The 248,864-nt window shown below is 39.5% G+C and overlaps 9 protein-coding genes across 29 annotated transcripts in view; 6 read left to right on the top strand and 3 right to left on the bottom strand.

Moving 5' to 3' along the window:
* The first annotated feature begins 6,018 nt into the window (after positions 1–6,018).
* Positions 6,019–69,333, top strand: LOC141769876 (calsenilin-like). Of its 6 annotated transcripts, XM_074639370.1 has the most exons (11): positions 6,019–6,151; positions 10,350–10,480; positions 13,043–13,091; positions 13,770–13,870; positions 28,319–28,493; positions 62,628–62,752; positions 62,853–62,922; positions 63,970–64,148; positions 64,436–64,540; positions 65,783–65,845; positions 68,297–69,333. In XM_074639370.1, the coding sequence occupies exons 4-11, from the start codon at positions 13,865–13,867 to the stop codon at positions 68,342–68,344; spliced, it is 771 nt and encodes a 256-aa protein (XP_074495471.1). In that variant the 5' UTR covers positions 6,019–6,151; positions 10,350–10,480; positions 13,043–13,091; positions 13,770–13,864; the 3' UTR covers positions 68,345–69,333. The 6 variants fall into 6 exon arrangements, with proteins under 6 accessions (XP_074495471.1, XP_074495472.1, XP_074495474.1 ...); XM_074639371.1 differs by lacking the exons at positions 6,019–6,151; positions 10,350–10,480; positions 13,043–13,091 and having other exon boundaries at positions 13,689–13,870; XM_074639373.1 differs by lacking the exons at positions 6,019–6,151; positions 10,350–10,480; positions 13,043–13,091; positions 13,770–13,870; positions 28,319–28,493 and adding an exon at positions 43,590–43,985 and having other exon boundaries at positions 62,635–62,752.
* A 5,306-nt stretch (positions 69,334–74,639) lies between these two features.
* On the top strand, positions 74,640–125,103 carry slc23a2 (solute carrier family 23 member 2). 5 transcript variants are annotated; one of them, XM_074639347.1, is made up of 16 exons: positions 74,640–74,952; positions 93,597–93,645; positions 97,141–97,358; positions 100,022–100,120; positions 102,279–102,395; positions 103,044–103,201; positions 108,975–109,063; positions 110,130–110,197; positions 112,349–112,530; positions 113,395–113,515; positions 114,964–115,120; positions 115,652–115,799; positions 115,912–116,017; positions 117,264–117,531; positions 117,869–117,964; positions 119,361–125,103. In XM_074639347.1, the coding sequence occupies exons 2-16, from the start codon at positions 93,597–93,599 to the stop codon at positions 119,636–119,638; spliced, it is 2,154 nt and encodes a 717-aa protein (XP_074495448.1). In that variant the 5' UTR covers positions 74,640–74,952; the 3' UTR covers positions 119,639–125,103. The 5 variants fall into 5 exon arrangements, with proteins under 5 accessions (XP_074495448.1, XP_074495447.1, XP_074495450.1 ...); XM_074639346.1 differs by having other exon boundaries at positions 97,138–97,358; XM_074639349.1 differs by lacking the exon at positions 93,597–93,645 and having other exon boundaries at positions 74,640–74,948.
* A 1,838-nt stretch (positions 125,104–126,941) lies between these two features.
* rassf2b (Ras association domain family member 2b) lies at positions 126,942–144,955 on the top strand. Of its 2 annotated transcripts, XR_012594342.1 has the most exons (12): positions 126,942–127,163; positions 134,070–134,117; positions 135,585–135,658; positions 136,959–137,034; positions 137,297–137,448; positions 138,787–138,902; positions 141,330–141,472; positions 141,564–141,717; positions 141,853–141,974; positions 142,112–142,209; positions 142,365–144,204; positions 144,295–144,955. XR_012594342.1 is itself a non-coding variant. In XM_074639365.1 (11 exons), exons 3-11 carry the CDS (start codon positions 135,606–135,608, stop codon positions 142,432–142,434), a joined length of 984 nt encoding a protein of 327 aa, XP_074495466.1. In that variant the 5' UTR covers positions 126,942–127,163; positions 134,070–134,117; positions 135,585–135,605; the 3' UTR covers positions 142,435–144,955. The 2 variants fall into 2 exon arrangements, 1 of the variants encoding a protein (XP_074495466.1); XM_074639365.1 differs by having other exon boundaries at positions 142,365–144,955.
* Positions 144,956–154,174: 9,219 nt separating this feature from the next.
* Positions 154,175–248,864, bottom strand: part of prnpb (prion protein b) — a 201,354-nt gene continuing 106,664 nt past the window's right edge. Inside the window, exons 2-3 of one of the 2 annotated variants that reach the window (XM_074639354.1) lie at positions 162,806–162,872; positions 154,175–159,107 (exon numbers count right to left, since the gene is read on the bottom strand). In XM_074639354.1, coding sequence (XP_074495455.1) covers positions 157,889–159,100 — 1,212 coding nt within the window. In that variant the 5' untranslated portion in view covers positions 159,101–159,107; positions 162,806–162,872 and the 3' untranslated portion in view covers positions 154,175–157,888. Of the gene's footprint in view, positions 159,108–162,805; positions 162,873–167,524; positions 168,368–248,864 lie in introns of those variants that run through there. The other variant, XM_074639352.1, reaches the window with a different exon arrangement.
* LOC141769873 (uncharacterized) lies at positions 165,165–167,518 on the bottom strand. Its single transcript, XM_074639366.1, has 2 exons — positions 166,235–167,518; positions 165,165–166,204 (listed from the first exon to the last, which is right to left on the bottom strand). Exon 1 carries the CDS (start codon positions 167,505–167,507, stop codon positions 166,599–166,601), a length of 909 nt encoding a protein of 302 aa, XP_074495467.1. The 5' UTR covers positions 167,508–167,518; the 3' UTR covers positions 165,165–166,204; positions 166,235–166,598.
* letm2 (leucine zipper-EF-hand containing transmembrane protein 2) lies at positions 171,549–188,878 on the bottom strand. Of its 2 annotated transcripts, none has more exons than XM_074639357.1 (11): positions 188,595–188,878; positions 186,701–186,769; positions 184,597–185,137; positions 182,536–182,679; positions 180,944–181,087; positions 180,309–180,512; positions 179,575–179,694; positions 178,481–178,600; positions 177,431–177,532; positions 176,581–176,649; positions 171,549–173,817 (listed from the first exon to the last, which is right to left on the bottom strand). In XM_074639357.1, exons 2-11 carry the CDS (start codon positions 186,745–186,747, stop codon positions 173,761–173,763), a joined length of 1,548 nt encoding a protein of 515 aa, XP_074495458.1. In that variant the 5' UTR covers positions 186,748–186,769; positions 188,595–188,878; the 3' UTR covers positions 171,549–173,760. The 2 variants fall into 2 exon arrangements, with proteins under 2 accessions (XP_074495458.1, XP_074495459.1); XM_074639358.1 differs by lacking the exon at positions 188,595–188,878 and adding an exon at positions 187,294–187,367.
* Positions 192,513–219,281, top strand: nsd3 (nuclear receptor binding SET domain protein 3). 8 transcript variants are annotated; one of them, XM_074639320.1, is made up of 25 exons: positions 192,513–192,921; positions 196,727–197,589; positions 198,441–198,692; positions 198,783–198,945; positions 199,513–199,667; positions 199,803–200,420; positions 200,502–200,784; positions 200,881–200,981; positions 201,918–201,963; positions 202,079–202,209; positions 204,087–204,212; positions 204,300–204,426; positions 204,513–204,713; positions 206,814–206,993; positions 208,501–208,647; positions 211,014–211,170; positions 212,307–212,509; positions 212,779–212,891; positions 212,993–213,139; positions 213,238–213,360; positions 213,529–213,645; positions 213,736–213,877; positions 213,965–214,071; positions 214,165–214,369; positions 214,516–219,281. In XM_074639320.1, exons 2-25 carry the CDS (start codon positions 196,771–196,773, stop codon positions 214,785–214,787), a joined length of 4,935 nt encoding a protein of 1,644 aa, XP_074495421.1. In that variant the 5' UTR covers positions 192,513–192,921; positions 196,727–196,770; the 3' UTR covers positions 214,788–219,281. The 8 variants fall into 8 exon arrangements, with proteins under 8 accessions (XP_074495421.1, XP_074495420.1, XP_074495419.1 ...); XM_074639319.1 differs by having other exon boundaries at positions 198,438–198,692; XM_074639318.1 differs by having other exon boundaries at positions 198,429–198,692.
* On the top strand, positions 220,881–230,094 carry plpp5 (phospholipid phosphatase 5). 2 transcript variants are annotated; one of them, XR_012594343.1, is made up of 9 exons: positions 220,881–221,051; positions 221,855–221,995; positions 222,088–222,196; positions 223,129–223,219; positions 223,315–223,378; positions 223,469–223,593; positions 223,896–224,066; positions 226,056–227,571; positions 227,831–230,094. XR_012594343.1 is itself a non-coding variant. In XM_074639367.1 (8 exons), the coding sequence occupies exons 2-8, from the start codon at positions 221,925–221,927 to the stop codon at positions 226,223–226,225; spliced, it is 801 nt and encodes a 266-aa protein (XP_074495468.1). In that variant the 5' UTR covers positions 220,881–221,051; positions 221,855–221,924; the 3' UTR covers positions 226,226–230,094. The 2 variants fall into 2 exon arrangements, 1 of the variants encoding a protein (XP_074495468.1); XM_074639367.1 differs by having other exon boundaries at positions 226,056–230,094.
* cdc45 (CDC45 cell division cycle 45 homolog (S. cerevisiae)) lies at positions 232,048–239,067 on the top strand. The gene is made up of 18 exons (XM_074639355.1): positions 232,048–232,238; positions 232,391–232,450; positions 233,672–233,764; positions 233,897–234,034; positions 234,576–234,725; positions 234,817–234,875; positions 234,967–235,015; positions 235,272–235,333; positions 235,446–235,496; positions 235,641–235,760; positions 235,879–236,010; positions 236,136–236,234; positions 236,321–236,482; positions 236,594–236,732; positions 236,828–236,911; positions 237,017–237,135; positions 237,563–237,639; positions 238,755–239,067. Exons 1-18 carry the CDS (start codon positions 232,188–232,190, stop codon positions 238,817–238,819), a joined length of 1,710 nt encoding a protein of 569 aa, XP_074495456.1. The 5' UTR covers positions 232,048–232,187; the 3' UTR covers positions 238,820–239,067.

Here is a 248,864-nt window from a genome sequence, read left to right as displayed (position 1 = left end):
TTTGATATTCAATGAATTTTGAGTACACAACTACACCTAAATTTTATTTTGTACTGCAACTATATTATAAGTATATAAGTATACTATATACACGGAAATACTTGTAACTTGACATTATATCAAAATTGTAGACTACTTCAAGTTTATTTTATGAAGTATACTTACGTAAAGTTCAAGTATATATTTCTATATATTTAATTTCTACTTTATGTAGTAAGTATACTAATATCAATGTACTAGTACTATACTTGTAAGTGTTCTACTTTAATACTTCTTGGGACAAAATTGGCCCACTTTTTAGTTTATAAAAGTATAAGAATAGATTTAATTAATTTTAATATTTAATAAACTTTGAGTACAAAACTACACATAAGTTTTATTTTTTACTGCAACTATACTGCAAGTATACAAGTATATGCTTGTAACTTTTTACGTTAGATAGACATTATATCAAAATTGATTACTTACAGGTTTAGTTCAGCAAGAGAATCTCCACAAATGAACTTTTATGATTTTTTAAGTGTGAATACACTCACCAGAAGTATAAAGCTAACGTTAGGCTATAAAAGAACTACAACACGGTCGCATGAGCGCCACTACACACAACGAGGCTGACGAGTCGCCCTGATGACGTTTTGTAGTCTCATTTAGCCACTTGTTAGCAACCGCCTTTTTAAGACACGTGTTGGCTTCGAAATTCACGTGTGGGATATTTTATTGACGTATTTTATATGGTAGAACAAAACGTTAAAATCTCTCCAGCTTGTGTTTACTACAGACCTTATTTCAGGCATCTAATTAAAAACACATTAAAAAAAACCATTGACTTCCAGACGAGCGAACCGGAAGTGCTAAAATGCTAACTAATTTCCGGGTTTTGAGACTAATTACTGCCTGGTAAGTTATCAATACTCTTATCTAAGTTAACTAGCTAGTTAGGTATTTTAATAATAATAAAAATAAATTCAATTTATGTAGCGCTTTTCGGGGACTGAAAGCGGTTTAAAGGGACTGTTTGTAACTTTCAGAAATGCTTGTTAACAGCGACACTTGCGGCCTTTAAGTCAACGAAAGTCAGCGTCGGGCTCGCGCTCGCTCTAAATATACCTGAACGAGCATCGGTCAAAACAGTGAGGCGACACACGTCAGCTAAAACCACAATATCACTCTATATTTCACCTGCTTGGCAGTAATGTTAGCTGACCAGACGAAGGTCTCTCCATGAATCAATGCTGATCCTAGTGTTGGCATTTCCTGCTTCAGCCTCCCGACCGCGGCCGGAGGGAACAGGGGAGACACCGGAGTTTTGGTCGGAGACGATAACGTTTCTCGCTGCGGAGCCCCGTCACTTCACAAGACACGGGAAACCTCTGTTGGTCTGGAGGAGCTGCAGCAGTTATTTCTGCACAAACGTCCACTGTACATTTACTAGATATTCTCAGAGCTACTAACTCTTCTGCAGTGTGGAGTGTGCGCGCATGCACATGAGGTGGAGCGAGCTGAGCGAAGGCAAGCAGGCAGAGGAGCAGAGTACAGCAGAGACTCCGGTCCTGGAGACCAAAGCTGCGGTCTCCTCCGCGTACTACGACCGCCGCCAACACTGTTTAACAGACGGGCTTCACTAGATAGAACTTTGCGGTTTTGGTGTTTCCGTGTAGTTTGTGTTGGAGTCTGAGTCTGAACAGCGTAGCCACACGCGAGCGCGCATGGGAAACCGACCCGGTAGATTTATACGTGTAAAAAGTTACAAACAGTCCCTTTAAGTCAAACTTTAACCACACCTTTATCCGTCCATCTTTCTTTTTGTTTTGTTGTTTTCTCTCCATTATTCTCTTAAAGAGGCTTTTTCTCATTTTCCACGCTGTCACTGTAAAATCTGATTCTTATCTGATCTTAACTGTCATGGTTGGATAAAGAAAGAAAAGCAGCCTGAGGATGAGACAGCGCGGAGCATAGACAGAGCAGATTATAACCATTTTAATCCCACACTCCTCTAGAATATTAAAATGTATCTGCTCAGAGGGCTGCACTCAGCTCGCACCCACCCAGCAGGAAAAGAGGATTGTTGTTGTGGATTTATTCATGCCTTAATACATCTGATAAACATATTTTATAATTCCCAATAAATCTGTTTGCTTATAATGTTCTTGAAAACATATTAGAGAAGCTGTACTCGTAGTATTTTATTTCTAATGTACTATAGCTGTGGATTTACTACTGTTCCTGTACTGCACTTTATGGATTTACAGCTGTTCCAGATAAGAGAAGAAGTGTCTTCAAGCTGCAGAGCAGAGTAGAAAGAGATGGGACAGTCATCTTAGGAAGTGACCGATAAAGCAAAGCGACAGCGCGGCCATTTAAGCTGCCTCAATATTTAATTAAGCACTGCCATCCAGGTTAAGATTAATTACTTCCTGGAGGAGAGCACGGAGGGTTCAACCTGATTGGGGGGTTTCCGCTTCTCAATTGGCCGCAATTTCACACATGACGAATAATGTCAGAGCTGTAATTATGAGTTAATTGTTGGAGCAGATTAAGACAAAATCAGGCCAAGCAGATAGTATATCTTGTTCATCTGTCAAGGTTGAAACTTACATCATTCAAGCACACAACTTTTCTGTCATGCCAGCTTGATATTACTGTAAATCAGGGGTGTTAAATTAATTTTAGTTCACGGGCCACGTACAGTCCAATTTCATCGTAAATGGGCCGGATCAGTTAAACCAGGGGTCTGCAACCTGCGGCTCCGGAGCCCCTCTCCAGTGGCTCCCTGTGGCTTTGACAAAAAATTATATAGAAATGAATAATGGTTATTTAATAATGGTTCATTAATCATTGTTGTAGACCTAAAGTGATTCTTACATTCTCCAATTGCAAAAATGTGTAGCCTATATTAGAGATGCATCAATACCAATGATCCGATACCCAAAGCCCAGGTATCGCTATCGGTATCAGGACTGAAAAAGTGGGATTGGTGCATCCCTAGCCTTTACACTGAATAATAAAATAAGCTTTAACATTTCAGTAAACTAAAGTGTGTCATAGCCTACGTACGTCTACGGCCTGTCACTTATCCTCTAATTTTGCCGATCCTCAATAGCGTTGTCTAGTATTGAGTTTCCTTAGCTACAGTAGGTTTCCAAATCTAAGAAAAAGAAAATTCTTGAAGGAAAATGGAGAATTTAATAGTGCGTGGACAGATTTATTTGCTTTCTATGGCGAGAAATTAGCAAACAACAAAAAAAGTAATTGAAAGACATTTCCAGAACAAACACGCTGGAAGCTCCTGCTGAAAAGCGCTTCCAGCCAAATCTCACTAAAATGACTCTCCAATGTCCTGCCTCTCGTTTGCACCTGGGTCCTCACTGCATTAGACTTATTAGACTAATGGGCGGTGTTACCTTCATTATAAGGCTCAAATACGTTTTGTGGCTCCAGACAGATTTTTTTATTTATTTTTTGGCCAAAAGTGTCTCTTTTGATAGTAAAGGTTTCTGACCCTGAGTTAAACCAATGCATATTAACCTATAAAGAACAAGACCTCTAAATTGTCCCTTCCTGTTAGTGAAAAGAAGTACAAGTACATTCTGAAAACGTTCACAATTAATCAAAGAGATGTCTCGCTGGCCTCTTATCTTCTCAGTTTTACTGGCAAGTTCTTGTATTTTCCGCCATGATGAGTCTGATAGTGGCGCCAAATAATATATTGCTTGAACACTGGAAGGTGCTGTGAACACACCAAGCAGCACGCTGGCTTTCCATTTACCTCAGTGAAGAAATAGAAACTGGTCCATTTTTCTCGGAAAACCTGACACTGTGGTAGGACAGCGCGACCCCTAAATAGGAATAGCAGTGCATTTTTATTGTAAAATGGGAATTAATGACTTCTCTGGGTAGGGTAAGGCAAGTTCATTTGTATAGCACTCTTTCACAACAAAACAATCTGAAGAGCTTTACATAAGACATAATATAAACATGAGACAATATAAAAAGTAAGGCTGTTGTTTCACAATCGCGTGATTGTGCATAGTTAATTGTGATTAATCGCAAATTAATCACATTTTTATCTGTTCAAAATGTACCTTAAAGGGAGATTTGTCAAGTATTTAATACTCTTATCAACATGGGAGTGGGCAAATATGCTGCTTTATACAAATATATGTATATATTTATTATTGTAAATCAATTAACAACACAAAACAATGACAGATATTGTCCAGAAACCCTCACAGGTACTGCATTTAGCATAAAAAATATGCTCAAATCATAACATGGCAAACTGCAGCCCAACAGGCAACAACAGCTGTCAGTGTGTCAGTGATGCCAGGATCTTCACTCTGTAAAACTGAGCCCGCTACAACCTTAAAAATCGCAAGTTGTGTTAATGCGTTAAAGAAATTAGTGGCGTTAAAACTAATTTGCATCAATGCGTTAATATCTTAACTTTGACAGCCCTAATAAAAACACACATAAGTATGATTATATGACTTCTAGGGTTGCCAAATAATGTAATCACACTAATGGGAAAATATTTTACCTACGACAGTTAAAAACACATCAGATTGAATGCTAACTGGAAGCATTTATCAGCGTTTTCTAAGCAACGTGAGACAAATAACAGAGCCCTAAAATGCTAAATCGTTTGTACCTAAATATATCAAGGGGAAATGGTCACAAAGGTCATAACAAAATATGCCAAACAGTGATGTAGATGTTCTAAGGAACCTGGGCCAGTATCACAGTGAGTGCAGTGTAGTAAAATTGGGAGACTTTAAAGCATTGAAATAGTTTCTATGAGGTTAGTATTACAAAGGGGAAGCATAGGGCCAACAGAATGAACAAACACCTCCAGGTAAAGGACTTTAGACCAGTTAAATAAGCTTTATCTTTAGGCGTTGATCTTTACATTGGTCAATGCATGTTCTACAAAATAAAAGTATATTAAAAAGCACAAAGGTCCTCACAAAGATACAAAACCATGCCAATCCCTCCACAAGTTACTTTAGACCATCACTTTCATCATCAAACATTTACATTATTGTATGTTATTGTGGTTTCTCAAGCAGTTCCTTCATATTTGAATGCCTTTTTCACGCGCTTCTTCTTTGCTTGGATGCAGCCTGTTGTATTGAAGTGAAGCTGATCTATACAGTGTTATCATGAGGCTGCATTCCTGTCCTTCTCTCTCTCTCTCTCTCTGGCCTTTAAATTGCTTTCTGGAGGCAGGGGATTTTGGCCAGGGAGATAAGGGGAGCAGGATGAAACACTCTCGCTGGCTGTCTTTCTCGACGAGGCAGGGGGAGTGTGCCGAGCGTGGCACATTTACTGAGACAGAGGGAGAGAGAGAGAGCAGGTTGTACTCGCTCATCCCTCGGGGTCAGCGAGGAGGACGCCCTGCGACAGCTTTCAAAAAAACGCCACCCGCCTTATCAGCAACTAAACAAGTTGCTTATGGATGAAAGATGTCAAAACATACAGTAGATTCTCACTAAAAGTACAGATGCTGCAGAATGGGATGCGTCTTTGTTTCTCCACTGTCAACAGATTTCTGTGCATGTTTGTGTTTCCTCCTTCTTGTCAGTCAGTCAGGTCCTGGAGGATCCCCAATCCAGACCTGACACTCTCTTACATAAGCCCTCAGTGCTCCGCTGTCTCTCCACTGGAGCAGGTTGCATGGATTACTGATGCTAGTGCAGAGCGAACAAGTCCTCACATGGCAAGGACATACCAGTCACACATGTGCTGCGTGATCCACCTGCTTCAAACCGCTCTGTTGCATATTTCATTCACTCCTTGTAACATTTGGATGTGTGTTGTGAGGATGCGGGGATTCCCTCTCCACAAACCACTTTACCTTTTATGCACACAACCGCAATACATTCATATCACCTTCCTCCTCCTCCTCTTCTTCCCTGAGCCTCACTAGTTGACACACATATATTTCTGAGTATGCTCGGGCGTGTTGAAGTCATCCCCGCATGGATTAGCATATTAATGGGATGTCCTCTTTGTCCCTGTTTTCTGTCAGTCAGATTTCACAGCAGCGGTGGAGACGGATGAGGCGATGCGGATGGAGGAGGAAGGAAGGAAGTGCAGAGATGGTGGAGCGTGCTGTAGCTTGGGAGTCACACCTGCAGCTTAATTGGTACAGGTGGGACGAATAATCAATATGGAAGTTGATCTTGATTTGTCCTCAGTGACAATAGAAAGTTGTACATCACTTTATTTGGTGAGTTAATCCAAATTAAAACTGCATCTTATGTTGTACTGCTTTGGTGAAAGAAATCCACAAAGTTTTTGATGCTTAAACATACATAATTATTCATTTTCAATATCACAATGCATTGCACATGATCATTGTAATGTTAAGAAAACTGTCACCAGAACCTTTCATGAGGTGAGAAAATCAGCCCTGTCTTCATCCTTGTGACGATGTATTTTCCAGATAATCCAGTGGGGTTTTAAAAGGTTTATTTAGCAAAAGAAGTTTGAAAATGTTCTCAACCCAGAAAGTTACACTTTTATCTTCAGGGGGGGAATTCAATATCAAGCTGAAACCAGTAATTTCATAGTCGATTGTCAGAAAAATACCAAGCAACTATTTTGATAATCGATTAAATGTTAAAGTAATTCCCTATTTCCAGTTTCTCTATTGTGACAATTTGCTGCTTTTCTTTGTCTTATTCAATAGTAAACAAACTAAAGTTTGGAGCTGTTGATTTCGACAAAACAAGCAGTTTGTCACCTTGAGCTTTAAGACATTATGATGGGTATTATTTTTAGAATTTTTTTGGACTAAGTGTTTGCGAAAATAATCTGTAAATGAATAGATAATGAAAGTAAACTCGCTGATTTTCACTCATTCACACAGTTTGTTTCTAACCAATTCTTAACATCTTTGAAGCTTCGGTACAGTGCCGCTGCCGCCCTGCATAAGACATAATGATATAATAGAAACATGAGAAGGTTTAAAAAGACACACATAAGATTTATAGTGTAGCCAAATAGTGTAATCACCTGATGGGAAAATACTTTACCTATGACCGTTAAAATCATATTAGCTTGAATGCTAACTTGAAGCATTTATTAGAGTTTTCAAAGCAACGTGAGACAAATAACAGAGCCATAAAACACTAAATCATTTGTACTTAAACATGTCAAGGGGAAAGGTCACAAAGGTCATAACAAAATATGTCAAACAGAGATGTAGATGCACGAAGGAACCTGCTGAGCTGCATCATTTTTGGCATTTGGTCACATCAAAGTATCACAGTGAGTGCAGTATAGTAAAATTGGAAGACCTCAAACCATTGTTAGGGTTAGTATTACACAGGGGAAGCATAGGGCCAACAAAATGAATGAACGCCTCATGGTAAAAGACTTTAGGCATGTTACAAAATCTTGATGTTTATATTGGTCGATGAGTTACACAAAATAGAAGTATACTAAAAAAAGCAAGACAGAAGTGTACCAAAGTCCTCTTAAAGTTACGAAATAATGCCAATCCCTCCATAAAGTTGCTTTAAAGAAAAATCAGAAAAATAACAAGAAACTATTTTCGGTTAAATGTTAAAGTAATTCCCTAATTCCAGTTTCTCAATTGTGACAATTTGCTGCTTTTCTTTGTCTTATTTCAATAGTAAACAAAGTAATTTGAGGTTTGTTGGCTGTTGATTGGACAAAACAAGCAATTTGCCGCCTTGGGCTTTAAGAAATTGTGATGGGACTAAAAAAGCTTTTGAGAAATTATTCCGGAAATTAATGGATAACGATTTTCACTCATTCACACAGTTTGTTCCTAACCAGCATGTGAAATTCTTAACATCTTTTAAAAAGAAATCTTCCTCTTTTGCTGCACTTTTCCTCCCGTCACAATCACATCTTTGTCCCTCTCCGTCCAGGGATGCCTCGGTTCGCTACTTAGCAACTGTTTCCACGGCTACAAAGTTGCTCCCCGTCTCACACCCACCTCCGCCTCCACAATAAGTCGCCGCTGTCCCTCTGCTCCTTTGTGTCCACTTCCTAAAGCCACTGTTTAACAAGTCCGGTTGGTTATTTTAATTTAAAAACATCAGAAGGACACCAGACTGTGTGATGTTTTTTTTTACAGCAGCTCCATGATACAGTGCTCTCCTCTCTCTGTGGATGCTTTTTGTGCTTCTATTGGTCCCAGGAGGGCTGTAGAAAGTGTGCTGATGAATGTGACAACCCATTACCATTTACACTCAGGCTCTTTTCCTCTCCCCCTCTGTGAGTGTCAGTGTGCTCTGTGACCATACACCTCAGCACTAATGTCACTGACACAGATTGCAGCTCATTGCCACATGTTTCTGACTGCTATTCACACACTCAGGAGGAGATGCATGTTTGAATGTGTGGTTATAAGAAACAAGTCCACAGAGACACATAGAGATAAGAATATACAGTAAAGCCTGCTGGGTACATTCAGACATGAATGCAGGCGTTGAGGCTACAGAAAGATCTATTTATATCGCTTCTAAAAATAGACATTCTTCTCCACAGAAACATGAAATCCTTCTGAGGGGAGAATTACACTCGGGCTGCTGCTGTGTGTGCGTCTGTGTGTGTGTTATTCCTCTATTTCTTCAAAAGGTGAAAGCAAATTAGCGACTGTGTCATCCCAGCTGTGAGGATTCTTTCTCGGGGAATCTCCGCTCTCCGTCTCAGCCTGCAGCAGACAGGATTTGTACAGTGCTTTGATGATCAACCCCACCTCCTCCTCCACCTCTTCCCTTCTTTTCCACAGTGACGGGCTTTTTACGCCGACAGGCGTGGCGCACATTAGACTACAGTAGTGAAAAAAGCGGGGAAGTGTGTGAATCCGTGGCTAATCCTGCTGTTGTCAAGTTGATGTGGAAACGACTAAACGACAGGAAAAATGGATAATTTTACCTCGTCTATACAAAAGCAACCAAAATGTGCATAAGCCAAAAGATTAACGTTTAAGAGAAGTCATTTAGCTGATTGTGTTTTCCAGTACTTTATTTATAACCTTTAATTAACTAGGAAGTCACATTGAGATTAAAACCTCTTTTACAAATGAGACCAGCCAAGACGGGGTCAAATAGCAGCATCCAACACAGAACAAGACAACAACACTGAATCACGGCAGCAACAATATGTTCAACAAAATACATTACGTCATCATACAGTGCATTAACAGGGCAGCATGTTGGTCATGTGTTTGCTATTTAATTGAAACAACTGCAGCTAGCAGAGACCACTTCCTTTACTCTAAGTTTAAAATCATTTAAAGAGATACGGGTCTCAACTTTAAGCTTGGTCTGCAGATGGTTCCAGGACCAGGAGCGTAGTGGATCAGGCTTGTTTTGCCAGTTTCTGTATTGATAGAAGGCACCTTAAACTGAAGCCATTTATGTGACATAAGATTATAACTTTAAGGAAAGTTTTGGCCTTAAGGCTTGTGAAATGACTCTGTAGATTCATCCTGCTGCAACACTCGGTAATGTTGATTTCAGTAGATGTAGATCTTAGTAGATGTTCATTTTTAACACATTTAATTACTTTGATTTCCAGTCAACCATCAGCTACACTTCCTGCAGATGTACTCAGATACGGTACATAGATGATAAAAGAGTACTTTATTAATCCAAATAGGAAATTGCAGTGGTAAGTCACATAAAGCAAAGACAACTGAGACACTTCATTCTGAAAAGTCAGCCTTTTCAAAAAGAAAATTGTATTTCAAAACAAAATCTTCATCTCGTCTCTGACATGATTTTGACATCAGATGATTTGCTACCGCTACACTTCATAATGATGTTTGTTCAAACAAATAGAAACTGAAGTCTCATTTGTCACTGGATTTAAATGAATGCCTCTGACTGCAGTAAAAGCAGAAAAATAAAAGTGTCCAGATCCTAACATCTGTCATTAAAAGAATGTAAAAAAATAAGATGCGTCTTCTGATTAATCTAAAAATCAGACTTTTACAGAGAAATTTGTAGCTTTGTGTAGCACCGAATACAATAACAAGCCATACGGTATGTGCTGGATTTCTGTTTTTATTTAGTTTCTTACATACAGTACCTCCCTGAGTCCCTCTCCCACTAAAAAACAAACAGACAGAGAAGTTAATATCACTCGTAGGTTAATAATACATGCTGTATTAAATGTATGAGAAGGGGTCCCAAGTTTACATTGCTTGGTTTTAAGGACACAAAAGTCAAGGTTGGGAAACACTGAAGTTATTCCTTCTGTAACTCATGCCAAATATTGAGTAAGAAAAAAAATGAGAGGTTAGTTGAAAATCTTCACACACTTTCTCAGACACAAACTTACAGTTTTCTCTCTCTCCTCTTCTGCAGAGACTATGGATGTCCTTGGCAGGCGGCGAGGGAGGACCAGTGGCCCGACTCAACCATCTGATATCCTCCCGAGACCAGAGAGCAACGCTGCCGATCTTCAACCAGAGCGGTTTCCATCATGTTTATTCTGTGTGAGTTCAGATGCAGCTGACCCTTAGCACTGATTGTTTGTCCTACTGAGCCATTCTCTCTGATAACTGTTATCCGTCCTCGCTGCGAGGAGAAAGACAAATCGAAGGCTGAGCGTGTGTGTGTGTGAGTGTGTTATTGATATTGAACCTGGGATAGTTGAGTAAAACAAAGCCAGAAAAGAGAGAAGAGAAAAAGAAGAGGGGTATAAAAGTCTTTTTTTTCTTTTTCTGTGCGTGTGTACGTGTGCGAATGTTCACTCACTCCATCACTAACCCATCAATACACTGTCCTCCTTTATTGGCCTCTAAATGATGCGCATCCAATGAGAGAAGATGCAGTTATTCATGTAGTGTCAGCTGTGAACATATTATGTGCTTGTGTGAGTGTGTGTAAATGTGTGTGTGTAAATGTGTGTGTGTGTGTGTGTGTGTGTGTGTGTGTGTACGTGTGTGTTACGGAAAGCAACCGTAGCAAGGATAAAGTGGAAAACAAGACGAGAGAGGAGAGGCGGAGATGGAGATAACGTGCGAGACAAGGGCGAGGATGCTGACAGATTTGAGATTATATAAAATCCACTTTGTTAAAAGTCACTTAAGAGATAAGAACTTGAAGAGAGAGAGAGAGAGAGTTATAATCTTCTCCTGATCTTTTGACCTTTCCCTAAGAGACCCGACTCTTGTTGTATTATGTCATACATCATGTCTCAAAATATTTACAATCCGCACCAACCTGTGTCAAAATGTGCAGATGTTTCCGTTTATTTAAAGTGTTAATGTTTGGTTTGACCACATGATACAACCTGTAACCAATAGTATTGTTTAAAAAAATAGTTTACTTAAACATGAATATCGTACTACTACTCATGTTCACTTTTATCAGTCGTTAAAACTTAACAGATTTAGTAGAAGTTTTGAGTTTCAAACCTGCAGAAAGTGACGGAAGAAGTATTCAGATTAAGTAAAAGTCTCAATACCACACTGTAATATTAACCCTTCACAGGTGAAAGTCCTGCATTCAGTATACTTCTGTACTTTTCTCCAACACTTTTTGTGAATGAAAGGGGATTTGTCAGTGCTTCAAGACTTTGATAATGGATTTGGTCCGGGGCCAATGACCCCACAACCCCAGATCGACTGTGTGTCAACTAGTCTTTGGTAATCTGTCTTTCCAGGCACCCAACAGCAAATTAGGTTTGCCCGAACTGTGAGTGGCTGAACTGATTAATCCCATCATGGGTTTCCCTAAATTTGTATCGGTCATATGTTAAATTGATGGATTTGTTCTTAATTGATGAATTATCTTTATAATAGTCTGCCGTTCCCCCTCCCGATGTATGTTTGCAGCTCTGTATGGTTTTATTTAGTGTAACAATGTTTAATTGTGTTGTAATGTTTGATGTTATTCTTTTTGGCTCCTTAAACTACAAATTATATTATTATATATAATCAGCTCATGAACTGGTGTGAGGATAATTCATGATATTGCAGTTATTTTTGTACGTGCAGTGTGTCGGCAGCCGCGGGTGATAATTTCTCACTTTTCTGTTTACCAACTACATCCAGCATCATTTCCTCTAACAGTAGGTTTAATTATCTCTCCACTAGTGGACGTACTGTAGGAAAGCTTTGGAGTTGAACTCAGTGTGAATGTACTTCTGCTCTTAATGACCTCTGCGTGCCGTGGAAACATACAGAAATGTGTCGTTAGCGTTGGTGTCTAATAGGAAGCATCTTTATTAGACAGATGGCCTTTCCTCATTCATCCTGCTGGCTATTTACATTTCTTGGCTGCTCATTATGCAATCAGTGTGATGTGTGAGGATGCTTGACCTGGCTCCATCGCTGTTTAGCATCTTGTACACTCCCTCTCTCTGTCTCTCTCTCTCTTTCTATCTGTCTCTCTCTGTCTGTCTCTTTCTGTCTCTCCTCTCTCGGCTCCAGGCAGCTTCACAGAGAGCCAAGGTCGCCTAAATTGATTCAGTTCCTCGCTGAGCTCACACAGATTTTCCAGCAGGGCTTTAATTGCATTTCTGTACCAATCACTCTAATGACAATCACACACTGTAATCTAATGCAACACACACACACACACACACACACACACACACACACACTCAGGACATCCCTCTCTCTCCTTTGATGTGCTGAAATTGGCCGCAGTGATCTTTGAGGAGAGAAAACATGAATGAAAAAAGGTCAAAACAGGGTTGTCTCTTTTTTAGAAATGCTGCCTTCATGCGCTGTTGTAAATCTCAGCACCATAAATTACATTACAATGTAATCTAAAAATAACCCCACAAATTATAGTGTCAAAAATGATGTATTAACAAAAGTTGAAGGTTGAAAGCTTTACAAAGGGAGTATCTAATGCAAGGCTATTGATCTGCATCTAATAAGGCACATTTTAAAAGGGTTTGAAAGTATATACTTGTAACTAATGTATTTATTAATAAAAAAATGTCTACTAATGCTATATACAGAAGTTAATAAGAATACATTTTAAGCTGTCAGGTTTGACTAATGTTTGTTCTCCATTATGACACTTGCTTTATCTTTTTTTAGGTCTTTATGATCATCGGGTTTCTCACCTTTTAATAGACCAACAGCAAAGGTTAGTAATTCATCTGTAAATATACTGTACATGTTAATAAGTTATCAATAAAAGGACTTCCTCCTCTTCCTCCTCCTCCTCTTCCTCTTTTTCCTCCTCTTCCTCCTCCTCCTCCTCTTCCTCCTCCTCCTCCTCCTCCTCTTCCTCCTCTTCATCACTCCTCCTCCTCCTCTTCATCACTCCTCCTCCTCCTCTTCATCACTCCTCTTCCTCCTCCTCCTCTCTTCCTCCTCCTCCTCTTCTTCATCACTCCTTCTCCTCTTCCTCCTCCTCCTCTTCTTCCTCCTCCTCCTCCTCCTCCTCCTCCTCCTCCTCTCTGTCTCTCCTCTTCCTCCTCCTCCTCCTCCTCCTCTTCTTCCTCTGTCTCTCCTCTTCCTCCTCCTCTTCTTCCTCTGTCTCTCCTCTTCCTCCTCCTCTTCTTCCTCTTCCTCCTCCTCCTCCTCCTCCTCCTCCTCCTCCTCTCTTCCTCCTCCTCCTCCTCCTCCTCTTCTTCCTCTGTCTCTCCTCTTCCTCCTCCTCTTCTTCCTCTGTCTCTCCTCTTCCTCCTCCTCTTCTTCCTCTTCCTCCTCCTCCTCCTCCTCCTCCTCCTCCTCCTCCTCCTCCTCTCTGTCTCTCCTCTTCCTCTTCCTCCTCCTCCTCCTCCTCCTCCTCTGTGAGCGCGCATTCCTTCGCATCCAGCGGAGCGTCAGTCGGAGGTTGAGTGTCCGCTCAGAGAGGACGCACAGCCGGGCAGAAAGCAGCCATCAGTGTCGCCTTTTACAACACAGGACAACATGCAGGTGAGACGCAAATACCACCCTTTTTTTAATTAGTATCCGACGCAAGCGCGACATTTTATTGTTGCATTTGTGCAACAATAAAATTGTGCGTCTGGAGTTAAATGCATCTCCTTGTTGGTTATTTATATCTTTAATTGCTCCACGACTCATTTGCTCCCATGCACTTTTTTTTTGCCTAAAGCTGAGTTTGGGAGTGAAGTTATGTAATTGCATCCCTGCTGGAAGCTGTGGAGGAGTCTCATCCTGCAGACAGCTTCCAGCAAGTGTCACTTGGCATCACATCTTCTTCCAGTTTTTAGCATGTGTGACATGTTGTAGTGTGGGTGATAAAGAGAGAGAGACCTCATGTGGCTCTAAGTGAGTCATGCGTGACTTCAAAATCTGCTTTAAATCTGCTTTAAATCCCCATTTCTAGGAAGAGGAGGCAGATTGTGTTTGTAATTCTGCCTCATGCTGTATAGTCTCCCTCCTCCTGGCTCAAGAACCAATTTAGCAGATCAGTCCTCATGCAACAAGCAACCTCTACTGAGGATAAATCAGAGGTAATAGACTGTAAAGAGAAAAGCCCAGCATCCCTGAAGTGACTTCCACCTCGCACTGCTCATTAATGCTCCCTGGATGAGCTGTTTCTGGTTGAGTTTCCTCCTCTCTGAAGGTTTCCTCCTCTATGAACAAGGAAAACCTGTTACTAGGGATGCAAATCAGGTCTTTTTTTCAGCTCCTCTCTGCATGAAGCTGCAACCTGTGTCTACTTTGTTTAATCTCACTTGTTGGTGCAAAAGATGCAAAACATACGACAAGAAAACACAACAGGAACAAATGGTTTCTTCCTATACATGTACTGTACACACACAGCTGGATGCACACAAACATCTGCATGAACACACTCTCAGTGGTGAGGTTGTGGTTGGATGCAGAGCTTTGCTGTGAATGATGAGGCTCATCATCAATCACTCGGTCAGTCTGTCTGTCCGTCAGTGAATCGGTCCATCAGTCAACATAATCAGGTGCAGAGCTGAGGTCTACAGGCTTCACTGTGCATGGATGCACAGTGAAGCCAGTGATGGATGTGCACTTGTTTTTCTATTTTTTTTTCACATCTTTCATTCATGTTTTGTGCGCTTGCTGTCAATAGGGCTTCAAGGTATTCATTTTTATTCAAATTTATTTTCATTATTGATTAATCTACAGAAGGTTTTCTTGATTAATCGATAAAGTGCATAATTTGTAAGCAAATTGCGAAAAATGTCCATCACAAGTGCCCAGAGCTGGTGGTCACATTTTAAAATGTCTTTTTTGATATTTTGATATTTAGTTTGACTCTACAGAAGAAGATCTGAAAATATTCACATTTAAAAAGATGGAACCTATGAATATTTGCCATTTTTTGCTTAAAATAACAATTAATTAATTATCAAAATAGTTGCAGATTAATTTTTTGTTACTTTTTCAATCAATTAATCATTTGACCTATAAAATGTCATAAAGTGTTGCAAAATGCTCATCATAATATCCTGAAATCCAAAGCAATGTCTAAATTGTTTGTTTAGTCCAACCAACAGTTTGAAATGCAAAAATATTAAATTTAATATCACAAAAAAAATTAGGAGAAGCAGCGAAACCTCACATCTGAGAAGCAAGAAATAAGCAATGTTTGGCATCATTGTTATCAAAATAATTGCGATTGATTTTCTGTGTATTTTCTCAATCAATTAATCGTTTGACCGATATAATGTCAGAAAACAATGCAAAATGCTCATCATAATATCCTGAAATCCAAGGTGATGTCTTTAAATTGTTTGTTTAGACCAACTAACAGTTTGAAATGCAAAAATATTAAATTTAATATCACATATGACTAGGAAAAGCAGAAAAATCTCACATCTGAGAAGCAAGAACTAAGCAACGTTTGGCTTCTTTGCTTTAAAAATTACTGAAACAATCAATTATCAAAATAGTTGCGATTCATTTTCTGTTTATTTTCTCAATCAATTAATCATTCGACCTATAAAATGTCAGAAAATGGTGCAAAATGCTCATCATAATATCCTGAAATCCAGTGTGATGTCTTTAAATAGTTTCTTTAGTCCAACCAACAGTTTGAAATGCAAAAATATTCAAACTAATATAGGAAAAGCAGCAAAATCCCACATCTGAGAAGCAAGAACTAAGCAACGTTTGGCTTCTTTGCTTTAAAAATTACTTAAACAATCAATTATCAAAACAGTTGCGATTGATTATCTGTTTATAAACTCAATCAATTAATCGTTTGACCTATAAAATGTCAGAAAATGGTGCAAAATGCTCATCATAATGTCCTGAAATCCAGTGTGATGTCTTAAAATTGTTTATTTAGTTGTTTAGTCCAACCAACAATTTGAAATGCAAAAATATTCAAATTAATATCACAAAAAAATAGGAAAAGAAGCAAAATCGCACATTTGAGAAGCAAGAACTAAGCAATGTTTGGCTTCTTTGCTTTAAAAATTACTTAAACAATTATCGAAATAAGTGTGTTTCATTTTAAAACCGCCTATGTCTCCCGTTCCATGTATATAAATGTTAAACATAAGTCGAATTCAACATTAGCAGTCTCAGTTGGAAGACTGTTATGAATTATTAGTATGAGCAGCCATTATTAGCAGCAGTTTGACAGCTGTCACCGGCTGACTAGCAGCACCTCTCCTCCAACATTTAGTTACTCTCCCTCTCCCTCTCCCTCTCTCGGAGTATTGACATGCAGGTGTTTGAATTGAATCACGCTGTGAGGCATTTGGGTGTCTGGTATTTTAGTTTTTCACTTTATTTTTTGCAGAAGAATGACTGTTTGATCAATACGGTTTGTTGTTGTTGGCTCATTCTGAGTCATTTCCAGTGAGATCACAGGAACATATTCTCATATCTAACATCAGTATGTATCACATTATTCCATCTGTTTGAAAAAAGGCTCAGTGAAGTCTTCACTTTAATTCAGTGATCCCAATCCCTCTCATAACTGCGGAGGAAAGAGGCTTTAGCTGCTGTTTCACTGTGACATAAGTTTTTCCTTGAAGAGTTTGACGCTGCAGTTTTCCACGAAGCAGCTCGCCAATCAAAGCAGTCACAGTCTGAGCTGCACAGATCAGTGACACTACAGCAGACAGGCTGACGGCAACACACACACACATACAGTGCATTGTGCTATACCTGATATGGTGTCTGAGGGACCCACCTGTTCAATAGGTGGAGAGACGGCTAAATAATTGAACAGGTCTGGTAACTGTATCCTTTAAAGTGGGAACAGGGATGGGCACAACACAGACTTCTGATCAAACACCAAACTCAGAGGAGAGCTTCTCATCACGGTTACTGCAGAGAAACAGTGAATGTAAAGGCCAGTTTTATGCTGAAATCTTCATTTTATCTCACCGTAGTTTCATTTTCTCAGGATCTGAGCTTTAAAATGGGGCATATTTATCATCATAAATTAGCTTTGATATGTTAAATTGGTCCAAATGGAGAATTTCTTTAGAAGAATGAATGAGAAACACGTACAGGGTCGGCGCCAGAGCATTAGGAACAGACGGGCAATCAACTTTGACTTTCACCTCACATAGCCTTTATTAAAGATAGGGTCGACGATGTTGGAAAGCTAGTATAATTTGAAAGTAGCATCGCTTCAGGAGCTCCGTCTAAACCCACCGCCTCCCCTCGGGGCTCCTTCCAAGGCAACGCCCCCCACACACGTGCACGAGCACCACCGCATCGTAACTACTTCACAGACACAGAGCGGAGAGAGGACCTCAACTCAACAACGCTACCTCATGACCAGTAATCGCGGCAGTGCTACTGCAGGGCTGAGTTTTCTCTTCCATTCTCCAGGAAACGTGCGGCGGTGACGCGTTTTGAGTTCAGGCTGGTGCACGCCAAGGGTAGAGTACGAGCAGGGAGGCAGAGAGGCATCTGATTGGTTATATCCAAGCGGACCTCGAGGCAGTGATTGGTAGACGTTTTTACAGGATTACAGTAGCTACAGATGACGGCTCTTTTCAGTCCTTTTTCAGAGCTCATCAGTAACGGATTGCTGTCGGGGTGTAAAGACCATTTCAACCAATATAACAGATAATGAATACTGGAGAACATCGTCAACCCTGCCTTTAAGTGTATAATTAACATTACCATGTTTCGTGAAAGAAATAAACTATGACAAAGAGGCGTCTACATACGGTCACACATACTACGCACGCATACACATGCTATTACATCCACAAAAACAGAGGTTATAAACTAAGATGCACAGCAGGAAATCCGTTAAAGCTGCAGTAGGCAGTATATTTTTAGCATCATTGGGCAGAAATTCCATAATAACCTTTCAGCATATTGTAATTCAAGTGTTCTAAGAGAAAACTAGACTTCTGCTCCTCCTCATGGCTCTGATTTCAGGCTTTAAATAATCTAGCCCGTGACGGGAGACTTTGACCAATCACAGGTCATTTCAGAGAGAGAGCGTTCCTATTGGCTGTGCTCCGGCTGGTGGGCGGTGCTTGGTATTTCCTCAACCTGATCTCAACATGGCTGCCGGGTCACAAACTTTCTCATTTTACAGCTAAACAGTACACTACAAGATGTTTCTGAAAACATCTGAGGAGAAAAATAGGCATTACAGTACCAGAATATTGATTCATATTTGATCAGCGCTGCCTAGTTTGACCGTTTGATCGGAGTTTGCGAGTGATTGACAGCCGGCTCTTATAGACGCCAGCTGGACGGCAGACTCCAGATCAGCTCTGACTGGTTATTTTCCTCCGGTCTGTGAAATCTTGCAGCACCGGTTAGTGCTAGTACAATAAGAAATAGTTTCCCAAATGCAAACAATCACTGTTTTGTGCTTTATTTTGCATTGCACTGTTAAGTCCTTCCATTACCAAACTGTATGACGTACTTCTACCTGTAAAAGTATTTCAGTTTAGTTTTTTTGTCATGAGAAATTCAGCTGAGGGGCACAGTGACCACCTAATGCCGACACTGTACACACACACACATGGCCGACATGATTGTACATGAGCGAGACGCAGTATTATCGACCTACGGGGGGAAAAAATGCAGTGAGGTGAAAAGATGCTGCTTTAAAATATCAATCGCTGATCAATTAATGTTGTGATGTTCATACACGGTGTCTATATTGTCTGTCAGTGTTCTTATTGGCCTAAACGAAGAGGAATGACAGGACAGAGTGAGGCAATATGATGATATGATATGTGTGTTAGAGAGATGAGGAGGAGCTGATAATTGAAACATGGCTCCTCTATTGCGTGAAGCTTCCCCAGAGTATTAATTCTTTCTCCACATGAAGGTTCACACATCAATATAATACTGTCTCTCTCTCTCTCACACACACACACACTCTCACACACACTCGTGTACTAACAGCATGCGGTCCATATGGATGTGCCGTCCTCCCACAGTCACACTGATTCACACTGACAGCCATACTGAGAGGCTCAAGCAGTCAGGACACAAATAGTATCAGCTCTCGACCGTTCGCCCGTCACATATTGTCTTGCAGCAGGCTTCGTGTTTAGAGACGCACATACAGTATGCACAACCACATCTCAAGAACATGTCGAGTAATGTTTTTTTCTATCAACTCTCGGCGAAGGTTACAGTTCTGCCGGTTATTTCGTGTAACAAACTAACAACAAGAGGTGGCACATTTCCAAAAGTCCATCAGTCTGGTGCTCCGACTAGCGTCCAAACGACCATCTGGGAAGCTATTTTTCTGCTGTCGAGTGACTCCACTTGTTTTTTTTGCTTGTTTGTTTGTTTCTTCGCACTTTGTTTTCTGTGCTTTTCCTTGTGGAGTTGTCTTTTGATAATTAAGACAAATGACAATGATATTACAAGGAAGGTAATTTGTATAACTAAAGGTCAAGAACAGTAGCAGTTGGTAAGTTAAGAAGAGATGGAAAGAGATTTACTACTGCTAGAGTTGTGTAAGGGATAATGTACAGGGCGATGCCGCACCCCGACAGGGTGGACTCCGATGTGAAGCTTAGGGGTTTCTCATCGCCCTAAAGGGTTTATTTCACAACAATAACCCACTAGCTTTACATTATCTCGCTTATTACACAGCTGCTTACTTAAGAAATCAATAATTTGACACACAACGGTCCGCATCCAACACATCCTTTGTTTTACGACCACTCTCGATTCCAAGCTGATCTGCAGTCACCTGCCACAATCTTTATATTCTGCTCTGTATTCTCTACTTTGTCTGTTATAAAGTGCTTCATGCTGGGAGACGAATGAAAGAAGTCAGTCATCTTATCAGAGGCTATTTTGGATGACGACATCTGCATTTACGGTGGCTCTGACGGATGCGGAAAAAAAACAGAAAACCTAACCTGTTCCGAAAACTTTAATGACGGACAAAAGTTTCGGAGTCGGTGTGTAAATGTGATTGACGCAACGTGAGGTCGTATTTATTTTTAAACATGCGACAATTTTGAATGAAAAAATGCGGACTTGGTGTGCAAAGGCCTTTAGTAGGGGTCAAGCGCCAAAAGTTCTAGATCCTACATTTCCTATAATGCAAAAAACTCAAACACTACGCCCTAGAGCTGACCTAAATGCTCCGAAGCTTTGACCGTTGCCATGGTAATCAACCTCCAAATCAGTATTTGAATTTATATATAAGTATGTAATAATAAAGTATAAATCCCAAAATAGCCCATGAAATAAGGAATAATCGCACAACATTATTCATTATTCATATTCAACATTAATTATTATTAGTTGTCCTCAGAGGGATATATTTTTGTTGTGTGTAGAGGTACGTGTGTGTGTACGGCAGCGGCACTGTACCGAAGCTTCACATACCTACGAGCTAAAGTTTAATAAGCTTTGAAGCCCAAAAAATGGTATTCGGGACAGCCCTACTACGCCCAGGTTTTCTGTTATAAATTTTCTCCAAAACAATGATGGGTTTATTTTTTCTCCAGACACACAGAGGACATTATCCAACTGTTTTCACATGCCGGGTAACAACTGCTCGTCACTAGGAAACTGATTTATACGTTTAAAACTAGAGGAATTTCCCTTTATATGGGTTTAAAGCTTTTAAAGAAGCACTCAACCTTTTCTTTTCTTGTGCTGCCAATCATGTCATACCACTATAGGTATCACTTTATTCCAACTGACTTAGGAACAAATCTCCTCCATGAGCTAACACGTCGTTCTCATGCTGCTCCGAGATGTGAGAGCATCTCGCTCTGGGCTCCTCTGCAGGAAATCCTGGGTGGTAGGATTTATGTGCAAGGTTTTTTTTATCATGTATTTACTGTATATCTCTCTCTGTATCTTAGTGCTGTAAGTCCTTGTCACCGCGCTCCTCCTCCTGCCTGCTCGTCTCATTTCTCCACATACGGCGTGCACACAAAACACACACTCACTCACTCACTCAGGCTGAGTCTACCTCCCTCAGGTTTAAATCCCACTGGGTGTTTCTGCCTCACCTTGAGAGTAGCCTGGTGACAGGTGACATTATGGAGCGAGAGGAGGGTGACTGGGAAATAAATTGGAAGCAATGAGGAGGTGAGGAGATGGAGGGATGGAGGACAGATTTGTGCCGACATCCAGGGTGAAGAGAAAGAATGCATATTAATATGAACGGCTGATTAAATTACTTGTTTTCCATTGTATGCGTCTGTGTGTACCACATGAGATAACAGTCTTATTTTAATTCCAAGTGAAATTAATCTCTGTAGCCCTGTGGATCAATTAGGTCACCACCCTCCAAACTCTTTATATACATATTGCTTGTACTAAAGTCACATGCATGCTGCTTCATCAGGTGGAGAAATTCAAAGTTCCACACACCTGTTGTGCCCGTTATGATTGCTAAGCTGTGATTGGACGTCAATGTTCGGGGAGCGGCTTAGCAAACGATCAATTCTGCACTTAATTTAACTCAGGTTTGTTGGGTTTGTCGGGTTTGTTGGGTTGCCAGTTCTGAAGGTCTTTTGAACTTGCGAGCATGCGGTATCACTGAGCTGCAGTGTGAGTATGTGGGCGGTGGTTGTATGTGTGACGGATGTAAAGGGGAAGCGTGTTTGTTTGTGTTGTTGTGCATTTGGGTCTCGGTGTATTTATAGTCTCTGCGCTTGTGTCTGCTTTTATGTGCTCTGAATTCTCATCTATAGATGTGTTGCGGATGCGTCTGTGTGGTCTCACATAAGTTCACATGGTTATTCTGGTATCTCTGCAATTCACATGTCCTCACAGGGATAGAATATAAATCTCCTTGGCAACAGCTAATTTATGTGATTATATGTGATATTCCCTTTAAACAAAGAACTCTCAGCAGAGCTTGGCTGTCTAAATTAGCTCGTCTAATATTAGTAATGCTGGGTTTCGTCCGGTCCAGTCATTCTGGACTGTCCATAGACACAGATAAATAGTAAGTTGTTATCTACATCTCTAAAAGTGACAGATCAGCACAGGTGTCATGAGAAAGAAAGGTCATCGTAACTAGTTCAGAGGATTTTTTTTTTTACATCCTCCGACTCCAGGATTTCCCTCTTGGATTGGCATGTTTTAAAGCAGATTGTGACCTTGAGGAAGCAGTCAGGAAGAACAAACGAACCTCTGCTGGTTGAGTCAGACTGAGAAAACTCTGAGTACATGTGAGCTGGGACATTATTATACAGAAGAACATGCTTTGTCTCTGCTGTGGCCTGGTAGAATGTTAATCACATATAACTTATTAATGGAAACCCCCATCGGCTAATGTGACATTACAAGACTCCGTCTCTGGCTCTCGCTCTCTCTATTCCCTCTCCATCACTCTTTCACTTGTTTCTCCAACTCCATTCATGTTCCCGTCTCATTCATCCCGCTCTCTTATTACGAGTAATCCCAGTCGCGATTCCTGACTCTGATGGCATATTTATGCCCGGAGAGGGCGTCTCTATGTAGAAAAAGCCCTCCTCACATGGACAAGACATGGTAGTAATACAGTTAATGAAATCCCTTTGTGTATGTTTTATCTGCGTTAACGTCAGCAAAATATTTAGTTTGCACAACATTTTCACAGTGAGGGCAATGCATGCATTTAAAGCTGCCAAACGGCGTAGTCAGCCAAGTGCCTTTTTTATCTGCTGGATAAGATATGAATGCATGAGCCTGTCCCGAAGAGTAGGGGCGCGTCTAAAAGAAACAATAGAGAGCTTCAAGAATAACTCGACTCAACACAGTGTTGCTGTCAATGATGATCTTGATGCGTTTGATCTGCTCAGCAGGAGGACTGTATGTAGTGACAAAAAATGGACGAGACTGATGTGCAGGCTCACGTCTGATGTTTTTTTGAAGAAGGGCATCACGCTCAAGTGACTGCTCTATCAAAAGCCTGCTTAATCACCCTAGGTTTGTAAGCTCTTTCTGAAAAACTATTATGCCGGGATGTTGTTTATTACCAAGTGACCTGACTGCGACTGCGCGCTGGAGAGAGCACCTGATAGGTCAACTCAAAGGAACGCGTCGTTGGAGATGTCACACTAGGCATGTCAAGACAAAAAATTCTGACAAGCTAGACTTTTCCTTGGTGTGTCGTGGGGCGTCCCAGACGTGGCATCGGTTGTCGTGTACTATGACACACTACACAAGATAAGAGGATCGTTTTTTGCACACGACACTAATCTATCGTTCCCAATCCCCTACGACAGCCGTGTCGTGCTATAATCTGGCTGATATTGTGTAGTCTGAACTGGGCATATTAGACATGTTCAACAAAACCAGTCTCTTGGTCACAAATAGGTCGTAGGCATTGGAATTGGCCATATGGGATGTTTTCTTTAAGGTGGTAGAGGTGAAAAGATTCAGCTCTGAGGATAGTGTTGCATGAGGTACTCTTCCTGCAGAGATTAGTCTGCAGCTGTCCCTCTGTGCCCTTGAAAATAGTTAAATTAAAAAAATCTAAGATTGACAGCACATCATCAATGTACAATATCTCCCTTTGAAATGTAGTGGAGTATAAAGCAGTATCAAATGGAAATACTCAAAATGTTCTTAAGTACAGTACTTGAGTAAATGCACTAAGCTGTGGTGACATAGCACTGAAGTTTACTTTAATGTTTGTGTAGATGTCGAGAGGTTGAACTGTATTTTAATTGGTCCAGATTGTGTCTCTCTGTTGAAAACAAACAGTGAGAAGATCTTTCATGTAATGAGGCCACAGTTTACGCTTCATGTAAACCAACATTCATTGAACTAACAACACGGCGACTGGTATTTAATAATTTATGGCGGAGCATAGCGTTGTGTGTCGCGTCGCTGCTCTGTGTTTGCTCTGAGCGTTATGGGTATATGCTCGGCCTTATAGTGTGTTTGTGTGCAGACGTTACAGGAGGGAAGTGCTGCCCCAGGACAAAGCCAGCTGAAGCGTTAACAGGGAACATAAGATAGAAAGTACTAGTTGAAATTGTGTGTGTGTGTCTTAAGATTGCGAGTATGCCTGCGTATCCAGCGGCCCGTGAATAAACAAGTAAAGTAGCACTGGATTTCCTCGTGTTTACACTGCGTCTGTCTGCGTCTGTTTGTCTCGCCGCCTCCTCTTTCCAATTTGTGACTTCCACTGAAAAGCCACATTTGAAAACAATTCTAATTTACTCCTCCGAAGAAGAACAAGAAGAAGCGAGTCGCGGCTGAGCCTTTTTTCATATTACTCCTCTCTCTGCCGTGCCGCCGTTCATCTGTGAATAAATAGACGTTGGGATGAATGGAAATTGTTTCCGTCATCTTCTTTCCATTTCAGTATGTTGTCATTACGTTACTCTGTGTGTATGTCTATGCAGATGTTCCCTTCTTCTTCTTCTTCTTCCCCGCCTTTTTCCTCTCTCATCTTTAGCTCTTTTTTCATCCGTCTCTTCATGTGGAAGACGCACAGAAATAGTAAATGTATTCCCTTGACTTGCCCCCAAACTGCATGTGACTATCATAAAGTGGGTCTGTCTGTAGAGGGGAGACTCGTGGGTACCCATAGAACCCATTTTCATTCACATATCTTGAGGTCAGAGGTCAAGGGACCCCTTTGAAAATGACTATGCAGCTTTTACTCACCAAAATTTAGTGCAAGTTTGGAGCATTATTTAGCCTCCTTTGACACTAATTGATTCTTTATGTTTTCTAGTTTCACATGATACCAGTATCTTCACTCTAGCTTTAAAACTGAGCCCGCTACAACCTCCGAAAGATCAAATGCGTTAAAGAAATTAGTCTTTCCATTTCAGTATGTTGTCATTACGTTAGTTCGACTCTGTGTGTATGTCTATACAGATGTTCTTCCTCCTCGTAGTCTTCTTCCTTCTTCCCCGCCTTTTTCCTCTCTCATCTTTAGCTCTTTTTTCATCCGTCTCTTCATGTGGAAGATGCACAGAAATAGTAAATGTATTCCCCCTGCAAAGTGCTTTCCATATCTTCATCTCCACCGTCTTCTAGTCCTCTGGCCGTCCTTTGCTCTTCTTCTCAGATAGGCCAGAATTCATTATGCTAATTGACTTCAGTTCTTCCAGGAACACGAGCAAGACCTCCCCACGTCTTCTTATTTTACTCTCTATTTTCTCTTCCTCATTCTCTCTCATTACCTTAAAGTACGGGGATTTGCATAGTCAGACTCCCGTGGGATCAACTAGCCGTTTAAAATCCTCTATGTGTGTGTGTGTGTGTGTGTGTGCTCCCTCCTCCTCCTCCTCCTCCTCCTCCTCCTCCTCCTCATCCTCCTCCCATCTCCTTCTCTTTCTCCCTCTCTTCTCCAACTGTCATCCTTTGCTTTCCTTCTCCTCCCCACAGAGTAAACAGAGCTACTGTTTGTTCTGTCTTCACCTCTTTCATCTTCCTCCCCACACACCAGTGAACACATGTATGTGTATGTGTTTTGTAGGCTTAATAAAGCTCCTTGAGAATAGCTAGGGCTGTAAATAGATCAAAATATTTAATCGCGATTAATCGCAAACTAAATCTGAGGCCATGGTTCTCAGCAGGAAACCGATGGATTGCCTACTCTGGATAGGGAATGAGCCCTTACCCCCAAGTGAAGGAGTTCAAGTACCTCGGGGTCTTGTTCGTGAGTGAGGGGACAATGGAACGTGAGATTGGCCGTAGAATCAGAGCAGCATGGGCGGTATTGCATTCGCTTTACCGCACCGTTGTGACGAAAAGAGCTGACAGTTTTTTCTTGCATAAATTTGGCACAAGTTTGGAGTGTCATTTAGCTTCCTTTGTGACAAGCTAGTATGACATGGTTGGTACCGATGGATTCTTTAAGTTTTCTAGTTTCATATGATGCCAGTATCTTCACTCTAGCTTTAAAAATGAGCTCGCTACAACCTAAAGATCTATTGCGTTAATGTGTTAAAGAAATTAGTGGCGTGAAAACAAATTAGCAATGACGCGTTGTTATCACGTTAACTCTGACAGCCCTAGTTCTCACTAAATCAAATCCCCTCAGATCAAGTCAGTGTTTGCTGTTGAAGAAACTGAAATGATGCCAAGATATGAAGGAGAGAAAAAAGACATATATTAGAGCAAAAAAATTACTTTGATATCAAGTTTATCTCCACTGATGAGGGAGGATAAACGGTGAATATGAATGAGCCGGAGGGGGACTGGTCCTGCATAGTAAGAGTCATGTTGATAAATTGAAGCTGAACATGAAAATGAACAAAAACAGGATTTTAATATATCTGAAAATTAAACCTGAAGGGGAGATATTTCAAGATGTGATGGCGCTTAACTCAGAGATATTAAAGTAACCTCACCTCCATCCTGATTTCTTAGAAAGCTGACGTCAAGGTTTAAGTCTTTAGGCTGTCCAAGAAAAAACTCTTTACTCTCATCACAGATTTGAACATTTCTGGTAGATGAAGTGGAAATCAAACTCTTTCTAAAACTAAACTAAAGATAGCTCACTCTTATTCTTGTTCTTGTATCCGCTCAGTGTTGGTGGATTGTTGTGAGCTGGTGTATTTGCAGCCAAACTGTTGTAATCCGTCCTTATTAAAAGATTTTCAGGACCATATGGTGAGTGAAGCAGCTACATGATGGTGGGGTTGTTATGAATGGATGATTTTTTACATAAATTAGTCAAATTAAGTCATTATTCTCACATGCATCAATTAAAGCGTCCATAATGTTGCTATTTAGTACGTACATACATTTAGTGCTTGCCATTGGATCTAATATAAATGCAATGCAATCCTAATCTCCTATCTATCTATCTATCTATCTCTCTGTCTGTCTGTCTGTCTGTCTGTCTGTCTGTCTGTCTGTCTGTCTGTCTGTCTGTCTATATCTATCTATCTGTCTATCTATCTGTTTATCTATCTGTCTGTCTATCTATCCATCTATCTATCTATCTATCTATTTATCTATCTATCCATCTGTCCGTCCGTCCGTCCGTCCGTCCGTCCGTCCGTCCATCCATCCATCCATCCATCCATCCATCCATCCATCCATCCATCCATCCATCCATCAATCCATCCATCTATCCCTCCATCTATCCATCCATCCATCAATGCATCCATCTATCCATCTCTCCATCTATTTATCCATCTATCCGTCCATCCATCTATTCATCCATCCATCCATTCATCCATCCATCCATCCATCCATCCATCCATCCATCCATCCATCCATCCATCCATCCATCCATCCATCCATCCATCCATCCATCCATCCATCCATCCATCCATCCATCAATCCATCCATCTATCCCTCCATCTATCCATCTCTCCATCTATTTATCCATCTATCCGTCCATCATCTATCCATCCATCCATCCATTCATCCATCCATCCATTCATCCATCCATCCATCTATCCATCCATCCATCCATTCATCCATCTCTCCATCCATCCATCCATCCATCCATCCATCCATCCATCCATCCATCCATCCATCCATCCATCCATCCATCCATCAATGCATCCATCTATCCATCTCTCCATCTATTTATCCATCTATCCATCCATCCATCCATCCATCCATCCATCCATCCATCCATCCATCCATCCATCCATCCATCCATCCATCCATCCATCCATCCATCCATCCATCCATCCATCCATCCATCCATCTATCTATCTATCTACAGTAGTAGTACATGTAGAGAGGTGGAGCTCTATCAGATCATCAGACAGTAGATTTGGACACAAACTGTCCAAAAACTCAGATAATAAAAAGCTCATAAAGTCTCACAGGAAGTTCAGAACTGAACTGAACTGAACTCTTGTTGAACCTCTTAAAAAATGTTCCTGAAACACTTCCAGATCAGAGGCTAATCATATTTTCCAGGCACTCGCATAATCTCCTGTTTAATTTAAACATCTCCGCCCGGTTTGTTTCATTTCCATATTGACCTGAACTCTCTCTCTCTCTCTCCCTCCCTCCCTCCGTCCTCCTCCCTCTGTCCTCCAGGCGGATGGCAAGGTGGTCGATGGCAGCCTGCTGGGAGATGCCAACGGCGTCGAGCCCGCACCGGGCAGAGTGAAGGATTCTGGGAAGTGGCAGAAGCCGCGGTTCTCTCGGAAAGCTCTGATGAAGTGCTGCCTGGTTAAATGGATCATCTCCAGCACACAGCCACAGGACAAAGGTGAGTGATGTGTGGGTGAGACTGACGATGTGGTGAATGCACAACAAGTGTGACTAACAGTGTTAGAATCGACCGCCGGATTGACCGGATGGACCTCTGCTGGCCTCCTGCGGTCCCTGTGGGCCCGACTGACTCATTGTACCGGGCAGCTGACCTCGGGGTCAAGTACCCAGAGATCATTTAGATGCATACGCTCATTAATCAAATGTCTGTACGCCCTCAGTTAAACATTAATATTCTCTACATCGACCTGAACTACTCAGATACACCCGTCTCCTCCTCTGTGCCTCTTTTTAACTGCCTCTCACAAGCACAAGTGGGAGATACCACAAACTGGTATTGATCCGATACCAAGTATCACAGGGCCAGACTCGCCGATATCAATACCAATACTCTTTTTTTTGTGGTAACACTTTATTTTACAGGTCCGCAAATTGTCTGTCTGTCTCCATCTCCCCCGTTTCATAACTAATAATAATGTTGAATATGAAGAATGAATAATGTTGTGAGATTATTCCTTATTTCATGGGCTATTTTGGGATATATATATTATTATTATTATTATTATTATTATATATAAACTGGGGAAAAAAAGTTCAGAAACTTATGTTTGGTGGATTATTTCTCTGTTGTTACAATGCTAATTGGCATTGTATTTTACATGGTTGGAAAGCCTGTTTATTTACCTTCACAATGATGTCCAACTTCCTGGTAGCCTTATGAGAATACACTGTTTAACATTGGCAGAGCATTTTGGCAAATTTTTCTTGGGCGCTACCCACATAATCAGCTGTGCTGCTCATCCCACAAATGCCTGATCCTTACAAGTTGGACATCATTGTGAAGGTAAATAAACAGGCTTTCCAATGATGTAAAAGAGAAATAATCCACAAAACACAAGTTTCCGAACTTCTTTTCCCCGGTTTGTATTAAAAATGAAGCATTCAAATAGTGATTTAGAGGTCGAATACCATGGCAACGGTCAAAGCTTTGAAGCATTTATGATAATCACATGCAGCTTTGGGGCAAGTCATAGTCAAGTCAGCACACTGACACACTGACAGCTGTTGTTGCCTGTTGGGCTGCAGTTTGCCATGTTATGATTTGAGCATATTGTTTTATGCTAAATGCAGTACCTGTGAGGGTTTCTGGACAATATCTGTCATTGTTTTGTGTTGTTAATTAATTTCCAATAATAAATATATACATACATTTGCATAAAGCAGCATATTTGTCCACTCCCACGTTGATAAGAGTATTAAATACTTGATAAATCTCCCTTTAAGGTGCATTTTGAAGAGATAAAAAATGTGTGATTAATTTGCGATTAATTGTGATTCCATATTTTAATCGATTATGGATAATGAATGTTTTAAAACTTTTATAGTGCAAATAACTAAAAAGAAAAGTGCAAACTACCCTCAACCATCAGCTGTGAAATAGCTCCAAACATGCTCCTCTTTCTTCAGCCGTCATGTGTCAGATTACATCGTCAGGGTGCACCACGACATCACAACAGCAGTGAGAAACAGAACATTGGTTGCACAGATGATGAAATATAAATTGGTGTAGAAGAGAGAAACTGATCCCTATTTTTGTATCGACCCTATTGACGCTAGAATCAATCAAAACGAGACGAAGGTGTCTGTAGTGTCGATATCTTCAGATCGATCAATATGTATGTGCACACAGTTTTGGTGTAAATAAATAGAAGAGCTTAAAGACTAATCAGGACCTTCCTGGATGTTGTTTCTTACCTTACTGGACCCAGTATGTGGTCTGGACTGGTCTCCAGTCTCCAGTCTCTGTCTGTTCATGGACTCAGTGTCGGTGCTCCACCCAGTGGCTCAGCTGTAATCCTGCACAGTTAATCTCCCGCCTGCAGGGAGCCGGATGAAGTGCTTTTAAATGAAAGAGTTCGTTATCTTCAGAGCTCTGTGTTGTTACATGCTGGTATTAAGTCGTAGTTCAGAGAAGCTCCATCTCTCCTTCTTCCTCCTGCACTTCATGACCTCCTTGTGTCCTTCCCTGCTGCTTACTTTCCTTCAGTGCCTCCTTGTCTCCTTCCCTACTTTTTCATGTCCTTTCCTGCCCTCTCCTTTCCTTCCTTACCTCCTTCTTCTTTCCAACTTCTTTCTTTCCATCTATGCCTCCTCTCCTTCCCTTCCTTACCTACTTGTCTTCTTCTTCTTATACTTCTTTCCTTCCATATGCCTCCTCTCCCTTCCTTCCTTACCTCCTTGTCTCCTTCCCTGCTTTTCATGTCTTTTCCTGCCCTCTTCTTCCTTTCCTTCCTTACCTACTTGTCTCCTTCTTCTTATACTTCTTTCTTTCCATCTATGCCTCCTCTCCTTCCATTCCTTACCTCCTTGTCTCCTTCCCTACTTTTTCATGTCCTTTCCTGCCCTCTTCTTTCCTTCCTTACCTACTTGTCTCCTTCTTCTTCCCAGCATCTTCCATTCCATCTATGCCTCCTCTCCTTCCCTTCCTTACCTCATTGTCTCCTTCCCTACTTTTTCATGTCCTTTCCTGCCCTCTTCTTTCCTTCTTTACGTACTTGTGTCCTTCTTCTTTCCTACTTCCTTTTTTCCATCTATGCCTCCTCTCCTTTTCTTTACTACCTACTTGTTTCCTTCCTGATTTTCCTCATTAACCTCCTAGTTTCCTTTCCTATTTCTTTCCCCACCTCCTTCTATCCTTCACTACCTCCTTGTTTTCTTGCCTACTTGTTACTTCCTTTTCTTCACTTGTCTCCTTTTCTACTTCTTCCTATCCATCTATGCCCCCTCTTCTGTCTTTTACTACCTAATTGTGTCCTTCCCTACTTCCTCTTGTCCTTCCCTTGTCTCCTTTGGTACTTTTTCCTCCCCATTCGCTCCTTTTCTTGTCCGTCACTACCTCCCTGTTTTCTTCCCTACTTGTTTCTGTCCTTCCCTGCCTTTTTCTTGCCCTCATTACCTCCTTGTTTCCTTCCCTATGACACCTTGTGCTGGATCTTAAAACTGTTTTTAGGGTTTAAATGAAGGCCACATTCATTAAAAAGCAAACATTACCTCAGGCGGAGAGAGAGTTTTAATTAAATGCATACTATGCAGGAATTGTCGCTGTTTGAAAACACAACATTCAATGTTGGCCCCTCCTCCCCCCGGCTCAGCGCCACCAGAAGCGTGCGTCCCCTGACCGCGGTTGCCAGATCCCAGCCCGGTGTACACCCATCACATACAACAGCAAACGTGAAAGCCAACCTCAGATTCACTCTCGTTTTGGAACAAGCTTTTTTCCGCTTGGCGTTTCGTCTCGCTATATTTGCGGCTCTGCTGCACCGTGTCCACCATTTTCGTAGCTTCCTTTTGGATTTGTGCTAGCACGTGCGTGGGGGTTACACACCCAGTGCCCAAAGGTTGACGCCCCGAAACGTCACATACACAACAAAATAAGAAGAAAATAAGAAAATACAGATAAGCAAATCGAGGCAGAGGACAGCGTCATACACTGCTACACACTATTAGTGGGTCGTAAGTGATGATTGAGAGCGATTACTTTTGTATGAGTCTATACATTGTTTTTAGGAAAATCCTGTATATTATACCTTTAAACCAAATGAGTCAGATATGGTGATTGTGACCCGTAGCAGCTCAGCCTCTTCTTCCATGTAACGGTACTCTAGCAGGTCACTGAAATGTGAGAACTAGATCAGTCGTATAAGACCTGCCCTTGTGGCTTATCACGCAATCCTGTTTATCACACACACACACCCTCCTCTCCTCTTCCTCCCTTGGCCCCATCAGCAGCACTTCACTAAGTGCCGTCATGTTTTTCCTCACAGCTTCACCAACAAACTTTGCACTTTGGCGTCCCCGAGTGGCAACACGAGACAGACAGCTGTTTACGTTTATGAAAGTTTGATGGACATTTTATTATCTGGAAACACTCCTGCTCGCTGCTCGGATCAAGTTTCTTTAGGCTGAAAATGATGGAGATGCTGAGAGAGAAATGTTTTGGCAGCAGGTTCAGGCTTTTGTTGTTTGATCCCATTTGTTTTGCTTCGCTTTAGGAGGAGTTGACGGCTGACGAGAGACTCCTCGGCTCTGATTGGTTGTTTTGGTTCTGGCATGTTGAAATCTTGCAAATGCCATTAAAGGAGCACTTGGAGGAGGCAGAGGCATTTTTCATAGATTATCTGTCTAATGCACTTCTCCCAGGATCAGTTTTATGAAATTAACTTTTTATCATATTTGCTCAAAGTTACAAACTACAGCTTTAAGTAAAAATATTTAAGTATTATCAGAAAAATGAACTTAAAGTTTAAAAAGTAAAAGTTCTCATTCTGCAAAACAATATTCCCTATCAGTGTTTCACTATTATATATGATGTTTTTTTAAAATTAGCTAATATTAAGTTAAATGTTGCGATGCGGCATCTTGCATCGCTCTGTCGGAGTTTACTTCACAACAATGACCGGCTCTCTGTACATTATCACGCTTATTACACGGCTACTTACTTAAGGATTCAATAATTTGACACAAAAACGGTCCGACATCAGAACTGCGCCCATAGCAACGGTCTGTTATACATAACAACGGTCTGTTATACATAGCAACGGTCTGTTATTCATAGCAATGGTCTGTTATACATAACAACGATCTGTTATACAAAGCAACGGTCTGTTATACATAACAATGGTCTGTTATACATAACAACGGTCTGTAATACATAACAACGGTCTGTTATACATAACAGCGGTCTGTTATACATAGCAACGGTCTGTTATAAAGAAATAACAGACCGTAGAACGCCGTATAAAAAGCTGTGTAATAATGCTGCATTAATGTGTGTATACCATTTTACTGCTTTAGATGTACTGCTTTTGATCTACTTTATATACTGTTAGTAGTTTAATCTACAACAATGCATTATATTCTATAAGATCATCATATCTTCCTGTGTGAATCACGTATCTCTAAAGTCAACTTTTCATGAGCTCAATAAAAAACGCCCTGTTTGTCAGCTTTGTCACGATGCATTTTCCGGCTGATCCAAGAGGCTTTTTTAAATAGTTTAGTTAGCTGAAGAAGGAGGATTTTCTCAACACATAAATGAACACTTCATCCTTCAGTTCATCACAAATATTCAAAATCAAAACATCTGGAGGTGTTTGAATTTCACTGGACAGAGAGGGGATGAAAAACTGTAATCTGTAAAGTAACTAAAGCTGTCAGACGACGATGACCTCACGTTTGTACTTGAGTAAATGTACTTACAGTTACATTCCACCACCGAGTGTCGGGGTTAGGAGGTTGTTCTTAGCTGCATGTGTAATTTGAACCCACATTAACACATAGTATAATCAGTCTTATACAGATCCAGATTATCCTTCAGGTGTTTCTGGTTGTAGAATCATTGAGGGAACTCTTTGTGCGTAGGTGAAACAGGAGCACGGTGAGTAAAAAAACAGCTCAACGGTGACAGAGAGAGAGAAAGAGAAGCAGGGCTGTGATGGGATCTATTTCATCTCAGCGCTGCAGAGGGAAGAGTATTATCAGTATTATCGGTGGGCAAGCCCTCACCTCGGTAATGGCCAGCAGCTAAAAATAGCAGCACAGAGATGGAGTAGTGTGTCAGAGAGAGGTGGGGTGGTGGCGGCAGCGGTGGTGGCGTTGGTGAAGCTGTTGCTGAGGTTGAGTTTAGACGTGGAGAGGTGGAGACAGCGAGGCCAGTTTGATAGACTGCTGGATATGAAGCTGAGGGTGTGTGGAGAATAAAATGGGCAGAGAGGATGCTGGTGTTGATAACACAAGTCTGCACGTCAGGAGACATGGATGTTATTCTGACCTGCTATGCACCTCATTATTATTTTATAATCAAGTAATCAGTCAGTTATTTTTCCGATTAATCGATTTATTTATGTGCAAAGCTGAGAACACAGAAGTTACTGTATGTCCTCACTGTTGTTTTTTGGGTTTAATGACTTTACATTCTTCAATTACTACAATTCCTTGAGACCTCAAAAATAGGGAGGATTTGAAAACCGAAGCGGGGGTCAGGGCGTCCTCTCCCAGATAAAAACTGAGTTTTAGAGACTTTGTTTCCTGCAGTCTGGTGACTTTTAAAGAATGAAAATAACACACTGAAACTGCATTTTTATGTTAAACTTTACCTTTAATTCTGAGGAAAGAAAACTGAATAATTCACCCCTCTGGCGTGAATTTGCATAAACCTCTGGTTTAAACTAATATTCATCAGTTTTTATTCATTCATACATTTTTGGCCCCTTCCTGAGTATTTCTTTCTCTTAGTTCTCTCCATTTCTCTCTCCTTCTCTCACTCACTGAAGGTCCTTTCAGACACAACGGCACCACTGCGCTCTGAAACCCGTTATTTCCAATGGTTTGTGCGTCGCCACGACGGCTTTTCGCTGCGTCGAGCAAAGCCCCACTTCGGGCGCTGCACGCTGTGTCCCGAGCATCTCTTACGACATTTGGTGTAGCTGTATTGTCGTCCGGGTGGAAACAGTTGGGCTTATAGACGCTGTACAGTGCCAGAAACATGTGGAGATAACGAAAAGGAAAAGAAGGTGTGAATAAATAAGTCAGGAGAAATGCGGGAGAATTGTGACCCCCGGAGGAAATCAGGAGAGGGCGATGAAAAACAGGAGTCTCCCAGGAAAATCCTCACCATTTTTCACCATTCACCCACGTACGCACACACTTTATGCTCTAGATCTGCTATTCTCCAAATGACGCTACTCTTACAACAGCTCTAGATAGGCCTTTCGCATTTTCACATCAGCTACCGTAGATTTTCTACACGCTTGGCACCAAGCGGCAACCTCACCGCGAGATTTCACCAGATGTTGCACATTGGCCCTTTAAAATTTTCCTCCACAATCTTTTCAAGTACTGTCCCCCCTGGCAACTGAAGAAGTACCTCTGATTGATCATCACTGGTTCGTTCTACTGTATAAAATGTGCAAAATGCACTTCACTATTTCTCACAGCCCAAGGTGACATCTTCAAAGCCCAAAGATATTCAATTTACAGAGATATAAAACACAGTTTTTACATTTTAGAAGCTGGAACCGGTAGATGTTTGTTCCTTTATCTTGACAAATTACTTAAACAATGAATAGATTATTAAAATAGTTGTTAATTAATCGACTCGTTCTTCTAACCCAGAAGCTGTCATACATACAGCCCCGCTCTATAACTATCTGTTCTAGATGAAGAAGTTTTTCATTCTGTAGAATAAGAAATGAGACTCTGCACAACGTTTAATCTTTGATTTAAAAGTAGCTCCCACACCACAGAAGAAGAGTCAGATAATGAGGCCATATGGGAGGGAAGTGATAAAAGAAGAGGAGCGATATGAATGACTGTAATATGAAAAGTGTAACATGAGTGGGATTAGATATGGAGGAGGGAGGGAGGGAAGTGAGATTAGGTTTCTTCACTGAACTGTCAAATATTTCTGCTCCAGCTTCTTCTTTTTTCTTCTTCTTCTTCTCTCTGTGTGACTTCTGTCTGTCAGAGAAAGTCGGTTGAACTTGTGCGTGTCCCGGTGACCACGCAGCGGTAATGAAGGGTGAAACAGGAGGAGCGTTCACGGGTGTCAGTGTTTGTAAGAGTGGGTCATCTGAAACGACAGCGACCGGAGCTTCAGGATGGACCAAACATCATGCGATTCACTTCACCACCTCCTCCTCCTCCTCCTCCTCCTCCTCCTGAGGCGACAAGGGTAGAGGAAAGGAACAAGTGAAAGAGGAGAGAATAGGAAGAGGAGGAGGAGGAGGAGGGAGTGAACATCACCTGTAAACTGGGGCACCAGTTTAAAAAGGAGCTTTAGTGTTATCTAAAGGGAAACGGGCAACATCAGATTACTCTTTCTGCAAGTTTTTTAGAGTGCGCTTTCAAATTCGTCCAATTTAGTGACTGAACATAGAGCGTCTTTCTTCTTTTTGGGGTGTTTTGACTGGTTTTATCTTGGAGGACCCCCATATTTTTCCAGTTTTTTTTATATTTGTACACTCTTTGCTGTTGGTCAAAGTTCATAAGATGAATTCATGCAAGGCAGAGTGTGAAAAGGAGCTCACCAAGCTGCTGCGCTGCTTCTTTGGCTTCATCACTGGGACGCTAGTTCAAGGTATTTTCCAACCTTTTACTCTGCCGCTGGTTGTTCTTTCTGCTTCTTAAAACAAAAGTTAAATAGCTGATATCGATAGAAACTGTGATTGTGTTCATTTACCAGTATTGGTTGTTCAAGAGAATCTGTATGTTTGTATTTTTTCATTACTGTTATCTGTGACAAAGTGTTCAGTCAGTGACTGTTGAAGCAGTGGTGGAAAGGAGCTAAACACGTACTTGTACTTTATCTGAGTGTTATGCTACTTTATACTTCTACTCCGCTACATTTCAGGCAGAAATATTGTAGTTTTTACTCCACTACATTCATCTGACAGCTAGAGTTACTAGTTACTTTTCAAATTAAGATTATACACATTAAGATTGTTAAATACAATACAAAACTCCTTATAAATCAGTAGTGTCTAGTTGGGGCTCTGTCATGTTTCACATGTCTATGAATTGTTGGCAGTTACACCAAAGAGACAGAACTTTTTTCTTACCACGTTAATTATCTAACAACCCCTCAGATTTATCTTCTGGCCCTTTGGAGGGTACCTGACCCCTAGGTTGAGTATAGGGTGACCAGGTGTCCCACTTTACGAGGGACTGCGTAGCAATTTTATCCCTTGTCCCACATTTTCATTGACTCTAGTTTTCAAAAGTCAAACCGCTGCAGGACATACGCTTTATTTAAAAATCTGGCTTTTATCAAATGAAGGCTGTCATCATCACGAGGTTGTGTTTTACTGTCAAATTGCTCACACGTGGGTCAAGTGCAGGTTAACGTTTCACCGTCTTTGCTATGCTACGCCCAACGGGGAAAATTGCGAGTCCCCGCAAAGTCACAAAGCTCTGCAGGTTTTGGCAAAATATGATGGAAACTAACACAAAGAAAAAAGGAAGAGCAGCTACAACAAAGACTGTGAAACTACTTATAAGTATTTATAAGCTGGGTGGAAGGAGATTCTCAGAGTTTTTTTGTGAAATTTACCAGTTATTTTTCTATTTCACACAACGATATGAAGCGTCACAGTTCATGCGAGTCTCACAAGAGACGTGCCAATCTGTGGATGCATTCGGGCAAAGCAAAGAGATGTTACAAGATAAGAGGCAGAATAAAAATGTTTATTATTTAAGTTAGATAGACATGATATCAAAAGTGTAGACTTCCTCTCAGCCTTGGTAACGTGTCCCACATTGTCCCACATAAACATACTCTTTGTCCCACATTTGGTTTGTCAGGATCTGGTCACCCTGGTTGAGTACCACTGGACTAACCTACCAAACTGTATATAAAGTAGATAAAACTAGTTTCACCCTGATCAGCTGCAACAGTAAAATGCTGCTTACACATTTATGCATTCATTATAATAATCTAATAATGTAATATATAATACAGGAGCAAAGTACTTTTACTTTTGATCCTTTAATTACATTTAGCTGATACTTATGTACTTTTACTTTACGTGTGTGATTGAAGCTCGTCCTTAGTTAATTTCATGTTTTGTGATAGTTTGACCCTGAGAGACATCGGTGTGCAGTCGATACACGTTGATCTTATTTTTAATAATGTAGCCGCCTATTATAAAGACTTTTTAATATTTTTATCTTAAAGAAACACTTTGGCTTCATATTCAAGAGGTGCTTCCTCATTTGTTTTCTATCAGATGTCTTTTTTCTCTCCGTTTGACCGTCGTGAAAGTCAACTTTTATTGGGTTTGGCACCTTTTCCAAAATACTATTTTTATTTGTATTACTGTTCTGTTCATCTTTTCCTCAGTCTGTCCTTCCTGACTTAAGTTTGCTTGTCCTTCCGTTCATCATTGATTAGATGTAAGTCTATCCTCTGTCCTCCTCCAGCGTCCGTCCTTCCATACAAACGAACAAGTCGCCTCATCAAGCCACCGCCAGCTGATTCAGCACTCTGTATCTTCTCTCTCTTCATCCTCACTCATTCCTCTCCTCACTTTCTTTTTTTAAACGTTGATCATCAGTCCCATTCTGTCTGTTGTCCCCTGCTGTTTCCTCTGTCCCAGATTCTCCTAAAGTCTGTGCAGACAGGTGAGGACACCTCGGGGTGCAGTCAGTGTTTACACGTCCTCTGTAGAAACGGGACGTGATGATGAATGTTCTCTGCAGAGGAAAAACCTCTGTGTTTTGCTTCTCTTCATCGTACTCTCCTCTGGACAGTTTGAATATCCGCAGTGGAGTCCTGTAGGGGGTTCAGGTCTCCGCTGATCAATTACCTAAACCTAATTCTGCCTTCTGTGCAGGATGGAGGGAGGAAAAGAGAGATATTTGGATGTTGGATGAAGAGAAATGAGAGGAATAAAGCAGGGCAAAGGCAGTGAGCTCTGATTAAGAAGCCCCTGTTTCAATTACACCACTACGGTTGGCTTTGAACCTGCTGGGCTGGGGTGGTTTTATGAAAAGGAGATTATCTCATGTGAAAGTGAGACTGCGTTTGGTTTTAATTGGAACATATCAAGCGGTTGAAGGGCAGAGATAGCAGGAGAGGGAAAAGCCTGGAAGAGCTGCCAACTTTTCCCCTGATGACCCGTGTTATATTCCTGTAGGAAGAACAGTAGAGAGGCACATTTACAGCAGATTTAAGTGTTAATGGTTGGTTGGTTTTTTGGAGAGTGTGAAGAAAGGTTTTCACCTTCAGTGCCTGGAGCAGGTTGTTAGAGAAGCATTAAGAAGACATGGAGGGTTTTAATCAGCTATCTACAGTGTGTTCAGACTCCTGCAGGCTCACTGTTTGATCAGCTCGCTCTCTACGTGCGTTACATTATACATGACGGCATGCAGATTTTCACTTGTGTGCATGACTACATGTTGCTTACATTTACAGAGAATAACAGGCAAAGTCATGCCGCAGTCTTTTCATATTATATTTCCTTGTGGCTTCTTGTTTTATCCCTGTATTGTTTGTTCCTGATTAATAATTTCCCTGTGAAAACGCAGAAACTGATGATGTGACAAACCACACAGCAGCTGAGTAAGCTCATATACGATCTTGGAATAGTCAGAATAATGTGATCCATTCTCTCGTGTTTCATTTCCTTCTCTTTCCTCTCTGATTGTGTTACTGAATGGATGTGAGCTGCTGTTCTGCTCTGCTGGTGTCCTGCGTCCTCTAGTGGACGGAGAGGATGTTACACAGCTGCTGGTGGAACAAGAGTATTGTGCATTGGAGGCTGTGGCTGCGGTCGAAAAGTGTTGTTTATTAGGAAGGTTCCTAACGGAGTTAAATGACCCGGAAGTATCTCAGTAGCAACCATGATAAGAGCGGTTTGAATCCTCTAAATGCTGAGGAAAGGTGCTTCAATGCTTCCTTTCTTATCTCCTTTAGCATAGGATACACTGGACTGTCCTTTACCAAAGGAAAGGAGATAGTGACGCCCCACAATTCCGTTTGGCCGCAACTTTTAAAGCGATGTACTGGCGTTCATGAAAACAAACGATATGCCGATCTTGTATATTAGTGTGACAACCATTTCATTTAATTTCTATTTATTTATTCCAAACAAGTAACAAATAAGTAAAAAACTAAACAAGACAAGACAAAACAAGTGTTAACAGAATGTAGCAGAGCAGTTTTTATGTATTAGATATTACTTACTTATGTTGATGTGATGATTTACTGTTGATCTACAGTATCTTATATTTTAAATGTTTTAATTAAACCAAGTTTCCTTTTGGAAAATGATAAAGTTAAAGTTGCTTTCATGCACCTTGGTGTATATTTTACAATTTACTAAAACAATCAGAGGAGAAAAAAAAAAGAAATGTAATTTGTTGTTTTGCAGATTTCACTCAGACACCCCTCCGGAGTCTCCTAATCCAGGAATAAACGCTCCATTTACATCATACGGATTTACTGTAAATGCAAGTTGTGGATTGTTAAAAACAGAATATATCCGCCCACCAGTGGTGAATACAAACAGGATATGTGGGAAATAAAGACGAGCTCCATTATCTTCCATTTGTCATAAAGTCCAGCAGTGTGTTTAGTGGTAAACACGTCAGGGAATCACCCAGTGACGAACAATTTTACATTAATACAATCAACAATACTCTATATTTCATACGCTTTCTTCCCGAGAGTTAGATGAGAGGATCAATACCACTCTCATATCTGTCCATTGAAATTAACACTTGAACATACGTCATTGTAATAAGAACTACTCAAAATGACATAAATCATCTTTGGGAAAAATTTATTTAACGTGTACTTTGACTTTTTAGTTTGACCCATGTACCATCCGCTAACATGGAGGGGGCGGGATTAATGACCTATACTGCAGCCAGCCACCAGGGGGCGATCCAGATGTTTTGGCTTCACTTTTGGAGAGCTGTCATGTCGTCCATCTTTATATACAGTCTATGCTGGAAACAGGGAAACAGCCTGGCTCTGTCCATTTAACACTATCCACCATTTGTACAGATATATAAGGTGTTAATAAGTGAGATTTAGAAGTTACTTTTCGACAGAGCCAGGCTAGCTGTTTCCAGTCTTTGTGCTAAGCTAAGCTAACCAGCTGCTGGCTGTAGCTTCATATTTACCGAACAGACATGAGAGTAGAATCAAGAAGAAAGTCAATATTTCCCCAAATTATTCCTTTAATGGTTTACATTCAATTCTTAAATAAGAAAGTTTTTCATTTTGATGTTTCAATGCGTTAACCAAACTGTTCATCTGCTTACAATATGTTATGAATATGGCATAAAACCATTATTTATGTTGGTTTTATTGAATATAACTGTGTATTTGTGGCTTCCTTATGTGTTCTGGCCTGATAGAGAGTGATGAAGCTCTTTGAGTCTGTTCATGTCAAGTGTGTGGATCCATACAAATAACCTGTACCCGACATGCTTCGAGTGACTCATCAATATATTGTGTTGTCGTAATGAGCATATCTTGACTCACTTCCAGATAGAAATGGAACCCATAATAACCCTCGACTGCCAATTTCATTGCCACTTTCTGGGTAATGCAGATCTAAAGTGTAACAGCTAAAAGCATACTTGCCTTCATCATACTTTCACAGCAGTGGTAGGTGTTGGTGTTGTTGTTGACAGAGTTTGTGTTTCATGGTGTTTCTGGTGGCATGGTGCCAGGTCTTTCTACTGTTTCCAGATGTGTATCCTGTTCTTGTCATTAACAAAACACAATCAAGTGAATCTTTGGTCATACAGGCCCACATGAAGGAATCTGTATGAATACATGAATATTTGACCTCTCTGTTTTAAAAGTCAGCTAAACCTACTTCTAATAAAGGCTGAAGACAACAGTTGGTCTTTTAGCAAATGTGAAACTGAGAAAACAGAAAAGGATGAGATACCATAAACAAGAGTTAGACCAAAGTTATTGTGAAAATGAATTACTACAGTAACAACAAACCTGGATTCACAAAAGTGTAGACTAGCTGTCAAATTAGTACATTATCCCATGGACGGGACACAAAACACAGAGTTTTCACCCAGGAGACCGGAGTTTGCATCCCGCATGAAACCAACAATGTGTAGTTGTCTTTGTGTACATAGTTATTTTAACCCAAAACACAATGTTTTCCCCTACTTAACTGTTTTTTTTTGTCCTAAACCTAAATAAGTTGTAGTTGTATTGCCTAAACCTAAATAAGTTGTAGTTGTACTGCCTAAACCTAAAGAAGTTGTAGTTTTAATGCCTAAACCTAAAGAAGTTGTAGTTTTACTGCCAAAACCTAACAAAGTTGTAGTTTTAATGCCAAAACCTAAAGAAGTTGTAGTTTTACTGCCAAAACCTAAAGAAGTTGTAGTTTTACTGCCTAAACCTAAAGAAGTTGTAGTTTTGTTGCCTATAAACCTAAAGAAGTGAAGTTGTAGTTGTACTGCCTAAACCTAAAGAAGTTGTAGTTTTACTGCCTAAACCTAAAGAAGTTGTAGTTTTGTTGCCTATAAACCTAAAGAAGTGAAGTTGTAGTTGTACTGCCTAAACCTAAAGAAGTTGTAGTTTTAATACCTAAACCTAAAGAAGTTGTAGTTTTACTGCCTACACCTGAAGAAGTTGTAGTTTTACTGCCTACACCTGAAGAAGTTGTAGTTTTGTTGCCTAAACCTAAAGAAGTTGTAGTTTTGTTGCCTATAAACCTAAAGAAGTGAAGTTCTAGTTTTATTGCCTAAACCTAAAGAAGTTGTAGTTTTGTTGCCTATAAACCTGAAGAAGTTGTAGTTTTGTTGCCTAAACTTAAAGAAGTTGTAGTTTTATTGCCTAAACCTAAAGAAGTTGTAGTTTTGTTGCCTAAACCTAAAGAAGCCTTTGTATTTGTGTTCAAAACGCGACGTTTCCTTCAGTTTTACATGTTAGAACGCGTTGCTTTTAAGTTTCACTTTAACTTTTACAACATAGTAGGTGTAGTAGGTCCCCAATGACCCACATCTATGGTGCTTATAGCGACTGATAACACCTATTTAATGGCCTGATAACAGTCAAATCGGGGGATTTCTTGGCCGGGAGTAGTAACTTCCTGAAGAATGTAAACATTACTTTCTTTGTTTAAAAGAAAACTTTAATAGATTTTTCCAGAAAATATATATTGATATTGTGACATCATTACAAATAATGAAATACAGTATTTTATCTGTATTTCCCACCCATACTGCACTTGTGATTGTCTGCAGTGGGAGATAATGGAGACTTGTTTGTAGTACTTTGTATATCAGAGACAGTATATAGGAGTTATATAGTCATGCTTCTATGTGGACCCCGATCAGATGAGAGGGAGTGAGACAGACAGGATTAAATAAAAAAGAAACGAGGAGGTGTGTGTGATGTGTGTGATGTGAAAGGTCAGAAGCTCTGCAGTGATGTTTGATCCCGTCTGCTTTTTCATCTCTCTCTTCTCACTGTGATGGGGTGTCACGAACTCAAACAGATTTTGAAATGTAGCCTCTGACAAAGGCACGTGCACACACACTGGAAAACTCTCTCACCTGTCACCTTTTCCACCAGACAGTCGCATTTGCTGGCACACGATAGTCAGACTTTCCAGCTTTGCTCTGAGATTCTTCGAGAGAGTTCAAGCTTAGCAGCTCAGCAATTTTAAAGCACTTTGTCTGTATTGATCTCCGTGACTGAGCATTCCCGAAAGTCTTTTAAAGTCTGGAATCGTGTCTTGTTAGACTTTGGTCTAATCCGGCGGTATTCAGAGTATTTCAGAGCAGCCTGTTAGCCCGCGTTAGCCTCGTTGTTGTGGTAGTTCAGCTGCATTATGGGAGCTATGATGGCCGCTCTGTCTGTGGAGGCCAGGAGGCGACTCTCTCGGCCCAGCTGCCTCACTCCCTGCGGCCACAGCGCAGCCAGGTACCACCGCTCAGGTAGGCACTCGTATGGTTTCTCCTTCTGTTTCTTCATTCACTCTTTCGTCTACTCCATTCACTCCATCACTCTCTTTATTTTTGTCACTCTTACTTCTTCTTGGCAAAGCGGAAATCCACAGGAGTCGTGTTTGGTCGTGTCTTTGGTGATTAGTGAGCAGGTTTGTGGTGTGTTTGCACTAAACTTCCCAGAAATCACTTTATAGTCAAACAGTGTGTTCAGGTCTATCTAATCCTTTCCTCGGGAGTAGAAATCAGTTTCTTTGGGTTGTTTTTTTTCAGTGTCAGTTCAGTAATGATGGGAATCACTGTTCCCACAAACATTAAACACATTACTTCTCTTATACTCTAGAAGATGTTTCCCAGAAGAATAGTACACCATAACTAAGTACATTTACTGTGCAATGTCTTTATTTATTTGACAGCTGTGTTACTAGTTACGTTTCAGATTAAGATTTCATTTACAAAACATATAGTAAGTTTATAAAGTAGCATACATCGGTTCATCGATATACATTAAACTACTCAATCATGCAATCATTATGAAGTCATGTTGTTTATCTGAACTTTGGTAAAACCTACAGAACTATATTTTAAAAGTGGATATCACAAAGTTTCCAAAGATACCAAATAAATCAGGCTGGATTGTTTGGGGAGAAATGTCTATAAGACATTTTGAATACAGGACTTTTACTTTTAATGGATTACGTTGCCATGAAATGGTGGAATTGATGCTTTTATTTAAGTAAAAGTTAAAATGTGCAAAACGACCACAAAGATGCGCAAAACGACCACAAAGAGGCACAAAGGGACCACAAAGAGATGCAAAACAACCACAAAGATGCATAACGTGACCACAAAGAGATGCAATACACCACAAAGAGGTGCAAAGTGACAACAAAGAGACACAAAACGACCACAAAGAGATGCAAAACAACCACAAAGATGCACAAAACGACCAAAAAGAGTCGCAAAACGACCACATAGTCACAAAAAACTCACATAGAGACACAAAACACTTACAAAGAGGCGCAAAAACGACTACAAAGAGTCGCAAAACAGTCACAAAAAGAGGCAAAACGCCTAGATAGAGACGAAAAAACCCCACAAAGAGTTGCAAAGCGACGACAAAGAGACGCAAAACAGCCATAAAGAGTCAAAAAACGACCACAAAGAGGCGCAAAACAGTCACAAAGAGGTACAGAGCGACGACAAAGAGACGCAAAACAGCCACAAAGAGGCGCAAAGCAACGACAAAGTGAAAAAGTAAAAGCTCAAAAGACCTCTAAAAAATACCTATAATAACAAACATCAAGTTTTTAGATTGTGGCTGCAGGTTGAATCATTTATGTGTTACACGAGCGAACAATAATGAGCTGTATTTAAATATGTGAGAATATTGTATCGTTGTAGAATATTACAGCTGTAATTTCTCATGATTTTTTTACGAATGCCTCGACACGTTTAAGTGACATGTGTACATCTCTTCCCCTCCGGCTGTGGTGAAGACCGAGTTGATCTTTGCTGATGTGTCCGACCGAGAGGAAACCGTCTGGATCCTCTCTCCCTCTTTCCTCTTTACTGACTGTTGTGTCAGCAGGCAGCGCCAAGCCTACCTTTTAAAAACCTGTTAGTGTCCTAATTGCCTGCCCAGAGGAACGATCACACACACACATGCACACACACAATAGACACTAGCATCGATATACAAGAGAACAAACTTAAATGCACATAAATACACCCAAAAAACACCCCTAAAGCATCACATAATGCCCACATACCTACATGCATAGTGTGTGTGTTTTTTAATGTGTGGATTCCTGTCGTCACCTGATCCACTCGCCGCCACAAGGTGGTAACTGAAATGTAAATTTGACCTTCACCCGCTGTAAAGATAGACACCAGAGGCTCTGGCTTACTAAAGAATAGTTACGGTAGAGACTGAAAATAGATTTGTGATTTTATTACTAATGGTTGATTTAGATTTTTCTGGTAAAGTGTGAGAGGCAGAGAAAGAAGAGAGGGAAAGCTCCACTGCCACCGCCTCACCACAAAGATATCGATCCCTCTCACTCTGGCCTCTCATCTGTGTCTCCTATCTCCAACCAAGTCAATGCATTAACACACACACACTCACACAAACACACACAAACACACAAACACACACACACACACACACACACATACACACACACACACACACACACACACACACACACACACACACACACACACACACACACACACACACACACACACATTCCCCATCTTATCTCGATGCATTAGCAAGTGCAGCGTCATCAGTTATCCTCCTCCAAACACACAACCACATTTTTATCTATGACAAACTGTTGCACATATTCAAGGATTAATTATGAGTTTGAGACATTGATAATATAATAATACATTTATAATATTCAGGGTTAAGGGGGAGTTGAAGTGTGGGGAGAGTCCCCAGAGGTGTCCCTGCTATTTGATCTCTGTGTGTCAGTGTGTATGTGGGCACGCCCACACGTGCTTGATTGCTTGGCTCCCGGTATTTTCGAGAACAGTTCATCGCTCGTTGACTTTGTAGTCTTAGTAACTCCAGCATACAGCTGCAAAAGTGAACTGCAATGTCAAAGTCAATGAGCTGCGGTCTGTAAAGCCCCGCTGTGGATGACATGCTGGACTCAGGCCTCAGACCAGAACATCTGGATGAAGTGACTGCTAACATTTCTTGTTGGAAAGTCAATCAAATGACTACAAGGAGACGCAAAACAACCACAAAGATGCAAATCAGAAGCAAGACGAGAAGCAAGTTAACTAAAGCGACACACAAAATGACTAAAAAGAGGCACAAAACAACCACAAAGAAACGCAAAATGACTTCAAAGTGCAGCAAAACGACCAGAAGGAGAAGCAAAGTGATGAAAAAGAGATAGAACACGACCACAAAGTGACGCAAAGTGACGACATAGAAATGCAATACGACCACAAAGAGGCGCAAAGTGATGTCAAAGAGGCACAAAACAACCACAAAGAGGCACAAAACAACCTCAAAGAGACGCAAAGCGACGACAAAGAAATTCAAAACGACCATAAAAAAATGCAAAACAACCTCAGAGGCGCAAAGCGACGACAAAGAAATGCTCAACGACCACAAAGAGATGCAAAACAACCACAAAAAGGTGCACAGCGACAACAAAGAGGCACAAAGTGACTATAAACAGGCACAAAACGACCACAAAGAGATGCAGCACAACCAGAAAGTGGCGCAAAGCAACGACAAAGAAATGCAAAATGACTACAAGGAGCGCAAAGCGATGACAAAGAGATGCTAAACAACCACAAAGTGGCGCATAACAACCACAAAGAGTCACAAAGCGACCACAAAGAGACACAAAATTGATATTATTCATACTAAAATATATAAAGTTGTTTATTTAGCGTTAATTTCATCACAGTTATTGCAAAGAACCTGCAAAGAACCAGGGCTTTAAATGCGAGTCTTAACAAATTTTTACACATTTTACAAACGTGTCCCCCGTCTTTACCGCTGTGTCTCGTCCCCCCAGGACAAACATTTCTTTACCCGCCCCTGAAGAGGTGGATGTGGTGGAGAAAGGAGGGACACTTTGCAGGAAAGAGGGAGCCGAGCAGAGGAGGAGAGAAAGTCTGCGGTTGGCCAAAGTTATGGAATGACAGAGGGGATGGAGGGAGGAGGAGGAGGAGGAGGAGGAGAAGGAGGAGGAGGAGGCAAGCTCCAGGGGCGCAAAGGCGAATCAGATGGACAGACTGAGGAAAAAGGAGGAGTGCGGTGGAGTAAGGAGAGACCACAAGGAGGACAGGATGGGTGGAGGTTTTAGGGTGGCTTCAGTTTTTAAACCTCAGCCGGAGAGTGAGCGCTGACCGAGTGAGTCGAGGGAGGAAAAGTTCCAACTAGAAGCAGCAACAGATAAACTGAGGAAGCTGCAGAGAGAGAGAGAGAGGGGAGTGATGGAAAAGTATGTGCGGAGGAGGTAGACACCGGGGGGGAGGAGGTTTCATTCCCACAGATCCTCTGGGTTTCTCAGGATTTCCCTCTCTGGACGCTGCTGCTGCTCTAAGTGCCTTCTCTCCAGGGCCATACTCTTCCATATCTGGACCTGGAATTGGACAGACGGTGAAGTGGACGGGACGGCGACGCCGGACCTAAAGTTAACTATTGACGGTTAAATTAAGTCTGGGCTGAAAGGTGTTTGTTGGACTACAGGATTACTGATGGAAAGTGGTTATTTGGCTGCATAAGTAAATGCATTATCATTTTTTATTATTATTTGAGCAGGGCAGCCTTTTCACTTTTTTCAGATTTTTGTATCTGGACTTTTTTCTTTTAAAACATTATCTCATCTAAATATTGTGAGCAGAAGCTGCTCAGATTGTCCTCATCTTACAGATAAAGAGTTTGTTTGTTGTCGTCGGTGCATATAATGGGGTGATTTATTGATAATTGCTAATGCTGAGAAGATGAGAAGACCCCAGACTTTCTCCCACATAATGGGATCAAAATCATGTAAATGCACCAAATTCTTTGCCCAAAAGACACTTTCATCTAAAAAAGATGTGATTCATGAGCGTAAACTATGACGTGAGGACTGATAATAGCTGTTTGGATTAAGAGGGTGAGCAGTAACTTGTCGTGTCGTTTGCCAGTCCGAGCCCCCGGAGAGAGTGAGTGTGCACCGTGGAGGAAAAAGCCTGGAAAGTGACTCTAAACGTCTCCTTTAATGCACCGTAATAAATGGCTCATGACACAACCCCCATTTTCCCTCCTCATGGGTGCAGAGAGGGAGGTTTTCCATATATGTCGGCTCCGACATATTTTCCATTTCGGCATCAGTGTTGACATTAGAGCGGCCTCCGTCCAGCCCGCTGGCCCTGGTTCTCATGCTGTCTCCCGGGCCTGGAAACAAACCTCATGCAATCTACGCCACCAACCAGCCTTGATTCCTGTCACTTCTTGGCTCGGCTCCGTTGAAAGCACTTGTTGTTGACTCCCCCCCCTCCGGCCCAGCGCTACTACCCAGGCTTCGTTTCGTCTGTCTCCTCGGGGCCAGGCCTTCCTGTGCAGGCTTGGCCCTGAGTGGGCCCCCGTTCTGAAGTCATGGGGATCCAGGGCATGGAGCTGTTCGCCATCGGCGTGGTCATCATCCTCTTTATGGCGGTTCTCAAGCAGTTTGGCATCTTGGAGCCCATGTCCTCATTTGAAGGTAAGGGCCCACCTGTGGCCCCTCTACTGGCTCTACTTATGATGACTCACCACTACACTTCACTTTACGATACGATACGATACGATACGATACGATACGATACGTTACGATACGATACGATACGATACGTTACGATACGATACGATACAACTTTATTGTCAGTTTGCACTGAAGTTCATTTTGCATCCATAGGCAGCTCAGTTTAAGAAAAGTACACATCCAATAGACATACTGTTACCATAGACAGACAGACAAGTAAGACCCACCAGGAAAAAAACAGAACACATCACAATTATTAATACACAACCCATTACAAAATGACCATCTGTCCTCTGGATTTACATGTCTTTAGCAGCACATTCATTATTATTTAGCAACAAGATGGACTGATGGACAAAAGCGTTCTTTAGCCTGATGCAGGTTAAATGTACAGTAGGGACTCTGAATCGCCTCTTGGAGGGCAGAAGTTGATATTCCCCATTTAAAACCAGTAAGGGATCAGAAGAGATGCTGTTGGCCAGTCTGAGCATACTCTTGTTGTGAGCTGCTTGAAAGGGGGCTGTCACAGGTTGGCCAATGATCTTCACACACATTTTGATTTGGTTATAAAGTTTAGTTCTACAGATATACTACTGAGCCAGGCTGTGCTGCAGAACAACAGGACACTCTGAATCACTGAACTGAAAAATAGAAAAATAATCTGGCTACTGGCTCCAAATGATCTGCGAGTCCCCTATTTAACATCTACTGTGTAAGCACTATATAAACATGTACTAAAAGTACTATAACACATTATAATGTAGTTATACACAGATATAAAGATGTTTTATGTGTTTATTAATATTATTAATGGGGCTGTCACTCGATTAAAATAGTTAATCTCGATTAATCTCAAATTAATCAAATTAAGATTTTTTTTATCTGTTCAAAATGTACCTTAAAGGGAGATTTATCAAGTATTTAACACTCTTAGCAACATGGGAGTTGACAAACATGCTTTCTTTATGCAAATGTATGTATATATTTATTATTGGAAATCGATTTACGACACAAAACAGTGACAAATATTGTCCAGAAACCCTCACAGGTACTGCATTTAGCATACAAAATATGCTGTTAGGGTTAAGGTCAAGGGATCCCTTTGAAAATGGCCATGACAGTTTTTCCTTGTCAAAATTTAGCATACGTTTGGAGCGTTATTTAACCTCCTTTGTGACAAACTAGTATGACATGGTTGGTACCAATGGATTCTTTAGGTTTTCTAGTTTTATATGATAACAGTATCTTCACTCTAGTTTTAAAACTGAGCCCGCTACAACCTCTGACAGATTGATTGCGTTAATGCATTAAAGAAATTAGTGGCGTTAAGATGATTTTGCATTAACGCGTTATTATCGCCCTAATTCATTATAATAAAGTCTGCTGTGAAGACACATTTTATATTATGACAACTGAGTTTTACTATGTTGTCATTATCGTTTTATACACCGGCCTCCACAGGATGAGTTATAGTTGTTGACAAATACATTAATAAACACTTATATCTGCTTACAACTACATTATAGTGTTATTAAATGTTTATGTACTGCTCATAAATGCTAAATAGAGAGGTAAAGTGAAAGCAAAGTGATAACCTTCTAGTTGTATCTATTAAACTCTAGTGATGTCGTCTTTATAGAAACATTTTGGTAAAAGAAAAAATTACCTAATGTTGCTGTTTTTTCCAAATTTGGTGATAAACTGAAAGATGAAGTGTTCCTTCTTCTACTTCTTAAGCTAAATAAAATGCTTAAAAACACACCGGATTATCTGAAAGAAGCATTGTCACTAACGTAAACAAATTATTATAATTATATTATGATTATCATTTTGGATCGTAGGAGAGACTTGGCTCTTCTAGTACTTTTAATTACTTGTTTCCTTTATTTTTACACTTCTAACTATCATTATCATCCATGACTCACATTTCCTTTAAGTTAAACTGATGTATAATAATACCTATAGTATAGTAGCTGAGTTTTAATAAAAAAATAAAAAAATTGCCATTGCATCTCTAATTGTAGAAGAACCGCAAACATGTTGAACTACATGTTAATGCATCAGTGATCATAATAAACCAATAATATATATATATATATATATAAATATAATCTCATTTAATTAATCTAACATTTTGACAGGAGCCACTCTACTGCACCGGTACCAAAGTATGCTCTGCTGATAATTCTTATGGAGTTTTACGTTTGTATTGTATTATTTAAAGTTTTACTTCTACCACTGTGACCAAGTCATTACTTTTCCACATCGCCTCCTGTACTAAAGTAAACTGTATTTATATACACTGTCTTGAATAGGTCATACATCACAAAGTGCTTCACACTAAAAGACAAGAGCGCGTCATAAAATACAGACACATTATAAGAGTGATAATAAATAAAACAGAGATGTGGTGTACTAACTTTAATGTTTTAAAAGCTAAATTAACATCTGGCCAAAGGGGACAACATTTAGAAATTACCACTTTAGCATTGTCCCTGCAAAAATAAATAAATAAATAAAAAAAGAGTGGCCAAGGGGTTTATGAAGCTGACCTGTTGTTACATGTATGTGTTGCATGGCTTTGGTGAATACTCGATTCTGATTGGTCAATCACAGCATTCTGTTATTTCTTTATAGCAGACCGTTGCTATGTATAACAGACCGTTGCTATGGACGCAGTTCTGATGTCGGACTCTGGTGCACCGTTTTTGTGTCAAATTATTGATTTCTTAAAGGGACTATTTGTAACTTTCAGAAATGCTTGTTAACAGCAACACCTGTGGCCGTTAAGCCAACGAAAGTCAGCGTCGGGCTCGCGCTTGCTCGCTCTACCTAGACATGAACGAGCATTGCTCAAAACAGTGAGGTGACACACGTCAGCTAAAACCACAATATCACTCTATATTTCACCTGCTTGGCAGTAATGTTAGCTGACCAGACGAAGGTCTCCCCATGAATCACTGCTGATCCTAGTGTTGGCTTTGAGGCTGAAGCAGGAAGAGAAACGTTATCGCCTCCGACCGCAGCCGAGAATAGGGGAGACACCGGCACCCGGTCAGAGACGGTAACGCTTCTCTTGCTGCTTCAGCCCCGCTGATAACGTTTCTCGCTGCGGAGCCCCGTCACTTCACAAGACACAGAAAACCTCTGTTGGTCTGGAGGAGCTGCAGCAGTTATTTCTGCACAAACGTCCACTGTACATTCACTAGATATTCTCAGAGCTAAACTAACTCTTCTGCAGTGTGGAGTGAGCGTGCATGCACGTCTAGAGGTGGAGGGAGAACGAGCGCAGTGTGTGAGTGAAGGCAAGCAGGCAGAGGAGGAGAGACTCTAGCCACACGCGAGTGCGCATAAGCGAGCGCGCATGTGTCCCGACCCGGTAGATTTAGACGTGTAAAAAGTTACAAACAGTCCCTTTAAGTAAGTAGCTGTGTAATAAGCGGGATAACGTACAGCTAGCGGGACATTGTTGTGAAATAAACCCCTTCAGGGCGATGCAAGACCATCAAGGTCACAACAATGACCGGCTCGCTGTACATTATCCCTTACTTATGCATTATTTTTAATATTTGGAAGTTTTGGACTACCAGCAAAGCTATGTTTGGCATCAGAGGGGGAAAGGGTGAATGGGTTAATGTTTTATTTTGCCAACTAAGAGAGAAAACCTTGCTGGGCCGGTAGATGGTGTCCATATGGGACAGTAAAAGAGACATCAGACGCTGCTCTCTGAATGATGCCGTTCCCTTTGATTAGATGTTTTGGGCTGAAGGCCAGCCAGTCAGAGTGCCGCGCAGTCAGCGTGCCAAGACAATTACAGGAAGGCTCCAGTCGGCACATTAGTGCTTCTCATATGGCTCTGCATCATAAGTAATAAATTCAACGAAAACACCAGTAATGTCCTTTCATAATTTATCACTCTCAATCCCTCCAATCTTAAATTCCCCCTCTTCCTCCTCCTCCTCCCACTGTGGCAGAGCCCACACCCCGGTTTAGCATTACCTCACATCAATTATACATGCAGTATCGAGCAGGCTTTCTCTGAGGCCGCCTAAATATGGAGCCTGGAGTACTCCTCCAGGACCCTGAAGGACACTGGCCATCCCTCAGCAGCCTCCCAAATCCTCATCCTGCGTCTTCGCTTCTTCATCACCTCCCAGTGAGACTTAATTTACCAACTGCAGCATCATTATCTCACCTGCTTCAGCATCTTCTCAGCAACTACTTGGCAGCAGATATTTGACATCTTTTGTCTCTCTCTAAATGTTCACCTGTCTTCACGTAGGTAAATGGGTCTAAAGTAACTCACGAAGCCGTCCAAGTCCAGATGTTGAGCTCTCTGTTGGTCGTCCTTGGTTAGAAATAGACTCTAAACGCAGCCCTGCTCTAAATGTCAGCTTTGTGGTGATCACAGTCGTTATCGAGACTCTCAGATTCAGTCAGTCATTTTGTGATGTTTCTTACCTGTTAGATATTAGCCAAATGATTCATCTGTAGCATCGACTGAGGACACGGAGTGAGGTCATGTCCTCTGAAATATTTCTGGGAATTTGAGAGGTTTAATGACATGAATGAATTAATGATTTGGTTTATTAAAAAATAGTGAAATGTACCCATCAAAATCTCTTCTTTCTCTTCAAATTGTTTTTTTTATTATGATGAACAGTCCAAAACCAAAGTATTTTCATTCATTTTATGATGAAAGACAAGGAAAATCAATCAAAGTCTCACATTTAAGAAGCTAAAACCATCAACAGTGCCATCAAAATTCCTTAAACGATTAACTGATGATCAACATAGTTGCCAATTAGTTGTCAGTTGATTATCTTATTGATTTATTGACTTTAAATGATTAATTGATTAATCTTTTCCGCTCTCAATTTCATATATATATATATACACATTTTTTAGACTGATTGTTAAAACTGACCAACAAATGTATTGATTTGTTTAAAATTTTGTGATGTGATATTTTTTTTTTTTTCTTTGAATACTGAGAAAATTTGACAGTTTTTAGAGTCTAATTGACGAAATTGAACTCTTTTTGAGATCTTGGCTACCTGGAGCATCGTTATATCCCCTTTGAAACTAAATTAGTGGTCTAATGTTGCTTTAAAATGCCACTTGTTGGAAAAAAGTGATTGTCAGACTTTTTCTGCATCAGTTAAAAACCTTTTTTTGGGGTCATCCTGCTGGTCTAAGATGTGTACCATGTTACTTTCATCATCATAACATTAAAACATAAACACAATAAAAACAGACAATTGAAGACATTAAAAGTATTTTATACAAATGCCCAATAAAGACAAACTCTGTTATGACCCCCTCCACTCAAAATATAGATAATTGTTGAAGCAGACGTACTAAAACGTGTCTGGAGGAGATCATCTTTGACTCTTTGAAGTCACATTTCTACATTTAGCATCAGCAGCTCATTAAGACGTCCTTCATCAGTCAGCAGCCCAAACAGCTCCAGGAGCTGATCGGCTGCATTATTTATATCATCAGCACTCAAGAAAAGATCATTTGGTGTTTGTGTGTGTTTAATATCCAGTTCAATGATCTGATCTAAAACAAACCCGCCGGCCTTTGATTGTTTTTGTTTCTGTCCGGTCTGCTCTGATGTCGATTTTGGGTTCAGTCCAACTCGGTCCTATTTTGGGACGACATCTGATGCCAGAAGGTAGCCGCGTCTTTAGAGACGTATTCTGAGCCGATACCAACATCTGGTATTTTTACTCCACATTTGACTCTCATGCAGGATATTTAAGTGGTGATTAACAAATTTTTTTTTTTCACAAAAGACTTAATAGTCCAACGAATAATATTTTAATTTCTCAAAAATCTCCAGTATAATAGTTCATAGATTACGTTCTAAACTAACAAATCTATAACTTTTAGAGGTGTGAAAAATAGACTATGCCAAATTATTCCAAGGTACATACATGTATGTTCTCTATCTTGTAAGGACTCCTTGGCTGAACAACAGATGAAGAATGAATAGCTTAATTACTTTATTTGTGACTTGTTTGCTCATTTCCATGTTTTGTCGGATAAATCATTCAACTAACTCAAGAACTTTACTTTAGTACAGTTTTACTGTACTTCTACTTAATTTTAGTATTTCTTTTCTATGTTATGCTACTGTATACTTTTACTCTACTACTAGGTTACATTTTGGAGAAAAATATTATACTTTCAACTGCACTTCATTTGTTTGACATCTTTAAACTAATAAATTACTAAAGTAAAAGTAGTCATTATGCAGAACGGCTCCTTATAAAGTGTTGTAGTCATATAGAATATTATATTATTCTGTTTTTATCACTAACATATACATTTTAATGTTGTAGTTCTTCAATTTGGAGTCAATTGACGTACTTTATATATTGCTGGGTAGATTAGTAGTACATTACTGCATCATATCACAAAAGCATATCATATGTTTTTTATGTAAAAACTAACTAGAAGTTAAAGTGTCAAATAAATGTAGCGGAGTAAAACGTACAATATTTCCCTCTGAGATGTAGTAGAGTAGAAGTATAAAGTAGCGGAAACACAAGTACAAGTATAGTAGAACAAGTATACAATACAGTACTTGAGTAAACGTACTTGGTTACATTCCACCTATCTACTGTATCTTCCTGTCTATCTATCTCATCATTTGTCATCATTAAACTAATACATTATGATGTATTATTATACTTAAAGTATCAAAAGTAAAGTTACTCATTATGCAGAACAGCTCATTTTAAAGTGTTATATTCTTATAGAATATTATATTAATCTGTTTTTATCACTAATATATACATTTTAATGTTGTAGTTATTCAATTTGGAGTCAATTTACATACTTTATATAATACTGTGTAGATAAGTAGTACATTACTGAATCATATCATAAACGTGTATCATATGTTTTGATTAAAAAGTACAATATTTCCCTCTGAGATGTAGTGGAGTAGAAGTATAAAGTAGCAGAAAATGGAAATACTCAAGAAAAGTACAAGTACCATCTATCCATCTATATATCTATCTATCTATAAATAATATATCAGTCTTTTTCTATTGGTACAGTTTGAGAGTTAGAAAACATTTCACATATTGAATGAAGGATGAAGTCACCTGTTCAACCTCCTGTAGCTGCTCCGTCTCAGTTCCTGTAGTCTGATTGTTCTCCACTAGAGGGAGCGTTTATTACATGATGAGTGTTGAGTGTGTGACACACTATCAAATCTGTGTTAGAGATCTCAGGAGAGACAGACAACAATTAGAAAGTAGATCACGGAGCTGACTGGGAAAATGAGATTCAGGACACCTGTTGACCTTTTCTCACCACTCTCTCTGGTGCCTTAGAGGCAAATTGTTTCGTGTGTGTCACATTTAGAAAATAATAATTAAAATCGTTGGTAGTTTTATCCATTTAAAGGTTCGGTATTCATTGTCTTGCTGTCTTTTTATTTTGTTATTTTGATGAAAAAGGTAGAAATGCAGCTAGTTCCTCTGGGTTTCACAGGTTAATTAGCAGAAAACAAGATGTGAGATGGAGGCAGGGAAGAGAGGAGGAAGCTGCATCAGTCGGTGTTGGTTATCATTTTTATTTGACAAGAGTTTGTCACCAAATAGAGGTATAATATTCATGAGAGGAATCCCAAACCAACTGTGTGCTTGTGCCAAAACAACCTCCATGAACATAAAAAAAGGATGAAATGACTGGCAGCAGCAACTGCCGAACATAAACCTTAAAATTAACATAAACCTTAAAATTAACGTAAACCGTAAAAAAACAATAATATTACAGAAATTTTCATTTAAGGTTTTGCATAAAAACACGTTATTTTACAGCATTTCCCTCAATTATTACGATCAAACACCTTCAATAAAGTGACGGCACCAAAGGTTCTGCAGAAAGAAGAGTTTTGTCGCCAACTAGGGGAATAATATTCATGAGAGGAATTCCAAACTGTGTGCTTGTGCCAAAACAACCTCCATGTGCACTGTAAAAAAACAACAACAAAAAAACTTAAAATTTAAATAAAACATCCTAATTCAGATAAATGTCAAAAACAATAAATTTGCAGAACTTTTCATTCAAGGTTTTGCATAAAAACATTGTTATTTTACAGAATTTCTCGAAATTATTACGCTCAAACACCTTCAATAAAGGGATGGCACTACAAGTTCCGCAGAGAAAACTCGTTATTTTACAGATTCTTCCTTGATTTATTACATTCAAGCACTTGTAATAAAGTGACGGCACTAAAAGTTCTGCAGAAACAAGAGTTTTGTCGCCAACTAGAGGAATAATATTCACGAGAGGAATCCCAAACCAACTGTGCCAAAACAACCTCAGTGGTGTGATGTGAGACTATCTGAGTTTCCTCTCTATCTGATTGGATTTCTCACGGATTAACGATGTAGTGCAGATTTTTGGGAAGGATTTTTACAGCAATAATCTGCGTCACCTGACCTTAATAGAGGAGTTGGACCATCAGACGCTACGCTTAGTTCTGGAGAATATCCTGAAAGATCCATTAGAGCCAGAGAGAGCAGGGGAGGGAGGTGGGGGGAGACGACAGTCAATTAAAACGGCAGACGGGGGGGGGGGGAGCTAAATAGAGTAACAGAAACTGCAGGAAAAAAAATGATGATGAGTGACACTGTTTCAGAGACAAGAGAGGAGAGAGACGAAGAAGAGCAGCGAGAGTTTGACCGATGGATTGAAATAAAAGGTGAATAAAAATTCTAATTATGTAAAAGAGGAAAGAAAAGAGAAGGACCCTGGAGGGAAAGGTAGAAGAAGAGGGGAAGATGAGCGTGAGGTGGGAGACGGAGGGACTCCAGACGGTTGGGATCGTCTGCCTGGTGATCATGTTCCTCAAACTGATGCACCTGCTGGGCCTCATCGACATCACGGAGACCGGTGAGACAAACCTGGGAGAGGGGCGATGAAGAGGAGGAGGAGGAGGAGGAGGCTGGAGCTACGTTTGTTTTACTTTTATCTTGAGATATTTGTGTGTTTGATGCAAGTCTGGAAAGTTGTAAATCATGAGAGGAGTAGACGTTGTGAGATACAAAGGGTGTAAATAATAGACCTTTTTTGTTTAGCTGGGATCATTTCAAAAGCTGTTATGTTGAACTTGAAAGAATAAGGCTGGTTAGACAATCCCATGGAGAGATAACACCTCTCACGTCTTGACTTTTCCTGTCTTTCTATAGCCCTAAGTCTCAGCCCTAAGAACATAAATCTTTAAAGAGGTAAATCTTAAAAATGGGTCAAAAATATACAGTGATCCGCCATAACATTAAGACCACTGACAGGTGAAGTGAATAGCACTGATTATCTCGTTACAATGGCACCTAGCAGTGGGGGGGATATATTAGACAGCAAGTGAACATTTTGAACTTTGAACTTTGTGTTGGAAGCAGAAAAAATGGGCCAGCGTAAGGATGTGAGCGACTTTGACGAGGGCCAAACTGTGCTGGCTAGATGACTGGGTCAGAGCATCCCCAGAACTGCAGCTCTTGTGGGATGTCCCCGGTCTGCAGTGGTCAGGACCTACCAAAAGTGGTCCAAGGAAGGAAAACCGGTGAACCGGCAACAGGGTCAGACCCGAGGCTCATTGATGCACGTGGGGATACGAAGGCTGGCCCGTGTAGTCTGATCCAATAGAAGAGCTACTGGAGCTCAAACTGCTGTTTAGTTAATGCTGGTTCCGATAGAAAGGTGTCAGAACACACAGTGCATCGCAGTTTGTTGCGTATGGGTCAGGGTGCCCACGCTGTCATAACGTTATGGCTGATCGGTGTATAGTTGCAGTAATTTCCTGCAGCTGGGCACTGTAGTTTTTAGCAAATGTTAGTCAAACAGGAGTGAAGAGTGCATTTGTTGGGACTATTTTCAGCTGGACATGAACACAGGAGTATGAGTATTTACAGCACCAGGAGCCGGTTGTTGGTAACTAGCCAATTAGACTGTTGTCTTGTCGTCATTACAACTTGGAAGTTGACATCATGGATGCTATTAGCTACAAGCTGGAAAGCTACGATAATTAATCAAATCAATCAAAGGAAATTCCAGCTGAGATGAAAAAAAACATGCTAAAACATTATGATGTAAATAAACCAAAACAAATCATCTCAGTGAAAGAAAATATTTTATATTTTTTTATGTAATTATTTAATACAGGCAAAATACACACAACAAACACAACAATATGTTGTCATGACAATATAAGCTCACAAAAAGAGAAAAAAATAAAGAAAAAACTTAGACAATAGGGAAATAAACAAGAGACAAAAATACATTAAGAACCCGTCAATAATTCAAATGATTAGGTTGACAGCACCGATACATTTAGAAATTGAAATACACATATGACAGCTAGAGCGTATTTAATATTTTTTATTACACGGCTTTGTTGAATACTTGATTCTGATTGGTCAAACACAGCGTTCTACGGTCTGTTATTTCTTTATAGCGGACCGTTGCTATGTATAACAGTCCGTTGCTATGAGCAACAGACCGTTGCTATGTGTAACAGACCGTTGCTATGTATAACAGACCGTTGCTATGTATAGCAGACCGTTGCTATGTATAGCAGACCGTTGCTATGTATAACAGACCGTTGCTATGTATAGGAGACCGTTGCTATGTACAACAGACCGTTGCTATGTATAACAGACCGTTGCTATGTATAGCAGACCGTTGCTATGTATAGCAGACCGTTGCTATGTATAACAGACCATTGCTATGTATAGGAGACCGTTGCTATGTACAACAGACCGTTGCTATGTATAACAGACCGTTGCTATGTATAGCAGACCGTTGCTATGTATAACAGACCGTTGCTATGGGCGCAGCTCTGATGTTGGACTCTGGAGGACCGTTTTTGTGTAACATTATTGATTTCTTCAGTAAGTAGCCGTGTAATAAGCGGGATAATGTGCAGCGAGCCGGTCATTGTTGTGGAATAAACCCCTTCAGGCCGATGGGAGACCCGGCATCACCCTGTTGGGGATTCTTTCACAACAATGACCGGCTCGCTGCACATTATTCCTTACATATAGTCCCACTCTTCTCTACAGCAAATGTTTTTACATTTCACGTTGCGTTGTGCTACGTTTTGGTGTTTTTTTAGCAACAGTTTTTTTCCAAAAGAAATTGGCTTCACTGTATTTTTTTTAGGAAACTTAGATTCAGATTAGTTTTTGATTGAGCTTTGAATATAAAGATTTTACCCAATAGAATAATTGTATTTATTATCTGGGGACACTTTCATCCAGAAACCCCAGCATAATGTTTACAGATGTAAATGTAAAATAAATATTGAAAGATTTAAAATAAATGAAAACTTAACTTCAACTTTTCCAGAGTTTTCAGACATGTCCGTTCATTAATATGGTTGTAAGCTTGTTAGTTGGTCATCCTTGAGATACGATTTTTATGCCAAACTTCTGTTTTCAAGGTCAAGAATGAACTTTAATGCTCCAGGGAAGTCATCACTTATTATATTTGAGATCAAATTATTATTTGTTCGTTCTAAAGCAACATGGGAAGCCTTCTTTTTTTTTATCAGTGGGAGTGTTCATGTGGAGATGGAGGTCAGAGGTCGTCTCCTGCTGTCTCCGTCTTATTGTTTTTAATGAAACGATCCAATATTACTCGAGAGTTTCAGCTCCCCCCGCTGTGGTTTTTTGGTTTCTGTTTCACAGAAATATCATATCTCACTGATCTGCTGGATGTTTTATCAGAATATACTGTTAGTCTTCGTATAAAACCTCTCAGTGTTCGATCTGACTTGTTCTCTTTGTTTTGTTTTTTTTCTTCCTCTTACTATCGCTCTCTCACTGTTCTCCATTTACTCTCTTTCACTCCATCTTGGTGTCGACACCCTTCCTCCTCCTCCTCCTCCTCCTCTGTTCTCTCTGTCTAAAGATGGTGAGTATGGTAACAGTAGATCCCCAACACAGCTATGAGAAAACCTCCCTCCCTCCCTTTTTGAATGTTTCTTCTCTCCCCAGTCGTGCAGTGCTTTCTCTTAGTGTGAACTAGTAACCAATAAGGTTGTTTACTCTGTGAGTAAAACTTTAATTGAATTTCTCAAATTTAGATTTTCTTTAGATTTTCCGCCACATAGAAAGTACCTCCTCCTTTTTTTAACTCCCGGGCTGCGGTCAAAACGTCTTTTTTGCTCAGGAAGGTTCCTAACGGAGTGAAATGACTCGGAAGTATCCCAGTAGCAGCCATGATAAGAGCTGTTTGAATCCTCTAAATGTTGAGGAAAGGTGCTTCAATGCTTCCTTTCGTATCTCCTTCAGCATAGGATGCACTGAACCATCTTTTACCAAAGGAAAGGAGATAATATAATCCCACAATTCCTTGCGGTCGCAACTTATAAAGCGACGCACCGTTCTGCCGTTCATGAAAACAAACGATATCTTGCATATCATTTTCATACAGTGACAACCATTTGGTTTCACTTTCCTTCTATTTATTTATTTCGAACAAGTCACATAATGAACAGTAAACATATAGTAAACAAATAATCAACATAAATAAATATTACGTCCGAAAAGGAGTCGGAAGAAATATACATTTAACGGTTCTACTCCTTCTCCATGACACAAAAAATAACTCAATATGTATCATATCAACTTTTGTGGTAGCCTGTAGGTTATATTTCTTTTGTTATTTCACTTCCAACCATGGTGATGAAGTGATATTTTTCACCGGTTGTCCTCGTTAGATCAGATAATCCTTTATTATATGTTGATGTAAAGTGTTACAGCAGCAGAAAGACCTGCGGTATCTCTCTTTCACACACCGCGGGTGAAGCAGCCGGTTATTGAAAGAGATATTTAACAACGTACGGAGGGAAGCAGCGACTTTTGTAGTCCATCTTCAGAACATTGTAGTTCGCGTCACTAACATCCTCCGCCGTCTTATCATTACTGTAACTGATTACATCATTAGTGTAACTACAGTCGGATTCTCTTGTCTTTTCCTAAGTCCTTTTAAATCCTCCTTCACATCTTTCCTTGACCTCCTGACGTTTTCCACCGAGGTCAAAGGTGAAGTGATTAGGAAAAGACGTTAAAAATGTTTTGACTTTCGACCGCAGCCCCTCGTCCACCTGCCTTTTGCTCCTCCACAGTTTTTTGCTAAATCTCTCCTATAAACTCGCACGTCTTCCCGTCCTGCTCTATAGCAGTTCCCCCCCTGTTGATGTGTGATCCCACCCTCTTCCCCGAATGTTGACCTGCATCCACACACTCAATGTCTGCCCCATCCTCCCTCTTTCTCTCTTCCTCTATCCCCCCTCTACATCTCTTCCTGTCTGTCTCTCCATCTTCTTTTTCCCTATCTGTCTCTGTCTCCCACAGACAGCAGCGACAGCGACCTGGAGCTGTCGACGGTGCGTCACCAGCCGGAGGGTCTGGACCAGCTGCAGGCTCAGACCAAGTTCACCAGGAAGGAGCTCCAGTCCCTCTATCGAGGCTTCAAGAACGTACGTCTGTCTTCATGGGCTTCACCGCCGTTACGCAGCTTTATATAGACTTGGACTTATTCTCTGTGTGTGTCTCTTTTGTTCTTCCTCTCTGGAGCAGGAGTGTCCCAGTGGGATGGTTGATGAGGAGACATTCAAGACCATCTATTCTCAGTTCTTTCCCCAAGGAGGTTAGACGTTAAAACAATCTCTCCTCTCTTGTCCTTCCTTGTTAGGCACTGTGTGAAAATGATCAGGGAGGAGGTGGGGATGAGGGAGGATTATGTGTTTTTCATTGGTCTGAATCATCATTTTCTTGCGAGATTTACCGTAAATAAACAATTAAATATGCCCTTTTCACAGCAGCCATGTTGACTTTTGTCATAGCAGGGTGAACACAGGTGCAATTAATAACATTAATTATGATTATCAATCACACCTGTGTTTACCCTGCTGTGACACGTCTGAATGGCTGCTGTGAAAAGGACATATTGACATACGAAGAAGTACTTAAGTATTTTCAGCAAAATTGAGAAAGTAAAATTATTGTAGTATACCTCCTTTAATCATGGTATATGAAGATTATATTATAGTGTTACTGATGCATTAATGTGTAAGTAATATGCAGCTAACTTTAAAAACGTTATGTCCTGTTGAGCAGTTCAATCTTAAAGCCCCAATGTTAAACATACAATTCTGGATATAATTGGGTCCTAAAAACCTTATTTGCATAAAGAAAAAGTGAGCAAATACGAGTATTTCAACGTGTTTTAATTCAAATGAACCTGAAACTAAAACTGACTCTATCTTGACTGTAAATATGAAATACAAGCTGAAATATATTCCCTGCTCTGGTGGATTTTTTCTCGTTTTGAGAAAATAAAGAGACTCAATTATAGACTAAAATTATTGTAAGAAGGAACAAATGCATCGTAATTTAAAGGGTAATCGTGTGTTTTATATTGGAAATGTTAATAACAATAATTAAAAAGTAGCTACAGCTGTCAAATGTATGTACTGGAGTGAAAAGTACAATATTTACCTCTGAAATTTCGCTGGGTTTAAGTACAAAGTAACATGGAAATACTCAAGTAAAGTACCTCAAAATAGTATTTAAGCACAGTACTTGAGTAAATTTAAACTTCATTTCTAAGTAGCTAGTAGGACGAATATGTGAATTTAGAGAAACCGTAGATACAGCACACTAAATCTATGACTTCGACTCCTTTTGTGCACAGACGCCACCACCTACGCTCACTTCCTCTTCAACGCGTTTGACATCGACAGAAACGGTTCGATCCGCTTCGAGGACTTCGTCATCGGCCTGTCGGTGCTGCTCAGAGGTTCGGTCACCGAGAAGCTCAACTGGGCCTTCAACCTCTACGACATCAATAAGGACGGCTACATCACCAAAGAGGTACGAGACATCTCAGACATCCTGACAATACCTGAGGAATGATGCATCTGACCACTACAGTCTGGCTTCTCTGAATTACAGTCTGGGTAATTTAATGTTCGGTCTATCCACAAACCAATGTACTTTAATCTCTTTCTGATTGTGCTGCATAATTCATGAGAGATCCTGTGTTCAATCTTGTCGATGTTTGTGAAGTGAATTTCTTTCATATATATAGTAAAGCTTAGAGCTTTAAATTTACAAACTATACATTTTTAACTCTTTTGCTTCTGTCTTCTTTTCTTCAGGAGATGTTGGCGATTATGAAGTCCATCTACGACATGATGGGGAGGTACACCTACCCCTGTGTGCGAGACGAAGCGCCCTCTGAACACGTGGACAAGTTCTTCCAGGTCCTGAACGCACACAAATCAAAAACACACTAGTACACTGTGGAATGTAACTAAGTACATTTACTCAAGTACAATTTTGAGGTACTTTTCTTGAGTATTTCCATTTTATGATAGTTTATACTCCACAACATTTTGGAGTCAAATATTGTACTTTTTTTCTCCACTATATTTATTTGACAACTTAAGTTACAAGTTACTTCGCAGATTTAGATTATTAATACAAAATATAAATCAACTAATACATTATGATGTATTATTATGGATTAAGCTACCCAGCAGTATATAAAGTAGATGAAATTAGCCTCACCGTTACCAGCTGCAACATTAAAGTTATGAACACATTAATTCATCACTAATTACAATTCAATAATATAAAATAAACTAGAATGGCACTCGGCGAGCGCAGACCTCCGCCAAGGTGCCCGAGTACGATTGTTTATATTTGAGATCAGCTGTAGGTAGCGGAGCATCGTAAAACACTTCATTCAAACTGGACAGAAACAAAATAAAACTCACCTAAACCGTCGTCGTTACTCTTTCCAACAATCACCAAATGTGCTTTGGACAAACTCAACTGTAATTTCACCGAGTTTAATGTGAAAAAACGCTGAATCTACAGTTCTCCTATTCTGAAATGGGTCATTCTGTATAATGAATACTTTTACTTTTGGTACTGGTATATTTTTATACTAATACTTTTGTACCACGATTTTCTCGGAGAAGCGCTGCCTGCTTCCTTTCGGCATCCATGTAAATCAGTTGATCTGTTCACACAGCACGTGCACGGAGCTCCGCAGCCGGCTGACGATCTTCAGCGATAGTTTTGACATCTAGTCTTGTTTCTCTGCGTGCCGCCAGCTAATACGGCAAGAAAACACACTGATAATCTACTATAAACTATATAAATGATATATTATATGTTATATAAATTATCTGATTCTGATAAGATAATAAAACATGCATCCCACGAACGCCTTTGACTTCCCTCCCCTCTCTCCCAGCTGTTCTCCTGGAGTTTTGATTCGTGTCACTGCTGTTTGTGATCGTAGGTTTTAAATTACGTACTTATTCCATATATTTTATAGTTGTGTCTTAATAGAGAGTGAGAGAGACGAGCAAACACACTAGGCTACACAGAAAGACACAGCGTAACACAGTATTTCCACCACTGCAAGTACACTGTGGTTGTCTCTCTAATGTGTCCTTCCTTTCTGTTTTGTTTCTTCTGTATTTTTCCAACAGAAAATGGATAAAAACCGAGATGGTGTGGTGACCATTGAAGAGTTCATTGAGACCTGCCAGAAGGTGACTTTTTCACCCCACATAAACAGACACAAACAGACATGCAGACATTAAAAATAAAAAGTTACTCATCAACTCAAATACTGTAAAGGTCACGATATCTCTTTCTTTTAGTGTACTGCATTATGTATTATTGCCTTTTATGGACCTTTTATCTCTTTAGTTAGTGTATAGCGATACTGAGGCAGATCCTTACCCATCTGTCTCGACTGGAGAGCACGTTGGGTCATCTCCTGTTTTTTTTTTAAATGTGCTATATGAATAAACTGACTTCTTGACTGATTAATCAGTCAGACTCCTTGTCAGCAGACTCCAGATCAGCTCTGATTGGTTGTTTTCCTCCAGTCTGTGAAATGTTGTCGATGCCGTTAAGAGCACCGGAGGACACCGGAGGACACATTTTTTATTTGTCTCATGCACTACTGTCAGGATATAGTGACCGTTTTATAAAAATAACTTTTTTAAATCAAATTTGCCCCATTTCTACCTACCGCAGCTTTAATCCAGCCCTGTGTACATCACCCCAAGAACGGGATATTTATCTGTGTCTGGGTCCGTACCGTCTGGCAGACATGGACTGGTCTCCAGTTTGGAGCCAGCGGTTAAATCCAACCTCCCATTTTCAGAGTTATCACTGCAACCACGAGCCCACCGAGCCGACAGCCGAACCACAAGAGACTGGTGGTGGTTCAATACAGTTCAGTATTCATTCGATGCGGACAAACTGATAAAAACAAGCTATAAATTATGCATATTATAGGCTACTCCAAAAGAAAACATGTGTATTTTCATGTTGAAAAAACTATCAGTTCTTTGAGATAAATGAGAAGTTCCCCCTCTAAATACTGAAATATTAAAACCAGAATGTAATGGTTGAAATGTATAATTTCCCCATACGGTGTGACTATTAGGATTTTCTTAATGCCTGATAGAAAATGCAGCATGACACATACACAAATGTTTTTTCTAAATTCACAATATTAAATTACATTTTCAGTTAGGGATACATTATCTAGCTTTTATTTGAGTTCAGATGAGTCAGTCGACCTCACCTCCATGAATCTACAGTTCAACCATGATGTCAGTCAAAAGTCCACAGAAGACTCTGTGCTTCCTCCCAGACTGAACCAGACAAAAGCTGTAAAATATTAATTAACATTTATGGGCTACAGCGGAAGGCTTTACCTCCTGATGTAGAGGGTATAAGCGTGGGCAGAGAGGAAGAAACGAGCTGTTTGGAGTCTTGTGATGGACAGGTGTTTTTCCTGACTTAATGAGTAGTGGAGGGGCTGAGATTTCACTACGTGGACTCACTTGTGCCTTGTTTGTATTTGAGATGATCTATCTGTGTGCTTATTTGACCCCAAACTCAAACATTGGGCAATAAATCTGCTGCAACAGTTGCAGCTGTTCTAACAGACCTCAATCAGAAAGGATCAAAGGAATGAAAAAACAAGTTAGCTTCTGTTTAATAGTAAAACCAGTACATGTTTCAATAATGTTAAGAAAGAATTTGTAGCCTCAAAAAATTTAATTTTTTTAATTTTTTGTAACATGCCATATATTTACAAATTACATATATTTTGATAGTGCTAAGGAAGGTGCTAAAGGACTGAAATTTTAGAGTTTTTTCTACTACTACTTTTTATTGTCTTTAATTCAGTCTGTGAACAGGCTGGTGAAATTAAGAAACAACTGTCTTTTTTCTTTTTCTTTTTTAAACAGTTTTACATTCATACAGGATTATATATGATGTGTAAAAAACCTTATACAACACAAAGTTGATTAAAATATTTAATCAGGATTAATTGCATTGATTGTCCATAGTTAATCGTGATTAATCGAAAAAAAAATTATCTGTTCAAAATGCACCTTAAAGGGAGATTTGTCAAGTATTTAATACTCTTATCAACATGGGAGTGGACAAATACGCTGCTTTATGCAAATGTATGCATATATTTATTATTGTAAATCAATTAACAACAGAAAACAATGACAAATATTGTCCAGAAACCCTCACAGGTACTGCAATTAGCATAAAAACAATATGCTCAAGTCATAACATGGCAAACTGCAGCCCAACAGGCAACAACAGCTGTCAGTGTGTCAGTGTGCTGACTTGACTATGACTTGCCCCCAAACTGCATGTGATCATCATAAAGTGGGCATGTCTGTAAAAGGGAGACTCGTGGGTACCCATAGAACCCATTTACATTCACATATCTGGAGGTCAGAGGTCTAGGGACCCCTTTGAAAATGGCCATGCCAGTTTTTCCTCCTGAAAATGTAGCGCCAGTTTGGAGCGTTATTTAGCCTCCTTCTCTACAAGCTAGTATAACATTTGGTACCAATGGATTCCTTAGGTTTTCTAGTTTCATTTGATACCTGTATCTTTGTACTTTATTTACTTCAGACTTCTGGTGACAAATGTTCTTCTTCTATTTGTTTTTCCAGGACGAGAACATCATGAACTCCATGCAGCTGTTTGAGAACGTGATATAAAGAAGCCCACCTGCACAACTCACACACAGACACCACAGCACCCACCCACCTCAAACTCAAACTCATCTTGGCACATAATGTACAATAAGTACTGTAAACACACAGGAACTAGAGTTTTTTTTTCTCTATTACTCTCTGTGCTCCTTTAGCTGTATCTTGCTTCTGGATTGAAAAGGACTGCTACTGACAGAAGAAGAATAGAAGAGCTTCCTGGGTAACAAAAAAAGAAATCACCCGTCTGTCCGGTGTGTTTGGCTTCTCGTGTTTTTACTGTCAGACAAAAAGAATCAACAAGGAAAGGAGAAGCTTACAATAATCCTCTGAGCACACATGGATACTAGCTTTAACACTAATACACCTCGTCTCTCACACACACACACACACACCTGCTGTTTCACCAAGAGTTTTTAAAGCACCGGATGAAGTGAACTAAGAGAATAAAAATCTCAACCAAAAAAAAAAGAGAAATGAACTAAAGCATGTTTGTCATCAGATATGTGATGTGGAATTAGCTTGCACTACAGTTTTATGACTATGTATTATATGCGCCTGAAGTAAAAGGCACTGTAGATACCTGCACCTGATACACCACTGGTGTGTATGTATATATGTATAGTTAATAGTTATATATATATATCCTACCATGTATTGGTCTCATCTGTGCTGCACTGGGTGATGGAAAAGGACCAGAGCTGAATATTTGTTTTAGAAATCTCTGTGTAACATCCTGTTTAGTAGCAGTTCTTCACAGATTACTCAAATATTTCTCTCTTTTTTTTTTGTATTTTGGAGGATTATGTTTAGCTGGTCAGATTGGACAGTAGCGTGAAGGAACAAAAGGACTGTTAAAAGTGTGTTCTTCTGCTGAATTGAGGCTGTTTCTTGGTTCTTCAGTATCTCTGAGCATGCTGACTCTAAGTGCCACAGTATTCTGTACAGTACAGTAGGACCTTTGTGATGTGGGTTCATTAAAGATGCTGTCGACAGCTGCCACTTCTCCTTTTTTTTAACGCGTCCTCTCACTACATCCTGCGTTCACATGACGAAGCAGCAAACAACTGACAAGAGTGACATTAACTCATTCAGTCCCAGGCCACAGAACTCCACATTTATCAGCCTCTCAAAGTCTCTTTTCAGCTTCATGTATGGATAGGGTGACCAGATCCCAACAAACCAAATGTAGGATGTGGGACACATTACCAAGGCTGAGAGGGAGTCTACAATTTTGATATGATGTCTATCTAACTTAAATAATAAACATTTCTGTTCTGCCCCTTATCTTGTAACATCTCTATTCTTTGCCTGAATGCATCCACAGATCGGTACATCTCTTTTTGAGCCGCACGACATGAACTGTGTCGCTTCATTATAAGTAGTTTCACAGTCTTTGTTGTAGCTGCTCTTCCTTTTCTTTATGGTAGTTTCCATCATATTCCGCCTAAACCTGCAGAGCTTGTGACTTTGCGGTGACTTGCAATTGTCCCCGTTGGGCGTAGCGTAGCAAAGACGGTGAAATGTTAACCTTCTCTGACCCACGTGTGAGCAGTTGGACAGCAAACACAGCCCCGTGATGATTCCCTGCTTTCTTCACAGCCGTTGGATCCTGCAGCGGTTTGACTTTTGAGAACTAGAGCCAATGAAAATGTGGGACATCGTCTCAATATGTGGGACGTGGGACAATAAGGGATAAAAATACTGTGCAGTCCCTCGTAAAGTGGGACACCTGGTCACCCTACATATGGATCTACTGTATAATACACATTTTCTTTTTCACAACAACCAGGACTGTTTGAAACTGAAGATTTAGTTGATGTTGCATTCAAGATTAATGATGGATTATAAATAAATGTAGGATTTAGGTTCGCCTTGAATTAACTAGAAAAATGCACATTATTAGAATTGTAAAGTTCTCAGATATGGCAACTCATTACAGAACAGTAACACAACTAACCAGTGTAATGGTAAATGGTAAATGGACTTGCATTGATATAGAGCTTTTCTAGTCTTCTAAGCGCTTTACACTACATGTCACACATTCATACACTGATGGCAGAGGCTGCTATTCTGGATGCGATCTAATCTAGAAGAAGAAGAAAGGGGGGGAAATTCAATTTTTTCACTCTGTGATATACAGGACATGCACTATATACATTCGTTAATGAGAGAAATGTCAGAGCGAGGGGGCTGCCCCTGACAGGCGCCCTGAGCAGTTGGGGGTTTGATGCCTTGCTCAAGGGCACCTCGGCAGTGCTCAAGAGGCAAACTGGCATCTCTCCAGCGACCAGTTCACACTCAGTACTTGGTCCATGCGGGGACTTGAACTGCAACCGTCCGGTTCCCAAGCCAAGTCCCTATGGACTGAGCTACTGCCGCCCTAACCCTTTGGGGTTAAATGGTAAATGGACTTGCATTTATATAGCGCTTTTCTAGTCTTCCGACCACTCGAAGCACTTCACACTAAATGTCAGCATTCACCCATTCACACACTGATGGCAGAGGCTGCTAAGGTGCCAACTTTGTCCATCAGGATCTAATTTAAATACTCATTCACACACCGATGGCTATGCCTTCGGGAGCAATTTGGGGTTAAGTGTCTTGCTCAAGGACACATCGACATGTGACCTGGAGCAGCTGGGGATCGAACCACCGACCTTCCGATTGGTGGACGACCTGCTCTACCCTCTGAGTCACAGCCACCCTCAAGTATCTTGCTCAAGGCAAGGCAAGGCAAGGCAGCTTTATTTGTATAGCACATTTCAACAACAGGGCAATTCAAAGTGCTTTACATAAACATTCAAGAACATTGCGACAAAGTGCAGAAGAACATTAAGAAATAAAAAAACAGTTATAAAAACATTAAAACATTAAAACATTAAATATTAGAAAAATAAAAACACGCTCAAGGACACTTCGACATGTGTTCAGAGGAGCCGGGGATTGTACCGCCGACTTTCTGATTGGTGGACGACCTGCTCTATCCTCTGAGTCACAGCCACCCCACTGTAATTTGTGAGGCCTCTGACCTCATGGGGTCACAGCTCAACACCTGGAATGTGAATAGTTCACAAAAGCATCATAACCTAACATTGAATAAACATCACTCAGCTACAGTATATAGTGAACTCTTTACAGCCTCATATCCCATCAGAGAGAATGGAAACTTTGATGCTCACGTTTCAAATGGATCGCCATAATAACACACGAGGTTTAAAATAAGGATGTTTTGCTAGAAAATGTTTGAAAAGGTGTGAAATGTGTTTACACCGTGTATGAATATACTAACTAGAGAGTCATGCAGCACATACTGTAAGCTATCTTCAGTTGTTATTGTCTCATTTGTCCTGCGCTGGGTTTACTTTGTAAGACTAGAAGTTCTTTAATTATTCAAATGGAGTTATTGTGTTAGTTGAGGAAGGGAACTGAAGATGACAACACTGTTTGCTGCTGCAGTTCTTTATGTGTTGAAGCTCCTTACTCGGTAATGTTGACTTAACTGAAATCTAAAGTTCATGCGAGTCTCGGGTTGCCCGTGGGATTGTTTGTACTTACAGTGTGTAACCAGGTTACTCTGAGATGCAGGTAATTGGAGAACGTGTTTACACTGTAGTAGCCTGTAGCAACCTGTGAATCCACATATACACGCAAGAATCAGTGTGTTTACGTTATTACTTTCAGTTTTCCAGCCAAAAGTGGGAATAACTTAGTTATTTACAGTAATAATAACTTAATGCCCCGATATTTTCAGGTAATAGTGTGCTTAGGTTGCTGATATCCCAAACTTGCAATTGATGGAAGCACTATTAATATACATATTACTAATAATTTGTGTGGAAAAACTGGCATGGCCATTTTCAAAGGGGTCCCTTGACCCCTGACCTCCAGATATGTGAATGAAAATGGGTTCTATGGGTACCCACGAGTCTCCCCTTTACAGACATGCCCACTTTATAATAATCACATGCAGTTTTTTAAAATGCAGTTTAAAGTTATTTTTGCCTATTCTAAAATTGTGTATTTTTATATTTCTGCATACTGGGGTCCCTAAACAGTGTTGGAATTATATAAATTGGGTATCACTGTAAAGCTGAGACTCTTGTGAATCCAATGAGCCCAACTGTATTCATGTGTGATGATGTTAGTAGCCCCATAGTAGCCATTTCATTGTAGTGAGACCATTTTTTGAAACGTGACTTCACTGAATAAAATGACCTGTGGTGACCTCCAGGATAATCACAGCCTCATGAAACTTTACAGCCATAAACTAGAGACCCTGAACATTCAGAGGATGGATGGCTTTCCTAGCTAGATTGACAATAAGGGGGTATCTGAGCAGTTTACACAGCAGAAGTGCTTGCCATCCAATCGCCGAAAAATGAAATTCTTGCAGAAAACTCAAATGTCAAAAGTTTTTTAAACCAAATCACAGCATGGCTTTTTCTTTGGTGTTCCTCAAGGTCTTGGTGTCTTAATGTGGTATTTTGGAGGGATTATTGATCATTTTTATCAGTTCTTGAGTGGTAAAAATTGGTTAAATTTAGCACCAAATCTGTCTAACAAATGATATCAACCCCAAAATTGCTGCAACAACTTATGAGACATAATAGAGCATGGGGATGGCCATCATATACTTCGATCATAATGTTCATATTTATTTTTCATGTTTATATCTGACGATAACGATTTGACACACAGTGCTGAGCTGCATCTCAAATAAATTTTCAGTTTCCCAGCTTTCAGATGATGTACACCACTTCTATGTGGCATCTACTGCTGACCTGCTATCTCCCCCTAAAGACCCACCTGTACCCCCTAAAAAAGACACAAATGGGTTTATTGTAGAGGGTTAAATACCAGTAGCCCAAAGCCATGTTTTATAAAAATGTCAACTCCTGTAACCTTCAAATAATTGATAGGCCACCAACCTTTCCTACTGGCTGGTTTGGCCCTGTTATCCAACCTTATTCCAACTGGGTTATGTCAGAATAACTAGTGAATGTAAGCCAATAAACAACCATCAGATGGCAGTGTGGAGGAATACATGAACCTGGATGCATCACAGTGGATGGTTGAGCAGAAAGACCCCCATGTTAATATATATATAATATATTTAGGATGTTGGGAACGTGCTGGTTGAATAACTGTTCAGGGTAGGAGAAAAAAAAAAGAGCAGCTTATGCAAGAAAGGTTATTATTACAAAAGCTGCTGCTGCTGCTGCTGTCACTGAGCATCCCTCAGGGGAAGAGGGAGGGAGAGGTTACGTCACAGCTAGCTGCTCGCCTCTGATTGGCTCGAAGGTTCGAAGGCGGGGCTTAGAGGAAGGCACTCATGATGGGAATTCAGGCTCTTTTTAGTGAGCCGGTTCATTTGGCTCAGCTCACCAAGAAGAACCAGCTCTAACATTACTGCCAAGCAGCTGAAATATAGAGTGATAATGTGGTTTAAGCTGACGTGTGTCGCCTCACTGTATTTTCCCGGTGGGCCGACGTCCTTTTGGGTTGACAAAATGTCTTTTTTTTTTTTTTTGGGCCCATAAAATAGGTAAATCGTCCCATTTCTTTTCCTTAATTGACATTGGGCTGGCCCAATGGCTCTGTGCCAGGCGGCCACAGTGAGGAGGAGAGGGAGAGAGATAAAGGAGGAGGGTAGAGTTTGCGGTAAGCAGTTATGGGCTGCCTGGCTCAACTTATGTCAGGAGAGATAAGCAGTGCTCGAAGTGGGCCGCTACGTAGCGGTACACAGTATTTTACTCATTTTACTCCTTGTCGTACCGTGACTTTTTCATGCGTACCGGAGATTCGCGCAAGCTACCGGTTCTCTCCTCTGCCCTCTCCATATCAGCTTCTCTGGGAGATTCATAACGACGCAGCGCCAGCGTATTTGCGCCACGTGGGTTTATTGTTTTAAAGCCACCAGAATTCAGGAAAAAAAGTCTCTGAAACTCAAATTTTTCTGGGGAAGAACCCCCAGACCCACCACTTTGGTTTTGAAATCCTCCCTATTTTTGAGGTCTCAAGGTGGGCAAGTATGCAAAACAACCACATTTGAAGGGATTTCCTCGAACAGAGCCTTCAACAAAACGTGGTACACACAGCACAACTGACCGGTGATGGTGCCGGCCTGGGCCAAAATGCCAGGGCAGATTTTTTGTCCCAGTCCAGCCCTGCTTAGCGGCCACAGGTGTCGCTGCTAACAAGCATTTATGGTTCTTACAAACAGTCCCTTTAAAAGAGCCGAGCTCTTAGAGCCAACTGGTTCGCGACTAACACATCACTAGAAGGCACCTGACGTCACGAGGTGTGATGTGAGCATGCGTGAGAGGACGTCAACCTCCGTGCTGCTTTATGAAAGACCAAATCCCTCCATGAGCCAGAAGAGGAGGAGGAGAGGTTATAAAGAGCGTTTGTGGAAGAAAAGGAGCTAGTAAAGAAGACGGTTTCATCTCTTCACTTCTACCTCAGTCTCGGGTTGTCTCGGGTTAATCTCTACCGGCTACCGGCTGTCTCACCTCTCCACCTTCCTCGTGCTGCTTCAACAACACACCGACCACGGGGACGTTGAGCCAACGGCCGCAGCCGAGAAGGGAAGCGGGCTCTCTTTCATAAGGCAGGTGAGGAGGGTGAAAACGTGCCATTTTATTGCTCTCTTTTAGCGTAACATGTCGACGTTAGGAAGCCATTTAACAATACTATATGCTATATATGCTAACCAGTAGCGCTCGAGCTGCTAGCGAGTAACGGTTACAGATGGAACGTTAGCTAACGTGCGTGATGCGACCGTTAATGACCGTTAGTCACTTTTTAATTTTATTTTTATTTATTTACACATATATAAAACTGCACAAAATCCAGTCAGTGAAAAAAACAAAACAAGAAATTGTGTCAGGAGAGGTTTTATCGATTAATTAGACAGATAATTAATCAGATAATTGACCATGAAGGCCCAATTAATTTTTTATTTTTTTATTTTATTTTAATTTTATTTGCACATATATAAAACTGCACAAAATCCAGTCAATGAAAAAAAACAAACAATTATTTTATTTATTTTATTTGTACATGTCTAAAACTGCACAAAATCCAGTCAATGAAAAAGAAACAATTTTATTTTATTTATTTTATTTGTACATGTATAAAACTGAACAAAATCCAGTCAATGAAAAAAAAAGAAAAAGAAATGTGTCAGGAGAGGTCCAGAAGCCACAGCTGTCTTATTTGACCCAAGTAGGGAACAAACTGAGCTATATTGACTGTAAGATGTAGTTAAAAGCTAAATTTTTTTGTCAAATTTACAGTGTCCAATGTCAGGAGGGGGGAAAAAAGAAAAGAAATATGAAATTATCCCCAATAAACCCGACAAACAATTTTATTTTATTTATTTTATTTGCACATATATAAAACTGCACAAAATCCAGTCAATGAAAAAACAACAAGAAATGTGTCAGGAGAGGTCAAGAAGCCACCTTCCCCACTAACCCCAGGAGAAAAAAAACAATAACAAAAAAAGAAGGAGCTAAACTAACATAATTTTAAAAATACATCAAAAGCTAAACCACAACAACAAGAAGTATACAAAATGTGCAGAAAAGCCTAACCAAACAGTGGAAAACAATCCAATAAAAACAATGAAATACATACAAAAAAACAGTACAGAAGAAAAGAAAATATATATAAACATATCAAAAGTTAATTAGGCATCATTAATTAAATGTGATGAAAATGTCCTCTTAAAATGTTCTAAGGATAACGAGCTCTTGATAACATGTATTTTGGTGTTCCATATTTGTACACCATGATATCTGAGGGAGTACTGGCCATGTCCAGGTGAAGATGAATAACCTGTCTAGTATTATGGGAATGAATTTGAGAATTAGATTTAAAGAAGTTGCTAAACGATGATGGTAGAGAAGAAGGCAAGAACACATATTTATATATAAACACACCTATCTGATGAATATTTTATGTCATAAACTGAAAGAATGTCATGTTTCCTGAACAGTGGAACGGAGGCCTCCTTAGAGTTTTGACAAAGTTGCCAATCTTACAAATCGTTTTTGCAACAAATAAAGTTTATGAATTCATGGCTCAGAGGGTAGAGCAGGTTGTCCACCAATCGGAAGGTCGGTGGTTCGATCCCCGGCTGCTCCGGGTCACATGTCGATGTGTCCTTGAGCAAGACACTTAACCCCAAATTGCTCCCGAAGGCATAGCCATCGGTGTGTGAATGAGTATCTAGATTAGATCCTGATGGGCAAAGTTGGCACCTTAGTAACCTCTGTCATCAGTGTATGAATGAGTGTGTGAATGGGTGAATACTGACATGTAGTGTAAAGCGCTTTGAGTGGTCGGAAGACTAGAAAAGCGCTATATAAGTCCAAGTCCATTTACCTTTCACCTCCTTAGCACGATAAAACATTGTAAAATAAAACATTCAACACAGGAATTGTTGAGGCTACTTAACTGTTTGGTGCTGACTGAGCCAAGGTTTCTAGATACGAGGGCTTTATTGTGTCTTTTTAAAGCACAAAACACACCTATAGGAAGATTAAACATGCATCACTGCTTTGCATTGTGTTGTATAATTTGATTAAATGAGACCCCCATGAGGGGGCTGCACGGTGGTGCAGTGGTTAGCACTGGCGCCTCACAGCTAGAGGGTTGCAGGTTCGAATCCGGCTTGGGACCCTTCTGTGTGGAGTTTGCATGTTCTCCCCGTGTTAGCGTGGGTTTTCTCCGGGTACTCCGGTTTCCTCCCACAGTTCAAAGACATGCAGGTTAGGTTAATTGTGGACTCTAAATTGCCCGTAGGTGTGAATGTGAGCGTGAGCGTGTCTCTATGTGTCAGCCCTGCGATGGACTGGCGACCTGTCCAGGGTGTACCCTGCCCAATGTCGGCTGGGATCGGCTCCAGCCCCCCCGCGACCCCTAACGGGATAAGCGGTTGCAGATGGATGGAGACCCCCATGATAGGTAGATAAGAAAGTATAAGCTACCAGGCAGCACTAAACTGGGACACCATTAGGATTTATTGGCTGTTGATGATGGGGTTGTCCTGGAAACGAGGCCAGGCTGGCAGGTGTATGCTTCTGTCATAATAGGTAAACACACATTATCAAGCAGGTAAGTTGAAATGCACAGTATGATAGTAATCATAAAGATGCAAAAACAACTTGATATTAACCCCTGACTGTCTCAGCTACAAATCTAATCAGTTTTAGGGAAATGTCCAGATGACACTGCTTTTCTCAGAGTAGATACTTATGACACAACTTCACCTGCTTCCAAGCATAGATATATATACATAGACGCTGCATTGACTTCTGCATTGTATGTCAATGTGGGCGCCATATTGGACAGGGCAAGACTGGCCAGTCATCAAATTACAAGTGAACGGGGGGAGCTTCCCTTTTTTTCTGGATGCCTCACCTCTTTAGCAAGATAAAACAGTGTAAAATAAAACATTTAACGCAGGAACTTTTGAGGCTACTTATTCATATGATGATGACTGAGCCAAGGTTTTCAGATATTTGGGCTAAAGCACAAAACACACTATAGGATTATTAAACATGCATCACTGCTTTGCATTGTGTTGTATAATTTGATTAAATGAGACCCCATGAGGTAGTTAGATAAGAAAGTACAAGCTACCTACCAGGCAGCACTAACTGGGACACCATTAGGATTTATTGGCTCTTGATGATGGGGTTGTCCTGGAAACGAGGCCAGGCTGGTGCGTGCGTGCGTGCGTGTGTGTGTGCTTCCTGCATAATAGGCAAACGCACATTATCAAGAAGGTAAGTTGAAATGCACACTATGATAGTAATCATGATGGATAAAGATACTGTCTCCCAGTCTTTTTGAGATCTAAAACAACTTGATATTAACCCCTGACTGTCTCAGCTACCAATCTAATCAATCTATTCTCAGAGTAGATACTTATGACACAACTTCACCTACTTCCAAGCATTTGTTTATTTGTTTTGCACAATTTAAGACTATACAACATAACAAAAAAATAAATGAATAATCTACAGTGCAGGAAGAGGCAGCTTTGACAGCCCTAGTTTCTTTTTATCAAGTAAGTGTCTTCTATTCTTCTATGTGTGTTTTTTACTCTTTAATCCAAGACAATTTTGTCTTTTTTGGGACGATAAAAAAAAAGAAAACTTGAACCTTGATGCTAGTCAGAAAATATCCTCAGGGTCTGAAAAAAGTGCTCGGCAGCGTATTTTCATGTCCTGTCCATGGCCGTCTTGTTATTTATTTATTTTTAGATTAAACTTGCTACTAAGCTTAGTGGGGTTTCTTTTTCAATGAAGTTAAGTGTTTTTGATCACCTGCAGAGCGTTTTTTGTGGTAGTACAATCTGTGTACAAAACACTATTCAGGCATGCTGAGTATTTTGCATCGGACCCGTCTGTGCCTGCAGTTTGCAAATATAGGAATCAGGTCATCATTTGATCTCACAACACCTTGTGGCACGCTGATGTGTTGTGAGAGCCAGACTGAGGTTTGTGCTGGTCCCTCTCCACCAGTGGTTTATTTTTAATACTCAGCTTGATTGAATTCTACTTCATGTTGTCAACCAAGTCAGCCAGCAATATGTAATGGCAATATTGGTTCATATCATTGAGCCTTTAAATTGAAGTACTGTGGAAGAGCTGGGTGTTTGAAATCTAGATTTAGATAAGCTCAGGTAAGATAAGAGAGAACTTTATCTATCCTGAAGCAAATTGTTTTACAGCAGAATTACTATCCTGCTGCTGAGTCACTCTTGGTCCCAAGCAAAGGACAACAATACATTTTATTTATTGTGCATACAAGGAATTCCCAGTGTCAAGGAGGTTTATTTACGACAGTCACTACTGTAAAGCATGTATGCATGTTGTACGGCCTGGCTCAGGTTAAACCCTTTTTAAAACATGAACAAATACATACAGAAAATGAATGCAATAGAACTTCCTTTTCAGTAACAAAGAACATAAATAAATGAAGCTAGGAATAAAAAACAAAAAATGAAAAAATTGATATCCAGTTAAACAAGTTGATTTATGTCTGGGTTAATATATTATGTTGTCGGATTGGTGCATAGACTGGCGTACTCGCTGATACCCGATCCCGAGTTTTGGGCAGTATCCGACACATTTCTGATACTGGCATCGGAACAACTCTAGCACATAACAGTAGATACTGTTGTGCTAAAACAAGCAAACAAATTGGTACTTGGTAATTGACTCTTCAGTGTGTCAGATGTGTTGCTGATGTAGCTGAGCTGTACAGATTGTAAAGCCCCCTGAGGCAAATTATGATTCGTGATACTGAGCTATACAAAACACTTGACTTGACTGATGGGAGTTGGGGAATTTGTCAGAGAGGACCCCAGAGGTGCAGATGTGATGTAAAGGGAGAAAGGATGTAGTGGCAGTTAGCGTGCCAACCCTAGGTGGTGCCAGTGCTGCTGATTGTTCAGGTGCTGGATGTAATGTTGCTTCCAGTCTGTACTGAAATTGATAATGCCATGATGTGTGGATCAACGGCCTGTGTGACCACAGATGTCTGGGTGACGGGCCTTTTTAGTCATTTAGACCAGTGGTTCCCAACCTGGGTGCCCCGCCCCCCTTGGCGCCAAAGATCCTAGGGGGTGCGCCAGGATTTGTGTGCTCTGAGGTTGTCAAAATTAGATTTGCTCATGTATAATTAAATCATAATAACACACTTACTGGATAATTTATACAAAAGTCTTTATATAAAACTATTTTAAAGGATTTTTTTATACTTGGTCTTAAAATATTCAATCTATATTTGTTGGCATTTAGCCTTTCAAAAACAACATTTTCACTGTTTGCTCTCTTGCTTGACACACACAAAGAAGGAGGCCTGCACCTGTATTAACGGGGTGGTCCAGCAGCAGTCTAACAGCACCCTAAATTACATTTATTTAACCACAATGACCAAAAAAGCTATTTTGGCTCTAACACTATTATAGTAAATTAATAAAGTCATTACCAAAAGAAAGATCGTATTATGTATTTTCATTCGCTTGGCAAATCTGTCAAGACCTCATCACTTTATTTATGTTGATGAAACTGACAAGTTATATTCATTAAAGAAAGTTGATTTGATAAAAAAAAAAGACTAACTCATTTAATACACTGAATCACTTTATTCAAACTGAGGATTTTGTTTGAGGATTTGTAATTTTTTTGTAGGGTGATGATGTCGGGGGGCCTCAGCTTTTCTTGGATACAAGTAGAGGGGCTTCAAGGGAAATAGGTTGGGAACTACTGATTCAGACTATGAATGCTTTGTTTTTGGGGACCATTGTGATGGTGGAACATCTTAAATAGAAAGCAACGTCACCGGCTGTTTGGAGCAGTTGTAATCCTTGTTAACCTTTTGCTGTTTGAGAGTGCTGGCATCCTGCATCCTCTTTAGAAATCCTAAGTATGCGGGTTATGTCATCCAGGAAATGAAACCAAAAAAAGTACAAGGTCACAAGGTCTGGCTGCGCTAACTACAAGAAGAGGAAGAAAATGGATTAGAAATAAACCAAACAAGGATATTGGATGGAAAAAAAACTTCCTTACTAGCAACAGATGTGGAAAGTGGATCACAAGATAGCGGTGTGCCAGCCAAATGATGAAAATTGTCTCCCATTAGGGCTGCACCTAACAACTATTTCACTATCGATTAGTCTGCTGATTAGTTTCTCGATTAATTGCTTTGTCTATAAAATGTCAAATAGTAAAAAAAATTGTCTATAATGTTAAAATGCGTCCTCAAATTCCTTGTTTTATCTGACAATCTGTCCAAAACCCAAATAAATATTTTTTTTTATAATGTAAGCAGCAAATTGGGACAATTGAGAAGCTAGAGCCAGTGAATGTTGGCCCTTTTTTGTTGAAAAATTACTGAAGCAATTAATTGATTTTGAAAATAGTTGCAGATTAATTGTGTAATTAATCGATAAGGATGCACCTATCTGACTTTTTCAGTCCCGATACCAAGTATCGATCCGATACCAGTGATTTAATTAATAAGCTGTATGCCTCACTGTGTGGAAGTGACTGGGATCATTCTCTTATCTGTGACAACAACAGGTTTGAATTAAACATTGCTTTCCTAACTTTGTAAAACAAAATGTAACCAATAAATACAAAGATATAAATTAAGTGAATTGTTATTGATTATTAAAATAATAAATTGTCACCAGCAACTTCTAAAAAACATCTTCAAAATCAACAGGAATTACATTTCAGGTTTAAACCTTTTTAATGCAGCAACAAATTGGTCAAAAAATGTAAGTATATATTGTATATAGAATATAAACATAGAAATTAATTGAATAGATCGGCCCCATTAACACAGATATCCCAGCTATTTGAGTCTGCATCGGCCTGATATCCAATTTGGTATTGGTGCATCCCTATTAATCGACTAATCGTTTCAGTTCTAATCTATTTAAAAGCAATTCATCACATTTTAAAAAAGCAATAACTAGTCACTAAATTTCACTGCATGAGATGTATCTTTGACTAATACCTTTACCTTAATTTTTTATTTTTATTTTACTTACCCACACACAAGACCTTGTAGTTGAAATGGTTAAATTAAATACTGTTTGCATTTGGATTAACAGCGTGCAAAACACCTTTCCCTTGTTTTGATTTTTGCCTCATAAGTGTTGGTTGCGCACCCGTTTATTTTGTAAATCCAAACATAGTCAACATATAATTTACAAGGTACTGTGTGTGTGGTTCATTATCAGTGCGACATCTCTAATCTCAACATCCTGACAGGTACAGATACTGAGCAGGTGCTGCCTCCTGTTGTTGTGAAATGAGTCAGTGCCTGTAGATGTGCAGCCATCTATGTGTTAACAGGCTGCTAAATATGTTATTCTTCCCCATTTACTAGAAAGGTGCATTAATACAATAGAAATACCTGCAGTTGAATTTAGCTTGTAGAGTAAACTGCATTGTTTCCTCTTAATTCTTTACCCCAATTGAAGCTTCCAGGTTTCACATTTATGTGATGTGTAAGAAATTAGCTAACTGCACAATGCTGACGATAACCAGTTCACTTATGTAAATCTAGTAACTGTCACAGTATTTGAAAACTAGTTTTTCAGCATTTCACAGTAGCTCTCCTCTTAGTCACTCTGACGTTCAGTAAATGGATACAGAGGATCACCTCACAGGATGTAGGGGCCTCGAACAGTGAGGTGATCTGGGTCACAGAACTGGATTCTTGGCCCTGTTTGCGGCTGGCAGCATGTGACTAAGATTACACTATAGTGCTGGGTCATGCTGTGCCTTCCCACTGTACTGTGTGAAGGTGTGTTTGTGGTTGCATGGTGGGTGGTATATATATATATATATATATATATATAATAGTAAGATATTAGTAGGTGGTTCTGAATAGTATGCTCTAAAATAACCTTTACTTTTATTTCTTTGTAGATGTTTATTGGTATATTACGTTTGTTGCTAAATAACGACATATTGTGCCTTTTTGTTTTCAATCTTCAATTCAATATTATACAATTACATTAACAGTAGAATCTCCCTCCCCCTCAAACATACACAACTTCACCCCCCACCCAACTTCACCCAACAACCCCAAACAAACCATGGGTCTACATTGAAAATAATATTTATAATAATAAACCAAACTAAATACAAGTAACTTACAGTATATGCATACGATCAAATAGCTGTTGGCAAAATGGACTAGTATTAATGAAACACTTATTAATAACCATCATTTATAAGTGGTAAATTGATAGTTAATTAAACTTAGTTAATAGTTATTTTCCTTTTTAGCAAACAATGAAATGATAATGTTTATTCATTATTAGTAATGCTATAATTTTATTTTAACAGTTTATTTCTGCACACAACATTTTATATACTAGATATATATATATAACCGTTAAATAGATGGACTACATATTTGTAACACTTTGTTAATGGTTAATAACAGATTTGTAAATGCCTATAAACATTATTTGGATGGCTATTATAAAGTTGCAACCGGTGATTAGAATACCTTGTTAAATGGTTAATAAGTACTTTATAAAGCATTTATAAACATTATTTAGATAGTTAATACTTTGTCAATGTTTAATAAGGTTTCTGGTCCATCTATCTATTTAATGAATATAGACGTTTTACAAACAATTTCTTAAAGGTTTAAAATTATTTGGTAATCACTAACGTATACATGTAGAAAATGTTGCAACAATAAACTGTAAATAAATACTTTACTGATGTAATTGTTAGCATCTCTTTTCAGCTACCGTGTCAATATGTAATTTATAAATTAATTATTTCATATTACACAAATTAATGATAAATTATAATTAATAAACATTATTAATTATAATTTCATTGTTTGTTAACAATAAAATAACTATTAACTAAGTTTAATTAACTATCAATTTACCATTTATAAATGACGGTTATTATAAAGTGTCACCCAGGATACTTGTTAACTAGCATACATGTACTGTAGGCCCACATATGATTCTTACATAACCAAGACTGAACAGCATAGCCTGCAGTATTATACTGTTGAACCACATTAATCACTTTACAGTATCCTCAGTGTCAGTGAAGTGATGTTTATGAGCTGTTAGCGAGACTTCAGGACATGTTTTAGGGGATGACATCCGTTCTTTGTTGAGGAGGTGTTACCGTGTCAAGTTTACAATATACCCATCACAGAGGAATGTCCTCTTTGTGTGTGTGGCTGCATTCAATGAATATGTGCACAGTTTTAAATTAGACAAAAGGGTCAATGACTTTGCTGGGTCACATTTGGCCTGGTGTAACGAGTTAGTGAATAAATGAGCGTTCAGTAGAGTGTGGATGGAAGAGAACAGTGGGGCCACGTATTGATTTATTGATGATCGCAACTAAATAAGCTATTCATACTTTGGTGCAGATGCTACTGTTTGAGTAGTAAATACATGTTCTTTTCTTCTTCATGTTGCTTCAGTGGATGCTCTCAACTTCTTACATTAAATCACATCGATGTGAAACAACCACTAAGTGCACAAGTGGTTAGGACTGCAACTAACTCTAATTTATGTGCAGAGACATCAGCCTCAAAACGCCGTTTAGGGCGAGTTGGCCCGCAAACGTGACTTTTGAGTCCTTGCTGGTCACCTTTCATTGTACAGGCCGATAAATGTGAACTTGTTGCACGTTGAAAATCTTGTTCTGGGCCTGTACACGGCTCTGGTATCAGGTTATCTAGAGATGCATATTTCTCCTTATCTCTCTCATCCTTGTTTGTTCTGTTCTCAGTTCTGTCAACACGCTTCACATGACCCAGAAAACGTCCTCTACAACGTGTTCGGGTGGTTGTGGTGATGAGTTGGGTGTGTTTTGACCTTTTGGAGCTGAAACAAATTAGTTGATTGATAGAAAATGAATCTGCAACTATTTTGATGATTGATTAATTGCTTCAGTCATTTGTTACGTCATTGTCTTTGGTTGTAGCTTCTTAAATGTCAAGATTTGACATTTTTCTTAGTCTTCTATGATATTAAATATCTTTGGGTTATGGACGGTGGTTGAACAAAATACATTTGATTATGTCTGGCATTTGTTAGACTTAATGTTAAATCGATTAATTGAGAAAATAATCATCAAGACTAATTTGTAATGAAAATAGATAAATATTTGTATTTTCGGCCAAAACCAAACCGGAATATGGCGTACTATGTACAGCTGCAGCGATTAATCAGTTTATCAATCAGCCCTAGCAGTATGTACGAGATAATCAGCATCAACTAAAGTTGCAGATCTCTACTACATACATGAAGTATCTTACCTTTATAGTACTACAGTCTGTTGAACATCACAGACAGCCTCTAGCCTAACCTGACAGGTAGTATATGCTTTAACATCTCATCATTATGAAACCGTTACAGATACAAATCCGTCTCCACAGTTACAGTACAAGCAAATGAAATGAGTTGCCCCACTGGGAGAAGGAGTTGGGCTTGGGTAGGCTTAAAGGATTTCATCAACTTCAAGCAACAATGGATGTCTTTTAGTCTTAAATATCCCCGCTGGACTTGATGAAAAAATGCCTGAGGCTGTGGGTGGTGGACATAAGAAACGTGTACAGTTACAGTGAATGGCTTTTTGTGTGTGTGTTGCTCACAACAGTCAACACCTTCATTGTATAGGATGATAATGTGTTGAAAATTTGAACTTGTTGCACATTGAAAATCTTGTTCTGGGCGTCCATCATTGATCTCTATCCCCTCCTGGCTCTGGTATCAGGTATGCATGTGAGGCGCCTCACCCAGAGATGCATGTCTCATTATCTCTTTGATCCTTGTTTGTTTGTTCTGTTCTATGTTCTCTGTTCTGCCAACATGCTTCACAACATCCTCAACAACATGTGTGTTTGAGTGGTTGGACTTACGTGTATTTTGACCTTTTGGAGCTGAAACAAATTAGTTGAGTAACAGAATCCACAACTATTTTGGTGATCAATTAATTGTTTCAGTCATTTGTTACATCATTTTATTTGGTTGTAGCTTCTTAAATGTCAAGATTTGACAGTTTTCTTTGTCTTCTATGATATTAAATATCTTTGGGTTATGGACAGTGGTCAAACAAAATACGACATTTGAATGTGTCTGGCATTTTTTAGACTAAATGTTAAGTTGATTAATTGAGAAAATAATCAAGACCAATTCTATAGTACTACAGTCTGTTGAACATTACTGAACTGCTAAACTAGAACCAGTTTTGCAGACAGCCCCTAGCCTAACCAAACAGGTAGTATCTGCTTTAACATTTCATCATTATGAAACTATTATGGGGGCTGAATGAAGGTAATCCGTGTCCAGTTACTGTGCAAGCAAATGAAATGAGTTGCCCCGCTGTCAGCAGTAGTCTGGCTCGTTCATCAACTTCAAACAACAATGGATGGCATTTAGTCTAACGATTTTTATCTAACCTTCAACGCCCATTCATGTGCTGCTGATGGCATGCTGTGTAGGTGTTGCTTTGATAAGAGGTTGGAAATACATATAAAGGCTGAACATCTCTACTCCCCTGATCTAGATGTTACTGTCTTCCCTGCTGCTTTGATTTCTTACTGAGGAATGTGTTTGTACAGCACAGCATGGGAGACCACCTGCTGTATACTGGTAAGTACAGGACCAAAGAAAGCAGGATTACTTGGGCTTTAGATCTGCCAAATTATTTAAAAAAAGGCAACAGCATAGGTCAAGTTCATTTTTATCTGGCAGTTATGGTGCCTTCAAATGAAACTTGTGAGCTTGTGTTTACAACTTGGGAAGTTGTGCCACAGAGGATAACAATTTAGCAAGCAGGTAACATAATGTAGGAAATGCAAAAGCATAATGCAGAGGAAAAAGATGAGGCCGTTGGGAATATCAACATTTTCCTCAGACATATAATACAATTATGAAGAAAAACAATATATGACTAAAATTACAATATATTCATTTAATATGCACCGAAAAATTAACTTCCATGGCCTCCGCCATTTCTGACAACGTCAACAAACACGTCACAAGTCGTGAACTCTGAGCATTCAGAAACTTTCCACTTATAATATATACGACAAGAGGGGGGCGTTCATATGGAATACTGTATACACAACCCCATTTGAAGGCACCAATAAACTCTGCATTCACATGTAGAATATGCAGGCAATGGCACAAGATTTTGGTACTGGAAGCGTTCTGGTTTCCATTTGTAGTCCGAGTAGTATTGATCACGTTTGAGCAGGCTTTCTCAACACCAACTCCAGTGTTGCGTCTCAAGGTGCTAATCGGACTGTAAACAATGAGCAGTGCACAGAAAAGGAAGTCTTGGCCTGGATATCCCCAGAAAAGGAAGTCTTGGCCTGGATATCCCCAGAAAACCCCAGAAATATAGCCCCTTGCCCACACAGGCTTGTCTGTCATCAGACCGGAAACCAGTGGGTTCTGGGATTGTCGGGAAGTTGACTAAATTTCCTGTATTATACTAAAACGTATTAGTCAGTATAATATCGTAGTTGTATTTTCCGTACAGTTATATCATCACAACACCTGCTGTTCTTTGCCAGCTCTTTTATAACCTACTGCCTCCGATCAAGACTCTTGCCAAACTTCCATATGTGTCTATGATGACAGGTGGGAACAAGTGTCAGTCAGTGCAAATGAATAGCAGGTTTTATACAGCAACAGTGGTCTCCATTTGAAATGAAGATACTCAAGATCCCCCATGTGTACTTTTGTGTGCCGAAAGAGTTGGGATTAGTCTAAAGTCCTGAAAAGATGCTGCACTTTTAGCTGTTACTATGCATGTTCTACTTTAATATTTATATGCTTTATATTTGTGTTTTAACAAAATGGTTGCTCCAGTGATGATAAACTAAATTACTGAATTGAATTGATTTGAGTCATTGACAATAATAAGTGAATAAATAGATGGATAAATACGGCAACAGAGCAGATCAAAAACAGAGATTATTTAGGCAAAACAGTAAATTAGAAATAGAATAAATAAACTAAAAATAGGAATAGAATAAATGCAATACATTCAAAGCTATGGAATATGGATGGATGGATATGCATTCAACTGTTATAAAAACAAAAAAGCTTATTTAAGTGTTCAAAAAACATCACTGATGCAAGCCTGTTTTTTTTTGGTTTTTTTAGCCTTATAGCAAAGTCATTCTACCTCTTTTTAATCAACACAAGTAAAGACAAATATTTCAGAAGTCCAGGTGTATGTATTGTTATAAACGGTAGACAGAAACATTCAGTTCACATGGCTCACTAAAACCAGTGAACTGCTCAGATGACATAATCGTGTTACAAAACCAGGACAGCTCATGTGTTTTTTTTGTCTGCTGGTTACATGACTCAGCATGTAAATTATAACATCTGTGGTTTTGCCTGCAAGTTGTGTAAAGGCTGTTTCGCTAAGAGCTTTGGTGTGACATTGATTATTTCCACTGACAGCTGCCACCATAATTTGACGTTTACAACAAATTAGTTCATTCATGTGTGCGCAGCACATGTATCTGAAGTGGTATCCACTTGACTTGTGTGGAGGAAATTGGAAAAAATGGTCATGACTAAAGACCAGCATAGGAAATCATGTGACATGGAGAGCCAAGTGTCTGAGGGTTTGTGTTCCAACCATAAACGCCAACATGTGATTGCATTGTTTAGTTCCTCTTTTCTTTTTAAAGGTGTGCAGGTGGTTTAAACCCAAATAAGATTTAGAGGTTAGATTTAGACAAACAACACAACAAAAAATAGTTATGTTTGGCCAAGTTTGAAGCACTCAACGGGTTTCGAGAGATGGCCTTCATCTGTAAATGCTATATACGAGCAGAAACATGCAACCACTGTATGAAGGGGGTTAATCATTAAGAGCCTTATAAATTAGTAATTGAAAATTTAAAAAGAGTTTTTGTCATGTTTTATTTAAAAAAAAAAAAAAGTTTGAGCTAGTGCAGTGCATTACCAGAAAATGAATCATCAATTATATTAAAGTAATTTCTCAAGACACACCTCAAAAATTTTGCAGGATTCAGTTTCTCAAATGTGAGGATTTGCTCTTTTTTTCAGTTTTATATTGGTATAAATTCAATATGTAAATGTCACCTTGGGCTATGGGTATTTTAAAGGGTCTTTTACAGACTAAACTATAAAAAAAGAGAAAATGTGAAATTAATCTTAAGTTGCAGCAGTAACATACAGTAGCTTTACATCTTAAAACATACAATTTATTCTGTCTCAACAACTGCAAACATCTGTTTCTGAGTCATCCAGCCTCTTCTGATCATCAGTGAAACCTGCTGGAAGAAACCAGCAGACTTTTGGCCACCCTCGGTACTTTGAGTCTCTGTATTGAAACATTTACAGCGAGTCGGCCTGCCGCTCCTGTAACTGTGCTGTTGAGACAAACTCTTATCTCCATTCACCTCTGCTCCACTGAAAGGGAAGTTGACCAATGTAAACATGACCTTGCAGGCGTTTTACAATCCCCCCCTTTGCCCCGCCTCATGGGGAAATACGAACCCCTCAACGTGCACCCTGTCATGCAAAGTGTCGCCTGTTGTGTGCATGTTCAAGAGCATGGCTGCACACACACGACACAACCTTAACAAATTTCACTGCCTTTACTTTCATTATTTCATAGAGCAGAATTACTTGGGCTTTAGATCAGCCAAACTATTTAAAAAATGGCAACAGCATGGGTCAAGTTAATTTTTATCTGGAAGTTAAACTGCAGTTGATGTAGAATCTGTGGGAAACGACACACGGTTTTGGTCAAAGAACGTATATTGCTAAGAAGTGAAAGTTAATTTTTCGTTCCATTGCAATGTCAGCACCCAGCAGCAGCGCTTGATTTATGCAGCAGCGTTTTCTATGAGCGGAGCATTTTAAACGTCAATATCAGTCGATCAAGTTCATTTAATTGTGGGAAGCCAAAATCGCGATTGCGATTTAATGTTTGTTTAATTGTGGAGCTCTAAGACAGAAACATTCAGTACACATGGCTCTCATTTGCATTGATATGGCGATAATATTCTTTTGGCCACGGTAGTCATGTAGTAAAAAATCTGATATTGTGACAGCCTTACTTCAAATTGTTTCACAGCAGTTGTTAAACATGACAGGATGGCAACTGACCAAGCTTTGTAGTGATGAACTGTCTGTTTGTGGAATAATACAGTAGATACCCATCACCTGGCTGTATTGTTCATGGCGAAACCTTCAAATGACTTATTCCAAGTAACAATGGTCAAAGCATTTGCATTCTCATGTGATCTCATGAGTACCTTTACAAGCACATCTGGTCCTATTCTATTGACCTTGTTAGTTATTGATGTACAGATGTTTGTGATTTGACTCCTTTTTAGATTGGTTATTTTAGCCTGTGGCTCTAAGTATTTCTTAAGTAATTAATAATTTAAATAAAGTAATCTCCATTGCGTTCAGCCTCTCCTTCCCCCCCGTGGACCCTCTGGTCCCACCCCTTTAAAGTATTTTGTGCAAAGGGCAGACCTCCAAGCAGTATTAATGGTGAAATTGGTAGCGATGTGACAAAAGGTGCATGGCACACATACATACATACATACATACATAAATACATACATACACACACACACACAACTCTAACATTATAATGCAATATTGTATGTTTATATATAAAGGTCAAAGTAATTATTTGTCACATACACATAAAGGAAAACTCTTCATACAAAACTTAAAGAGCTTGTTGATAGTAGATATGTACATATATATGTCCTTGTCCTTGAACTTCACTATCTTGCCAGACATTCTTAGAAGCCATAAACAGCAATCCATTATATCATATTTGATGCATATGGTGGCGTGTAGTTTATACTATGACAGTTCTGCTTAAAACTCAAATTAAAATCGCAATATATTGTCTTACTTTCGGTATCGCAATATATCACAATGAATGAATCAGCTAGACAGCTAGATACTTTATTAGCATGGTAATGCTAGCTGTTATTCAAGAGTGAATCAGCAGTATGTTAATGTTTATTTGCACATTTACTTACAAATAGTCAAACAAAGGAAAATAAACAGTAAAAACAATAAATGTGCAGGTGGGAAAGTTGGGGGGAAAGCATGAGTATTTACCTGTAGCCTCGGGCAGCTCCAATGACCTGCCACTGTCCTCACGGCGCGCAGCTGAAGAGTCGGATAGTTGTGTTCAATGAGACAACCAATGGTGTCTACACTTTTGGAAAACTCATTCTTCACATTAAAAGCAGTCTACAGGCTGATAGAGGAAACCCAGAAAGTTGCGGAAGGCCTCAGTTTTAGGTTAGGTTAAATCAATTGTCAATAAAAAATGATTCAAACACATTGTATAAACGTACAGGAGTCCCTTTAATTGTACCTTAATAAACGGTTTATACGTAAAACAGTAACAGAGTCCCTTTAATTGTAGCCTTACTATTAAGATGCTGTTTCATATTGTGAATTAGATACTTGATGACTGAAAAGGGCAGGAATTCAACACTCTTTTGAACAAGTCTGAAAAAAATCCACAAATTCATTCATAATATAGATATACACTCTTTAAGACACAAGAAATGAAAACTCCTCACTACTCATACATTACTCTAAAGCAGCTGCAGGCTTAATATAGTCCAGAATTTATGACTGAACTTCAGATTAACATCTGGAGGGGATGGAGTAGATACACACAAGCATGTGTGCACACTGGCAGACACATTTAGCTCTAGAGATGAAACCGCCAACACTAACATCTGGTGTGAAGTCCTCCTCCTCCTCCTCCTCCGGTGGAGTCCCACACAACAAGCCTGCACAGGATCCACGGATCAGGTTACCATGGTTATAGATCCAGGCGGTAACTCTGTCCACCAGCCTGCTTATTCTGGGATGAGTTAAAATTACCACCACAGTTGTCTTTGTTCCTCCTCGCTCTTGTTTTTCTTCAGTGCTTTTCATATTTTGACTTATGCTCTCTTAAAACGACCACACACGCTCTTCACCTGCTTTTATCCATTTATATAAGGTGAAAAGTTATTTTATGTTTATGAAACTGCAGATTTCCCCTCTGTTCCGCATCACATCACATAAGGTTAGATTCAGTTCTCTGTTTTCTCGTGCTAGTTCCCTCTGTCTCTTGTTTCCACTGTGATGTATTTGGTGTGTGTGGATTCCCAGTCAACACCAACAGACGGAAAACACAAGGAGGGTGTTTCTGTCTCTTGGGCGACAGTGCGAAAGGGCATGTCATGGAGAGGATGTTATGCTACAGTAGCATGGCTCTTCTGGTGTTAGCACATGCCTCGTCAGACTTTAAGTCGCCCAGAGGCTGCTGGGATACTTTCTGTCACACTCCACATCTCACCACTGACTCACAGTACTGACAGAGAGCCACAGGCCGGGCAGCACTGAGATCATTTATGTGCTGTGTCTTCCTGTGCTGTGTGCAGTATTCATTAGTCAGAAAATGACTTGAAAGACTGACTTTCTAATTTAATTTTGTCATCGTGTTGCATTGTTAAAAGATGATTCTGGTTTATTGAAATTTGGGCCATCATTTCTATTGATTATGATAACATTATATCTGTAAATGTTATCATTTGGGAACAAAGTCGGTTAAAAGATTGGTCAAGAAATATGAGCATTCAAACAATGTGGCAGGTTGTAAACAAGCAAACAGTTTAATCAGATTATCGAAACCAGTTCCAGAGGCGAGCATAATCCTTCAATGAACAGGTAAAAAATGGTAAACATTGTAAATATTCACTAAACAAGCATAATTTGGCGGTGTTTTATTTGGACCTATTGTCTCCTAAGTACATGTATAAATTCATTAATGTGATGGATGTTTACAACGGACAGTTTGGTTAATGACTTTACTATTTGCCTCTTTGTTTTAACTTCCAAATAAATCAGGATTGAACAAACTGCTCCAAAATATTTTGTGTGTAGTGTCCCAAATTAGCACCTGCCACCTGCCAAATACTGGGTAAATGTTGGCTGCGGCAGGTAAACATGTCAGGTCACCTGCCACCATGGCAGATAGGTTTCCCTTATATTAAGAACTAACATTTTTGAAAAGTCTAGGTCAAGGATTAAGGTTACATGCTCTATATTTGTACTGTCTGTTACCACCGATTCAGTGTTTACTAGGAGTGGAAGAAAATATCGAGTATTGCAATGTTATGTATGTATATAGAAACCTATAAAAACAAAAACAGTCTAGCAAATTAAAGTGTGACTTATTAAAGGCTCTTTTTCAAATATTAGCATGTCAATCATGACTGGGAGAGTGGTTTGATTGTGGCATTACAAACAATAATGCAATGATCATCTTTCACTCAACTTTTTCTATATAAGGTTTACTTTGGCTGTCTCTCTCGCTCTCTCTCGCTCTCTCTCTCTCTCTATTCCTATAATTACATGCACCCTCTATAGGTGGAAGACTTGATTGCAACACAACTCACTCTTGCTGCCTTCCTACTGTAAAGCCACATTTCAGCTGAGAATCTGACACATCAGTCACACTACACATTAACTTTTGCTTGTGATTAAATGCTGTCTGTCAAATTAACTTATGTCTCACCTCCCTCCTCCTCCTTATCCTTGACCCCTCTGCCTCTCTCTTCTCTGCCGCCTTCTTCCTCCTCCTCTTCTTCCTCCTCCTCTTCCTCCTTGCCCCTCTCTCTTGCCCCTTCCACACAGATGCTCCCAGCCGCCCAGCTTGACAGGAGTGATGGGATGTGTCAACTAGGTATTACACCTATCCCATTGCCTTTTTATAGTTAAAATTGCAATTTCTTTTGTGTAGATTAATCTCCAGGCTTATATTGGTGCATTATTTTACCAGGCAGGGTTAATAGCTAACAAAGTCAATGGTCGTATACTACACTTTGTTGTCTTTTTTACAGCTTATTAAGAAGTCACAATTTCGGTTACTTATTCAGGCTTGCTATTTATTTTTACATGCATTTAAGAAACCTATATATTTGGACATTTGGGTCTTAGTTTGGGCTAATATACCTATAAGTTAGCATAGATTGTAGACACAAGCACTCCACATGAAACTCTTTTTTAAATATGTTTAGCATAAATAATCAACGTATGAAAAGCAAAGTCACTCCAACAAACAAGTAAATAGTTAATTAGTTATACTGCTATAATACAAAAGCAATGGGGTTTTTTTTAATCAAAAAGTATAGAGTTGTTTTGGTAACTTGGTTTCTAAGTAGAGTTGTTCCAATACCGATACCAGTATCGTAAATGTGTCTGATACTGCCCAAAATCCGGGATCGGGTAACGGCAAGTATGCCAGTCTATGCACCGCTTCGATACCATCATTTTTATTTACCCAGAAAAAAAATCAACTTGTACTGTCACCCTCGATATATCATGGATGCAACTGGCAACTACTGTCCACTATCCATATATGGTCAGTAGCAAGTTATCACACTGATATCCGATCAGTGCTCGGTATCAATTGATACAGCAAGTTCAGGTATTGGAATTGGTATCGGGAAGGAAAAAATAGTATTGGAACATCTCTATTTCTAAGTAATGAGTGAATTTTCTTTTAAACGGAAACCGGATCTTTATGACACACTTCACCTGTTAGACTATTTATTTAAAGGCTTAGGTTAATAATTGAATGCCTCAGGGATCTATTTTCATGGTCTGTTGTGTTGAAACACCACTTCTCGGATCAACCCGTCAGTTCAACCTGATTATCTAATAATCCTTGTGTGATGCAGTTTAATTTACAGTGGATCATTGTAAATGATTGATGAACTGGCGAATGTGAACTGTCTTAGTGAGTCTCAACAAGAAGATAAAAGGTCAAAGCACTGTAATTTTGAAATGTGAAACATCCTTGTAGTTTTGTTAATTTGAGAGGTCAGGTGTCGGAGATGTAACCTCAGATATCACGATTGTCTGACGCCCAAAGCTCAATTCATCCACTGTGTGGCTGAGTATTTATTCTTTTAACATATTGTACACAAAACCATCATGCAATTTTCTCATCAGAAATTAGTTAGTTAGTTCAGCTGTATTTAATCAGGAAGACTCATTGAGATAAAGATCTCTTTTACATGAGGGACCGAGATCAAAATGTATATATACAACTCAACAGGACAATTATGTCGCACACAGCAGTCATCACACACATGCTTAGTAATTACTGGTCACAAATATTATTATTAATAATTAAGGCCGTCAATCGATTAAAATATTTAATCGTGATTAATCGCATGATTGTCCATAGTTAATTGCAAATTAATCACACATTTGTATCCGTTCAAAATGTACCTTAAAGGGAGATTATAAAGTATTTAATACTCTTACCAACATGGGAGTGGGCAAATATGCTGCTTTACGCAAATGTATGTGTATATTTATTATTGGAAATCATTTAACAACACAAAAACAATGACAAATATTGTCCAGAAATCCTCACAGGTACTACATTTAACATAAAAAATATGCTCAAATCATAACATGGCAAACTGCAGCCCAACAGGCAGCAACAGCTATCAGTATGTCAGTGTCCTGATTTGACTATGACTTGCCCCAAACTGCGTGTGATTATCATAAAGTGGGCATGTCTGTAAAGGGGAGACTCGTGGGTATCCATAGAACCCATTTTCATTCACATATCTTGAGGTCAGAGGTCAAGGGACCCCTTTGAAAATGGCCATGCCAGTTTTTCCTCACGAAAATGTAGCACAAGTTTGGAGCGTTATTTAGCCTCCTTCTCTACAAGCTAGTATAACATTTGGTAACAATGGATTCCTTAGGTTTTCAGTATCTTCACTCTAGCTTTAAAACTGAGCCCGCTACAACCTAAAATTTGCAAGTTGCGTTAAAGAAATTAGTGGCGTTAAAACAAATTTACGTTAACGAGTCATTATCGCATTAACCTTGACAGCCCTATTAATAGCATGAGCAAGTACGAGTTCTTCAGAGTAATGATTGTTTCTAATATCAGATTGATTAGCAGTTCATTCCTTCAAAAAGTCTTATTTTAGCACTTTTGGTTTGGAGAAGACCAGATGGAGGAACACTTGATTTTTCTCAGTCGTCATGTTGTTTGTTTTTTTAATGTTTTTTTTAGTGAGTGAGAGCTCTCAACACTGAGGTCTTAGTTACTTCATACTGTACTTTCTTTACTTCTGGTGACAGTTAATGATATGAATGACTGATGCCAGTGTCATCCAAGGACAGGGGTGGGACGGGGTGGCATACGTCAAGGTTTGTTGTTTTACACAAACATAAGTTGGCATAACACCAGGATTTAGACAATACCGCTCCACCCCTGTTCGGACAAACGGACCTGTTGTTTCTCTGCCTCTTGCTACTTTCTCATCATCTCTCAACTCAGTTCCTCCTCTCCATCAAACACATCTTCACTCGCCTCTCTATGTGTTTGCCTTCTCTTCTCTTTTTTTCTCGAGTCTGTCAGACCTGTTACCAACATGGATTATTAACTGAAGTAGACATTTTTCTTTCAAAGGCAACTTGTTATTTCTCAATTGTTCTGTGGATTATTTGTTAATGATTGGTGTAGGGCTGCAACTACCCATTACTTTCATTATCGGTTAATCTGCAGATTATTTTCTTAAAATTAAATTAAATCTATAAAATGTCAGAAAATACTCAAATGTCCAGTATAACTTCTTAAAGGCCTAGATATGACGTCTTCAGATTGCTAGTTTACAGGTTACTATCGCATAAAATGAAAAAAAATACACCAATCCTCACAGTCAAGAACCAGTTACTTCTTGGTAATTTTGCTTGAAAAATCACTTGCACGATTAATCAATTATCATAGTAGTTGATTAGCTGTTACAGCTGCGGATCGGTTAATCACCTGCAGTAGTCAAGTTGCCAGAGCCAAAGCTGATCTTACATAATCTGTTTAGCAACCAAAAACCCACAGGAGCCAAAATAGAGCTGAAATGTTTTGACAGGAAACAGAGAAAGCAGATCTTGGCATTTGTAAAGCTATAACCAGCATATTTATTCTCTTTTTGCTTGATTAAATGGTTGCAATTGACATACTTCTGTCATCTAAAATAGACATGACAAAAAACGACAACAACAAGAGACCTGAGATACGTTTCTAATCAACCAGAAGAGCGGCCTGGCAGCCTTTCGGGCCTTCACAATGAAGTTAGGATATTAGAACCGTTAAAGTTATAAATCAAAATATTAATCTCTCCGTTTATCTGTCTCTTTTGTTTCCAAGCAGATGAGGCAGTCCTGGACGATGTAATCAGACTGAAGGATTCATCTGCAGTGTTCACATCGGAGCGAGACAGAGGAGGGACAGAGGAAGAGGAGGAGGACATCGAAGATACAAGGATGGGCGTGGGGAAGAACACCACCTCCAAGTCGATGGACAGCAGCAGCGAGGGAGGAAAATTTGAGGAGGAGAGCAAGCATGGCGCAGATTTCTACCCTATTCCGGTACACAAACATGTTGAATGTCCTGGTTATATTTATATATATATATATATATATAATATACGTCACAGTGTTTTATAACCTCTGTGTTCTTAATTTTGTGTTCTAAAGTTCATGATGTGTCTGTGACGAAACCACAGACACATCATGAACTTTGGCTCACACGCTCTGATTTGGCGTTGCTTTTTGCTTGGAATGTATTTGTGTGAGCAGACGACCCGATGACACACACACACGTTTACTTAATGGCCGGTTGGTTCATGCTGCTGACGCTCCATTTCCTTTGTTTGTCCTCTTTGCACCAGGCGAGAGCTTCATGTAGGTCAAAGGGCAAAATTACAACAATAGCAATTTATCTGAGACCCATTCATAAAACAAACACAAACTTGTGCTTTATGGTAACTTTTTTTCCTCTTCAAAGCTGTCTAGTGTCGCTTCGATCGGTTAGTTTGTTTGGGTTGTTGTGTGACTTTGGTGTTTTAAAGGGTTAGTTCGGATTCACCAAAGTCACACAATAACACAAACAAACTAACCGATCAAGGCAGCGGTAGACCAGCAACTTCCGTGTTCTGTGATGTCAAATTACTGTTTTTGTCAATGGAGTCTGGTGGCTTTGAAGAGAGCATAGAGAACGGTTTCAGTTACGTTTTGCTGCTGCCCCCGTCCACAGCAGTACATTGCTTTGCTCTCGTGCTGGTTCTCCTGTCTGTTTTCTCCAAACTGGGGGCGTGCCGACCGTCATCTTCTGTAGATAATACACTGACTATGGATAAGTACCTCATACAACCCCACTTCAAAACACCTGAACTATCCCTTTTAGTACTATTTTCTTATCCTTACTGTTTTGGTTCAGTGTTGCTTCATTGTCAGTCGCCGCAGGCAGCAATCTTCAGTAAAAAGCTCTAATAAACCCACAGTATGACACTTGCCAAAAACAATTTGGCAAACTGACAAAGTTAGTGAAGTCGATGAACACAGTGAAGCATTTGGCAGCTAAAGAGACATATATTTATATATATTTGTATATAGTTATTACTGGAAATCAATTAACAACACAAGGGACCCCTTTTGAAAATGGCCATGCCTCCTTGACAAACTAGTATGACATGATTACCAATGGATTCCTTAGGTTTTATAGTTTCATATGATACCAGTATCTTCACTCTAGCTTTAAAACTGAGCAGCTACAACCTAAAGATCGCAAGTTGCGTTAAAGAAATTAGTGACATTAAAACTAATTTGCGTTAACGCATTATTATCGCGTTAACTCTGACAGCCCTAATTAATAAGAAACTGTGCTAACACATTCAACATATCAACTTAATATGTTTATAATGTCAGTGCTGTATTTTCAGCTTGTTTCCTATAACCCCCCCCCAAGTGCCCCAAAAATCAGTTAATGCATGTTAAAGTAAAGAATCAGAACACTGCTTCCACCCCAGAATAAAAATGAAGACAAAACTTTCCACAGAGCTGTATCAGTGACTATGAAGCCTACTGGCTTCCTTTATGAACTAAGATAACGTCAGTCCCGTTTGTTAGAACAATCACAAGGCTTCTCTTGTGTCATTTTCTGGAGCCGTTCAGTAGAACACAAAGGGGAGGAAATATGATATACGCCTAAAGTTTCCTTCTGTTTGCGTTTCTGTTTTCCCCGTATAACCCTCAGGTGTCCCAACATTTTACAAATTCCTTTTACAAGTGGAGAGACTCTGCTGAAGACTATTTAATCTGGCGGACTTTGCATGTAGACACAGCAGAGTATGTTTACATGTGGAAAACAGTCTGTCCTCTCTCTGAGGTTTTTCTCAGAAGCAATCGCAGGACTGTACAGTAAAAACTGGGCTGTAGAAAATCACTTTATAACCACACAGTAAAGACAGACTGTTTTCAGTTGATGGATGAGCGTCTTTGCATACTTCCACTACTTTGCATCTTGTCCCTCAGGCATGAAAACGTTCAAAAGTATGTCATCTTTAAATGTAAGTTTTAATCTTCCTCTCACTGTCGCTTTTTTTAAAATGACCATCCCTTTCCTGATTAACATGGCACGGATGCTCTCCGGACATTCACAGGAAAAGCCCCCACTCATACATCACACACACTCGCACGCATACTCAGCGGAAGAAATTGTATTGTATAGCGACACCTTTTCATACTTCATACGTGAAAACACGTGTTCATGTGCAGGTTGGCAAATCTGGTTCGATTATTAGACTTTGCATTTCTGTTTTTTCACACGGCATAGCACGAAGACACAAAGCTACACAAACTTTAAAACTTTGTTACCGCACCTACATTTCTGTTTTTCATCATGATATAGCACGCAGACACAAACTTTAAAACTTCTTTACCGCACCTACATTTTGTTTTTATTTTACACGGTATACCAAGCAAACACAAAGCTACACAAACTTTAAAACTTCTTCACTGCACCTACATTTTGTTTTGTTTTTTACCCATGGCATAGCACGCAGATGTGGAAACAGACTTTAAAACTTCTTCATCTCACCTGTCTTTATATGTGATTTTTGTCAGCTGGCCAACAACGTGCCAAAGCTGAGCATCGTCCTCAATCAGCTGTCATAAGTCATAAGTATTGCCTTATAAAAGGATAAAGGGCAGCATTAAATATCTAAATTGTGTGTCTGTTTGTTTGTGTAAAGGTGGTGGTAAACGGCGTGGGCGGTGCCAGTGGAGAGCTGGACACTGAGAACACAGAGCTGATGGCCATCTACACTAAAGATAATCAAGGAGCAGAAAAGGTAACTCCAGAGGAAAAATGTAGAAGTGAAACACAATCCTCATGTGTTTTCATTAGTCATCCAAAGTGCTATTTTTCTGCCAAATAAGCGTCTATTTAAGCAGACTGACACATAATTACATGGTTCAAAAAGCTTAGTGACTTTCCCTTTTCCTTCCTCACCTTTCCCCGACATTCTTTAAGATGTAATCCTTCAGATTTCAGTCCTAGTGGATTTATAATCCGTGGTTACCGTAGTAACAACAAGTGTGGTTTGATGCAAGAGCAAAACACTCCTTGAAAACCCACTCTGTCGGAAATACAACAGAAGAGCAGCTGGTGTATCTGTTTACAGTGCCACTAAACAAACGCATGTTTTATTAAACAAGACTTGGTCAAACCCGAGTATATGTCTGGACCGTGTTTGGTCATCCTGTGAATTTGTAGTTAAATTGTTACACAAATAGTCAGTTATCATGTCTATAACGTTAACTCCAGCAGTACATGTCCGGCAGGGACACTAGGCGACACGCTGCTCCACTCAACTGGCTGTTCAAGAGATGACGTACATCCTCGTTGAATGCACCTGATTGGTCCCTGGTTTTGTGCTCGCCATTTCAAACAGGATACAGCATGGCGGCCTGCTCGTAAACTTTCTGTTATTCCATCTAAACAATCCACCAAATCTACTTCTGAAAACCTTTTAGGCGACAGATAGGCTATGCCACTGCTGAATCTCATTTTTATTTTAGAACTAGATCGCCTCGTTTGACAGCTTGGTCCAAGTTTCGTGAGACGGATGCGTCCCGCTAGACGGGTTCATTTGCATAAAGGACTGTTCCCGCCTTTTCATTTTGAAAGAGCAACGGACAATGAGGAACCTCCGACCAATCGTGTAACATCAGATTCAGTGACAGACTTTTGCGTATGTGGTCCAGGCTAAAAGTCAGAGTAGTTTTCAACCCAACAGCAGAGCACAACTCTCCATCCAACAGCTGCTCCTCCTTGTTTCATTACTTCTTAGTCCACTGTCTTGATTTGAAGATGTATTTTTGATGACTGATTGCGGTCAGCACTAACACATTGCGTTTCCTGTGGCTGCTTCACAATAAAGATCACCTTGTGTTTTGCCAGTTGAATGCTTTCAGCGTGAAGCAGCAGTGGTAGGAAACAGTCAGTTTGCATCATCAGTAATTTAATGTTATGTAATGATACGGCTGAGAGGAGAGTGAACAGTAAACATTGAGGCTGATATCAGTGAGGTAAAAAAGCACTGCATTACATGCTGCATGGTTTCCTGCGTGTCCCTCGTGTTTAGGTGAATCAATTAGTATTATTATTATTATTATTTAATATTAGTATTATTAATACTTCTATTGTGTGTAGTGTCTCTTGTTTGTTTTGTCAAAAATGGGGTTTGATTTCACGAGAATCTAAAGGATTATAACTTTTATGTTTATAACTTTAATTTAAGTTTTTTTGTTTTACTTATTAGATACAGAGCGAGGTACACTGTGACCACCATGAGATAAAAATCTTTGCTGATTACTGATCAGTTATATTTCAGAAATCATCCATTCATGTGTTTTCCTATAAAAAAAAAGTCCACATCCTTGTATAAACTACATTTTTGACACTATTTACTAAGATTTGTAGTTTGAATTTAACTAATACACTTTTGATGTTGGCTACCAGAGATATCTGATTTCAGTAAAAGGTTGGAAAACTCAGCACTACTTCACTACTTACCTGTTTTCTTCTTGTATTTTATATAATGAAACACAAACTAATTTCCACTGCAGCTACCACAAAACAAGTGCTGACTCATGTCTCTGTCTGTGGGTTATCTTACTTCTTCTTGGCACTGTGACTGTGCATTTTTCCCTTCAGAGATGGAAGTCATGTGTTTTCTTCTCTTTCACACGGCTTCTTTCTTCCTGTCACTTTTCTTTTTTTCTTTTTTTTAGCCTTTCTCCTACCAGCTCAGACAGGCTGTTCTCACATCCATCATGTGATATGATCAGTGTGATCTGACAGTTATTTTCCTGTACTTTCACATTCATAATTTCTACCAGAATACATTATTTTGACCCTTTGTGTACAGGACAAAGTAATAGTGTCAAGAAAGATATGAATTATGTTCATTCATCTGTTTCTTGTGTGTGTGTGTGTGTGTGTAGAGCTCAATGTCTGAGACATTGGACAGCACAGACAGTACGGATGCAAGGAGGATGGACATGATCTATACCATAGAAGACACCCCACCCTGGTACCTGTGTGTGTTCTTGGGCTTACAGGTAAATCTACACACTGAACTGTTTTGCTTCATGGCTGACTCACACTGTGTATTATGTGTTATTATGTGTTTAAACTGGAAATGTCTCATTATGAGCAGCAAAACAAGCACTCACACACTTCCTGATCTGTATTATCAGGGTGCGTTCACTGTGGTTACTTGTCATCTCAGTGCAGTATTTTTCATCCAGCCGGCCACCATGTTCATTACGCAACTGGACGCCAGACACAAAAATAGGATTTTGCTCACAGTAGTCGTCATGTTGTTGGTTCAGTAGGTTTAAGCTACAGTTGGTAACTATAATTAGAATACCTATTTGTCACTATGTCCTTACATGAAACATAATGTGTGAAAAAACAGGTTCCTCTGCCTTCTTTCAATTGTTCTAATGGCATTTGCGGGAATCCACCGCGCCCAAATAAAAAACAATTCAGAGCCAAGGAATCTCTAACTGTCATTCAAGTATCACCAGATCCTTGCCAATATACAGCCCTTAAAACAAATAACTTGCTTCCTGAAAGATAATGACCCCAAAGACAAAAGGTTCATAATGATAATCTGATGTATAAGATAGTAACTATGGTGTTTTTGTGCTGAGTTTACAATCATTGTCAAAGATGTCTAACTGTCTAACTTCTTGTCTTTGCAGCACTACTTGACATGTTTCAGTGGAACTATCGCCGTGCCGTTCCTCCTCGCCGAGGCGATGTGCGTCGGCTTCGATCAGTGGGCCACCAGTCAGCTCATCGGGACCATCTTCTTCTGTGTGGGGATCACCACCCTGTTACAGACCACACTGGGCTGCAGGTACACCCACAGTACTGTCTCACAAGGACTTATAGAGAAATGCTTCCCTGAATACAAATATACCCCCAGTCATACCGTAGATTCATGCCTGCTCTAAACTGCAGCTTTTCTGTCTTCCACTTCCTCACCTCCTCAATTCTTCTTCTCCCCCCCCCCCTCGTTTCTTCTCCCTCTCATCTCTAAGTACCACTTAAAGACGAGGGCCATTGTCGACATGAAATTCCTCTTTCTCCATCCTTCCTCTTCATGTCACTCTGCAGTGTGTTTAAGTGTGTGTGTGTGTGTGTGTGTGTGCATGCATTTATGCCTACACATCCTTTTTTTGTCGTGGTAGGTTCACAGAACTTCAGAACAGTCAGTTTTTAATTAGGGCTGTCAAAGTTTAACTGATAACAACACGTTAACACAAATTTGTTTTAACGCCACTAATTTCTTTAATGCAACTTGCGATTTTAAGGTTGCAGCGAGCTCAGTTTTAAAGTTAGATACTGGCATCATATGATACTAGAAAACCTAATGAATCCATTGGTCATGCAGGAGGTTAAATAACGCTCCAAACTTGTGCTAAATTTTGGTGAAGAAAAACTGTCATGGCCATTTTCAAAGGGTTCCCTTGACCTCTGACCTTAAGATATGTGAATGTAAATGGGTTCTATGGGTACCCACAAGTCTCCCCTTTACAGACATGCCCACTTTATGATAATCACATGCAGTTTGGGGCAAGTCATAGTCAAGTCAGCACACTGACACACTGACAGCTGTTGTTGCCTGTTGGGCTGCAGTTTGCCATGTTATGATTTGAGCATATTTGTTATGCTAAATGCAGTACCTGTGAGGGTTTCTGGACAATATCTGTCATTGTTTTGTGTTGTTAATTGATTTCCAATAAAAAATATATACATACATTTGCATAAAGCAGCATATTTTGCCCACTCCCATGTTGATAAGAGTATTAAATACTTGACAAATCTCCTTCTAAGGTACATTTTAAACAGATAAAAAATGTGTGATTAAACATTTTAATCGATTGACAGCCGTATTTTTAATATAAATTTGTATTGAAGATATCTCACAGATAAATTAAGCAGAGATATATTATGTCTCTGACTTTTTTCAGAATGTGATGAGTTAATAACATTTTAAGTTCCTTGTTTCGTTCATGTGACTGCAGTTTTTCTGTTGTAAGAGCAGAAAGTGAACTTCCTAGAGAGAAGTAGCTTATGTTTTCTGAATTGAGATGACAGAATAGAGGATGAGAAGATTCCAGAAACTAAACACATGTGACATTTGACTGCAGACCAGAGGAGTGACCTACACGTAGTTCAACTATTGCGTCACTTCTGGACACGCTGCGGTATAGTCGATTAAACACACAGCCATGTCTTTGTTAGCGGTCCATCAACCAAGAGGGAAGTCCCTGCTTTCAGCCATACCAGTATGCATGATGCACATGTCAGGAATAGTTCATTTGACCCAGCTTCTCCCAGTTTTATTACATTCTGTTAAACAAGGACACCTGCTTGGCTTTTGAAAAAAAAACATATCTTTCACCTTATATCACCACGCTGACTGCTTGCACACATTCCTCCTCCCTGCTCCTGTCTTTTCTCCCCTCTCAGTCCTCATGTTGCCCTCAGCGTGTTCATTCCTTTTCACAAGTCTTACTTAGGGGTGTAAGAAAATATTGAAAAGAATGAATAATCGCTATACTTTTTGTGATACTGTATCGGTTCTCAAAAACTACACATTTTTAATTAATAGTTGACATGCAAAGATTATTTCAGTCAATACTTTATTTTATTTGCAAAGTTATGAACCCTTTCAGTGTATGTGCACTCTAAAAGTAGTGCTATGATGTTGGATTTTACAGGGACTGTGATAAATGCAAATGCAGATCTCACTGTTCTGATTGTTCTGACAGGCTCCAGTATGTGCAAAACTCGGCTGCCAGGGTTCTCACCCGCACCAAGCCCTGGCAGCACATCACCCCCACCCTCATCCACCTCCACTGGCTCCCGGTCAAGTCCCGCATCACCTACAAAATCCTCCTCCTCACCTACAAATCCCTCAATGCCCTGGCTCCTCAGTATTTATCTAACCTCCTCCACCCTTACACACAGCCCCGGAACCTTAGATCCTCAGGCACGGGTCAGCTCTCCGTCCCTCACACAAGAATGCGAACTTTTGGGGACAGAGCCTTCAGTGTGACAGCCCCCACACTTTGGAACTCTCTCCCCATAGAGCTCCGCAACGCACCATCTCTGGACACCTTCAAAAGACTCCTCAAAACCCACCTCTTCACCAAGGCCTATGGCCCCTAGCTTCTGTTACATTTGTTGTGTTTATTTATGTCTTTGTTAAGCGTCCTTGGGTTTCATGAAAGGCGCTATATAAATCCAAGCTATTATTATTATTATTATTATAAAAAGTCAACTTTATTTACTCAGATTTTATGCACATGGCAGTGTGTTTATATACTATGACAGTTTTCTCTAAAATTAGATTAAAAAATGTTAATATATCGCCATACTTACAGTATGGCGATATATATTGAATCGTAATCCCTGTATCATGATACGTATCGTATTGCCAGATTCTTGCCAATACAGAGCCCTAGTCTTGATCCGGTACCTCGAACCTCGTCTTGATTCAGCACCTGGAACCTGTTGAACTCTCTGGTCCACCATCGCTTTTTTTTTATGCTCTCAAGCATACATATTGCAATGTGATCCGCTTCAAGTAGAGATTCACCTGCTTTAACCCTGAGGATTATATCAGTCCTGTCTCTCAATCATCACTAAGATAACAATCTCTGATTTGTGTTTAAATTAAAGTCAGACCAAGTTGGCATGAGGTGTTATTTTTCTTTCATAGAAGAGTGTCAGTTCAGTGAGGTTAACTCGGTCTCTCTTTCCATTTATGTAATGAACCATTTCCATCATGTCGTGGCAGATTCTGAGCGTCTCACTATTGAGCTGCCGCTCCGACCAAATCACCTCATTCAGACAGAAACCCAGATAGACGCAGATACTCGCTGTTAGTTTTGACACCAACTCAATATCCTTGACTGATCCCTCCCCTGGAAATGGTGTGGAAACAATCTTTTTTTCTTTGTCTTACAAAACATTCAGTGGGAGGCTCAGAGAAACTTTTGATTGTAAAAAAAGAAAGAAAGTGAACACCTTGTGGAAAAATCCCTCTGCTTTTGTGGATATTTTTAGTTTTATTATGGCATTTGTTCTCATTAGGATTAGCATTGCAAACATAGTTGAAATGATGCAATGCATTATTTTTAACAAAATTACTGACAGATGTTTCTCTGCTTTGAGGTGGGATCAGGCGTCAGGCGTCTTGTTTGCCTTCAGGCTTTGATTAGGTACTTTCCCCAATGTCCAAGTAAGGAACACATATATGTCCGAAAGCCAACGTCAACAGACCAGACTGTCCTGTACGTCATACAGATAATTTTCAGTACTGATGGGCTTCACTTATCCAAGATATTTGTTTGTTCTCTTTTTGGTATCACAGCTCTGCGCATTCATAGCAGGTTTGTTTGGTCACTACCTGCAAATACTGGTACCTGCAGCTCCACCACATGCAGTAGACGAAGCGGTTAAAGGGGTATTTCACTGATTTAGTATTGCACTTCCATAAAAGAGGGGGACTTGCAAGAGACTGATTAAAAAAATTAATTGTCAAAGTTGTTCAAAAGAGCTTTAGATATAATGACTTTTAGTCCCTAACACAGTATGGATCAAGCTCTAAAAATGCTGGATCCTACACTTCCCATAATGCAACTAAATAGAATCTGACATTAGCCATTAGAAATTAGAGTTCAACATACCCAGGGTATCTTCTCGGTATCTGGCTTAACTAACCCCAACAACCGTGATCCCGCTAAGCGGTCCTACGACGCTGGATATCAACTCGGTTAATCAACCCAGGGTTTCTCAATCTGGCTATGAGCGCGTTCACATGAAAGGGACGGTGTTTGTAGCATGTGACCAATCATAAACATGGACAAGTCTACTGTCAGCAGAGCGACCTATAGAGCAAACTATAGCCTAATATTAGACAAATAAAATGCGAAGAAGTTAAACACATAATCCGGACTAAAAGTAACACGTTTGCAGGAAGGACAGCTGGCAAAAGAAAAAATAGCATACGGTGGGGTCATTTTCTGTTCAGCGTAGCCTCCAGAAAACTGTAGTCTTTCTCTCCATCTCTTACTCAGTTGTTCCTCGCTCTCTGACCCAAACAAAGACACAGCAGAGTCTGGTCTTGGCTTCAACGCGAGTGGCATTCCTGTCACACCAACAGCCTTCGCTTGCTCTGAGGAAAAGCTGAGCTGAGGTGACACAGACAGTGTCTTTCTATTCACGGAGCAAGTTGGTTTGCCTGCTAGAGGACAAGAATGGACAATCCTATTTTTATTTTGAGCATGTACTATAAGTTTATTTGCATATTTAGCATTTCAATCTGATCACAAGTGGTCAAACAAGAGCCAAATCTTGGGAGAAATATAGTGAGGAGGATAGAAAGAAGAGATGCAGAGATGCAGAGAGAGATAGGAGGCGGTGGGTTGATAAGTCATGGTGCCAAGTGAGGTCGATGGAAAAAAAAACAAACACCCAAATGCTTTTCCAGGAAAGGTGAAGTGTACGTGCAGTATGTGTGTGTCTTCACACAATATTCTGCCTGTGTGAGCAGCTGCCACCTGCAGACATTTATGTAATTCGAGATGATTCAATCTGGATTGCTTTTCTATCAAAATGATCGTCTTTTTCATCTTATTTTATTAACTGCATTTCCTTTCTCATAATGTTTTGTTTGCTGACACATGACACATGATCCATCGACTTTATTTTCATAATTAAAAATTAAAGTCCACATTGGAAACGAGTGTCTGTACAAGAGAACGTGATTACACATCCCAGTAGCTTTATGGCTACTGGAAAACATAAATTAATTAAATAATTATTAATGTTTGGACAAAGATTAAAAAAATGGCTCAATCCCAGTTTGATCTTTGTCATTTCATCAGTTCTATTGACAAAGATTCAATTGGGTTTGAAGTTGGTGTGCAAGCGAAACTAACTAGTTTAGTTATGAAAGTTCACTTCCTCTTTTTTAAGAAAATAAAAGTCCTCCATCCCATTTTTGGTTTAATCACACCTTTCTATTTCTGTCCTTGGCATTTCCACTAACATGACGTCATTAGAGTTTATTCATTCAGTTTTATCTCTGATCCGATGTTCTGATAGCCGTCTGCTGTCGTGAATGTGTGTTAATGGTGCTGGATGGTTTGAGTTAAAGAGGAAGAAAATAGGGGAAGGAGGGAAATCTGTTGCAGCAATAACTGATCTTACTACCCCATCCTGTGTTTGATTGACTTTAGATTACCAAACAAACAGACGATCCGGGGGATTCTCACACTCCACATAATAATAATAATAGCTAGCAAAATTAGCATGATTTATGTATCCCACAATGATGACTTTTTTTCCCCCATAATAATTTATTAAGAGGAACTTCCGGTATATAGAAGCATACAAATAGAGCACAAAAGTAAATGATTGTCCCTCCATATTTAGGTATTTTTTTCCCCAAAGCCCCCTCCCACCCAACCCTCACCCACTTAACTGAAATGCTGTCACCCAGTGGCTCTATGCAGAAAATCACCTTACTTAAATTTTAACACTCCTTTTGTTGTACATTTATGTTGCTGTATATTTATATGTCATTTTTAAACGGTTCCTTTTCTTGTCTTTAGGTTGCCTTTGTTCCAGGCCAGCGCTTTCGCCTTCCTCGCACCAGCCAGAGCCATCCTGTCCCTGGACAAATGGAAGTGTAACACCACAGGTAATTCCTCTCTCTTCTTCTCTCTCTCTTGACTCATTCCATAGAGACGCTCACGTCTCATATAACGCTGCAGGTCTTTGTTTACGTTGATCTTAACTCCAAGTGCTGTCGACATCAAAGCCAACAAAGATGACCGAGAGTTAAAGCCCCTCTCCAGACAGTTTTACTTTTATACGTTTATCGGACCACAAATGAGACAAGAATTAGCGCAACACACCGACTCTCTCTCACTCGCTCTCTTCTTCACTGCCGTCTGGCTGCTGCTGGACCGACACCGCACCGGGCTGCACTGTAATTCATTTATTTCTCTAACGGGACTTTTCTCGTTTTCTTTTGGGCTGAAAATTGTGCGCTCCCCGCCGTCGGACCTGTTAGAGAGTCCCGCAAACCTCCGGTATCGGCTGCTTTCCGTTTCCGTACCGTAAAGAAGAGAGTGAGTGAAAGAGACAGTCAGTGTGTTGTGCTAATTCTGCCGGTGAGATTTTGTGTAATCCACTGCGTTGATTTCAGCCATTCACAACACACATAAATGCCATTATGAAAATAAACACACTACACTATGGTTGAGGAAACTAAAAAATAAAATGAAAACCCTCAGTTAGCTAATGCAACAAGTTGGGCTAGCTAACTACACCTAACTAGGTTACTAACTAGAAAGACAAACTGACAGTTAAACAGATTTATCGGTTTGATGCCGCTCAGACGCAAACGAGCCTGTGTTATCTTGGAGGATGACCTTTGACCTGCAGCTTCTACTATAGTCATACATTATATTCCCGTTTTACCAACAACCTTCTTTCTTTTTTTTTTAACTTTGAGCACAAAATGAAGTTATATATCAGCCTGGCTGATCAACTTAGTCTGGAAATGACTCAAATAAATATTAAATATCATAGAAAATCCAAAATACACTGGAAGGGGCTTTAAGTGTTCCCAGATGGGATTTGCCGATTTATATCTTCATGCTCTAAATTAATAACCAGAGTTATGATTCGCATAGTGATCTTATTAAGTTGTCTCATTTTCTAACCTCCTTTCTAATCTTCCTGTCTTTTTCCATGACCAGAGGTTCCACTATTCAACAGCACAGAGCTCCTCAACACGGAGCACATCTGGCACCCCAGGATACGAGAGGTGAGGCAGAAAAAGACAAATGAAAGACCTGAGAGGTGGATCGTAGAGGAGAAAAAACAAGAGAAAGCTAAACTGGATAGTTGTGATTAGATTGTTCTAAAAGGCAGATTGTTTTATAAGTGAAGGAAACTGAATCTCCAAAGTAAATATTTGCTTAAGATATTAATCTCCTTGTGTAACTTCAACACAACTAAAGCCAGATAATGTTGATGTTGTTTTAAGCTGATGTTTAAACAGGATCATTTTTTTTCTTTGGATCCCTGTCTGTACATGTCCGCGGGGTTTGGTTTTCCGTGACAGAAGCTGTTAATTTGCATTAACCTTTTCCGTTTGCGTAAGCCAGTTGGGTAATTGTTTTTTATGTGACGCGTGAACGAGCCTAAACTCAATCGGACCGAATCAAATTGTTGAATGGGGCATGGATGGGCTGAGGGCAGGAGGATAAATGTGCATGTGATGGAAAGTGACCGAAGAGAACACTGAGAGGGATAAAGACGGGACTAACAGGATTATTATTCTGTAACCACATCTCCTCCAACAATGATTCATTCATTTGATTTCACATTATTTGGCTAAAGATGAGAAAAATGTTGATTCATCAGAGGTGCTGATTAATTAGTGCAGATCAAACGTACAATGTGATTAATCATTGCTGAGCTGAGTCAGAGATTTCTTCTTATGATCAAATACGAGAGGATGGTTCTAATAATCGCCTCATTCATAAAATATGTGGACTTCCCTGTGTGATTTAGTGCTCATTCTGTCTGAAGCCTAAAATATTATATTTCATAAAATGTAATAATTTCTTTTAACGTCAGTGTTATTCATTTAGATTTTTAATTTCAGTCGCTTCAGTCAACGTCATCTTGTGTCCCTCTGAGTCTGCTCCTGTACTTCATGGGCTTGAGTTGATTCAAAGTGAACATCATTTAAAACTGCAGCAGCGTTTTAAGGGCCCTTTCACAAGTCAACATTTAGTCCGTTTTAATTGAACTCTGGTGCGGTTAATTTGGGCGGTTGTGAACGCAGTAATCATACTCTGTTGCGGACCAAAACAACTGGTCCGAGACCGGTAGTACTCGCTCTCACAACCCAACCGGTTCGAGGCAGATGGCCGCCCACCCAGAGCCTGGTTCTGCCCCGAGGTTTCTCTCTGTTAAAGGGGAGTTTTTTCTTGTCACTGGCGCAGAAGAATAGGAAAGAGTACGGTCTAAACCTGCTCTATATGAAATGCGTCTTGAGATGACTTCTGCTGTGATTTGACGCTATATAAAAATAAATTGAACTGAATTGAAATTGAGTATGATTACAGTATCCAAGCAAACCCTAGTGCAGTTCAATTGCAGTGAAAACATAATCCGACCCAGTTGCAGGAAGTGAACCAAAATGCAAGCTGACTGTGCGGACATTTGTTGAGATGGACACAGGTGAACGACAGGTTAACATGAGTGGAAGAGGACTGACCTGGACTTCTGCAGAAGTCCAACGTTTGATTGACATCTTACCCAAAGAGAACGTACAGAATATGCTGAACAAAGTCCACAAAAATAGTGACATAGGAGATAAACTGGAGGAGAAGGGATTCATGTACACAGATCAGTACCGAGTCAAAGTGAAAAAACTTCAACAGCAATATTTCAAAGTCTGTAATTCCCTGCATAGAAGTGGCAGCTCACGAGACAAAAAAGATAAATTTGCTCCTTTGTACACGCCCCTCAGAAAATTATTTTTTAATTTGTGTATTGTGAAACTGACAAAATAGAAAATAACAGCGAGCACGTCTCCAAATCTTGAACAGTATCAGGTGCCAGGTCGTAGTAAGAACAGAAGAAACAAATCACCGGCGTCAACGCTGATGACAGCTTACGGCTTATAGCTGAAACACGTTTGTTTGTTTGCCCAGAAAAAAACTAAAAAAGACACTATCTGCGCCAGTGATTTGTTTCCACTGTGAAACTGAACCAGACTAAATACAAAACAAACCAAAAGCATCAATTTCACTCTGATTCCCACTAGCTAAACTGACTACAAACTGGTTTGTGAAGGCGCCCTCAGCGTTTAGTTCAAAGCTCTGATTCATAATTTCAAAAAAAAAAATCTTTGTTTCATTGACTCTTTTTTTCTGTCTCTACAATTTCTCTGTCCTGTCAGATCCAAGGCGCGATCATCGTGTCTTCCCTGGTCGAGGTGTGTATCGGAGCGCTGGGTCTGCCCGGGCTCCTGCTGAAGTACATTGGACCTCTGACCATCACCCCCACCGTGGCGCTCATCGGCCTGTCTGGTTTCCAGGCCGCGGGGGAGAGGGCTGGAAAACACTGGGGCATTGCTATGCTGTAAGTTCTAATGCACATTCAGGTGTCAACAACAAACATCTGTACAGTGACACTCGACCTGAAATCCACTTCTCTGTTGTCCCTTTGTGTGTTTGATACGTTCTGATGATTCTGATGGTATTTTGGGGGAAAGAATTGGGAATATACTGATCATACAGATGCACAGCTGTAGTGGATAATGCTGCAGGAGTGATGTGACAGGTTTCTATATGTATTTCTTTACTGTCACCATTGGAAACCAATACAACTGACTGAAACTCAAACTATAACCATTATTCTCTGTTCATATGGAAACTGATATCTTTTATTACAACCACGAGTATCATCATAAGCTTTTGTGCAAAGAAAGATGAGTATTTGCGTGGTAGCTTGTAGCTCATTCACTTAACTGATTTACAGCGAGATAAACTTTATAGATCTCCAGCTAAAGATAGAGCAGATAAAAAGACATCTAGGAAAAGAAAGAACTTCTTTATATTCAAGTATTGAATGTACTGGATCATGTTAAGACTGTAAAGATACAGAGGACTGACTCATGGGGGAAGATCCACTTCAAAGCTGTGATGCTCATGTGGTGTGACATCAGTTCCTGCTGTGTCACGACTGTTTACACTGTAGCCGGAGGCCTCCTCCTCTCGCTCCACGGGGACGGAGGATATGTGCCTGTAATTGCCACTGATTTGCTTTTTCTCAGGCAGTTAGGATAATTGATTGGCTTTGAAGCCTCTGGGGTCCGAGTCGGACGTAGACGGAAGGAAATGGAACATGTTGGTACAGGATTAGTTCTCCCACAGGAGAATATACAGTATAGGAAATAATGAGACACTGATCCACCAAACTGAGGAAGCTTGTTTCTGTCTGCAGGACCATCTTCTTGGTGCTGCTCTTCTCTCAGTATGCCAGAGACGTTCACTTCCCTCTGCCGGTCTACAAAGCCAAGAAAGGCTGGACTACCTACAGGCTGCAGGTCTTCAAAATGTTTCCTGTAAGTAAACAACTTCTCATAAAAGTACATACATAACTCAGCCGTTTGCCTTTTGCAAACTGTTACTGGTCTCCACTTTTATTCCTTTTTCTTAGTAAGTAATCGTCTCTTTCAATGAATTGACCTTGGTTTCTTTACAACTGCCCCCTGCCTCCACCACAAACTGTGTTCCCATCAAGTCAGGAATTATTCAGCAGAGCTAATCTCATTCTCCCTGGGAGGTTAAGAGGTTTTCCCTGTGCATGCTGCTGTGTAGCGTGTAAATCAGTCCTTTCCTGCCCTCTGCTGGTGATATATTGAATAACATAAACGCTCTTAAATTCACATCAAAGTTACCCATCAATTGGATTTATACCTGGCTTCCCATTGCTGTTTTATTGGGTCACTCTTAATTGTAAACATGTCCGTGGACATAGCCCTCTAAGCTGGCAGCACGGTGCAACACTTTTATACATTTTAAGTACTTCTCATTATTACATACTACATTCCTGTTTACACCTCTGTGGACACATATTACTTCTCATCATGCGTATACATACTACATCCTGTTTACATTCAGTTTTCCCATCTGAAATGCTGTCTTCAACAGAATTACCAATTTACGTTTCTATTTTCTATTTACTTATATTTATATTTATTTTAACTGCACTATTTTATGCTTTAGATTATCATTTTGCTTTTACATTTACTTGTGATTTTCTCTTTCATATATACTGTATATACTGATTTTATGAGCATTGTTGAAGGAACCTGAGAACAAAGATTTTTCATTGCCAATAACCGGAACAGGAATTTACAAATAATGAACCTTGAACCTTGAAACCAGTTTCTAACATTGTTTATTTTCTCTGGGAGCTAAAATGTGTTGAATGAAGAATAATAATTAAACTTTAAGATTCTTTTTTTTTTTCAGTAATCTGTCTGTATTTCCAAGTGAAACAATATGTGTGCAGGGTATATAAAGCTGATATCTTACATTTGATTTGATCAGAACTGGGCATGGTTTAGTGAATATAGCACGTGATACTGAGCTGTAGATGACCGTTAACCTCCACGCACACCTCCCTCACCTTTGTTGTTAGATCAAGAGGTGAAATATGAGGGAGAAATAAAGAAGTTTGACCTAAACCACGCTCTCTTTTGAAAAAGTAAACAAAGTTTTTGCCGACTGGGATTTAAACACACCTCCTATTATTTTAGCAACTACAATTTCACATTTTATTTGAATACATTTATTTCAAGACGAGTCATCAAAAGTATTTTATCATTTTACAGGAGGAGAAAAGAGATTTTTATATGAAAATACTCCTTTTTTGGGGGGGGGTATATTTGGCATATATCAAGACGTAATGGACAGAAAGATGCAGGATTAGAACTGGTAAAGTGCCTTTTTTTATTTCACTTAATCTTTGATGTGAATGTCTGATAAATGTTTTCTTCTCCTCCAGATCATCATGGCCATCCTGGTGTCATGGCTGCTGTGTTTCATTTTCACTGTGACCAACGTTTTCCCGCCGGAGGTAGACAAGTACGGCTACTACGCCCGCACGGACGCACGTCAAGGAATCCTCGCAGCCGCGCCATGGTTTAAGATACCTTATCCCTGTAAGTGTGTTTGTGAGGAGGAGGAATAATAATCTCAGTGATATGACAGTTTAGATTAGATAAGGTTTGTTATCGTTCTTGTAATTGCACACTGTACGTACCAGTATAACACACTGCAGTTAACTATCTAATCAGATCAAAAGTCCATGAAGATATAAATATAAAACAAAGTTGTTTTTGTACGAAGAGGTGTAGCAGTGATACACACAAAATAAACAAAACATTACACAGAATGTACAGCACGGATGAACAAAGCTGTGATATGTAGAATAATGTAACTATATGTGCAGTACAGTACGGACAGAAACCAATAAATAGTATATGCAGTGAAGTGGTTATGTTACTTACAGTATAATGTATAAATAGTTCAGGGAAAGGCAGATAATATAAGTGTAAATCACACTAAAAATCCTTTAGAAATTGAAGGTCTTATTGATAAATAATACATTCCCAGAATTTTTAGAAAGATATGTTCTGTTTAAATGCAGCCGTTCCTCATCTCTGACCCGCTCTGTGTTTTTACCTCAACAGTCCAGTGGGGTTTCCCTACTGTAACAGCAGCAGGTGTGATCGGCATGATGAGCGCGGTGGTGGCCAGCATCATCGAGTCGATTGGAGATTACTACGCCTGCGCACGTCTCTCTTGTGCTCCTCCACCTCCCATCCACGCCATCAATAGGTAACTCTTCTTGTTTCTGTTTTTCTTCATTCTCTCTATGATTTCAGTTAGTTTGTGAATTTACTGTCTGGAAGATGCTTTAATTGGGTTGTTTTTTCCGCCGTCTCTACAGGGGGATATTCGTGGAGGGTATTTCCTGTGTGCTGGATGGTCTTTTTGGGACAGGAAATGGCTCCACCTCCTCCAGTCCAAATATAGGAGTCCTGGGAATCACAAAGGTAACACACCTGCACTTATTTCATTTTATCTCCTCATCCTGCCTGCGTTTTACAGTCAGATAGACTTTGTGTAAGCCTCTTAGTGTCCTTCTCACTCCGCACACTCACATTTAGTTATTGTATTTCATTTACCATGACGGTTTAATTGTGTAAATAATTAAACAGGAGCTGAGACGATAAGTTGCGTCATTTATTAGTCAATCGGTAGAAACTTAATTGGCAACTATTTTGGTAATCGTTTGAGTCACTTTTCAAGTGCAAAAATACCAAACGTTTGCTGGTACCAGGCAGGATCTATTAGCAGAAATGGAATTTAATATTAATAACTGTTTTCATTAGTGTATAATCATCTGAATCTAAGAATCATCGTGTTTTCGTTAGCTTAGAATGAGTCCTTCATATCTACATAGGGAGCGGGTCCTCTTCATGGAGTCCACCATGTTGCTCAAACCAAACACCGGCTCTATAGAGAGCCTTTTATGTTTTTACATTACGTGAAGGCCACCGTAGTTCTCCGACACGCTTGTGAAACTACGGTAACGTGAGCCGCAGAGTGTTAAACCGTGGTACCGCCAGCCGCCGTCTGACTTCTGTTGCTCCTAAAGTAGAGGCCATCCTTACTATAATAACACTGAGGAAGGTGAATGGCGTTACCACGATTTTACACTCGGTGGCTCACGTTACTGCAGTCTTGGAAAGGGAGGCGTGAGCGGAGGGGTACTAGATGCCGCCAAATCCTACATACTGTCCCTTTTAAATGTGAGGATTTTCATCTTTTCACTGTTTTATATTATTTTAAATTTAATATATTCGGATTTGAGGCTCTTGGTTCGACAAAATTTGCAATTTGAAGAAGTCACCTCAGGCTCCTGGAAATTATAATGGACATTTTTCACAATTTCCTGACATTTAAAGATTGAATAATAAGCAAATTAATTGATAATGACAAATATCGTTAGTTGCAGCTCTTAACTAAAATTCACATGCTTTCTCAAATTGATCCTTACAAATGTAGCCTCTCTGACATGAGCAGGAAACATCCGTCTCTCTATAGATAATCATATTCAATATGTGCAGTCAGCTGTTGAGTTAGACTACTGTATATTATGTACTATTTAACTATAAATGTGTAGCATCCTCAAAACAATTAGCATGTGCTATAAAATAGATGGTATGAATCAAATATATGTAGCTCGCCCTGAGTGGCTTCCCCTTAGCTCCCTCTAATCTCTGATTGGTCCTCCAGGTGGGCAGCAGACGTGTGATTCAGTATGGCGCCGCCATGATGGTGCTGCTGGGGCTCATTGGTAAATTCAGCGCCCTGTTTGCCTCTCTGCCCGACCCTGTCCTGGGAGCTCTGTTCTGCACCCTGTTCGGTATGATCACGGCGGTGGGACTCTCCAACCTGCAGTTTGTGGACCTCAACTCCTCCAGGAACCTCTTCGTTCTCGGTTTCTCCATCTTCTTCGGTCTGATGCTGCCGAGCTACCTCAAACAGAACCCGCTGGTCTCTGGTGAGTGGAGGGCAGAGATCCCCCACATGTATACTAACTAGGGCTGGGCGATAATCAGCTGAAATCAACATTAAGATTGTCACATTTACCTCGGTAACGATTAATGGAGATTTTGCAGAAATTAGTTATGACTGAGTAACTTTTGTTTAACATATTCAGTCGTTAAGCTGGGTAATTAGTCGTTGGCAACCTGTCTGAGGGAGTTAATTTACTGAACATACTAACGTGACTGAAGTGAGGTCGGTTAGAGATTCACAATGTCAATTTATATTGTTTCTGGAATTGAAACTAAGACCTAAAGTCACTTACTAAGCCCCTGTCTCTTTATCTTTCTCAGGCATAGTTGGGGTTGACCAAGTGTTGAACGTGCTCCTCACCACCGCCATGTTTGTCGGAGGCTCTGTCGCCTTCATTTTGGACAATACTATCCCTGGTAAGGTGTTTTATCTTCTTTTTTTCACATGTGTCAAACTGATGATGTTAAAAATGAATGTACTTTGTGCTATAAAGTTTATGGCTGGATGATCTTGATGATGTAATGGTAGCTTAGGGAACACAAAACATTTTTAAGGAAGAAAATCATAAAAATGTGGCTGTGACTGACAAGCAGGTACCGGTATACCTATGAGGGCAGAACATGCTGGAGCGGTTTTTATCCATACTTGCCAACCCTCCAGATTTTCCCGGGAGACTCCTGTTTTTCATCGCTCTCTCCCGGTTTCCTCTCGGGGTCCCGTATTTCTCCCGATTTATGACAACCACTTTTTTTTTTGACACACCTTTTTCCTTTTCGTTATCTCAACCCGTTTCTGGCACTGTACGGTGTGTAAAAGCCCTGACAAAAATGCAGCTACATCAAATGTCGTTTCCTGGAGGAAGAGAGCTGCTCACCGCTGGGTGCAGCACACATTGTCAGTGCACGTTGCACCCAAAGTTGGGCTTTGCTTGATGCAGCAAAAAGCCACCATGGCTTGGTGTAATCCATTGGAAATAACGGGTTTCAGAGCTCAGTGGTGCCGTTGTCATGTTGTGTCTGAAAGGACCTTCAGTTAGTGAGAGAAGGAGAGACAAATGGATAGAACTAAGAGAAAGAAATACTCAAGAAGGGGCAGAAAATTAATGAATAAAAACTTATGATGCTAGAGATTCACTCACATTCACACCAGAGCGGCCAATTAATCTGTATTCTGTCCTGAGAATTAAAAGTAAATGTATGTAAAAGTATTTAACATAGAACTGCTGTTGCGGTGTATGTTATAGTTATAATTATTTTTCCATTTTTATTCTTTAAAAGTCACCAGAATGCACAAAACCACGACGGAGTATTAGGGCCACATTGAGGGGAAGAAAAAATCTTAATATTACGAGAATAAAGTCATAACTTTAGGAGAAAAAAAGTTGTAATATTACGAGAATAACGTCATAACTTAACGAAAAAAAAAGTAATTTCCTCCTCCACAAAAGAGCCAATTTCCCCCAGGTCCGTGTGGTTCTTTCTTCGGAATAAACGCAGTTTCTTGAACAATCTTTTCAAGGTCCTGATACTGATGATAATGTGGTGCTGATGTGCCAAAAGATTTTGTAATAAAACTTTATTCTTGTATTGTTATGACTTCATTCGCGTGAAGTTATGACTTTATTCTCGAAATCTCAGATTTATTTTTTTTCCTCAATGTGGCCCTAATACTCCGTTGTAGGAAACAAAGTCTCTGAAACTGAAGTTTTTCTGGAGAGGACCCCCAGACTCCCCGCTTTGGTTTCTAAATCCTCCCTATTTATGAGCTGTCAAGGTTGGCTCAAGTATGTCTAAGTCTTCCGTTTCTCCTCAGGTACCCCTGAAGAGCGAGGCATCAGGAAGCTGAAACGTGGCATTGGTCAAAATACTGCAGAGCTGGAAGGGATGAGATCTTATGATCTGCCGTTTGGAATGGACTTTATCCGCAGACACCCCGTCTTCAAGTACTTCCCCATCAGCCCCACCTTCCAGGGCTACCAGTGGGGGAGGCTACGGGAAGCCTGCAGGAGAAGGAAAGGACAGGGGGATACGGTGAAGGGGGGAGGACTGGGAGGGGAGGGAGGCCCGGCATCCGGGGAGAGTGGGGTATAGCCAACGGGCCGGGGCTGCAAAATCGTAAATTGTGGCTTAATTTGGGGAGCAAGGGACGGTACACTAAGATAAAAGGATGGGAGAGTGGAGGACAGAAGCGATGCAGGATTCGGGATTGTGTGGAAGAAAATGTGATGCACCAACCCCCCCACACCCCCATACCCCCCCCCCACACCGTCAGTATGTGTTTTCTTTAGCTCGTGTTAGTCTTTTCCCACTTCCCACTATGCTATTTTAAGCATGCTATAGCAAGTCACAGCATGCTATAAAAGATGTCACCACGCGGAGGTTAGTTGGTGTGTGTGCATGTGCGTATGCAGCACGACAATAACGGGTTTGTGCATTCATTTATATGCACTTTAATCCAGAAAGAGACATGCTGAATGTTTGATAACTGCCCCTGTTTTATAAAACATTCTAGATTTGATTATGCCAATTGAGGATTATGCAAAATTTCTGTCGTGGATCATTTGCCTCTATAAATTCGTTATACAACCACATTAGAGACACACACATACGCGTGCTCACACACCAACAGCCTCACTGAAAACTAGCTTGAGCGCTACAATGCACGTCGGGGTCATGCGGATTGATGGAAGAGGTTCGTCAGGTGCCCTTAGCCATGCAAAGTGATTGTGAATTTTTTTATTTTTGCACTATCTGCCTGCTGAGTTCAAAAGCAGAATGTCACTCCGCAGCTCGTGCCCCCATTTCTTCAGTAAAACTCCTCGGAGACCCCGTTAGCAGCACATCACATTCGCTCATCTCGTGAAACTCCCATCCCCCATTTTCTCTTCAGTAGTAGAGCGCTAATATTCACCTCCAGTGTACTGTAACAAACCAGTTTACAGCTCTTTAATGTGTCAGTATTATGCATCAGTTACTAGCAAGACGTTTCCTGAACACACCCTCATCTCATTTGGCTGTCGAATGGAACAAAATTTATTTTTATTTTTTTATTTGATAACTTTAATTTGCCTATTTTGTCTCCCCTAACACACGAAGGCACTTATAAAACAAACAAGCTTTTAATAATAACATGTTAAGAACGGGCCGATTGCTCGACCTCCGGTGTTTCTCCAGAACTGCTCATCCAAACAACTTCACACTCAACACTGCGCTTCCTTTACGAGCAGTACCCAGCATGCCGTTCTGTAGGGCTGCACGATTTTGAAAAATTATTGAATAGTGATTACTTTGACTGATATTGCGATATGATTTGCGATATCGGATGGAATGATCATTTTTACATCATTATTCTTATTTTCATCAAAAAACATATTCAAGTGATTATGGTGTGATTTTTTTATTTTTTTTCGGTGATCTGTACCAAATAAAGATGTTTTCTTACGTCTGTAGAATACGATGTGTAGGCCAGGACTTCTCTGCAGCACCACAATATTTAATTTAATATTGCGGCTCCTACAATTTAAAAATTGAAGTAGGCCATATTGCAATTTCGATAAAATTTGGATTAATTCTGCAGCCTTAGCATTCAGCGGTGTAACAGTTGATATTGTAGCGAGCAACGGAGAGCGAGTCACAGAACGTACATCGTAAAGAAGTGAAAGTTAATGTTCACTCCATTCTAACAGCAGTGCCCAGCAGCACTAGCTGCCTAGTGATGTGCAAAAGTAAAACAAAATGATTTCTATTCTAATGTCATATAATATATAACAACATTATAAATATAATAAGCGTTTCAGTCCAAAATGGCGGCATCGGCTGTTGTCAAAAAAACACCGGAGATTCGTCTCTTTCCTTCTGTACTCTTTGTGCGAGCTGTACCCTGCATGCCGTACGGCTGTGTAACCGAAAATAGGGGTCCCCTCTCAATACACTACACAGTGTGTACATAACTACTAATAAATATGTCCCGTAGATCTCAAGAGCTCGCACTCGACACTGCACGTCTTTGGGTTCCTCCGCAATACAGCCGCCAAGTGTGAAGTCGATCGGATGAACGGTTGTTGAGAAAATCAAAGGACAGACAGAGACTCCATTTTAGTTTGCAGCCTCCTACTAGTAATACTACTACAAAAGATGAACAGGAGAAGATCTCTGATCCTCTGTGGGGATCTCTTCTCTCACAGGTGTCACTTGTGTCCCGTTAACCTGTTTAACCCTGTTCAGTTAGCTCTTACATAATTGTACTAAGAAAAGTAAAGGTGATGGTTTTGTTTGGTTATGGAGTATTTATATGTAATAAGAAGGGTTTTGAGAGGGTTTGAATTTAATAATTTTGTCAGCTGATGTTTTCACTTTATTTAATGCTGTTGATTAACTCCCTTACATTCCTCCTCCTCCCATCCTCGCTCACCCGTACGCCTCCCGCTCTCATCCCTCTTTAATTAACTGCTGATTGAGTCTGTAACTGTTTCTGTGTCTTTTGTAGTTAAGGCGGCACATTTAGCTGAGTACCTGAAAGTTTCAGAGCATCAGCGGCCTGTAACTTATTAACCCTGAAGAGCGAGTCTCTAATTTTGACCACACTGGTGATTTTAATTGGAAAAAAAGCGATTTACAAAATACCATTAAACATTATCTTGGTAAATGTCAAAATAAAAGGTAGCACAATGAGAAAAATAACAAGCCAACAACAGCCAAAATGCAAAAAAAAATCCTCTTATGGTCTGTTACCACAAACCAAAACCGTTCTTTAAGCATTGGCTTTTTGTCGCTATTAAGAAACTTAATTAGTTTACATCCCAAATTTCCTCGCTTTTTATCTCTTGTCAAAGCTATTTATTTATTTATGAGCAGAAAGTTGATGTTTAATGATTACTTGAAGCAGGTCTATGTGTGTCTTGCACAATGTTGAAAGTATATTTATTAGTTTACTTGTTCATGCCCTGTAACGATCGGAGTGATGATGATGATGATGATGATGATGGACCACCTTCAGCCTCAACTACAGTCGGTGCTTTTAGACACTCACCAGGGGGACAGCAGCTTTTTCTAAAGATAGTTCATAATGTCAGCTGCTTCTGTTTCATTCCATGTGTATCATGTTTAGAGAAAACAAACACTTTTCAATGTTGGAACTGGATAGTTTAGTGAAATTTAATAATCAGGGCCTTTTTTGCGACAAGTACTGTTTGCACATGTAATGGTGCCAAGAACCTAAAATATCACTAGAGAGCTGTTATTGAGATTTATAATCAAGTATGAACGTTGTTTAGTTTTAAGACAAGTGGCTGATTGTGATTGAACATATTTGGGCCTTCGTCTATGATAGCATGGCTAGCTGTATGACCTCCAGTTATGACCTCAGCACTCTGCGTTACCCTCGTGATTCGGTCACATGATGCAAACGGTGGTGGGTGGGTTGTGTCTTCAAAGGTATTTTTGTGATCTTACAGATGTCGACGGTCTGCCAGGAAGGATATAATGTTTATATAAAGTTAAAATCTTATATTTCCACAGACTGTGATGCTCCGCTCTGCTCTTCTGCTTTACTGGATGTACTTTTAGCCTAGCGCAGTATTTCCCAAAGACTGGGTCGGGACCCACCGTTGGGTCGCAGGAGATTTTACCTCGGTTGCTAAAAAATATAGCAGAATTTTAAGATTTTTATCTGCGCCTTTGAGCCACATTAGCGAGCTTGAATGTTCGTATTGTTTTGATAATTATAGCCCACGTATAACATTGAACCTACTAAGAACGTACATTCAGTTTGTTTTACGGTAATATGTATAAGTCGTGAGAACGCCGCTGCTAAACAACGGCAATATTAATGTTACTGTCGGCGTCTAGAAGCCACAGAGGCTAACAATTTAGCAAGCTAGCAAGTAGGTAACATAATGCAGCAAATGCAAAGACATAATGAGGCCGTTGAGAATATCAACGTTTTCCTCAGACATATCATAAAATTACGAAGAAAAACAATATACGACTAAAATTACAATATATTATCTTATGTACTGAAAATGAACTTCCATGACCTCCGCCATTTCTGACAACGTCAACAAAACACGTCACAACTCGTGAACTCTGAGAATTCAGAAACTTTCCACATACGAGGTCGGGAATACCACAAGAGGGGAGTGTTCATATGGACTCTTCTCGTGAACGCGGTAAACACGACCCCATTTGAAGGCGCCAGTTGACCTCACCAGATATTTGTATCATTCTGACCGAATCACAAAGTGCTGAAGTCATAAAAGAGGTTTGACTAGCCAGCGACCACTGATGTGTGCAGAAACTGTAAATCTAAAACCTCATCTAAATGTTGGCTGTGCTCAGGACTGGCAGCTGGGTGGCTGTAGATAAGAAGCAGTGAAATGGGAGTTTGGTTGGTAAAATTAGCAGCGTGTGTGTTTTTATTGGCACACGCTGCGTGACCTTGGAGCAGGTGATGATCAAGTTAGAGGTCAGCGAAGCAGTCGCCTCCTCCTGCATCTCCTCTCAGAGAGGAAAGTGAATATGGAGGGGGTGAATCCTTTCGTAGGTGGCGTGCACACATGATAATCACATGCACGACGTGTGACTTTGTTTTTCTGTGTCGTATGTTCATGCAACCAGCACTTCTCCCATCACATCCTCTCTCGTCTCTCCACACACTTTAACCCCTCGGTCCTGCAGTGAAAATGTGTCCTCATGTTTAGTGTACCTGGTTTCCTCCCTGGGAATTCTTACTGTTTCTGGATGCAGGAGAAGACACCGGCTGGCCACCTTATTAAGAACCTGTTGGTCACTGTCAGCTGAGTGAAACTGCCTTAACAGTTAACGGCAAGACGAACACTGAGTGTCTTTGTGCCAAAAGGCAGCTTCCTCTTGTTTTTACCCTCCAGTTTTTACCGTACTTCCTTCTTTTCGTATCTTATAAACAAGCATATGTGTTTCTCACATAGTTGTTACAGTAAAAGCACTTTGGATCTCATAAGCACAGACTCTCTTCCTTGAATTTAGTGGGTTTAACCAGCAGCTCTTAACAAGGTGGCCATAAGGTGTGTTAACACAAAGACATCAATCCCTTTCAGTTATTTTGAAGGGGGTGCTACCTGAAGACTTTTGTGTATTAAGTGTTTTATCTTTTTCAATATTTTGGGATTTTTTTATACATCATTTTTATGTTTTTGCAAGCAAATATTTGTAAGAAACAAATCATACTCTTAAATCATGCTGGAAAGCGCACCATTTTATTGTACTTTTTATTTAAAAAAGTAAATACATTTTGATTCTGTGGTTTGGTGGAATCCTTCTGTGTGTTTTTGTTAGGACCTTTTTCATATTGTATTTTTTTACTCTAACGTTTGCTTTCTGTTCATGTTAACACATTACCAGTATAAATGAAAGAACAAGCTGAGAAACTTTAAATAGATGTAAAATCAATAAAAAAAATATATGTATATTTAATGGGAGTTTGCTAAACCTTCTGGAAGAGAAATTGTGTAAACTAATTGTAGCAACAAATGTTTTAATCTTTGTTCCTAAAACTATTTAATAAGATGTTACTGAATGAACGCAGTCTTTTGTCTTTATTGGTGATAGAACTGAAATATGTAGCCGGCCAGATTCTCTGACCGTTTGAGGATAAAAAGTAAATATAAATCTTGATGTGCTCTACAGAAAGATCTATACACTACTGACCAACAGTTTCTACTATCACTATGAAAGCTATGAAAATGTGTCACATTTTTACAGCAGTTTCCGAGCCTATTTGCTTACGGCTATCAAAATACAGTTGAGGCATTTTCAATGCCAATATATCTTAAGTTTCTAATCAGGTCACAGAACAGTGTAACACTGTTAACGGACACAAGGCAGATGTAGCCAAACCAATATTTTTTTAGATAAATGGCTATAAATGTTTTTCAATATTGCCATCAAAAATCAAGGTACCCTAATATAATATATATACTATTGTAAAGTTATCAATTACAATTAGGAGATTTATCATGCAGTTAAAGATGGATTATAGTCCAGGCAAAGTGGCCACTACCCAACTTCCATGGTTTGTGTGGTAATGTAATTAATTGTAATATTGTTTGGGAATATGCACGACTAATGCACAATATTAACTAATACAGTAAGAGCCTGGAGATGGCTCCTGCTTTCTACCAAATCTTGAGCCCCTCTCTTGAATAGGGGCTCAAATTCATGTCCTCAAAATGCTTGTTTTTTACCAAAATAAAAATATATTTTATTTACCATGATATATGAAAAGAAAAGACATGCAGCAAATCCTCATATTTGAGGAGCTGGAACCAGCAAATATTTGTCATTTTTGCGTGAAAAATGACTGAAACGATTAATCCATTACCAAAATAGAAATCGACTAATGGTTGCAGTTTTATTTAATATATTTGGCTACACTTTTATTTTCAAACAACTCTCACAGTTTTTTATATATATATATATATATATATATATATATATATATATAAAACTAAAACTAAAACTGTCGACCGATTAAAGAAAATGAAATAATAACCAACAACAATAAATAGATAAATGTTGAGTAGGCTATTGAGATAGTAAGTAAAAAATATTTTCTATCATAAATTTTCCATAAATCTAAAATGTGATTGTTATAATTATGGCTAAATATCTCATAATTCAGATTTATATAATAATTTGGACTTTTTGATTTAAAAAAATATATATAGATCTATATATATATCCTTTTGAGCTGTTTGACCCGAATATTTTTAATTTTGTCATTTCTATATACATACAGTATATATATATATGTATGTATATATACATATATACGTATATATATATATATATATATATATATATATATATTATTTTGAGCTGTTACCGGTAGGTAAATATTATTTTGTTTTCTCATTATCGTAGAAAAAAAAAGAATTGCTAGAAATGACAAAATTAAAAATATTCGGTTCAAAACTATGACATAGCAAGTCAAAACCGAGCTGTCAAAATATATATATATATCTATATTTTTTTTAATCAAAAAATCCCAATTATATTATATAAATCTGAATTATGAAATACTAAGCCATAATTATAACAATCAAATTTTGATTTATGACAGAAAATGTTTTTTTACTTACTATCTCAATAGCCTACTCAACATTTATCTATTTATTGTTGTTAGTTATTATTATAATTTTTATTTTTATACAGAGTTTGACTTGGGGCGTTTAAAAATCAGTTTTAGATTTATTCACATTTAAAGTGTTTCTACTGAATATTAATGACCGGACTGACCGTTGTGCGCATGCGCGGCTCTCCCATTGTTTTCGTGTTTTCATTCATCACCGCCACGCAGCGCGAACAAAGGGGGCGTCAGGCTCGCGCTCTGATTGGCTCCCAGCCCGGAGCCCCCCTGACGCTGCTGTGCCGCGAGCTCCAGCTCCTCCACAGCAGATGGACCTCTCGTCTCGCGCTCTCCTCCTCCTCCTCCCGCTGCTGCTGCTGGATGCACGCGCCCCCCTCAGTGATTGTTTCCAACGGCTGGAGCTCGAGCGAGTTGGACCGTTGGAGTTTTAACCGTTAAAGGACAGTAACGGACAGTAACGGTGGAAAAGAACCACGACGTCCACCGGGTTTGGTAAGCCGAGATATGTCTCCTAAAGTCGGCAGGAATCAGACAGAAGCGTCGGTGTAGCTGCTGGTCGTGATGCTGTCCGTTGGTTTGGGTTGTGGTTTGATAGCTTGATTTGTTTTTACCAAAAAGAAGACTTAGAAATGTTCTGACAACATTAAATCCAAAACAGCGACATTTATTTATTTAATTAAAGCACAGGCGACACATGTGTGGGCTTTAAAACCTCGACTGTGAGGCGTGAGTGGTGTATTTAAATCACACCCAACACTTTAGCCTAAATGTTGAGCAGAAAATTATGATTTTTATCCCATTTTTGGGGTCTGTTGTAGCAGGGAGTGTTCATACAGCTGTGTGTTAGTAGAGCAGGTTACATAACAAGCAATAGATAGTTAAGATTCCTCTCAGCTCATAGAAGGCTGGCTAGACAGAAAGTGAATAATGTTATGTAGCCTACACAGCTGCCAGTTCACTGAGGACACTTAACCAGTGCAGTTTAATACAACAGCTCTGCAATAATGAAGCTTATAATGCTCAGTTTCTGTGTTTTTAGAGAGGTGTTGATCCAACTGTATTGTAGTTTCTGATATGTTGTCTACCTGCATTGGGGTGGAGGCACCACAAGCTACAGCCTCCAAAATGATCATAAAGTTGAATTAACACCCTTAGGTCATAAACTGAACATGAAAGGATGTTTTTAGGCTACTAGACTGCATTAGTTTTAGTTATAGGACCTGATAAACTATCAATCTTTAATGAAGTATCCACTAGGGCTGCAACTACCGTTATTTCAATTGTCGATCGATTATTTTCTCGATTAAGTGTTTGATCTTTAAAATGTTAGAAATTGGTGAGAAATTTCGATCAGTGTTTCCCAAAGCCAGACGATTACACTGTTATCAGGCCATTAAATAGGCGATATCAGTCGCTATAAGCCCCATAGATGTGGGTCAATAGGGGCCTACTACACCTATTAGTAGGTTTTATCAAGTGAAGTTATAGTTTTGTTGCCTAAACCTAAAGAAGTGAAGTTGTAGTTTTGTTGCCTGAACTTAAAGAAGTTGTAGTTGTGTTGCCTAAACCCAAAGAAGTGAAGTTCTAGTTCTGTTGCCTAAACCTAAAGAAGTTGTAGCCTAAACCTCCTCTCAGCTCATAGAACGCTGGCTGGACAGAAAGTGAATATTGTTCTGGCTTATGGAGCCTACACAGCTGCCAGTTTACTAAGGACACTTAACTAGCTAACAGTAATGCAGTTTAATACAACAGCTCTGCCATAATGAAGCTTATAATGCTCAGTTTTTGTGTTTTTAGAGAGGTGTTGATCCAACTGTATATGGTAGTTTCTGATATGTTGTCTACCAGCATTGGGGTGGAGGACAAAATATTAAAAACGATACAACAGCACCACAAGCTACAGCCTCCAAAATGATCATAAAGTTGAATTAACACCCTTGGGTCATAAACTGAACATTAAAGGATGTTTGTAGCCTACTAGACTGCATTAGGTTTAGTTATAGGACCTGATAAACTATCAATCTTTAATGAAGTATCCAGTTGGGCTGGACTAACGGTTATTTCAATTGCCGATTATTTTCTCGATTAATCAATTAATTGTTTGGTCTATAAAATGTCAGAAAATGGTGAGAAATGTGGATCAGTGTTTCCCAAAGCCAGAGGATTAGACTGTTATCAGGCCATTAAATAGGCAATATCAGTCGCTATAAGCCGCATAGCTGTGGGTCAATAGGGGCCTACTTCACCTATTAGTAGGTTTTATCAAGTGAAGTTATAGTTTTGTTGTAGTTTTGTTGCATAAACCTAAAGAAGTGAAGTTGTAGTTTTGTTGCCTGTACCTAAAGAAGTGAAGTTGTAGTTTTGTTGCCTAAACCTCCTCTCAGCTCATAGAAGGCTGGCTAGACAGAAAGTGAATATTGTTCTGGCTTATGTAGCCTACACAGCTGCCAGTTTACTAAGGACACTTAACTAGCTAACAGTAATGCAGTTTAATAAAGCAGTTCTGCCATAATCAAGCTTATAATGCTCAGTTATTGTGTTTTTTAGAGAGGTGTTGATCCAACTGTAAATGGTAGTTTCTGATATGTTGTCTACCTGCATTGGGGGGGGGACAAAATATTAAAAACAATACAACAGCGCCACAAGCTACAGCCTCCAAAATGATCATAAAGTTGAATTAACACCCTTAGGTCATAAACTGAACATTAAAGGATGTTTGTAGCCCACTAGACTGCATTAGTTTTAGTTATAGTACCTGATAAACTATCAATCTTTAATGAAGTATCCAGTAGGGCTGCAACTAGCGGTTATTTTAATTGTCGATTAATCTGTCGATTATTTTCTTGATTAATCGATTAGTTGTTTGGTCTAGAAAATGTTAGAAAATGGTAAAAAATGTGGATCACTGTTTCCCAAAGCCAGACGATCAGACTGTTGTCAGACTATTAAATAGGCAGTCACTATAAGCCCCATAGATGTGGGTCAATAGGGGCCTACTACACCCACTAGTAGGTTTTATCAAGTGAAGTTGTAGTTTTGTTGCCTAATCCTAAATAAGTGAAGTTGTAGTTTTGTTGCCTAAATCTAAAGAAGTTGTAGTTTTGTTGACTAAATCTAAAGAAGTTGTAGTTCTGTTGCCTAGCAAGCAATAGATAGTTAAGATTCCTCTCAGCTCATAGAAGGCTGGCTAGACAGAAAGTGAATAATGTTCTGGCTTTAGTAGCCTACACAGCTGCCAGTTTGCTGAGGACACTTAACTAGCCAACAGTAATGCAGTTTAATACAACAGCTCTGCCATAATGAAGTTTATAATGCTCAGTTTTTGTGTTCTTAGAGAGGTGTTGATCCAACTGTATGGTAGTTTCTGATATGTTGTCTACCTGCATTGGGGTGGAGGACAAAGTATTAAAAACAATTCAACAGCACCACAAGCTACAGCCCCCCAAATGATCATAAAGTTGAATTAACACCCTTAGGTCATAAACTGAACATTAAAGGATGTTTGTAGCCTACTAGACTGCATTAGGTTTAGTTATAGGACCTGATAAACTATCAATCTTTAATGAAGTATCCAGTTGGGCTGCAACTAACGGTTATTTCAATTGTCGATTAATCTGTTGATTATTTTCTCGATTACTCAATTAGTTGTTTGGTATATAAAATGTTAGAAAATTCTAAGAAATGTGGATCAGTGTTTCCCAAAGTCAGACGATTAGACTTATCAGTCGTTATAAACCCCATAAATGTGGGTCAATAGGGGCCTACTACACCCATTAGTAGGTTTTATCAAGTGAAGTTGTAGTTTTGTTGCCTAAACCTAAAGAAGTGAAGTTGTAGTTTTGTTGCCTAAACCTATAGAAGAGAAGTTGTAGTTTTGTTGCCTAAACCTAAAGAAGTTGTAGTTTTGTTGCCTAAACCTAAAGATGTGAAGTTGTGTTGCCTAAACCTGAAGAAGTTGTAGTTGTATTGCCTAAACCTAAAGAATTTATAGTTTTGCTGCCTAAACCCCAATTTGTGTTCAAAACGGGACGTTTCATTCAGTTTTACAACATGTTAGAACGTGTTGCTTTTAAGTTTCACTTTCACTTCTACAACGTAGTAGGCCCCTATTGACCCACATCTGTGGTGCTTATAGCGACTGATAACGCCTATTTAATGGCCTGATAACAGTCAAATCTGGTGGCTAAGCCCAAGATGACGTCCTCAAATGTCTTGTTTTGTCCACAACTCAAAGATATTCAGTTTACTGTCATAGAGGAGGAAAGAAACCAGAAAATATTCACATTTAAGAAGCTGGAATCAGAGAATTAAAAACTACTTTTTTCTTAAAAGATTACTAAAACAGATTAATTGATTTATCAAAATAGTTGACAATTAATATAATAGTTGACAACTAATCGATTAACCATTGCAGCTGTAGTATCCAGTCAACTAAGGCTGCAATCGATAGCAAAAAAAAGCTCATGGTGACATCTTAAAATGTCTTGTTTTGTCCGACCAAACAGCCCAAACCTGAAGATAATCAGTTTACCATCATAGAAGACTATGAAACCTCACGTTTAAAAAGCTGGAACCAGTTAATATTTTTGCAGTTTTTGGCTTGGAAACATAACTGGAATGATGATTAATCGATTAATAAAATAGCTGCAGACAGATTTCTTCTTTCTAATCGCTGCAGCTCTGCAGTCAACAAAGAGGCACGAATAGTTTCAGCTTGATCTGGAGAGTCTGGAAGCCATATTTAGATTCTTGCAACGCTTTCTTGACAACCCCAGTACGCATAATGAGGAGCAGGAGACACACACACACACACTATTTCTGGTTTCTGGAGCTCAGATGTTTTCGTTGTTGCTATGACAATGGTGACAATAGAGAGGCAGAGCAGTACTAATGTGGAGGCTGGAGTTAGGGGTGGACCGGAGGAGGTTTCGAGCTATTCATCATCCATTTCAGCCAAAGTCTTTGACAGAGGACGTTCAGAGGCAGCAGGGCAAGAGGGCAGAAAACAAGCCAGCATGTGTGTCAATGAAACAGAGAGGGAGAGAGGAGGAGAGGGGGGGGTCAGGAAGTTGTGGTCATGAGTTTTAATAGCATTGTGGATGGTTATTCACAAGGGAATCACGAAGGAGACAGAGGAGACAGCTGAATGAGAAAAACAGTCCAGACAGCAGAGAGGAAACAATTCCCTTATCAGAAACATTTTAATAAAACAACTGAGCAGATGAGACATAAAGATATAGAGAAAGATGGAGGCTGAGGATTGGCTGATGAGGCACAGGAGGATTCAGGGACTCAATGATGAAGTCTACATTTGGAGAAGATCTGGAACAGGACTGGGTCAGCTGTAGGTCAGTCCGTCTGCATTCATATGCTGCTGTTGGCTTCAAAATAAAAAGCTTTCTGCAGTCTAAATGTCACACAGATAATTTCCACAGAGACGAGCTCCTCTGGTTATAACGGATGAACAGCTATCACTGGTCTGGAACTGTTTGGGTACAAATATCTAATTGGACAACATTGATGAAGTTATGACATTTTGAAGGCACACAACCGAGAGGCGGTAATTCCAGTTCAGGCTAATTTCATTCTTTTTAGACTCAATATATATTCAATTTGAGTCCTTTCAGGCCAACAGAATGATTCAGTGTGTCTCCACCAGACAACAACAGCATTTAAACATTGATATTGGAAAATAATACAAATAATTTAAAAGAAAAGTTAACTGTATAAATAATAAAGACCATTTCAGAGCTGCAAGTTAGTTGTCAACTATTAAATTAATCTCCAACTATTTTGATAATCAAAAAAAACACTGATCACCATTTTCTGACATTTTATAGACCAAACAAGTTTTAGATTAATTGAGAAAATAATCAACAGATTAATCAACAATGTAAAATAATCGTTAGTTGCAGCCCTAGAACAGATTTTATTTTTGGTGTTTGGGAAAGAGGGGTAGCATTGAAGGAATTTTGACTCATGACCTCAGTATTTCTAAAATTCTGGTTATGTTCCTGGAACTGGGTATTATTGAAAATCAATACTTTTTTTGTATTGATGTCAAATGTTTGGTCAGATTCATAGTCTTGCTTGCTTTTTCTTTTGTCAGATAGCTCCTGAGTTTTTACCACACATTTCTTTTATAGCTGCTTCTGTTTGAATAACATTTAACTGAATTTTTACTTTATTTTCTTAAAAAATTACTCAAAGTGATTAATCAATTATCAAAATAGTTGTCGATTCATTTAATAGTTGACAACTAATCGATTAATCGTTGCAGCTCTACTGTAATGTAGCCTTTGCAGCCAGGGAAAGATGAAGCTTTGTCACAATATTGCAATAAATGCAAACCCCTAGACAATATCTAGTTTCATATCACAACATCAGTATTTCACTGAAATACCTCCCAGCTCTGTCATGTGGTCTTGAGCTGAAGAAAACAAGTAAAATCCCCTTTGGACAAAGTCAAAAATACACTTTCATCAAGCCCAAACAAGTCTGTTTTTCTGCAAACACTAAACACATTTATTACAGCAGTGAATGATGCTCCAGCAGCAGCAGCTTTAAAGGTTAAATGTCTGATTTGATCTTTATTTCCTGAGGTAACGTCAGGGAACGATCGATTTCGTTATCAGATGACAAGTTAGTTGACTTAAAGTTCACGTCGTTCTTGTGACACACAATTACAACATTGTCTTGGTTTGACAGCCTGTCACATGTCTGTCTCCAACCGCTGGCATCACCCGCTAATGAGTCTACGAGCACAACTGCCCTTGACCACGACCGCGGTATTAAAGACTAATGATTTCTATTGTGTAGCTGAATGGTTGAGCTTTTGAGCGCTTGACAGGGCTAATATAGGTGCTGAAATATTGATAGGCCTTGGCAGGGGGCTGGGCTGATTGCTGTTTAATATTTAATTTGTCCACAATAACTGAACACATCTCTTTCAGAGATTGACAGGCTCAGTTTATTTATCAGCGCGGTGTGTTTAAAGCTGCTACATTACACCGCCTGTCTGAATATCTTTGTTTACACTATAATGTTCAGGTATGTGTCAGATCTAGATGTGTGAGTACTATCAGTCTTTCTACCCGGGCTCGTTTGTGTGTTTAAACAACTCTTTGTTTGGGTGTGCATGATAACTCATACGAGCTGCTTGAATTGAGGAAGTTTTAGGCCGTGTCAGGGCTAGTGTCAGCTTCCTGTGTGACTGACTGAGCAAAGGAGGAAGTGATTTAACGGAAGGGGAGCACTTCCTTTAAACGCCCCCACTTCTTGCTCGTCTGCTCGCTGTCACACTCGCAAGAAAAGGCGTTTGAAACCGACACCTGAGTGACAAAGCTACTAATACCTGCCTTAACATTTCTCTCTCTCGCTCTCTCTCTACATCTGCAGCTCCCTCTATTTCTGGTGACTCAACAAGATCACACAGTCTTCACTACGGTAAGAGCTCTTCTGGTCTTATAACTGACATTTATACCGCATTTAGTTGGCAGGCATGTCTCTCTGAGTATAGGGATAGAGATATGTTGTGATATATTACTTTTTTTCAACTGCAAATTATGCAGTTTGTCAACATCTGTTTTATCTAATAAGACACAGTTTTCACTCTGTTCATCTCAGAGTTTTTTTTCCCCCATATCTAGAGGTCAGAGGTCAGAGGTCAAGGGACCCCTTTGAAAATGGCCATGCCAATTTTTCCTCGACAAAATTTAGCGTAACTTTGGAGCATTATATAGTGTTCTTCCTGACAAGCTAACATTATTGATCCCAATCGATTCCTTAGATTTTCTAGTTTCATGTGATACCAGATACCTTCATTTTAGCTCTAAGACTGAGCCTGTTGCAGCGGGTCTCAGAGGAGTAATTTTGCTTTATTTTTAGACTTATGTATCAGCAATATCAGCATGGATCATTTGGCCTCTTTGGAGCTCTTTGTTTGAGAGGTTGTCTGTATGTTGCTTTGAAATCTCACAGTATCAAAAACTGTTTAGTTGCTGCTAATGTTTATCCAACCTAAGAAAAAGAAACTTTACAGCTGAAAGATGTTCCACAAATCTTTTTAATTATTTGTATTTTAGGAGCTAAACTAAACGACCATTTAAACACACAAACAAAGACTGTTTGTTTTTGTGTAAAAGCATGAAATGTAGGAGAAAAGAAGATTAATTCAAGGAAATAAACTGACTCATGTTTCTAGAGTTTGAGATGAGTCCTCTTGGATGAGCTGTGAAACACGTCTTCAATTCTTCACCTTTATGTCCTATTGATTTCATTTTAAGGATTCATGTATTGTGTGTATAGATTCAAGTATGATAGATAAATGATGGCTTTCTCAAAGATAAATGTTTAAGCAGCTGAAATGATTTGGCTGTGCGGGTGGTGGCACATGTGTCCTCCACCTGTTCATCTTGTTTCCGGGGGCTTCTGTCCTGCCTGTCCTCTGCTGATGCACAACGACAAATATACACAAACGTTCAGCAAAGAGGGAAGGAAAACTCTACGGGGTGATGGCTGAGTGCCATTTAAAACAGCTGCGTGCGTGCAGAGAGGCAAAGACATGAGGAGAGAATTAAAGGGGTGACAGGAAAGAAAAGATATATTGTAGGAAAGAGGAGAAAGAGAGCAGCTGTCTCACTCCATCACACACCAAATGTTTGATTTGTTTAGTGGCGGTTTAACTGTTAACTATGAGTTCTCTTGAAGGAAATACATTGACAGGAAACTAGATATGATCTGCTTTTATTGTTTACTATGTGGAGCTTTACCTCCTCCTCCTCCTCCTCTTCCTGCAATCACTCTCCTCCTCTCCAGGCTTCTTGTCTTCATGTCTTGCTGCTGGTCATGAGGAGTCATGAGACAGAGAGAGAAAATGTATTAACACTCTGTGTTTGCTTCTTTGTTTCTTAGCTCCTCTCATGCTGACTGAGAATGGATGATACAGAGTACGGGGTTCAGATTGGAGAGAACAAGTTCATCAGGAAGTAAGGATTCAATACCTCGCTGTACACTATACACACATATACAAACTGCTGAATATAACAGTCTATTGAACCTTTATAGCCGCAGATATGCTTGCTTTTAATTACGCATTCGCGTTCGCATGACACTCCCTCGTGTACCCTGCATCTGTTTTGAGAGTTGGTTGTGTACGTAGTCAGAAATTAATGCAGGGCGTATGCAACACAAGCGCCTGGTTAAAAGCAATTATATCTCCAGCCTATTAGCCTTTGGTATGTGTGTTAAATCATGATCTATTTGCAAACTTGTGCATACTTTACTGACAAGCACACATACATTTATTGATTGATTTAAGTGTGTAACATATAAGTACTTGATTTAAAGGGAAACTTTGCCGATTTTCAACCCGCAGTGTGGGTGGTACATGGAAATGTGCAAATGAACGATGTTTGGCTTTCCTCCGTGCACCCGCCAGCAAATGTCCGCCAGATGACCCTCACCGCTCGGTGAGCAGCGGGCTCCAGGCGCCAGCAACATGGAGGGAAGCCAAACATCGTTCTAGGCCGACAGACGCTCACTGACGGCCCCAAACTGTCCGACGGCCGACCGTTGGCTTGGTGTGTCAGGGCCTTAATACTGGGTTAACTTTACCCAGGAATTGTTTTGACCAGGTGTTAGTTGTGTTTTTGTAGTACAATTTAGCTACTTACCCAAACTAAAATATTGTATAGTTGTAAATTGTTATGATCTATAGTCACAATATGTTACTGATAATAATAATGTGTATCCTTTGCAGTTTTGTGTCTAATGCTGGTTCAAAACAACCCATAGGTGCTGGGTAAAGTAGTAACGTAGTGTCGGTATGATATTGACCCAAACTCTGTCCATTTTGACCCCGTGATTTTTAGTGTGTATAATTATCCCATAGAGGCTGGCAAGAGACTATAACGCAAACAAGATGATCACCAAATCACGGAAACAGAAATGTCCTGCTATAAAGGATACAGTGTTCTCTGTCTTGAAATCTCACCAAAACTAAAATCTCCTCATCAAAAAGCTAATTCAACATATAACCTTCAAATCAGGATTCAGAATTACCCTTTTCTAGCATATCTCAAGTCTCTATAAGTAGATTTTCACACTGTAATTAATTAATATCAAAGTCTGGACAGCAGGAAATCAATCTAACCACAGTAGGTGCTTTGTAAAATGTAATGTGAACTACACATGATGCATTAGTGGACTAAAAATATCAGTGAAATCAGCAGCATGCTCCTTTTAAACAGCATTTCCTGCTCAGTGATTCAACATCTCTGTCTCCAGGGCAACAGTCCTCTCACATCTGAAGACGTACAACCTCTACTATGAAGGACAGAATCTGCAGCTCAGACACAGAGAGGTGTGTTTACTCTTATTTTAATGTTTTATCCTCCTTTTCAACAGAAGCACTCTTCACCACTCCGCCGTCTGTCTGTCTGCCTTCCTGTCGCCCTTTTTACTTTCTCTCTCAGTCATTTGTAATTTAATATACCCTACCCATTATAATCTGTATCCCAAAGGGGTAATAACGGTCCATTGTGTGTGTTTCTTTATATATATATGTGTGTGGGAGTGTGTGTGTGGGAGTGTGTATATTGACCACAGCTCCTCTCTCCCAACAGGAAGAGGGCGAGCTGATCGTTGAGGGCTTGCTCAATATCTTCTGGGGCCTGCGGCGACCAATCAGGCTTCAGATGCAGGATGACCACGAGCGGATCCGACCGCCCCCCTCCTCAACGTCCTGGCACTCGGGTTGCAATCTGGACAGTCAAGGGTAAGAGGTCCAGACGGATCCAGTTACACCTTGCTGACCGGAAACGCTGATACGCAGCAGGTCAGCGGGGGGCAGATATAGATTATGTCTAGTTTGTCTGGTGAAAAATTACGTTAAATTAAATAATTGATTTGCACAGTTTGCTAAATTCTTTTTGGCCATAGTCCATAGACAAAAGGTAACCTTTTAACCCACACCTCTTTGGCTCAGTTTTGGATTTTGCCCCAAGCTACCACAGATCAATTTGTGTCAATAGGCTTGAAGCCCCATTTTCAGCTCTGTAATCTCATTCTTCAGAAGAAGTTCCAGGGATAACAGAGCTCACAGGCATGCAGCTGACATTTAGAGATAAAATAACTTGCAGGAAATAGACCAAACAACATCAACACTTCATGAAAACGGACATTAACTTTGAAGTAACTAAATCACCTTTAAAACCACAGCTGTAACGTTTATTTTCCTTAGGTTGGATACCAGTTTAGGGATGCAACTAAGGTTTATTTTCATTATCGTTTAAGCTGCTGATTATTTTCTAGATTAATCATCTAAAAAGGTTCATTATACAGTGTAAAATACAATTTTCCAAGTCCAAGGTGATGTCTTTAAATGTCTTATTTTGTCCAAAACCCAAAGTTTTCAGTTTAATATTATATAAAACAAAGAACAGCAGGAAATTTCCATATTTGAGAGGCTGAAAACAGCATTTTATGCCATTTTTGCATGAAAAATTACTTTAACGATTAATAAATTATCAAAATATTTGCCGATAATTTTTCTGTCGATCAACTAATCGATTAGTCGACTAATCGTTGCAGCTCTATACCAATCAGCAGCAACAAAACAGGTCGGGCTATCAGGTTTTGATACTGTGAGTTTTCAAAGCAACATACAGACAACCTTTCAAACAAAGAGGCCTAATAATCCATGCTGATATTACTGATACATCAGTCCATAAATAAAGCAAAATTACTTTAAATATCAAAGGAAAAACTCTCACAGAATACCGAAAAACTACATGAACAAAGAGGAACATCTGTCACAAGATGAAACTGACCAACAAGGTTGTGACGTACATACATTATGTGGTGTATAAGTGGTTAACAAAATGCTGCTGCTTGGCAGGAAATCTAATAAAAAGACTCACCTCAGTATCAGTGTCTGCTATGGTGACGTTGTTACTCCAAAGTTAAAGTCTTACACTGTTGACATTATGACTTACTGCAACCACCCCTCACTTTTTTCTAAAGTGTTTTTCATCTATAGCCAATATCATTAAATGTAATAACAGTTGATTTATGTTTACAGTCTCTTCGTCTCTCTCTTATTTCCTTTCTGAAGTTCCCCCAACAGCACAGATGGTCAACAGATGACAGAGCAGAGCCCGCCCACAGTGGAAGTGACGCCGCCTGACAACCAACCAGAAGACAACGGTGTGATGGAGGAACAGGCAGACGGTTAGTGGCTTTACTGATGTTATAAATATGGTAACAAACTGTATATCACTCCCTTTGGCTTTAATAAGGATCCAGTGGTCAACATCATACATTAATCCCAAAACAACCAAATTAATAAATAATACTTTTTCATTTGTTTTATTTGTGTTGACTCATCAGTTCCCAAGACATAAAAAGAGACATTGCATTACGTCATTAAGATCAAATTAACTTGGCTTTAAAAAAAACACTGTGGACCAAATCTCTAATTAACCTTCAGCTGCTTTATATAAACATCCCATCACTGCTGGGTGGAAACCTCTCATCTCCTAAATGGTGCGTGAGGAAGGAATTAAAGCCTTATTTTTAGTTTGTCCAGAGTTGTATTAGAGGGGTTTTTTCAACCCGTAAAGGAGTATACTGTATAATTTATATTAGTTAAAATAAAATAGATGACAAGGTTTGCATATGACAATGGTGTTATAATATAGAAAAAGAAGTGAGCACCACATTATCCACCATTTGAACGTAACACCTATTTTAAAAAAAGAATGCCAGCACATAATTATCTCTCAGGATCAGTCAGTATTGTAAGTTCTTAGTTAAAAGATAAGTCGACATGTTTCTTTTCAGAGTAAATGAAATAAAATCAAAATTCCAGCGCACACCAGGGTACTTTTATAGACACCATTTTATTGATAAATTACATTAAAAACACGTTTTCACATGTTGCTTCATCAGATTCGCTTTGTGCTTGATTGACATCAGCTGTGCCTTAAATCAGCTGTGCCTTAAATCATCTAGTGCCGATGAGCAAAAAATACTACAGACCAAACTACAGCTCCATTTCACAAGTCAACAATAATAAGTAGCAACTTGATATAAATATTACAACATATAAATATTACAATATAAAGAAAAACATTTCTATTATGAGATACAAAAAATTAGTTCAACAGAGTAGATATTTCCATTGGTAATCTATCATAAACATTTCCAGAAGGTACCATAAAAACAATTGATAAGGTACATATAAAAAACTAGTAGAAAAAGGTAGAAAATTCATGTATACTGGAAAAACAAAGTTTGGAAACTTGTGTTTGGTTGATTATTTCTCTGTTGTTACAATGATAATTGGCATTGTATTTTACATCGTTGGAAAGCCTGTTTATTTACCTTCGCAATGATGTCCAACTTGTAAGGATCATGCATTTGTGGGATGAGCAGCACAGCTGATTATGTGGGTAGCGCCCAAGAAAAATTTGCCAAAATGCTCCGTCAATGGTAAACAGTGTATTCTCCTGTTGGTGTTGACTCTTGTTTTGAGTTGTTTGGTGGATTGGATGATTGAACTCTATCAGTAACAAGGAACAAACAAGACATATTGGCTATTTTACACTTTATTCATTTAATACACCGTCAGGAGCCTCAGTAGCGGTGGAAGATCCATACGCAGCCACAACAGCCTGGCACCTCCTCCTCATGCTGGTCACCAACCTGGTCACACGTTGCTGTGGGATGGCGTTCCATTCCTCAACCAGGATTCATTGCAGGTCAGCCAACGAGGTTGTGTTGGTCACTCTAACACGTACAGTACGCTCAACCTGATCCCACATGTTGAATTGGGTTGAGGTGTGGACTCTTGGCAGGCCGTTCCATTCTCTCTACTCCCACATTGTGGAGGTAGTCTGTGATAACCCTGGCTCTGTGGGGGCGAGCGTTGTCATCTTGGAGGATGAAGTTAGGTGCCAGATTGTGGAGATATGGGATCGCCACTGGCTGCAGAATCTCATCCCGATATCTCCCTGCATTGAGATGGCCTTCAATGATGACAAGCCTTGTTTTGCCAGAGAGGAAGATGCCGCCCCACACCATGACACAGCCCCCACCAAAAGCTGTTACTCCATCGGTGCAACAATCAGCATAGCGTTCTCCGCGTCGTCGCCATACTTTAACCCTGCCGTCCAACTTTGGCAGACAGAACCTGGACTCATCACTGAACATGACATTCCCCCACATGTTCAGGTTCCATTGTCTGTGTTGTCGACACCAGCGCAAGCGGGCCTGACGGTGGAGGGCAGTCATTGCAGGCTTCCTGGTAGCCTTATGAGAATACACTGTTTACCATTGGCAGAGCATTTTGGTAAATTTTTCTTGGGCGCTCCCCACATAATCAGCTGTGCTGCTAATCCCACAAATGCATGATCCTTACAAGTTGGACATCATTGCGAAGGTAAATAAACAGGCTTTCCAACGATGTAAAATACAAAGACCATTAGCATTGTAACAACAGAGAAATAATCCACCAAACACAAGTTTCCAAACTTTGTTTTTCCAGTTTATATATCAGAAAAAAAGCTACTATACAAACATACTACAATGTTTCTTTTCATGTTGAGACACTGAATAATAACAGATAATCTAAGATAATAATTGTTGATTGGACAGAGGACAATGAGAGCTCCGCTCAGCTCCTCAGGACGAAGAGCGATGCCGGCGTCTTAAGACGGGGCCAGCGGCGGTCACCGAGCGACCAGAGGAAAATCCGACGGCATCGCTTCTCCATCAACGGGCACTTCTACAACCATAAGGTGATGTCAGTGGAATATCTGTACACAAATGTACACACTTTAAGTTATAGAGGAAAATAAATTAACGCTTTAATGTTTTTGTTTTTGTCAGACTTCAGTGTTTACTCCTTCTTTCGGCTCGGTGACTAACGTTCGGATCAACAGCTGCATGAGGACACCTCAGGTGCTTCGAGTTCTCCTCAACAAGTTTAAAATTGAAAACAGCCCAGATGATTTTGCGCTCTACCTCGTCCATACAAGTGGAGGTGAGTCTGAAGTACTCAGTTTATTTCTGGTTTGTCAAGAGAAGGAATTCTTAATAATGAAAACGCACATATATACATTATTTGTTTATTTTTGCTCTGTTACCTGATACCTTTGTGAATGTGTTGATGTTTCAGAGCGTGTGAAACTGAAGCGAAGTGACTATCCTCTGGTGCTGAGAGTGATGCAGGGCCCATGTGAGCAGGTCTGCAAGGTTTTCCTCATGGAAGAAGACCTCGTAGAAGAAGTCACATATGATGTAAATCCCCACATTCACTGTAACAAAGATATGAACATGTCTTACTCCTTTCCTCTGTGTCTCCGATATCCTGTTATTTACCTCATATTAGTCTCTTTTTTGAGCTTTGTCATTATATTTCTCCTCCCTTCCACCAGGTGGCGCAGTATATCAAGTTTGAAATGCCTGTGCTGAAGAGTTTCATCACCAAACTGAAGGAGGAGGAGGACAGAGAGGTGGTGAAACTGACGAGAAGGTACAAGAACATACTGTTTATATAATCTACTATAATGACCACAGTCTTCTACATGTTCATCAGCTGTTATGAGCTCACAAAACAGAGCATTTTAATTATTATAAAGAGCATCTTTGCCGACACACATTTATTCTTTCTCTATCTTGTACTTGCAGGTATACGTACCTGCGGTGTAGAATTGAGAAGCAGCTCGGTTGTCTTCCAGAGGGGGCAACGTGTATGTAACCTGCTCATCAAACTGTCAGAAGTAGCACATCCTCCATCCAGCTGTGACCAAGAATCAGCTGACAACAACACCGACGTATGTGTTTTCAGCGATTATCCTGCTCCTCCTCAATTCCTGCCTCTAAATGGAGGCACGTCTTTTTTTTTCTCCAAATCATCCAAGCAATCAACCTACAGATAAACTTTAACATGCTTTATTGTGTGCATGTTAAGTGGGACCATCTCAGCAATAGTCTTCAGACCCAATCACAGTTTCTCTTTTTCACAACGTACAGTACACACAGAAAACAAGACATTCCTCTACTCTTGAGTACTTTTAAACTTTTTGCGGTGCAGTATTTTGCAGAATGAGCCTAAAATGAGAAGTCCTGTCTTCTGTCTCTGCCCTTCAGATTGCCAGCTGATACCCAAAATCAATTTAAAGCACAAACATCATATAATATGAGCGTAATAAAGTGCCTGTTAAAAGGTTTCTCCAAGCACAAAGTACAACAGAACAACATCAGACCACAGAGTTTCTGTTGAAACCGACCAGACCACAAAGAGACGGTCGTGCCCTCAAAAGCTGCGTGCCTTTTATGTCCCTCGCATGTTTGAGAATTTGTTAAATATAGTAATTGAAGGAATTTAACATCCCCGCTCCATTTTATCTCCGCTGAGAAGTTCACTGCAGGGATTATTATAGAGCATGTGAACAGATAATCTGTTTATGTTATGACCGTCTCTCTGTTGGTGGTCTGATGGAGACAACAGTCTGTTGTTTTTCTGCAGACAAACTCTCAACTCTCAAACTGAATGTTAAAGACATTTTATGATTGAAGTTAAAGGAATAGTTTGACATTTTGGGAAACATTTTCTTGCTGAGAATTAGATGTTTTCTGTATAACATCAGCTGGTTATCTTATCTTAGCAAAAAGATTGGGAACAGCTAGCCTGGCTCTGTCTGGAGGTCACAAAATCCACCAACCAACTCCACTAAAGATCACTGATAAACATGTTGTTTCTCATTTGTTTTAATCTGTACTAGTGGTGTCGCGATATAACGGTATTGATGATAACCGTGATATTTAAAAATGAAATATTGGCATCATGTTAATAATATACATATGTTAATGTTGAGTAAATAATCCAGTGCCTCTTAAATCATTTTATATATACAGTTATGGTTACAGACTCTCTCCACCGCCCTACACTCGTACTTTGAGTGTAAATAATTTGTCAAAAAAGAGACAAAACGCAAAATAAACAAAGTTTAAGAGGAATTCGACTGATAGAAGTAAAATAAAAAAATTATTTTCCATAGTTATCGCAATACTATAATTATGTGAATTCTTTTGGCCACGATAATCGTGTGTGCAACTGATTATTATTTTCATTGTCAATTAATCTGATTATTTTCTCGATTAGTCGATTAGTTGTTTGGTCTTTTAAAATGTCGATCAGTGTTTCCCAAAGCCCAAGATGACGTCCTTAAATGTCTTGTTTTGTCCACAACTCAAACATATTCAGTTTACTGTCATAGAGGAGTAAAGAAACCAGAAAATATTCACATTTAAGAAGCTGAAATCAGAATTTAGACTTTTCTTTCAAACTGATTAATCGATTATCAAAAGAGTTGGCGATTAATTTAATAGTTGACAACTAATCGATTAATTGTTGCAGCTCTGGACTGTTTCTCAGTCAGGACATGTTATTTGTCGTTTTTGACACTTCAGGTTTTGTACGGATTAAACAAACAAGAAATAACGTGTTAATCAGTGAGCTTTAGAGGTGCTGGTAGTGCTGGTAGGTGGGTTTGGATCGAGTCCGGCTAGCTGTTTCCCACTGTTTCCAGTCTTTGTGCTAAGCTAAGCTAACCAGCTGCTTGCTTCATATTTACTGTACGGTATCAATCTTCTCATCAAACTCTTGTCAAGAAATCAAATAAGCTTCACAAACTATTCCTTTAAAGAAAAAAATCCATCCTGAAACAACACGTTTGGCCTTATAAGACGACAAGATGTCATGTTGAGATTTTAAAAAGCACAGCAAAATGAACAATTTTTCACACAATGACCCCTGGTAAGCGTTGGACTTTGGACTGGCTGGACAAAAATGAAAGAATATTCACGGATGGACTTCTTCTTTTTTTATTTTTACATCCAACAGAGAATGACACCAGAGCGAACAATCCACATAACTGTGAATTATACCAATCGTCTTTGTCAGAAGAATGTTGTAAAATGTATGAATGAGCATTTCAGAGCAGCACAATTTGCCTCCACATGTACAGCGCTTTACTTTTGTCTGCCTGTCTGTTCAATATCTCCACACATCGTCGCCGTACAGTACGAAGTGTGAGAGTGAGAGTGTGCATGTTATATTTTTAGTGACTCTTTAAAAAGACTTGCCTGCTTTTGTATTGTGTCTTTTACAAAATAATGATCTTTAAGATGTTAACATGCCACTACTTGGAAAAATGTAGGTTTTTACGTACAATGATTGTTATTTAATAATAAAAACAAAAGTTATCTTGAGAAAAGCATGTAATTTTATATATATAACTGTAATCTCCTTCAGGTCAGTGGGTGAAACGCCCAGCGTGTTATATAATGATGTTTAAATCTGGTTGTATAATTTAAAAGAGAGAGATATATAACGTTAGTCGAAGCTTCGGGAGAGTTCATTAAGGGTTTATTCACTAAGTGGTTAAATAATTCAGATAAAATTAGACACACACAGACAGGTATTTATGTGTGATGTGGGTGCTACAGCAGCTTACTGCCCTCCCAGCCAATGAGCAGGTGTGAGACGGCGTGATCCAGCCCACCTGACGGAGAGATTGTCTGGAGGATAAACGGGCTGGCCCCGAAACACACTTCTTACTGTCAGAAGAGTCTGAGCTGAGAACGAACACGCCGTGGTTTTTACTGTCAGGAGACGAACGTCATCTTCCTTTAACTCACAAACAGCCACTCAACAGGTGAGATTGTTTATTATTATTATTGTTTATTTAATATAAACTGGTATGGATATGTTTCTTTTGAGTTCAGCGGGTTTGAATGTTTTCAGTGGTGGAGTACATTTACTTTACTTGTACTTTGCGTTCCATTTCCTGCTGCATTTCTGACACTTATAGTTACTTTTTACATTAAAAAAACCTGATATGATGCAGTACTATACTACTAATCTACACAGTAGTATACAAAGTATCTGAAAGTGGCTCCACATTGATGGACTACGACAATAAAAAGCTTTATAAGCTAAAATCTGAATAATAATATTTTATAATGGAACTTTTCTGCATAATGAGTACTTTTACTTAAGATACTTTAATTACATTTTGCTGATAATACTTCTGTATTTTTACTTAAATAACATTTTTGAGTTCAGGACTTTTACTTGTAATAGAGTACTTATAGATTATGGTATTTCTACTTTTACTCAAGTAACATTGTGAATTCAGGACTTTTACTTATAATGGAATATTTATAGATCATGGTATTTCTACTTTTGCTTAATTAAGTAACATTTTAAATTACTTTTACTTGTAGTGGAGTATTTATAGACTACAGTATTTCTACTTTTACTTAAGTAACATTGTGAATTCAGGACTTTTACTTATAATGGAGTATTTATAGACTATAGTATTTCTACTTTTTCTTAAGTAAAGCATCTGAGTACTTCTTCCACCACAGCTTATTTTCCATAGTTGTTTTTGTGACTGAATTTCTCTTTATTCGTATCTCTCTTTATATCTTTATTATTTATTCTTTGTTATTTTAATTTGTCCTCTGCAGAATAAATCGGGACAAATTATCTCTGGAAAGCAGACACAATAATACGCTGGTAAACAGATCAGACTGCTCCAAATTCATAATGAGACGTTTTATCTTCCTTCTTGGTGAGTCAGTGCAGCTGTAATCTGGGAGTCACTGGATTATTGTCAAACTAAGTGACCCGGTGTAATTATAGCTCAACTCATCTTTTTAGAGGACACGGATTAGACTTTGTTTTTTTGACGGCAGAGCAAATTATGTCATAATGCTCACTGGTGGAAAATCACTGGTGGGAGAAGTACTAAGTAAATACTAAGTATTAACATTGTTTACTGAAGTACCACACTATAGAAATATTCCATTACAAGTAAGTATTTGCAATAAAATATATTAAAAGTATGAAAAGTAAAAGTACTCATGATGCATAATAGCTCCAGTCAGTTATATTATTGCATTATTGTGCACCATTATTATTGATGTATTAATATATAAACAGTATTTTAATCTACAATAATGCATCATATTTTCCAAACTGATCACATATTTTGTATGTATTTGTACCTCTATCTGAAAAGTAAATAGTAACTATAGCTGTTAAATAAATGTAGTGAAGTAACAAGTACAATATTTCCCTCTGAAAAGTATAGTAGTATAATATATAATATATAGTATAAAATGAAACCATTCAAGTAAAGTACCTACACAGTAGAGTATGTGTACTTACTGTAGTTACTTTCCACCATTTCATAGTAAAATATTATTACTGTATAGTGTACATATTACATATTCTGCATATATAATATATACTGTAATATGTTATGTATATTAATACTCATACTATAAATAGTACACACATGGTTGCTGGAGTTGTACTACTGGATTTCTTCTGCACAAATATTTGCAGTATTTTCTTATATTTATTTTTATATAGTAAGGCATTGTAATGCATATATTGTATCTAGCTTTATAATGACATTTCTTATTTTATTTGCATTTATTTCATTCAAATAGTTGTGCTGCTGCTCTTACATGTCAGTTTCTCCCCTCAAGATTTATCTAATTCTTCCTGTAAATCGGGTGTAAGGGTTAAACGCTGAGATAACATTTATTTAACAGTGTCGTGATCATTAATGCAGCAGATCTTGTCTACAGAGCCAGACTGTCTCTCCTCCAGCAGATCCTAATGAAAGGGCATTAGAGAGATTATGACAGCTATCTGATCCCACGTCAGCAGCAGCGTTAAATAGTGACGCTGCTTGTGTAAGATGTGTTTCTCAAAGCTGGATTAAGAGCCGTGATCTGTACTGCTCTTAATTTTTCAGCAACGTAAAAATAACACGCAGCAGGACTAAAGAGAACATCTGAGATGCTAATGAGAACATCTCATCAGTCTGTTAATGAGCACCGTGTGCCTTCAGGGATCACTTTAACTAAGTACATTCACCTAGTAGAAGTATTTACATTTTCTGCTGCGTTTGTGAAGCAAATATTGTACTTTTTACTCCAGGACACTCATTTGACAGCTATAATTACCTGCTACTTTGAAAATCAAGAGTTCACATTAAAAATATATGATCAACTTTAAAAAATATTTAGTATTTTCATAGATTAAACTACTCAAGTGTAAAAAAAAATAGTAAAACTTTGCTTAATCTCAACCACATTTCAAATGCTGCATATTATTATTAGATATATTATATGCTTTATAATATACACATATAATATAACACTCTTAAATTGACCATGTTGCATAATGAATACTTTTACTTTTGATACTTTAAGTATATTTTGCTGATAATACTTCACTCATACTTGCAGAACTTATTAGTTTACTTACAAGTACTTAAAAAGTTTACCAATATTTAAAAAGTAAATTTAAAAGTATTTACAGATGTCCTTTCTTAGCATCTTTTTGTATAACTCTTTTTATTGACAGTTTATTCATTTTATGTATAATTTCTATATTTATTCTTCTTTTTAAAAGTTTTATAATGATTATTGTTTTCTACCTATTTTTAATGCTGTTTATGTCCTGTGATTGTATTTATTTAACAAACTCTGGGAAACATGTTGTGTTTCTTGCTTGAAAAGTGCTCTATACATTTATTATTATTATTATTTATTCATTAAATTGATTTATTGATTAAAGTAATTACTTTATTTATTTATTATTTTTATTGTATATATTAATTAAATTCATTTATTGATTAAAATCCTTATATCATTATTTTATTATTTATTATTATTATTATTATTATTATTATTATTATTATATATTATATTTTTAATGCTGCATATGTCATGTGACTGTCTTTATTTTACAAAATCTGAGAAACACACTTGAAAAGTGCTCTATGAATTAATTATTTGTATTTTTATTTATTTATTAAATTCATTTATTGATTAAAATCATTATTATTATTATTATTATTATTATTATTATTATTATTATATTTGATGTACTGTGGTATTTGTACTTTGATTGAATTAAAGTAAATACTTCTTCCATCACTGTAAAGAAGAACCGAACCGTCCAGAATCAGATGATAATATCAGTGCATCCAACAAACTAATATTAACAGAAACAGAAAAGCAACGAATCCACTAATAAAGTTTCTTTTGTCTTTTATTTTACAGGATAAAAGATAATGTCTGTCCTGCAGAAAGTACCCCTCACAGGGGCCCTCTGCCTGCTGCTCCTCGCCACGCTGTTACCCATCTCTGAGGCCCGCCGTGGTGGTGGTCGTGGTGGTTTTGGAGGCGGCTTTAGCCGAGGTGGAGGCCGAGGCTGGGGCGGCGGCGGTGGCGGCTACAGACCGGTCCAGAGCAGCGGCCCCAGTGCGGGGAAAGTAGCAGGGGCAGCTGCAGCAGGCGCCCTCGGAGGAGCGATGGTGGGGTCAGCCCTGAGCCGCCCCGGGTATGGTGGAGGATACGGAGGGTATGGAGGATATGGAGGGGGGTTAGGAGGAATAGGAGGATATGGAGGAGGGTACGGATACCCACGATACGGAGCAGGTGGAGGCTACGGATCCAGGCCCGGCTACGAGCAAGAGGGCTCTGGAGATATGGAGTACTACACCGCAGCATCCAGCGGGCCCATCTACAACAGCATCATCGTGGTCATCGGCTCCCTGGTGGCCATGCTGGTGGCGGTCATGTAGAGTTGGATTCAGAGCTGGAGACAGAGCTGGGATCCCAAAAACACACACAAATCCAAACAATCTGACTAAAAACAACCAATAACCTGACAGAAAACAGAACTATTTTTTAGTTTAAAGTCTAATGTGACCTAAAATATGACCTTTGAAAAAAAAAAAAAAAAAAAAAAAAGCGGTGACCGTCTTGTTTTCCCGACACTTCAGTGACCCAGAGCCAGAGACAGAACTGGATTCAGAGCTGGAGACAGAACTGGATTCAGAACTGGATTCAGAGCTTGAGACAGACCTGGAGACAGAACTGGAGACAGAACTGGATTCAGAACTGGATTCAGAGCTTGAGACAGACCTGGAGACAGAACTGGAGACAGAACTGGATTCAGAACTGGATTCAGAGCTTGAGACAGACCTGGAGACAGAACTGGATTCAGAACTGGAGACAGACCTGGAGACAGAACTGGATTCAGAACTGGAGACAGAGCTGGAGACAGAACTGGAGACAGAACTGGATTCAGAGCTTGAGACAGAGCTGGAGACAGAACTGGAGACAGAACTGGATTCAGAACTGGATTCAGAGCTGGATTCAGAGCTTGAAACAGAACTGGAGACAGAACTGGAGACAGAACTGGATTCAGAACTGGATTCAGAGCTTGAAACAGAACTGGAGACAGAACTGGATTCAGAACTGGATTCAGAACTGGAGACAGAACTGGATTCAGAACTGGATTCAGAACTGGATTCAGAGCTGGAGACAGAACTGGAGACAGAACTGGATTCAGAACTGGATTCAGAGCTTGAAACAGAACTGGAGACAGAACTGGATTCAGAGCTTGAAACAGAACTGGAGACAGAACTGGATTCAGAGCTGGAGACAGAACTGGAGACAGAACTGGATTCAGAACTGGATTCAGAACTTGAAACAGAACTGGAGACAGAACTGGATTCAGAGCTGGAGATAGAACTGGGATCCCCAAAACACACACAAATCCAAACAAACTGACTAAAAACAACCCACAACCTGACAGAAAACAGAACTATTTTTTAGTTTAAAGTCTAATGTGACCTAAAATATGACCTTTGAATAAAGAAAAGCTGTTGCCATCGTGATTTCCCGACACTTCAGTGACCCTCTACGAGGACAGAAAGAGGAATTGGACCCATTTAACCTCTACAACAACATGTCAGTGAGACACCATGCTGCAGGCTGCTGAACAAACCACCTCCTGTAGAAATATGTCAGAATCTCCTTTTAAAGTGTATTTTTATACTTTTGATGATTGTCTTTTTGATCAACATGTTTTCTGTAAAAGGCGTTTGTGAAGATAGACCAGGAATAAATATAGATTAGGTTAAGTCTACCTCAAGAAGTCGTGTCAGGACCAGAGTTTTAAGAGCAGCTATATGATAATGCCATTATGAGTTAATATTCTGTTTCTCTGCTTATTTAAAAAAAAAGTGTATTAAATTGTTATTTTTTCAGTACATTGCTTGTATATGTATACTTTACCTAATTAAAGTACATGTTTTATGCCATTTTGTAGACTTTTATGTAAAAAAGCAAAATGTTCTTCCATGTTTATTATTGTTATATAAATAAAAAGAACTTAGAACAAACATTTGTGTTGATTTTTATTGTTTACATTTTTGTGAGAAGACGCCATGATGTGTTTAGAGCAGGGGTCAGCAACCTTTACTATCAAAAGAGCCATTTTAGGCAAAAACGAGAACAAAAAAATCTGTCTGGAGCCGCAACACATTTGATCATTGTGATTAGGACCACATTGAGGGAAAAACAAATCTGAGAATTCCAGAAAAAAAGTCGTAATATTATGAGAATAAAGTCACATTACGAGAAAAAAGTCGTAATAATACGAGAATAAAGTCATAGGTTTACGGGAAAATAACACGTAAAATTACTACTTTACAATATTATGACTTTATTCTCGAAATCTCATATTTATTTATTTTCCTCAATGTGTCCCTAATACTCCGTCGTCACTGAAACAGTATATGAGATATTTTAGTATCTCCGAAACCTTAGTATGAAACAAATAGTACGCAAATTGCATACTGTTTCCGGTGAAATATTACAGTATGCAACGCTGGACACTACGGCGGCATAAATATCCCACAATGCAATGCGGTAGTGACGACAGCGTTCATAACGGATGTTGGCGGACAGCTCTGTAACACTTCAATTTAACTGCAAGTTTAATATTTTACTTTGCTAGACATAACATATTTTTTAAATTAGTTCAGACTTTGATTCTCACAAACCGTAGTTTTTGGTCACATGAGGTTGGTACGGGTTACCATGGTTACACGTCTCCAACCGACAACGTGGCTCTCAGAAAGTGACGTAATTTACTGCTCAGTGCGTCCGGAAAAGATACATACTACTGTTAATCTGTTAATTCACACAAAAAGTATGATGAGAAATAGATATTGAGTATGTAGTGCATAGTATGGGATTTCGGACGTTTGTTTGTTTCATTGCAACATCAGCACGCAGCAGCAAAGCTACGCTTCCGCCATTTTGGACTGAAAGCAACTACCAGTAAAACGTCCACCTACAAAGTGCCGTAGAAAAATTAAACTAAATATATTTATTCTATTGTTATATTCTACCGAAATGGCCTGTGTTGAACAATAAAATCTTATAACTATAATAAGCCGCAGCGGCTGTTGTCAAAAAACATAGGAGTTTCATCAGTTTGCTTCTATACTCTTTGCTATGGATCATAACCCAAACCATTCGAGGTCAATGCCTAACCTTCATCATCTCACGAGAGTTTCACAGCTCTGGGGTTTACTTTCTAGACACAACCTTTAATGTGAGTTTGATGCTGCAGCTGCTGTGGAGTTCATATTGTTTATACAGCTCCATGTTGTTTGCTTTGGTGATGTTTTATTCTGCTGTTAATTCTATAGTGTCAGTTATTTAATTTATGTTGCTTAATATTGCTTTGTACACCTGCCACGGTGCACACTTGTTATTTATTGTCGGTTATTTTTGTATAATTCTCTGATTCTGGTTAATTCTCGTTAGGCTACACAGAGGAAGGCGATACAGTAGCAGCCTATAATTACAATTGCTAATCAGACAGGCTGCAAAGACAAAGTGCCCTTTATTGAAATATAACTTGTTTGTTTAGACATAGGGGTTATGTTGTTGAATGATGTTCTACCAACGTATACTTTGACATTATTTATTTTAGGACTGCAACTAACGATTATTTTCATTATGGATTAATCTGTTGATTATTTTTTTTCATTAATAGATTAGTTGTTCGGTCTACAGTATAAGCCTAAAATATCAGAAAATGGTGAAAAAAGTCGATCAATGTTTCTCAAAATATTCACATTTAAAATGCTGAAAATAGAGTATTTTACCTCTTTTTCTAAAAATTACTATTATCAAAATAGTTGACAATAAAAATATGCTCTTTACCCCTTTAAAACTGAAACGCTGTAACGTTTACTCAGAGTATGTTTTTACTTTTATCACAAGTACTTTTAGTTGTGTAAAATGTCTTTAAAGTAACAGTACTTTTACTTTAGTATAATATTCTAGTACTGACAACTGGAATATGAAACCCTTTTAGAGCGGGCAGTAACAGGGAAAATCCAGTTATTTACTTTCCATTAACACTGTTCAGTTCCATTAAGCCCGTTATTTAATCAGCATATGGCAACCCTGAAGGGGGCCTCGTAGTGCTGCATGACTCAGCCCTGTCAGCTGACATTTAACAGCCTGCAGACCGCCATCACTGTCTCAGCTTCATCCTAGCCGGTCAGATCACACCAGTGTTCCTGTTTGCTGTCTCCATTAGAAGCTCAGAGCTGAAACACAAACATTGACACAGCCCTCATGTAGTTCTTCAGGAGATGTTGCTGCAACAGACTTGATATTTTTACTCTGAGTATTAGTTTCCAGTTAACTTATTGTAATAGGCTTTATCAGACATTAAATCATTTGAGAAGTTCACCCTTTATTACGACCGAGTATTAGGGCCACAGTGAGAAAAAAATTAATCTGAGATTTCGAAATGTCATAATTTCATTATTAAATGTCATAATATTATGAGAATAAAGTCCTAAATTTACGAGAAAAAAAGTTGTAATATTATGAGAATAAACTCATAGGTTTACGAGAAAAAAGTCATAATATTATGAGAATAAAGTCCTTAGTTTACGAGAAAAAAAAGTTGTATCATGAGAATAAAGTCATAATATTATGAGAATAAAGTCATAAGTTTACGAGAAAAAAAGTTGTAATATTATGAGAATAAAGTCCTTAGTTTACGAGAAAAAAAGTTGTAATATTATGAGAATAAACTCATAGGTTTACGAGAAAAAAGTCATAATATTATGAGAATAAAGTCCTTAGTTTACGAGAAAAAAAAGTTGTATCATGAGAATAGTCATAATATTATGAGAATAAAGTCATAAGTTTACGAGAAAAAAAGTTGTAATGTTATGAGAATAAAGTCCTTAGTTTACGAGAAAAAAAGTTGTAATATTATGAGAATAAAGTCCTTAGTTTACGAGAAAAAAAGTTGTAATATTATGAGAATAAAGTCCTTAGTTTACGAGAAAAAAAGTTGTAATATTATGAGAATAAAGTCCTTAGTTTACGAGAAAAAAAGTTGTATCATGAGAATAAAGTCATAATATTATGAGAATAAAGTCAGAAGTTGACTAAATCTGATTATATCATCAAAAGCTTTTCATGTGATGCTCGTTTTCAGTAAAAACGTCTCCTAAACTCCAACCAGATCCAATTCTAAAAGTCATAAAACAAATATCCACAAATGCACACTAGTATAAAGTTAATAAGTTTATTTGACAAGACAAGCAGAAAGTGCGAGTCGACCCTCAGTATTCAGTAGAAGCTCCACATTAAATGTGATAACTCACAGTAAAAGGGTATACATGTCTTTTAAAGGCGGTATACATTCACATATACATTCATACATTCAAAGCCAGACATAAAGATAACAGGATACGTACAACAACACATTAAAGGTACTCTGTGGGGGTTTTCATCAGATGGTTCAACAGTCAAACAATAAAAAGTGATTGTTTTAATTGTAGTTTAGTGATCGCTGCTGAGCTGTGAACTGGCACTCTGCAGTGGTGGAATGTAACTAAGTACATTTACTCAAATTTGAGCTACTTGTACTGAAGTGTTTTAATTTTATGCTACTTTATATACTTATATTTCACCACATCTCAGAGGCAAATATTGTACTTTTTACTCCACTACTTTTCAGATTACAATTTTCATCCCTTTTTCTGATAAACTGAAGGATTAAATGTTCCTTTTATGGGTTAAGAAAATTACTTTTTAAAGGTACAGTGTGTAACATTTGGCAGCATCGAGCGTTTGGTCCGATCTGGGCTACTGTAGAAAAATGGCGGCCGGCTCCATGAAGAGGACCCGCTCCCTATGTAGATATAAACGGCTCAATAAGGTAACGAAAACACATCAACTCTTATTATCAGGTGATTATACACTTAAGAAAACTTACTTATTAATATTATATTCCATTGCTGCCAATTGATCCACCTAAATGTTACACACGGGTCCTTTAAGCTAAATAAACACTTTCAACATATGATGATCTTATTAAATATGATGCATTGCTGTAGATTTAACTAAAACAGTATATAAAGGAGTTAAAATAAGCATAACCTTTAAGTAAAATTCAACATACACTTTAATGTATCAGTAGTACTAATCCAAAAACATCATATATACTCGTAAAACTTGATTGAAAGGGACCATTTTTACTTTTGATACTTTAAGTACATTTTGCTGATAATACTTGCATACTTTTACTTAAGTGCTGCATGCAGGACTTATTCTTGTAGTGGAGGAGTGTGGTAATAGTACTTTTACTCCACCACTGGCAGGAGACGGACGCAGGAGTAATAAATAGAGAAATCAAGATCTAAAGGGCGTTATTGAAATCTGAAGGGGGGATTTTATTCCTTTTATATCAGATGACGTTTTTATTGAACTAGTAAGTCACAGCTCACAACAGCTTATTTAGATATATTGTAGGTAGTTACAGATGATCCTACATGTAACTCGGTCTCCAATGATGACAATGTCAAATTAATTATGAGCTCGGAAACGTGTTCCAACATGTGTTAGTCATGGAAATAGGTTGTACAGAAATTTTGAATTTGTTTGTTTTCAATTATTAAAACTTCAGAGCACCGTTTTTAAAGGTCCCATATTATGCTCATTTTCAGGTTCATACTTGTATATTGTGTTTCTACTAGAACATGTTTACATGCTGTAATGTTAAAAAAAAAACTTTATTTTCCTCATACTGTCAGCCTGAATATGTCTGTATTTACTCTCCGTCTGAAACGCTCCGTTTTAGCGCAATTTGACGGAATTGCAACAGAATTGCGTTGCTAGGCAACAGCTTGGGTCCAACTTTACTTCCTGTCAGCTGATGACATTCACCCAAACTGCAACCAGGAATAAGCTGGGACACATTTAAAATGTTTACGTTTAAAAATGTGTCAAGGGTCTAAATATTGTATATTCGTGACATCACGAATGGGCAGAAATCTTGACGGCTTGTTTCAAATGCAGAGTTTCTGAATACGGGCTGTGTGTATTTCCCTGTGGATTGAGTGTTTCGATACTTTCACAGTATTTATATAGGACTTAAGCCTGCTTTATAATAAAAAAAACATGAAAATCTCACTTTTTTATAATATGGGACCTTTAAGTAGATTTTTTTAGCTTCCATGATTAGAAAAATGATTGTATAAATCTTATGTCGTACTGGACATACGTATCTTGATAATATGCAGGCATAGCGACCATACACTCAGCTGATAATACAAGATGACATTCAGTAGGATTTGGAGATGAATTGGACTCAGGTTTTGTACATCAGATGAAGCGATCATAAGCTCCCCAGAGACAGAAGAGTGAGGCACAACAGGGGATAGAACTGGGACAGAGAGGAAGGAGGCCAGTTTCTAAAAAATATCTGAAAATATAGAACACACTGTACGAAGCGAGGGCAGCAATTCACATGGAAAAAGGTTAAGACGACATACATAGATATTCAGAAAAAGCGCACTTTGTTTTGTATTGATTCCAAAGTCATTTAAGGAGTGTTATGATAACAGCATGCATACGTCTGTGTATTTAGAGAGTCGGTTTATCCAAATGAAATAAGTACCGACAGATATAATAATCAGTCTTTTTGGTTTGAGTTTCTGTATTTCAATGGACCCTTTATATGATGAAAGTCCATTTAAGCTCTGAAGAAATGAGTAGATATGATCCATTACAGATACTCAGTCATGCTCATAGTTAGGGCTGGACAATATATTGATAAGTAAGTACGTAAACTAAGTAAAACGTAACAACTACAAAATTCATGCCACAAACGTCAATAAAAAACGTGACATTCGTCAAACGTCACTAACCTAACTTAGAAAACAAAACACCGGTCAACAACGGTCTCGATCAAGTCCCGTGTTGGATGCGTTTACATTGCAGTCAGAACAGGATACATGCCATACGAATGACATGCGGAAATCAAGAAAGGCGTATTTATCGTTCGCTAAACACCTTGCGCATTATCGTGGTATTTATACGCCTTTTTTGTGTGAACGGGCTGAGATATCGTAATATAGCGTAAGTTTCTTTTCCTGCTTTTAAAGGCTTCATAACAGTGAAGTGATGTAATTTACCAGCCTGTTCTAGCTGTTCATTATATCCACATTACTGATGATTAATCATAGTCAATAGTCAACCCTACGATATAGTTGCAATGTTGTGATATTTGATTTTCTCTATATCGCCCAGCCCTAACATTTCTCAGACTAAACAGTGATATATGTAATAGTAGACTGATAGATATTTGATAAGTGAAAGTCCAGTATTAATTGATAGCTCACTGTTTTCCAACTCTTTGAACTGTCCAACATCAACGTCCCTGGAGTTAACAATAATCATATCACATTTAGAAAGCCCATGTCCATTATTATCAGTTACGCAGATCGTCACCATGACGGACTCTGGACCAGCCCCACAACTAACCCTCTCAGATGCTGAGACAAAAAACCAACAAAGACGCAGTTTCCTTGAATTAAACAGATTAAAAACAAATCTGAAAAACGCATCACAAAGACAGAAAGATGAGTCAGTGGTAGCGCCACTCGTTATTTATATGGTTAGAGAGCGTGTAGTGGTTTTGATCACTCGTTGCATGTTCAATTACATCTAAATGGACATTAATGGGCCTGATTCTCCACCATCAAAAGCTTGGAGTATTAGAGTACTGTTAATGGCCCCTTTTCTCTTTCAGAAGAGACGCCGTGCCAGCTGTGTGGCGCCAACCAAGCACATGCATGAGGATGTAATGCCTCGATATTAAGAAAAAATTAAAAGTAGAAATCCACAAACAATAAAGAAAGTCCTAAAAAGGTAAGAGGTTCCTCCCTAATCATTTCCCACCCCTCAACATAAAACATTCTCCATCACTGCTTATGAAGGAATCAGTGCAGCAGCGTTAGCATCAGTGTAGTACTGGTGACCACAGCTAATAGACCTCGCAAGCCCATCTCCAGTCGCTGCACCCCATCGCTCAGTCTCTTCAAGTACTTGTCAGAGTAGTCCATGTACATCTCCAAGCATCTCCTGGCCTTCATCTGCTCAATCAGAGCCGGGTAGCCGATCTCCGTAATGCTGACCGTGTCATCGTCTTCAGCACTGCTGCCAACCTGTGAAGCTGGAGGCGCTGGATTGGCTGCGGGCTGATTTAGAGGGCGTGTTGCAGGTGCAGCGGTCGAGGAGTTGTCTGCTGCAGTGCTGTTGGTCTCCGTTGTGATGCTGCCTGTGCCGGTGTCTCGAGCTGAGGTGACTACAGCAGTTGTAATGGCTGGTTTGTTGTTTGGCTTTGGATCCTCCGCAGGCAGAAGGTCGGTTTTCTTCATGCAGATGTCCATGTATCCATCAAAGGTTGTGGGGGGTTTGCTGTACCTGTAGTCTCTGCTGTAGTCGTTGTTATCAGTGGACTGGGTGCCATATCTCCTGTGCATGTAGTGGTTGTAGTAATGCTCCTCCTGGGGGTTGTGGAAGCTGAAGGGAGGACGGGGGAACCTTCCCAGACCGTAGCCCAGGGCCATCCCCACCATAGCCCCTCCAGCTGCTGCCATCACCGCGCTGCGTCCAAACCCTCTGGATCTATCGTTGGGATACATGCCCATCTGCTGAACTGAGTTGGAAAAGGGAGAGCCGCGGCCAGCACCGTGGCCCCCGTATCCAAAGCTGCTCCCATATTGAGGGCTCAGGACTTTGTTGTTTGGGTTCTGGTTCATGTATCCACCTCCGTAACCGCCCTGACCGCCGTAACCACCATGACCACCATAACCGCCCTGACCACCGTAACCACCTTGACTGCCATAACCTCCTCCGTATGGGGATCCCCGTGCTGGATAGCCCGGCTGCTGGGGGTAACCAGCTGGATTGCCGGGTCTGCCTGCCTGATTGGGTTGTACAGGCTGTTGGGGGTATCCACTCTGAGAGCCGGAGCCCTTATTGTTTTTGTTGCCTGCGTTACTTTTGGTGTTGGTGCTGCCTCGGTTGGACGTGTGGGTCTTCTTTGCGCCCAAGCCTTTCCCAAAGCTGCCGCCTCCTCTCTTGGCCAGTGAGAAATGAGTGTGAAACAAAAGAAGTGACAGACACACCACAGATAGGGAATGCTTCATCTTCGCCCTGTAGGGAGAGGAAAGCAAAATTAAGAAAGGGAGAAAAATATAAAGCCCCCCTCAAGTCTATTTTGCCATTTCTATGATATTTCATATTTATTTGAGTCATTTCCTGACGAAGTTGACTACATTTTTTGAGAAATAAATTCATTTTGTGCTCAAAGTAAAAAAAAAAAGAAGGTTGTTGCTAAAGCAGGAATATGATGTATGACTATAATAGAAGCTGCAAGTCATACATCATCCTCCAAGATAACGCAGGCGCAGTTTGTCTTTCTAGTTAGTTAGCTAGTTAGGTGTAGTTAAGTAGCCCAACTTGTTGCATTAGCTAACTGAGGGTTTTCATTTTATTTTTTAGTTTCCTCCACCTTAATTTAGTGTGTTTATTTTCACAACGGCATCTGTATGTGTGGTGAACGGGTGAAATCTACGCAGTGGATTACACAAAATCCCACCGTCAGAATTAACACAACTCACTGACTGTCTCTCTCGATCGCTCTCTTCTTTACCGTCTCCTGCTGGAGATCAATTAAGTTGACGCCGTTTTGAAGGTTTGCCGGCCTCTAACAGGTCCGGATGACGGGGAGCGCACAACTTTCAGCTCAAAAGAGAAAACAAGATGTGTGACCGGCGTACAGCCAGACGGCCGCCTCGCCAGGAGGAGACGGTGAAGAAGAGAGCGAGTGAGAGAGAATCGGTGTGTTGCGCTAATTCTTGTCTCATTTGTGGTCTGATAAACAGTAAATTCATCTAAACTGGGTTGAAAAATTATGCAACCTGGTTGCCGTGGTAATGAATTACATCTAACCACATCCCCATGCTCTGTTTGAGGAAGAACGTTAACCAAAAAACAGGAAGTAACACCTGCTGGGGGACGGCTTTAAACAGTCGTGTCTCATTTAATGAGAACTCTCTGTCTCTGGAAGCAGGAAAATGCTTGAGCTGTTCCTCACTGTGACTTTGACGTACGAGAAAACATGAACCTAACACGAGTTTTATTGAGCTACTGGGAACAACCCAACTATTTTGGCTATTGTTTTAGCCATGACTTCTGTTGACTTGCTCGACTATCTCAAGCTAGTAGAAGCAATATACCACTTAATACAGTTCACTTTATTTTAGGTACAGTCTCAGCATGTTTTTGCACCGTGCAGCTTTGCTCACCTGGTTCCCCACATGGCTTCACCACAGAGCTGTGGATCCAAAAGTAGGTTGTGAACGGTGAACAGTGAACTGCAATCTTTATGTTACTGCAGGAGACCAAACAGTGCTCTTTCCAATCAGCTCTAACTAACACAGTTGCTAAACATAAAAGATGTTTTACTACATGAAATAAAGTAGTCGTGAACTCACGCGCATCGCTTTTCATCTCATTTGCGCTGTCATTTGCCATTTTCACAATCACCTTTGTCTCTTTGGCTTCCAGAGAGACATTTGGAAGCTTGTTGTTAGCTAACGTGAGTTTCTCTGTGACCTGCCAGCCCAGAGTGCAACGTGGGGCATAATGTAACCTTAAGAAGTAATTCAGAGATATGTACCTTAGTTTTATTTATAATATCACATACATGCATGCATCCTCTTGGGGTCCATAGAAATATTCAAAAGGGCCGTATCCAGCCCGGGGGCTGCTAGTTGAATAGGCCTGGTTTATACTATATTATTACACGGCTGTGTTGAATACTCAATTCTGCGGTCTGTAATTTCTGTATAGCAGACCGTTGCTATGTATAGCAGGGCGTTGCTATGGGCGCAGCTCTGATGTCGAACTCTGGCGGACCGTTTTTGTGTCAAAATATTGATTTCTTCAGTAAGTAGCCCCTTCAGAGCTCCGCGTCGGGGTGCAGCATCGCCCTGTCGGGGATTCTTTCACAACAATGACCGGCTCACTGTCCATTATCCCTTACTTAACTATCACTCCAATATTCCTGGATGTAGAGGGCTATTGTCGGCAATGTTGCAAAAATGAGCAAGACTGATTTATAGTCCTACTAGATGTTTTTGGAAAGAGAGATAAATGGTTGCTCTGTGTATTCTGTGTATGAGAAAATTTGTGACCCAGCAGCCGTGTTGAGATCAGTTGAGGAAATACCAAGCACCGCCCACCAGCCGGAGCAAACGTTCTCATTTTACAGCTAAACAGTACACTACAAGATGTTTCTGAAAACATCTGAGGAGAGAAATAGGCATTACAATAACAGAATATTGATTCATATTTGACCATTTGATCTGAGTTTGCAAGTGATTGACAGCTGCCGCCGTTGAATGAACAGCCAATAGGAACACTTTCTCTCTCTGAAATGACCTGTGATTGGCCAAAGTCTCCCGTCATGGGCTAGATTGTTTAAAAGTCTGAAAACAGAGCCATGAGGAGGTGCAGAAGTCTAGTTTTCTCTCAAAGAACACTTGAATTACAATATGCTGAAAGGTTATTACGGCATTTTTTAGCCCAATGATGCCAAAAACTTTCTGCCTACTGCAGCTTTAAGTTTATGAATGACTCTTGCTGTGTTTGCTGGTGGTAGCAAAGTAAACTAAAGGTGTTTCCATAGCAACGCAAGCACCACTATGGCTAATAGTCTGTAAGTTGATGTGTGTGTAAACTCACTCTGATAAAACAGCATAAACACACGTCTCTCTCTCTTCTTATCAGCTCTTTGCACGTTTAGCTCTCTCACACAACATACAAATATGGCTGATGGCATTTGACTGGAACACTGTGTTCTAGTGACCCAAACAGCACGACAGCTGCTGCACTGATCAGATAGGATATTAATCTTATATAGATAAGGATCTCGTCGTTATGAGATGCTAAGTAACATTAACAGGCTAATTTTTGGTGCACACAACTCACAATTACGAGATGAGGTCAGCATTTGTCTTTTTGCTTTGCTAAATCCAATGATAAATTGATTATTTGATAAAATGCTTGATATTTTCAGGTGTAATTTCATTCATTCATTAATTCTCACTGTGCAATATCAATTTTCACTTGTGCAATTTTGTTAATAGTCTGTTTATTGTCAATACTGTATATACTGCTCCTATTTTTATACTTCCTTCGCACGTTACACTTTGTTTAGCTCTTTTTTTTTTACTGTATTAGCTGATGCATCTTGTTTTTTTGCATTATCCCCTTTGCTGACTAATAAAGGAATATCTTATCTTATCTTATCTTATCTTATCTCGTAATTATGAGATGCTAAGCAACATTAATATGCTAACTTTGGTATGCACACGACTCACAATTACGAGATAAAGTCAGCATTTGTCTTTTTACTTTGCTAAATCCAATGATAAATCCAACTATTTGCTATTTAACGTTAATTTCAGCTTTAATTGGTGCAATTTTACCATATAAAAATGACTGAAAATAAAGACTTATTGCCTCTCTCTGAAGGCAAGTGTAAAACAGGTGTGGCAGTCACAGGACATAATAACAAGCCCTCCAGGTTTCATGATGAGGATGGTGATGCTCATTGATGCAACAATAAACAATATGCTCCATCAAAAGAATGCATGGATTATATATAAATACATACTGTATATATACAGTCAATGCATGATACTGACCTTGTGCTAACACTCACTTTAATGTGACCTGCACGACGCTTATTCCCTTTATTCCCTTTATTATAACATGCTACCTACATCTATATATAGCATTAAATAGAGAGGGTGCGGTTCCTTTAACCAGAGGAGCAGTCTTACCTCGAGAGATGACTCTTTTAGCTGTTTTTTTTCGTGTTATTGAGCCTCAGAGTGGTAAACAATGTTGATGTTAGCTGCTTTCAGGCGTCTCTAGTTTGGAACCTGTATAATTCCAGATGACGTAACGACGGATGTGGGTCGCATAGGAACAGAGGATGAGGGGGCGGGGCTTCCTCTGGACACATTACCCAGCATCCTCTCATCCATGTGATAATGATGATGATGATGATGATGATGATGATGATGATGACTTCATTCGGAAAATCACCACCACATGTAAAGATAAGATAAGATAAGATAAGATATTCCTTTATTAGTCCCTCAGTGGGGAAATGTGAAGCGTACAGCAGCAAAGGGGATATAAAGTGCAAAAAACAAGATGCATCAGCTAACACAGTAAAAAAAAGAGCTAAACAAAGTGAAACAAAATATGAACCATTTAAATAGAAGGAAGTATAAAAATAGGACAATATCAGGTTATTGTCAGTTTTTTGGTGTGTAAGTGGTCTACTGGGAGCAGTGCTGTTTGTGGAGTCTGACAGCTGCAGGAATGAAGAGAATAGAAATGAATAAATAATAATAAATGAATAGATAGATAGATAGTAACTTTATTGATCCCGAGGGAAATTCAAGTTTCCAGCATCACAGTTCCATGGTGCAAAACATGTTAGTAAAAAGGCAGTAAAAAAGTTAGTAGTGCAAAGTACAAAAAAATATACCAGATATAAAAATACAAGGAGATGAAGAAAACTGTTAAAAGTGAATATAGTGCAGGGTAACAGCTGTGATACAGGACTATTAAAAAAGTGAATATAGTGCAGAAGAGACTGTTAAAAGTGAGTATAGTGCAGAAGAGACTGTTAAAGGTGCACTGTGTGCATTATTATCTGTCCTGCAGACCGTCTTCCTTTGTACCCCCCCTCCCTAGAGAGCAGTTGTACAGTTTGATGGATAGTGTGCAGCTACAGGTGTAGGCGAGATGTAATAAATGGAACCGGAGGTGGATATTAGTACATTTATTCAAGTAGTGTACTTAATTAAATATGAAGTACTTGACTTGACCGTTTAATCCATATATCCTATAGAGGGTGAGTTGCTGTAAAGTGGGACACTGCCTAATGATGGACACCTAAAAGCTCCAGTAGGTGTAGGTCTTCCTCAAACAAAAAAAAGTCAATAAAACTATTGATATTTAATGTCTTTCTAATATCCCTAAATGCTTCAAAACTATTATAGTCTTTATTCATTGAGGGAAAAAAATTAGAGATTTCGAGAATAAAGTCATAAATTTACGAGAAAAAAAGTTGTAATATTATAAGAATAAAGTCATAAGTTTACGAGAAAAAAAGTTGTATCATGAGAATAAAGTCATAAGTTTACGAGAAAAAAAGTCGTAATATTATAAGAATAAAGTCATAAGTTTACGAGAAAAAAAGTTGTATCATGAGAATAAAGTCGTAATATTATGAGAATAAAGTCATAAATTTGCGAGAAAAAAAGTTGTAAAATTATGAGAATAAAGTCACAAGTTTACGAGAAAAAAAGTCGTAATATGAGAATAAAATCATAAGTTTACGAGAAAACAAGTCGTAATGAGAATAAAGTCATAGGTTTACGAGAAAAAAGTGGTAATATTATGAGATTAAAGTCAGAAGTTTACATACAGTGTCTAAATCATACTGGTCATATGTGTCTAAGTTTAAAGTAAGACGGGTAGTTTGCAGAGTTAAAAACCCCTGTCAACTTCCTGTTTTCAGTTTAATTTGATGTTTTGACATATTTACACCAGCTATACACCAGCTCCTGGTGTTTGTAATATTTTTTATATGTTGTAACCTAGATGACAAAAACTCAAATTCTTGCATTATGGTATATTGGATATTTTACTTAACATTGACTCTCAGAAAAAAGGAACATCACAAACCAAAGGTTTTAAGAGTCTCATTAGAGAAAGTGCCCTTTTCATTAATTTTGAATGTAAACTGTAAAAGGAGACCCACTGACATGATGCAGCCTACAGTATACCTTCCAGACACTTTCTATTAAACTCAAAAGCTCTCAGTTGCTCATTAGCAGCATGATGTTTTTGTCGTAAAAGCTGAGTGCAAATCATTTTAATGGAGGAAGCTTAGCTCTGAGAGGTTGTTAGGAGCAGAACAGAGAGCTTAGTGCACTAAAGCATTATCGAATACAATTGACACCACCTGCTGGTCATTGAAAGTCCTACATTAAAAACTAATAACTAACTAATTCTGTGAACCAATAACCACCAGTTTCTATAAAATAAAAATCAGTCATGACAGTAAAACACGTTCAATTCATTCAATACATCAGACCAAAAAAGCCACAGATGCATATGTTGTGGTTATAGTGGTTTTTATACAGTAAAAAAGCATTTTATATTGTTTTACTACTCGCATCACCAACACAGGACAATAGCGATGTTTTCACACATAAATAAAACTAAATTAATCGGATTTTATCCAAAGTACCAACAGAAATCATAATCAGCCTTAAACAGGGCTCTGATTTGATTTCCTGTATTTCAATGAACTGTATAATGATTACATAAAAGTTAAATTATGTTTAGTACACAATAAAAATGGGGAAAATATAATCCATTACAAATACCATGAAAAACCTTTTTGTCTAAAATTATTAAAGAGGACCTATTATGCTTTTGTGCTTTTCCCCTTTTGTTGTAGTGTGTTTAGTTTTGTAGTTTTGTTGCCTAAACCTAAAGAAGTTGTAGTTTTGTTGCCTAAACCTAAAGAAGTTGCAGTTTTGTTGCATAAACCTAATGAAGTGGTAGTTTTGTTGCCTGAACCTTAAGAAGTTGTAGTTTTGTTGCCTAAACCTAAAGAAGTTGTAGTTTTGTTGCATAAACCTAATGAAGTGGTAGTTTTGTTGCCTGAACCTTAAGAAGTTGTAGTTTTGTTGTCTAAACCTAAATAAGTTGCAGTTTTGTTGCCTAAACCTAAAGAAGTTGTAGTTCTGTTGTCTAAACCTAAAGACGTTGTAGATTTGTTGTCTAAACCTAAAGAAATAGTTTTATTGCCTAAACCTAAAAAAGTTGTAGTTTTGTTGCCTAAACCTAAAGAAGTTGCAGTTTTGTTGCCTAAACCTAAAGAAGTTGTAGTTCTATTGCCTAAACCTAAAGAAGTTGTAGTTTTGTTACCTAAACCTAAAGAAGTTGTAGTTTTGTTGTCTAAACATAAAGAAGTTGTAGTTTTGTTGTCTAAACCTAAAGAAGTTTTAGTTTTGTTGCCTAACCCTAAAGAAGTTATAGTTTTGTTACCTAACCCTAAAGAAGATGTAGTTTTGTTGCCTAAACCTAAAGAAGTTGTAGTTTTGCTGCCTAAACCTAAAGAAGTGAAGTTGTAGTTTTGTTGTCTAAACCTAAAGAAGTTGTAGTTGTATTGCCTAAACATAAAGAAGTTGTAGTTTTGTTGTCTAAACCTAAATAAGTTATAGTTTTCTTGCCTAAACTTAAAGAAGCCTTTTTGTTTGTGATCAAAATGTGACGTTTCATTCAGTTTTACAACTTGTTAGAACGTGTTGTTTCTAAGTATTGCTTTCATTTTTACAGCGTAGTAGGCCCCTACTGACCCACATCTATGGTGCTTATAGCGTCTGATAATGCCTATTATTGGCCTGATAACAGTCAAATCGGGTACAATTTCAGTCTGGACCACGAACAACTGCCACTTTTATCCCTAGAGCCATGCATTTTACTTATTATCTTTGTTGTACACCTCATATATCTCCATCACTTTAACGGCTAATGAAGGCCTCAGTGCAGCAGCATTAGCATGTTGCTATTCAGTAGCATCAGTGTAGTACTGGTGACCACAGCTAATAGACCTTGCAAGCCCATCTCCAGTCGCTGCACCCCATCGGTGGCGCTGGGCTCCGTCTTTTTCTTCAAGTACTTATCAGAGTAGATCATGTACAACTCCAAGCATCTCCTGGCTTTCATCTGCTCAATCAGAGCCGGGTAGCCGATCTCCACAATACTGACTGTATCATCATCATCATCATCATCATCATTAGTAGCAGCTTTTCTGAGAACCTGTGAAGCTGGAGGTCCTGGCTTGGCTTCAGACTCATTCAGAGGGCGTTGAGTTGAAGGTGCAGAGGTCGAGGAGTTCTCTGCTGCAGTGCTGTTGCTCTTTGTTGTGTTGCTGACAATGCCAGAGTCTGGAGCAGCAGAAGTTGTGGTAGTTGTAGTTGTAGTAGTAGTTGTAGTAGTAGTAGTAGCAGCTGGTTTGTTGTTTGGCTTTGGATTGTTCGCAGGCAGAAGGTCTGTTCTCTTCATGCAGGAGTCCATGTATCCATCAAAGGTTACAGGGGGTTTGCTGTACCTGTAGTCTCTGCTGTAGTCGTTGATATCAGTAGACTGGGTGCCATATCTCCTGTGCATGTAGTAGTTGTAGTAATGCTCCTCCTGGGGGTTGTGGAAGTTGAAGGGAGGACGGGGGAACCTTCCCAGCCCGTAGCCCAGGGCCATCCCCGCCACAGCCCCTCCAGCTGCTGCCATCACAGCGCTGCGTCCAAACCCTCTGGATCTATCGGAGGGATACATGCCCATCTGCTGAACTGAGTGAGAAAAGGGAGAGCCGCCGCCTGCACCGTGGCCGCCGTATCCAAAGCTGCCCCCGTAGTGAGGGCTCAGGACTTTGTTGTTTGGGTTCTGGTTCATGTATCCACCTCCGTAACCACCATGACCACCGTAACCTCCTCCGTATGGGTAGCCCTGTGCTGGGTTACCTCCTGCTGGATATCCTGGCTGCTGAGGGTAACCCCCTTGATTGGGGTAACCTCCTGGTCGGCCGGGTTGCTGAGGGTAACCTCCTTGGTTAGGGTACCCTCCTTGGTTGGGATAGCCTCCTTGGTTAGGATAGCCTCCTTGGTTGGGATAGCCTCCTTGGTTAGGGTGACCTCCTTGGTTAGGGTACCCTCCTTGGTTGGGATAGCCTCCTTGGTTAGGGTGACCTCCTTGGTTAGGATTGCCTCCTTGGTTGGGATAGCCTCCTTGGTTAGGGTGACCTCCTTGGTTAGGGTACCCTCCTTGGTTGGGATAGCCTCCTTGGTTAGGGTGACCTCCTTGGTTAGGATAGCCTCCTTGGTTGGGATAGCCTCCTTGGTTAGGGTGACCTCCTTGGTTAGGATAGCCTCCTTGGTTGGGATAGCCTCCTTGGTTAGGATACCCTCCTTGGTTAGGGTGACCTCCTTGGTTAGGGTACCCTCCTTGGTTAGGATACCCTCCTTGGTTAGGATAGCCTCCTTGGTTAGGGTAACCTCCTGGTCGACCTGGTTGCTGGCCTCCTTGGTTGAATTGTTCATGTTGTTTAGGCTGTTTGGGGATTCCTCCCTTAGACTTAGTGTCCAGATTTGTTTTGGGGGTCTTCTTAAAGAGACTTATTTTCCCACCAAACCCTCCTTTTTTCGTGGCCGACGAAAAATGAACATGAACCGATAGAAGGGACAGACACAACAGAGCTGTTACAGTCAGCTTCATCTTTACACTGCAGAGAGGAGCCGGGGGAAGAAACGTAAAGAGAACAAGAGGTAGAGAAAATATAAGGAGAAGAATACATGGGTTTGGTAACACTTTATAATAACCATCATTATTACACGGCGTTGTGAATACTCAATTCTGATTGGTCAATCACGGCGTTCTACGGTCTGTTATTTCTTTATAGCAGACCATTGCAATGGGCACAGTTCTGATGTCGGACTCTGGAGGACCACTTTTGTGTCAAATTATTGATTCCTTAAAGGTCCCATATTGTAAAAAGTGAGATTTTCATGTCTTTAATATTATAAAGCAGGTTTAAGTGCTATATAAATACTGTTAAACGCTCAATATACAGAGAAATACACACAATTCCGTTGAAATGCACTAAAACGGAGCATTTCATACAGAAGGTGAATACAGGTATATTCAAGCAGACAGTATGAGGAAAATAAAGGTTTTTCTTTTAACATTACAGCTTATAAACATGTTCTAGTAGAAACACAAAATACAAGTATGAACCTGAAAATGAGCATGATATGGGACCTTTAAGTAATTAGCTGTATAATAAGCGGGATAACGTACAGCTAGCGGGTCATTGTTGTGAAATAAACCCCTACATTGTTTTCGCACCACACAGCCTCTCCCCCCTGTTTTACTTCAACATGAAGCTGTGGGGCCAACATAAATGTCAGGCTTAAAATAGCACAAACTATTCAGACCGCATACTGCAGGCCGGCAACTGTTGATCTTTACACGCTAATGTAATTATATAAAGTTGTTTTCAGCCCATGACCATCGAAGGAAATACAATAAACACACGGTACTGATAATAAATTCTTACACTACTTTAGTCGTCTAATGTCACATGCAAATCTCGCCTCGCTGTTCTCTGGTGACAAACCACAAAATATTCCTTACAAGTAAAGGCACATTTATAAAACCATGACGGGTCGGTGAAAACACCTCTTATGGAAAAAGTTACAAGACAAATCTTAACTTAAAGAAATAGAACATAAACACATGGAAACATAACACAGACCGTGTAATGTCAGTATCCACTCCCCCGTCGTTTCTTTCTTTAGATCCTCCTGCCTGTGCTTCCCAAACTTTCTCTATCACCCCGCACCCCCGTCTCCTTTTGCACTTTAAATATTTTTAATCCCCCGCCCACCACCCCTATTTAACCAGCATTAACCAATGTCAACCTATATTTAGATTTTAATCATTTGGTATTTGTCTTAAGAAGGTTTAGATTATTTAAACAAAATATAAACCAGCTAATAAATGATGATGTATTATCTGTTAAACTACCGAGGAGTATATAAAGTAGGGCTGCACAATATGAAGAAAATGTGCGATCACATTATTGAATATCATGATAACGATGTTACTTGCAATAAATAACCAGATATTAAAATGACCTCATTTCCATCTTTCTGGTGCTTTCAGTATTCTGCTAAGATACAACAAATTGCTTGTCGAATTAAAGATATTAAAGGAAATTATTTCTGCAGACTGTTACTATTTTAAAGTGCAGTTTTCTTCTGATGCTCTCTTTCAACTAACTCATAAAAATCCCTGAGTGGCGGTCTTTCACGATGTGTTTATCGCGCCAAGTTGACATCGCGATGACGATAATAACACGATATATTCTGCAACTCTAACATAAAGTAATTATTTTGCAACATTAAAGTGTAAACATGTACTTTTATGAATCACTAATTATAATCCAGTAATATGATTCTGAAATTGGCCATTCTGCATAATGAGTACTTTGGTACTTTATATACATATATGCTAATGCTTTTGTACTTTTACTTATTAAGAGTTTGAATTGAGTATTTTTACTTGTACAGTATTTTTTACTCTGTAGTATTGCTACTTTTGCTAAAGTAAAATATCTGAATACTTCTTCCACCACTGAGAAAAAAATGCAATGAAAAGAATAGCAGAGGAGGACAAAAGTAAAAATACAAATAATTTTGAAATATATTTTAAAAATATTTATTTTTAAATAAAAATGTTAAATTCCTTTTGAGGTGCAGCATCGAAAAAAAACCTAATACTCTGGGTAATCTACAGAAACATAAACCGTACATAAAAATAACCTGGACAGATAAAAGCAGACCTATCTGCATGGCTAGATACCACAAAAGGTGTTTGTGTGATTACGGTGGATGGAAACAGGAAACGAGGGACGGTTTATTCCAACATTTCTCAGGAACACCCACCTTCTGATGTTATCAACTTACATGGTGAATGGAAAGAGTTACTCTAGAAGACAACCGTTGAACGTTTTAAACTGTTACCTCGGATCTGCAAACACATTTGAAAGAGACTTTTCCTTATTATCAGGTGCAATAGGGACGTCCTCCTTTGATTTAAGTAAAGATATAGTGTAAATGATTGTGTTTAGGTAGATAAACCTAATGAATATACACTCACCGGCCACTTTATTAGGTACACCTTGCTAGTACCGGGTGGTCTTCTGCTGCTGTAGCCCATCTGCTTCAAGGTTCGACGTGTTGTGCGTTCAGAGATGGTATTCTGCATACCTTGGTTGTAACGAGTGGTTATTTGAGTTACTGTTGCCTTTCTATCATCTTGAACCACTCTGCCCATTCTCCTCTGACATCAACAAGGCATTTCCGTCCACACAACTGCTGCTCACTGGATATTTTCTCTTTTTTTGACCATCCTCTGTAAACCCTAGAGATGGTTGTCCGTGAAAATCCCAGTAGATCAGCAGTTTTTGAAATACTCAGACCAGCCCGTCTAGCACCAACAACCATGCCACGTTCAAAGTCCCTTAAATCCCCTTTCTTCCCCATTCTGATGCTCGGTTTGAACTTCAGCAAGTCGTCTTCACCACGTCTAGATGCCTAAATGCATTGAGTTGCTGCCATGTGATTGGCTGATTAGCTATTTGCTTTGACAAGCAATTGAACAGGTGTGCCTAATAAAGTGGCCGGTGAGTGTATATACATTTACACTTGTCTTGTACCTGGGTTGAGGGATGGATTATTGTATACAGATGGTGCCACCTGCTGGCCATGAAAGGACATACATGTAGAAATCTTGATGTGATGAGTCTTTCTGTGAACTCCAGTAACCACCAGACCTTAATATGTGGATAAAAACTCATTAAACAGTGGTTTCCTTACAGTAATAACATGGATTTCACAGGTATTGTGAACAGAGAGAGATGGGACGCGGCTGTAAAGGATTTAAAGATTTTAATTGTGTGAATTCTTTGTTTTTTTTTCCATCACCCAGACACTCATTTGCTCTGGTAAAGGGATGCATACATTAAATGCAGGGGAAGACAGTGCATGTTTTAACTGAATGAAACAATCCTTAAAGACACATGATAGCGTCGGTGTACCAAACCATCTGTAGGAAGTTTCCAGACAGGCGTCGTGTTGTTATCACACACACTGATGCTGATGAATGAAAAGAGGTGATACAAGGGAGGTAATTTATGACAATATGGATCATCTGTGGATAAATTAATTGTAGATGCAGAAGAATGCATCCTGTCCAATAACTCTGGGGCAGAAGTTTACAATATTTCTTTCAGTTTCAGGGTCTCGGAGGCACGGCAGAAACGTGAAACCAGTCCAATCAATCAGTTAATGTTGTGCTGTAGATGGTACCAACGTCAGAAAACCTCCCAGCAGATCAAATCAACAAGTCTGAGCAGCAGCACATCAACAGGTCAGTGACAGGTGTTGTTAAAAAGCAAAAAATAAATGCTGTGATTGAACCCCTTTGCACCACGTACGCAGAGCAGGAAAGGATTAATTTGGATTTTGATTGATACTCTGATCAAATGGGGAAGGGAAAAGGTTCAACTGGGCGCTTTAAACACACTGAAATGAATGATCAATGGTACGATAGAAAATCTGAAAAATGCAAACACAACCGCCCTTTAACCTTAGGCACATATGTAAAACCAATAATATAAATATTCATTAGCAATCCTTTTTTTTTTGCTTAAAAAATATCCTTTAAATTATGGCGTCCACTTCTGGGATGTGCCTATGGATAAATAGCAATGAGGGAAAATGTGTGGAGACAAAACTCCAACAATGTCAAATGTATAAAGAGGGATGGAAAACCTTTAAGCACTGTCAAACACACACAAAAAAACTGTATTCATACAGTACACATTGATGTGGTAAACCTTCCAATTAAATAATGCAGTAGGATAGGTGGGCGAATCAGTCGTAATGCTTTCCATTTATCTCTTTAGAGGGCCACAAAACCAAAAAAAACAATCTCATTTGAGGCTTTAAGCTTCTCTCCCATATTAATAATATATCTTAATGGATAACACATCAAGTATTCTCTCTTTTCAGTTTAAAGGAATCTTAGTATCATAGTGTTAAACACAATACATATACTGTATATGCAAATAAAATCTGCACATTTTGTACAGATTGTCCGTTCAGTGGTTTACCAGTGGAGGCAGACTGCACTTTACCACAGTCACCTCTGGGTTTAAGGAGTGACCTCTCTCTTAATAATAACTCTTCATTTGTTAACTGCAGCAGCAAGCAGCTACGCTACGTCACCCTATTCAGAGGCAGGGCCGGTTCAAATCTGACCAAATGAGATGATGATGATTGTGACTGAGCCTTTTGCTTTTTTTATTCATTCGCAGGTTCAGAATGTGCTTCAGCACATCAGTATAGTCCAGCTTACTGAGCTAAGATGAAGGCGGGACAGCTACTGAACCAAAAAGTTCAGCAACGTAACTCTGAAAAAAAAAAAAAGATGACTTCTCTCATATCCCGACGAGGAGCGAATCCAAATAGAGAGAGAAGAGAGAAAAACGGTTCAAGGCCTTTGCATAGCAAAATGTACAAAGCTGCTGCCGCTGCGATGCAAGACAAAGACGAAAATATACAGGATATTTACAAATTTACAGAAGGAGGAGGAAGAGGAGACCGTCTAGACTGTAAGGAGACACCATCAAGACAGACAGTTGACCAGGCTCTGCCGTGGGCGGTTTGGGCGTCACTTCCAGGACGTTGGGTCAAAGTAATCACACCATTAGCGGTCTGCCAGTCAGGCTGGTTTTCCAGCTCTAACGGAGAGTGACAGAGAACGGAGTGCACACGTGTGACAACGGAGAGCTCTTCGAACCTGCCGAGACGAAGCAGAAGAGGTTTGCAGACCTTCCCTGGGTGTTAACAGAGAGCGAGGGACGAATAGGTCTCCTAGATGAGTTGTATCATCAACATGCTGAACGGAGCCAGTGACTCCTCATCCCTCCGGTCCAGAGAGACAGAAGAAGCGGTTATAAAATAACTTGAGGGCTACTGAAATGTAGACCGTCATCTGACCACTACGTCCCTGTCACCCCTCTCCACCCGAGGACAGAGAGCTGAGTCCATCCTCCCTTCAGTCCAGAGTCTCCTGCTCCACTTTAAACACCGTTGGCACTCATCTTGCTCTTCTGGGACACCTCTGTTGCTGCTTTAGCCTGTTGAAGAGGTCACAGAGGTTAGTATAACAAGATCCACTTTTTCCCATTGAAAAACATAATATTCCTTTTTTATAGCATCCTGTCTTTAGTTGATAGCTGACAGACGTTTAGTGATAGAAATCATACAGACAGAGAGAAAGAGAGAGAGGGGGATAGGATGTGACAAAGGTCACCAGCCAGACATGAACCACAATCATCACGGTCACATGGGCTGTTTTCGAAACCGCATACTACTGAGGAGCGCAGTATGCAGTATACAGGAAATACTGTATACTGCGTTCCTCAGTAGTATGCAGTATGTGACAGTTAAAGTGATGTATTTAGCAGTATGCTAGACGAGGCTTAAGCCTTCAAACCAGCTCTTAAAGCACAGGACAAAAAAACTAACTTGTACCACTATTACAATATTATCAAAAAATACAACTTTGATTTTGTTGTTTATGTTGTGCTTGTTTACTTTATAAGATACTGCAGGTTTAAACTATTTATTCTGACAGCTCATAAAGAAGTCCGACAAACAGGATCATCAACGAGGAGAGACGGGAAATATAAAACATTCATCCACAACGTTTACTTTACTCAAACTGCTTTTTCAGTTACAGCAAAAGGACTGATCTCCCTCCAGATATTAGAGACATGTTAAAAGTGTCATGTTGTCTCATCAGGAACCTCTCTGCCCCGTCAGAAGCTGCTCTTTCCCTCTCCTCTTCTCTCTCCTCTTCCTCTCCTCTCTCCTCTTCCTCTCCTCTCATCTTCCCTCGCCACTCTGCTGCTCTGCAGCCGCTCTGTGAGCGTCACTGGCCGGCTCTCCAGCGAGCTACGCCCGCGGGTGATTGTGGAGCTTTTTAACTCGAAAAAAGGCAAATAAACACAGGTTCCTGTTAATTTATAATGGACATCTGTGTTGTGATATTTAAACAAACTATCCGTCAACAAGGAAATCAAAGCCTCTCGTCTACAGACCGGTCTCTAGAGAGCTCCAGCAGCTCATAGCGGTCTCTGAGCGTGACTACCCGGCTTGCTGGCAGCGACCCGGGCAGGCGCTCGCTGGCTGTCACGGTATTCTGTGGAGCTTCTAAACTCCGACAACGGTGGAACAAATGTTCGATTCGCCATCTAACTTCGTAAAACTGCCGATATTAATAATCTACACAGTTGATTTCTCGCCTCAAAAATGTTCAGAAGTGAATTTAGTGTTGAAATGGCTACAAAAAACGTAAAAAACGAGCAGCTTTTGGCTGCTGTTTTTATACCCGTAGCCTGTGCTGTTCCGCCGCTTTGCATTGTGGGATACAGTAGGCGAGATAGACTGGTCCGATGCATACTGGAGAATTTTTCCAAATCAGTACGTCATCCGGGTATTTCTGGCATACTGGAGATTTTGCTTTTGTTCGCATACTGCATACTACATACTACATTTTGGCCAAATCAGTACGTACTACTAGTATAGTATGCGGTTTCGAAAACAGCCATGGTCTCAGACTGCTGAGATACCAGAACTCTCCATGCTAGCGGTACTGATTAGTGACCTATAATGACACTTTGAAGCACAGACTCAATAATACGATTAATCTATTCAACAACAGTTGGATAATATTGCAAAACTATGAGTTTGTGCAACACTGACAGACCTCAGTGTTTAAATTACTATTATATTAGCCTTCTAATCATCCTCTATCAGGAGAGGATAGAATGTGTTACTTGACAGAAACTGAAAATTAAATTATGTTTCAGTATTCCTAAAATTTAGGACGTCATGAAAACCGATAGTTTGGTACCAAGTCGATGCCAAAATTCTGAAAACATTAGTGCTCATTTTTTTTCTGCAGTACAACAGGTACCGACAGGGCTCAAGACTTAATGGTGTCCCGTCGGCAATAGAAAATGTGTTTGAGCAGTAAACTCAATATCGATGCTTCCTATTTTTCCCCTGATAATGCTACATACAACAGCAAATCTGTGTTGAAATAGGCGGGACGAGAGCTAGTTAACTTTAGCTGTTAGCAGCCAGTAAGCAGCACAGTCCTGCACAGAGCAAACGGCTAACGTTAACTAGCTCTGGTCCTGCCAATTTCTAACAAGTGCCATTGAGTAAAAACAGTATGATGCCTTCAGTATTGAATTGGTATCTAAAATCATGGGATTTCACATGTATTGGTATTGACTACTAAATTTCTGGTATCGTGACATCCCTAAATGCATGTCTCATTACTTAAGCCTGAGAAAATAGCACCATCCCTCGACACACGTTTGTTTAGAAATGTGTGGATGGAAACTTTGTTTAATGGCACTGACATTTAAACTAACGGCTATATAAACAGACTAACCCACTAGTCTTAAAAGCAAAGAGTCAGAGAACGAGTGTGTGAAAGAGAGATGTAGAGTCTCTTTTAACTGGACGGTTTAAATAAGAATCACTTAGAGGTGGGCTAACAGTGACAGGTCTATATTTATCAGCTATTTTTAAACCTCACACACATTAACTTGAGATGTTCAGTTCCAATTCTGTATTTGTGATGGTCACTCTGTCAAATTACTTCTATATATCTAAACTAGACAGATTTCCAACCAGTCTCTATTCTTTCTGTACTTTCTGTCAGAAGAGCTGGTTTTCCGGTTTTCCCACTGTGAGAGATTAGCATGTCATGTGAGACAGATCAAAGCCAGGAAGAACTAACTGGATTATGAAACCCCGTGTTGCATCACGTCTCATACTGGTTTCTGTGGATTCCACAGGTCCGAACAACAAAGGGAGCTCACCTGAAGGACTTCAGCAGGAGTCAGAGGTTTGTCCGACACCACGGGAGCCATGTCTCTCATCTCCTCCACCTACAACACACAGACATAAAAACAAAACTGATATACACATGTTTTTGTGTGTGTGTTTACTTTAATTCATACATTTATTAAACTTCCTGTTGCTGCCACAGAACAAAAGGTCAACCTTTCATGAGCTATGAATAACAGGTCTATTTTCAGCTTTATGACAAGGCATTGTTTAAACAATCCCATACATGGGAATGTATGGTTTATTTAGCTTAAAGAAATACACTTTCTTGTCAAGAGTTAGATGAGAAGATTGATACCACTCATGTCTGTGAGAGTAGTATCAATCTTCTCATCCAACTCTAGATAAAAGGCAAATAATTGCATATTCCTTAAGTACTATTCCTTTAAGAGGATGGAGGATTTTCATAATCCATAAAGGAATATCGGTTTAGTTTGACCATAAATCACCAAATTTGTAGATACACTGACTACTTTCTTTGTATGGAGATGAACATTGTCTCATAACTGCTCTGATACTGGACTATGAATACACAAATCTGCTAACTACAAACATGCCATAGGCAACTGGACAAATACAGTGAAGATCAGTGACTAAAAGAAACTGTACATTTTACTTTAATGTTTTGTTATTCTACATGTAGCTTGTATGAGTGTCTAAGTATCTGAAAGTATCCCAGGACTCAACTATGATAAGAAAAACAGTTGTGCAGCCCCTCCAGTACATCTACTGTTATATCAGAAATCTCTTCTGAACTGCAGCGATGACTTTATAATACAGTTGATCTTCTCTCATGCTGCTGTGTTTTCTGAGTGCACTGACCGGTCTGTCTTTGATGATGCGAGCCGGGTCCTTCAACATGTCCGAGCTGACTGAGGTTGTGTTTGCTCCGGTGTTCTCCACTGCAGGAGGAGGAGTAGCTTTCTGCAACAACAACAGCAACAACACATCTGGTAAGAAAACCACAACCTACAAAACATTACCTGCTCTGGTTTATTGTTCAATGGCTGCATTAAAGTCATTAAAGTAGGAGATCTAACATTTGTATATTCATAGATTCTGGATGTTTAAATGAAGGACAATGAATAGATGTACTTTCAAGAGTTTTATACTACTTAAATTAACCTTTTAAGTCTGCACACATGTGGAGGGGATCTTTAATAAGGATTAATAAGGGTTTAGGGTTACTAATAGAGTTGCAATGCTTAGTCGATGGCAACTATTTTGATAATCAATCGTTTCAGTTAAATTTTTTTAAGCAAAAAAGACAAATATTTACTTTATCCAGCTTTTCACATGTTCAAATTTGCTGCATTTCTTCAGTATTAGATGGTAGTCAGTAAAATATCTTCAGGTTTTGGACTGTTGGTAAGACATAAAGCAATTTGAAGACGCCACTTCTGGGTCTGGTGGATGTTGTGATGGGTGTTTTTTGCTGCTTTTTAATATTTCATTAGTGCAGTGTCCGTTCAGAGCGGGCCTGCCAGCGTTGTCGGGAACCGCTCATCGCTCGTTGACTCCAGGGAAGTGAAGAAGAGCTTGTTTATTCAAAGTTTAATAATATTGAACATGTCGCGTATCGAAATTGCACCAACTTCGACACTGCACATTCTTGAGTCTGCAGAAATACACCCGTAAGTAGGATATTCTCGAGATATGCAAAGGACAGCCAGGTTACTAATGAACTTGCTGACACCAGAAACATAAATAGTTATGAAACATCTGGAGAGCAAACAGTGATTGGTACTAAACATTACGACCTGCATACCAGAGACTTAACAGCTCGAATGTTAAGCCGGGTTCAACTTCCTCTAATCTGTACATAAAAAGTGAAAATGCAGGGAGATTATAAATAGATTGTAAAGGTCGAACCTCGAGTTTGGGAACAGGCGGGATGACTGGAGGTTTAGGTTTGAGGTCAGAGTGGTACATGGCTCTGGAGAGCAGCAGCAGCGACGGAGGAACGTTCTCCTTCAGGTGCAGGTCCAGCCACTAGACAGAGACATTCATTATTATTAATTATATGGGAACAATTAGAAAACATAAGAAGATTCATTCTTTTATTAAAGACATTTTGCACTAAATCTGTTCCGAATGAACCGAAACACTATTGGTGCCTATTTATGATGACAACAAGTAAAATGTTTAATCTTTTCTTTTTGAGTTAGCAAAGACAATCTGATAAATGGAGAAGGAATGAAAATCTACTCTTCAGTCTCTGGGAATGTTAATCTGGGGAATCACACAATTGTGAAACCAGTATTTATTTATTTTTGTGAAGGTTCTCAGTCATCCAGGTCATGGTATCCGAGGAAGGGTTAAATCAGCAGCAACTGGACTTGGTTTATGTTTTTGAAGACGTTTCAATTCTCATCTGAAAAGCTTCTTCAGGTCTGACTGAATGGTAGGGGAATCCAGGAATTAACATCTGTGTGGTGGCTAGCAGGGCAATAGAAACCACTCAGTACAATGGTGCTCCTTGATGACCATAATTTGCATATTTTGGACAGGGAGGAGAGATGGTCTGAAAGAGGAGTGAAAGAAGCCATCTATGCTAAAGTAGAGAAGCCATCAGAGGAGGAGGCCTAAGGCATCACCTGTCGTCCACCTACAATGCTCGCCTGGCATCCCTGCCCAGGAGATCAAACAACAATTCACACTTGACCTCACCCGACAGTCATTCACATTCGGTATCAGTTGACTCTAACGACCCTTGACTACGGTCGTCACACCCAGGAGCACCATTGTACTGAGTGGTTTCTATATTCATGCTAACGACCCCACAGAGGTTAAATTCCTTGGTTCCCCTACCATTCAGTCAGAACTGAAGAAGCTTTTCTGATGAGAAGTGAAACGTCTTCAAGAACCTAAACCAAGTCCAGTTGCTGCTGATTTAACCTTTCCCCAGTATTTATTTAATGTCTATCGACCAAGAAAAGCTACAAACTTCACATTGAGTTGCTTACCTGCTGCATCTGTGTGTGTAGCTGTTCGCTGGTGAGACCCAGAGACCTCATCCCTCGACTACGACACGCTGCCTGTAACTCTGAGACACTCATAGCTGCCACGCCTTCTGCTGCGATCATCTGTGAAGGAAACAGAGAGGGAAGTCAAAAACTGTTGCACAAGCACCGCCCGCTGAGCCCCGTTAATCACCACGAGTGACGAGTTAATTTTAAATCTTTTTGCTGTCTCTTTTCCATGAATCCGACACAGCGCATCTCCGTTCTCCCTAAGCCTGCTCACTAAAACTTTGCTCTGCGCTCCATAAAAGTAGTTAACATTACGGATATGATTTGTGATGTTAAAGATAAGATAATAATGTTAAATGGAACATGATGCTGTGATATTGTCGCACCAAGCACGGAATTTTAAAAGCGAGCCGTTGTTTAAATAGGAGACATCGCTGTTTTTAATGTTTAAATATTTTAAATAAAATGTTCACTCTTTTATAAATGTTTATTCACCGAACTTGCTTGCAGAAAGCGTAAAGGTTTGATTATAATCCAAATTAAACTCTAACGTCAATAATTAAGAAATGCTAAACAGAGAATAAATTATTTAATAAAAACTATTAAATATACTTGTACTACTACTAAAGGCAATCAGATCACCTAGTGGCGATCTCAAGTAACCACGATTGGACGATATGAAAACAGAAACAGTCGCCCAACCCTACGCCCCCGCTGCTCTATCTCACCTCATCGTCTGACTTGATGGTTCTGAGTTGCATCATCAGCTGAAAACGCAGCAAGTTGTTGGTGCCGATGGGCTGCAGCTCCAACAGTTTACACAGAGCCACCAGCTGGGGGCGCTCCAGGTGCTCCAGCGTCAGCTCGTCCTCAAACAGCTTAGAAAACCGGACGATGTCCTTCGTGGTGGGCTGCTCGCCTGTGCCCCGAACCTGACGAGGACACACAGAGTCAATAATGCAAAACACCTGAAACCAGGCTGAGCAAATATCGTCCAGACCAGCTGGAGCAGAAGATCCATAAGATAAGACAATATATATACAGCATCTCATCAAGTCCCAAATCATCAATTTTATCTACTTTTTATTAATACTACATTCAAAACTGTAGGATTTCAGATATAACAAAGTATGAGATGAGATTGCTCTCAAAACTTTCCCCCTCACTAGTGCTGTTTTTTATCATTATGGAAGATCCTCAATGCATCTTAGATTCCCATTTATAATCTCAACTATGGTTCAGTTTGTTTACCGACTCATTTCACTTTTTAAACACACAAACACAGACTTATCTAATCTAATTGAGGGAACTTGATACTCCATTGACACACAAGATGTTAAGTGTTGTCTTTGCTGTAGTTTACCTTCTGAACGTATGTGGAGAAGCGCTGCGTCTCATCTTCTGTTTGAGCTTTTGCTTTATTCCTTCGAGCCATCTCGGCGATGGTCTCTTGGAGAAACTTGGCCAGCTCCAGCTTTGCTGCCAGACCTTTCTTCTGCTTCTCCTCCTGCATGAAGGACGGAGGGAGGAGGAAGACACAGGTTAGTTTAAGAAAATATACTTCAAACACAGCTGCAGGTTGATGTATTAAAATATAGTCGTCACAGACTGGTTTGTCCTCTTCAGAACTATATTACAAGTTCTCTAGAGTTTCAATATTACAGAGTTAAAACTTTTTATTGTGGTAGTTGGATAATAACAGAAAAGCTGACTTTACAAACAGTTTGAGACAGCTGTACATAATGATATACAAACAGAAATGTGATTTATTAGGTTGTTTGAGTTGCTGGTTGTCAGTTCAGGTTGTTCCTTTGTTTACCTTATTATGTTTTCCAGATTAATATTTAACCTGCTTTCGAAAGAACTAGGATTTTAAACTTCTTATCTTCAGCAAGAGGCAAAATAATCAAGATGGCGACGGCCAAAATGCCGAGCTCGAGGCTTTAAAAACAGGAGTCCACTTCACGGTGACTACGTCCACTTCTTATATACAGTCTATGGTTATTAGCAGCTGCTGGGCAGCAAAGTCCTGCTTGGCTAAATTAACGAAGCTAACAGCTAACGTACTGCTGGCTATTAGAAAGAATGCAAGTTTAAGGCACTTCTACATTGGCTTAACTTTTCAGACCCCGGAGTTGACCACTGCTAACAGCTAACGTTAACTAGCTCTCCTCCTGCCGATTTCAACACAGATTTGTTCACAATGAGCATTATTAAGGAAAGTTTCTAATCCCGAGCCTTGATCCCTGGTTCCTGCGGTACTGTAGAAAAACGAGTACCGTCACATTTTCAGAATTTATGCATCGACTTGGTACCAGAGTATCAGTCCTTATGACATCCCTACATGGACAGTCGCAATATAATCTTGAAGTGTTACAAAAATCATAATATTGTTCTTACACCAACATATTGTGACGATAGTTTTGACTATATCATATATTATTCATTTGACCCTATGCTGTTTTGTTTTCTATGTTTAGTCACATTTTCAGAGGCCGGACTCGTCTGTGCTGTCCAGGAGCACGAGAGCATTTCTGTGAATCACTCAACCGTGATCCAGAACAACCCGGGGAAAACATTCGAGTAGACAGGTCGACTGGACCAAGTACAGAAACCTGCTGCTTTTCTTTTACCAGAGATTAGAGGCGAACAAAAGGAATGTCGTATCATTATAATTACAGGAACAATAGACATATCAGTTGGTGCTTTTTTTTTTTTTTTAGAAAGATACAGTAAGTACTTTGCAGGTTTGGACGGTATGTGTTATTTCATGCAACAGCTCTTAAAGTAAATAAAGATTAGATAAGGTCTGCTGCCTGCGTGTCCTGAGGTTCTTAGTACAGCAGACATATCTGAGGAGTTATATAATTACAATGAACGAGGTCGTTCAGGCGGCAGGGTGTGTATGTCTGTGTGTGCATGTCTGTGTGTGCGTGTGTGTACATGAACACATGCCTTTTTGGTCTCTGTCTCGAAGGTGGAGGGCAGCATCTCTGGGAAGAGTTTGAGGAAGACCGGAAGAAGGAACTCCATGAAAGGAACGATGATGAACACGGTGAAGGGCACTAGACGGAACAGGTCAGCGCAGGTCCTCATCAGCTGTAAACACACAGAAAAACGATGTTAATATGAGAAAATGTGGAATGTAATGTGAGCCAGTGTTCATGCCATGGTGCAGTCATCTTTGGAGGTGTGTTTGCATGTTAATATCCATTACATGTGCAGTGAGCCTCTGCAAGTCTTTAAATAGACTAAATATAGTTTTACCATGAGCATAACTTGGGTCACTGAGAGTTACGTCATGAGCAAATCAAAGTGACAGTGAATATGGCCGCAACTGACAATAAGGAGACTTTCATTATTGATTAATCTAGTGATTATTTTCTTGAAATATAAAATAAAGGGAAATATACCCATCAGTCCAAAACCAAACGATATTCAGTTTACTGTCATAATACATAAGACAATGAAAAGCAGCAAATGTGCAACTAATGTTTTACATTTTTGTGTGAAATATGTCCTAAACCATTAATCAATGGTCAAAATATTTGCAGATTTATTTTCCGTCAATCGAATAATTGATTAATTGCTTTTAACTCCAATTGTGACACTTATGTAAAGTTATGGTGAAATGCTACAGACAGTGAAAAACATTCAATATCATGTATTAGCACTGCACAAAGCTCAACCTACAACTGAACTCTAAATATCACAAAGCAAATACTTTGTGTTGAAACGACAAAATACAGCAGAACCATACAGACCAACACTAGAACTGAATGTCTCTCACCGCAGGATTTAGTGTTAAAGGTTAAACTTATTTCAGTATTGTGACTTCAAATAAACTATCTAAACTCTGTCAATGATTATTTACAGACTGTCTGTCTCACCACTGTAACACACAACTGCATACCTGCTGTTGCTCACATCTGTTACGACTTCGGGAACACACTGTACTTATTCCTCATTGACATGTAAAAGTGTGAGACAGTCAAAAGAGCCCTTAAGCCATAAAATATACGTCTCACTGCTTTACTGATTACAACCCAGAGGAGGCGTGACAGGAAACAGGACGACTACTGAATGAAACCAAACGATTGAATAGGAACCAGACAGACAGGCTGTTGTGACCAGACGGCAACAGAGAAGATCAATGCAGAAGAACAGAGCAAAAAGATTTAAGTACAAAGATTTCAAATTAATTTAGGACACAAGTGTGCGGTCTGTTAAACTTAAATAATAATATATCATTACAAATTACAGTACGGGCTGCAACTAACGATTATTTTCATTGTCGATTAATCGGTTGATTATTATCTTGATTAATAGTTTAGTTGTTTGGTCTATAAAATATCAGAAAATTACGTCCTCAAATGTCTTGTTTTGTCCACAACTCAAAGATATTCAGTTTACTGTCAGAGGAGTAAAGAAACCAGAAAATATTCACATTTAAGAAGCTGGAATCAGAGAATTTTTACCTTTTTTTTCCTTAAAAAATTACTCAAACCGATTAATCGATTATCAAAATAGTTCACAATTAATTTAATAGTTGAAAAATAATCAATTAATCGTTGCAGCTCTAGTGCACAGATACTTTCAGGTACATTACCAATAGGAACTAGTAGGAAAAAGGCTTTGTTTTTATTAGGGCTGACCTGAACGCTTCAACCGTTGCCATGGTAATCGACCTCCAAATCAGTATTCAAATGCTTTGTTTTTTGTATTTTTTTTATATGCAACTAAGTAATAATAATGAATAAATCACAAAATAGCCCATTCAAGAAGGAATAATCCCACAACATTATATCTGTTATGATTAGAGGTGCGTGTGTGTATAGTAGTGTGGCAGCGGCACTGGCCCGAAGCTTTGAAGCCCGAAATTAGTAAATTAATTAGAAATTAGTCATTAAGGTGAGACTGAAGACGTCCATTTCATGTATATTAAATTATGATTTAAGAGCTACACTTTTGAGTAAAATATCCTGCGTTTTGTTGAGTTGATGAAGCTGTTCTTACCCTTCTCCTCTCCCTGCGTGTGAGCAGTTGTCCGTGCAGCAGCCTCCACACCATCCTGCCTGCAATCTTGATATCGATGCCGAGTAACCGGAAGCCATTGTAGTAATGCTTCAACTCATCCACGATCTTCTGATACAGAGCCTTTTTCACGACTGCCCTCTCCTGCACCGGAGGGACAGCGGCCGTTGTAGTTGCGGTGGCGGTGGTGGCAGTGGCGGTGGACGTTGGAGTGGGAGACGATGGAGGTTGGGACTGGGGTGCAGCAGCTACAGAGTCCTTTTTAGCTCCAGGAGAAGCATCCTGGGCAGCGGCTGGTGAAGTTTTAGCATCCTCCTGCTTTATGTCTTGGAGCCAAACACCTGAGCTGTGTAGAGGGCGGGCGAGCAGGGCGGAGTTGTGGGCTTGGTAACAGTGGGGGGAGCCGTAGCGGGAGTGCCTGAGTGCGTGTAAGGACGAGACCTGGCGAGGAGGGTCTATGTGGAGATAGGCTCTAGAAGATAGAGAGGAGCAGCTGTTCCTTTTGGATAACAAATATGATCCCCTGTTGACAGCAATAAGAAAAACTGGTTAGTTATTACGTAATATTGAGCACTTAAAAAAGTAAAGAAAGTACATGGTAGTGCTCAAATGTTTATCAACAATACACAACTCTAATTTTTAAAATGAATGAATCAGTTAATAGATATATAAAGTAAAACGGTTTCAGGTTACACCCTAGAGCTGTCTATGACAAATACTTAATTGTTGACTATTTTGAAGATTGACTAATTGTTTAAGTAATTTCAGCCTTTGTTGGCGCATTGTTACGTTTCTTGGAGCTTCACTACCACCTGTAGATTAGTGAAATAGTGGGTGCGCTCCCTTTCATACAGCCGGGGCGAGAAGTGATGATGAGCGTTGAGTGAGGAGCATACCTCTTAAAGGGGAAAACATTTGCCGGCGGGAGGAGGCGTCACTTTAAACAAAGCATGGATGTGTCAGAGCGATGAATTTTGTCAATTAATTGTTGAAGAGATAACGATGCTACAGAGACAAAATGATACCAGCAATCACCTGCTGGCTGCTCTGCTGTATGTTAAATATATACTGACTTTATTTGTTTGCATCAGCCATGTGATCGAGGTAGGCGCTGCTTTCGCTGCTTGAATTGAGTGGGGCATTCAGGCATATGTGCCGGCTGATATGCCTTTTAAGGCTTCAGTAGGCCAAAAGTTTTTGGCATCATTGGGCAAATATTCCATAATAACCTTTCAGCATATTGTAGTTCAAGTGTTCTGAGACAAAACTAGACTTCTGAACCTCCTCATGGCTCTGTTTTCAGGCTTTAAAAAAATCTAGACTCCATTCAACTCCACCGTGTATCAACATTTCTTTTTTGTTTTTAAAACAAATATTGAAACCAGAAAAATAAAATATTAGTAATTATAGAAAAAAAAATGCGGTAATGATATATTATTTATAATGAACCTACCCCTGTATTAAATAAACTTTAACTACATAATAATAATAATAATAATAATAATAATAATAATAATAATAATAATAATAATATGTTTCGTTAAACTCAACTGAAAAAGATACACTTTACTACAGATAAAAATAACCACATCGTTACGGCTGTTTTGGCTGACCAAAGGAAAAATACCTGATGCAAAAATCCTGTTAATTCAATATTGTTAATGCAATGGTGGCTTTATTAAACCAGAGATATATCTAACCTTGTATATATGGAATGGTAAAGTCTCTGACAGTTGACAAATCGGTATATATATGTTCTCATAGTACATATTGCCCAACCCTAATGTACAACAGAGTTATGTAACAATCTGGCAACTTTATTTCAGGGGCCATGAGAGTTTATGGTAGTACGAGTGAGGACAAAGATGTGAGTTTCTGATCTTGCATCACCAGTAGAAACCAGTTAAGCTCTAGTGTCTCTGCTGCCCCCACTAGGTAAACACAGACGGCTTTTCTAGACTCCTTAAACACAACAGAGAGCTCACAAGAGGGTGTAATTACAGTCACTAAAACTGTGTGAGGAGAACCAGTTATGCATTTCCTTGAAATTAGGATGTAAATGTAGCCATGTGCTGCTTAAACTTACCTTGATCTTGTGACTGCAAGGAGCACCTGGTGACTAAAGACTGCCATTGCAGGAGCAGTTTACAGTATCCTGTTAAAAGCACACATGGAGACAGACAGAAACAGAGAGAGAGAACATGCAGGTGTCTGGTTACAATTCACTCTTATGGTGCAGCAACAGGCTGAATGGAAAAACACAACAAACAGACAACATGTGTCCGATCATACACACAAGTCAGCTTAATAACTATGCAATGACATAATGTGCTAACACGAGTACAACCACGTTAGGTCACTGTTATGTAACAGCAAACACGGCACGTTTACTTATCAGACTTATATCACATATCAGGCTGATCCATGTGATGATTAACAGCTTAATAAACCATTAAAATCATTTAGAAACAGCCTCACACGCGTTACAAACATCGTCCTAACTGCAAGTTAACAAACGTTAAAAACAACAACTGTTCTGCTAAACGCACACAATGCTACACTGAGGAGGAAAAAGCTCAATATTTTGATAATTCCCACAACTTTTAGTTAGCTAATGATGTATCAAACAAACTATACATTTAAAATATATCAAAATATTACTAATTTAACTCTAGAAACCTTTAAAAGTAGCCGGTAGTTTAAGATTAGCATCATGCTAGCAGCGAGTTCACCATTAGCTAGGAGCCCTCAAGGACTATGGAAAGGAGGCTAGGTCACGCGTCGTACATCCGGGGTTTTGCACATGCGCAGTAGAATCTCGTCGAAATTGAACCAATCGTAACGCAACCACGTAGCTTGAGTTACACTGCGCATGCGTAATACCCCGCACCCCATAACCAGCGTCCTAGCCTCCTTCCATAGGCCTTGGGAACCCTAAATTGGCCTAGCCGGTTAGTTCTGTCTGGAGCCGCAAAACATTTGATCATTGTGATGAAGGTAACACAGTTTAGTCTAAGTATATAGTATATAAGTCTAATGCAGTGAGGGCCAAAGAGACAATGTACTACGAAATATTAGGGCCGCATTGAGGGAAAAAAACATCTGAGATTTACAGAATAAAGTCATAATATTACGAGAATAAAGTCATAACTTTACAAGAAAAAAAGAAAATAACACGTAAAATTACTACTTTATAATATTCCGACTTTTTTCTCATAAACTAGTGAGTTTATTCTCATAATACTATGACTTTATTCTCGTAAACTTCTGACTTTATTCTCATAATATTATGACTTTATTCTCATAATACTATGACTTTATAATCGTAATACTTTTTCTTGTAATATGACTTTTCTTTTAATATGACCATTTTCTTATAATGACTTTTTTCTTGTAATATGACTTTTTTTCTCGTAAACCTATGACTTTATTCTCTTAATATGACTTTTTTCTCGTAATATTATGACTTTATTCTCATAATCTCAGATTTATTTTCCTCAATGTGGCCCTAATACTCCATCATACCATCGTACCATAGACCTACAACAATGATAAATAACAATTAAAATGTAAACAAAAAAACTGTTATTCATTTCCATGTTTATAAATCCATAGAGAGCCACTGGAGAGGAGCTAAAGAGCCTCATGTGGCTCCAGAGTGCAATATTTGCACTATCTGTTTATATCATGTTTATAGCTTATTTTGTATATTGTATATTGCTAGAAATTAAATTGTTTTATTCTTATTTTATTCTAACGTTTTTATCTATTCTTTTTCTATTATACTGTTTGACTTGCACCAACAAAACCAAAGCAAAGTCCTAGTGTATACCTCTTACACCTAGCAATAAACAATCTGATTCTGATTCTGATTCAGCAGCAGGTTGCTACTAGACCTCTGGCCTAGCCAGTTAGCTTGCTGCTAGGCTAAGCTAAGCTAAGCTAAGCTAACTAGCTCAGTGGATGACGAACCGACTCACCTCCAGCGTCAATGACGGAGATCTCTCTCTATGGCCGCCGCTCTATGGCTGCTACTGACGGGGCGTTGTTGTAAGGCTTCTCGGTGAGACGGTAATACTGTAATCCATCCACAACAAGCCGTCCAGGTTAACCGGGAGAGACGAGAGAGGCGGCTGGTGCTGCTGTGGTGATAAACCCATTTACGGTGGGTTGTTTTTAAGCTTTAGAGTCGTCGTGTTTCAGCTGCTCGACTCTCTTTGCATGTGCAGCCTCCGCAGGCAGCTGCACTGAAAGGTCACTCTGGACATGCGTGAATGTTGTGTGAGGACCCACCGAAGATCGTCTATAGTTGGAAAGATGAGCTAATCTGTAGTCCATAATAATGTCCCAGCTGTTATCTAGCCTTGGAGCATTAAGTTCAAAATACATCATTTGAGTTCAGTAAATATTTTACTTTGTGAATTGTAATGATAGTTTTGAGAAAAAACACAGATTTAGCATGTTCACAATTTTCCCTCTAAGCTAAGATATGATAAGAAACCCCTTTGTTGATCTTCAGCGGGGTAATTCGGTTGTTGCAGCAGTACAAGGACAGAAATAAATACAGAAAAGTATAGAAAGTTACAGAAATAAATAAGTACATAATCTAAAATAAGAATAGAATAAAAATAGAAACTATACAAGAGCATTTAGAGACAAATGACATGGTAAAGTGAGTGGTGCTATGAGTCTATGTAAACAGTGTAGTCTAGTATATGATATGATTAAGTAATGATACTCAGTGTTTGTCTGTATTAATATAGTAGAATATAGTGCAAGACTCAATGTAACATAGTATAATATGGTACATTATGATATGGGATATATGAGACATAGTATACCCTAATGTACTGTATAGTATAGTACAACAATATAACATAGTAGGCCATATGGTATAAGTGTCGTACAGCTATATAACATAGTTTATAGTGTAATTATACTGTAACATATAACAAGATATAATGTGTAGTATAGTACAGCAATATAACATAGAATTTAATAGAATATCAAATATAATATGGTATCATATGATATGAGAATCAGAAATAGTTTATTGATCCTCAGGGGGAAATTGCGGCGTTACAGTAACAAGTAACATGTCAATTATGCACATACATTAATGATACAATATATAACACAATATATGTAGAGAAATATAAGTAAATTATAAAAATAAGAAATGAGAATATAACAAATATGTGCAATAAAGTTATACAATATATAACATATAACCACAGTGCAAATCAGTATATACAAATTGCTGAGAAGTGGGATCTATTAAGTGTGTTAAATATAAATGCAAGAATAGAATAAATATGAATTAAATAAGAATATTTCTTCTTTAGTATAGATAGATAGATAGATGGATAGATAGATGGTAACTTTATTGATCCAGAGGGAAATTCAAGTTCCAGCATCACAGTTCCATAGTGCAAAAACATATTAGTAAAAAGACAGTAAAAAAGTTAGTAATGCAAAGTACAAAGTACTAAAACATATACCAGATATAAAAATACAAGGATATGAAAAAAACTGTTAAAACTGAATATAGTGCGGGGTAACAGCTGTGATACACGACTATTAAAAAAGTAAATATAGAGCAGAAGAGACTGTTAAAAATAAATATAGTAGTATTAATGCCAGTGTATTGCACAGTTGAATTATTGCACAATTATTCTAATTTGATATATATATATATACAGTATATGTTGTCCAAAAAGCTTTGTGGTGCCTACTAAATAGGCTGTGGACTACAACAATTGTGGGTACCAGGAATTAGCGGCGGAGTGAGAGGTCTCTCATTTCCTCCTCCTCTCTGCTCCAGATCAGGCGAGGAGGCGTATAAAAACCAATCAGAGACGCTGCTGCTGACGTCACGACGGTTCTACGTCACTACGGCCTCTCTGCATCACCTGCATCGCGTTGTGTGGTCAAAATTAAAAATAATGAAAAATAATACTGTTCACATCCTTCATTCTTTAAATATATGACACTATTAAAAATATATATATATTTAAAACTGTTTCCGGTTGTTATTTTTACATAATCTCCTGCTTCAAAAGACATTTCCTCTTTCATTTCAGTGTAGGTGTGACTTCTTATGTCACATCTGCACCGCTACCTCCTGTTTTGTTTTTTAGCCCACATTAGTTCCTAGTACAGTAGAAGCCATCAGAAGTGAACTACAGATCCCGGGGTGCTCCCTCACAACCCCTCCGGGTCCGGATCTGGGTGATTTTGGCGCTGAGCTGCAGGAGACACAGTGATGTGTCAGTCACGAACGAGCCGGTTCAAAGAGCCGACTCTTTTAAGTGAACGATAAGAGCCGGCTCCCGTCCGAGAGACGTTTTTTTTTCTTTCTTTAATTAATTCAAGGCAGAATGATAGAATGATCTTCTCCGCGCCACGTGCACTCCATGCACTGACTGTGACTGAATGTTGTGTTAATGACGTCCGTGCGACCAATAAGGTGATGACAGACAAGGATCATACCATCAAGCAGGGAGGGGCGGGGGTGCATGGCGTGCTGACGGTCTACAGGTACAGAGCAGGAGGGAGAGGAGGGGAGAAAGAGAGAGAGGAATGTGGTGTGCAAATAGCAGACAAGATGAGTGACAGTCGGAAACGAAGCAGCATGTAAAAATTATGGTATTCTTGAAATTATAAGGTTTAGTATAACTATATTGAATAATTTAAAGGGACTGTTTGTAAGAATCAGAAAGTCTTGTTAACAGCGACACCTGTGGCTGTTATATTTCACCTGCTTGGCAGTAATGTTAGCTGACCAGACGAAGGTCTCTCCATGAATCACTGCTGATCTTAGTGTTGGCTTTTCCTATCTCAGCCTCCCGACCGGTGTCCTGAGACACCGGCACCCGGTCGGAGACGATAACGTTTCTCATTGCGGAGCCCCGTCACTTCACAAGACATGGAAAACCTCTGTTGGTCTGGAGGAGCTGCAGCAGTTATTTCTGCACAAACGTCCACTTTGTGCTCACTAGATATTCTCAGAGCTACAAAGTCTTCTGCAGTTTGTAGTGTGCGCGTATGCATGTGTAGAGTGGAGCGAGCTGAGTGAAGGCAAGCAAGCAGAGGAGAAGAGACCCCGGCCCTGGAGACCATAGCTGCGGTCTCCCCCGCGTACTCCGACCGCCGCAAACACTGTTTTGCAAGACGGGCTTCACTAGATATAACTTTGAGGTTTTGGTGCTTCCGTGTAGTTTGTGTTGGAGTCTGAGTCTGAACAGCGTAACCGCACGCGAGCGTGCATATGCGCATATGGGATACCGATCCGGATTGATTTATACGTGTAAGAAGTTACAAACAGTCCCTTCATGTGCACACATTGTGATGACCCCTCCCCACCACTAGGTGTGTGTTGGCTCACTGGTCTCTTTGTTTCTTGCAGGCTCTGGTTGAGGCGGGGACATGAGGACATGATGGGTTGATGAGCTACACCTGGGCCCGGTGTAGTGCTGACTATAAAACCCTCTTCACCATTCAGAACGGGCTCTCTCTCCATGCACGCACATCACTCCATTTGTGTGGACATCGCGGCGCGGCTATTCTTCCTCTTTTTCTATATGCTCTCACACACACACGCATCCATGCACTCCTACACTACTGATTACTGATAATGATCTTTACATTTATTTATGAATTTAGTGTTTTGTAAATAAACTTTGATACTTTTTGCATTTACCTCGTCTCCACTCCCATTTTTGTTGCAACCTAAGAGCCGGGTTGTAACAACATACTATAATCATGGGTCAAAACAGCGCTACATTTGGCTGAATTATAAAAAGGCAGAAGTGGTAAAACGATTTGGGAGCCGAAAGAGAAAGAGCCGGTTCTTCTTGGTGAGCTGAGCCAAATTATCCTGCTCACCGAAAAGAGTCTGAATTCCCATCACTAGGAGACACCGAGTGGACCAGCAGGCCTGCAGCACCTTAAAACAGAAACAGAAGCTTTTGTTAAAACCAGAGGAAGATTATAGCTATTATTATTACTAAAGAAGACTGCACTTAAGATATTGATCATATCTTATGTGCGTTTCTACTTCACACTGAAGAAGAAGAAGCTGTGGGATTGGGTAGCGACCAGATAGCGTGTAACACCTCCTCCTCCTTCTCCTCCTCCTCCTCGTCTCTGTGGAGAATTGCGTTAAAACGAAGAAAAAAAAGGCCTGCGCTTTATCTATAATAACACAGGATTATTTTTGTTGTTTTTTTCTCCTTATATATATATATATATAAACGAGGAACCGTTGCTGGCTGGTGTATGTGTTTAGAATGGGACACGCTGAAGGTATTGATATATATATTTTAATATCTTGATAATCTAAAGCTTCTCCTTCTTCATAGCCATGTCTGCCTGCATGTTGTTATCTCTCTGTGTCTCATCTAACACCGTGTTTTCAGGCTCCTAGCTGGCTTATTTTGTACCACATTTCTCTCTTAAAAACCTCCCAGCGATGGAGGTTTAATCAGTTTGATTTAAAGGGGCAAAAAGGCAGCCATGTTGGCTCAAAATGTAACGTTAGCATAGCTAGCATTAGCTCCTCTTTCATCTCCCTTTTATTATGTGTGGCACATTTAAAACGGTTAAAACGGTTATAACGTCTGACGGTTTGAACGGTTAGCCGTTGGTGTTCAAAAACACAACCGTTTGGCTTTTAACGGTTTCTAACGCTCGTTTTTATCAACACAATCCCCCCTTTTTTTTTTTCCATAGCCAGGTAGCTTTAAGGCTTTTAGGGGCTAACATCGCAGCAGAGCTATAAGATCATTCAGTGAAACGTTTGTTGTGTGTGTCTGCGCAGTTTTATAAGCAGATATTAATGTTTAATAAATAAACAAACACGTATGAAGCCTTGAGATAACAACAGGAGCCGTTAGTGACCGTTAGTTTGACACCTTTATGGATGTTTACATCACCGTTATATCCACCTTTTGCCAACTGCTGGGCAAAGAGCCTGAGCTTGTTCAACACACATTAAAACCTCAATTACATTACCTCGGTTACAACACTTTTAACCATGATTAATTAAGCATAATAGATATTAAAAGTGTCAATTATAAGAGGGCAAAGCAGGCACTTGGGGCTGCTCTTTTGTTTTGTTTGTGATGGCAAGGCCACCATGTGTTTGTGTTGATGTAGTTTAAGAGAATTAATGGTGATTTTTGGATAGTTTGACCTCTTATTGTCCACTAATATTCAGACAGTCCTTTGAGTTTATCACTTTTAATATCTGCAGAGCATTTCAATACATGGATTCATAGTTTGGGCTATGAAATTGTAAAAAAAAAAAAAGGCATCAAATCACACAAATTAAAGCTCAATCAGTGGATTGGTGTATTCGCTGTGGACATGCCAACGTTACACACACTTTTGACCTCATTAATTAAGCATAATAGATATTAAAAGTGTCAATTATAAGAGGGCAAAGCAGGCACTGGTGGCTGCTCTTTTGTTTTGTTTGTGGTGGCAGGGCCACCATGTGTTTGTGTTGATGAAATAAAAACACTAAATGAGGCACTTAATGGCTATTAAAGAGGGGAACTTCTTAATTTTGAATACAAGCTGCAAGTTTAAGATAGTTAATGGTGATTTTTGGATAGAGTTTGACCTCTTATTGTCCACTAACATTCAGACAGTCCTTTGAGTTTATCACTTTTAATATGCAGATTATTTCAATACATGGATTCATAGTATGGGCTATGAAATTGTAAAAAAAAAAACGGGCATCAAAATCCCTCAGAGCTCTAGTAAACATCATTAAATTGCTTGTTTTGTCTTGTGCTTGTACTCTGCAGATATTAAAAATGATTGTTTGTCAAAGCCCTGATAAACTCAAGAGCTGAAATTATTAGAAGATTAAAAAAACAGAAAGCTATAAGATCATTCAGTGAAACATTTTTTTTTGTGTCTGCACAGTCGTTTTTTTTGTCACAGCAGATAATAATGTTAAATAAACAACACACATGAAGCCTGAGATAACAACAGTAGCCGTTTATAGGTTAGCCAGTGACCGTTAGTTTGACACCTTTATGGATGTTTACATCGCCGTTATCCACCTTTGGCAAAGAGCCTGAGTGTGTTCAACTCACATTAAAACCTCAATTGGTGTAGTCACTGTGGACCTACAACACTTTTAACCCTGATTAATTAAGCATAATAGATATTAAAAAGAGTCAATTATAAGAGGGCAAAGCAGGCACTTGGGGCTGCTCTTTTGTTTTGTTTGTGGTAGCAAGGCCACCAGGTGTTTGTGTTGATGAAATAATAACACTAAAATGAGGCACTACACAGATGATTAATGGCTATTAAAGAGGGGAACTTCTTAATTATAAGGACAAGTTGCAAGTTTAAGATAATTAATGGTGATTTTTGGATGAGGATTTGTCCTGTTTTGGTCAGACAAAACAAGCAATTTAATGATATTTACTTGGGCTCTGAGGAATTTTGATGCCCCTTTTCACTATTTCATAGCCCAAATTAACTTATCCATCCTAATAAACACAAGAGCTGACATTATTAGAAGATGAATTTAACTATATTTCAAGCAAAACTGGCAGTAAAATGTTAATATTGGTTGATTTCTTTAGTTTTCCATAATAATAAACTAAATATCTTTGAGTTTTGGACTGCTGGTCAGACAAAACAAGCAATTTAATTTGATATTTACTTAGGCTCTGAGGGATTTTGATGCCCTTTTTTACTATTTCATAGCCCAAATTATGACTGTCCACTAACATTCAGACAGTCCTTTAAGTTTATCACTTTTAATATCTGCAGATTATTTCAATACATGGATTCATAATTTGGGCTATGAAATAGTAAAAAAAAAAGGGCATCAAAATCCCTCAGAGCCCAAGTAAACATCAATAATTGCTTGTTTTGTCTGACCAGCAGTCCCAAACTCAAGGATATTCAGTTTATTATTATAGAAGACTAAAGAAATCAACCAATATTTACTAATTTCAGCCCTGTGAGTTTATCAGGGCTTTGACTAACAGTCATTTTTTGATTATCTGCACATTTCAATACATGGATTAATCAATACATAGATTAAATTGCTTGTTTTGTCTGACCAGCAGTCCAAACTCAAAAATATTCAGTTTATTATTATAGAAGAATAAAGAAATCAACCAATATTTATATTTGAAAAGCAGAAACCAGTGATTTTTTGTGTGTATTTTGCTTGAAATATTGTTCAATTAATCTAATAAATTCAGCTCTTGAGTTTATTAGGAGCTGAGGTTACATTTATTTGAGAGATACAGTGCAGCATGTATTCTCAGGATTGTGCTACATACTGTCCAAAACTCAAAGATATTCAGTTTATTATTATAGAAGACTAAAGAAATCAACCAATATTCACATTTGAAAAGCAGGAACCAATTTTGTTTGTGCTAGTTTTGCTTGAAATATTGCTCAATTCATCTTCTAATAATTTCAGCTTTTGAATTTATTAGAAGCTGTGAGGTTACATTTGAGAGCTACAGTACAGTATGTTTTCTCAGGATCGCGCTACATGTCACATAATAACTTCATAAAGCATCAAGGCTGGATTAGCCGCCAGGCAAAGCGTGGTATTGCTCCCCTGGTTGGCAATTATTTTGTGTACCACACTTGCAAATATGCACCACTAACGCACAATATCAGCTGAAATGGTAACAGCAGGTGCTACAGTATTTCTAAGATAGTTTTCTGGGTCATTTTTGTCTCTTGTTGGACTGTTTTAAAACTACAGACTCCTGGCTGGAAGCAAACTGAGAATGTTGCATTTATATGTAATGTATAGGTTTAAAATGTCAGATTATGTTGTGCTACATGTTCCTAAATAGATTTGTATTAATAAAATGGCTACAAACAAACGGACACAGAGCAAACCAGGAGCAGCAGAGTATCCCAGAAAAAGGGTCATGCAGAGAGCAGATTTAATATATATACAGTAATGTTAAGCTGGTGCTAAGTGTTATATAATTTCTCAGGGCTTCGTAAGGGATAAATTGGATTGTCTTGAACACAGTGTGTAGTTGTGACAATTAGTTAGTTTGATAATGATTTAATCAGAGCCTACCTGTGTCTCATATATCTCTGTCAACAGGTCCAGTCAAAGAAAAAGACAGTTAAGGATGCAGGAGCCCAACAATGGATTTCTCCTTCTCTTTCATGCAAGGGATCATGGGAAATACAATTCAGCAACCCCCTCAGCTCATTGACTCAGCAAACATCAGACAGGAAGGCACCTGCGACACCGGCAGTGATCCAGGCGAGGATGGTGGTCCCTCCTACGATGCTGCCCTGGATGCAGAGTTTTCCTACCCGCCGTCAGCCTCGGAGGACATGTCGCAGGTCTCCAACGGCTACCCGCCCGGTCTGGGCATGTACGAGCCGCAGGCCAAGTTCTCCATGTACTCGCAGTTTCCCAACGGCTCGGCCAACGGCTACGGGGCCATACGGAGCTACGGAGACCACGTCCTCATGCCGGGGGAGGGGACGGTCCTGAGAGGCCCGGGTCTCCAGGAGAGACCTTTGTCTCCTGTGTCCCCCCCTCTGCCCACGCACCACCCACACCTCCACCACCATCACCATCACCCCCATCACCACCACCACCCACACCACTTCCACTCAAACCCACCTCACATACAAACCCACCCGCTCCCTCAGAGTCCTCCGCCGCCGCCGCCACAGCTGCCCTCCCAGCACCACCTGCCCCATACGCCTCACATCATGACCCACACTCTCCCCCCTCCTCCCCCGTTACTCCTGCAATCCACCAGTCCTCCCCCCTCCCTAGTGGACAGTACCCCTTCCTCTCAGCCCTCCCACACCCTGTCCAACGCCCCCGGTGGGGTGCTGAAGAAAACCAGCTCTCCAGAGATCAAGCTGAAGATCATAAAGACGTATCAGAACGGAAAAGAGCTGTTTGAGTCTGCGCTGTGTGGAGACCTGCTGCAGGAACTGCAGGTAATGTGTCCGAGCTAGTTACACACACACACACACACGCGCGCACACGCGCACACATCAGTCGTGTCCTTTTTTATGGGTTAGGGTTTAGGGTTTGTGATCAACAATGTTTTGAATGCATTTTGATGACTATAAAACCTTTTACCATCATTCAAATTATTAATCATATTTTAACCCTAACCTGCCGACGGGCAGGTGGGTTTTAAGAAATTAAAAAAACATGACACTTGATTTTTTTTGTTAATTGTTGAAGTGATTTTTCATGCAAAGATACTACTATGCTGGCTCCAGCTTGTCAAAACGGGAGGATTAGCTGTTTATCTCTGTTTTATTTCATTATAAATGGAATATCTTTATGTTTAATCAATTTAATGTTATTAAATGTTTGATAATCTTTAATATTTAAGCAATTTGAAGTCATTGTATTTTGTTCTGGGAAATTGTGACAAGCATTTTAGAGGCTGGAACCAGCATTGTTTCCTTGAAAAAAAATACTTTAATGGTTAAATACATGATCCTGATAAATGTGTTTATTGATTATTTGTTTCAGATCTACATACAAACAACAGCATACTTTGCATGATATTACAAAGCAGTGTATATTGAATCACTAAATACAAGTCTAATATGTCCCATTAAAATTCATATGGAATTATTCCACGGTGTGCATCTTAGTTTATCGTCTTAAGAAGTGGATATCTGAGGAGGTTTAGATTTCAGCAGACAGACAGATCCATTTTTGAGTTACTTTTTTATATAAAAAGAAAAAAAGTGAACTGATGTCTCGTCGCCACTGTTGTTTTTTTCTATTTCCTGCTCTTCAGAAGGAGTCTCAGAAGGAGTCTCAGAAGGAGTCTCAGAAGAACGAGGCCACTCAGATTCAGCGCAGACATGAGAGGAAGAAGGAGAAGAGGAAAAAGACTGCTCGGCCGCAGCTGCAGGTCCAGGAACAGAACCTGGACCAGAGCCAAGCACAAGCACAGGCAGGTACCACGGAGCAGACGGAGGACATCCACATCCAGCCCGAGCCGATAGAAACACCCCCAGCCGAGACAGAGAAGCCTCAGAAGACCGTTATCAAAACCGAACCAAAGACGCCAAAGGCAAGAGCACAACGGTTCGCTGTAGATCATAGTAAACATACTTGTTTGGATTTTAAAGCAGAGCAGTGACTCGTTCATGTTCCTTTTTAGGTTCCGAAGGTCCATCATCCATCAGTGATCCAGGAGACGGGCTTCTGTAAGGAGTTTGTGATCGGAGATCTGGTGTGGTCCAAGGTGGGCACCTACCCCTGGTGGCCCTGCATGATCTCTTCTGACCCGCAGATGAAGGTCCACACTCGCATCAACACCAGAGGTAGGAATCATGGATGTATTAAGAGAACTGGATACAGCGTTGGAGGCGGGCTCCCGTTCAGTCCTATTAGAGTTGCACAGCAGCGAATAATGTTAAAATGGCTCGACTGCCGAGAGATAAAGTACCCGGATCATCCGGCGATTTTAAGCATCCATTGGGCCCACAGTACAGGCACAGTAGCGTTTCCTTCAACTCCGCCTCCCAGCCCTCGCTCCAGCTGGGTCTCATTCACATGAACGGAGGAAGGAAATTAACTCTCGGCATTTTACAACTTTTAGGACTTAATGATTTAAATAAGGGATATTCAAATGTTCGTACTGGGAAGTTGATTCACCTCAAAAAAATTATCCGCTGAGTTACAGACGTCTCTTTCCCAATGTAAGTCTACGGGAAAAAGTATTTTTGGGCCCAATGGCATCACATAACGAACACGGAAGTTGTAGTATCGCTGTTTGGCCACTATGAAAATTTGCGTCATAGTCCGGCGCTCTTCCTGGGGGGCTTGATATGAACGCGTGAGGATGTAAATGCCACAGCTTGTTATCGGGTCTCTGTGACTCTGTGCAGGTCACAGGGAGTATCACGTCCAGTTCTTTGGCAGCGTCGCTGAGCGAGCGTGGATCCACGAGAAGAGGATAGTCCTGTACCAGGGGAAGAAGCAGTATGAAGACCTTCAGGCTGAGACGCTCCGCAAGGCCTCAAACCCCGTAGAGAAACACAAAGTACGTACGAATGCTTCTTAAATGAATTAATGAAAATAATCGTTAGTTGCAGCACTTATCGATTCTCCAGACCGGTTCCATTTAGAAATAAAGTTTATTAATTGTTTTGTATCTTTTTGGTGTTTCCTTCTCCAGCTTCTGAAGCCCATCCCTCAGCGGGAGCGTTCTCAGTGGGAGACGGGCGTGGGCCACGCCGAGGACGCCTTTGTGATGACGCGGCAGGAGCGAATTGACAACTACACCTTCATCTACGTTGACCCGGACCCCCATGAGGGAACGTCCGGCAGGAAACCCAACATCAGAGCTGAGAAACGAAACCGGCGCTCCAGCGGCTCAATCAGTAAGAAGGAAGAGGGAGACGTGAAGTCACCAGCTAGAGAGCCGCCGCCGCCACGAAGGCTGCTGCCACGGCGACAGTGTAGTATTTCAAACACAGACGACAACACAAACTCCCAGGCCACGAATGAAGAGAAGAACCAGAGGGGAGACCAGTGTAAAACCAGCTCCCCGAAACAGAAAGCTGGTTGTGTTGCACGGCAGGACTCGCCGCCACCAGTCAGAGCCTGGAAAACAGCCGCCGCCAGGAAGCTGCTGCCTCTCTCCATCACCATGAAGAGGCTGAATGTGGAGATCACGAAGTGTGACTGGCCTCTCCTGCAGAAAAAAGCAGCTGCGTCTCCGAAAAAGGAAGAGAAGGAGGAGAGAGTGGAGAGAGAGGCCCGGCAGCCCGACCTGGGATACTGCTCACCTGAGGTTGGTGTAACGCATGCAGACAGGAAAATGTATATCCTGAGGTGTCCTGTGAGGATATTCTAACGTTGATGCTTCCAACAGGACAGCAGAGCTAAACCTGAGCCCAGTCCAGAGGAGGAGGAAGACGGGGACGCGGACGGGGATGGGGACGGGGACGGGGATGGGGATGGGGACGGGGATGGGGACGGGGACGGGGACGGGGATGGGGACGGGGACGGGGACGGGGACGGGGACGGGGACGGGGACGGGGATGGGGACGAAGGGGAGGAAGAGGAGAGGAGGGGCTCCCCCGCCAGTCGGAGGAGTGAGGAGGGAGGAACGCAGCAGACCTCCTCTCCTGGATCGCACCACAGTAGTCCACACGGTTGGTAGAAAACACAGACATGCAGGGTGTTTTTTTTATTGGATAATTTGTAAAGTCAGTAAGAGATACAGCTCTGTATTTATTATGTGTTTTCAGGTTCTCCGGAGAGGAAGCTTCAGCGGCGGTCAGTCAGGAGCAGGTCTGAGTCCGAGAGAGGCAACGATCCCGTCCCTAAGAAGAAAACCAAAAAGGAACAGGTACCAGTCCTCCACAGATAAACTGGCGTTCAGACCAAAACCAGCACTGCACGTTCCCAGTTCGATTCCAGCCATGTAACTGTGTTGCATGTCATTTCCTTCTCTCCCCACATTTCCTGTACACTGTTTTCTTTATTTATATTCACTTTCAGCTATCAAATAAAGGCAAAATATAATGAAAAATACAAGGGGCGTTGATGGGGACGTATTTCAGGTACCAGTGAGAAGAAGAAATCTACCACCTGTGTGCTTGAATGTATTGTTAGGGCTTATTGAGGCTTCATTATTTAATGCCGGTCTGAACCACGGTTATATCTAATTTTCAATTAGTTTTTATTTTATTTTTAGTTTTCTCTTTTCAATTTCATTTTAGTTTATTTTTAGTTACTTTTTAGACTGCGTTTAGTTTAGTATCAGTTTTTTAGAAAGGTTTTTATATATTTTGTGTTAGTTTTACAGTACCTTTAGTTTGTTTTTGTTAGGGACAGCTATAATGTCTCAGAAGTATGTATGTATGTATGTATGTATGTATGTAGGTATATATACATACTACCCGTGCTACTTTGGTGAAGCACTTGCGGCATAGCACAATTCTCTCAATTTCTGTGGTTTGATGTCACAAGTGTCGCCGAAAATTCATGCTGTCTCCTTTTGTCGGTAGTGATGTATTATAGCTTAAAAAAAACTGAAATGAATTTACGTTCATTTTTATTTTAGTTTTCAGTTTAGTTTTTCTTAAAGGATATCCTTTTTATTTAGTTTCAGTTTACTAAAAATATTTTTCACTGTTTATTTTTGTTTCTGTTTTAGTTTACTATAATAACTCTGGTCTGAACTTGGCCTTAGAGTGACATTTTCTCAAACTATCTGAATCTACCACCTGAATCAAAATGAGCACCATGATAACGTCAACGTCCATGTTTAACGTCCTCACAGGCTGAGATGGCTCCTGAGACCACGCTGAGGACTGGCTCACAGAAAGGTAGGGGATCCTTCCTTCATGCCTCCTGCCTGTAAAACCACCGTGGTGGGAAGTCTTTATACTTATATACTAATCCATCTTTTTTATTGTCCCCCCCCCCTATGTGATCCTTTAGGAGCCAGTGAGATCTCAGATGCCTGTAAGCCCCTGAAGAAGCGAAGCCGAGCGTCAACAGATGTGGAGATGGCTTCTTCCCAGTACAGAGACACCTCAGACTCTGACTCCAGAGGCCTCAACGACCCACAGGTAGAAAACATGCACAGAAACACCCACATACACAAGCACAAAGAGGAAAATACTGTATTCTTCCTGCACACAGAATATGTATAGGCAAGTTTATTTATATAACACATTTCAGCAACAAGGCGATTCAAAGCGCTTCACATGAAACATCAAAAGCATCAAGACAAAGTGCAAAAGAAACATTATAAAAGGACATTTAAATACAATTAAAAACAGTCATTAAAGATCGAATATAAAAACTAAATAGAATAAGACAGGTGTAAATTACAAGAATGAAAGTTACATTGCATTGTAAGAAATAATTTAATAAAAAGCAAACAGAAATGTCTTCAGTCTTGATTTAAAAGAAGTGAGTTGCAGCTGACCTGCAGTTTATAAAACATACATCAACATGCAGAAGTCAGAATAAACACAAAGTATTTGCCTTATCTTGCCTCGCAGAGATATTCATTGTGCAGTATTTACAAGACAAGTCTCTGTTTAATTTTGCCTATTTGCACATTTTTTATTGTTGCATTTTCAGCAGTGAGACTTTTTTTACACTCCTCACAACTTGAGCTGAAAGATGTGATGCCATTTAAGATGTTAAGCAAAATGGCAAAAATCAGCATTTCCAGCTTCTCAAATGTGAATATTTTATATATATATTGTATATAGTGATCTGAATATTTCTGGGTTCTGTTTTATTGGTTGGACAAAAGACCTTTTGAAAACATCATCATGGACTCTTACAACTTGTGATGGGGATTTTCTTACATTTTTGTGACATTTTATGGACCAACCTTGAAACTAGACCATGAATCGAGAGAATAATTGATAATTAACCCTCTGAGACAACCCCGAGTGATTTGGCTGTCTTTCAGACAGTTCCATAAATTACATAAATTGGGTATGACTGTAAAGCTGACACTCTTGTGGATCCAATGAGCCCATTTATATTCATGTGATGATGTTAGTAGCCCCATATTAATCAATTTATTGTAGTGAGACCATTTTTAAAAACTTGACCTCACTGTATAAAATGACCTGTGGTGACCTCTAGGATAATCACAGCCTCATGAAACTTTACAGCCACAAACTAGAGACCTAGAGCATTCCAGAGGATGGATGGCTTTCCTAGCTAGATTGACAATAAAGGAGTTTCTGAGCGGTTTACACAACAGAAGTGCTCGCCATCTAATTGCCAACAAATGCAATTCTTGCAGAAATCTCCAAATGTCAAACGTTTTTGATACCAGATCACAGCATGGCTTTTTCTATGGTGTTCCTCAAGGTCTTGGTGTCTTCTTGTGGTATTTTGGAGAGATTATTGATCATTTTTATCAATTCACATGTAGTAAAAAATTTTAAATTTAGCACCAAATCTGTGTAACAAATGGTATCAACCCGGAAATTGCTGCAACAACTTATGAGACATAATAGAGCATGGGGATGACTGTCATATACTTACATCATGATGTTCTAAATCTTTATACACTTTTACAATTTATTTTAATTAATTCATGTTTATTTCTGATTTATGACTGGAACAACTTGACACACAGTGCTGAGCTGCATCTCAAATTAATCTTCAGGTTCCCAGCTTTCATATGATGTACACAACTTCTATGTGACATCTACTGCTGACCTGCTATCTCCCCCTAAAGACCCACCTGTATCCCCCTAAAAAAGACAAAAACAGGTCAATTTTGGGTCTCAGAGGGTTAATTAATAATGAAAACAATCATTTGTTGCAGCCCTGATCTCACCATTTACTAGTCTGTATATTTACGCACTTTAAAGAGCAGTTGTTGGCTTACCTTTTGTGCTTCTTTGCTTCATTAGGCTGCGTTCCTTTACACAAAACAAATCAAAACACTCCCTCTTTCTTTATCTCACAGGGTTTATTTGGGAAGAGTCTTGACAGTCCAGCAGCAGCAGATGCAGACGCTTCAGACACTCAGTCTGTGGACTCTGGCTTGTCCCGTCAGGACGGCAGCACCGGCAAGAGAGACACTGTCTGCCAGGTAAGCGCTGCTCTGGACTCATCATCTCTGTTTACTCTCTAAAAGCTTACACATATTGATTTATATGAACCGTCTTTCTGTGTGTAGATCTGCGAGGTGTACGGAGAGGGTTTGGTGGTGTGTGAAGGTGACTGCAGCAGACAGTTTCACCTGGACTGTCTCGGTCTAACGTCCCTACCTGAAGGCAGATTCACCTGCTTGGAATGCAGAAATGGTGAGCAAATCAGAGTAAATCTTCACTATCACATCTGTTGTGTTTGGCTCTGTACTATCACAGACTTTCGCATTCTTTTTTTCTAGGCAATCATCCTTGTTTTAGCTGTAAGACGGCGGGCCGGGAGGTGACGCGCTGCTCTGTGTCGGGATGTGGTTGTTACTACCACGAGGATTGTGCTCGTAAACTCCCGGGGACCACCAGCAACCCGGACGGAGGCTTCTGCTGCCCTCAGCACAGCTGCTCTACCTGCTGCCTTGAGAGAGACCTGCAGCGAGCCAGTAAAGGTAAAACAGCCTCTGCTTTGTCTTTAAGCTTCCTGTTTGAGTCTGCAGTGGAAGCTGCGGGGGTAATGAGCCGGTGCTACATCAGCAACGTGTGAAGAAAGTGTATGAAAAACTTTCATTTTCCATTACATTAAGGCTTCTAGCTGATGTTATTGACAAATAGCAATAGAAAAAAAGATCAAATAATAAGGAGTGCAGAAGGGTCAAGGCTGTCCTTCCCTGAGTGTGTTTTTCTTGAGGGAAATTACAGTAGATGGAGAAAAAGAGGACTGACAAAAATGTGTTGCATTACTTTAAAAATCTTTCACTGCATACTCTGCAGACTATTTGGTGACACGGTGTTGCTACAAACATCTGGTTTCACCTGAAACTAAAAGTGCTCTATTTGGTTTGAGGTGAGAGGCATCTGGAGGCTGCAGACCATCAGAGAGAAAAATAAAATAATTGACGTGGTCCTGGAAATCTTTTTTAGATGATGGTGCATTATATTTCCCATCTGAAAAAGGGAGGAGATGCACTGTCTGTTCAGGTGTCTTGTGGTTTAAAAATGACTCGCATCAGATACAGAGGGGCCAAAAATGTACCTAGAAAACATTTCTCACACTGTTACACCATCAGGATTAATGCAGTTTGTGTCAGATTGTGACCATACTGTAAGTACTACATATGTATATATAGTATGGATGCATTTTTACGTATGGTATAGATGATGATAGAGTGGTGATAGAGAGGAAATTATTTATATTTTCTTGAAACTCAAATAATATCCTTCACAAATGATGTTATACACATTCAGTGGCCACTTCATTACAGTAGGTATACCTGTACAATCTAATGAAATTCAAAGCAACAGCTCTGCCATAAATTCTACCATGATACGGTTTTAATGTTTTGTTGTTGGGAATGTGTAAATTTAATTACATGTTTATTATTGTAGTTTGCAGTGGTTTTATTGCTACATTATGTTGAGAGGTGTTTCTAATATTAAGATTATAGGCATCATAAAAGTAAACTTTATGGCAGAACAGTTGTATTGGATTGCATTAGATTATACAGGTGTACCTAATAAAGCGGCCACTGAGTGTGTGTGTATATACTGTATTTCTACTGTGTTTTATTGTTCAGAATTTGTCCAGGCAGTTCATAACCCAACCTTTTTGCTTGTGACCCCTTATGAATAAAAATCGGTGTCTATTTGTGGCCCCGTTTCACATTTCAGATGTGAGTTCCACTAAATAGGCATTTCCCCTCTGAACTTCTCAGATTGTTTTAGGCCCAAAAAAAGTAAAATGATCAAATATTTCACACAAAAATGCCAAAAGTAAGAGAATAGTCCAATATATAAATATGTATTTGTGTAGCAGAACTTATTTTTTTCTTCTTCTCAATCCCATTAAACATCTCTCAACCCTCCAGCTTTATCTTGTGACTTTTTGGACCCCGAGGTTGGGAACCTCTGGTCCAAAACATCAAGGGTAAATGTTCAATGTCGAAACCACGTTTGTGAATACGATATCTCAGGAATGCATTCTGAAAATGTCTTCAAATTTGGCATAAACATCCACTTGGACTCAAGGATGAGCTGATTAGATTTTGGTGGCCAAAGGTCACTGTGACCTCACAAAACACATTTTTTGGCCATAACTCAAGAATTCGTCTGCTAATTGTGGGGGATAACAGGATAAATAATGAAGTGATGACATTTTGAACAGACAGGGATGTAAACTGCAACGTGACTGGTTTGCGGATGCATACAACTGCTAGGCGGTAATTCTAGTTTGCTGTTAAAGTACAATGAGGACAGGAGGGAAAATTATATTTTAACAGCTGAAATTTTGGCCACCAAAGAAAGTACCAAGTGGTCGTATTTTTTCCTTGTAATTTTCTTTAATTGCAGCTGGAACACACAAAGGAATCAGACCTGACCTTCATTATAAAAACTCTGCAGCACACAGAGCTGTGAAAAGGTTTCACTCCCTGTCGCTGCACAGTATCACAGCTACATGACTGGTGTGACGGAGAGAACATAAAACATAGCACCTGTTGTAAAGTGACCTCCGAGTCTGAAGCTGAAAACCCTCTCCTCTTCCTCCCGTCCAGGTCGTCTCATGCGTTGTATCCGCTGTCCGGTGGCCTACCACACGGGAGACGGCTGCGTGGCGGCGGGCAGCGTCGCCATCACCCATCACATCATGATCTGCAGCAGCCATGGCAGCGCCAAGAGGAATGGCCTCCTCACCTCCCCCATCAACGTGGGCTGGTGCTTCCTGTGTGCCAGAGGTAAGCGCTCACAACACTGCACACGCTAACGGCCTTCCTCTCCTGGCGCTGTGATTTTTAGTAAATGTGGAACTTCTTAATTTCACCACACTGGTTGATTTTGCTTCAGTTTTTGTAACAAACAGCAAAATCAGTTCTTCTTACTTGCACTTCACATTGGATCATCAACAGGACCTGATCACCCTGCATGATCGTAGTTTTTTCATCTTTCTTTTAGGAATATAACCTTTTTTCACACAGTCACAACTAGGGCTGGGCGATAATTCAACATGATAACGAATCATCTTTCAATGGAATACATCGTGATGAAATCATATATCGAGATATCGTGATACACAATTACGTCGTCTAAATTGAAAATAACAAGCACATACTAACTCAGGTTTCTCAGAAAATCTGATCAAACTCAAATCAAAAATATCAAATCATATTTTTAATCTGATTACTCTGTATTTGTGTGCATGCATGTAAACGCAGTCAGTGTATAACTGGAAATATTATTTAATTTTTACCTCTATAATTTAGCTTGAAATTGTTTTGTTCATTTTGCACTAAAATTCTCAATTAAATGAGAAAATACTTTTCATTTGTCAAGTATTTAATTCACACAAAAGTATACAAAAATAGGCTTTACCCTGTGGTCATTTCATATAGACTATTTATTTATGGAATTAATAGAAAACATGCTTTATTGTGATATAGATATCAGGGGTGTCAATCGATTAAAATATTTAATCGTGATTAATCGCACATTTTATATCTGTTCAAAATGTCCCTTAAAGGGAGATTTGTCAAGTATTAAATAACTTTACCTCCAAAATTTTGGAGAGTTATTTGGCCTCCTTCACGATGATGATAGTATCTTCGTTCTAGCTTTAAAAATGAGCCCGCTACAACCTAGAAATCAAGTTGCGTTAAATAAATTAGTGGCGTTAAAACGAATTTGCGTTATTGCATTATTATCGCATTAACTTTGACAGCCCTAATAAATATATATCATTATCGAGATATGAAATGACCCATATCTGGATAGAAGACTTTGTCCATATCACCCAGCCCTAGTCACAACTGCAGTAACATCTCATGAGTGAAAACTGAAACCTCATAAACGTTGTTTAGATAATATAATCTTTTAATATTAAATGTTTCATGTTTGGCATTGTTGTACATGAAAAGCAGTGCTGTGAAATGTAATGTTTGTTCTCCATCACGATACTAATACTATGAATGATTCCGGCTGTGACACTGCACTCTACTTTAGACGGTCCCGTCTGTCCGAGATGGTGACAAGTTTTTTTTTATAACAATGTTTTTTTCCTGTTGAACAATAAGTTGAGTGCACTGTTTGGCCTCTTTGTGTCGGGACAAACTTTATTTTTCTTGTTTCTTCTGTGTGTGTGTGTGTGTGTGCGAGACTGTGAGTGTTTCTTTCTCTTTTTTGTGAAATTTGGGTAATTTCGAGTTTGACTGCGGCTCACCCCCGTCTCTTCCTGTGTGTCTTGTGTAGGGCTGTTAGTGCAAGACCTTACTGACACCATATTAAGTTCATATGCCTATAAGTCCCACTACCTTCTGACTGAGTCAAATCGTGCTGAGTTGAAATTACCTATGATTCCCTCTCCTTCGTCAGCTACCAAAAAGAATGTTGGGAAAGGTAACTGAACCGTTTTTCTCTTTCTCCTTTTGTCCCACTGGTCTGTGTTTGTGTTGTGCCTGCTCCCCCCTTTTTTTTGTACGCATCTTTCATTTCAAAGCCTTGAGGTGCAAAGTTAATTAACTGGTTAAAAGTGCAGTTAATTTTAATGCAGAGTAACCTCAGCCAAGTTCCCTAACACATTAACAGATAACAGTGGGCCTCCTGCAAGAACAGTTTTGTATTCTCACCCCAAGCCTCTCTTTTCTGGGGCGTACGAGACGTCGGATTTACCAAACTAAACTTAGCCTTTTTCACGGCAGACATTTTGACATGTCACAGTAGGAAAAGCAAAATTACTTCAATTTAGTTGCTTCAGTTTCAGTGTTCTGCTATTGTGCATGTTGGCTTACTCACACTGGCTAACTTGGACGCTTGAATAGAACGGAGCAATTGACTTTATAATGTTTTTAACGCCAGATTTTCCTACTATGACAAGTTAAAGAGATAGTTTGGGTGTTTTGAAGTGGGGTTGTATGAGGCAGTCCATAGTCAGTGTATTACCTACAGTAGATGACGTTCGGCATGCCCATTGAAAAAAACCCAGTAATTTTACCTTGCAGAACACGGCTGGTCTACCGCTGCATTTATTGGTTAGTTTATTTGTGTTATTGTGTGACTTTGGTTTGTTCGGATTCACCAAATTTTAATTAAAATTAAAATAATGAATCACTATTAATTGCAAATTAATCGCACAATTTTTATATGTTCAAAACGTAACTTTAAAGGGAGATTTGTCAAGTATTTAATACTCTTATCAAGTAGGCATATATGCTTGCTTTATGCAAATGTATGTATATATTTATTATTGGAAATCAATTAACACAAAACAATGACAGATATTGTCCAGAAACCCTCGCAGGTACTGCATTTAGCACAAAAAATGTGCTCAAATCATAACATGGCAAACTGCAGCCCTAATTTAAACTCCAATTTAATATAGATTAAGATATTATTATTGTCATTATGATTCTGAAAGTCAAACAAGTAGTTTTTTCTTCCTGTGACGAAAGACGTACGGATCTGTACATGTACGACAGTAGTGGACCGCTCGTGAATTTCGTTCGTACACAAGAAGAAAACTGATGAATGCGACAAGTTCTAAAATCACTCGTACGTGCCACTTAAGAACAAATCTGTTTGTATGTGTGGTTCTTGCACGAGGCCCATTGTTAGATTTGTTCGTGCTGTGCATGAACAGTCAATCTGGGTATATACTGTATATCTCTGCAATAAAGTTGTTATAATAATTCATTTTCAACATGAAGAATTTCTCTGCTGGGAAAAACCTAATTGGTGGTGAAACCTCCAGTAGTTAAACTAGTGAGTGATGCAGGATGCTCTGGATTAGTTCAGGTTCTGTCTGTGGTTTGTGGAGCTTATCGCTGCTGGAGGTGCACTGCTTCTCTGCTTCAGCACTCTGGGCTTGTTTTTGATTTGAAAGGCCTCACCTCTTTTTTTTTATACTGACTGCAACTATTAAGTTTTATTTTTTGACTGAAATTTTCAGATGAAATGAAATTTTGCTCACCTCATTTTCTCAAGCTTTGACCTGCCTTGGATGGAATATAATCCCAATCAGTACAATTAAGATAAAGAGGAGTGCAAGAATAGTGAAATTACTCTCTTTTAACGATCTTTAACATTTTGCAAATTGCAGTATTATAAAATATATGATTCCATGCAAGCTGGTCTGTGCAGGATATGTGTGATGGGAAATGTTTGCTTTACTGGCAGGACTGCATGCCTGCTTTTTGCCAATAATTTGTTATATGAGTATAACCCTGATTCATTGTTAACTCGCTGGCTGATTTTATTCCTGTGCTGCCGCATGTATTTCCCGTAGACTGGTCTTGGTACAGTGCTCTGAATCTGATTGTCAGACATGCTGTAGCTGCTGCAATGAGAGAACCCCCATGCAGGGTTTCCAACCATGTTTTTCATGCAGTACGGCTCTCACAGGAGCCTCCTCTCAAACAAAAAGCTCCTGGCATTAGCTTTTCATTTCAGAATAATGACCAGATGCTATTATGGTAGCTTTAGATAAAAGGACGCTATTTTCATATCACACTAGAAGTTGGAAAACCACGACTTGGTGCTGTATTTGTACTTTTAGTCAGGCTTGTCTGCAAATGAGATTCAGAGTTTGTCCAGGTTTTAAAGGTGCACCACCTAATCATACACTCCTCCTCTCTTTGCATACCCATTTCCCACAACGCATGCACACACACACTCACACTGACACTCAAACTCACACACACACACACACACACACACACACTCACACTCACACACACATATACATGTATACATCCATACAAATGTAGGAGGCAAGTTGCTGTGCTGCGACACATGCCCGGCTTCCTTCCACCCGGAGTGTCTGGAGATGGAGACGCCGGAGGGGCCGTGGTCCTGCAGTGATTGCAGGGCGGGGAAGAAACCTCACTACAAACAAATTGTCTGGGTCAAACTGGGCAACTACAGGTACGCAGAGAGCACTGGTTACAGACTGCTGAGGGTTTTGCAACTGTTTATGGTACAGTTACATGTCAAGGATTAGTCTGGTGATATTCTATATTTTTCTTGTCCTCAAAAAAATCACACGAAAACACTGGAACCAACCACAGATCTTTGTCTTCAGTAGGAACAAATAGACAGGCTAGTGACCTACTAACATATTGTTGGTCTTTTAACAGCATTAGACATATAAAAATATGGAATATCACCAGTATTATTGTTTAAAGGTGCTATTGATAACATTCAGCCACTAGATGTCGCATTCCCCCCTCCCCCCGTTGCATTGCATTTACTTCACAACAAGTCGTTTCCAGACACTTACCGTCAATCTCAGCCACCGACGACCCACAGATACCACGTGATACTAACGTCGTTTTACTATTGGCTCACAAGCCTTGTTAGAAGATATCTTCCACAGAGATAAACAAAACGTTCATTTTGGACCTGCCAACATTTTTAAAATGAATAATTCACAATCGTAATAATGTTTGGAAAAAACATAATTTTATTCGGCACCTTTCTAGAAGCTCTGTAGACGACAAGTAATACGTCTGCATAAAAATGTGATCAATAAGACCTTTAAGTTCAGTGCAACACATTTGCTTTGCACTTCACAATGAAACAGGATGTGATGTGATATTATAGATGCAGGTATTCAGGAAATACGTAGCACAGCAGTGGTGTTTTTCCTGTTGCAAACCGACTGTGTGACTGTGCTCTTCGATATTTATGCCGCAGTTTATAGTCTGCTGGCATGGCACTAGATTCAAATGTGGTAATGGGACACAAATAATACCTCTCCCATTTAAGAAAAATTATAAAGTGCCCAAAAAACTGCATTTCTATTGGCCAAACATGTAGATCTTATAGGTCAGTGATCTGTGATTTTACAGGAGCTTGTGAAAACTATTTTTGTTGCCAGAAAAAATACTGAAAAATGATCAGTCATATAAGTTTCAATAGGAAAGAATGAAAAGCAACGTAAATGTTTGAAAACTTTGGTTGCAAGTGTGACGCTACCCTCAGGCTTTAATATCTTCAGATGACATGTTTTAGGATTTGTTTTTCTATTTTTCAATGTCCCTGTCCCGTTTACCTCTCAGGTGGTGGCCAGCGGAGATCTGCAACCCTCGCCTGGTGCCGTCAAACATTCAGAGCCTTCGCCACGACGTCGGCGACTTCCCCGTCTTCTTCTTCGGCTCCCACGACTACTACTGGATCAACCAGGGCCGCGTCTTCCCCTACGTGGAGAACGACAAGAACTTCGTCACGGGTCAGATCAACATCAACAAAACCTTCAAGAAAGGTAATTTCTTCCTAGAAAGTGTCCTCGTACTTTCAAGACAAACCTGTCGTGATTTCAACCGGGAACCCCCCCGACATTACTGTCTTTCAGAGGCTGTAGCAAGTTCAGTTTTATAGCTAGTGAAGGTACTGATATTCTATGATATTAGAACTACTGCTGACCTGCTATGGTTCCTCCGTAAAATCGACAAAATCAGGTCTATGTGGGAGTCGGAGGGTTAAAGATGCAGGAAGTTTGAATCTCTGAGATAATGTTGATGTGTTTTTTAGCTCTGGAGGAAGCTGCCCGGCGGTTTCAGGAGCTTAAGGCACAGAGGGAGAGCAGGGAGGCTTTAGAGCAGGAACGCAACTCTCGCAAACCTCCACCCTACAAATGCATCAAGGTAATGTCATTTTAATATCTCACTTACGACAAATAACACAAAAAAGGTATAAGTTGAAGTTTGATTCAGCTGTGTTTTTACTTCTTCTTTGGTGTTTTCAGTCCAACAAACCAGTGGGGAAAGTGCAGATGCACGTAGCTGACTTGTCAGAAATCCCACGATGCAACTGCAGACCAACAGATGAGCATCCTTGCAACCTCCACTCTCAGTGTCTCAACCGCATGCTGCAGTACGAGTGTCATCCACAGGTCTGTGTGCATGTTTTGCTCATTTCTTGAACAGTATAAACCGGTGAGATAGCCGTGAGAAGTCGCACCTTACTTTTTTATGTTGTTGTTCTTGTCAGGTGTGTCCAGCTGGAGACAGCTGCGAGAACCAGTGTTTCTCCAAGCGGCTATACGCAGAGACAGAAGTGATAAAGACAGACGGCCGTGGCTGGGGCCTCCGGTCCAACCAGGCTCTCAGGAAGGTGAGTGATGAGCTCAATCCTTTCACCCAAAACAGATACAAACTGTTGATTCAAAAGGCTGTGAAACTCATTGTTCTTAAGCATTGATTCCCAGTCCTTCTCACTAACTGTAAGTCATTTTAAAGGAAGGTGTCTGTGTAAAAGTGGGATGTTTGTTGTTTCCTCCAGGGTGACTTTGTTACAGAGTATGTGGGAGAGGTGATCGACTCAGAGGAGTGCCAGCAGCGAATCAAACGCGCCCATGAAAATCACGTGGCCAACTTCTACATGCTCACCCTCACCAAGGTAACATCAGTGACGCTGGTAAACATTGTTCAGAGGAGAGGCCTCCACCAAGCACTTCTTAAACCCCGGTGTCTCCGTCTTTCCTCGTAGGATCGCGTGATAGACGCCGGCCCAAAAGGAAACTCGGCTCGGTTTATGAACCACAGCTGCAGCCCAAACTGTGAAACGCAGAAGTGGACGGTTAACGGAGACGTTCGCATCGGACTCTTCACCCTCTGTGACATTGAGGCTGGTGAGCTCACATGCAAACACATACGTGCTGTTATATTTCCTACATATACGTTACATGATATAACTATTGTCTCTGGTGGTCCCGCAGACACGGAGCTGACATTCAACTACAACCTGCACTGTGTGGGCAACAGGAGGTCGTCTTGTCACTGTGGATCAGACAACTGCTCTGGGTTCCTCGGGGTGCAGCCAACGGTGAGGACGTTTACCTGAATCCAGCTCTACAGCAATCCTGCCCTTTGAAGCTCTGTTTGATACCATCTTGTCTTTTTCTAATGTCTCATCCAGAGCGCTGTGGTGATGGAGAAAGAGGAGAAGGCCAGGAACGCCAAGCTTAAGCCGAAGAAGCGGAAGCTGCGGCTGGAGGGCAAACACATGCACGAGTACTTCTGTTTTTGCTGCGGAGAGGGAGGCGAGCTGGTGATGTGTGACAGAAAGGACTGTCCGAAGGCGTACCACCTGCTGTGTCTCAACCTCACCAAGCCGCCATACGGTAATGACACAATGAGCTCCTATGTGTGTGTGAATCTAGTAAAATCTATAGATGCATGATGCCAAAATCTTGCTGATAAAAGATTTGGGGGTGGGGGTCTCAGCACCGAGTTTTGAAACCATAGTGACCCCTCTGTCTGTCTGCAGGACGTTGGGAATGTCCGTGGCACGACTGCAGCGTTTGCGGTGTCCCGTCCTCGTCTGTCTGTGACTTCTGCCCTCGCTCGTTCTGCCGGGAGCACGAGGTGGGGGCGCTCACATCCTCCGCACTGGAAGGCCGCCCCTGTTGCTCCAGCCACAACCCCGCCAGTCCCCTGGGCTCCAACTCCAGCTCCACCCAGCCGCGCCGCCCCGTCAGCGTCAAAGAGGAGCCGGAGCCGGAGCCGGAGCCGGAGGCAGGCCATCCGGCTTCAGAATGACACCGCAGCTCCCTCAATACCTCATTCCCTGCGACGTGCGCTCCTGTTGGCCTCCGATCCACCTCTGATCTGAAGCAGTGCGCGACCAAAGGGAATACTGTGCTTTTTTGACCGGGCCGAGACCCGCCGACGAACTCCTCGATGGGTGGCGAGAGCGAGAGCGACTGGAGTGTCGGCAGGGGAAGTGACCAGGCGCCGTTTTTCCCTCTCCTCTTGCCATAAACACCACTACTAATGCTCTCCACAGCTCGCCTGCGCCCATCAGAGGGCCCACACCACCTCATTATGTTTTTTATTTTTACAGCTGTGGAAATGTTTAAGTTGTTGTCACGTCGTCAGATACCGGCACTTTGAAGAACTCAGTTAGGTGGAGGGAGAGGTAGAGAGAAGAGGAGGAGGATGTGAAGCTGAACCTCTCCACCGCCACGCTGCTCCTCCTTGTTTACCTGCTGTAAGCCGTGGTCGGCGTCTCACACACAGGATGGCTGTACGGAAACGAGCCGGCCTTCCTCCTCCTCCTCGTCCTCCTCCTCCACAGCCGATCATCACTCCAGACGTGATCCGTCATCGTATTTATCTCTTCTTCTTCTTCTTGGAGGAAAAAAAAGGGGGGAAATTTTGTGCAATTTTTTTCAAGACCACACTACATTCCAACCTTCCTTACACATGGTTTTAATATACTTATGGGTATAGATGAATATAATTATATACAGTATCTATGTTTGTTAATGTTTACAGACAGATTCTCTCACTTCATCTCGGTGAGTGGTGTATTATGTTTGTTTGTTTAGGTGTTAAGCATTACGCAGACCTCCTTGTGAAAATAGTCCTATTAAGGTGAAATATAATGGTATATAGTGTAATGGTATGACATTACAGAAGTACTTGTGATTTTCATATTGCCAGTCTCACTCGCCATTGTGTACATAATTGGCTCATAATATTGTAAAGTACGTAAAGATCAGGAGGGACGGAGCCTCGCCTCTCTGGTTGTTCCTGGAAGAAGGAAGACGCTTTTTTAAAACGACAAGACAGATCCTTTTTATTTTCTTTTTTTCGGATAAATTTCTGTTCCCACATTTCCTCCGAGCAGTTACTGTTATTTGTATCGTAGACGGAGGGGCTCAGCTTGTGATCACTGGTGCTGTCTTAAAAGTATTGTTAACCAGCCTTAAGTTTGATTCTGGCTGTAGTAACTACTGCCCACATGCAGTCCATTTCAGTAACGTCGTGTACTGTGACCGCTTTGAAGCTTGTTTTTGTTCCTGTTTTTTTGTTTTGCCAAACTTTTTTCTGAAAAGCACTTTTACACGGCTTGTCGCTACACAATTTACCTAGGTCATACATATACAGAAATGTATATCAAAAGAACATAAGACAAGTGTTTCAAAATGGATACCTCTTCTTCTCGTAGTAACGTCGGAATTTAAACTGTGTTGTAACTTTTTTTCCTCTCGGTCAGAAACGTGGTGAGATGCTGGGCGTGTTTTTTTTTTGTTTGTTTTTTTATTGTTATTTTTGAGGAAAGTGGCCTAAATGCTGCTGGTTTCTTTTGGCACAAGTAGGAAAGACTGCCAGCCCGGCTTCGTACAGAAAAGTCCTCGAGAGGCGCTTCTTCATTTTCCACCTGGAGAACACCCTCAAGGCTGGGCTTTCTATAAAGACGTAATGGTATAACAACAGTCCAGTCCAGTATGATGTACAAATACAAACTCCTGTACAGTGTTTTTAATCGCTCATCTGTCAAATCCAAATTTTTTGTATTTATTGCACCACATTTTATACCAATTTCTTTTTCAAACACCAGTGCAGTAATGTGTCTCCCTCTCCACCACAGTGTAAGTGAAATAGACTATTTAAAAAAAAAAAAAAAAACATGGGGAGTTCTACATGATATATCTGTATTTAGTCATTTTTCATTTGGTGTAATGATTCCACACTTTAGTAACAGCCGCTGCTCATCGACCTGTATCGTGACTCACTGTAATTGGTGTTAAAAGCAGTGTGAAGCAGTTCAATATAGGAATGTAAAGTTTCAGTTTCAGAGCAGTTTTTGTGCTTTTTTTTTGTTTGTTTTAAGCCTGGACTCAAGGAAATTTATCTGTGAACTCAGCCTTTTGCTTGTGATTCTACCCCGGTTACATGTTTGTGTTTTCTGCCCTTTTTCTTATTATTTGTTTTAAAGCCTCCCGTCGTGGTCGGTGTTTAATGACGAGCCGCGGGGTGAAACTGTGCCAATGTTTCCAAATCATTTCAGTTCATTTAGGGTCTCTTTGAGAGAGAGAGATTACACTCGGTTTATTAGGCACACTGAGCTAAAACTAATGCAATCTAATACAACAGTCCTGCAATAAATCCCCTTTTTATGAAGGTTATGTTTTGTTGAAGCTGTTTTATAGAGCTGTTGATTCAATTTTATGGTCATTTTGGAGGTTGTAGTTTGTGAATTATTTTGCGTTTTACTTCACAGGTGTTTCTAATATTTATTGTAATCTCATTGATATAAACACATACACTTCTCTGTATAATGCAATACAGTTCAAAAGCACCACAAAAATGACCGCAGATCCTCCAAAATGACCATAAAGTTGAATCAACACCTCTCCAAAAACTAGGGTTGTCCCAAATACCATTTTTTGGGCTTCAAAGCTGAATATGAATAATGAATAATGTTGTGGGATTATTCTCCTTATTTCATGGACTTTTTGGGGATTTATACATTTTTTAAAATGAAGCATTCGAATAGCGGTTTTGAGGTCGATTACTGTGGCAAAGCTTTGAAGCATTCGGGTCAGCCCTACCAAAAACAACATTATAACGTTATTAAAACGTAGGATTTATTGCATTGACTGCATTAGTTTACCGTTTATCTAATAATAACCTGAGTGTAAATCATGAAGAAAACAGACTGAAGAAAGGGGAAAGAAGAAGGAGCCAGACTTGACGTCACACAAACGTCATTCTGCACAGTGAAGGTCAAAACAAATGTTACATACAGTACATATATAACATGACAGAGGCACTTAATCGGATAAAGAACACAGAAAGAGACTTAATTCAAATAATTTTTCTCACTCTTCTAAATTCAGCTGCTCTTCTTTTATCTCTCTGTTATTACCACCTCCTTTTAGGAAGCATTTTTTTCCGTGGATTCCTAAAAAAAAGACTAAACTTGGTGATTTCTTGCTCCTCCCAAATTTGCCAAACTCCTCACTTCGGTACTTAGGCCACTTCAGTACTTGTTCAGTATCAGGTAGGTGCATCATTAAGTCACTTTTAGTTACAAACTCAAAACGGTCTGCGTGTGTAAACTTGAATTTTCTTCATTTTTTTTTTAATTTATTGATGTTTTTTTTTTTTTTTCTTACAAAGGATTCATAAATGTGTGATTATCAGACCGCAGGCATCCTTGACTCTTGTGTTTGTGGCTTCAGAGAAAATGTCTGACTGTGATTATATAACTGGTCTTAAAGCCTTTTATTATTTCTTTCCTTTTCAAGGTGACTGTTCAGCTGAAATGCATGCTTCCAACATCAGACACTGTTTTAGTTGGAGAGTCTTTAAATGCCTGATTTTAATGCCGGCGTTTTGTCTTTATTTGTGGTCCTTTTTTTTTTTTTCTTGCACAAGAGATTGTGCAACAGCCTTTTTTATTTTATTTTTGCACCTGCAGATGCATGATCATTGTGCCAGTTTGTCCCCTTCTCAGCTGATCCAGCAGCAGTATTACGTATGCCTCGTTTAAGTGTCCCAGCGTGCATCATTTCATTCACTTAAAACACTCTCTTATGTGTATGTTTTTGTTGGTTTCTTCTCATTGTAGTGCCCACGTTTGTTTTTAAAGAGACAGCATGTTTGTTCTCAGTTAAGTGACCCTTAAATACGCCACGAGGAAGTGTCCAGGATTTTTTTTTTTATATATATATATATATATAAATTTCGGATGGACCCCCCACTTTTATGTCAGGGTATGTTTCAGCTCACTGTGACGTCTTTTGTTTTTGTGCAATGTTGCCGACTGTCTCTTTTAATTGACATGCTGTCAGAGCGGAAAATAGTGTTTGAATAAATAAATAATTCACCTTCATAAGCACTCATCTCTTTTTACTTGTAGTAAAATGACTTACAGTAACTCTAACTGGGGTCATATCTATCTCTTTTGGTGTTGCTTCAATTAAAAACGTGGATGAACACAAAAATACCATGTTGATTACTGTTTCGACCTGTGTTACTGCATACTGCATATTGTTGAAGAACCTGTAAATAGTTTGCATTGAACTTGCATAGACTCATGTTACTGTGGCGTGCTCTTTTTGCCTGTACAATTCTGCTTCTAAATGTGTGTGACTGTTGAGACGACACTCTTTTTGTACATGACATGTCTTTTTATTTGGGAATATTGATTCTGTCCTTTTTCATTCTAAAGTTGAGTTTGAAGAGTTCAGACATGCCTGAAGTTTGACTTTAATAAAGCTGTACTCTGTCTCAGTGAAACACTCACTCTATGGCATTTATTTCAACAGTTTCAATCAATTACCTTTGAAATACAATTAAAATTTGATTAAAAAAACAAACATTAAGATTAATTTAAATAATGTGGATTTCCAAGCATAGTAGAAGTAAAACAATTCATTATCAAGCATGTTAATGGTGAGGGATCTACCTAAATGAAAGTACTACCTAAAATTATTAGTCCCAGAACATTCACATATGCATGATAATAAAAAAAAAGCAACTTAAAACGCTTATGAAATTAAAGGAACAAGCAAAAATTCAGTTGATTTGATGAGGAAATAAAAATTCATTCATTCTGGATGGCTGTAACGTGACGTGGCTTTTTGCATCCACGTGTCAAGTCGGACAAAATTACCTACAGGACCATTTCCGGTTTATAAAGTACTACAGACCTTCAATATTTTCAAGCTCTTAAACTCAGAAACAGCCTGTTTTTAGTTAAACTCTTAATTTAGATAAACTCCAGTGCTTATGGAATAAAAAACTGATTTTCTGTGTATAATATTTTAAACCCCAGTGGTCAAACAGAGAGCTCATTTAATCTATAGTACAGTTAAAATGATAAATAATCTAATACTTATAAGTGTGCATGATATATAATGAAACTGATTATGCCAAATAATATGCCAGTAATAAGTGATTAATTCTGAGTAACATAATTATTTATTATTACAATATATCCAGTAGTAACAAACTAATTTGCCACAGTAATTAAAATGCTTTATAGAACTTCAAGAGATACAATGAAAACAATAGTACTCACACACATTGATAAATTATGAGAATAGGTTAATTAATTTACTTCAAGTAAATTTTACTGATAACTTTTTAAATAATTATTACCAAATAAACAATGTTCTTATGGACTTAATTGACAAGAATTCCTAGAAATAAATAAATCACTTTTTATTATACTATATATTTATATATACATGCTCAGGCTTCTGCTTGTCTATTAAATACAAAATAAATAAATAAAATAAAATAAAATGAAATGAAATAAAATAAATAAATAAATGCTCAGGCTTCTGCTTGTCTTATTGAATATGAATATAATTTTATATTGATGTGTTGCATTTGATCTGTAACGTTACTCAAACTGGGAATGATATGATTATATTTACCAATTAATTTTAAAATAAGTATTACTAAATAAGCAATGTTCTTATGGACTTAACTGACAAGAATTCCTAGGAAAGAAATAAATACATACATATATATAATATATTAAAATATATATATATATATATATTTATATATAAAATATATATATATATTAAAATATATATACTTTACTACTATACTATAAACTATACTTTAGAAAGTATAATATCAATAAAGAATTTTGTATATTCTTTTTTTATAAAATAAAAAAATAGATATTGAAAAACTTATATAATAATATAATTTATATTTTATATTTTTTAGTTTAATCTACTGACGAAAACTGTGGTATGGTCGAAATCTTCGGGACAAAGCGAGTAAATGGATTTTGAGTTGAGATTATTTTCTATATTTACATTTTTAAGTACGCACTTTTATTTTGAAAATCCTAGACCAGAAGTAGCTGTAGCCGTGAGCTTCACTCAGCTATCTGATCTCCTCCCATCTTCTCTTCCTCCTCCTCTTTCTCCTCCTCCTCCTCCTCTTCCGTGGCATCTCTGCTTCCTCAAATATGCGGAGTGTGGAGGCCTGATTCATGTTAACTAGAACCAAAAGATGAAGGAGTAAATTACCGACCCGTTAGAGGTGAGTAACGGGACCAGAAGAACCGCCAGACGACCGGAACCACGAACCAGATGTGTTGTTGTGACAGATGTTGCTAAGCTAGTTTAGCTTAGTTATAGCTAACCTCTTAATGTTAGCTTGTTCTGTGTACTGACAGAAGCATTTAATATTGTTATTATTAAAAACAATAATGTATATAATAATAATAATAATTCCTATTAATGTTAAATAAAGTTAAATAACAGCTTTTAAATGTGTGTATCAGCTGGAAGAGGAGGAGAACAGGTGCAGCATGTTGGCCTTTATACAGGTTGTAGACAGAGCAGAGGCTACACACAGTAAGAGCTGAAAGATGCTCAACATTATCTTTACCAGTATTTCATCATATGTATACTCAGAGTAAAAGTGGTGCAGATACTATGTAAAAAAACAGCATAGGGTCACAGCTGAGGTGGCTTTAAAGCTCTTTGAGAAATTGCATGTTTTACACTTGATTGTGATTTGTAATCTATTGATGTACTGATTACAAGAATATTTTCCCACTTCTTTACACTGACACCTGTAGAGATGTCAAAATTCAGAAGCTTTTTTTTATAAACTATGTTTAAGGGGTAAAAAAGCTGTTTACAGGCTTATAAATCTTCCCCTTCAACATATCAACCAATATTAACTGTCTCAGATGCAACTGTTTTCTTGCACCCTCACAGTCTCTCTAATTAAATATAAGCTCACTACTCATTAGATTTTTTTATCTATTCTAGTTTATTTCTCCCAAAACACTCAAATTAATGACATAAACTTAAACCTGGCTCTTTTTTTTCTAGTCCCAGTCAAGTTAAATGAAAGTGGAGTGAGGATGTTTGCTGTTGACTGAAGTCCACTCCAACAAACATAATGAAGAGGAGGCTTCTTCGTGGTTTCCTGTCGGAAATTTCAATCCGGCTGGCGCTGCTGCTCTTCTTCCTGTAAGTACACACGACTTTGAACCATCTGTATCATGGATCTACTGTTTAAAAGGAAGGCGTTGTTCTTAATGATAAACTCTGTGTTGGTGTAGTGTGACGGAGCAGCTTCCTCCTTTCTACCGTGAGATCCAGCCGGAGGAGATGTGGTTGTATAAATTCCATCGTGTGGAGAGAGACCACGTTCCCACCTCTCTTATGTTTGTAAGTAATATATCTGCACGCCTCTGAGTTAAAATGGGACATTATAAATCCCTCAGTTCAGTTTGTTCCCCTCAGCCCCGACAACAATCAGTATATCTGAACTCACTTCCCTCCTCTGACAGTGTGTAAAGGGCCGTACCAATGTTTCTTCTTAACACATTAATCACAGTTTACGTCACTGTGACAACCATTCTCCAGAGCTAATCATACGTTTTTAGATTAATTCCCCACCTTCTCACACGACCACCGGTTTCATTACAGTTTGAAAATCAATTTGCAGCGACATGACAGTTCAGATGTGGAAATCTACCACAATGAATATCACATTTTATTTAAAAAACTTCAGTGTCATTGTGTGATAAAGCACCGCAGTACTCTTCAGCAAGAACATAACTTTGGCAGAGATGGTGAATGTAAATACTCGCAGTATTGCAGGGTTATTATACTAAACTAAAACTGAAACTCAAATATAATAAGCACTGAAAAATATTTTTAGTAAACTGAAACTAAATAAAAACTATATCCTTTAAGAAAAACTAAACTACAACTATTTTTCCTCGTTAAAAACTAGTAAAAATAAAATAATAATGAACGTAAATTCATTTCAGTTTTAGCTTTTTTAGATGTAATATATAAAAACCAAAAAAAGGAGACCGCATGAATTTTTGTCGACTCTCGTGACGATGAACCACAGAAATTGAAAGGACCTGAGAACTTCCAGGAGACGGCGCTATGCCGCAAGTGTAGGGACCTAGATAGGTCCCTACACGTTTTCGCGTCGGCCACCGTAGTTCTCCTACACGCTTGGCACACGAGAGAAGTTCAGTTGGTTGCAATCTGCAACCTCACCGCTAGATGCCGCCAGATCCTTCACACTGGTCCTTTAAGTGGAATAGAGTTGTACTACTCTCCTTTTTCTACGTCTCTATCAGAGTGTGGCGGTTTTCACCCCGATGATTGTGATCCTGGTTTTCACCTTCCTGAAGAAGACGGAGCGAGGAGATCTGAAGGAGGCCTCGCTGGGTAAGAAACATACACACATCTGGTTTTTCAGAATAAAAATAAACTATTTTTTTTGTCTTTTTCATGATTCAGTTTTGTTTCCTTTTGTCCTCCAGCTGTGACTTTGACTCTGGTGCTGAACGGAGTTTTCACCAACGTCATCAAACTTGTTGTTGGCAGGTAAACAATGAACACAAACATAGTAAATGATAATGAAACCTCAGTGGATAAAAGACTAAATCTGTCCTCTCTGTGTGTGTCCGACCTCAGGCCGCGGCCAGACTTCTTCTACCGCTGTTTCCCAGACGGTCAGATGAACCTGGAGTTACGCTGCAGCGGTGACCCAGATACAGTCATCGAGGGCAGGAAGAGCTTTCCCAGCGGCCACTCTTCCTGTAAGAACCTTTTACGGTTGATTATGCCTCAGACAGTAGCTGGTACATTAAGGAAAAACAAGAAATGCACAAAGTGGGGCAGGAGGGCATGTACTATATCTGAAAATAGATGTATGTAAGTGTATTTTAGCCTCCAGGCTCTTATTTTGTTCTATGAGCAAGAGAGCATCCCCTATTACTCTTAAAAAGTCTCCATCTTTAAGCCTTGCCCCTTCTCTCTTTTTGTTGTTTTCTCTTCGAGTTTCGAGTCTCTGTTTCTGTTTTTGATCACCCTTTTGACCTTTTCTCCTCCTCGTTCCTAGTTGCCTTTGCAGGTTTGGGTTTCACAGCGCTGTACGTCGCAGGAAAACTGCGCTGCTTCAACGCAGCGGGCCAAGGCAGAGCGTGGCGGCTGTGTGCCTTCCTCACACCTTTACTCATCGCGACGGTGATCGCCCTCTCCAGAACCTGCGACTACAAACACCACTGGCAAGGTCAGACTCAGAGAAACGCTCAGAATGACAAAATGCACCGTGTAAAAAAACACAAAATCATCTGCATGACATTGGTGACCAGTAGCAGAAGATGGTTTAGACACAGCGAAAGACGATGTGTGAAAAATGTCAACACAATAGACTGGTTTGGTTACTGAGATTATTTGAATGATCTCCATGTCGATAGAAGAAATATGACGATTTAAGAGTTATTTCCTTAAATCAACTTATAACAACCTGTACAGCAGGATTAATCTCATCCACACTTTCACCTTTTTTGTGGACATTTTTCTGGCACAGGAAGATGACATCATTATTCATATTTTGCCTACAAAAAATGTGGTTACGCACCTGCTAATTTTACTTTATGTAGATTGAGATATTATTATTGATGTTATTGTTTACTTAACTTTTACGTCGGCAATCATTTTGTAACAATACACATCCATCTACTAAAATGGTGTATATTTTATACAGGTACATTTTCTGATTTATTTTAATTTTTTTTTTGAGTATCAAGTTTGAGAAGTTTATTCCAGATGAGAAAACTCTTGAAATATTGCACATTTTAAAGGAATTTCAGTGTAAAAAAAACTGCAAATGTACCTTCATACATTCAGCTCTGTCCATATTGTATGGACTCTCTCTGGAAAAAGAAGCCAGTGTTTACTCTCTATCTGTTAAACATTATCTTAACCAGGAAGGAATAAAATTCAAATAACTTCTTAACGTCTACATTGTTCTTAGATTTATGGAGCCTCGCTGTAGTTCAGGCACGGAAGTCATTTTATAGTCGCCTGTTCCACACAGCCTACAATCATTTATTGTATGCTTACCACCTACTCTAGGCAGCCTGTATAAACAGTCAGCATACAACGACACCTCACTGCTACTCAGACTACCCAGCCTCCTCTTGTGTTAGCATTTAGTATGTGGATATGTAATGTGTTTAATATGTGTTTAAATGTTGTGTATCAGGTTCTGCTAGCAGGGTTTGTGAGCTCAGAGACAGTCTGTGTCACACCGTCAAACTAAGTTTATTAGTAATTTATTAGTAGTTTTTCCAACCCAAATATATCCCACACTATGTTGATCTATTGTTGTATCCCTATTTATGTCCTAGATTTTCTTTTTATTCAGATTAAATAAGCATTGTTGGAGGGAGCCTGAGATCTGCGATTTTCATTGCCAACGACAGCTTCTCTGTAATTGGCAATAGAGTGCTGCAGGGATGACGTATTTTTGTAGACCAACCAGGAAGTTAGCATCGCCCTGGTTCCCTCAACAAAAAGCCAATGGGATTTTTCCATTTGGGTTTTGGATTATTGCAGAAAATAAGCTCTGTGGCAAACAAACATTTATGATATTTACACATAAATGCAATCCCCATAAGTAAAAAGCTAACATTAGGCTATAAACAAACTACATCGCAGTCACATGACTTCACGTCATTACCACTAAGCTAAAGGCGGACTAGTGTTCAGCGTGATGACAATAGATTGTTTTGAAGCCTCGATTTTGGCATTTTGTCCGTCACCATCTTGTTTTTTTGCGACCAGAAGTGACACGAGAGGGTGGAGCTAAGTACAACCGAACACAGAATAAAGACATTTTTTGGCAACCAAAAATGTTATAATTAACTTCCCTGAACTGAAAACACAATGTGAAAGGGTTAAAGTTAAAAAGACGGAAACACAGACAACTCCCAGACCTGATAACGGCGTGGTAGCGACCTGTCACTCATTAAAAAAAAACACTGACTTTGAGACGAGGGAACTGGAAGTGCTAAAATGCTAACTCATTTCTGTGTTTTATGACTCCTTCCTGCAGCGCTCTATAAATAAATAACTTATTTAAGTCGTAAGTTTTAAGTTAATTGAATCTCAAAACCTAAAATAAATCTCTCTCAGGGTTAGTATTAAAGCATTCTAGTGGCGCTGTGGGATCAAACTCTTCATGTGTGTGTAATCTTGTCTCTCCTCCATGTAGACGTACTAGTGGGTTCTCTGCTGGGTCTGGCCTTCGCCTGGTTGTGTTACAGACAGCACTACCCTCCTCTTCAGGACCCCGACTGCCACAGACCTCTGCGTCACAGAGAGACTGTTCCCGCCGCACAGGAGCGCAAACTGGCCAACTCCAACTACATCCTGCCGCTGTAGAGCAGCTGTAACTGTCACTGGTGTCACTCATACTGGGTTACATGGTAATCCTTATAATTCTGGTTCCCACCACACCGTTAGGGCTGGGCATCAATTATTTATTGTTTATCGTCGATCATCGTAACTGTATTGTGGGATTTGTTTTGTATGGTATCACGTTTTCTAAACTAAAATGACACGTTTCTACTGAATGTTTTTCTCGAGAGTTGCCGTAATTAACAACTCCGGTTTAACAACCACGTAATCAACTTGAAGTGTTTGTTTCCAAAACCTAAACACACGTCATTACTTCTAGAAGTTACCAACATTGGAGAGCCTGGTTAATACCATGACACGTATTATTTCCCATAAGGCCCAGCCCCACACACCCGTTGTATTGTGCCTCTAGATCACATAAATACTCCCAACAGCTGAGCAGGTCGACCACACAAGCACTGCACTAATAGTCCACTGCCCACCAACCGCCGGCTCAGCTGCTGGGAGGCAGTTTCTCATGTAGGGACACTATTTGGTGATTGTTTTGTAAACTTTTTCAACAAGCAAGGGTTGAGACTTGAGGAAAAATATTCAGTATTTGTGCATGGACGTTTGTTCCTGACCTTTGGGAAACAACATATGGTGAAGAGAATCAGAGCTCAACCCGATGCTGAAACGATTAGGTGATTAATCGTTTAATCCTTTGAGTCATTTATCAACAAATGATGCCGAACGCTTGGTGGCTGTAGCTTCTCACATGTGGAGATTTGCTGCTTTTTTTTATAATTGTGGATTTAATATGTAATGGTTGGTCTGTCGGTAAGACAAAACAAACAATTTGAAGCACTGAAAAAAAAAAAAATCATAATTTTCTGACTTTTATCAGACTAAATCATGAATTAACCAATTAATATAAACAGTAATTAAGATATTAAATATGGAAAATAATCATGAGTTTCAGCCCAAGCTGAAAAGATCTAAGTAAGGGATAATGTACAGCGATCCGGTCATTGTTGTGAAATAAACTGCGACAGGGCGATGCTGCGGATGTATGCACTCCGACTTGCATCGCCCTGAAGGGGTTTATTTCACAACAATGACCCGCTAGCTGTACATTATCCCACTTATTACACGGCTACTTACTTAAGAAATCAATAATTTGACACAAAAATGGTCCGCCAGAGTCCGACATCAGAACTGCGTTCATAGCAACGGTCTGTTATACATAGCAACGGTCTGCTATAAAGAAATAACAGACCGCAGAACGCAGGGATTGACCAATCCAGAAACGAGTATTCAACAACAGCCGTGTAATAATTATGAATAATTGAGAGCTTCATCAAGTGCATCTCAAAACGGAGCTGGTTCAGGTGTGATCACGAGACCTGAATGTGAAACTGAATGAACACCATGAACAGACATCAGCTGTTTGTGAACATCAGCCCAAAACCTGTCACAGCGTCAACCGTGAAAGTCGTCAACTAGAAGTCAGTCGACGGCTGGAAAAAAAGATGAAGGACGACAACCGTTGAACCAAAACACGGGTTGCAATCTCTCCACCGTACACGACCCCTTGTTATCATGTGCCTGGATGTTTAAATTTAGGTTATTTGATGCCGCCTGAGCCAGCTCCTCTCACTGAAGAAGACTGCGATAAGGTTGACCGCTCCTAATAATTAGCAAGTGGACCTTTTGAGCTTTGATTATCGGCACCACATAGTATTTGACAGCGACAAACTGGTGAAATAAGAGGTGTTCATGTGGGCTGTTTGTATCTAAAAGTGAGGGTGGGCGATGCGGATAAAATCCTCTAATCACAGTATGTGTAATTTTACATCATGAATTGTACTTTAATATCTGAAAAAAAGACTCAGTAATTTCCTAAAAAAAACAGCTGGGCACTGTAGTTTTTAGTAAACGCTGCTCAACCAGGAGTCAATAGTGCATTTGTTGGGGACTATTTTCAGCTGTGGATTAATACACATTTAGCAACCAAGTTGCTTTGTGACAACAGATGAGTACGATGTGTCATGCTTTGTCTACACAGACGATATATGTTAGTAGGCTCAATTCATTGTTGGTTTTTGATTTGTTGACAACAAAAAAAGAAAAGTAGGGAATATCAGACTGTGTGGTTAAATTCTCTGACATTTGACAAAGCTTCTATCGTCCTACGGTACATATCAATATACAGCCCACCCCTCTTTGCGAGCGTCTTTATGTGTAAATCAGGTTAATCAAAACCACTTGGTCAGCTTCATATCTCTCTATCTGTCTTCCTATATTATATTTTGAATGTTTCCATTCACAGATTGTTTGATTGAAATCCAGAAAGGGTTCCTATGCTCAGTATAACGCACTGATGTAGCAGCTCCACTCAGCTCTTCTCGCAGTTTTTGCTGTGCTTGCTTTGTGACAAATGATAATCACATCTTTGCTCCTAACTGGACGGCACATCTGCTAATATAGTTAATACGACTGTATGTCTGGTTTTCGTAACTCTTCTGGCTCCTCTGCCAACACGTCTGAAGGGTGAATGTTCACCAGAGGTGGAGAGGCGTGGTGTGCAGAGGCGTTGGCTGTTGGGAGTGACGGTGAAACCAGATGTTTCTGGTGAACATGAGTGAGGTCAGACTGTAACCTCTACCAGGTGATGGTGCTACTGTAGCCTCTCAGTGCTCCTGCTGGTCAGGTCTTCTATCCTGCTAATAGTTTTATTCACACAAGTCTGTGATTCCGTTATGATTTTATGTTGACTTTTTCTCAGTTTTATCTTTCCGTTGTGTTTGCAAGGTTGGTTTTCAGTTGGGAAAAAAACATCAAAATGTTGCATAGACTGTTTCTGCAAGTTGAGACATGAGAAACAACCAAACCTCTTCATGTTTATGTTTGTATGAAACAGGTTTTGCAGGGTCAAAGCACTTCGCTCGTCGCTGTGAATCATATTTAAATCAGCTGGATCACAGCGGTTTCTGACCAAACTTGACAAAAAAAAAAAAACAGATGAAATTTGTGCCTTTGTTTACGTTGTTGCTCTGAGTTAAGGAATGAAGTGTATACTGCATGTTACAGTGTATGCTCTCTGTCACGGTGTGGACACAACTTTGTTTTGAATCTTCTTTTTTTGTTTTGTTTTCCAGTGTATAGGAGTCAGTTGGGAAGATGTTTAAATGTGGCATGCTGCCTTTCTTTACCTCAGAAAAAAATAATCTTTAAGTACTTTCCATAAATTTTATTGTTGATGGAGTCAAATGTGAAGATTTCTGGGTGGAAACATGTAAAAGTTAAAGATAGAGTCGGAAGAAGAGGAGGAAAAACTTCACTTTTTACAAAACTTTGAGACAAATAATATCTTAATTTACCTGGTCAATCGTACCGGTATTTATGAGATGATGTACAGGTATAAATGTATTTCATTTTGGGGCATGAAAGGAGTTTACTTGAATTTTGAATATTTGTTTGTTTACCTTAAATGTGATAATGTAAATAATATCATATCTGTGGGCACATGGGGGATCTTTCAGACAAAAAAAAAAATTTTCATTAGACTTTGCTGCATTTTGATAAAACCCTGCATGTTTCACAGCAAAATAGCAACATATTTTCTCCATTATTTCCTTCCAAATCCATGCATTTCCATTCGTTTCTATTAATTTATGTGATTTTCAGCACAGTTATACTGTATCATGTTGTTGATTATGTCCGGTCTGCTTCAGATCTTCTGTCATGACATGGGATGATACTAAAACTTGCTTTATTTATGTTGCGCTCATCATTATTTGCCTTGGCTTGTAGGACCATATAGCAGCGGCTCATGCTGATTCAGTATCCTGATTGTACATGTTGTGATGCTTTTAATGACTCTTTTGGTGACACTAAACGATGTTTCTAAATAATCTTGCAATACACACTGTCCTTTGCTTATTTTCTTTTGAGTCAGAAATGTGTGATGATTATAGACGCTATGAAATTTATAGTAAAGGATATGTTGAACAGTGGGCAGGACAACAGGGTATAGCAACAAAAGATTAGTTTATTAGAAATGTGTTAGTCAGATTATGAAGCAGCTTGGGTTGCAGCAATAAAAGTGCAGAATAGCATTTTCACATTTATTTATTTATTTAAAATAATATTTCTAGTTGATGTACTTCTTATTGTTTTAGTGTTGATACGGGGAAGTCCTCTCCTAGTTTACATTTTAACAAGAAGTAACGTCAAACCTCAGATCAAAATAATCATTCTTGTGCAAACCGTCACTGAATTGAATAATTTTAAAGCACCTAATACTGATTCAACTGGGAGAATTGAAGGAACATCCCAGTCAGGGTTGCAGTTGTAGTAAGGATTTTAGAAAAGCATTCCTTCTTAAGAAATCTGTCTAACATGTTTTTAATTAATTTAACTATTTTCTATTAATGCGATCTCAATAAGTAATGGTTTAAAGGTTGTTTGGCCCTGGTCACAGTGCAGTAAAGTTACTGTAGAATTGCTGCAACTTTCTTTTAACTATCTTTTCCCTTACTCATGTTTATAAGGCCCTGCGTGCGGCGTTCCTTCAGCCCTCCCTATTTAATCAGGATTAGGATGGAAGAAGTATTTAGATATTTTAAAAAGCTAAAAATAGTAATATTACAATGTATAAAATACTCTGTTACAAGTAAAAGTCCTGCATACTAAATCTAAGTAAAAGTACAAAAGTATTAACAACAAAATATACTGAAAGTACCAAAAGTATGCATTATGCAAAATAGCTCATATCAGAATCATACATACTGGATTATAATTAATGATGCATTCATGTATACATCACTTTAATGTTGCAGCTGGTAAAGGTGGAGCTAATTTTTTATTCATTTATATACTGATGTGTAGCTTAACCTATGATTATATGCCATAATTTATTAGTTGATTTATATTTTGTATTAATAATCTATTATACAAGGAGACCCCAGCCACCCCAACCACGGACACACAAAACATGTAAATATAGGTCATATAAATTTGCACACTTAAACACACAGCACCTTATACTCTTATTTGTACACTATATGAACATTTATATGCTTATTTTATTACATTGTATTAAAATATATTTTATTTTACTGTATTGTAACCTTTTAATTTCTTACTGTTACTTTGTATTGCTATTATGCACAATAATTTTACTTTTACAATAAAGGGATCTTGAAGTAACGAGTAACTAAAGCTGTCAGGTACATGTAAGATAAGATAAGATAAGATAAGATAAGATATTCCTTTATTAGTCCTGCAGTGGGGAAATTTGCAGTGTACAGCAGCAAAGGGGATAGTGCAAAAAACAAGATGCATCAGTTAACACAGTAAAAAAAAGAGCTAAACAAAGTGTAACAAAATATGAACCATTTAAATAGAAGGAAGTATAAAAATAGAAGCAGTATATACAGTATTGACAATAAACAGACTATTAACAAAATTGCACAAGTGGAAAATTATATTATATATTATGATATATGATATTGCACAGTGAGAATGAAATGAAATGCCACCTGAAAATATCAGGTTATTGTCAGTTTTTGGTGTGTAAGTGGTCTAGAAGTGGAGTAAAAAGTACAATATTTGCTTCCAAAATGTAGTGGAGTAGAAGTATAGAGTAGCATAAAATTGAAATAGTTGATTAAAGTACAAGAACCAGAAATAATTTAGTAGGAATCAGTATAAAATGCAGTCTGGTTGAGTTTATTTTGACTCTTTGTTTTTCTTTGTTTTTAAGCAGCTTTGTTTTCATCAACGTAGTGGGCGTGGTCTCGAGTGTATGACGTACGTTGATTCCCTCCCAGTGATTGGTTGGATGTTGTCCCCGGATGTGACGTGCTGATTTGGCGCCACATTTTCAACAAGGACCAGTAAAGAAAGCTGACAGCAAACACCACAATAACCCGCTTTTAATGCCTCTTTAACGTCATTTAACCCGGTTTGTCCTCATTTTAAAGGCTTTTAATATTTGAAAATGTTCGTCACGGACATCAGGAAGGAGTTTTATGAAGTTGTTGCCAACCAGGTGAGTTTGTTTGAGCTGAATAACTGAAACGTTAAGTTAACGCTAGTTGAACTGTGACTGTTAGCTAACGTTACTTAGCTGATAGAGCTACCTTATAAGTTATTTATTGTATTTACCTAACTAAACATATTGTGTGTTTGTTCTTCTTTCAGAGAGTCGCTCTCCTGGTGGCTTCAGACATCGACTCTCTCTGCGCCTGTAAGATCCTACAGGTGAGATAACTGTTAGCAAACATTAGCTCATCATGCTACATACTGCACTGTTAACCCTTTAACTTAAACACATTTTATTTATCTTTTATTTGACCTTTATTTAACCAGGTAAAATTAATTGAGAACCAATTCTCATTTACAATGATGACCTGGCCAAGAGGCAGCAGCAAGAGTATAAAAACACAGTCCACACAAGCGACACAAACAGCACAGATACAGAACAGTATGACAAACATACAGTATGCCAATACAAGACATGAGAAAATGGCTAAAAACAGCATAGGTAAATAAATAGGTCAGAAATTAATAAACACTATGTACAAAAAAAGGTGAATTACTGGATGATCTTTGTAAAATTGTAATGGAAGAGAGAGAGAGAGAAGTGAGGGCTGGTCAGCAAGTACAGCAGTCAACTATGTTTTCATTTTTCAGTGACACGGTGGCTCAGGATTCACTGTTCCTGTGTCCTCATGCGTCAATGAGCGGCTAATGATGAATTAAACCTGCAGTAGGCAGTATATTTTTGGCATTATTGTGCAAAAATTCCATAATAACCTTTCAGTATATTGTAATTCAAGTGTTCTGAGAGAAAACTAGACTTCTGCACCTCCTCATGGCTCTGTTTTCAGGCTTTAGAAGGTCTAGCCCGTGACGGGAGACTTTGACCAATCACAGATCATTTCAGATAGACAGCGTTCGTATTGGCTGTTCATTTAACGGAGGCAGCTGGCAGGAGGCAACTCCGGTCAAACGGTCAAACTAGGCAGAGTTGATCAAATATGAATCAATATTCTGTTACTCTAATGCCTATTTCTCCTCAGATGTTCTCAGAAACATCTTGTAGTGCACGGATTAGCTGTAAAATTAGAAAGTTTGCTCCGGCACAACAAGATGATTATTGAGTCATCTTAGATCAGCGCTGCCTAGTTTGACCGTTTGATCAGAGTTTGTGAGTGATTGACTGCTGCTCAGAGACGGCAAGGCTCCAGCTCGGCTCTGATTGGTTGTTTTCCTCTGTGAAATCTTGCAGATGCTGTTAGGAGCACCGGAGGACACAGAGGAACATGATATTTTTCAGATTAAATGTCTTATGTACTACTGTCAGGATATAGTGACCATTTTATAAAAATAACTTTTTTAATCATATTTGTTCCAATTCTACCCACTGTTGCTTTAATACCTTTAAACAATAATTGTTGAATCTTTTTATGTCTTTACCAGGCGCTGTTCCACTGTGACCAGGTCCAGTACACACTTGTGCCAGTTACAGGCTGGCAGGACCTCGGCACTGCCTTCCTTGAACACAAAGAGCAGGTATGATCACTTCAACACCTGAGCTTACATGTGACTAAATGACAGAAGGATAAAATAAAGACGAGCTGTGGAGATTTTGTCACACTGTCACTTTAAACTAAATGTATTATTTTGGTGTTTCGTGTGTTGTAGTTCCGGTATTTTGTTCTCATCAACTGCGGTGCAAATGTTGACCTTCTTGAGATGCTGCAGCCGGATGATGACTCCATCTTCTTCATCTGCGACACTCACCGGCCTGTAGATGTGGTCAACGTCTACAATGACACCCAGGTGATGGATAATCAATCAATTCAGCTCAAGGAAGCTTGGGCTGCAACTAACGTTTATTAACTTATGATTCATTGTTGATTAATCTGTTGATTAGTTGTTTGGTCTATAGAATGTCAGAAAACGGTGAAAATGTGGATCAGTGTTTCCCAAAGCCCAAGGTGACGTCCTCAAATGTCTCGTTTTGTCCACAACTCAAAGATATTCAGTTTACTGTCAGAGAGGAGGAAAGAAACCAGAAAATATTCACATTTAAGAAGCTGGAATCAGAGAATTTTGCAAACCGATTAATCAATTATTAAAATAGTTGGCGATTAATTTAATAGTTCCAGCTCTAAAGGAAGCAAACTTGGACAATATATGAAAGTTGATTTTGAATGTGCTGCATCCATTCATCTTTATTTGCTTGTGCGGTGGTTAAATACGTTCTCTTGTTTAGCTCTTGAAGTTTGCAAGTGATACCAAAATATGAAACCACTTCTCAGTGGAAACTGCTGCCATTCTTACATTAACATTGTGTAAACTCCTAACATCTCATCACCAGATAAAGCTACTAATCAAACAGGATGATGACCTTGGCGTTCCCCCATACGATGATATCTTTCGAGATGAGGATGAAGAGGAAGGCGGTGACTCTGGAAATGAGAGTGAAGAAGGCTCAGAGCCGTCTGGGAAACGGAGGAGATATGATGAAGTACGTAGTTGAACAGAATGAGAATACGTCGCTGAAATGAATCAATGAATCAGTGTTGACGTGACTATAACGATTGTGTTTGTCGTTGCAGGGGGCCGTTGAGAGGAGAATTGAAAGGCAGCGGGCGAAGAGGGAGTGGGAGGGACAAAGGTGAAGTGTTTTTAAGGAGGTTTAGGGATGGTGTTTGTCATGAAGTCATTACAATTTCTAAATTGACACTAATGTTTCTCTCATTTCTCAGGAGGGAAATCTTGTTTGACTATGAGCAGTATGAATATCACGGGACTTCTGTAAGTAGACAGTTTTTAAATTTACTTTTTTTTCCTTTTTGAATTCTGGAAAATGTCGATGAGCATGGAAAATGTATTTCATGATGTCTTAAACTTTCACAAAACTGTTAAATTGTACAATGTTTATTTATATCAACATACACATTTGAGAGTTCATTATGCATAGCTGTATGTTGACTTTCGTTTGACATATTCTGTTATTATTCCTGAATACGAAACGTTTTAATCATGTGTTTCTTCTTGTGTCTGTTGTCAGGCTGCAATGATGTTTTTTGAGCTGGCGTGGGTGTTGACTAAAGATACCAAGGACATGCTCTGGTAAGCTATGTGAAAAATATTATTTTTTTTATGTAATAAAAGTTGTGGAAATGCAAAGTGCACTTTGCAGTGCAGATTTTTAGATGTAGACTGTTGAGTTTTCTTTTTACAGGTGGGCCGTCATTGGACTGACCGACCAGTGGGTTCATGATAAAATCACACAGTAAGAATATCTTCAATATTTCAAAACATAATACTCAAAAAACATGAGTTGATTCCCTCAGAAATAAACAGTCTTTACAATATGTATTTACTTTAAGTTGTTTACCGTCACTGAATTATTCTTCTCCCCTTTGTTCCTTTTCAGTATGAAGTATGTAACAGACATCGCCACAATGCAACGACACGTTTCCCGGCATAACCACCGAAACGAGGACGAGGAGAACTCTCTCTCCATCGACTGTATGAGGATCTCCTTTGAATACGAGTATCCTTAATTCATCTGACATGTTGTCATTGTGGAGCTTTTATATTTTACGTTCAAGTGTCATAGTGGCAGGAATCACTTTTGTTTCCTTTGAGTTTTCCTTAACCGTCTGCTTCAGCCTCCGTCTAACCCTCTACCAGCACTGGTCCCTGTATGAGAGCATCTGTAATTCCTCTTACACGTCCTGCACCTTCAAGCTTTGGACGTTAAATGGCCAAAAGAGACTCCAGGAGTTCCTAGCTGACATGGGGTAAAGAAATTAATGTCAACAGATGTTCTTATTTCATTAAATGGATTTTGATGTGAGCCTGTGATGTGAAATAAAGCCGTATTACTTGTTTGAATGGCTGATATTTGCTGGTGATCCTCTAACAGGCTACCACTGAAACAAGTGAGGCAGAAATTCCACTCCATGGACATGTCGATCAAAGAGAACCTGAAGGACGTCATCGAGGAGTCGTCCAATAAATACGGGTATGAATCCAGACATGACCTGAAGACACTCATTTATTGACGGACAGCTTGAAATCATTTGTCTTTCCTTCCCTCTCCTCCATCAGTATGAAGGACATCCGCATCCAGACTTTTGGCGTTCACTTTGGCTTCAAGAACCGCTTCCTGGCCAGCGACATGGTGCACAGTACTGCTGCTTTGCTGGAGAGCACAGAGAAAGATGAGAGCGACGGCGACAACTTCATCAAGGCTCTGGACTCTCTCTCCAGGTTTGTAGCCGTGTTGATGAGATGACCAGGAGGATCAGAGGTATTAAGCTGTAAAATGTCTGTTTATGATTAGATTTTAAAAACACACTATTGGGTCTCTTTTTCTCTCAGGAGTAACCTCGACCGTCTACATTCAGGCATCGACCTGGCTAAGAAGAAGCTGATGGCCATCCAGCAGACTGTCGCCAGCTGCATCTGTACCAACCTCATCCTGTCACAGGGACCCTTCCTCTACTGCTACCTCATGGAGGTACGAGTGTCTCAATGACCTGTATATGTGGCTGCTTCTCAACAGTAGATTCTGCTCAGCTCAATACTTTCCTCCTGTTTCTCTTTCACGTGTAGGGAACTCCTGACGTGAAACTCTTCTCGAAGCCCATGGCCTTGACTCTGCTCTGCAAGTACCTCCTGAAGGCTTTTATCCAATCTGTAAGTGTCTGATTGCCGTCAGAGTGTGAGAGAAGAAGCTTTTAAATGCTCTGAAACTGTTGTTGGTGTCACTCTTTCACTCATGGTGTTTTTTTTTTTTGTCAGACGAGGAATAAACGCTGCAAGCTGCTTCCACTCATCATAGCGGCTCCCAAGGACGTGGAGAAGGGAACCGTCATCGTTTTGGGAATCCCGCCCGAGTCTGAAACATCTGACAAGAAGAAGTAAGACCTCACTTTTTTAAATATGTAGGATGTTACCAAAACATTATGAGCAAAGGTAAAAATCAGGGGTGTGACGATACATCAATCTGGATCAACCGATCGATTCAACGATCCAATATGTCAATGCAAAGTGAAAATATCGATGCATTTCGTCTTTAAGATACGCCTTTATTTTGAAATTCTCACTTTATATTTTTTCTTTTTTTTTAAGAAGAATAGATTGTTTTTTATGTAAGTGTTCTGCGATTTGAAAATTGCAGGCTATTTTGCAATTTCGATAAAATTGATTAATTGTGCATCCCCCAGTGATCAAAATAGTTGCCGTTTCATTTTCCGTCGACCGACTAATCAACTATTTTAGTGTTGTATTCAGCAAAAAAAGTGCCTCCTTTCCTCAACTCTCATCCTTTTCTCTGTACTCTAAAAGTTTCTTTGGTCGAGCATTTGAGAAAGCTGCAGAGAGCACCAGCTCCAGAACTCTTCACGACAACTTCGACACTTCAAGTAAGACATTAATATTGTAATTTATTTATCTAATGTGCTGTGCTTTAGTCCTGGTAATTTGTTGTATATGTGGAGTTGTCCGTCTCTTCATCAGACACTAGGTGGCAGCGTTGCCTTCATAAAACTCATGAATCAGACAGTTGAGCTCACTGAGCGCTGTGCATTATGAAGCCATAGGGTGACCAGATCCCAACAAACCAAATGTGGGACAAAGGGTATGTTTGTGTGGGCCAATGTGGGACACGTTACCAAGGCTGAGAGGTAGTCTACACTTCTGATATAATGTCTATCTGACTTAAATAATAAACATTTCTATTCTGTCCCTTATCTTTGTAACATCTCTATGCTTTGCCCGAATGCATCCAGAGATCGGCACGTCTCTTTTTGACGTTTCTTGTGAGCCTCGCTTGAACTGTGTCGCTTCGTGACGTATTCCCTCCGTGTGAAATTGAAAAATAACAAATTTCACACAAAAAACTCTGAGAATCTCCTTCCACCGGCTTATAAATACTTATAAGTAGTTTCACAGTCTTTGTTGTAGCTGCTCTTCCTTTTCTTTGTGGTAGTTTCCATCATATTGCGCCTAAATCTGTAGAGCTTGTGACTTACAATTTTCCCCGTTGGGCATAGCGTAGGAAAGACGGTGAAATGTCAACCTGCACTTGACCCACGTGTGAGCAGTTTGACAGCAAACACAACCCCGTGATGACAGCCTTCCGTGCTTTCTTCATATCCTTCATTGGATAAAAGCCAGATTTTAAGAAAAGTGTCTGTCCTGCAGCGGTTTGACTTTTGAAAACTAGAGTCAATGAATATGTGGGACATCGTCTCAATATGTGGGACAATAAGGGATAAAAATGCTGTGCAGTCCCTCGTAAAGTGGGACACCTGGTCACCCTATGAAGAAAATGAGATGTTTGTTACGTGCAGTAGTTGAGGTTCTTGTCATTATCTGAAATGTAACTTCACATAAGTCGTATTTCATATGCAGAATACGATTTGTTGAGAGTTTCTACAACTTCCTGTCAACATTTATCTGACCTATCTTTTGACAGATGTGTACTCTGTTTCTTTGTGCATTTATTAATTCTTACCTGTGTTTTGTTTCTCTGCAGTAATTGAACTGAAGACGGAGGACAGGAGCAAGTTTCTGGATGCACTCATCACCCTCCTGTCATGAGAGGGAACGTGAGCACGAGTCTCAGACATGTACAGCGTCACCAGTACAAGAACTTCATCCATGATCTCAAAGTTTTTAAATCAGTTGTGTGTGTATATTGTACAGTCTTTTTGTAAATGTGTGGAAGTCTTATTTTTGCTTTTTAAATCTGTGTAACATGTGTGTTTTATTCTTGTCGATGTATGTGAGTGATTCATCACATTTTTACATTTTAAACATGTTTAATAAATCATAGTAAGTTACTTAAATGCTTTGTTTGTTATAGTTATTGTTTCCATGAGTCTTTGAAACATGGGAGCTGTGAAATGTAGGAAACTGCCTCTATAGTTTTGTATAAAAATGGCTCTATCTTCGCTTTTTAGATTCATATTATTAGCAGCTTCTCTTATTATATTTTTATACATGCCATTTATATTTTTATTGCGTTTATGCTGCCAAGTCTCTAAATGAGATCCCATCACTTAGCAGGATAGACGCTTGCTGTCTTGCTGAGTTAAATCACAGGCTAACTTCAAATACTCCAAACTGGGTGACACCCGATTCCCTTAATACGGTCGGTATTGGCACCGACACCGATCCTGCGTGTCTGATCCCGTGTCTCTTATCAGCGCTGCCACTTTGATATTTCAGTCAGTTAACTCAATTAGGAACTGTAATAATAAAAAAGACTTTCACAGTGTAAAACCCAGTAGTTCTTAACCTGTATACCTTTAAACAACAACATAGAAACACCTGTTTGCAGCCCCTATAACAGGTGGCCGAGTGCTGAGCAGTTCAACCAGTTAATTTCATGTTTTGATGTTCCCACTAATGTTAAGAACCAGTATTATTGTTTTGTGGTCAAAAGGACCACAAGGACCTCTTCTATTTGTCAAAAAGGGAAGTTGAACTTTCTCTGGTGTCATAAAACAAAGATCTGGCAGAGCGTCGGCTGTTGGCAGCGAGACTGATCCAAACTGATTACCCGCTTTTTATCCTGATCCAAACTTTTGTTTTGCTGACGCACAACTTGTGGTTCCAAAGAAAGTAAAACCGCTCTCGTGAAAGTATTTTCTAGGTTTAATGAACTTAACTTCTCCTCTCTTGAGCTCAGCCCCCCCGCTCATTTGTGGGGCAAAGGTGAGGGCTGGGACCTTGGCCCACATTGGAGAAAGTAGGCCAGGCCTCCTGGTGGGGATTTGCTGAGAGTGACTCAGAGAAAGGTGGAGCCTGAGCTGCTCTCTGAGGATTAATTAAGATCTTTATCGCTCCTGGATCAGGATGCGATCGTGACTTTCGGAGCGGAGGGTGTTTGGGTGGTTTCACAGGAAAGTCCGGACTGAAACGTGCCGTGATCGGCATCGAACTGCAGCAAAAAGGATGTTGAGGTTTTGTGCATCATCATCGTCATCCCTTAATTGTGTATGAATGTGTACATCTGGCTGCTTCCTCTGGGTCAACTGTTTGAGAACTATTTACATCCGTAATGATATTGTTTACAGTCACAGCAGCGTGATGTTATCCAGCAGAAATAACGCCCCAAACATTTCTAGACACATTTATATCATTAACAGGGCGGAGGTTATTTTTAGAGACATAATTATCATGAATTGCTGATTAATGTGTCTTCAGGGGCCTCTCTCTTTATCCTTTTTATCTCTTTCATGTCTTCTGGTGAGTGTGCATGTTTTGAACATGTTTTAGTTGGTTGATTTAATAGCTGTTCTGGAGCTTTGGATTATATTATATGTTCTTCATCAGCAGATGGGAGTCGCCCCGTTGTAGATGTTCAAAATATAGTTTTTTTCTGAGCACTTTTGAGGCATTTGTGTCGGCTCAAAATCTCAGGTTCAAAGCTCACTCTTGACCTTTGAAACTGCAGTAGAGAGAACCATTTCAGCTGTTTTGGAGCATACTTAGCTTTTTAATAGGGCTCTCAATCGATTAAAATATTGAATCGCAAATTAATCACGTTTGTATCTGTTCAAAATGTACCTTAAAGAGACATTTGTCAAGTATTTAATACTCTTGTCAACATGGGAGTGGGCAAATATGCTGCTTCGTGCAAATGTATGTATATATTTATTATTGGAAATCAATTAACACAAAACAACAACAAATATTGTCCAGAAACCCTCACAGGTACTGCATTTAGCATAAAATAATATGCTCAAATCATGACATGGCAAACTGCAGCCCAACAGACAACAACAGCTGTCAGTGTGTCAGTGTGCTGACTTGACTATGACTTGCCCCAAAGCTGCATGTGATTATCATAAAGTGGGCATGTCTGTAAAGGGGAGACTCGTGGGTACCCATAGAACCCATTTACATTCACATATCTGGAGGTCAGAGGTCAAGGGACCCCTTTGAAAATGCCCATGACAGTTTTTCCCTCACCAAAATGTATCGTAAAGTTGGAGCGTTATTTAACCTCTTTCGAGACAAGCTAGTATGACATGGTTGGTACCAATGCATTCATTAGGTTTTCTAGTTTCATATGATGCCAGTTACACATTAATATCTAATTAAAGTTTGGTAACAGTAGCCACCACAAGCTGCTGCTGAAGATCATGTAATATGATCACAAGCCTGCAACAGTTATTAAATGGAGTTTGTGGTGAGATTATTTACTCAGCTGCTGTTTCTGAGGTCGAGAATGAACTTTGAACCTTGTGTTTTAGTTGTGTCCCTATGTTTCCTCTTTGAGGATCGAGCCTAAACAACGGTTGTTTTCACTCAACTGACACTCAGCTGGTCAGTGAGCAGAGACGGCGGTAGCATCAGTCAGTCTGTGAGGAGATCCACCTGTTCGGCCCGTCGTTCGGCCTTCTCCCCTCAGCCATCAATCACTTTGCTCTCCATCCCCCCTCTTGCACCTCTGGTGAAGTGGGGCCACTGCCCTTTCTGCCGCTCTGCATCTGAGGAATGTGGCATGCAACGGACTCAACACACACACACATACACCCACACACTGAGGGAAACATACCCCCAAAGGCAGGACCGTACAGCCGATAGATGTGTAGATGTGCAGAGCAACAGTCGTGTTGCCTGTTACTCCTGAGGGCTGAGCTGCTGAGTGGAGCTTTAGGTGGATGTTGGTGGAAGTGATGATGCAGTGATGGAGGTCACAGTATGTTCAGGCTCATATGACGCAGTATTTTACCATATTAACCACTTACCTGTATTTGAGATATGATATTGTAAGTACTAGGGCTGCATGATTTAAAAAAAATAAACACCTTCATATCTTATTTATGGGCTGCATGATTTTTTTTCTTTATCATTGTCATCATTTTTGATAGATGAGGATTTTATGCAACTGAACCTCCCAGAAACTCTCGTTCTCAAAATCACTTAACCCAATCCAAAATATCGGATAACCGCTGCAATTTGGTAAAGAGTATTAACCGACTGATACTGGATTTTTTTAGACAGATGGTGATATATGAGAGTTACAACAAATCTTACCATATAGCAGCTTCTATTAATTTTTTTTTACATAAATGCATAATGAGGATCCCATAAATATCCCCTCCAGACATGTTTTATAGGACATGAAAATACTAATATAATTTGTGTCTGATTGCTCAGTTAACTGGTTCAAAAGTCTTTAAATTACATTACACCTTCTTCTCTTATTGAAAAAAAATCAAGACTCTATAAATACACAAATATTTTTCATACCATAAGTTTTACCTGCTGGACGCAAGAAGTCTCCTATCTCACTGAAAAGAAAATACTCATCGTGTCTGTGCACTAAAGCTTACAGGTTTTCACTCCACATGTGGGTAAATTACATATATTTAAAATGAAAAAAAAAATATTAAATGTATTTATTTATTTATTATTATAAAATGTATAAAAAGAAAATATAAAAACTAAAAATTGAATTGAATATATAATGATTGAACATCCAAACTAGTTGTGATGTCTCAAAATGATGCTTATAGTTACATGCGTACAAGGTGAGCACGGAAAAAACGTTTCTCCTTCAGCTCATGCATGTGACAACAGATACCATCATATGTACCAAGCAGGTCATTTTACAGTAAAAAAAACATCTATAAATATATAATTTGTTTCTCTAAATGACTTCAAACATATCTTTGACATTTCTGTACTGGAATATCTTCTTACTTATTTGCCAACATGTATGTCAATACCAATATATCTGCGAAGATGTAATACTGGCTGACATCTTGGCCTGGTTGATTTATCGGTCCCAAATAGTTGAATAACTTTGGTGTTCCCAACACTATTTATTTGGTGCCGCCAGTTGCTCAAAATATCTGCTTGTTCAACAATAACAGTCTTTATCCACCAGTTTGTGGTTATATGGTGACAAAGTCTTCAATATTTGCTTATTGCAGCCAGAAGGACGTTTATCTTTTTTGCTGATGGTCACGATAAAACAATGTCCTTTTCTTGAACTCAACTTCAGCTGAAGTTGAGTAATGTACAACATCTGCAGACACTTTAACACTGAGGTCAAGTTTTGTAATATTTCCTTTAAAGAATTATAACAAATTGCTTCATTTCCTTTTTCTGCGCATCCTTCTCGAACAGTTTCAGTTGTTTTCATCTGTCCTCTCGTACGTCTCTGTCTCTCAGATTCCAGATAGGATTAGTTTTACTGGACAGCCAGAGACAAAGAGCTACAGCTGACTGTTCCTGCCCGTCTCCCCGTCATGCTTTGACACACAAGCCCAGTATGTGGTAAACCTCCCAAACTTCATATACAAACATTTCACTAAAATCCTCCGTCGTCAGAAACAATAAACCCGTCCTGACGTCAGACCTGCTGCTGCTGGTAGCTTCATGTCAGCCTGTCAGCCCACAGATGCCCTTAATGATCCCTGACCCCCGTGACCTTTAACCCCCTCGAGACCTCTCACAGTCGGGGTGTTATTCCCCGAATCGCTCTCCTCTCTTCTATTGTTTTAAAGTGCTTTCAGCCAAAAGAGATTAGCATTGCCTGGTAAAACTTTGCATGAATTTGAGACGTATTGATGTCGACTGAATCGGCTTCATTCAGACAAACTGCAAGACCGCTGAAATTAAATGTGTAGGTGTCATTTATTTAAATATATTATTATGAACCCTCTGAGACCCGCGATCCCGACTGACTTTACTATCTTTCAGAGGCTCTAACAGGTTCTGTTTTAGGGCTGGAATGAAGCTACAGATATCATATGAAACCTAAAGACATGTAATACTAGTTTGTCGTGAAAGAGGCTAAATAACGCTCCAAAGTTGGACTAAATTTTGAAGACGAAAAACCGGCATTGCCATTTTCAAAGGGGTCCCTTGACCTCTGACCTCAAGATATGTGAATGAAAATAGGTTCTAAGGGTACCCACGAGTCTCCCCTTTACAGATGTGGTGGAAAACTGCCACAGAACTATGTTAAACATTGTAAAGATACATATATATAACATACATATATAAAACAGTACAATGTGTTGGCATAGAAGGGTTAATGTCGAACCATTCTGACAGTGACAGTGACGTTCTCTAGAAAGTGCAGGAAACAGCCATCGTAAACGTTAGACTTTGATACTGAGATATCCTGTTTCTGTTTGTATTAGACCAGAACAGGCCAGATCTGGGAATTACGGGAAAAACCTGTCAGAAGGGGGATTCATCATTACCTTAATTAAGGGTGTGTGTTAAGTTGTTTCGATATACTGATGTACTCGAAAATACAAATCAGTTCTTGTGTCGACTGCAGAGACGCAAGGCTCAGATCTTTTATGCCCACTTTATGATGATCACATGCAGTTTTATGCATGACGTATAAATGTGTTATTTTCGCCTATTCTAAAGTGATGTATTTGAATATTTCTACATACTGGGGTCCCTAAACAGTCTTGGAATTACATAAAGTGGGTATCACTGTAAAGCTGAGACTCTTGTGGATCCAATGAGCCAAATTATATGAATGTGTGATAATGTTAGTAGCCCGATAGTAGCCATTTCGTTGTAGTGAGACCATTTTTAAAAAATTTGACCTCACTGTATAAAATGACCTGTGGTGACCTCATGGATAATCACAGCCTCATGAAACTTTACAGCCACCAACTAGAGACCTAGAGCATTCAGAGCATGGATGGCTTTCCCAGGTAGATTGACAATAAGGGGGTTTCTGAGCAGTTTACACAACAGAAGTGCTCGCCATCCAATCGCCAAAAAATCCAATTCTTGCAGAAATCTCCAAATGTCAAAAGTTTTTGATACCAAACGTCACGCTGCTGGAGGATTACATGTTTGCTGTGCAGTAATTTGATAAAACACAAATTAATTTAGGAATATGCACCATGTAAACACAGAATTAGCTGAAAAAGTGAAGGTTTTATAAGTACATTTTGACCCTCTTAAAGACCTTTATAATGACAGTTAATAATGTGCTCCCATACTTTAAAACAAAATTACAATTAATTAAATTAACTTACCGTCACACATGGGGCTTTTCTCTGGGCAGTGGCTGCTTCTGTGTTTAAGATGGAGCATGTTTATGTGTAAATATGTTTTCCACTGCTTGCTTTTTAAGCCACAGTTGGGGGGAAACCCAGCTGGTTTGTCATTCACAATGAATTTAAGTTTACACAGACACTGGGATGCCAGGGAGGAAAAGTGAAGGAGGCCAGCAGGCTGAAAACACAACAGCTTCATTCTGCAGTCGGGTGTCTTTTCTTTCACTCTCAGCGGTGGGTGGCTCAGTCATGCCGGACTCCCTTTAGTGGATGACATGCACTACAACTTTCATTCTTGAGAAATACACTGCGGTCCCATGCACAAAGACAGAGAAAAGAGCTCAGAGAGAGAAAGAAACACTTTAACTTGGGTTTGTTTTGTTAGATATATGTGACTTTTTTCAAGTGTTGACTTCTCCAACAGTCCTGAGAATAACAAGTTTTCCTGCAATTAGTGTGGAAACAATACACTTAGTACACCTCGAACTCCTGTTTGTGTGTGTGTGTGACAGTCTGTTTGTTTACTCAGCCACTGATTGCCGTATCCTATGTTAATATGGGACTCCGAGTTACCAGAAGAGCTAAAAGCAGCACCACCTGCGCCTCTGTGATTGCAAACATGGTGTATAAACACGAGCTGCTGCAGCCCTCCATGTTGGAGGAGATTTTTTGTTTCCCTGACTGACATCACATACATTTTGGTAACCATGCCAAATCAGAAATGTCTCCTGATCCCTCCCAGACATTCCTCATGCTGCCAGGCCTCCTCTTCATCTCAGCAGAGGGCTGTCATTCACCCCTTTGTCTCGTCCAACTTACCTTCATGTCTCTGTGTGTGTGTGTGAGTATCTATTTAAAATTGCCTCCTCATGATGATATACTGTATGGAAACATGATCTCACTCAGTCAGGCATGAAAGGAGTTGAGACTCCCCGTTTCGACTAATCCTCTCCTATATTTTAGAGATAAAACCGTCACCGTGTGCTCTATTCATCACTCTGTTGAGAAAACACTTCATCTGTTGCTGTAAAACTGTTGTTGGCTTGTCTCAAATGACTCATCAATCCTTTAATATTGTGTAGTTTTGGGAAAGTGCGATTGAATATTTGGCAGCACTTTTTATAAATATTAAGGTTATGTTAGGCAGTTCTACAATTATATCAATATTAATGACCTTTCATTAAAGAGCGAAATTCCCCTGAACTTCTTACTATTTGGCTTACAACCTTCAGGTATCTTTAAAGGATAACCATGATGACACTTTTTGAAACTGCTCCAGTATTGAGGGAAATACCTTAATTTTAAACCTGCAATAACAAACTCCTGGCCACTTAAGGACAGAGGGAACAAGTTGTGAACACAATATTGACATATCATCTCCGTTTTAAGTTGATATAACAAACTTTTTTTATAGATCCAGCAGTTACGAAGCAGCATTATCATTCGTTTGAAGCAATGTTTCTGGCCACCTGATGAATGAAGTCCAATATTCACTCTCTTTTAGCTCCGTTTTTGGTCTCCACCAACTCCTGTTTCTGTCATCTGGCTGTTTAGCAAAAAAGAAGTCTGATTGTATAGAAGTCTATGAGAAAATTAGCCTACTTCTCACTTGATTTATTACCTCAGTAAACATTGTAAACATGAGTTTATGGTCTCAATCACTAGTTTCAAGTCTTTTTCAATACAGCATGATGTTCATTTAGTCAATTATGGTCCCATTTAGAGTAAAAAATCATTGACTGTATATACGAAGTGGACGTAGTCACCATGACGTCACCCATTGGTTTGTGGACTGCCGTTTTAAAACCTTGAGTTCAGCATTTTGGCCGTCGCCATGTTGTTTTTTTTTACAACCAGAAGTGACACGAGAGGGTGGAGCTAAGTACAACCGAACGCTGAATAAGATATTTTTAGGCGACCAAAAATGTTCTAATTAACTTTCATGAAGTGAAAACACACTGTGAAAGGGTTAAAGTTCTAAGACGAAAACACGGACAACTCCCAGACCGGACAACGCCGTGGTAGTGACCTGTCAATCACAAGGTAGCCCCGCCCTAAAGCATCCCCTGCTTTATGGTCTATCTGACTCTAAATGGGACCATAATTTACTAAATTAACATCATGCTGTATTGAAGAAGATTTGAAACTAGCAATTGAGACCATAAACTCATGTTTACAATGTTCACTGAGGTAATAAATCAAGTGAGAAGTATGCTCATTTTCTCATAGACTTCTATACAATCAGACTTCTTTTTGCAACCAGAGGAGTCGCCCCCTGCTGGCTGTTAGAGAGAATGCAGGTTTAAGGCACTTCAGCAATTGGCTTCACTTTTCAGACCTGAAGTTGCCCATTTCGAGTCAAATAGACCATAAAGCAGGGGATGCTTTAGGGCGTGGCTACCTTGTGATTGACAGGTCGCTACCACGGCGTTGTCCGTGTTTTCGTCTTATATGATGTAAGATATGTGACCAAACAAATAAAAGTTAAAAGTTACATAATTCCCTTGTACCGTGTTTGGGAGTGCTTTAACCACCAAACCTCACACACCCAACATATACATACACTCCACCCCTCCCCCCCCTCCTCCTCCTCCTCCTCCTCCTCCTCCTCCTCCTCCTCCTCCTCCTCCTCCTCCTCCTCCTCCTCCTCCTCCTCCTCTCCCACACCCTCCATGTTCCTTCCTGTTTCCTGTTCCGCTGTCCGCTGCACAGGAAGCCTGGTCGTGCTACTGCGCTGCAACAAAAACTCGTGAGTCACCGAGCCGTAAAACTTTGCGGACATGCATTAGAAAAGAAACATGGTGTGTGCTTTTTGTTTTTTTTCTGATCTCCATCTTTTACCACTAACTAACATTGTTTCTCAAACAAACGGCTCACGGGGTCTTTAACTCTGTATACACAAAGCCACATTTGTCCTCCATGTTTAACCACCTGCTGACTCTTGGCTTCACTGTCTGTGAGTAAGCGCCGTCCTGCTGGGGACGTCTGTGGACTGTATGCACCTGCTGGCTCTGAGTCAGTCTGAGTCAATCAATTATAACGTTAATTAAGTCTCCTTTATCTTATGACTCACTGCGACATTCACTTTGAAGAAACTATGTGATTATATGAGATTAAAACTTCAAATTGGCAGAATTTCCATGAGCTGACGTGTCGCCGGTTATTTGCTGGGGTGAGGAGGAGCTCGGGGGAGTTGAGGGTTGTGACCCCTCCATCAAATGCCGTGGATTCTGCTTCGATGAGATCATGCCTGGTCGGTCGAGGGAAGTGACTTTCGACTCGCCTGACCTGAGGCCAGATTCAGAGTTCAAAGTTCATGCCATGAGAAACCTCACCAAAAAAAAGGCACAACGCTCACTGGCTGCAGCACGAATCTGACAAACCAGCGCGCAACCTGACATGACCTTAACCATGTGGCCCTCGCTCCACTCCGCCGGGCTGAGGGAGGTCAAGTTTAGAGGTCAAAATGTCCTGTTATGTCATCTATTTTCTATGAGACATCTCTGAGATATCAACCACATTTATTTATCATTTGTTTATATTCACTCCCTTTGACCAGAAGAAATGTTTCTACAGTGCAACACTTAACA

The sequence above is a fragment of the Sebastes fasciatus genome, chromosome 6 (assembly GCF_043250625.1).
Source record: "Sebastes fasciatus isolate fSebFas1 chromosome 6, fSebFas1.pri, whole genome shotgun sequence".
Taxonomy (NCBI): Eukaryota; Metazoa; Chordata; class Actinopteri; order Perciformes; family Sebastidae; genus Sebastes; species Sebastes fasciatus.
Note: the sequence above shows the minus strand (reverse complement) of the source record. Positions and strands in the feature narration are given on the sequence as shown.

Coding starts and splice junctions, on each gene's coding strand:
- plpp5 (XM_074639367.1), top strand. CDS start 221,925: ATGAAGAGGAGGCTTCTTCGTGGTTTCCTGTCGGAAATTTCAATCCGG. Junction 221,996..222,087: donor GCGCTGCTGCTCTTCTTCCT/GTAAGTACACAC, acceptor GTGTTGGTGTAG/TGTGACGGAGCAGCTTCCTC. Junction 224,067..226,055: donor CTACAAACACCACTGGCAAG/GTCAGACTCAGA, acceptor TCCTCCATGTAG/ACGTACTAGTGGGTTCTCTG.
- cdc45 (XM_074639355.1), top strand. CDS start 232,188: ATGTTCGTCACGGACATCAGGAAGGAGTTTTATGAAGTTGTTGCCAAC. Junction 232,239..232,390: donor ATGAAGTTGTTGCCAACCAG/GTGAGTTTGTTT, acceptor TTCTTCTTTCAG/AGAGTCGCTCTCCTGGTGGC. Junction 237,136..237,562: donor GAAACATCTGACAAGAAGAA/GTAAGACCTCAC, acceptor GTACTCTAAAAG/TTTCTTTGGTCGAGCATTTG.
- nsd3 (XM_074639315.1), top strand. CDS start 196,771: ATGGATTTCTCCTTCTCTTTCATGCAAGGGATCATGGGAAATACAATT. Junction 198,693..198,782: donor CCGAACCAAAGACGCCAAAG/GCAAGAGCACAA, acceptor GTTCCTTTTTAG/GTTCCGAAGGTCCATCATCC. Junction 201,964..202,078: donor GAGGACTGGCTCACAGAAAG/GTAGGGGATCCT, acceptor GTGATCCTTTAG/GAGCCAGTGAGATCTCAGAT.
- letm2 (XM_074639357.1), bottom strand. CDS start 186,747: ATGGCAGTCTTTAGTCACCAGGTGCTCCTTGCAGTCACAAGATCAAG. Junction 181,088..182,535: donor TCGAGACAGAGACCAAAAAG/GCATGTGTTCAT, acceptor TCCTTCATGCAG/GAGGAGAAGCAGAAGAAAGG. Junction 173,818..176,580: donor CTCCTGCTGAAGTCCTTCAG/GTGAGCTCCCTT, acceptor CCTCTTCAACAG/GCTAAAGCAGCAACAGAGGT.
- LOC141769873 (XM_074639366.1), bottom strand. CDS start 167,507: ATGAACCAGAACCCAAACAACAAAGTCCTGAGCCCTCACTACGGGGGC.
- rassf2b (XM_074639365.1), top strand. CDS start 135,606: ATGGATGATACAGAGTACGGGGTTCAGATTGGAGAGAACAAGTTCATC. Junction 138,903..141,329: donor GATGGAGGAACAGGCAGACG/GTTAGTGGCTTT, acceptor TTGATTGGACAG/AGGACAATGAGAGCTCCGCT. Junction 141,975..142,111: donor TAGAAGAAGTCACATATGAT/GTAAATCCCCAC, acceptor CCCTTCCACCAG/GTGGCGCAGTATATCAAGTT.
- slc23a2 (XM_074639346.1), top strand. CDS start 93,597: ATGCTCCCAGCCGCCCAGCTTGACAGGAGTGATGGGATGTGTCAACTA. Junction 109,064..110,129: donor ATGGAAGTGTAACACCACAG/GTAATTCCTCTC, acceptor TTCCATGACCAG/AGGTTCCACTATTCAACAGC. Junction 117,965..119,360: donor TTTGGACAATACTATCCCTG/GTAAGGTGTTTT, acceptor GTTTCTCCTCAG/GTACCCCTGAAGAGCGAGGC.
- LOC141769876 (XM_074639370.1), top strand. Junction 28,494..62,627: donor CACACAGCCACAGGACAAAG/GTGAGTGATGTG, acceptor TGTCTCCCACAG/ACAGCAGCGACAGCGACCTG. Junction 65,846..68,296: donor TCATTGAGACCTGCCAGAAG/GTGACTTTTTCA, acceptor TTGTTTTTCCAG/GACGAGAACATCATGAACTC.